Genomic DNA, 288,358 nt, shown 5'->3' on the forward strand with positions numbered 1-288,358 from the left:
ACAAATATTGTATGATCTCACTTTTATGTGAAATCTAATGAAAATGAACTCAGAAAAAAAATAAATGTAGATATTGAGAAAGAAAAGTGTAGTTTTCAGTCTGCCATTTTGAACCTGAACTCTCTTCCTCTTTGTTCTAAAACTGTTTCACCAGAACAAAAAAAAAGGCAAGCCTATTGAGAAAGAAAAGATAAATGTAGTCTTTCAGTCTGCCATTTCAAACCTCAAACCTCGTCCCCTTTGTTCTAAAACTATTTCACGAGTTAAGATTTTCTTCTTTTTTTATGAACAGTATTCCATGGTGTAAATGTATCACAACTTTTTTATCCACTCATCTACGGATAGGCATCTGGGCTGTTTCCAGATCTTGGCTATTGTAAATAACGCTGCAATGAACATAAGGGTGCATATATTCTTTTGAATTCATGCTTCAGGGTGATAGCCAGAGAGAAGGGAGGTGAGGGGAGGTGGAAGTGAGCAAAGGGGGGATAAATGGGGACGGAAAGAGACTTTACTTTGGGCAATGGGCACATGAAGCAGTGTGCAGATGATGTTTTGTGAGTTGTACACTTGAAACCTGAATGGTTTTGTTAACCAATGTTACCCCAATAAATTAAAAAAAAACACCACACCAACTTATTTCACCAGAATAAAAATATAAGGCAGGCCTCGCTGTCTTCATTGTCAAGTGCCCTTGTGAACCCTTGTCCTGCTCTGGGCGTAGGAGTTGACACAAGGCATCATATATAAGTCTATAAATCAATGGGACATGATGGGGTTCCCTTGCCCCATCCCCCTGTCACACAAGAGGTGGTAGTTCTTGGCTCAGGCTCTTCCCTGAAATCCAGGGGCCCCAAAATCAGCTCTGCTAAAATAGTGGCCACAGAGGCTCATACCCTGAGCTTTTGATCCCATCTGAAGTAACAGACGTTCAAAGACCTGCTTGCCCCCAAGAACTCCCTGTGTGACTGATTCCAGAGTTAGAGAACTCAGGTTAGATTAAGGTATTGTCTCTTCTTGGGGGTTCCCAAGGAGTGCAATTTGAGGGAAGATGGAGATAAATATCACCTATTAATGTACAACTGACCAGGGGGGCCCAGGAGAGCAGCCTGGGCCCCCTGGTCAGTTGTACATTAATAAGTGATATAGCATCTGGCTACAGTGAACAAATAGGCACATTTGACGTACTTAAGGACAAAAGCTAAGACGAAAAAAAAAAAAAAAAGAGGTTCTATGGAGAGTACCCTCGCAGGGTGATCTGAGCACAAATTCTTAACTGGGAAGGTCAGGGTGGAGAGTCACTTCCCAAGCATATAACTTTTTAGCAAAAGGTTTATCTTTGACGTAAGCAAGCCTTGTCCGTTGTTTCTGTGCACCTAGAGTAACACCTTTAAAACAGGCTGTCGCCACCCTTAAGAGAGCGCATACCCAGCTAACCACCCTGTGCTCCAATCCCCGCCTTGCTTTCTCCCACCTCCGTCTAATTTTTGTTCCCTCTGATATGGAATAAAATTAAAACCCTCCCTTTTGCTTTGTTTATGAGAAGCACCTGGCTGCTGGCTTCTCTGTTTGAAGAGTGGGATGAGTTAAGGCGGCATTCTTCCTCCCCCTCCTTCCTCCCCCTGCTGCCTTTTAGTTGGTGTCGGGGTGATTTAAGCTATGAATCCCTTTTGCCTCCTGCCCGCTATCATCCTGTCACTCCCTGGGCACCGTGCCCCCCCCCCACCGTGTGCTCAGGCCTGTTCAACTAGGAGTATCCGAGTAGAGATAAGACTAGCCTGTGGTGATTGAGTTTAGAAGGCCTCTTTGTTCTATTTTAAACTCTGAACCTTTATAAACTGTAAACTTTCCTGTAGAAGGGGCTCAGACTTTGGAGTTGGACTCCTCTGGGCCCGTAGGCGTAAAATAAACCTCCCGAACCCCCAGCCTCCCAGTGCCACTTGGTCTTTCCGTAAGGTGAACACCTCCTTAATTGCAAATGCATATAAAGAAGCTGCAAAATTGTTATCCTGCAGATCATCTGCGATCCTGCTCCCTAGCACACATCATCGGTTTGGGCTCAAATAAGCTTTTATAAAAATTACTTATGGGTTTGGACATTCTTACGTTGACACCTTCATCTCCAAGTGTGTAAGGTGGCTTGGAGGCAAGGCAAGAAGGCAGAACCCGAGAGCCCACATTGCCTGCCAGTAATAGCTTTAATTTTGCATCTACCACTAATCTCATGTCCCAACAAAAAGAATTTGGTGCCTGGTCCCCACCTCAGTTTTCTGTGGCTCAAGTCACACCCCACCTTTGGGATTTCATGTTTTGAGGGGCGGGTCAGATACAACGGGCCTAAGGCCCTGTTTGCTTCCTCAGAAAGTGCAGCCCAGCCACGGGACAGAGGCCACTGCTCTTAACTAAGGAAGGCACTGGGATAGGAGCGTGTTAGCTTGCCTTCAACTTGTAGAGTTTACAGGGGGAAAACACAAACAGAAAATACGCAAAATTCTTGACTGATTGATGTCCATTCAATAAGTGCAGACTTTTTTTTTACAGCAGCTGTCTCTAAACTTCTCATTTGCGTCTTGGTCATTAACTTTCTCCATTGGGTGTATTCCTGTTCCTTCTGCATTTAAGAGGGAACAGAAGTAAATGGTCTTTGAACATTTTCGTATTTCTCAGGCATTTAAAATTCTGTGGAATCTAAAATGCTCTTCAGTAACCAAAATCCTATTATGAATAACTCAGCTGGATTGTCTCCCTGTGAAACCTCAGGAAGCCCTTCAGCTTTTCCACCCTCCACAGAGCAATGTAAACATCTTTCAAGGAAACCCTCAATGAAAGCTTTTTATTGACTTTCATCAACGCGTATGGTTTCGCAGGCAGTTAACTGGCTGTGGTTCTTTTGAAACCAATCACCTTTTTTTTTTTTTAATTTATCTTTTTTTAAATTTATCTTTATTGTTGAAAGTATTAGAGATGTCCCCGTTTTTCCCCCATTGATCTCCTCCACCCTGCATCCACCCCAATCAAAAAACCAATCACCTTTATACAGAGCTTACTTCAAACGATGCACCGTATAAAATGAATTTAAAAGAAAACTACAGAAGTCTCTGCATACACATTAAAAATATAAGACAACACAAAATGCTCCTATTTGAATAGGCTCACCTCTTGTGTTTCCCCTCAGGAAATTAATTAAAATGGATTAACCAGGAAAACTGAAAAGGGCGTCTGTTCTCTTTTGTCTTTCTTCCTCCCCCTTTTCAACCTCAAGCCTTTCTGAATGTGTTTACTTCAGATCAAGGTATGAAAAATTTTTTGGATTGAATTTTAAAACTGAAGTCAGAATAATTTTCTTTGGTATGCAGAAAGAACAGAAATGAACTGTTTTCAGAAATGTTTTTTAAAAGTTCATAATAGAGTTGAATAGTCACTAATGATTATTTGCCTGATTTACCCAAATATTTATTTCTAAGAGAAGAAAATGGAGATTTAAAAAAATCTACTCAAAGACTATTGCATATTTTAATTAAAGAGGCAAAACTTTTCTAAACATTCCCACTGAGTTTTTTTTAACAGAAAGGTTAACTCAAAATCTGAGTAATACAACCCAGGATAGGGGTGGAGGGGGAAAATATATATCTTAATATCAATTTTATATATTCTTATGGAGAATATATATATCCATTGATTCTAAAACTAGGCCCCTAATCCAAGAGGATTTAAAAAAATTTAATTTGATCCCAGAAGGGTTGACTGATGGTGAAAATCTGTTGAACAACCCTCTAGCCTCTTCATTAATTTGGAATTTAGGTTCCCTGGGGTGTTATAAACGAGTGTTTACCTTTGTATTATGGGGGCTAAAAATATTAATACTTTTCCTCCTAAATTCTTCTAGGCTGGGCTAATAACCAAATTAACAAAGACAGATTAACAGAAGAAAATCAGAGTTTAATATTGCCCATGAGGAATTCAAGTAAGCATGATAATTCCATGAAAGTTCCAAGGACAGTGAGGCAACATTGGGTATATAAGACAGTTTTGGACAGAGGAGAAAGGTAGAACAGGGTGAGATTTCAGAAGTTAGAGTGGGTGATTTACAGGTAGTTGAGAAAGGGTGGAACACACATGGCAGGAAAAGCCTTGGCAGGTGGCTCAAAAACAATGGGACACAGCATATCTAGCTAACGAGCGTATCTAGCTACCTGCTGTAGCCCTCTTATTTACCATTCTTAATTTAAATTAGGCTAAAGTGGCATTCTAAGATCTTCCTGAAGCAGGTTTCTCTCTGGTTGAATCTCTTGGGCAGGAAAAGGCAGAGAATCAAAGGTTCTTTTTGACTCTTGTTTCTTAATAAACAGCTTAAAATCAATATCCCAAAAAAGCAGTTTCAGGGCGGCAAACCTTTGGCCCCTTCAGTATTATCGATACTCAAAGGATTTGACGAGCAAATTAATAATGTGAAATGAATTAAAGGGAGGATCTTTAAAATACTGAAGCAAAACTCTTAAAGCACCATTTGAGTGCTGAAGAATCATTAGCTTTTTGGATTTAAAAAATAACTGGTGGTGCGATCACCCTCCTGGGAACATGCCAATAAGTTCCTTTCCCTTTCCCCTCCCCTTCCCCCACAGGCACGCATCTTCTACACTCTAAGGGACCCCATGAGGCTTGCAACCAGGGAGCAATGGACAGCAGCATCTCGTCCCAGGCTAACCCTGACCCTGTCCCCGAGGCCCCCTTTTTTTCTCTACCTTCTTAATGAGCAGCCCAGCCTAGGCCAATTTCCCCACGTAGTCCCTCTCCTGTCGCTTCTTCTATCCTAGGCCCTTCCTTGTTTCACTGTCCCCAGCTTTAATAAACATCCTCTAAAAAGGAAGGGAGAGGGAGAGGGAGGGGGAGGGGGGAGGGGGAGGGGGGGAGGGAGAAAGAAAGATAGATAACTGGTGATCATGATCATTACAAAAGATTTCTCTGGTTTCCTAAAGCATCTTCTCTAAAAATCTTACCAGGTAACACATTATTAACTTATTGGCAGCCATTATATGAATTTGGACAAATAAAAGTATATTAAAAAAACTTTTCTCTCAATAGGAATTAGTGGAGTTCAGTTTTCTTTCTCCCTTTGGATAAAGCGATAGAAAGAAAAGCATTTTAAGGAAGAGTCATTCCTCCAGTCCAAAGCAAGAGGGGGTGGGGTGGGGGGAAGTGGCCTGCGTGCCGCAGCTCCCGCAGCCTGGAGGGACAGAAAGCAGACAGAGAGGGTTCTGGAGAGTGAAGCACCAACCTTTGTTTTCAGAAGTTTTAAGAGAAAGAAAGGGGGAAAGGCTGATAGCTGAGTCAAAGAGAGGTTGTCATTTGTTGTTTAATTTAGGAGAAATTTGACTGTGTTTGTAGCTTGAAAATGATTCAATAGAAAGTGAGGAGGAGCCAAGTTCGCCATTCAAAATATATCTTTTTAGGATATTATTCTAAGCTTGTTATTTTTAAGAAACAAGAGACTCAAGAAGAGCCTTTTAGTTCCACCTTACCTGTCTAAAGGAATTAAGATAGAAAAATCTCCTCTAGGAAGGGAGCTATCACCTTAGCACAATATGAACTACGTGTGGCCCAGCAAGAATTTGTTTACCAAATAGTCGCTCCTTCTCACACATCTGTGAATTGCCTACTTTCCCTTTGAAGTCCCCGCCCCCCGCCCCCCCTCCACTTTCTTTTTAGCTCAAGATGGCACATAAGCTTCAACTGCCCTGTTTGTCTTTGGGTCCCATGTTCTCATGGAACCGCTTATGTACATAATAAATTCTCCTGTTACTCTGTCTCATGCCAATTTGCTGATTAGACCAGCCAGAAAAGCTAAGAGGGAAAATTTCCCCCTTCCCTTTAAAAGGAAGGATTGAAAATGCTTGGGAGACAGAAAATTGAGGCAACAGGAGGTAATGGAATTAGACATAGGTTGAGGGCACAATGGAAGGATTAGTGTTATAAAGGAAGACGAATATTTTTTAAGTTGGGCATCTCAAGGAAGGCCAAAGTCAATATGAAGTATAGGACTCCCATCTTAGCGCTCCCATTTTCTACCCTTACAATGGCTACTTTGAAGATAACCAAGAGCAACAAAATTTGGTAGAAAACAATGACCTCTTCCCCTCTTCCCCTCCCCTGGCTCTTTGTAACAGATTTCCACCCACAAAATTCCAGGGAATAGCTAACCGGAGGTTAACTGATGCTTAACTTAGCTTCTGTCTGCCGCTTCGCTAGTCCCCACCTGCTCCCCTCCCCAACCAGGAGATGGTTTTTGCCTTTATATTCTCCCTGCGAAGGCTGTTCGGGGCTGTGAGTTTTATTTTGGGCAGGAGCCCCCTCACAGTGCCCGGCTAATAAAATCTCCAAACGGTCAATTTGGTCTCTGTGTGAATTAGTCTCGGGAAGGTCGGGTACAACATATATAGAGTTAAAAGCAGGGGCCCTGGCCCCGGAAGCTTCTGAGGCGTAAAGAGAGAAGGAGGGCTCCAGAAAGCCAGATACCCAGCAGAGGAGAGTGGCAGGGCGCCTGCCGGGTGGCAGTGGCGCAGAGGGATGCAGACTGGAGCAGTTTGCGGAGCTCTGGGAGGGAGAGGGCTCTTGGGAAAATGGAACTGATAGATTATCTGACAAGGCTGAGTATCTGGGAAGAAGAATTATCACAGGCAGATGGACAAATGGAGAAAAAGCAAGATTAGCTAACCATGCAAATAGAATATAACATCAAACACTTAATACATGTTAGGTGCTGTTCTAAATGCTTTCACATGTATATCATTTGCTAATCCTCCTCATTTTATAGAGGAGGAAACTGAAGTGTAGAGAGAGAAAGTCACATCCTCAAAATCACAGAGCTAATGAGTAGCAAAGCAAAGATCTGCTCCCAGGGTCTGGCTCCAGGGTCTCTACCCCTAACCACTAGAATATACCGCCTCTCCAGGAAAAGGGGATAGTATTGAAAAATAAAAAGCTGTTACGAAAGAAATGCTCTCATGGCCATAATTACATAAATGTTGACTGTTAATTTTATGAAAAATGTGATATAATTAGATTGGCAAGATGGCAGATGGGAGTGCTCAGTGGGTTAAGCTTTTAGTCCACATGGAGCATAACCTAAAAGATAACACACAATAGGCCCCAGCTGCTGGGTAGCTCAGTTGGTTAGAGTGTCGCGCCAATATGCCAAGGTTGTGGGTTCAATCCCCAGTCGGGCACATACCAGAATCAACCAATGAATGCCTAAATAAGTGGAACAACAAATTGATATTTCTCTCCCTCTTTCCCTTTCTCCCTCCCTCCCTCTCTCAAGTCAATATAAAATAAAAGATAATACACAATAAATATAGTCAACAGATCAGGAAATAACAGTGTAGGAATATTATTTGAAAATGTGAGTGGAAAACTGCAGAAATAATTGATAATAGTTGCCTTTGAGGAGGGGACTGTAAGGTACGTTATGGAGAAGGGAAATGCTATTTTTCATTTTATATTTTGTAAGGTTTTTGATATTTAAAAAACATTGTGTATGTATTAATTTAATAGAAATAAAGGAGAATTCAGTTACCAGCAGGAGTGGGGTGGGGGCACTCACTATAGGGCTCTGATTATTTTTTGCCTGGGACCCCAAATTTATAGCTATTTGTTTCTAAATGAATACTTTACTTGTAATTGAAATTAATTAAACTTCCACTCCTAGACTGAGGTCTCTAGAGACTTTATAAGTGAATATTAGAGAAATTTATTCTTATATATTTAAAACCCAGCAGAACACATCACTAGGCTTTTTTCAAAGTTGAGGTCTGAGGGAGGTAGAATAATTAATTTTATATGCTTGTAAGCCAATCTTGAACTGGAAATTAAATTTGTAATGAAGTTTTCTAAATTCATTAAAGTTAAAAAAAAGAAAAGTGCATATCTATAGTTATGCTTTTTTCTTTAATAACATATATATACCGCTGTTGTTTTTAGTTCAGGTGTGGTGTTGTAAACTCAACATTGAACTCTGCTTCCTAAAAAGGGAAAACTAAAAAAAAATCTTCAAATTCAGGAGGGAAAATAGCAAATTATAAGATGGTTACTTATAATTTGTTATATACACATATATAATTATATTGTATGAAAGGAGCTAATTCAGTTAACTTAAGAACATTTTTGTGGGGGAAATATTTCACATGGTCTGCCAAGAGCTACAGTCTTATTAAAACAGGTCTCTTATTGCTTGTTCCTGAAAAATCTACATCAAAAGAGATGGACTGTGAAACTACCTGCATCTTAGGAACACTGCGTACAACGGGCTTACTTGAAAACATCTGCAGAGTACTTAAAATTAAGGTGCCATTGTTTTATGTTAAGTCTGTTGACATTACCTGTATAGCTTGTTATCACAGATGCAAAGGATGCTACCAATCTTAAATAGTAACTGCACAGCCCTCAGAGCCACGAAGGCAGTTGAACCTCCAGATAAGGCCACATTCCTTTGAGATCTTCCAGCAGGGAGAGGGGAATCAATCTGCACAGATTATTTAACATCTTTTAAACCTGCTTATTAGTACCAGTCAGGGCTACTAATTTAGTCGTGCTTAAGAAGGCAAGGCCTTGTACTGCATGGTTTGTAGGGGTGAGTTTATCTAATCATTGGAGAATGTATTATCAGCTCCTTTTCGCAGAAGATAAAACTGAGGCTCAGAGGTTGCCCAGCCAGTTCCTGGTAGAGGTAAATTTGCAAGCTCCTGGCTTGTAAAGTTCAGGCTTCCATTACTGCATTTTTAAAAAATTTTTCTTTTGTTAATTCTGACCTGAAGATACTTTTTCCATTGATTTTTTTAGAGTGGAAGGGGAGTGGAGAGAGAGAGCATGGGAGATTGATGTGAGAGAGACACATAGATTGGTTGCCTCTGGCACATGCATCAGTGGGGCTGGGGATCGAACCTGCAACCCAGGCACGTAACCTTGACTGGGAATGGAACCAGCGACCCTTCATTGCGCAGGCCGACACCCTAACCACTGAACCACACCAGCAGGTTGCATTACTGCTTCTCTTATACCTTGGGGGACACTGCAAATCAGCAGTTTTTTTTAAAAAAAAATATCTTTATTGACTTCAGAGAGAGGAAAGGAGAGGGAGAGAGAGAGATAGAAACATCAATGATGAGTCACTGATCGAGCCCGCACCCCGGGCATGTGCCGTGACCGGGAATCGAACCCCGATTGCCTGGATCCCAGGTCGACGCTCAATTGCTGAGCCACGCCCGGCCGGGCTCAGCAGGTTTTTAAGACTTGTGTTCTCTCTTTCTGCAAGGCTGACATTGATAAGGTCACAGAATTCTATGTTGGCATCGATTTGGCCAAAAGAGCACAGGATTCAGGGTCAGGAGGCCTGAATACTACCACGAGCTCTGCCTCTTGCCCAGTGTTCCCTGTAAGGGTTCTCCGACTTCCTGAACACATTTCCATCAAAGGCTAAGAGGCGTCAGAGCCCCAGCCTGCTCAAACATATGTCGGTTTCATCTCCCGGAGGTTGCCTGGCTCTTCCCACGGGGCAGGAACTCTAGGCGCTCAGTTAGTCTCCCCAGGTGAGAAGTGGGGCCAAAGTGACTGCTGCAGCCAACAGCAGAGCTCATTGAAGTCCTGGTGAGATGTTTGGCTTTTCTTGAGTCACAGGCTGGCCACCATGCAGAATTGTTACACTGGCCTGATATTGTTTATGCTGTTTACAATTTTTAAAATTTTTATTAATTTTTTTTAAACTTGATTATTAAATAATTTTTTAGAGCCAACTCTCTTCTTTATTCTCTATGGCTCTGAGTAGGGCCTGCTCTAATATTTCTCTTCCTCTAATAGCCTTTCCTTAGTCTCCACCTCCTAAACTGCCCAACCAGTCACTCCCTTGCCAAAGGCCCCATCTGGAAGCCACTCAAGGTCAAGCCTTGAGTCATGTGCCAGGAGATCAAACAGGTGGATTCTGATTCCAGTCCCAGTTTTGCTCCTTCAGCTTTGCTGTGAAACTTTGGGCAAGTTATTTAACATGTCTGGGCTTCAGCTCCCTCATTTCTAAAGTGAGTAGGTACAGTAATGCTGATTTTAAAAGTGTTAGCTAGATAGGATAAGGGTCTCAAGGTCTGGGCAGTTCTTAATGAATGCTATTCTTGTTGAATGTATAGCACAGTATTTTGCAGAAGCAGCTTTAACAGGATGAACTAGATAGGAACCCAACAGGATAAGTCAGTTGCAAAGAAGAAATCAACATGTAATTAACCAAATAGTGTAAATAAGCAATGGCTAAGCCTCCCTTTGGGGAGACAGCAGACAGAGCTTTGGATGTGAATTCCTTATCTCCCTTGCTTGCTGCCAAGTAAATAAAACTACCTAACCACAACCATGCCTAGTTCTTTAATAGAACGCCCTAAGCTGAGAATTCAAGGGGTAACAAAAGGGCTCGGGGCAAAGTTCCTACTTGGGGAAGTGGCTGTGAGGAGAGCGGATTTGGGTAGGGAGAAAAACCGGGGGCACCCCTCTCTGCTTTCTGAATCCAACAAGCAACCACTGGGGACCCTCTTTTTAGTGAGGTCAGGTGAGAGAAAGCAGGGATGCAGACTGAGTCCCTGGGCGAGGATGCGCTCTCCGGAGGACCGGGGAGGAGTGGCTGTAAAATAGATTCATCGACGGATGAGGGCAAGGGTCTCTCACCGGATCCCCCAAAGTGCCGGGGAAGTCGGGGCAGAGCAGCCTAGTGCCCAGGGGCCCAAGGAAGCCTGGGCAGAGACAACTTTCCCAAAAGTTGGTATGTTTTCTTGGCAGGCGAGGAAGGAAGAGGGACCTCAGGGGCAGGGACCCCGCGGATGGCAGAGCGCAGACCCGCCCCGACGGTCCGCACGGCGCGGTCGAGTTCGGGACATCCGGGGATCTCTGCGCTGAAGGCTCCGCGCTTGGTCGGAGCCGCAGCCAGCGTTCCCGCGGAGCCCGGGAGCCAGGGGCGCACGGCCCGGCCGGGCCCTCCGTGGGCGGGCTTCGGAGCCCTCGCCGCACCGGGAAGTGGTCGCCGCCGCCCGCCGCCCGCCGCCTGACGCCAGCGGAAGTGCTCCGCGGGGCAGAGCCTGCTCCGCCGCCCGACGCCGGGGAAGGGGCGGGGCGGGGCCAGCGGGGGCGGGGCCCCGGGCCGGGGGCGGGGCCGGCGGGGAGGGGGCGGCCCGGCGGGTTTGGCTGGGGTTGTTTTCACCCGGGCGGTGGGACCTAGCGCGCGGCTGGGGCGCTACCTGTGGCGGTCTGAGCCGGTGCGGAGAGGGGCGCTCGAGGCCGGCGGGAGCCGGGAGAGTCGGAGGGAGCTGGGCGCCAGCGAGGGCGCCCCTGGTCCTCGGCCGCCGCGATGTCGGCGCAGTGCTGTGCGGGCCAGGTGAGCGGGGCTGGTGCCACCTGGGGCCGACGCCGGGCGGCGGGGCGGGCGGGTCAGGCACCGGGCGGGCCTTCCCGAGCGTGCGCCCCAGCTCCGCGGTGGAACACGGCGCGGGTGGCGGCTCGCTCGGGGCAGAGCCGCGCCGCCTGGGTTACTGCCTCGGGCCTGAGCGCTGCGCTCGGCGGTCGGGGAAATCCAGTGCCGCCCGGCGGGCGGGCGGGGACGGGGGGAAGCCCGAGAGGCTACCCCGAGGTCTTCCCGTCCGGCCTTCGGGATTTCGCTGGGGCGGGGTGGGCGGGACGTGGGTGGAGGACCCCGATGGCTCCTGGAGCGTGCGGTCTCCTCCCAGGACGCGAGTGTGCGGCGCTGAGTTCCGGAGCCCGCCCGGCTCTGTCCACCGGAGGAATCCAGGGGAAGACGTGGGTTTGGGCAACGTCTCCTTTCCCATGCCCTGAACAAAACTCGGGTCTTGTGGCCCAAGCAGGTGGCTTTTGGCATCTCCCAAGGCTAGAGCATTGGCTCCATACCTTCGGGATCCTCTCGAAGCCTGGTTTCCAAACTGCAGTGCCCCGGTTAGGCGCAGGGAAGGCTAAGCCCCGCTTCCTGCGCTGCCCGACCCAGCCCTGGCGGGGCGCGAACGCGGCTGCCCCAGAGCGCCAGCCGCCTCCCGGGGTAAACCGAACTTGCCCGAGCCTGTTCTGTAACTCGTCTGTTCAACTCATGGTGTCTTAAAATACATATACCCGTTTGGGATAGGCGTCTTCTACCGATGCGTAGTGCATCACGGCAGAATTAAGTAGGTTTTAACCTTTCAGTGTTAACTTCTCACTCATTCCTGCAGAGTTAGAAAAAGCGAAATAGATAAAGCCTTCCAGACGTGGACCTCCCTCCTCCCTGTCCGTACTGATTATCGGCGCGGTGTGTTTCCACAAATGGATCTAACTCCAGGGGCATTCAGGGTCAGAGATGTTCTTACTTCCTAGTACATTCAGCCTTTGACAGCCGAGGCCGGCTCCTGAGTGACGGAGAGGTTCAGTTGTTACAGGTTTCTGACACCTTCCGATTGTACTGTACTGGCACATAACCTGCAGATAACCCGGCCTCCTTGGAGTGGCCGCGTGGGGTTACTGCTTGGTTTTGGAGGCCTCATACTGTACTTGGCATGCATTCAAGCTGGCCATTTCAGAGATGAGAAAATTGAGGTTTTTAACATGAGGTGTAATGACTTGCCCTGAGTCAGACAAGGAGAGAGAATGCTTCCCACCTTCACAGGGCTTCTGAGACCAATGTGGAACTGAAAAGGCTATTTTCTGAATGTCCTGAATCTCAAGAAAGCTTTGCAAGTCTTTTATTTTTGTTTTGAGATACTTTCCAATTTGATCCAGCACTTTTCATTAGTAGTAATTATGTTACAGATATTTTGGGGCATCTCCTCCAGTTCTTTGAAAGCCTGGTGAGGCTTTCTGTCACTCCAGAAGTAGCTAATTTAGGGCTCTGAACATTATCACCAGTACTCTAGTGGGTCTTGTAAAAGAATTGTTGGTATAGCTAGTATTTTGGCAGGATGTAATGACTTGTTTCTAAAATCCCCGTCAGGACTTTGGAAAGAACCCAATCCTGGCCGTTCATTGCAGAAAAGTTACCTTCTGCTTTCTCGAGACTGCTTGAGACATCACTGGTGGGTCTCACGGCAGCGAAGGGCTGATGACACTATGACTTCATTCATATGGAGGGGCTGATAAACTTACTTTAAAAAACTCAGAGACCGGCAGAAACTAAGTTGTTTGAGTACCTATGAACTGTTTTTACTCTCAGCACTTCTGACGTCAAATGTATGGGGCTGGTTAAAGCATTGTCCTGTTGAGTACAGCAAAAGGTGGCAGTTTGACTCCCAGTCAGGGAACATACCCAGGTTGCAGGTTCCATGCCCAGTCTGGGTGCGTGTGGGAGGCAAATGATCGATGTTTTCTCTCTCTAAAAATCAGTAAAAATCAATCAATAAAGGTATGGGGTCCCCTCCCACCCTAGCCAACCAATTACCCAACTCTCTGGACACCAACTGGATGTCCAACAATTCAGTTCAGTTCTGACACTAACCACCTGGAGTTAGGAGTTAGTATCCCACAGGTTAAGGGCTTAGTCCCACAGGACTGGACCCTTCTACCCCCCTACCTCTATTTCAGCCACCATTCACAAGTCCTGGGCCTCCCATATGGGGGATGAAGACCAAAAATATATGTATCTTTTTATATCACAATATGACAGTACCAACTATGTGCCAGGAGCTAGAGATAGGGCAGTGAGCCAGATAAACATCGCTGCCCTTAGCAGTCATTCCAGTTGGTGGGGAGTGGGGGATGTGGGACTGAGAGATTGGGTTTTTGGCCTGAGCAACTGGATAAATGATGGTGCCATTTATTGAGTTGAGGTAGGAGGCTGGTAGGGAAGACGACATTTGGCAAGGAGAACTCATAGTTTTCTTTTGGCTTTGCTATATTTAAAAAAAAATTTTTATTGATTTTTTAGAGATGAAAAGAGAAAGAGAAACACTGATCAGTTGCCTCCCGTACATACCCGAAACCTGGGTACGTGCCCTGACTGGGAATCAAAATCCCCACCTTTCAGTGTACCAGACGGTGTGCCAACCAACTGAGTCACACCGGCCAGGGCTCTGCTACATTTGAGATGCCTATTAAAAATTAAATATCCAAAACAAAAAAAATTAAATGTCCAAGTTACCAGTTAGATTTTTAATTGGGAGAAATTTGAATTTGGAGATAAACATTTTGGGGACTTTGAGTACCATCAGGAACAATGTGTAACCCAGAAAAGAGCCTGAGCTTTGGACTCAGGTCTGGGTTTTATTTGGGAAGTCTGGACAATGAGGGCTAGTGTGACGACTACACGTTACTTACTCTCTGTTAACCTGTTTTCCTCAGCTGTAGAATGGGTGTGATAATACTTCCTAGGGTTATGAGGATTACACATGGTAATCTCTAGTACAGGGTTTGGCACAGAGTAAGGAACTCCTCAAATCTTAGTTTGTTAGTGGCCATTATCCACCTGTACCTGGATAGTCTTAGGGTCATCTTATCTTATTTTATTATTTATATATTTATTTATTTTTCATCTTGTTTTTGCATTGACTCTGATATATACTTAGGATTTGATTAGGCTTTTGGCTAATGGATGCTAATAGAAGCAGAAATTAGAGAGGTCACTCAACACCTTCTGGGTACCCAGCACCCTGATGGGCCTCTGGGAACTGGATGTTGAACCAAGACCTTCCTTGCTCTCTTGGAAATTATGGGGTAATTGGGGGATGCAAGTGTGGGGGAAGCTAGCTACAGAAAATGACAGTGCATACTGTCAGAGGGAGGTGAGAGGTGTAATTAAGAAACTCTAGACAATCCTTCCTAGGCAATTCAAGAATTGAATTGGTGGGATTTACTCCAGGCAACTGTAAACAGTAATGAGAATAAGAACAATAGCTTTTAAGTTTATTTCTTTCCTGCAGTATACTGTCTGTTTTTATCTGCGTTGCATCATTCATTCTTCACAATAACCCTAAGGGGTGTAAAGTTCTAATTGGCCTCCTTTTGCAGTTGAGGCTGCTGAGACAAATAAATGAACTTGACTGATTTTTAGTGGAAGAGCAAAGCCTTTACCCTGGTCTGCCTGACTCCAGTTGGAGCACTTGACTACTATCCTGATTGTTATTACAATGTGAATAAATGGTGCCAAGTAACACCAGCTCATTATTGTTGCTTGTAGTGGACCTAAGTCAGTTTTGAATACACTGATTAGGCTGTTTTGTTCGATATTGGTGGTTGCCAGTAGTTATGTGTGGATGCAGTTTAGCTTCTTTCTCATGACCTGCTCCAGGTTTTAAAGAAAGCAGGTCTCAGACCAAATTCTGCCACATGGACATAATTGGCGGGCAGCAGCCCGATCTGAGACCTCATTAAGCCCTAGCTCTTTGCTCTCCTTGGTGCACAGGAAACTTGCGTGTTCACCTGAGGCAGATGGGACAACATTCTATTAGGGAGAGCTTGACTGAGACTGCCAAACCAGCAGGACCACATGGATGGATCGAGCCCGTGGTGCGGTTCTCAGGGTGAAGACTCACTCTGCCCTTGTAGCCAGTTTGTGTAAGGGCAGGAATGCCCAGGCCAAGGTATTTCCAGCTGGATCGTATTACTTGATCACTGAGATTTTCCCCAATGAAAGCCCATTTCTGATGTCTGTTATGTTGATTAACAAAGCCACAAGTGCCACTTGGGACTACCCATTGTCCAAGATAAATAAAGCCAGGCATTAGTTAAAGCATTGAAAACAGATTTTACTCAGTAACCACTGATAGTAGGGGGGAAAGCCTAGTTCCATTTTGATCTGCATAGAAGTGACCGAGAGTTTTAAAGAGGGCCCAGGTAGCGTTAGGGAAGTTCGAAGTTACAAAGGGTTGGCCAGTGTACCCATGATTAGGCCAGCTGTGTCTGCTAGCAGACAAATTAGGATTCTCTCCTTCCACAGAGACTGGGAGACAAGTCCTGCCCCCTTGATGATTACGTTTCAAAGGCATGATTTTTAGGACCCTGAGAAAGACACTTTTGCGTTGTAGGAAATACATTTTATACATGTCAAAGGGACAGGGAGGGATTCAAAATTGTAAGCCCCTTTTAACAAATTCTCTGAGAAAGGGAGGCCTATCTCACTGTTGACTAGAACAAATAGTGAATTTCTTTTGACAGCTCTGAGCTTCTCCAGATGAGAACTCAAAAGGCAAAAGGTAGCTGGGTCACACCAGGGATGTAGCCTTGGGCTGCTAGAGGCCACGTTAAAGTTTGGTCAGGTCTCTTCATGCAGAGGTTTGGAGTTGCCATGTGCCAAGAGTTCTTGCAGTTCTCACTGGTAAACAAAACCTGGGGTCATCCCAGTTAGAGGTACCTGAAGCCCATGCAGGAGACTTTGAGTGTGGCCTGTGAGTTAATGTTAAATGTTAGCTAGAATGGGTTTTCCTCATCAGGGCAACTGACCACCTCTCGATGTAGCTTAAAATAGACACGCAGGCACACACACACACAGAGTCCATGAAGACTTCTTTAAAGATTAAAAGTTACACACCACATAAGAGTAAGGATTTCCCTGAAACGTCTGTCTTTCCTTCTTTATAAAGCCCAAATCTCTACTTTTGAGGTCACCCTCAAGAAGCATTTACTCAGTAATGATCTTCCCTTTGTTTTGAAAGTTCTCTCAGAATTTGCACATAAACCTGTGTGCACCACCTAGTACTTGGTCCTCTGAAGCCCTGGAATTGTTTCGTGCTTACTGCATGTGTGTTGTCTCTTCTTTCCTAGACAGAGTACATACTATATGGCCTCACTGAAGCCCCTGTCAAGTGTTTATGGTTACCAAACTTTTCCCCTATAGCTTTTTGTTTATAGTGGTTGGAAATATTAGGTCCTCATTTTAGCACGTGTTGCTTCCACTCTTGGAAAGAATTCAGGGTGGACACAACAAAAAGTTCTCTTTCCATGACTGATTCTTTTTTGAACAATTTAGGATATTTGTGAAACACATAGGAAAAAAAATCACACATATCACCTAGAGGGAACCATATTTTTATGTTTTATAATGCAGTCATATTTAATATATATGATCTTACTTTGCAAAATTGGGATTACATTGTAGGTGCTTATATTCAATCTTCCTCTTTTTGCTGAATTTGTATGGGGTAATCAAGGAAGTTTCTAACATGCACCAGCTAGTCCTTCACAGCCATTAATGTTTTCTGGGCTTACATCAGGTAGTCCCTCTACCTTCAAACATGACCAATTTCTCCAGAGGTGTTAAAATTGAACGTGTGAAAGTCAGTTTATAGGTTCATGTGTTAATAGGTTTGTGTATTTCGTTTCCCAAAAGGCTAAAAGTAATTAAGAAAATTCTTAATTATACCCCCCTTTTTCAAAAATTAAGACTTTATTTTTATAACAGTTTAGGTTTACCGAAAATTAGAAATAGAGTTCCCATATACCTCGTGTCCCTACCTCCTAGCACCCAGTTTTCACTGTTATCCTCTTGCTGTAGTGTGGTGTATTTGTTACAGTTAGTAAAGCAATACTGATATGTTCTTAACTAAAGCCCATAGTTTACATTAGGGTTACTCTTTTTTTTAATTTTAATTTTTTTTGGTCAATTACAGTTGCCATTCAGTATTATTTTATATTAGTTTCAGGTGTACAGCACAGTGGTTAGACGTTTATATAATTCTAACCCTTTTAGATGCCATCGTCAACAATATATTTCAACCATTTTCAACATTTTCTTTAACTTTGATCTTTTTCTTTATGGCTACTTTGCAGAAAGTATTTGTCTAGGTGGTGTTTGAGTCACTGTCTTCCTTCAGTGTGAAGGTGCCCATCTCTCTGTTACATTAAGGTTGAGTCCTGTGCTTCTTATCTAGTATTGGCATTTTTATTGTTCTATTCATTTTTATAAAACAGGCAAAATGCAGTAAAATGCGCACAGAGTTGCTCTCCCAAGATGGTGATTCGACTGGTGTTGAACTGTTGAGCTGATGCAGAAAGAGTGGTTTGCAAAGGTCTTCGTGTAGTTAGCCAAATTCAGGTTGTTGGGAAGATGTGTCTGTCACTTACCTTGAACAGTAGAGAGAGTGAAAGCTGCCCTGTTAGGTGGAGAGTGTTCAGGAAGGTTGCTTTTTTTCAGATATGTTTTCTTGGGCTGCTTTATAGCTCACCTGGGGAGCTGACAAACAGCTTTGGGCTACAGCAAGTCTGGGTAGGATGACTTTGCTGGGAGGGCTGAGGGACAACCTGTAGGGAGTGGAAGGCAGCCGCTGACTCATGTCTAGCCGACCAGCTAAAAGGCCACACCCTCTTCCCCACTGCTGGCTTCCAAACACTTTCTGTATAAATATCACCTGTAGATTTCCCACAAATGGCAAATATCTGCCAGTGAGTCAACTCTGGGACATGGAAGCTTACTTTTCAGTTTCGCAGGTATTTTCATGTAAATCCCAGTTAGAAGCCTCAGATTGCATAGAGCCCTAATGATGGCATCATCTACCTGTATTTCAGAACAGTACATGGCCAGTTTGTCAGCGGGGGTCAGGGTAGCCGCTGGGCAGAGACAGTACTCGGTGTCCTCAGTTCTTGTCTTCTTGTAGGAATGAATTCAAACAAGAGACAACAAAGCTAGCAGCAACATGCAACAAACTGATGTATTTCAGAGGGTAGGGGGCGGGAAGAGATTAACCAATGAACTTACATGGGTATACTCATAGACCATTAACAGACAATAGTGCAGGGAAGGCCTGGGAAGGGGGTGGGAGCAGGGGGGAGGGGGTAAGTGGAGGGGGGGAGGGGGACATCTGTAATACTTTCAACAATAAAAGTAAATTTTAAAAAAAGGAGGTGAGAATTTATTTGCAGAAAAGGAATACACTCAGATATAGTCTGAGCTGGCAACTCAGCTGGCCGAAACCAAACCAAGTGCCCCTCTCAGTTGGGGGTTTGGGGAATTTATAGGTGGGAGTGTCCCTAAGTAAGTCTCCCCCTCCCTTATTTCTCAAAAAATATGTATCTCCAAACTATAAGGCTCCTTCACCCAGGTGTTCGTGACTGGTTAGACCACAGCCTAGAGGGCCTCTAAATCTTCTCTCCTCACATAGGGATCTGTTGCTGTCATTGTCTAATTTTGGTTTGTCATGTCTCACATATCCCCTCCAAGCCCTAACTACCTTACCCAGCTCATATCTTTCTAGCTGCCTACTATAACAAATTCATTCATGATAATTTGGCATTAAAAAGTAATTACTCATATAAGCAGAACTAGCCGTTGGATGCAATCCCATTTTATCCTTTGACTAAGCTGTTTTCAGTATTTTAAGTTGTAAAGGTCCTGTGTTGTAAATAAAGATCCTGTGTTCTCTTTGTGTCCTGAGCAGCATTGTTAGTAAATTTTCATTACATATTGCTGTTGTCAGTTGAAAGTTTAGGGTTGAGATTGGATGTTGAGAGCATTATCAAGTTACTAGTCTAAACCACTGATTTTCCCTCATGATTGGGTTTTCCAGGTAGTCCAAAGTAAACCTTTGTGAGCCCGGTTAAAACGTATTTTAAAACATTTCCAGTGGGGATAGCCTCCTATCTTCTAACTTGTATATTAATGATACTTTAAAAGATTTTGGAACATAATCTGAGAGTGTATGTGTAGGAAATTCAAATACTGAATTGGTTTGATTACATAAAACATCTGTTTGAATTTTAAAGGAAATAGGATTTTACTTTTGGCTTTTCTTACATAGTTTGCCTTGCAAGATTAAAGTTGAGCTAATGTTTAAGGAAAGCAGCTGTTATGGAAAAACTTAGAGTGGGTTTTTATCACAGAATAAATTTTGAAGCAATTGTGGGTTTGAAGTAGGGTTATAGTGATTAGACAGCATCCCCCACCCCCATAAAAAGTGTCTAGTCAAAACAAAAGGAGGAAACGCACACACAAATCTTATTTGTGCAAAGATAACTAGGAGAGATGGAAAATCAGACTTCTGTTTACACGAGATCTTTATGAGATTTATTTTCCGGTTTTTCTGTTCTCATTGCATCTCAGTAATTTTTCTGAGGGCTGAGTCTCTTAATGCTCTAATCCTTAGCGTGTGTAGTTCACCAGAATGGGGGAAAAATTCAGTCTTTTGTTCTTAACTCCGTGCTCATTGAACTCCTCCAGTGGCGGTCTCAGAAACAATGGCAGTGTTTTGTAACCATAGTAATGAAACTTCTCTGCAATAGCATTCTCTAACAATATGAATTTTCTTTGGTTTGGTAACATTATTCATAAGGATCCTAAGATATTGTTAACTTATTTCATTGCTGTTTGAAAAAAGAAACATCTAACAACCCCTAAAGCGACGAGCCTATTGATAAATATTCACTGGGTGCCTAGCATAATATAATCCAAAGGCAGTAACTAGGCCGACTTTTATGCTTGGGAGCAACTAGTGAATTGATGCTGGATTTCCTTGGTGTAAGATTTCTTCACGGGCAGAACTTCTTGACAGACCCCATTGCTATTTATGTACCTCAGCTTTGGACCTTTTATGCCTGGGAAAGGGAAGGAAGGGGAGTGTCCCTTGGGGGAGATATTCCCCTGGGAGTAAATGAGCCTGGGGAGGGTGGGGCAGGGGACCACGTGGAGAGCTGAGTCCCTGGGGAATGGGCTCCAGGGGTTACTTGCAGCCTTGCAGCACCCCCCCCCCACACACACACTTGTGTCTGGGTGTATTCTGAACCCTTTCTCTGGAAGAAGGTCCTTAACTATTTCTTAGCTTCTCAAAGGAATCTTATGACCGCCGAAAAAAACCCCGATGTAAAATAAAACAAAACAAATCCCAATGTAGAATGAAAAGGGGAAGACCAGCAATGGAGACATATTTATATAAAAGGCAAACAGTGTCCATTGCAAAGAAAGAAAAACCCTGGGTGAGGGTACAGCCTGCCTGGAGAGAAAGAGCCTGGCGGGGGGGTGGGGGGGTGGGGAGGAGCTGTTGGCTTTGTCGGAGGAAACTGAGAAGTCAGTAAGAGGGAGACCAAGAATCCTGGGGGGTGGGATGGTGGGGCAGTTTGTCAGCCTTGGTTTCCAGGGAACAGAAGCTACAACGCTGAGGATTGGGTGGTACTGGGGAGCTGAGGAACTGAGGCCAGGGATGGTAGGTTACTATCTTTTAAGACAGGCAATAGAGGGGGAGACCTGTAACTAGCTGGCGATTTGGGGTTTCTGGAGAATGTGGTTTGGGATTTGAAAGTAAAGGGGGAGCAGTTTACAGCCTGAGCAAATTTGGAACTGGCTTTGTTGGGTTTTGGAGAAGATGCTCAGACACTTTTGTCTCCAAACTTCAGGATGCTGAAGTTCATTTACTCTTTAAGTTCTGTACCTGCTAAAATTCAGTCTGGAGATAGCTTCCATCCCATTTTATTTTATTTTATTTTATTTTATTTTATTTTATTTTATTTTATTTTATTTTATTATTTTATTTTATTTTATATTTTATTTTATTTTATTTTATATTTTATTTTATTTTATTTTATTTATTTTTTTCCCTCCTCCTTCAACCCCACTCCCAACCTTTCTTTTTTCTGTTTAAGTTTGTTGAATCTAATCCACTGGGATTTTATTTTTATCTGGAAAATCCTGGAGAGGCAAAACTAGTTTTGGAGAGATCCAGGTTTTGCTATTTGTATGGTGATTGTTGAGGCACATCGTGGAATCAGAGAAAGGTTTGGAAGAGACTTTCAAAGACATTTCTTTTAACTCCTCACCTGAAGCTTAGACATCTTTTTAATGCCCCTCCTAAGTGTACATCTGGTGTGTTTGAACCTCTCCAGCGCTAGGGAGCGCATTACTGTTCCCAGTGTTAAGTTTTCGGAGTCTTGGTTTCTTTGCTCATCAAAAGGGGGAAATTTGTGTCTTGTCTCCCTTGTATGGTTGTTGAAAGGGTCAATCCGATATTAAGACTCCTTGTTATCTTTAAAATGGGGTTAACCGAAGGAAAGCTGTAATAAAGACCGTAAAGCATTTATTTGAGCAAAAAGAGTTGTTGCTACCTGGGAGGCACAGATTCAGGTAGCAACCTAAATTGTGCTGTTAGAGAACAAAGAAAGACAAGATTTATAAAGGCAAAAGTGGCAAGTGCAGTTCTGCCATGCAAATGAAGGACTGCTGGCTAGGTTAGAAGGGATGGGTTAGTTGCACTATGCAAGTGAGAGAGGTGAAAACTGCGGGATGTAAAGTCCATGTGTGTCCATGCAGCAGGTGTTTCAGGATGTTTATGGCTCCGCCTTGAGCTGAGTTTAGCAACAGGTCAGCAACTTAACAGCAGCTCTGAGAACGGAGGCACAAGGTGTTTGTAGACCCCACTTCCTTAATAGCTTCCCCGCTCTATTTTAATTGACTCTCTTAGCAGTGTTTATTCCATTTTATTTTCTCCATTGTCAGCGGTGATGCAGGTGTGTCAGGGTTCAGGTGCAGGAAACTGAGACCACTCTAGGTATTTTAAGCAGAAGGGAGTTTAATGCAGGGAATTGGCGGTTTAAGAAATAAAAGAACTAGAGGAGCAAGAATCAGGCTACTCCTGGATTTGTTCTCTAACAGCAGAATTACTGCAGCATCAATCCAGAAGTCCAGAAGCCAAAGCTGGAGAGGCCATCATGACTGTCTCTAAGCTGGTGGCTTAACTTGGGGGACCCCTTCCCCCCCTCCAGTCTAGCCATTGCAGATGCCTTTCCTGGACTGGGACCTTGCCTGGCAGCAGACACCACACCAGGAGGGTGGCCCCCATCTTTGTTTCCTCCTTCCAAATATTGTGAGTGTTGCTAATTGTTAGGACCCTAACAGCTAAGAGTCTGGGAAATGTGGTTTCACTTTCCAGATTCTTCAGTATTGGAAGACTTACTAACAATGTATGTAATACATGTCCCCTCAGTCATACCTGATACTAGTAATTTGTGTTCTTTTTTAAATTGACTCTAGCTAGGACTTTATCAATTTTATTAATTCTGTGAAAGAAACAGTTTTTAAAATTGCCAGTTGTTTGTTTTCCACTCTTTATTTACCTCTTTTTACTTACTTTGAGTTTAATCAGTCCTTTTACTGATTTTTAAGGCAGAAGCTGAGACCATATTTTAAAATCTTTTTTCTCTAAAATAAGTATTTAAAGCTATATCTTACATCCCACATATTTTGATATGTTGTATTTTTTATTGTTTAGTTCAAAATATTTTCTAATTTTCCTTGTGATTTCTTTGGTCTATGGTTTATTTGGAAGAATGTGGTTATTTTCCAGATATTTGAGGATTTTCCAGGAGTATTTTTGCTGTCAAGTTTTAATTTACTTTTTTGGTGATCAGAGAACAGATGTATATATTAATTCCTTTTAAACCTATTGTTTTATGGCCCAGAATATGATACTTTTTGGTGCATGTTCTATGTTCCCTTGAAAAGAACATATATTCTTTTTTTTTTAAAAATATACATTTTGTTGATTTCAGAGAGGAAGGGAGAGGGAGGGAGAGAGAGAGAGAGAGAAACATCAGTGATGAGAGAGAATCATCGATCGGCTGCCTCCTGCACACCCCCTGCCGAGGATCGAGCCTGCAACCCAGGTATGTGCCCTGACCGGGAATCAAACCTGGATCTCCTGGATCATAGGGCGATGCTCAACCGCTGAGCCACGCCGGCCGGGCAAGAACATATATTCTACAATGATTGGGTATACTGTTCAGCTGGTGTTCCTCAAATCTTCATCTTTATTGATTTTTCAGGGAGGGGGTAGTGGTATCTAATTATATCAATTACTGGGAGAAGGGTGTTAAATTTTCCAGATATGATTTGTTTTTGTCTTTTTTCCCATTAGTTCTGTCAATTTTTGTTTAAAATACTTTGAAGCTCTGTTAGGTGTACACACACTTGGGATTTTCATGTCTTCTTAATGGATTGATCCTGTTCTAGAATGATCCTTTTTGTCTCTGGTAATGCTCTTTGTCTTCAAGTCTTTGTCTGATAGCCTTACCACCTTTTACATTTTCAACCCATCTGTGCCTTACATTTAAAAGCGCCCCTCTTACAGTCTGGCCTATGTGGCTCAGGTGGTTGAATTTTGTTCCTGTGCACCAGAAGGTTGTCGCTTTGATTCTGGGTGAGGGCACACACCTGGGTTGTGGGTTTGATCTCTGGTTGGGGCACCTACAGAAGGCAACTGATCAGTTTCTCACATCGAAGTTTCTTTCTCTCACTCTCCCCACCCCTAAGTATGTCCTTGGGTGAGAAGTAATTAAAAAAAAAAGTGTCTCTTATAAATAGTAAGTTGGGACTTGTTTTTTGATTCAGTCTGACAATCTGCATTTTAATTGGATGTTTAGAAAATTTTCATTTAATGTAATTATTCATGTTTGCAGGTAAGGTTGTATATTGTTGGTCATTTCCACTTCCACTTCTGTTCTTTGTTCTTATTTTTTTGGGGGGCGGTGTGGGGGGAACTAATTGACTATTTTTCAGTGTTCTATCTTCTCTATTGCCTCTTTATTTCTTAAAATGTTGTCAGGATTACAGTATTTAGCATCTCAAAGAAGCAGTAAGCATCAGAATTTCACCACTAGTGATGGAAGTCCTTATAGGCAGGTTAATTCACTAGATATTGATGGCAAATGAGAATTAAGTAACATTACATGAAAACCAACTTTAAAAGTGTGTTTAGCTTTATAAAAATAATTTATAGTTAGTTAAATTTGAAAATACAGAAAAGTATAAAGAAAGAATAAATATCATTTGTAATCCCAGAGAGAAAAAAACTTATTAGCACTGTTTTATTGTATTTCATTTGTGTTAAAAATAAATTAGACCATACTCTATGTATGATTTTTATATCTGAGTTTATTTTCACATAACAGCATGAACATTTTTACATATAAGAATTCTTAAAAGCAAACATTTTAATGGCTATATTACATTTAATTGATCGTAACATGTTTTTCACTATTTTTCTTTTATTAAAAGTTTAGTGTATTTTCCTTTTTTAAAAAAAACTATTATAAATAACTCTTATGCAATTTTTCTCTATGCCCATGTCTCTTACTTTAGGCTAGAGCCTTGAAAATAGTCCTGCTAGTCCTGGCCAGTGTGGCTCAGTTGGTTGGGCATTGTCCCTTGCACCAAAAGGTTGCCAATGCCATTCCAGGTTGGGGCACATGCCCGGGTTTTGGGCTGGATCCCCAGTAGAGGCCATGCAGGAGGCAGCTGATCAGTGTTTCCCTTTCAGTTTCTCTCTCCCTTCCTCTCTGAGACTGAAGAAATGTCAGAGGGAGGGGGGAGGAAGGGGAGGGGGAGAGAGTAACCAAAGAATTTATATGCATATATGCACAACCCAGTGGTGGGGAGAGGGAAGGAACGGGGGCGGGGGGGGGGCAGGTCATTGGGGAGAAAAAGGGACATCTGTAATACTTTAAACAAAAATAAAAATTATACATATTAAAAAAAAAAAATCCATTTAAAAAAAATAGTCCTGCTATAACATAGTGTGAATATGTGCCCTAAAAATTGTACTATGCAAAATCACACAATAAAAACCAGGCTTTGTGGGAAAAACGGGGTTGGGGCACAGCTTTCAACAACTTTGTCAATAACATTTTCTAGAAAAAGGAACCTAGTAAAAATGGTATTACAGTTTTACATGAAAAAATTGGCACTTGACCTTGTAAAAGACCTGAAGTTTGCTTGTGCAAGTGGGTGCTGGAAGAGCTGCAGCTTGTGAATTGTAAAGTAGTGGAAGGAGGGTTATCTGAAATTGGATGGAAAGTTGTTAACACCAGATGTGCTGCAGAGTGACTCAGAGAAGGCACTGGTTGAACTGAGGTCTGTGCATTTCGCATATTGCTGTGCGGCTCAGTTCAGCTGGGCGCAGTTTTCCGTCTTCAGTCAGTGTTTCTCATAGACAGAATTGCATATCCTGTTATGTTCATGTTCTGCTCGAATTGTTCCCTAACGTAGTAGGGGGAGGAAGAAGTTTTCCTTCACCCTCTTAGGGCCTCTGGCTGGGTTAGAAAATTAAACTGACAACGACAGATCAGATCAACAGTAGAAACGCATGCACATTTATTTCATGTATACGTTTAATGTGACTTGGGCAGCCTCATAAGGAAATGAAGATCCAAAAGAAATGGTGAAAACTACTTACTTTTATATCAGGTTGAACAAAGCAGTTGTGGAAAAGTGGCTAAATGATGTGGGCAGATGAAAAAGGAAGATAAGAATTATTTTAACAAGGTCTGTTTGCATAGAATTCCCTCGATATCAGCTTTTTGTCCTTGATGATGTCTCTTTCTGGTGCAGGGGGCGCTCCTTTCCTGGGGGAGTTGTAGTTGTGTCTCCTGCTTTTGGGAAGAAAAAGGGAGGTTGGATTGCCCTTCTTGCACCTGCTATTTCTCAGATGCCTTTAAGTCAAAATAATCAACATGCCAGAGAGGCATATTTTGGGGTGAGATGCTCTGAACTCCTTCAGTATCAATCCTGTTGGAACAAATTTATGTTTTCAGAGCACGGACTGTATAACAGAACTGACTTTAGGATGAATAGCTCAGAAGCCCTGGCCGTTGCAGACCTTGTGAAAGGCTGCCCAGGGCACTCTCCTGTTAGCGTGAGGAAGGAGCTGCCCCCACCCCCCCTTTGGTCCAACTCCTGGAACGTTGGTGTTAGAAGTGCCTGGAAGGGTTTTCTACTCCTGCTGCCCAATTGTGCACAGATTTCTTGTACCATAATAAGTGAACAACTCCAGAGACAGGAACTTGCTATCTTCCAAAGCAGCTCTGAGCTCTACTTCATTTTAGGGAGCTCTGGTTTAAGTCTTCTTTTTGTGGGCCTCCTGAGGCTGAAATGACTTTTCTGCCCATGTCTTGGAGAGGGATGCAGTAGTTTTGTATGGTCGTTAGAAGAGGCAGGCAGCCTCACAGGCGGCTGGAGGCTGTGGCTCCTGGGCCACCGAGGCCCCTAGTTGAGATGCTGCTGCTGCTCCTGATTATGGGGATCTCTTGTGTCTACCCAAACCATAAACTGAAAGTTGAGACATGCTGACAGAGGAGAATTGTACCTCTGGGTATGAGAAAGTTCAATTGGAAGCCCAAATCTTGGAACTTTCAGCACTCAAATAGTTTTTAAGGATAATGGTCAGGCTGTTTGAAATTAAACCATCTTGGGAAGTCTTTGGTTGGGAGCAAGCCAGGAAAGTCTCACTGCTAACTGTGAGGTCTCTGAAGGGAGCGATGCCTCACTGCTGGTCGTGGGTTACCACTTCCAGGTGAGAACCTGGAGAGTCATACAGTGTTCTTCTGGGGCTAGGAGGATCCTCAAGGGAGCAGCATGCCCACCTTCTGTTATAGAGGAGACAGGCCCCAGAGACAGGGCCTCTTCCAAGGCCACCCAGCTAATCAGCATGTAGCAGGGGTTACCACCCGCTGCCGTATCGCGGTGCCCAGTACACAGCTGACTCTTGGTAAATGCCAAGAGAGTGAATGGGTAGATATTAGAGCTTTTTCTGACAACATCTATCTTTGCAGAATAGTTCAACAAAGAGCTCATGGCTATAGATTTTAACCCTCATCTTATGGTTGAAATCTCATTGTTGTTTTTAACCTGTATTTTGCTGTAATAAAATCAATTTAAACCTTTTGTCTCCTCTCTTCTCTTAAGCTCCCGAGCAATTGTTTAAAAATGTTTTTTCCACAAAGTTCTGCTCTGCCTGCAGATCAGAGGATTTAACAGAAAGCCGTTTTAAAGAATGCGCTTTCTTACCAAGCGAAGTAGTTTGTGCCAGTTGCAGGTTGCTGAGTAAGGGGTATTAGGCCACTTAGAAAAGCTGGTTAACCAGAGCCGCGCTATGCAAATCGTTACGCCCAGGGCTTCTGGCTGCAGGCTTTGAGAAGCACGAAGCAGGGAATTATTTCCTTATGATTGGGGCAGAGGAGGGATGAGGGCTGTCATGAGATTGCATTTTCTTGGAAGCGAGAGGTTCAGCAGAACCGAGTCTCTGACTTTCCTGCTGTGGTGTGGCAGGAAGCAAGCAGGGCTCAGAGTGCTGGGGAAGAGGGCTGATGCCTTCGTTCCACGTGCCCCTCATTATGGGGAGTCTGAGGGTATTTCCAGATTATTAGGGCGATGCCCCCTCCTCTCTTCCCCTCGGCATCGCCCTTCCAGATATTTGTAAGACTCTGAGAGTAATAAAAATCAGGTACTGTAAACAAAGCCCAGAGCTTCTGATCAAAAAGTACCTATTCTATAAATCTGTTGTTAGAAGGGAAGAGAAAAAGCTACACAGTTGTTAAGCTGTGGCTTTTGGGAGGAATGGGTCCCAGCCAGTGCGGTTGGTATTTTGGGTGGGGCAGTTCCTTCTCTTGAGGGAATCCTGGGAGAGCTGATATTTAGCATGCTTGATAACCTTCCGATGATGTCCGTAGCATTCATCCGTCTTTGTGAAAACACTGCCCCTACTTTTATGACCAACAGTCCACAAGGCCTCGGGAGGATGGATGGTGCTGCCCAGATAAGAACCACTGTGGGCTCGATAATGTTTTCATAGAGGTTAGAGCTTCTGCAGAATGGTCTGAATCCTACTTCTAGTGGCGCATAGTCAGAGAGATGAAAAAGGGCACAAGTAAGCAAGGTAGATGACTCCACCACAGCACCACCTTGACATATATTACATACTTTCAGAACTTAGCATAAAGATGTAGGCTGTGCTTTTGCATGCTCACAAGTATCATATTAAGATTTCGTGCTGCCCAGCTGGTGTGGCTCAGCGGTTGAGCTTCAACCTATGATTCAGGAGATCAAAGTTAGATTCCTGGTCAGGGCACATGCCCAAGTTGCAGGCTCGATCCCCAGTGGGGGACGTGCAGGAGGCAGCTGATCAGTGACTCTCATCATTGGTGTTTCTATCTCTCTCCCTCTCCCTTCCTCTCTCTGAAATCAATAGACATATTAAAAAAAAAAATAAAAACTTTAGTGCTTAAAGCTAAAATTACATGTTTGAAAGGAATGGAAAAAACATGAGAGAATTCATTTAGACATAGTTCTGGTGTGCATTTTTAGGCTTTTTTTGTTGATAGTATTGAAGTAAGAAATATCCAAACTTGTAGAGAATTATTATGAGAGTTTCCTTATTTATTTAATCCTTACCCGAGGACATGTTTTTATTAATTTTAGAGAGAGAGAGGAAGGGGGGGAGAGAGAGAGAAAGCAACATCTGATGTGAGAGAGGAACATCGATTGGCTGCCAACCATATGCTTCCTGACCAGGAATCGAACCTGTGACCCTTTGGTATGTGGGATGATGCTCCAACCAACTGAGCCACACTAGCCTGGGCAATTATGAGAGTTTACTTGAGCCAAACTGATGACATATACTGGGGAGCAAGATCTCAAATGCTTAGAGAACAATAGTTTTGCAGATTCTTTTATGCATTTGAAATTAAGTAGGTCACAAGGAAGGTTAGATGGGGTGGGAGAAATCAGGGTGGGATTGGATTACAGGATAGTTATGTGCTCTCTGAGGGTTAATACTGTTTGAGGAGTATTACTTCTGGTATCTCAAAGGTGAGTTAATCTAGATGCACAAAAACAATGGACAGGGCTGGCTTAAAACCTTTTACTAAAGAAGTTATAGGCTTGGGATGTGAGTACCCACTATGAGCTGCCCAGTTAGGGATTTATGATTAGATCACCGTGTGAGTTTACTCCCTTAGAATCCCCTTTTTTCATTCACAGTATTCCTGAGGCAGTATAGTTGAGTAGTTAAAAGCTGATTATGGTGATAGGCAGCCTGAGTAGTCTGCCACTTACAGTGGTGTGCCTGTGATCTGTCCTTTCTTTAGTTTTCTCATCTGTAAGATGGGGTAATTGCTAGTATCTTCATAGGATTTTGCACTTGGTACAGTAGCTGGCCCAGAATATGCGTTCATTAATATTAGTTGTAATGGGGAGGGCTGGCACTCTCCCTTGAGATAGCAGTACCCAAATTGTAAGCTGTGAATAAGCTGCTTTTGAGGTTTTATTACCAGATGGGGACTGGGCCCAGAGCCGGTTTGCCTCAGGTTGATGGGTAGTGTGTGGGTTCTTGACTTTGTGCAGAAAGGATTTTGAGGCCAAGTGATTTTTTTAAAAAAGATTTTTTTATTGATTTTTAGAGAGATTGGAAGGGAGAGAGAGAAACATTGATTGGCTACCTCCTGCATGCCCCCCTACCAGGGATTGAGCCTGCAACCCAGGCATACGCCCAGACCAGGGATCAAACCTGCAACCTTTTGGTGCACAGGACAACGCACAACCAACTAAGCTATACAAGCCAGGACCAAGTGATTTTGAGAGTATGCTTATTAAAGCTGGGGACAGTAAAGTAAGAAAGGGCTTAAGGTAGAAGAAGCACCAAAAGAGAGGCTAGGTGGGGCTGCTTTGGTTCTTTAGAAACGGTATAGGAAAGCAGTGAGCCACGCTGGGTTGCACGGACTCACTGAAAAGTAAAAGTCACAGTTTTAGAAGTGAGCTAAGTCGAAGTTGCTGTTACCTCACTGGAAAGTCAGAGAAAAAGGCGGCCTTGGAGACAGGTTCAGGGGGTAAGCCCAGTGAGCTGCCACTACCCTCTCCTCCCCTGGTTGCAAGTCTCCTGGGGACCCTTAAGAGTTTAGGAGAAAGAGAGCAGAGATACAAGGCGTAGGCATACCAAGGGTCTTTTGTCTTGAGGCTTTTTATCTTTAGCTGGCAGGAATTCTAGGGAAGGTCTCAAGGGAGGGTCTTAACAGAACAATCATTAACTTTCCAGGTATATCTTTTGATGTGCTGATTCATCAAAATGTGCATATAAAGGGGTCAGGTTAGTTTTATTTTCTAAAAACCTCATGGAAGAGGGACCTGGACGAAGGCTCATCTGCCCCAGGATGGTCTGGAATGTGTTAAACCATTTGCTCCTAAGTGTCCATAGTTAGGAAAGATAAAACCTTGTGATTCATTAGCTGGCTGTAAAGTGCTCACATTGTTTGGCCTTGTTTAATTATTTTGCCTCAGTTTCCCTTATTCCACTTGCCAAGGAATTTCCCTAGCTTCTAAATATCCTGCCTCAGTTTGATCCATGCCCTTTACATTAGAATAATGTGTAGTTCTAATATTTAACAGTATTAAAATGGGTTAAATGTGAGTCTATAAACAGTATTATTGAGAAAGTATGCATGAACTTTAGAAGAATCTTTTGGAATTGATTTTAGAGAGGAAGAGAGAGGGAAAAACATCAATGTGAGAGTGAAATATTGATCTGTTGCCTCCCACACGCGCCCGACCAGGATCAGACCCGCCACCTTTTGGTGTACAAGACGATGTTTCAGCCAGCTGAGCCACACCGGCCAGAGCTGAACTTTTTAAATAATCTTGCAATGGCCAAGGTTTTTCTAATTGTGATGAAAGAGACATAGACCAAATTGCTGAATTTGACTATGTAAAAATTAGAAACTTGTCCATAGAAAAATATAAACAAAGTCAAAACACAAATGATTCACAGTGATTCATAGGACCAATCTGAAAAGTGTTCTTATAAATCAACACAAAAGACACACAGTAGAAAAATGGATAAAGGTCAGGGATAGATAGTTTAGGGGGGAAAAATGTAAATGGCCAATAAAAATGTGAGAAGATAGTTATTTAGTCTTACTCATAATTTAAAAATACAATTCAGAATGAGATATTTTTCATTAATCAGATGAAGTTAAAAAGTATGATACCCAAAGTTGACAAGGTGATAGAAAAATCTAGCTGTGGATTCATGTTTTTCATCTTTGGAGGAATATTTAATTTAGTGTAATCTCTTTGAATAATAATTAAATATGTCTGTGTTCTTGAATCTAGTGATTTTGTTATTATTTTTTGTATTAGAAGTGAATGCAGAATATCTTAATTGATCATTGATAGTGGAGACGAATTTAAAATAAGCTACTAGCTGCCCTGGCTGGTGTGGCTCAGTTGGTTGGGTGTCGTCCCGAGCACCAAAAGGGCACCGCTTCAACTCCCGGTCAGGGCCCTGGTTGCGGGCTCCATCTCCGGTAGGGGGCACGCAGGGGGCAGCTGATCAGTGTTTCTCTTTCTCCCTCTCTCACGCTCTAAAAAACCCCACAAAACAGAATAAAGTAAAAATAAAGATAAAATAACTTACTAGCCTTCCATACATCGGAATATAATGTTGTCATGAAAAAGAAGGAAGAAAATTTGTGTGTGCAGGGGAGAGTTTCCAGTACACAGTGTTTAGAAGGATTGGAAAATAGTATGTGTATGATGAGCCCATGTATAGCTTTGAAAAGGAATAGCCACATGTTTTTATGTGTGTAGATTCTTGAATATGCATAGATATCTGAGAGTTTAAGGTACTAGAAACGCAGCAGTGGTGACTGTAGTGGAGTAAGAACAGGAGGTTGAGGGGTGAGGGATAGTGTTGGGAGCATTTGCTTTTCATTTGAAACCTTGCTGCGCTGTATGGATTTATCATGAGCATGTGTTGACTACTTTTAAAATTTTCAAGCTTGTTTTAATAAGCTTTAGGTTTTAGCAAACCTAAATGTATGAAACATAACATGCTGTATAATTGCATTTTCTGACACTATTTTCATCTTGATAGTACCTGACCCTCAAGGAGATGGTGGTGCTGGCGCGTGTGTTATATATTTAGGAAGAGGGTTTGGAAATAACAGATTTAACCCATTTTTGCACGAAGACTGGAAACTGAGGTTATCAGTTAGTTTGCACAGCTGGTATGGATATGTGGTATAGTTACTTATTTTTAGCGTTATCCAAAATTTGCATATGCAGCTGTAGGTGTTTTTCTTAATTCAAGTGTAGTGAGGTGAGTAGAACTAAAAAAAGGATGCCACCCATAAAAGTGGGTGCCAAGATGATCAGTCTTAGTCAGAGAGCTGCGGCTGGCTGTGGATTATTAGGAGGTACTGAAAGGGCTGCTTCGGTACAAGACAAGAAAATTGTCAGAGAAATGGTAGCTCTAGTACTAAGATCCAGCCATTTCAATGTGCAGTCTAAGAAAACAGAACATTGAAAGATCCATGAAATGCTTTCTGTAAACTTTACAAAGCATTTTATAGCTGAACAATAATTTAAGAAAGACTTGAAACAATTTTAGCTCCTAAGGGCTGGAAATTTGCCCTTGGGGACACTTTATTCCTGTTTAAATTAACAGGTGTTAAAAAAAACCCTCATAGTTTTATTTTTATTATTAACATGGAGTTGGAGAAATGCCCACGCTTTTACTTCTCTGTTGAGCATAAGTGTCCAACCTTTTAAAGTTATTTGAGGTTTTATTTATTTATTTATTTTAAATCTTATTTGTCTGAAAGGGAGTATATTAGGTTTTTTAATTATAGAAATTCTTTATAAAATTTATAAAATTAGTTATTGATATAGTTTACATACCATACATATAGCTCACACATTTAAAGTATACGATTCAGTGGCTTATAGTAAATTCACAGAGTTGTGCAACTATCACTAATATAATTTTTGGACATTTTTGTCACCTCTGGCCATTAGCAGTCTTCTCCCCCCCCGCAAACTTCCTCAGAGCCCTGGCAACTAACTACTAATCTACTTGCTGCCTGTATGAATTGGCCTATTTTGGAGATTTCATAGGAATGGACCCGTACAATATGCAGTCTTTTATGATGGCTTCTTTCACGTTTTTTCCATGTTTTCAAAGTTCATCCATGTTGGAGCGTGTGTCAATACTTCATTCCTTTTTTATGAATATACTACATTTTACTAATCCATTTATCAGTTGATAGTTGTTCGGGTTGTTTCCACCTTTTGGCTGTTTTAAACAATGCTGTTATCAACATTTGCTACAAGTTTTTATGTGAACATATTTCCATTTCTCTTGGGAGTGAAATTGCTGGGTTGTACAGTGACTATATTTAACTTTTGAGGAACTGCCAAATCATTTTCCAAAGAGGCTGTTGCATCTTGCGTTCCCACCAGCAGTGGATGAGGGTTCAGTTTGTCCACAACCTCCCCAACACTTACAATTGTCCTTTTTTAAAAAAAAATTATAGTCATCCTATTGGGTGTGAAGTTTTATCTCATTTTGGTTTTGATTTGCATTTTCCTAATGAGTGATGATGTTAAACATCTTTTCAGGTGCTTACTGTCCTTTCACTTATCTTTGGGGAAATGTCTATTCAGATCCTTTGCCCATTTCTAAACTGGGCTGTTGTTGTTGTTTTTTAAATATGTCTTTATTGATTTCAGAGAGAGGAAGGGAGAGGGAGAGAGAGAGAGAAACGTCAGTGATGAGAGTCATTGACCGGCTGCCTCCTGCACGCCCCCTACTGGGGATTGAGCCCGCAACCCGGGCATGTGCCCTGACCAGGAATTGAACCTTGATCGCCTGGATCCTAGGTTGATGCTCAACTGCTGAGCCATGCAGGTGGGGCCTGGGTTGTTTTTTATTATTGAATTTTAAGAAGTCTTTATATATTCTAGATACCAGCTCCTTATAACCTAGGTGTAAATATTTTATCTCATTCTGAGTTACCTTTTCACTTTCTTGATGGTGTCATTTATAGCATGAAAGTTTTAAATTTTGATGTAGTCCAGTTTATTTTTTCTTTTGTTGCTTGTGTTTTGGTCTGTTTTTCTTTAATTTACAGGTTACATTGAATATTATTTTCTGTTAGTTTCAGGTGTGAATGTGCTTTTGGTCTTATATCTTACAATGCTTTGCCTAACCTGTGGTCATGAAGATATAATCCTGTGTTTACTTCTAAGAGTTTCATAGTTTTAATTTAACATTTAGCTCTGATCCATTTTTGAGTTAATTTTTGTGTATGGTATAAGGAAGGGGTTCAACTTCATTCTTTTGCATTTGGATATCCAGTTCCAGCACCCTATTTTGAAAATACTGTTTTTCTCCTTTGAATTATCTTGGCCCACTTCTCAAAAATTAATTGACCATAAATGTTAGGCTTTATTTCTGGGCTCTCAATTGTATTAATTTTTTAAATTGACTATACATTGGAGGACTTATTCATCTGGGACTTAGACACAGTGGGACTTTCGGTCAGTGGGCTAGAGGCTGCAGTGTGGCGATTGGTCACTCTTACTCATTCTTAGATGGTTGACTCATCTCTATGTGATCATGAGATTAAATATTTACAGAGGTTTAATTGTAAGTTACACAGAGTGGTAGTAGATGTTGTCAGAGGCATGAGAGATGATTCTGTTTATACAAATCACAAAGTATAAACACTGGCAGTAGAACCTGGAGCCATCCATTTATCAGTTAAACTGCTCCTGAGTAATGGGGTTGGCAGGACGGAAGTACACTTCCTTGTTGTATGGAGAAGTAGTTGGTTCTTTATTTAGTATTTTCATTTATTAAGCAATAACTTAATTGGAAAATGAATTTTGACTTGGTTTTCCAAAAGAATTACTGTTTTTATAAAGTGCTATTCCTTTTTCTTTTTCTTTTCCACACTCAGTTTGGTGTGGCCATTAAGAATGCTCACTTTGAAATCACAGCTGCATTTGGGTCCTGTCCTCATCCCTAATAAGCTGTGACCTTGGGCAACTTTATTTCCTCGTCCCAAGTCTTTCATTGCTACAGTGGGGAGAATGATGAGAGTCACTGCCTCACGGGTGGGAGGCCTTGCCCAGTGGAATCGAGTCCGTCACAGCACTTGGAAGTGAGTGCTGCGTCACTGGGAGCTGTTGCCTTTGTTGTTATTTGTTTAGGTAGTGATACAACTCTACTTCCCAAACCCCCCTTTGGAAAACGTTGGTGAACAGGAATACAAAAGGGAATAGCTTTTTGGTCACGTGTGAAGTTTGGCTGATGGGCCTAGGATGCTAAAGCTTAGGTTCCTAGAGCAGCTCGCGCTGCCAAGAGGAAGGGAGCCCTTGGGTTCCTTGTCCTCTGGGAAGTACCCTGAGCAGTGGGAAGAGAGCTGGCACAGGGAAGTCTCCCTAAGCATCGGCTCTGGGTTGAGTTTGAGGAAATGAGATGATAGCTGCTTTTGAGGAACGAGGTGCAGATACCAGCCCTGTAAACCTCTGAGCTTCCTTTTTGGACATTTAAGAGTAACATTGGTATCTGACATCATTTTTAAGTGCTGGGTGCCTGTGTCCTCACTGTGCTCTCACTGCAAGCCTCGCCAGTGGCGCTCAGCGAGGGCCGGTGAGGAAGATGAAGGTCCTGAGGGCTCTTCTGGCTGCACCCGGCTTCCCTGCACGTGCCTACTTTGGGGTCTCTTGATTTTATGTTTCTATATGGGGGCAGAGGGGGAAGGCTTCAGAACAGTGTATTCCAGGTCTCCTGGAGATGTGGTAATGTAAAAACAGTTTTTGGAATCCTGCTGAGCTTTGTAATCAGAGAATCAGTTTTCCTCATCTGTAAAATGGGGCTCGTGATGCTTACACTATAGGGCCCTTTTGAAGATTAAATGAAAGCATGTCTTGGAAGCACCTTATTGTAGTGCTTAGATACAGAGGAAGTGTTTGAGAAATGGCAGATAACTATTGTTTGTAATGACTATGGGTAGAAGGATCTTCCCGGCTGCCTAAGACGCTCCCATCTTTAATTTTTAGTGTTTTGAGGGCAGCACAGCATATAATTTTCTGCCTTCTTAAATTGTGGGACTTGCTGCACAGTATGACACTTTGAAGTAGGGCTGGGGCTCTGGGGCTTTCTTCTGTCTCTGGGGCTTTGTTTGCTCTTCTTAGGTGCACATGCATGCACATGGCGTGCACACACGGCATATGCAAGTGCATATGACACTTGCACACAGCATAACCCTGTGCTTTCAAAGCAGTATCGAGGTAGCCAAGCTGCTCTCTTTGTCTTTTCTAGTGTTACCAGTCTCTTTGCACTCTCAAGGTTTTGCTCTCATTACTCTTACGCTTGCAGGGTGCTATGTTAGAACTAGAATGAGTTGCAAAAGTAAAGAAACTTATCCAGGGTTCACATTCATCTCTGTAATGGGAGGAATAATGCTACTCTCCTGCCTATCTCGCAGGCGGTTATCAGGTTAGAATGACAGGTAGTTTGGGAAGGTCTGATCAAAGTGTTTCACTTGGATGGAAGTGTGAGAATGGAAGAGTATAGTCTCAGGAGGGAAGTGTAAGCCTCAGCAGAGGGTCAGCTCATGTGTATGAAGTTAGGGTACAGGCCCCTGGAACACCGAACTCACACAGTATTACTAATCCTATACCGGGCATACCTGCCGTTATAATCTTTAAAATGCAAAGAGAGAAATCAAGAAGCAGATGCCTCTTTTTAGATGGTAGAAATATTTTTATATTTGCCTTTGGTCTGTGCCAGACATTTGGCTCTTATAAAAAAAAAACACTAAAAAAAACACCAAGAAAAAAACAATACACCACTTCTTCCAGGAGCATTCCCAGATGACCTCAGCTAGAAGTCACGTTTCCCTCTATGGGGCTGCACCATGCACTATTCATGTAGCTCTGTGCCTGTCCATCGCATGCCACAGTTATTTCAATAAGAGTCCTATCTCTCCTGGTAGACAAAGAGCTCCTGAATTGGTTAACAGATATTTATGGAGCGCCTGCTTTGTTGTAGACACCAGGCTAGGCACCGGGGACACAGCCTAGAACAAGATGGATAGTCTTTTTTTTCCTTGATGGATTTAAAATAAATCATTCCCAAGATACCTAATTCCAACTGTGATGAATTTGATAGAGTTAAGAAAGTTCCTGTGAATTAGGAGAAATTTACCATGATTTAATTTTAGTGATGGACCCCCTTGGTCCAGCATGTGGCACAGGAATAATAAAGTAGCAGGGTGTAAGAACTCCTGGGTAGGAGCAGATGAGGCCACAGTTTTGGGTGTTGTTCTCAGTTTTGTTCTTACAGAGTAAAATATCTGTCCAGGGACCACCATATCACAAATTCACAAGTCTTGTAGACACTGAGCTTGCTGGTGTTGATGAGAGGTAATGGCTAGAGATAGTGGATCAGTAAAACTTTGCCCTGCCACTGAGAAATCACCTGAAAACAGTGGCCCATCCATGGTTGCTTGGTGGGGTGATTCCTCTTACAGGAAGTGCATTAGGATGTTCCCCAGAGGGGCTTACCCCAGAGAGTGAGGTTGGGAGCACTTTATTAAAGCTATCCTTGAAACTCAATTTATGATATTTCTTCTAATACTCTTCAATTTTGCCAAGGTTGTCTTGCTATTTAATGTACCCCAATGAAATGAATTTTGTAAATAAAATAGCAAGTCATAACACATGTGGAGGGTAGCAAATTAAATGGGCTTTTTACTTTCTTCTGGTTCAGAAGATTTCTACTCTTTTTCCAACTACTAAATTTTCTCTTCAGTTAGAAAACTTATGAAATTCATGCTAGTGTTGAAAACTTGCAAAAAGCATGACATGGTAAAGAAAACAAAGATCGTATAACTTCACAACTCTGTTTGATATTTTAGTGTATTTATCTTTCCTCACGGAAGTTTCTGTTAGCATTTTTCCATATTAAATTATTTAAAGACATCTTTTTCATTGTGTCATCCCCTTTTCTTGTGGCATTGTAGTGTTTGATCCTACTGGGAACTTGCTTTTATTAGTTGCTGTCACTGAAGAGTCCTGAAGGCAGAGCTAGGGAAACCTTCTGTCAAGTGTGTGGAATGAACACAGGACTGTTTAAAGGTGCAGCCTGAATACACACCTGCGCCCGCCATTGGACTTGTTTCACATACTGGATACTCAGAACAAAAGACCCTGCCCTTGCAGAAGGAAAACACTTACCATACTCCCCTGAGTTTGGGTAGAAATTTGAGCCAGCCATAGATCACCTGGGGAGCTTATTAAAATGCAGATTCCAGTTCTGAATCAGTAGGTCTGGGTGGGGACCCGACAGGCTGCCAGTGGTGCCCAAGCCTCTGGCCCCTGAACCACCCTTGGAAAGGTACTTTAGAATTGTCCAGTGCTCTCTGCTTTTGCTGCAGAGAGATTTCTGCTTTTATTCTGCTCTGGGCTGGTTTGTTTGGGAGCCTGGCTCCACTTCCTTTTTCCATCACCTCCTCCAGGCTGCTCAAGACGCCAGCTTTTCTCCTTGGCCTGGGCTCACACCCACATTCCTGCCAAACCTGCTCTACTCACTCCAGCAAGCTCTGAAGTCTCCCCAGGTCTCCTCCTCCCACCACCAGCAAGTCAGGGCCCAGAAAGATTTTTTTAGTTATTTCCTACTTTATTGACTCCCCCTGGCCCTCCAGCTTCTTGTCTGGGAGTTCAGACCTAGTGCTCTCTGATGTCTCTTTCTGCACGGAGGGTTACGGCTGCCTGCCAGCTCTGCCCTGGCTCCCAACCTGCTTCCTGCCCCTTGGGGCTCTGGGGCAAGGAAGGAGGCAAGACAGAGTCTTCAAAGGAGCCCTCGGCTCAGTCCAGCATCCACTCCACCAAGCCGACTGAGAAATGCTAGGTTTGACTGAGCAAATAACTGTAATTAAGGTCCATTTCCTGAACTGCCTACCCCTTGGGCCTGTTTACCAATAGCGGTTCATTTAGTTTGTGCATCAGCCTGGCTTTGTGGTCCATTGTGTTTGCTTTGGATGCTGGGGTGCTGGTCTTCACAGTTTAGGGTTATAGGAGAGCTCTCTCTTTATAGTTTTAAAAAGCAGAGGGAATACCGCTCCCAACCTGAGTAACTTATTTCCTTAAAAAGAGCCTCAGGAGAAACCTGTCTTTTGACTCCCCTCTGCCCACCCATCCCGCTTGCATAGGCAATGCCCTGATGAGTAAAAAGGGTGAAAGTTGGGGTGGTGGCCCCTATGTAAGAATTTTTCATTTCTCTTGGTATTTTGGTAAAAAAATATGATTCTAAGGCTCCTTCATTTGGCCTTGGTTCCTTTTGCAAAAGTATTTTAAGAACATTAGCAAGAAGTTTCTCAAGTTAGGGGGAGAGTTGCAGGGGGAAGTTGCATGTGTGTGTGTTTGAGACAGAGAGAGAGAGAGAGAGAGAGAGAGAGAGAGAGAGAGAGAGAGAAAGAGAGAAAGATAGTGGTGTCCTGGAGGCAGCTGGTTCCTGAATCAAAACATCCTCCCCAGTGCTGCCCAGGGTTTGTGCCAGCTGGCCTTGTCACGAGGACCTGGTTAGGAGAGGGTAGAGGGGGTGCTGGGAAATCCATTTGAAAAGGCAGTCACATGTGGACCTTTGCTGGGGAAAGGCACACACCTCCCCATTCCTTCCTCTTCAAGCGAGAGGTGGGAGCAGATAAATTTCAAGGATGAAAGGAGAGGAGGGCTGGGAAGAAGGCCCTGCTGTTTTGAGGGCCTGATGACTGGTGAAATTAACTGTGAGAAAGTGTTTCCTCAGCTGTAGGAAAACAGTGCAGTTGTTACTTCGGCTCTGAGCAAGAGCTGTTAAACCAGACCTTTCATCCGGCCACCCGGCTTTCATCAGGAAGGATGGAGTGCATTGGAGGGAGTGGTGATGCTGTTGGAGTGTCGGCAGTCCTGGGTTTCCTTCCCCAAGGGAACAGGAGTCTAAGTGATTGTGGGGCTTGCCCTCCCTCTCTCCTTCCTTCCTGCTCCTGCCCAAGTGCCGTGCCATCCCTGACATCCACACAGGGCCATGGGTTTACCAGACCCGGCCCATTGCCTGACATTTGTTTCCAATTTATCTATTGATTTATGTGAAAACAAGTTTGAAGCGTCACCTTTTATTGGGCATTTTGTGCATGCTAAAGAACAGGATTATGTGAAATCCTGACTGCTAGAAACTCTAAGGTAGGTGGTGTGTGCAACTTCTCATTGCATAGAGCCACTGGAGCTGGACTACCCTTCGGAGAGGCATCTTGTCACCAGGCCGAGGGTGAGAAGTGTCTTTGGAGGAGTGGCTCCTTTCTGTGGTGTGGGGAGGGAGAGTGGCCAGCAATTGACCTTGTGTGTGGGTTGGGAGGAGGGACTTTGCCGCTGTCTGCTTTTCAAAAGGGGGGAGGTACATCGGGAAGTTGGGCATTGAGCACCTCTCCACTGTAGCGGTTCAGGGCATTCAGTTTTATGGGCACCCCAGGGTTAACTCTTCGTTTTAACTGTGTTGAGATGGAAACTTTTCAAAATGCACTAGACACTTAGACATTTACTGCCTTCTTACTGGGGTCACCAGAGCATCATTTCAACCTATTGATGGTGACTTCATTTAGTTGTTTTGATTGTCTGTTAGTTTATTGCACTATAGATAAAAGAAGTGTGAGCCTCAAAGGCTGCGTTATTAGCTCATCCGTCCTCCAGATTGCTGAGTAGTTTCAACTGGTATGTTTATTGCTACCCACTGATGCCTGTCCTTGAGCCAAATCACCTAACCATGCTGAGCCTCAGATTGCACATCAGGAAATGAGAAGGCCAGACTGGACCGGAAACTTTCACCGTAGGTGCTGTGACTTGTTTCACTTTGGGTAGAATTTTGGGGTGCTGAATTTTATGATATACATTCACTAGAATACGTTTCATGAGGACAGGGACTGTACTACCATTTCCTGGAACAGTGCCTGGTCGCTAGTAAACGTTTGACAAATATTTGTTGTATGAATATACAGGGTGGGGCACTAGTAGGTTTACAGTTGTTCGTATGGAAAATAATACAATAATAAATAATAATAAAGGAGTAAACTCTGCTTCCAGCACTCACAACTGTAAACCTACTTGTGTCCCACCCTGCATACTCTTAGTGTTGTATAGTGAGTCATCCACATGTTTTATATGTTGGAGTTGCACACAGAATTTCATTTGACTGCCTTGTGCACTGCTAGCCCCTTGAAATGACTGGCGCAGCCGAGCTCTGAAGCCCTCCCTGCTCACACTGTCTGAGCTGGTGACACAGCTCACCTCTCTTCTCTGAGGGGTGCAGACCAGGCCTCCCCTCCCCCACGTGCTACTCTGGCATGTGGATTTTTTTGAGCTGAAGGCAATCGAGACCCTGTGGCCCCAAGATAAACTTTTACTTCTCCCTTAAAGATTTAAATTGAGAGGCTTGCCCATAATATCAGTGACCACCAGAAATAACCTTCTGGGACCTATCTATGGGGCAGGGCAAACGTCTAATAACTGAACATCTGCTCCTCTCACCATCCTGCGAATCACCTTCCTCCCCTCTGAGGCCCCGAGGTGCCTTCAGTGACCCTTAGCTCAGAATGCCATGTATGCCTCGTTTTAGCTTTCTGCCTGCGAACCTCTCATGTGTGTGGGTATGTGATAAAATCTGCTTATTTTCTCTTGGTGCTCTAATCTCTCTCATGTCCCTTTAATTGTTAGAACAGCCCACAGAGCCTAGGAGGGTGGAGGGAGCCTCTCCCCTGCCCACAGCCCTGTGGAGAGTGCGCCTGGATCTGGTTGGCGGTTAGCTCTGTGGCCTCCGTCCCCGGCCGTAAAGCACCCTGTGGCTTGGCAGGGTTGGGGGACTGGCTGGCATAAAGCACCTCTGGGAAAGGGCTTGGCGATTCCTCCATCGCCGCGTAATCTCCATGACACAGCCAGGCAAATTTGGGGGCTTTGTGTTTTGTTAACCACTTATTGATAAGCTCTCAGAAAGTTAAACAAGCCCGATTGTTTTCCTTCTTATTTCAATGAGGAGATTTAAAACTAACTTTTAGAAATGATTTAAGCCTAGTAAGCACTTTTCGTCCAACATCCTACACTTTTCCATTTTGGATTTCAAGGCCCCCCCCCCCCCCCCCCCGCTAGCACTCGCTAGGCCCCGTTCTGCGGCAGGTGAGTGGCTGTCATGGGTAAGTGACTGTTCCTCGGCCTTGTTTGCTCCTTGGAGGGCCTAAAGATGGCTTTGGCTTCCGGGCATGTAGCAAGTGGAAACACACATGGAACAGCTTTTCCCCAGTTGCTAGGATGCTCTCTTGGGTTTAGATCTTAGGAGTTTTATTTCTAGAAGTATTTTCCTTCACCCACATTAGAGCAGAAAATGGGAAAACAGTTGTTATAAATCGGATGTTAATGGTTTGATCTCCCTCCCCCCCCCGTCTTCTTTCCATGTTGACCTGATGGACTGAAGAAAATGGGCATCTCTGGGAAGGAGGGAGATGACTATGACGACGCAGATGATAATAGCCAGCTTTTTGTGTGTGTGTGTGTGGCGGGGGGGGGGGCGGTGTACCCTTTGTCAGGCTCTATGCTGAGAACTTTGCCTGAACTGTCTCATTTAACTGTCATGTCAACCCTGTGAAGTAGGTATTTTTATTCCCATTTTACAAATGAGGTAACAGACCTAGGGAATTGTTCCAGGGGTGCACTATCAGGCAGTGTTTGAGCTCGGGTGTGGACCCAAACAGCTTGACTCCATAGCTCTTGCTCTTAACCCCTAAATCAGTGATTCTCAACAGACGGGGGAGGGCAGTTATCTGAGACATTTCTGATTGTCACCATCTGTGAGGCAGACGGAGTGGTGGTGGTAGAAGCATCTTGTGGGTAGAGACCAAGGGTGCTGCTAAACATCCTACAGCGCACAGGACAGCCCTCAACAAAGAATTATAGGCCCCCAATGTAATGGGGCTGAGATTGACGACCTGCTCTAAGTGATCTCCCAGGAAGGCTTGTTTTCTGTTGAACTGCCAGAAAGTGGAGTTAGTTTACCTTTAACATTAAAACCTACTAAAATCTATCACATGTGGAGGGTGGTGTGATGGCATGATTCAAAGAATCCAACTGCTGTCTGAGAACAGAGAACGTGATCAACATTCTTTGGTGCTGAAAGTAACCCTAACCTCGTGAGAAGGGGACTCCCTACCAGGAGAACGGTTTTGTCCTGGCCCCATTGTCAAACGCTGTGTGCGTTCACACTCCGTCTTTGCCTATTTCAGATTCGGACCCTGTGGGCGCTAAGTGTCCTTTAAGGAAGGACATTGACCCTTAGCTTTGCTTTTCATGGAAATGCTGTTGATTGTGGAAACTAACATGTTCTGGACTGTCGAGACCTGTGTGAGAAACCACCTGTTAGAAACTCCTTTCTGACAAACCCCCAGAATCCTGCTGCCACAGTTATGGGAATGACTGTGAAAACCTTGGAGTTTTAAGGGATTCTTTAAACTCAAAAGAGAAAAAAAATGTAAGAAACGGAGATAAGGAAATATGTATAAGAGCTAATTTCTGGGCTGGGCAAATGTATCACTTGTTCAACACCTTGAACTTATAGGTACCTGTTTAATTTTTCTCATTTTATTTTTATTTGTTTCAAATTCTACCAAGTAAAGGTTTATTTATATAAATGAAACTCTAGAAAATATTATAAAGGTTAAATTTTTTTTTTTTTACTGCAGTAACAACAAAAAAAAAACAACCAGAAAATTTCCCATCTTAACCATTTTTAAAGGTATAGTACAGTAAAAATGTTCTAGTTTAAAAAATTCTTTTATTGGTGAGAGGAAGAGAGAGAGAGAGAGAGATTTGTTTTTCCACTTATTTATGCATTCATTGGTTGACTCTTGCGTGTGCCCTGACTGGGGATTGAACTTAAAACCTTGTAGCAGGATGACGCTCTAACCAACCGAGCCACCCGGCCAGGGCATATATTTTCTAGTTTTATGCCATAGTTACCCGTGAGAGTTCACTGTGGCTGTTTTCTACCAGTCACAGATGAAGTGGATTTCATTTCTCATTGGCTGATTTATTTAACAAATATTTGAGTGCTTACCAAGTAGGAGATAGAGCAAGGATGTGGCTTTGTTTTGTTCCAAAATAGAAATGTTTGGTGGTTTGCTAATTATAAGATATGTGCTTGTTCAGAAAATACAGAAAAGCATAGACACCTGTAATACCACAACTCTGTTGACTCTTGATCACTTCCTGGTATATCCCTTTAGATTGTTTTTTTGTTGTTATTGCTGATCTATGTCTTGTTATGTTTTTACCCCAAATGCTATCATATGCTGTACTCTTGTGTTAATAACTATTTTCGGTTAATACAGTGTAGACATCTTTCCAAGGCAGTGAATTTTTCTGTATAATTTGTATCATTTCAATAGGTGCCTTGTATTCAATAATGTGTATGTACCACAATTACAGCGATCATTACTCTTTCATTGAACATCCAGGTTTTTTTTCTGTTTTCTAAACAATACATAGATGGTCATTCTTACATGTATCTTTGTATTCTTGTTTAGTAAGGGGAGAAACAAGGTCTCTGATTACTGCATTCCCGGGAATTAACACTGCACACAGTAGGTATGTGATATATAATAATATTTGAGTGAATGAATGGCTTGGTTATTTTCATAGGATTAGAAATAGGGCTTTTAATATGGGGGTGGGACTTCATGGTGAGGTAGGGAGCTTGGTGATTGGGGTGGTTCAGCTGCTTGGGGCAAGACTCTACTAGAGGTCACCCAGGTGCACTGAGGCCAGAGGTTGCCTGGGATAGAGGAAGGGGCCAGAAAGGGAGATGCCTTCTCCAGATGTTTGTTGACTGCTTACACAGCACCCAAGGACAGGAAAGAAAAACTGCTTCCTCTCTTGCCTTCTCTTTCCCGCATAGCCAGCTTTCCCACTGTAGGAAACCAAGGTTTTAGGTCAGTGTTATCTGTCCTGTTCACCCTCTTTATGCCACTTACCAGCTTTCTTCTGACCTTAAGTTGCCTAACCTCTCTGAGCCTCTGTCTCAGCTCTGTAAAGTGGGGTTGATTGAATAGCCAATAATACTAATATTTGTTGTGCCTGCCCTGGCAGGCATGGCTCAGTTGGTTAAGTGTTGTCCCATGCACCGAAAGGTTGCCAGTTCAATTCCTGGTCAGGGCACATACCCAGGTTTTGGGTTTGATCACTGGTCATCTGGGTGGTGGGTACGGGAGGCAACCGATTGATATCTCTCTCTCACTCTCTAAAATCCATAAAAACATTAAATAAATTGTTACAGAATGAGGAAGAGAAAAATATAAAACAAAAAGATTAAAAAAAAAAAATTTGTTGTGCCTTGGGGAGACTAAGAGTTTAGTTACTAACTGTTAATTGTTGTTAGCTAATATTATTTTGGATGAAGTAAGAGTTAATAGGTGACCCTATATTCTTTTGTAGGGAGAAATCCACTGTAAGCTCATACAGACCAACTTATTAACACAGTATATAATACGTGTTGAGCTTTATGAAACAATCATTTTATGAATTAGGGACTACCTGCAACTCTGCAGGTGGTGTGGGAATATAATTCTTTATTGAGCAGAGGAACTGCGTGTTCTACCCCTGGCTTTCAAGTGCCATCAGTCCCTTGCATAGCCATCAGTAAAGGACAGCACCTGGCATCATTGGGGTAGGACCCAGGGGCAGCTATTTACCACCGCTGCCTTTCCGTTGTAGTGGGAAAAAATGTGTATAAGTCAATAGGAAGCTGTTTCTAAGCTTGGGGTGAGGCGAATGATCTGCAAAATGTTGATTGTGGAATCTACAACTTGAATATTGCTACAAAGTAGAATCAGTTCTTCATTGCCTCTCTGCTGACCACACTGCTTAATGAAAAATTTTGAACCCTATTTTATGTCTTTAATGCTTTTCTTCTATTTCCTTGATGTTATAACGCCTCCGGCATGCCCAGCAACACCTGGGTCCTGCCCCTAACAGCTTCAACAGCTTTTATTGTTGAGGAACTTCCTTACTGCCGCCCCTCCCCTTGCTGCTCGTTAAGGAACAGTACTATAATGAATGCAGTTTAAAAAAATCGCTTCTGTCTTTCCTGGGCTCTGCTAGTGACCCTGTTTTTCCAGGTCAGGAAAAGGGACTGAATGAAGGGCGGTGCCAGATTTGAAGATTTCTTTCCTTTCGCAGTTTGGACTTGGTTTAGACACCCTAAAGCCAGCTTGGCTCTCCACAACACTCGAGGAATGTCTTTCTGAGTGAATAGTTTCCACATTGCTGAAGGATTTACACACCAAAAAACGAAAGCATCGAAACTAAAAAATGTGACCCAGCCTGGCCGGGCGTGGCTTAGCGGTTGAGCATCGACCTAGGACCCAGGTGATCGGGGTTCGATTCCCGGTCAGGGCACATGCCCGGGTTGCGGGCTCAATCAATGACTCCCTCATCATTGATGTTTCTATCTCTCTCTGTCCCTCTCCTTTCCTCTCTCTGAAATCAATAAAGATACATTTTAAAAAAAAATGTGACCCATATTTGGGGTGATTCTTGTGACAGAAATGTCCTGTGCACTAAGAGGAGCCAAGGGGCATGACTTAAGGTCTGCCCGGGCCTGGTCATGAATAATCTCTCACTGCCGTGTGAGTTGTACCCGGCAGAACAGAGACCAGGAAGCAAGTAGAGTGATGCTCACATTACCTGTGAGGGGCTTGGAGAGCTTTTGACTGCTCAGTTCTTCTCTTTTTGTCTGGTTTTTCTCTCTTCTTGCTTTGGGGTTAACTCGGTGCGCTTGCCTCTTACAGTTTGTTTTCTACATGCAAGCATTTATGGATGCTGCGGGTATCAGGTCATCTCTTGCAGGGGTGACAAGAAGGAAGCATGGATGCCACCACGCCTCTGGCAGACGGTACCTGCGGATCCTTGCATTTTCCCCGCTGAGCCGTTCAGCCTCAGAACCCACCTCAGCGTAGCATTCCAGGCACCACTGCCACAATGAGATGAAACCAGTTTACTGACCGTCTATTGTCTGTCACTTAGGCTCCTTCAGTTTGCAAGTGAGGAAAACCAAGACCCAGAGAGGGAAGGTGACTTACCCAGCGCCACACAGAGTTAGTTAGAATCCAGGTCCTTGGGTTCTTGGATCTTTGCTCTTCCCTCTAGTTAGTCCCTCCTAGTCCCTGTGGCCTTAAGAACCTCGTAGCCAAGCCCCTTGGCACTGTGAAAATAAGGCTTGATAGAGAGAAGGGGCAACTCTTTTGAGTAAGATAACATGGTATGTGTGCGTGTGCGTGCACACACTACTTATGACATCTGTTTGGCTTTCTTCCTGATTCTTTGCTATTTCCCGTTGGTGTTGCCAGCTGGGAATTTTAGGTAATAAAGGGATTGTGCTTTTTAATCTGACAGAAGAAACTGGAAGTTACTGCCAGCCCTAGCTCATGTTCCTGTAATCATTTCCTCGCATGCCTAGGATCAGTCCTTGGAAGAACTGTCTGTGTCCAAGGCCAGTGGGGAGGACAGGAAGGGAGACTGATGTTTACTTATTTATTGTGGCGAGTGTGTGTGTGTGTGTGTGTGTGTGTGTGTGTGTGGTGAGGGGAGTGTCCTTAGATCGAAAAAAAATAACACTTTGGGGTGAGGCTGAACTCCAGGTAGCCGCAGGCACCTGGCCCATCCTTTCCTTTTGACTCTGCCCTGGCAAGGACAAAGCACCTGGTATTTGGAAAAGCCTTTGCTGCTCATACTGTGGCTATTTCAGGGGAAGTTAGCTAGAGAGAGGGTGTGAAGGGCTCTTCCAGATTTTTCTTTCTCACTATGTTTGGGGAGGGGCAGGTTCTTTAGAAAGAAAAAAGAAATCCCCCGAGTCAATGCCACATTTGCAAATGCTTTTATATCAAGATCTTCAAACTTAGTTGCTTTCCTTGTCTTTTCTTTTAAAAATTATAACAGTGCCCAGCTGGGCGTGGCTCAGCAGTTGAGCAGTCGACCTAGGATCCAGGCGATCGGGGTTTGATTCCCAGTCAGGGCACATGCCCGGGTTGTGGGCTCCATCCCCAGTCGGGGGCATGCAGGAGGCAGCCGATCAATGACTCATCATTGATGTTTCCATCTCTCTATCCCTCTCCTTTCCTCTCTCTGAAATCAATAGAGATATATTTAAAGAAAATACATAAGTAAAAATTATAACAGTAATGCATGCACATAGTGAAAACAGAGCGGAACAGTGTGGAGTAGATTTCTTCTTTTCCTCCCCACGTCTAGGCCCCCTCTACAGACAGTCGATGGTAGTGGTCCCTGCGTGCACACACACCGCATGTGAAGATACGCGTATACATAAAGTTTCAGGGCATAAGGACTGTGTTAGTTTGCCGGGGCTGACATAACAAAGCACCATAGGCTGGGTGGCTTAAACAACAGAAATTTAATCTCACAGTTCTGGAGGCTAACCGTCTGGAATAAAGGAATTGAAGAGTTAGTCTCTTCTGAGGCCTCTCTCCTGTTCTCCAGGGAAAAAAAGGTGGCTGTCTTCTCCCTGTGTTCTCACGTGGTCTTTCTGTGTTTCTGTGTCCTAATCATGTCTTCCAAGGACACCAGTCACATTGGCTTAGGGCCCACTCAATGACCTTGTTTAGCCTTAATTAAGTTATTAAGGATCCTATATCCAAATATCCTGAGATCCTAGGAGTCAGGATGTCAACATGTGAATTTGGGGGCTGGGGGGCGTGCGTGTGGAGAGGGTAGAATAACTCAGTCCAGCCCATAATACTGACTTACTCTTTTTAACTATGTTGTATTGTATAGATAGCCCATAATTCTTTATCCAGTCCCTGTGTATCTGGAAAGTAAGACTGTTTCCATGCTTGTAAACAGCCTCAAACCTAAATCTCTGTGCCCCTGTGGAAGTGTACCCGCAGGACGAACTTGCAGAGGAATTGCACGCATTGCTTGCCAAAGAGATCATCTTGGGTGCTTCTTGAGTGTGTCATAATTTCTTGTGGAAAAGGAGAGTTTGCAGTATCTACAAATTAAAGCCCTGCTACTTTGTGATAAGCTGGTGGGAGAATTTCAGAGTGTGACACATGACTTGTGCATGTGGCCCTGTGGGGTGGGACTGCCAGCCCCTTTGTTTGAAGTGTTGCCATTATGACTTCACCATACACTGTTTGTTCAGCATACATTTATTGAGCCATTAATGGGCACTGTTTTCATTTCTCTGTGGTTGTTATTTTAAAAGAGACTTTAATTTTTAGAGCAATTTCAGTTCACAGCAAAATTGAGAGGAAGGTACAGAGATTTCCCATGTACCCCCCCGCCCCACATGTGCACAGTCCTCCCTTGTTATCCACACCCCTCACCAGACTGGTACATTTGTTACAACTGATGAACCTATAGTGACATATTATTATCCAAAGTCCATAACTTACAATAGGGTTCTCTCTTGGTGTTCTACATTTATTTATTACCCTGATTTGTTCAGTAAAAGGGTTTGGCCCTCTATTGCCAAGGGTAGCAAGACACTGGCACCTGTCTTTGAGTTTGTGACTGCCCTGGAAGTTAGGCTGGCCAGGAATTATTCCAGGTTTGAAGGTGAGGATCAGGGGAGTGACATACTCAGAGTAAAAAGCTGTAAGTAGCAGGGGCTGGATGTGAACCCATTTTATTCTACATTTTGCTTTTCCAGAAAGAGGTGGTAAGTCAGCAGGGCTGTGAGATTTTTCTAGAGGTTAATATTACATTTCCTTTATGGATGCTGTTTTGAATTTCTATTTGTTCTACATATCAGTGTTTATTTAGCTAAAGATAATGCATTTGTACCCTTGGTGGTTAGCATAGTTTGCTTTGATAAGTAACTTTTAGGCTACTAGAAAAAGGCTATTGGATTTTAAAATTAGGCGTGTGGGTGTATATGTATGTCTATCTATCTGTCAGTCATACCATAGAATTATACAGTGAAAGTGGAAGTAAGGAAGTTTGAAAAGTCAGAGCCATAGAATGCCATGTGACCTTAATAATAGGATAAGATTAAGCCAGTATGATTTTCTTTTCACATTTTCCATAATCACATCTCTCTGTCATTGTTTATCTGTCTTTAAATGACCAGGTATGCTCACATTATGTATGTGTCTGTACATTTTTCTCATCTGTGGATATATTAAGTTTACATGTTGATTCTGCTGTGGGAAGGTTCTGTCATGGGAAGAATTAACTGCTTTAAACATGTTTATTTTCCCCAATAGGATATTTTGTTTATCGCATTTGGATTTGATATACAGTAAGGCTGGTTATCTAAGACCACAGAACTAAAGAGTTAGCAACCAGTGAAGGAGGCAGTTGGAAAAGAATTTGGAAAGCTGAGGAGGAGAGAGACAGGGCTCAGAGAGAAGGAAATGTGAGCATGTGAGTGGAAAGAAGTTAGTAAAATCGGGGATAGAAGACGTGAGTGAGTGATTGTAGAGGAAGGTGGCCCATAGGAACACCACACACGCAGTAGTGTTAGGGTCCCACTGGTGTGGCCTGTTAGGTCAGCCCAAGTGGCGTTAACTAATCTTACAAAGCAGCAGCCTAACCTGAAGCAAGAAGAGTCTTTTGAGGAAGGTGACTTGGAAAACTGAATGAAGGTGGAGAGAGTACATTAGCAAAATTTAAAGTAATAGTAAGGAATGTCCAAGGGCTCAAACAACGGCAGCTTCATGAGGTAAATGAAATAACTTGGGAAAGACTACCTTTCCCAGATCTGTCATAACATCCTCATGATTACAGCCTGTCTTAAACCTGTTTATCTATGATCTCTTCTCATTGTAAGTGATGTTTATAGTGAGGCATTCTAATGGATGCTTGTTTTGCAGCTATGCAAGGTCTTGAACTTCCTTCCAAATCATTATCAAGAGACTGAGTTATTAGGTTGTAGGTTTTATAGAGACTATAGTGTAATGCATGTAGGTTAAGTTGTTATTTGCAGTTTATAATAATCCCTTTTGTAGAAATCACTCCCTAACACCAGATGTGTCTAATTAGGTCCAAGAGACCACAGCATAAGCATAAATACTGTTACCACCCCCACTTTATAAATTAGGAGTCTTAAAAGGGTTAGTAACTTGTTCATGGTTAGTAGTTAGGTGGAAGACCCAAGCCCCAAACTTAGGCATGGTGGCTTTAAGCTTCAGCTTTCCACAACACTACACTGTCGCCCTATGCTCTACTAAAGATCTCACTTCCTTTTAGAGCAGTGGAAATACACTGTGTGATATTTAATGCTGGATATGTATCATTTGTCCAAACCCATTGACTATACAGTGAACTCTTAGTTGAACTATGGTCTTTGGGTGATTGTGATATACCAATGTAGGTTCATTTGTGGTTAAAAAAAAAAAAAGTACCATTCTTGTAAGTAATATTGATAAATGGGGGAGGCTCTGAATGTGTGGGAGAAGGAGTATATGGGAAATCTCTGTGCTGCCGTCTCAATTTTATTGTAAACCTAAAACTACTCTAAAAAAATAGTATTTAGAAAGAAAAAAAAAATAACACCAGACCCCCAACCTGGAAACTTAATCCCTGTTTTATTTAATATCCCCAAATTATGTCTAGTTGCACTGACCAATAAAGCACAATCAGAGATTTAAAAAAAAAAAAAAAAGAGGGAGCCCGGCCGGCGTGGCTCAGCTGTTGCGCATCGACCTAGGATCCAGGAGATTGAGGTTCGATTCCCGGTCAGGGCACATGCCTGGGTTGCTGGCCCAATCCCCAGTTGAGGGTGTGCAGGAGGCAGCCAATCCATGATCATTGATGTTTCTATCTTTCTCTCCCTCTCCTGTCCTCTCTCTGAAATCAATAAAGATATATATATATATTTTTTAAAAAGCCTGTTTCTCCAAATGAAAGGTGCGTGCTATTAGTGTGTAGGAGCTGTGCGCTCCTCTGTGCCCAGGCCCCACTCATTACTACAAGCTTACCATTAGGGCATGAAGCTGTTTAAATAATGCACAGGTAAGAGGCATCTATTCCCTATGAGCTGCAAGTTGGACGCTCCCATTATTTCCTGCAGAGGAGGATGGTTGCGGACATACATAACCCTTACAGCCCAGCACATCCCCAGGCGTCCAGACAGTTCATTCTTTTGTTCTTGGATTTTGACAAGTCCTTTTCTCGGGCCTGTTTCCCTGTTTTTCATGTTTTCCTCACCTCACTTTGGCCTTTTTCTAGTTCTTGGCTTCTTTTGCTTTTAGCTGGTCCCAGAAATCTTCATTTTGCCTTAGAGTGATGATGATAGTGCTTCAGGCGAATTGTGCCTTTTCTGTGTAATTATTGGGCATCTTCCAAGCCTTAATGCTTGCCATTAAAGACAGCCTTAGACCCATTTTGCTGAAAGCTTTGTTCACATACTAAACTGTTCCAGCGTGTTCTGTGGGCAGGATGGCTCAGAAAAAATGGTAGCCTGACGCGTGGGCCGCGGCGGGCGGGGCTCGCGGGCTTGCGACGCAGCGGTTCTAAGACGCCCTGTGCTCCGTTTCCAGTTGGCCTGCTGCTGTGGCTCCGCCGGCTGCTCCCTGTGCTGTGGCTGCTGCCCCAAGATCCGACAGTCCCGGAGCACCCGCTTCCTGTACGCGCTCTACTTCATTCTCGTCTCCGTCCTCTGCTGCATCATGATGTCCCAGACCGTGGCCAACGAGATGAAGGAGCGCGTAAGTCTGCCCGCTTCAACTCTTCTCGCCTCTCATGGTTGATGAGGGGGTGTGGGAAACGGCCCGTTTAGCAGATGGGCCCACCCGCCCCAGTGGGGTTCGGGGTTCGGGGTTCGGGGTATGCTCGCCCTCTCCGAACCTTCAGGGAAGCCTCTTCAGTGCTTTCCTGCCCATCAGGGGAACCAGGCAACGTCCTGATCTTTAGTAGCAGCGTGGGTGCAATATGATGCCGTTGGTGGAGGGGATTGTGAGTTTTGTCGTACTCGTTGATAGCCATTCTGATTGGATGCATAGTTTTTTCTTGTTGTAAGGATGGCTGGAAGTAGCTGTTATAAACACTTAACTTGGCTTATATGGCAAGTATTATAAAGCCTGTAATCATTCCGCAGATCATGAGGCAGCTATAGGGCGATTTTTACTTTTCTGGATATGTTACTTGTAGGGTGACTTGCAGGGTAGGTGTCTTCGGAGGTGAGGATGGATTTCAGCCATTTCTCGGGCAGTGCATGTATGTAGAGGTAAGCCTGGTATGTGATGCTGATAGAGACGCATATAGGACCTTTTTCTGGAATTTCCCCATAGTAGGCCTCTTAATCAGCCAGATTACGGAGGGTGGGGATGTCTTGGGGTTTTTGAGGGAGTCCAATAAATAACACCATGTTTCCCCTCCCAGGTTCTGAACAAATTAACAAAAAGACTACAGTGTCAGCAGGTACATGCCAAACGTCACCTTTCGCCTCACAGACCTGATGTGAGACAATGTGGATTGTACCTGCAAGGAAGTAGGCTTCCTACTGCTGATCCCCAAAATGAGTCAGACTTACCCAGCTCCCTTCTAAAGGAAAGGGGGAAAGGAAAGGCGAGCTTTTCAAGCCCCATTTGCCCTTATATAAGTGCTCCATGCTCTTGGAACCCCTCCCATAAAGGAGATGGCATCCCCACAAGCAACTCCGAGGAAATGTTCATTCTCTCCAACCTTATGCTGAAACTACAGACTATTTTAAATACACTCAAGTGCATCAGAACAGCCATTTTTTTAAATGCATTTGGTATATTCTTATCCATTAGTTACAGTAGGCTCTTTGAAGCTTTCTGATGGGTAATGCTTTCATAATTGTGATTGTATGGTCTGGAATATACCAGAACTACTGTTCAAACCTGTGAGATGAAGATTCCCCTCTGATAGCTCCACACAGTGGATCTCTGCTCGGTCAGGCACCTCAGTGGGAGCCATGGGGCATTCGAACTTGTGAGAAATGGAGCTGATAATTCAGAAGACAAGGCATAAAGTCTCCTGAGGCATAAAACAAGGTGAAAATTATTAAGTACCATATGAGAGCAGGCACAAAATGCTGTTGAAGTTTGGAAGCAGGGAGACCAAGAACTAAGGCTGCCTCGTTAGTCTGTACCAGGTTTCACTCCATCTTGGTGGTGTTTTCCACCCATTCTCTTCCTCTTACCATGGTTTAATCTTCTATGTTTGTGACAAGAAGTTTAAGAGGAATACTGAGAGGGTAGATTTAAAAAAAAATTTTTTTTAATTGATTATAGAGAGAAAAGAGGGAGAGAAAGAAACGTCTATTGGCTGCCTCTTACACACCCGATCCTGGGGATTGAACCCGGGTATGTGCCTTGACTAGGAATCAAACCAGGGACCTCTCTGTGCATGGGATGACACTCAACCAACTGAGCCACACCGGCCAAGGCTAGATTTTTTTATAATGTTCACTTGAGGATATGTTTATTGATTTTAGAGAGAGAGGAAGGGGGGAGAGAGAGAGGGGGAGAGAGAGAGACATAGATGTGAAAGAGAAACATCAATTGATTGCTTCCCTTACGCACCCTGGCCAGGAATAGAACCTGTAACCTTTTGCTGTACGGGACAATGCTCCAACCACCAACTGAGCCACCCGACCTGGGCTGACAGGGTAGATTTTAATTCTTATTCTGAAGGTCTACTTAACCGCCCACTTACTACCTATGGTAACTTAATGTTCTCTTTAAATTCAACAAGGATTGGCTTGAGGACCCACTTGGTACTGTGGTAGGAACGCTCAATGTGGACCAGATGTCTATGGTACGAGCTCTGCTCTTCACTCTTGTTTTCAGTCTCAGTAGAATGGAGCTTTGGATCCAAGAAACAAAAATCTGAAACCATACAAATAGATGGTATCTCTTAGTGGTAAACCTGTCAGAAACATTGTTACTGGAGGTAGAGATAATTTGGGAGCCGTAGGTACATATTTTAGGATATGACTTTTATAATAATAATTTTAACATTTGATTACCATCCTAGTAACCTGTGAAACAGTCCAAAAAACTCCAGCCAGTATCTATGATTTCCGACTAGAACACTTAAGGAACAGAAAATGTTGACTGGTGTTGCTAGGGAAGGCTTCACAGAAGAAGTGACCTGTGTGATAATAATGTCTATCTGAATTGCTAATACTTATTGGGTGATGCCATGTGCCAGGCTTTATTCTGAGCTTTTGTCTGTATCATTTCACTCATCGCTGCTTTACTCACCAGATGAGTCATTTTAGTACCTTGCCCAAGGTCTCCAGCTCCAAGTGGTGGAGTGAGGATTTGAACCCAGGTGGAATGTATTCCTAGTGACTAGACTATACAGGTGGGCAAGGGAAAAGACCAAGAATGGACACGTGTAAAAGGACAAAGAGTAGACATGAGCAGGGAAAATGACCAAGTCTTGCAGGGATTTCAGTGCTCAGGTGTGCCATTGGACCATGGGCTGATGATAAATGGGCAGCTGCTACAGATTCTTGAGTAGGAGGCTGTCATCAGAGAAACAGAGTTAGGGCGGTGAACCCGGCAGTGGTGTGTATGTGGTGTGATTTGGGGTCAGAACAGAGAGGAAGGGAAGGGAGAGAGAGAAGGGCTTCTTATAAATGGAAGCCTCATAGAGGCTCTTATAAATGTTTCTTTGGCTGCCCCCTGAATGTAGTTATTTAAAAATGGTTTGGCGAGGCTTCCTGCATAGGGAATGAGGTCCCTGTGGGTGAAACTAACCCTTTTCCATCTTTAGGGCCTCGCAGGAGGGCCGGCCAGCTGGTCACAAAGTCAGCTTGTTTCGTGGCCCGTAGAAGAGTCTGACCTCATCCTCAGGCGGCGCACGAGGGTGGGCGTTGAAAGGCCCCCTCTGGGGAGGCACGCTGGGCCTCTGCTGCGGCCTCGCCCCCCAGTGCTGGCCTGCGGGAAGGCCTGGGGCTGTGCCGGGAAGGAGAGAGCATGTGTGCCTGTAGCAGCGGAAGGGAGGGTGCCGTTGCCGCCCACCCAGCTTTCGTGTGCCATGGACGGGGCTCTGTCTGGAGCCACGTGGGCCTTTGTTCTGCAGGTTGGGAGCGAGAGGGCAGCAACCTTTCCACTCATGTTCGGGTTTTGCCTCGGTTTCAGAGTGCGCCGTGTTTAAGTCTGAGCGGAGGGAACTGCACGCAGCTGCTGGGCCAGCCTTCGCCTTGCGTTTCCCTCCAGGACGCTCCTCTTTCCCCTGAGCGCTGTGGCTCAGAGGAAGCTTTACTGTGCTGGTCGAATAGGGCGTGATTTTTGCCTCCTGGACCGTTTTTCCATCTCAAACTGTGTGGGAGCCATTTCATTGCAAGTCATTCATGTCCGTAACCGTGTCACTCGAGCAGGCACAGTCTTGAGATATTTGATGTTTAGGGGATTAAAAATCCATTTTGGAATGTGGCATGCCAAAAAAAACGGGTGAGATTTAGGCCTCCTGACCTGCACTACCTCAGCATGTAACTTCTCCCTTTGGAGGCAGATGACACTTTGAGTTTTGGGCACCCTGGGTAGCTGCACTTTGCTTTGCGGGGAGGAGAAAGGACCTCTTGCTTTCTGTGGAAGAGGGGCCTCTGAAGCCAAGCCTGCTTTGTAAAAGCGAGGACAGGTGATGATGTGGCCCTCAGGCCTTCTTGCCCGCGAGCTCAGTACACAGGGAAGGTGGGAGGCGCCTTATGTGTTCCTAACCTGAAGCATCTTCGGTCCATTATCTCCTCCATGTTGCACTTGATCCCTGGGCTGCTCTGATCCATCGACATTGGTAGTAAGTAGGTAGTTCCTGAGATGGCTCCATCTTTACATTTTAATTTTTTTGGAACCAAAATGCATCTTCCACAATTTGGAAGACTTTTTTTGTGTATCGTATGTTTATTTTAAATTTAAGTTTTGAAGAATTATTCCTCGTATTGGGAAAAGAGGCCACTAAGATGTTTTTTTTGATAGCCGTCTTTTTCTTGGCCCCTCGTTGGTTTTAGGAGGCATTATGTTTTGTTCCAATCCCACCTGATCTCTTTAGGAAACGTGTTTTATTTGACACAGCATTCTCTGCTCTACGGGTCCTGGTCAGGTTTCCTTTGAGTGGTGATGTGGAAACTGCCCTCCTACATTGGCTGTTCTCTCCCTGGATGAAAGAGCTTTTTGGTTCTTTTCAGCACAGGGTGATAATGTTGCAGGGAAGAGTGGGCTTCAAAGGAACACTGGGCAAGACTTAACAGGATCCTGATAAGAGGGGGACTCATGACTGCAGTTTCCTCTGTGTCTTCAAAGTAGCTCCTGACTTGCATTCTCTCCCTGGGCTTGAAAGTAAGCCTGTTCAGAATCCAGGCCCCCCAGCCCCACCTATTAGCCAGTGCCACGCCCACAATTTCAGCTAAACCTGGAACTCATCCCCTAGCATAGGAGCTGTAAATTGGCCTACAGGCTTTTGTTTGGGCAATAAAAAATTAATTAAATTTGGCTGCATTTAGAAAGGCTAACATGCTGCAGTTCACCAAAGGCCCCGCTCCCGAGTGCTTGCTTATAGCCTGTCTCAAACCTTTCCCCTCACTCCCCTTACCCTAACACCACCCTCCCCAGTTAATACCCCAAAGGCATTTGGATTTGCAACTCCCCAAATAGAAATAGCTTAAATCCTTTCAGTTCACAAGTTTTTGAAAAGGCTATAAATGTCAAAATAGAGGGCTCTCTTACCTCACCCATCCTGGTGGGCAGTATGGAAGCTGCTCAGTGTGCTGGAGTCGTCTGTGCAGGCCCTTCTCTATCATAACTAGTCTACCCCTTTGCATGCCAGAATCTGGCATTTTTATCCAAGTAACTTTAGAAATTGTCCTAATCACTATGGTCTACTAGGCTCTATGGACCAGTCAATATCAGGACTAATGTAGGGTGGAGGTGGGAACTTGGATCTAAACCAGGCTCTTCCTTCCCCAAGTTAAATCCATCACCTACCCCTCCCCTTGTTACCAGAAAAGGGACCTGGCCCTGAGCAGGTTTGCCTAGGGCCAGCAGGTAGTGTGTGGGTTTTTGACTTCCCGTGTAGGAAGAATTTCACAACAGGAGTCCAAGTAAATTTTAGAGGATGTGTATTAAAGCTGGGGACAGTGTAGCAAGGAAGGGCCTAGGATAACAGGAGAGGGACTAGGTGGGGAAATGAGCCTAGTCTGGGCTGCTTTGGCTCACTAAGAAGTCAGAGAAAAGGGGGCCCTGGGGACAAGTTCAGGGGGTTTGCCTGGGACAAACTGCTGCTGCCCGTTGCTACCCTTGTTGCAAGCCTCATGGGATCCCTTAGAGTTTAGGAGATGCACGCCTGTGGGAGTAGAAGTGGGGAGAGGGGAAAAGGATGGGTGTGCTCCCAGGAGAGAGCACGAGCTGGGACCTTTGTTTTGAACGGTTTTAAAGGCTGGGTATTTAGGGGAGATTTTAGGAGAGGATCTCAATAGAATATTCATCAGCTTTATTCTGATGTCCCAAAATGAGATTTATTCTCTTAACTTCCTCTATCTTTGGTTGGCAAATGGCACTAACTGGATTTCTGCTGTTTTTTCTCCCTGAGTAGGATCATTTAAGCTATTTACCCTCTGGTTGGGAGAAGTGCAAACCATTTTTTTTTTTATTGATTTTTAGAGAGAGAGGAAGGGAATGAGAAAGAGAAACATCAATGTGAGAGCACAACATTGATCGGCTGCCTCCCGCACTCCCCCTACTGGGGATCCAGCCCACAACCTGGGCCTGTGCCCTTACCTAGAATCAAACCTACAACCTTTTGGTGCACAAGACGCCCAGCCAACTAAGCCACGCTTGCCAGGGCCAAACTACTTATTCTTTAGTGTCCTTGATTTGGGGAAGAAAGGATTTACTACATGGCTACAAACTGCTGTTTAACTATCTGTCTCAGTTTTTCTATTCCACTTGCCCTGGCTTACTAGCCCCTCTGGTCCCCATTAAAATCTTAAGCACATATTCAAATCACAGTCTCTACATTTATCATGAAGTCCAAAATTTACCAGGGAAGTGGAAAAGGGGCTGCTGTCAAGGCTGCTAACTGGATTTAGACCCTTTGCACAAAAGTAGCAGATGGGCTTAAGAGATTTTTCTCTATTTATTCAGAAAATCCAGTCTGTCAACACATTCCCTAGAGGTGATATATAAACTTTTCATCCGTAATTTCACTGTTTCATTGTCTTCATCAGCTGGAGGAAGGAGGAGACACAACCATAGGAAATTGGTGTATATTGACAGTATTAATATAAGACTATGTGGAAGTAAATTAAAGTGAAACTCTTATAAGATAGTAAGAGGCTAGGAAAGTTTCAGAGCGGGAGGAATAGGGAAACTGAAGCAGGAAAATGAAACAAAGCCAAAAAGCTTTGCAGGCTGCTTGTAGCAGGACCTTATCTCTTTACAAAAGAATGCAGGAGAGGAGGGGGAAGGGATAGGAGAGAGGAGGAACCTTAATTCAGACTAATCAGAGAGACTACTTAGTGCGAATCATCCTGAAGCCCTTAAAACAGCCGGGGGGAGGGGAAGAGAAGAGTGCCCATTGTTTAAACAGTATAGTCAGTGGTCTTGGGTTTGTCAAGATAATGTTTCCAGGTACTTCTCATAAATTGTGGGAAAACCATAACCAAGAGTTAACCTGTACCAGGATATCTGGCAGGAATTGTTTAAACTTATAGACAAGTGGGTATATAAGGCAGAAACCTCCCATCCCACTTGCTCTTCAGATTAGCTGGGAGCCCGTCTGTGCTTCATTAGCCAGATGTATAGATTTGCTAGCCTTGTTTCGTTGATAAATGTGTATGCTTTAATTTTTTAGATACATTTGCTTTAATGTTTTAATAAATTCATCACAGTGCAATTGAAGTCATTCGTATAAAATCATTTATATGAGAAGACATGAACTGAGGTTGGGAACAGTCCTCTCCCAGTTGACTCGGGGCTGTGCTGTCTGATAACACCTCTCTGGTGTCTGTGAGAGGTGCCTGTCACAAAATAGTCAGAAGATTATTTGTAGCCAGTTTAGTCCCAAGGCCACGTCCACATCTTGTTTTCCATCACCCAGAATGAAGCGGTCATCTCCTCTGTGCCTGACCCTTAAAAACGCCCCGTTGCCCGGGGCAGCTCTTTCATTTCTGGCTTTGGTTATTCCATATGGACATCTGCATTAGAGTGAGTATTATTTGTGGGAAAGCCCTCCCTGTGCTAGTCATGGAGATTAAAAAAAATACATGAAACAGAGTTCCTAAAGGATCCAATTAAGGGATAAAAAATGGATAAAAGGACACAGCTCACATTTATGCTAAGTGTCTGCCCCGTGAAAAGATAACAAATATGCAGCGTTAGCAGAGAAAACAGTGATCTCTTTTAGCGTATAATTTGAATAGAAGGTGAGAGTTTTTTAAAGTGGAAGAATCTTAAGTCATAATCTGAACCGACCCCCTCATTTGACAGGTGGCGGGAAGTGGCTTGTCTAAGGCTCTGACGCGAGGTAAAGGTGACACTAGAGCCCAAGACTGCTGGCTGCCTGGCAGGTGCTTTTTCTGCCTGTATGACTAGGTTTGGTTGTTGTACACATGTTCATAGAACAAGAAAAGCCTTAGCAAGCTTATCCTTCCTTCTGATTCCTAATCTTTCTTCTGGAGTGAGTGGGGAGGGAGAAGCATTTCTTCTGGAAACAGCACCACTTGGTGCCCTTGGCAGCTTTCTTAGCTTATCCTCCCCCCCCCCCCCTTCCTGTTGTGAAGGCCAAAAGCTGGGCTCAGGGGACAACTGCTAGTCTGGTAGAAAACAGGGCCAACCACAAATCTGTCGTTTATTTATTCGGTGGCTTTGCATATAAAATAGAACCTGCCTTCAAGTTGTGTTTGTTGTAACTACCTTTTTAAAGTAAACAAACATCAGCAGTGAAAAATATTCCACTTTGATCCAAAACACCATGTAGGTTGTCCCAGCACAGAATGGCAGGTATTTAAGCTGAAGCTGCAAAGGTTCTTGTTTTGATCTTGGTGTTTACTGGTTGGGCGTTCAGAGAACTGTGTACCTGAGACCTGGAGCGTCAGGTGTTGCTGTAAAGCACTGAGCTCTAGAGTAGAACTCTCCGTTCTTAGCTGGTGTTTTATAGTTTTTGTCTTAGATCAAGTGTCGAATTAGCAAGTATATATGTTGCTGACCCAGTTCTTTGATTCTGGAGCATCACTTTAAAATTCGGATGAGATGGAGTGCCTTTCAAAAGTTCTCTTTCTGAACAGCAGCTGGGTTTGTTGTCCTGTTCTCCTTACATGTGTTATGTGCATCAATGAGGACGTTTCTGAGGTTAAAGGTGGGTTGGGCCATCCAACTTCAAGGCCTTTTTAGAACACAGAGGGGAGGTTCCACCTCTTTGATCCTGGGTTTCCAAACAGTTTTATCTTTGGTCTAAATTCCATGTAGACATAACACCATGTGGGAGAAAACCGAGTCCCTGCAACAGTCCCCGCCATGGCTTCTCTCGCTGCTGGAGCCTCACCCTCCACCGGGGAATGCTGGGAAATGCTGGTGGGAAATAGTTCTGCACTAAGGCAGGGATTTGGACTAATGGATATCCCGCTGAGAGTCTATTTTTGAGTCTGAACCAGACAAAGAAGTTTGGTCCTGGTCCAGCAATAATGAGCTTGCCAGGAGCCAGAAACAAGAAACAATAGTTACTGTCCTTGGTCTGCAGGATCAGTTAACTACCCAAAGCTTTTGGGGGGTGGGGGGTATCAGACATTAACGGGGGTCTCTGTTTCAGGATGGGTCTGGCTATGGGAGTGGGGAGAAAGATAAGATGTGAGAACTGAAGTTTTCCTAACCCTTTTTTTCCTGTCATTATCAGAAGCATCTGTTAAGCAACTGTCCGCAGATGTGGCCTTGGAGCTCTCTGCAGATAAATAGTACAGGCAGGAGCTCATGGTTAGAAATGAACAGTTCTGTCCTTACAGGGTCAGAGGTAACAGACAAGTGGCACAACACATGATGAACTCAGAGACAGTAGCCCCAGAACGCTTGGGAGCAGGAAAAATAAATATTGCGACTAGTTGAGTCTTGATACTTTACACAGAGTTTAAAAGTAGGTGATAGTGTTAGTTGGGTAAACTGTAATCCGAGTTCATGTCTTAAAAAACTCTTTTAAGTCTGTAATTCATTCTCCCCTCCCCTCCCCTCCCCTCCCCTCCCCTCCCCTCCCCTCCCCTCCCCTCCCCTCCCCTCCCCTCCCCTCCCCTCCCCTCCCCTCCCCTCCCCCCCCCCTCCCCTCCCCTCCCCTCCCCTCCCCTCCCCTCCCCTCCCCTCCCCTCCCCTCCCCTCCCCTCCCCTCCCCTCCCCTCCCCTCCCCTCCCCTCCTTCTTTCCTTCCTTGGCAGGTGCCAAGCACCCTGTGAGGTGCTGTGATGAGACTGATAGCAAATTATAAAAATTACTTGTGTTTAACTTCTAGTGTTGAATCGGCTCTGCTGTGGAGGGAAGCAGTGTCTGCCACCCCCAAGACATGCCTTTTAGGATATTGATTTTAAGCTGGTTGATTATTGGGAAACAAAAGACTCAGAAAACACCTTTTCCCTCCGCCTTCGCTGCCTAGAAGGAATTTAGATGGAGGATCTGTTCCTGGAGGGCCATTCACATGGAGATGTCGGCAAACATTTGCTCACCAAACATTTGCTTTTCCCTCTCCACGGGTATGCCTTTCCTACCCAGTTGTCTCCTTAGAGCAGAAAAGGCTATAAATCTCTGCTACCCAGCACCTCTTTAGGTCTCTATTCTCATAGCCCTCAGAGATACGTTCATATAATAGACTTCGCACACTTTCTCCTGTTAATCTGCCTCTGTGGATTTGATTATTAGCTGAGCTAGAAGAACTTAAAACATGAGAGGAAAAATGCCTTTTGCCCCCAGATCTGGCTGTCATGATTTCTATTTTAAGATTAGGAAAGAACACAGCCATGTCCAGGAACCGGAGATCTGCCTGTAAAACGGGTTTCAGGCAATATACTGCTTGACATAAGGAAAGGATGCCTGTTGCCCAAGATGGGTAGGCCTGTTTTTCTGCTCTAAAGATAACATAACTGACCTACAATCCCAAGATGGGTTGCAGAACTCTGGTTTGTTTGGAAACAGGAAGACCTCTTGACCCCAGTAACAAAGACCCCAAACAGGATGACAGGATGACACCAGGGGAGAGAGAATCAGACGAGGAAAACCATGGAAACTTATAGTATCATAACTGACCAGTCAACACAGCCGATGACCCTGAACCCCTTACTCTTAACTTTTACCTGTAAAAGACCCATTTGCAAGTTATTGGGGCGTTTGAGTTTTTGAGCCTCATTCTCCTTTCACTGGTACCTTTGAAACATAAGGTCTCTTTCCTTTTACTGCAACCTAGTATCAGTTTATGTGGCTTTCCAGGCACTGGGCAAATGGATCCTACTTTTGGGTCCAAAAACAGGGCTGTGGGTATGAGTAGCATATAGCCTTTGTTCTTGGAGATGGAGACGTGGAGCTCAGGCGGGGAAAATGAGAGCAGGATGGTAAGTGCAGGGTGGGGCAAAAGTAGGTTTACAGTTGTTCATATGGGAACTAATACAATAATTAATAAATAATAATGTAAGAATAAACTCTGTGTTTCACATACTCACCGCTGTAAAACGACTTTTGCCCCACCCTGTATATACAGAAAGAGCTCCCAAAGTTAGACTGGGTGTATACACAGTTGTGTTTGAAAACTAAAAATATGAGAACTGCATTAGCGACTGTAGGAGATGGTGGTGTCAGCTCAGCTATCACTTCTGTTGGCCTGTGGGTCGTATTAGAACTCAAGAATGCTTTCTCCCTGCCTTGTCTGAGGTCTGGGGGCCCAGGTGATGTAGGAGGTTTGTAAAAGAGAATGGAGTGTGTTGCAGTCCCTCTAAATCAGGGCTGGGTTTAATCATAAGGGGATTGGTTATTTTGGGGTGTGGTTTTTAAATTTCAGTGAGGCTGTTTCTACAGTCTTAAAATAAGTCTAAAATTATCATCTGACATGCCGGCTTTCATCAGTGTGGGTTTTATTTTTGATATCACAGGCTGTTTGCATAACAAATGTGAGGACTTTTTTTCTGTTAGAGCTGTTGAGGGCTTCTGACCCCCACAAAAAGTGTTGGCCCTCACAGGCATGTCCTCACCCCCACTCCTTCCACCGCCTCTCCAAAAAACCCTTTTTGCAGGCAGATAAATTAAAATACTTAATTTGCTGCTCTCAGAATGACATATGGGAGATGCACGATTGGATTAATTTAAAGCACACGTTCCCTTTGGGGCCAGCAGTGAGCCCTCTGGGGAAGGGAAAGAGTCTAAGGGAGGCCAGAAGGCAGGACCTAGTGCTGGGAGCTGCTGTGCTCTCTGCCAGTCGTTTGGCTTTTGATCTGTAGAGTAAGTTATCACCAGTTGTCATTTGCCTTTGAGATGTTAATTTATACTTAGGCAGTTCTGCACAACTTCTCAGCTATTCTTCCTGGTGGTCCAGGGGTGGGCAAACTTGTCCTGTGAAGAGCCAGCTAGAAAACATTTTCAGCTTTGAGGGCCGTTTGGTTTCCAGCAACTACTCAGCTCTGCCATTGTAGCTCATAAGCAACCAAAACAGTGTGCCAACAAATGAGTATGGCTGTGTTCCAATAAAACTTTATTTACATAGCAGGAGCTGGATTGGACCCCTAGGCTGTCATTTGCTGACTCCTGTGTTAGACCTTCAGTGGCTCTGTGCTTGTCATAGGCGGTTAAATTCTCCCCTGCTCTCCACAGGGGAAGCCTCAGTGGCCTAAACTTTGTGCTGAGGATACCAGAATACTTGCTTAAGTTGCAGATAACTGGGCTGCGTGAACCCACATACTGGGTGGATTAGGCAAGAAAAATGCAGCAGTTTAGCAAGACATGTTTAACAGTATATGTGTCGTATTCCGTGTGGCCTTTTGAGAGCATTCTCAGGTAAAGATAATTCGTATTCTGTTTAAGTAGCCAAGCCCAGCCTTTTGGTGATCGGGAGGAAGTAGGAAGAGAGAAAATAAGTGTGCGTGTACGCTAGTTTCCTTGCTGTTGGGAACCCCCAGTTCCAGGTCCAGTGAATGGTAAAATAGGAAAGATGCTGGGCCAGAAACCTAAATGTCTGACGTGTCCTGGTCCTCAGTACTAGGACTGGGAACAGTATCTAGGAGCCCTCAGAATCATGAGGTTATAGGTATGGTAGAATCCATTCTTTTGGGGGATATTAGATTCTCATGTCCCACCTAAGGTGAAAATTATGAATAGTCAAAATTAACCATGAAAATGGTTGAAATATCCATGAAGTAGAGCAACATGGTTTTGTGGATATAGCATTTCACTAGAAAGTTAGCTCCTTGTTAGCATGGATTTTCTTAACTTGTTTTATTGATTGTTTATATCTCCACAACCTGGAATAATACCTGTACACAACAGATGTGAGTGAGTGAGTGATCAAACTCTGTTATAATATATGTTTAACTGTATCATGTATATAGTATGGAATAAAGAATGCACATGCAAACTAATTTCACTGGGTTTAAAACATTATTTACAGAAGACGGTCATGGCACATAGTCAAATTTACATATAACGTGTCACCGCTGTATGCCAGGTTTAGACAATCAAGAAGAAAGCTGATTTGGGGCTCGCTGTCTTGTGTGATTAAGTGGCCCAGATAAATAGAAAGCTTTGCCCGTTCAGACATTCAGGCCTCGTGTTACAGATTGCTCGGCATCCCTGTCCGAGGCATCCTTCAGCCAGCCTTGTTCCTTTCAAGGGAGCACAAAGTTCTCCATCAAACCCTATGTTTTGTGGGAAGGGAAGGGGAATAACCATATTTTTCAGCTAAAGCAAAGCCCATGCCTCCATAGGCCACATCAAAACAGCAGACAGGACCTACCCGTTCCATGGCCCCCGGTCCCCAGTGCTGTTGCCTCATTGAAAAGTTCCATAAGTTCTCACTGAAATGGACTCTTCGGGATCTCCTTCAAGATCAGAGAGTGGTGTGGTCCTTGTTTGTACATCCTGCCTCCCTGCCACCTAGTTCTCTAAACAGAGCCTGACATTAGCTGATCCCTGTTCCCCTTCTGTGGACGAGCCCTTCACACCGTCATCATGAGTCAGTCCTCTGTGAGTTGTCTTGTTCAGAATGAAGGCTTATTTCATGTTTGATTAGACTTGTTTTCTGACTGTCTACTCCTGTCTATGGCTGTTTGATCCTAATGAATGCTCGTGGAGGAGGAGCTGTGAGCCTGCTTTTGAGATTGTGAGGAGCGACTCTTTGGGGGCATTCAGTTCCTGATTTCAGAGGTGACAGGGTCAAATAAAACCAGTCTGAGGAATTTTTGTTCCTCCTTTGGTTTTAATTATGACACAGTGTAGACTCTTCTCTTAAAAATGTTTAGAAACCCAAACAAAAGAGAAGCAAGGACTGGTTGTTACTGTTTTTAAATAGCCTTCACATCTCACAAAGGGCCTCAAAGATAATGACTCCTTGAGAAAGGAGCCTGGTTGCCTAGAAGCTGTCTGCGGGGGGGGATGGAAGCTGATTTCAGCTTTCCCCATTTCACAGCTCTGTCCATTGCTGGGTAACACACAGGCATCACAGTCATGGGCCCACAGGGAAAAATGAGTTGCCTTAGAAAGTCTGAGGACAAGCAGAATATCAGAAAGGGAGAGGCAGACTGAGAGAGGCTCTCTGAAATTCATTTTCAAGAAAGGGACGTTAAACAGAATGTGCGGATCTAGTTCTTCTAGTTTTCGTGACATTACTCTTGCTGAGCTGCCCAAAGCTTTCTTTGCATCTTAGCTTCATTCAATGCCCTAGAAATTTTATATAATGGAATGTACGAATCATTAGTGTTGTTAATATGCCATGTTCTCATCTCTCCCAAATAATGTTTTGATATTACAGGAACATGACTCTCATCTTCTCCATTTCCATAAGAATCACTCCCAAAGTCTATACTTCATTTCTAAATTCACAGCATCTGGGCCTGTGGCCAACTAGATCAGTAGGCCTTTCCATAGCTCTGTATATTTATTTGCCTGAGATGGGCATAATTTATTTGTTTTCGGGGCATAACTCTCATTTCTCCTGTGTACACAAATTATGTGGATTTTCCCCTAGCCCCCGTCCTTTTGAATTGATTACTTGTGTTGATGTTTTGGACATCTCTGCCATGATTTGGGAGTTCAGTTATATTCTTTTGGGTCTTGGGCAGACAAGTGAATACTGTATCTTTCAATTTGAATCCTTTGGGAACATGAACAGAGTATCTGTGCAGTTCTGAGATGCTCCTTTCCCGCCATGTTTATATCAGGATGCATCAGCCAGTCAGTGGTTCATGTCATGTGCCTGACTCCCTTCCCCAGGTTCTTTTTACAAAAAGATAGTACCTCAGAATTAAGGAAGTTTACTTAATGGATATTATGGATTAGGAACTATGGTAAGTACTTTACAAGAATTAACTGATTTAATTCTCAGGGCAACTTCATGAGGTGGGTGCCAGTATTTAATTTTTATTTATTTTTATTTTTTCCATTACAGTTGATATTCAGCATTATTTTATATTAGTTTCAGGTGTACGGGGTGGCAGTATTATTTCATTGTACGAAAAGGGACATTGAGGCTCAGGAGGCCGTGTAATTTGCCCAAGTTAGTGGCGGAGTTAGGATTGGAAGTGAGCTGTTTTATTTTTACTGATAGTTTGTGGCCTTGAGGGTTGGGAGGAAGCCCCTGGCCCTCACATCTGTAAAGAACCAAAGTGGATACAGTGTCCTTGGACGCCCAGAGCCAAGTTTCAGAGGCAACACCCTTGGCAGGCCCATCCCCTTCACCCCACAGTGTGGAATCTGTGTGTGATGTATGTTTTCTTTTTCCAAAACTGGGATGGAGTTTGGAACAGCAAATATTGAATCAGAGCAAATTCCCCTTGCTAAATCCTGCCAGCTTCTTCAATTCAAAGTTCTTTGCCTAAAAATACTCACTACTTACTGAAAGCTAAATGACTAAGTCACCCACAGAGCATAAAGCAGGCCTTAGTATTTGGAGCAGGGGGTTGTTTGCCTACTTTTATTTTGGATAAAATATGCCATGCCACATACTCACCCTTCGGTGAGCCTAAGGGCCTCTGGGAGTCAATAAGGGAGGACATTTGTGGGGGATGATTGGATAGGAGCTCAGGCCTACTGGCGTTAGCATTCTTCTTAAAATGGACTTAGAAGGAGAGAAGTAGGTTTGGGGCAGGAGGTGAAGAAGAGCCTGAAGGTGAAAGATGAGCTGGTGTAGATTAAAGTGTTACAGGTGGTTGGGGGTGTGTGTGAGAAATTAGCTTTGCTGATAGAGTGGAAGAGAGAGGGGAGGGAAGAAAATATTTGAAAGACTTTTATAGAGCAATAAATCCCATACAAATTAAACAGCCTGTTGAGTGAGGTGGGGTGAATATAGCTCCTACAGATTTGAAGCAATATTAGCTCCTTGTTACTGGCATCACTCATGGGTGTAGCGTTTGTTTCCTGTTAGAGGTTTTGAAACGTTCACTTTGTTTGGGGTGCCCCATTACTTCAGTATCTGAAGATTTTAACCCTGTGAAAATTTAGACTCCCTCAGAAGGTACTTCCTGACTCCTCTCATTACCTGCACGGTCACTTCTGGTTTCCTTGTGTTCAAGCTAATTGGTCTGAAGCAGTTTTGGATCCAGGAGGTCCCCAACTCTGTTAAAAACAAACTCCGGGCCTGTTCTTCCAGTTCCGCTCTTTGCCCTGGCTAACCCTACTCCCCTCCACCCTAAACAGCAGCGTGTTAAAGCAGAAGAGAACCCTCCCCCATCCTTGACTTCTACCTACAGAATTTTTTTTTATTATCCCTGCCACTGTTTACCTTCTTCATCCATTGCCTGGGCTGTTAAAGTGGCCTTCTAACTTACCCTTCTGCCTCAGACCTGTCCCCTTTGCAATGTCTCCACTTTGTAGCCAAAGGTATTCCAGCTTAAAAAAAACAAAAAATAAATAAAAAGAAAGAAGAAAAAAGGGCATTCCAGCTTATATTAAGTAGTTGTTTCCCCTTGCCCACAGGACAAGGCCAGACTTCTTAGCATGACCTATACCTGATCCTCCCCAACAAGACCCTGCCTTTTTTTTTTAAGTCCTCACCTGAGGATGTCTTTTTTGTTGATTTTTAGAGAGAGTAGAAGGGAGAGAGGATGGGGGAGAGAGAAACATTGATGTGAAAGAGACACATTACACTCTCCCCTGCCGGGGATCAAACCTGCAACCCAGGTGCGTGCCCTTGACCGCAACCCTTTGGTGCATTGGCCAGCACTCTAACCACTGAGCAACACATGCCAGCGCAAGACTCTGCCTTCTTCTGAGCTTCATCCCTTGCAAAGGAATACTTTTTTAGTATAAGTATGTCCCATGCAATATTTAGTCTAAGTATGCACCAAATACTGTATGGGACACACTAATTCTAAAAAATGAGTCATTGTTTATCTGAAATTTAAATTTAACTAGACATTCTGGCAACCCTAAATGTGTATTACTTTGTTTGGTAGCCTGGTCAAAAATACAGTAGTGTCTCTTTATGCATTTAAGTCTTGCCATATCTAAAAAAAAATGTGCTGACTACAAAATGTTTGACATTTCTTTATGAAATCTTTCATGTCTGTTTATGAAAATGGAACTATACTAATAGGGTTTCGGTAACTGCATTTTTGCCTGAGGCAGTAGTTTTGAAAATCATGTTCTGTTTAGGAAAAACATGTTTGAGATTCAGGGGTAGTAATTGTTGCAGGCCTTTTCTGAGGAGAAGGAACCCATATTCAGGAAGCTGAACTCCAATTAAGTTTGGTTTTTCTTTTGTTTATGGAAATCTTAATTGCCTCAGTTATTAGTGTTTCTTTAAGATCTTTTCTGGAGAAGAAACTAAATTATCGTGCTTCAATTTTATCTCCATCTTTGTGTCATTTTTCCCCCTGTGTTATCTTTTGTCTTGTGAATGACGGCTATAATGTGATTTTAAACATTTTTTCTGTTCTGAATAGTGTTCAGCTTTGATGTTGATAAGCAAGTTTTTAAATCACTGACTATAGAAAGGTACTGCTTGTTCTCTTATGTAAGATTTTAATTATTCTGATAATATGAATAGATTTTACATTGAGACCTTCTAGTGGGGCTAGAATAAACAATTGTCAACATTTATGAGGTTAAGACTCATAAATAAAGAGCTCCAATGGATCAAGAAAAAACAGCCAATTCATGAAGAAAAATACAAAGGGCTATAAATTTAAAGAAAGAAGTGAACCTTACTGGTAAGGAGGAAGATAGACATTGAGACAAGATAGTGTTTTCATCTTTAAATTAGGTGTTCAGCTTGGGAACATGAGCAGGCTCAGATATTTCTGGTGGGATGTAAATTGGTGCAGCCTCTGAAAGTGTGATTTGGCTTTATCTCTTGAAATTTTAAAATGTAGATACTTCTTGACTCACTGATTCCATTTCTGGGTCTGAGTCTATTCTGCATAAATAATGCCACATGTGCCACAAGGCATGCACAGCAGTGTTAGTGAATCAGTGTTTGTAATAGCAAAAAATAAATGCACAAAACAAGAAACCTTCCCAACAAGATCAGTGTGGGAATGCTTATCACTTTAATCTAGCCTTACTATAAAATATTGTATGGTGGTTAAAAAGGGTGAGATTTTATGTATTAATAGGGAAAGATTGCCACAGCTTATTGTTTTGTTTGTTTGTTTGTTTGTTTTTAATATATCTTTATTGATTTCAGAGAGAGGAAAGGAGAGGGAGAGAGAGAAACATCAATGATGAGAGAGTCATTGATCAAGCTCACAACCTGGGCATGTGCCCTGACCGGGAATTGAACCCTGATCGCCTGGATCCTAGGTCGACGCTCAACTGCTGAGCCATGCCCGGCTGGGCGCCACAGCTTATTGTTAATTGGGAAAAAGATATTACAGGACAATATATATACCATTTTACTTAATAAAGCTGTGTGTGTGTGTGTGGAGGTAATGTATATGGTACTATACAAGTGTATGTATGTGTGTGCTATGTATAAGTATGGGGTGTGTATACATTAGTTTATATGTAAACTAATAAAAATATTCACCAAATTATTAACTCTCCTGAGGAGAGGTCAGTAACATTTTGGGGTAGGAGTGAAGGAAGTCTCTCACTTTTTATTCTATACATTTATGCATTTCAAGAAAAACATATCCATGTATTGCAAGTGTAATTTTAAAAAATTCTGAGCTGGATTTCAGAATTCACTTGGGGTAAGTAAAGGCCAAGTGGTACATTCTGAGCACTGTATCTTTAAAAAAGGTTCAGAGGAAATTAAGAAAAAGCCTTTGGAAGAGGGCCTTTCTTCTCAATGTTTGTTTATGCACATTTCCACACTGGATTTGGACTTGCGGCTGAACGAGCACTTCACGGCAGCCCCCTTTACCCAGACAACTTTTTTTCTCTTTTTCCTCAGATTCCTTTTTTCGAAGACATTTGTAAAGGCATTAAAGCTGGGGACACCTGTGAGAAGCTGGTGGGATACTCTGCAGTGTACAGAGTCTGTTTTGGAATGGCCTGTTTCTTCTTTGTCTTCTGCCTCCTGACCTTCAACATCAGCAACAGCAAAAGCTGCAGAGCCTACATTCACAACGGGCAAGTCTTCGGTCTTCCTTTCCCTTGGCCTCAGTCAGAGCAGCAGTCTCGGACCCCTTCTAGTCATCAGACCCTTGAACTGCTCTCCCTGCCGTTGAAATTGCTGACACCCATTTTAGGGAAGGCGGGACTTAGTACTTGTCACCGCACAGTGGCCGAAGAACTGGAATCCTATTGGTAACACTGGTACCATAATGGGAAATGCAGTGAAGCTAAGAGTTAATTTCTCGTACCAAGACCTTTCCCCAGGTCATTTCCACCCTGCCACAGAATGGTGTTCTGCACAATCGGAGGCCACGCCGAGTCTGTCTAATTATGGGAAAAGGCAGTCTCCAGTCACTTAATTACTTCCCCTCGATTTGGAGAGAACAGTACCAATGGCAGAACCGTGGATTGACATGCTTACCTTCTAAGAGGCCTTTTGTCCTTCCTTGAATATCATTTAAATACATTTCCTCTTTTTCTTTCTTTCTAGCTTTTGGTTCTTCAAGCTTCTGCTGTTGGGGGCCATGTGCTCGGGAGCTTTCTTCATTCCAGACCAGGAGACCTTTCTGAATGGTACAAATGGGTTCCTGTTCATTTTGTGTTTACCCATTTTATAAAATTGTTCAGAAGCGTAGTCCAGGGTGCCTTTGATAGTTTGAATTACTGACTTTCTTGTGGCTTAAAAAAAACTCCCGACCTGCCCACACTTTCTGCACTCTCTGCTCCCTCCCCCCTCTGCCCCCCCCATCCCTTCCCACTCCCTCCCTTCCCTGCAGGCTGTGGGAGGAGGACCTTCAGTTACTCTGCAGGCCCAAGAATTGAAATGATAATTTTAAGGTTATTGGCCTGAAGGGAAAATGAAGCACTTCAGATTTGTTTGAAAATCAGTTTAGACCGTCAGCTCCACGCTACCAGCCATGCTTGAAGAGGCCCTGGAGACCTCGTTCTCTCTGAGTTCAGCACAGACAGGCCAGGGCAGACCACAGGGCTTCTCAGCAGCTTTAAACCTGCCGCAGCTACCATGGGATAAGAGAGGCGTCCCCCAGCCTATTTCTAAACTTACCTTATGTGAAACCGCGTGGCATTGGGTTACGTTCCTTATTGACAGAAGATACCAAGATTTAATTTAATATGAAGCCTTTCCTCATAGCTGGCACTGGGGCCCCTTCTTCACATGAGCTCGGGAGGAAGAAAGGTCTGAATTTCAGTGGTTCAAAACACTTGAACCCAAATGAGTTCACTTTCCTAATTAAGGTAGTGATGTTCGGGGTGACCCGCGACAGACGACCACCAGAGTTTGTGTTTGAATTTTTGGAGCCTTTGTTAGCTGGCCAGTGGCTACAGTTGCGGTGTCTCACCCATGTAAGAGCCGAACTGCAGCCCCGACCCTCAGTTCTTCCCTCATTTTATACTCAGGAACTACAAAGGCAACTACGGTAAAGGGGTTTCCAAGAATTTGTTAGGTTGTCAGCTTTTGTTACAGGAAACAAGAGGGGGAACCTTTAACAACATAAAAGGGACGATTTAAACAGTATCTTACAGTGAGTAATGGGGCTGTGCTTGGCCAGAGTGTGACTAGGAACTCAGGGGGGGGCGGTAATTATTGGGCTTGCTTGTTGGGCCTTGTCCTATACAATAGGGATCTTTTTCTACCTTTACTCTTAGTTCCTTAGGTATATTCTTCTGGCCATGGTGGCCAGAACAGTGAAAGTATTCACACTGTCACTGTGTCAGTCCATAAGGAACAGCCGTAGGCCCTCAAATAGTCACGTATGAAGGTAAAAAGTTGTTCAAGATCACACTAAAATTATGTACCCCTTAAGGAAGTTAGATCCAAGTCCTCCCTTTACCTAAAATGCTATTAACTGGTTTTCTCTTTCCCACAGACGTACTTTTATGTGTTAGAATAATATCTTCAGACCAGGAAAGGACCTAGCAGTCCTCTAGTCCAGCTCAGTCATTTTTATAGACAAGCTGTAACCCAGGGATGTGACATGGCTCATCCAGTGTTAGGCTTCTTTGCGACAGAGCCAGAAGTAAAATCTGAGTCCTTGGCCCCCAAGTCTGAACCTCATTTCCTCACTAGACACTGGTGGCTCCCTATCTAATGAAATTAGAACCCTTGATTTTTCTGGCAAGGTGTGTTTTCACTTTTAGGTTGTGGGCCGTGTTGACTTTATGGCAGTTGTAGCATGGAGCTTAAGGATGCTCCAGAGGTGGACTGTCTGTGTTCACATCCCAGCTACTCCCTTTACTGGCTAAGGGACCTTGTCAGCTTAGGTAGACTCAGTTTTTCTCATCTATAAAGTGGTCTAATAATAGTACGATTGTGTAGGGATTGAATGTGCTGCAGGTACAGTGAGCATGCAGTGACAATGGACTGTAGTCATTACTCTCTTTTGAATGAACACTCGGAACGATCGTGTCATCTCCTTTTGGGTGGTCTTGTTTTGCAGCCTGGCGCTACGTGGGAGCCATCGGAGCCTTCTTCTTTATAGGCATCCAGCTCATCCTGCTCGTGGAGTTTGCACATAAATGGAACAAGAACTGGTATGTGCCTTATAGAAAGCTGCCGAGTGAATCACGCATTGACTCAGAGACTGCCCACAGTTCAGCGCTGACAAAGGCTCTCAGTTGTCCTGGCAGGGGTCAGCAGCCCGCCTCCACAAGAACAGTTCTTGGGGGCATTCTCCTCCCTCTTGCCTTTGCCCCTCTTTATTTCCTTCTCCCCCATACTGTTTTTCCACCCTTTCTACCTTCCCTTCTTCCACTTCATTTCTTTTCCCCTTTTGGCTCTCTTTTTCCCTTCGCTCTCTCATTTGGGCTCTAAGTCAACCGATGGTGTCACTTGGCCACCTCAACCCCATTGGTAGCACCTTTTGGCCCCAGCTCTGTGGTTGTGTTGGTGGCTGAAAACTTGGGCAGGCTTTATCGTAGGCTTCCAACCTTAGGAGAGTAAAAAAAATACTTCGGAGCTGGAGGTTCCCTTTTTGCAGAGCAGATGCAATGGAATAGTTCTCTCCTTCAAAAAATGTTTGTTTGCTCTCTACTGTTCAAGAGTAGAAGGCCCCCTTCATGAGGAAGCTCTGTTGTGCTACCTTAGAAAGCCTTCCTGCATTTGAAAAACATAGACGCTGTCTAAGTGCCTTGGAAGTGGAGTTCGTTTCCCAGGATAACTGGAAAATGCCAAACTATTAATAGCTAGTCTTTATTCTGGTGAGCTACATCGAGAAAATGACAGCCAGACGAGTCCAGCCTCTTGAGTCCTAAGGCCAACTTAACTCTCTTTGTGACTCTAGACAAAGCATTGTGTTCTCTCTCTTATAAAATACGAATGACTATTCTGCCTTTTGTGCACAATAAGGCTTTTGTTATTGTGTAGATTTTATAGGCATCAGGTTGTTTTATACTTTTTTTTTTGGTGGAGGAAGGGGCAGTATTAGAAAGTTTTATATGAATGTGAATTTCATTTTTTATTTTGGACAAAAAATATACCGTCCAAATTCTCTCAAAATACTTTTCGTTCTGATTATATTTCTTAGCTTGGTCATAGTCATTGCTGTTTTATTTTGGTATTGTTTTTTAAAGATCAAATCACGAGATGAATGATTGAAAAGGTAGTGTTAATTATTTTTTAATTATTATTTTTTAAAGCATGGATATATTTTTAAAAAATTTTATTTATTGATTTTAGAGAGGGGAAAAGAGAGAGAGAGAGAGGCATCAATTTGTTGCTCAACTTATTTATGCATTCATTGGTTGATTCTTGTATGTGCCCTGACCGGGGATTGAACCCTCAACTTTGGCATGTTGGGACAATGTTCTAACCAACTTAGCTACCTGGCTGGGGCCATCATTTTATTATTTGGTAACTAATAAAATGCTTATGGCCAATTTCCAAAATGTTTTCAGCACATCAAATAGCCACACAGGTAGCACTACAGGTATGTTTTGGTATTTTTTCAAGTCTTAATCTCGATGGTAAGACAGACAGATTTCTAGGTCTGTGAAGTGCTCAGATGTAAGTTCTTGCACGCAGTCCTGCTTTTTGTGATCCCTGAAACCTAGTTGTTTATGTCTGAGGTCTCTGCTCTATCTCATTTTGAGGCAGCAAAGTTTCCCTAAAGATACGTCAAATGGGTGACTACAGTTTTATGTAACCCTGTTTTCTCAGTTGTTCACAATAAATGGGAAATGCATTTTAATTGATTACGTAACACTCTTTCCATGATAAGTCTTACTGTTTCACTCTGAATTTTTTATTAGACAAGATAAATATGTCATCCTAAATTTCTCCTAAAATGTTCACAAATATACTTCAGATAAGGAACTTCCTGGTAAATATTATCATCTTTGACCCTGAGCACCTGACTGCCCATTAAATAGCTTGTTCTCTTGAGAATCCGTGTGCTGCTTCGCTCTGATGTAATGTTTTGATTGATTCTGAAGCCATTTTCTGGGACTGATTATTGATGCCAGCTTTTAACGGGCACTTTGGAAGAGTTCAGTTGCTTTAAAAACTTTCCAGAAACCACTCAATAATAGTGGCTTAAGAGCTTTGCAACAATGATGTTGCTGTTGTCCCGTCTTTGAGGCCAATATCCCAACAAAACCCCTTTGTCAACATATTTATAGTTGGTTGGTTGGTTTGCTTAAAATTTAGATTAAGCTAGGAAGCTCACCAGTATTTTTATTTTTCTGTAAATTCTTCTAATTTAGAGTTTATGCTGTGTTTTTAAGCAGTCTCTTACTTACAAGGTTAGTCTAGAAAATATAATACATCACTCTTCAAGGAACAACCAAAGTACTTTTCCTTTCTTTCTTTTTGTAAAGATCTTGAGAAGGAGAAGACCCCAAAGGCAGTGGGAGAGAAAGGTCATGGGCCTGGAAACCCGGAGAGTGCAGATTTTAATGCCCCTCACTCTCTAGTTTGCTGTTTCACTTTAGGCAGATTTCTTGGCCTCTCTGACCTCAGTTTTCATACCTGCAAAATGATGTGTTTAGATGTTTTAGTGTGTGTGTTTTTTCTTTTGTTAAAAGATAAACTGAGGAATATTTAAAAAAATTTTAGAGTTTATTTGAGCAAAAAATTGATTTGAATTGGCTAACATCCAATCTAGCAGACTGAAAGGAGCTCCAAGGAGCTGTATAAAATGAACCTTTTATAGGCAGAAGGGCTCAGGAATAAGAAAGTTATACTAGGGGAAAAGTGGGCTGATTATTATAGGGTTACTCTCCTTTAGGGAATGGCAGGGATCTATCAGGCAGATTCCCTAATACTGCTAGTCAGGCAATTCCTGATTGGCTGATTTAAGATTCTTATTTCTGGGAGAGCCAAACTGTAATTAGGTTGTCTTGGTTTGGTGTCTTAGCATAAGACAGGCTCCATTTGGGGCCTGTTGTCTTGTTTTTAATACTTTCTAGCTTTAATTTTGTGACTAGAAGGGCCAATTCTGTATCAAAACTGAAATAAAGAATAGATAGTATATCCAGGTATTTATAACGAAGGTCCATTTTTTAGATTTTTCCATTTATGTTGTTTTGGGGTTTGGTTTACTGACCCAACCCTCACCCCCAGCCTGAGCCCAGCTCACTCACCCAGCTGTGCCTGCGTGCTGCTGTGTCCAAGCGCTCTGCTCTGTCGCCTGGTCCTTTTGTAGTCTCCATTCAGGTGCTTCTCAGTTAGCATTTATTCACAACGGAGCATGACTGTGTGACAGGCGTCAAGACTGTAAAGATAAGTCATGGCACGTATTAGAGGTGTGTGTGGAAACAAGATGTCATCAGGGGGACCAACTGAATCTGGAGCAGCAGGAATGGCAGTCACCCTGCCAACATTGCTGCATAAAATTATTTTTTAGCAGTGGACAGGCCATGCACTAAGTGCCTATGATTTGCAGGCCCTCTGCAGTAGAACAGCAATGAACACAACTGTGTCCATGTCCTGCTCTGTGGTGCTTACATTCTTCGGGACAAGATGGGGCGGGGGAGATAATCCAGCAAATAAGTAATAGGTTCAACTGTGCAAAGTGCTCTGGAGAAAAAGAAAGCCGGGTGTGGGAGCTGGGGAGGGCAGGGCCGGGGAAGGCTGCATGGTAAGGTGTGAGGGAAATGAAGGACGCGGGGGAGAGCCTGCGGCGGGACTGATGGGCCCTTGCTGTGCTTGTTTAAGGAGTAAAGTAGTGCCCACTGCCCTGGCTCCAGTGGTGAGGGAAGAGTGCAAGAGATGAAATCAGAGATGGCACTGGGCCCGATCATGTAGGACTTCTGGGGCCATCGTATGAAATAGAAGGGCACAGCCCTGGCCAGTGTGGCTCAGTTGGTTGGAATTTCGTCCCATCCATCAAGAGAATTGAAGGTACCACATTCCTAGGTTGCAGGTTCAATCCCTGGTCGGGCACGTGTGGGAGGCAACTGATCAATGTTTCTCTCTTACACCAATGTTTCTTTCTTTCTCTCCCTACCCCTCTCTCTCTCTCAAATCAATAAAAACATATCTTCTGCTGAGGACTGGGGAAAAAAAAAAAGAAAGAAAGAACTAGAAGGACACTCGAGGGACATAATCTCAATTTAAACGTAATCTTTAGTCGAGAAAAGATTAGAGTTGGAGGTGCAAGTAAGGAGGCCAGTGGGAGATAATCCAGGTAGCTTGGAGCCAGATGTCAGCAGCAGTCAGCTTCTGTTAGATTCTGAAGTTGAAACTGGTAGAGTTTGCTGCTGGTGGTGACATGGCCGTGGATGAGGGGAGAGCAGCCGGGAGAGAAACCACAGTGAAGAGCCACGGCAGCTCTTTCTTTTATTCCTCCCACCCCTGCCCCTCCGAGGGGAAGAATGGAATTGTCATTTTCTGAGGTTGGCAAGATCAAAGAAGAGCAGGTTTAGGGGTGGAGGTTTGAAAACTGCGAAGTCACTCTGGACCTGTTAGGTTGGATGTCTGATTGGACCTCCAATTGGACCTCCAATTGTGGACACAGCACAGTTGGTTATTACGAGTCTGAAGTTGAGAGGAGGGGTTGGGGTTGAAGATTTAACTGGAAATAGAAGCATAAGTTAACTGTAAGAAAGTCCTTCATATGTTAATAACACAATCCAGAAGGCTAGTGAAGAAACCCTCGGACCCCCACCCGCACACTGGCAGCAGTGTTTACCTTCTTCTCCATAACTCATTCTCTGTCTCTATCATTGGTTACTATTTGGCTCTTAAGGTTTTTTGTTCTGTTCTGTTTTCGTTTGTTTTTTCCTTTCTCGGAGTCTCATTTTTCTCTTCATTTCCTTTGCGTGCCTTTTATGTTAGCATCATTTTGTGGCCATGGGAGTGCCTGGCTCCCTTTCAGGAATATAACGGTCATTGTCATTTTGGCCCTCCCCTCCCTATTTCCTTTGTTTCTGGCTGTAGTGTGTCTCATCATTAAAACATTTTAGCTGGGTGGCTTGAACAGTTTCCAGTTTTGCAGGAACAATAAGCAAGTGGCTTTCTCTGAAAGTTTGTGAGATTGTGGTCACAAGAGGCAGCGGAATCAGAAGGCAGACGGCAGTGATTCAAGCCATCCCGTGGGTTTGGCCTCTTCATTCAGCGTTGACAAGCGCTCCTCTCTTTGTCCTGAACAATTCCTATAGCTCGTTAAACCAGCACTTATGTCCCCCATCCCTTTATTAATAGTTATAAACTAGAAAGCACGTTAGCCTCTTTTAGATTCTTCACTGTAAATCCCCTTAAATGTTTATCTTTTCCTGGCTGACTTTACTCTCCACTTTTGTTTAATGTCATATTTTCCCTCAACCACACCTGGCATTGCTCTGGGGAAGCAGAACTATTACAGTCTCCCTTTCAGTGCCGGGATGAGAGAGCTGAGGTCAGCCTGCCTTTCTCGGAGTGGGGTTAATTTGCTCCCCTCCCTCCAGACAAGAGGGGCTTGGGCAGGAGTGCTGGCAGCCCAGGACCAAGAACTGTGGCGCCTCCAGTCTCTGGGTTTATCGTGACAATAGGAAGTGAGCTCCAGCAAAGGGCCACTTTTTAATACTGCCAAAACCTGTCCCAGGGTGGTTCACATTCAGAAAGTCTGTGGATATTCATTATAGTTGATGGATACACTTGAGTCAGAAAACAGAATTCTTTCAAGATTTAGAAAAAATCCTAAGCTTGAACCAGTAAGTTTTTGCATGTTTACCTGTACCTTCTCGCCTTGATGGAGCACAGTCGTTGGTAGAATGGTAGGTCTTCTGGACAACTGGGTTTACGATAGCCCCGGGGCTTGCCAGCATTAGTTCATGCGCGAGGGATGGTAAATGTCAGAACCAGTCACGGCCTTTACTGACCTGTGTCCTCTCCCTTCCCTCTTGTCCTCCTCCTGGGAAAACAGGACTGCGGGCACAGCTCACAACAAGCTGTGGTATGCCTCTCTGGCCCTGGTGACCCTCATCATGTACTCCGTTGCCGCTGGGGGCTTGATTCTGATGGCAGTGTTTTATACACAGAAAGACGGCTGCATGGAAAACAAAATTCTCCTGGGAGTAAACGGAGGCCTGTGTCTGCTTATTTCATTGGTAGCCATCTCGCCCTGTGTCCAGAATCGTAAGCATGGTTTTTTCCATCCTTCCTTACTTATAGTGTCTTTGAGCAAACCCAGTTTTAAAAAAAATTACGGTCGTTTCTTAATTTACCGCGCGTGGATCAGCAATAGGAAAGGTGGGACGCCAGTCTCCTCTTCATGCCCCACACTTGGGCTGAACATCACCGTCAAGCGTGCCTCCTGTCAAGAAAGATCTGAACATAATGAAGTCAATAAAGTGAGGTCGATTTGACCATTGTTAAATAATGTACCGCAAGGAGCCTTCCCATGGCAATGCCCTTAGTGTATATTGAGCGCCTCCCTGTATTCTCTGTGTAAAACTTGAATGAGAAGGCTCCGGAAGGAGCTGTTGCTGGGCTCATCTTTCACTCAAGGCCTGTGGACCAGAAATCAGCGGCAGTGCGGTTAGGGAGCCAGGGAGTAGGAAATCCGATCTCCGCTCAGCTAGCAGCTGGCCTCACCCGCTACCTTCCTCAGACACAAGTCCTTCCTCTGCGAGGCCTACAGAGACCTGTGAGCCTGACCTTGCTCATGGTTGTTTCAAAGCCAAAAGGAAGAGACATGGGATTTGAAAGTGTATTATACATTTTAAGCATGAATTGACTTTTGTAAATGATTTCTGGTATCTTAAGCCAGTAGTTAGAACTGTCCCTGGTTTCATGCTTCTTGTAGGTATCTTACTCTACAGGTGCTAAAAAAATCACATGACATTCAGGTTTCTAGACAGGAAAAAGAAAATATGGTCAATATATATATAGCCCTTGAACCCTTTCTCAAGTGCAGATTCAAAAAGGAACTGGTGTTGAATAATTTAAAAGCTTTTCTGTACTAAAAATTTCAAGTCCATTATTGACATTGAGTGTGTTGTTCTTCCAGTCTCTTGACTGGGTCAGTTAAGAATTTCCTAAAACATTATTGGTATTCAGAGTTAAATATCCTTTGGGGTAAGTCCTACCTTTTGAAATAGTTACACTGTTTTGAAATATTTAGTTTAATACCTTTTGATGTTAAGATGAATCTTACTCCTGGGCCAACAGAGTGACATTAATAAAGGGTCTCATTTCTATACCTTTATTGATCATGGTAATTTAATAAACAGAATTCTGGAAACAAATGTAACCAGAGAGAAGACTGGGTAAAACTAAGTCCTTTCATGCCAGCAGGTGGTTGAAAATTGCACCAAAAAAATAAAATCACTTTTGTTATATCCTGGTTACTTACAATGATCTAAACACTGAGTTTAATTTAAATGCTGTAACATTAGAGCCCTTCTCCCAATGCATGCTGAGCCCCATAGCCTTCCTCTTTGTCCTGGGCCCGCTCTGGTATTCCGAGAGGATTTTTTTGTCTCTTGACGGATACGAGCTTTTCCCCCACTGTCATGGACTGTAAGTGTCTGCTGTCCTTGTAGAATCAGGAGGCCGTGGCCTATGAAATCTATCCTTTGGCTGGCTAAGCCATGTGATCTCACAAATAATGGTGGTAAGTGTTCTTCTGAGATCTTGTGATTTAAGAACTAATGTTATGAACCTCAGAGGGATCAGGCAGTATGTTTAAGTATAGCTGTAGCTATTATCAAAATAAGGTGTTAGTAGAGAACTTGGCAGAACTTGGCATCTCTAGAAGAGCAGTTAGGCTCAGCGTCTAACTCCCTCCCCCCCAAATCTTTTTAGTGTTATCTGACAAACACATTATGTCACTCTTCTTTCCTTTAAAGGCGGGGGTCCAAGTTTGAGAAATATCATTTGGGGGGGTGGGGAAACTTTTTATTTTTTTAAGCACATGCTTTATTATTGTTGAAATTTAAAACACTGTCTTAAAAATCTCTCTCGTCATTTTCCAGGGCAGCCACACTCCGGGTTACTGCAGTCGGGTCTCATCAGCTGCTATGTCACATATCTCACGTTCTCAGCTCTGTCCAGCAAGCCTGTGGAAGTAGGTAAGCTGGCCTTGTTAGGGAGCGTGTGTTTGTGGTCTGAATATTTTTATTTGTGGAGGAAGCAATGTGTCTCTCTGAGCTATCATTTAACTATCAGGAATGCAGTAACTCAAGCCGAGCCTGTGTCTCTTCAGGAGTGGTGGTGAAAGTTGAGTTGCAGGTGGAGGTGCTAGGAGTTGAACCCCGGGTCTCATACATGCCGGGCATGTGCTCTTCCACTGAGCTACACCTCCTCGCTTCAAATAAATCAAAATAGAGACATGATTTAGACTTTTTCATTAAATAAAGTCTTTAAGGTGGGATATGGAAATGAAAATTCCTTTTTTCTTTCTGCTGTGTAGGAAAGACATGAATGAACAAAGGTGGGCTGTTGAGTTTGCTCTTAGGCCTAAACTGCATTTTCCCATTCTGTTTTCAAGAAACATTTTTATTTTGCTTTGTTTATTTTGTTTTTTTTAGTTGGATGTTAATTTACTTTTCTTCAGGTAGTAATTTCTCTGACTGAAACAGAGAGAGTGGAAAGAACATGGGACTGGGAAGCAAGAGACAGGAAGAGATTCCAGCCCAGCTGCACCCTTTGCTGGCTACGTGACCTTGAATCGCTAATCTTAAATGACATTTATTTATAGAGACAACAGAACAGGCATGAGCTTACTTACCTTTCTCTGCCTAGATGCTTTGCCTTTAAAATAAGAATTTTAATTATTAGTTTAACAAGTTAATCAAGTAAGATTACTACTTTATAAGGTGGTTTTTAAGAATTCACAGTTCCTTGCACATAGCAGGTGCTGTATAAGGGTGAGCTACTATTATTGCAATGATTATTTGAGAACTATAAAAGCACTCTATTTTATTATAAGGTGTTATTATATGAGCCCACTGAACCTTGCCAGTAAAAGACCAGATTTTCTTATTTGATTTCCAAACTTGTTATAATTTATCTTGATCACTTTTGTGATATATAAAAGAACAGAAAATTGAAGTTTGTTTTTTTTTTTAATTTAGGAAGCAAAGGTAAAGATAATTGGAAAGCTTTAACATACGCACATACTATGTATGGGTCTTGTTTTTATACTATTTATAGTGCAAAGTGATATAATTGTAAGCTTTATATAAAGTACATCTTGGATATAATTTTTCTTTTTAAAAAAGCTGTGTCTTAACCCTAGCCTCTTTAAGACTTTATAACTATATATTAATCTCTGGTTTTAACTTAATGGGGGTTTGGTTAACAGTAGTTTTTAATGGCAGGTATCATTTAAAAACAAAAACAAAAGCTTGTATTTTTAATTTTAGGTGGTACTACTTAAATAGCAAAATTCATTTTTGGCCAGTTTTTTAAAAAACATTTTTCTTTGGCCTAAGAATAAAGATTCCTTTAACCACAGCTCACACAGTTATGTTTACTGTTTCAAGTGCAAGTACTAGTAATAATTTTAATCCAACTTCAAACACTTAGAATGCTCATGTTTGTAAAACGGTGTCTGTCCCTCATGTCCCTTATTTTTGGGCAGAGTTGGCAATCAGACCTAGCTTGGGTGTTCAAAATTGAAGACTCTGTGAGACAAAAAATAAACTACCACTGATGGTAATACTACAGAAGTCTTTGTTATCTAAAACCTCTCAAAATATTTTAAAAGTCCAGACTACTCAGGTGGTTCCCAGGTTACAGCCTGAAAGATGTCACAGCCACCTTGTTACCAGCAGTACAGCGACTTCTGCTCTCGGTGGAGGCTGTGGGCGGGTGGCGGTTATTCCGCTGGCCCGCGGTGGGCGGTTGATAGGATGGACACTGCGCGCGGTTATCTGCACCCACCTCTGTGCCGCGGCTGCCGAATCAACTGAAAGACGGATCTAAGTTTACTTTTTACTATTTGACCAGTACTGAGAAAGAGTGAGATCTGCAGGGCCCTGAAGGGAAGAACCCTTTGGCATTGAGCTTGAGCCTGAGGGTCCGGTTGTCCGAGGGCGCTGAGGTGGGAGAGGGGCGCTTTGAAATGGCAACGGCCTAGCCTGGGTCAGGCGGGACTCCAGAGAAATTCCCAGGGCTAAGTCTCACTCCTCTCAGCTACCTGAGCTTTCCCACAACGAGCGAGCCTGAGTTACAACAGGCTTTTCTAATTTAACTGTGCTTCCTTTGTTTTTCTTTACAAGTCCTGGATGAACGTGGGAAGAACGTGACGATCTGTGTGCCTAACTTGGGCCAGGACCTGTACAGAGACGAAAACTTGGTTACTGGACTGGGCACCACGCTCTTGTTTGCGTGCATCTTATATTCATGGTAAGTTTTAGGATTACCTGACCATCTTCGCAGACTCGAAATGCACAGGAGAAGAATTTAAATAAGTTCCAGCAGCCTCCGAGCAGCAAAACAGATACCTTCTGAGGAAGGGGGAGAATAGAAATAGCAGGTGCTTGGACTTCAGTGTCTTGTATTTACATGGAGTAAATAAAATAAGTATGTGGGATGTTGCAACCCTTCAAAAGACGGTTGGATGTTACTTGCTAAAGCATTATTGAACACCAAGGGAATATAGACTGAGGAAGAGATGATATGTGCCAGGAGGTTCGGGGAGCTTTCTAATCCAAGGGAAATGCCATTCGTTATTCTGTGGATGCAAAGTACACAGCACTACATACATGGTCATTTGGTCCCTTGCCCAGGAAAGACAGGAAGCATCCCTTTCTTTTAAGCTAAAACCCACGATGCTGTTACGGAGGCCAGACAGCTCTCCAAAAGTAGGTGTGATGCGTAAGCACAGTGCAAATTTCAGATGCTCATGGTAGGGCTTAGTCCAACTTCAGATGGCTAAAAGGTTGCCACAGGGAGAAAAGCAAAGGATAGGAATGGTTCCTTTCTTATTCTGGGTAGATACTTCACTGATAATTAAGTTTCCCTTTGACAGTAACCTTTTCATGTTTAGGTTTTGTTTTGTTTTGTTTTTTAAATTTTATTTTTGTTTAAAATATTACAGATGTCCCTTTTTCTCCCCAATGACCCGTCCCTTCCCCCTCCCTCATGTTTAGGTTTTACTTCTGTGTTTTATGTTCTATCTGTTGTGTTTCAGTGTATAAAAATTTCAGCTTGTCCTAGGTACATTATAACCTCCCTTTGGCCGAAACAAAACAATGCTGATGGTGATCCCTTGTATAAATAAACATCTTTCTGTACCTGCGTAAACGGAGGCAGGAAAAGACCACAGAAAGAGGCTGGCCACGCCAGTCTAGTAATGAACAGAATTTTATTAAGGGAAACTTATGTACGAGGCATGTCTTGGGTGGCCGTAAGACGGAATGGATCCCTGTGCCTCCTGGCAGGTGCCAGAGGATTCTATAGGGTGACGCGGGGACGGTGCGTGGTGCTACCAGGTACGGAAATCACTTTATGTGCTTGACCAGGTCAGGACAACAACCTGTTCCAGGAGCCAGCTCAGAGCGGGAGTCAGGGAGGGCTGCTGATTTATGTCGGAATGAACATTAATTACAAGCAGACATTCCCTAGGGGGGTTTGCGGAAAGCAGCCTCTGTTCTGGCCGGGTCCAGCCTGCGGAGCACACGGCGGCTGTGGCACGGAGCGGCCTCTCCTCCGCACGTGGTGACCATCGTCTGGCCTTGGATTTTTATTGATTTCATGATTGTTCACTGAGCACTACTATATAAAAAAAAATAGGTAGGACTCGGGCCCGAGTCAGTGTTTTCAGGAAAGTCCATAAAGGCACACCCACGTTTTGAATCCTGAGTCTCAGCTCTTCCTGTTTTGAACAAGCTTTTCCTTCCTGAGTCTGTTGCTGTTGGGCTTCAGGGGAACATGGCAGCCACATAGCTAATTTCGTTGGTCACTCAGTTTTTTTCTGAACTGGCATATAAAAAATATTGGTAAGTCAAGTGAGGATCAAGTAGGTTACTAAACTGTGAATGTGTAGAGTATTCCATTTTTCAAATAAAATATAGTTGTGTGTACATATATAGAAAACATCCTGGAAGGAAATAAACCAAACTTATAATTGTGGTGTCTTATTTTTTTAATTATTATTATCAGAAACAAGCTGTAAAGATATTTGAAAGAGTAAAGTCGTATGTTTTTGTGGGTTGCTAGATGCCTAAAAAACATATTTGCCCCTCAGATCAAACAGGGCTTGGATATGCTTTAAACCTACCGATGGAAAGATGGCAAAAATTCTGCTAGTGTGCTGATGGCACTATTTTGCAGCCTGGAATTTTTACCCGATCAGATTTTCACGGCCACCCTGAGCGAGTGATGATAAATAAAACGTCCCTTCTTCCGAACCTCAGAGGCACCGTAGTGGAGGTTGATATGGCCTAGTCTGATCGTCCACAAAAGATAACAATTTTCAAAGCTGACAGCTGCTACTTAAAGTCTGTCTAAATGCCAATAGCAAATGTTATCAAACGCTAGTAATTAAACTGCAGAATCACAGTGCTGGCTGGAAGAGAAGGTGGAAAACAGCAGCCACACACCAGGTGGACAAGCAGAGTAACCCCGTGGCACCAGCACTGGGTGTTTGTGTAACACACTCTGTGTGAAGCTCCACAGTGGGGTTGAGGGGGTGGGGGGGTGGGGGGTGTTGGGTGATCGATGTTTATTTCAATTATCCGCTGCAGCTCTCGGAGGAGTCAGCTCACTGGGAAATGAGTTCAGGCCTAGTAGAACCTTGAATAAAGGGAATTCTGCTCGGGGTAGGAGGTGGCCAGTCAGGAGGTGTTCAAATCATGACTTCTAGAGTTTGTGTTTTCCTCCCAGACGCGGAGGAATGAAAGCTCAGAATATTAAATGTGAAGCTTGCTAGTGCAAAGCTTCACACAGAAAGAGGTTGGGTGGGTGGAAGCTCATTTGAACACGATTGCAGGAATTTCTAGAATTCTACCGAGCTGAAAGACTGGGTTGTGTGTGTGTATATTAAAGGGAGAAGAAATCACATATTTTCACTGAAACTCCAAGATTGTTGGGGTTGACTTTTCTGTAAGGTCATAGAAGGCTTACTGTGCTATCTTCTCACCTATTTGTGTATAGGAGTCCCCCCTACACATGCCCCCCCATGACACTTTAGGGGGCTCTCACGATGACCTCCATCCTCAGTTCCTAGTTAGCTCTCTGCTGCAAGTCCTGCTTCTAACACACTCACTGAGTATGTTTTACTCTTTTATTATCTCAGCCTGGAAGAAGGGCTCAGCCAAAACTCACTCCCTGGCTTTCTGACTGAGGTCACCCTTTCTCCAGAACCCCCTTTTGCTGCTTCCAGGCATTATTGTGGTGAGGAAATGTCACAACTTGGACCCCATGCAGGAGCTCCCCAATGGCTCATTCTATAGGCCACCTCCCCCACAACTTCCTAAGCCTGGATCCTTTCTGTAACAGGCGCTCGCTTCCCCCAACTATTCTTTAATTTCTTCCTTGGCCTCTGGATTTTGAAATGATTATTCTGTTGGTTTCAAGTTCAAGCTGTCAGGCTGGACAGGATCCTGAAGTCAGTCAAGTTCAATCCCCTCATTGTACATAAAAGGAAACTGCGGCATGGAGCCTATTCCTATAGCTTTCCGTCCCCAGTTTCAGGACACCTTTCCTTGAGTGTCTTCTGTTGGGGTATTTGGAGAGACAGGTGACATTTTTCTCCCTGTGTTGTCTTGGAGTAAAGTCCATTCTTCACTGAGGTAGAAAGATAAGCTAGATGACTCCCATAATTATATTATCAGGAGGCACTTGTGCTATAAAACATTCCCCGGCTACTTCAAATTCCTAGACAGCTTACATAAGAAATAATTATGTATTTTTTCTCTTAAGCATAACTAAAACTGAATCCAAAATTGGAAAAGCTCAGAATCTTTATTAAATGTGAAGCTTGCTAGTGCAAAATGGGACATTCACAGTAATGTGGCACACTATGTGAAAATGGGTACAAGGTTGGTAAGTTGGCATTAGAGAGAGATTGGCTTAAAAAGAGAAAAGTTGGTAAGTCAAGGAAGGGTATACATTCTTGTGGTGTGTTCTGGGCTTGACAATTCTGATTTCAGAAAAAGGGAGGGAGTGTATCTTTCTTTTGGGAATCCTGCCACTTTCTAACCTACCAGCTAGAAATTTTCATGTCTCTGCATCAGGGGCGTGCTGAGGCCTGCCCCAAGTTCACATAGGACTCTGTGGGCTCCTTTGGGAGCTGTGAGTCACCACTTATATAGTACAGTGGGAATGTAATTGAATGTCCTATCACACAAAGACTAGAATAGTCATAAGACTTCTCAAAGGCCAGCCCTGTAAGTTTTATCAGGGAAGCAGAATCTATGGTCACCAATAGGAAAGTCTGGGCATGGCTTTAGAGATTTTCTGTAACCTGGGGGCATTTGGCCAGTTCCAAAAGCACCCGTGTTTGGACTCTCTGCCAATAGGGAAGAGGCTCTGGGCACGGCAGTGGTTCCCGACAGGAGCACCGGGAGGCGTCTTATCTTTTTGGTTTTCACAGTGACCGTAAGCCAGTGCTGGCTTTTTGTGATGGGGGACCAGGTACGGCAACCACGCTGCAGTGTACTGGACATTCTGTGTATGCCGCAGGAAGTCCTGGTTAACACACTCATACCTCAGCCAGGGAGACCAGAGGCGGTGGATAACCCGGGAATTATTTTACAACAACTTGTCTTGCGCTAACCAACCAGATGAGCCAGTGTTAGCCGGAATGCAGGCAGTAAGAATTCCCTCTGCTTTTTAAGAGCTTGTAAAAACAGTTTTTTCTTAATAATTCCAAGAAGAGTGTTTTGCGGGGAAAGGCCACAACTGAATAAAGACCTTATTTTACACTAACATCTACTTGTAGAAGTCACAAGTCACTAATGAACTGGATATAGGTGCTTTGAGAAGTAAGGATAAAAGCTTCCCTGTTTAGTGCTGATGGTGGAAGTGAAGCTGCAGAAGTGCCAGAGTCAAAAGCTTTGTTTTTCTGAAACCATCTATTGCAAAGAATTTGCAAAATGAAATATTTATTTTACCCCCTTTAAAGTATGAATATCATCTTTTCGAAGGGAATTCCGGATAATGATCTCTTTCTAAAATTGAGTCATATCCCCCCTCCCCATGGAAACTGTATACTGTCTTAAGTCATAATTCCTATGCACAAAACATGGCACGTGCTTTAATGCAGGAGCAAGGTGTGTGTTTCTTCGGTGCACAGCCATTGAAGTGTTTGTCACTCCTCTGCCCAGGCTCAGAGTCAGGAAGTGGGAGTGGAGTGGGCCTCAATTAGCATCCATCTCTGTTCAAAGCAGGAATGAAAGTGATGCTGTTGGACTTGAGTGGATCACGAAAGAAGCAATGTGCTTGGGTCCCAGAGGACCTTTTCATGACTGAGGCTTTTTATTGTTTATTTGCGTCTCATTGATCTCTCCTCTCCTTGGGAAAGAAGACGAGCGTGAGCGGGGAAGGCAGTGTTGCCTCCTGATTTATTTGGTCGAAAAGAGCCTGTGAACTCCTGCCTCTCCACTAGCCAACACCCTCCACCCCATCCCTTTCCCCCACCCCCTGCACCTGCCTCCAGGCCGGCACAGAAGCTGCTTGAGGGCAGGGATTGTTTTTCCCTGAGTCCCCAGCCCTTGGAATAGGGCCTGACACAAGGCAGGCCTTCAGTAAATATTTGCTAAGCGAATTTATGCAGTTAGATGGAACCCTAAGTATATTTCTGTTTGCTTAAAATATTCCCCCCTTTTCCCTAGGAAAAATAAGTGCCTTTTTTACCCCTGTAAGTCAAATTTTCATAACATTTTACCTCTCAAGGTATGGGGAAAGTTTTGGGAAGATTTTTTTTTTAATCACACTGACAGCTAGCTACTCTATATTGACTGTTTAAACAGAAAACCTTGTTCTGCTGTAGGCTGATTCCTATAGTAAGTAACTGTGACCTTTGCTTTTCATACCCTGGATTTTTATTGCCATCTCAGCGTTCTGTCATTATTGTTTTTGATCCCATCTAAGTGAGACTAGTCAAAGGGAGAGGAATGATAAAAGTGAAATCAGAAAATTATTTTGGCAGTTAAGGGAGGAACAGCAAATACCCAGAGTGAAAACCAAGATAATAGGACCAAAAGACATCTTATTTCTTTATAAACTTCTCTTTGCACAAAATGATCTAACGCAATCACGTAAACAACATCAGCTATAGAATCCGTCAGCCAGTTTTGGGATAAAGTGAGTATTAAAAGAGATTACGTTTATCTAAGCAGCGACAACTGTGGGTCTAGTGAGTCTCTTACCGGAGCATCGGCAGGCGGCCCTGCCCTTCCTTTGGGCTGATGTAGCATGTTAATGTCCTCTGCTGACCTTTTCGTTGTTTCCTAGTTTGACATCCACAACAAGATCAAGTTCGGATGCTCTGCAGGGGCGCTATGCAGCTCCTGAACTGGAAGTAAGTTCATTTCCTCTTCTTGATCTGCTTTATCTTAGAAGACCCATTTCCCAGGAAGCCTTTTTATGTTTATTTACATCTTTATTGATCTGCATTCCATGATCCCAAGAATACAATTTTTGTATAAAAAAAATATCCTGTATATACTATGGAATTAAAATCTTTGATTTTTCTCCAACAAAATTGGCCTCCTGTGTGGCATCCTGCCGCCCACCTCCCACCAGGCAAGCTGTCCGTTGTTCTTTTCTTCTGTCTTAATGGAATTTCTGTGGTTTTTTTAAACTTCTGATCCGTTCCTCTGTGTTACACCTGTCTGTGCCCTCCATGCATGGCACAACCGCGAGGCCATGTAATAGCTGTTCTGAGGGAGGAGAGCACGGTGGGGAAGGGAAGGAACCAGCACCCGCTGTGCCCACGTGGCTGAGCATCGTCTATACATTAGCTTATTTAAATGCATCAGTTCCATCAGGTTGTCATTTCATTGGGTAAAGAATTGTGAACAATAGGTGTCCAAAGAATCGTGGTTGGCAGATGCCAGTTGTTCGGCTGAGTGTCTTATTTTATTGTGCAAAAATCTTTTTCTGGGGCCCTCGATGGAACGCCCACCAAGGTCTAAAAGGATGGAGGCAGCCAGAAGGCTCAGCCCTGACCCCAAGAATGGGAAGAATGGGAAGTTCAGGGATGGCCAAGACTTGTGGCTCTTGTTATTTCCAGGCACTGTTCTAGGCGCTACTTCTGTCATTTCATTTACTCCTCATAAAAACCCAGTGAGGGCTTTCTCTCCATTTTGCCAAGTCATTTAAACTTTTGATTTGCCAGCATGCCTGTGTTCCTCACCACTGCTACCCAAGAGCTCAGCTGCTGTCTCCTGGCCTGGCTGGGCTGGTGACCCGCCTGGCATCCTACCCTGGCCGCATCCTGACAGCTTTCCCTGAATTTAAGAGCCCTGGTATATCTGATGGGCACTTTCTTCTGCAGCTCTGTCTTTGGGGATGATCTTCCCTGCACCTGACCTGGAGAGAGGGAACCGTTATGAAGGGTTGTCAGTCTGCCAGCATCATTCACCAGCTCTTTCTGTCACTTAAAAAAAGGGGAAACTGCTGAGTCTGAATAAGAGAATGGTCTCTAGAAGGCAGGCATTTGTTCTCAACACTGACTGGGTGACCACCTGCTGGGGTGGTACCGTCTGGTTTCAATATCCCTATTGTGCACAGAGTTAAAGTGCAAAGAACAGCAAGTCTCTAAGTAAGATTTAAGAGAGGATGTTTTTTCTTCCAAGGAAAAAGCCCCAGTGTTTCCTTCGGAAGTGGAGAGCATGCAGGACGGAAGTCGGTTTGCTCTCTTTGAATCACGTTTCACAGGATGCACTTTTGAAAGAGGGTTAGTTTCTCTTGGTAACTTAAGCTTCAAAAGAACTAGGACCCCAGCGCACCATGTCTTGGGCCCCCTGAATGAATTAGTGTGTCTTCGACTGTGTCACTTGATCCAAGATTTTGTCAAGGCCAATCCCTCTGTTACAAGTTCCCTTGATGTAGGGTGGGAAGCAAGGACGTAGCCTTGAGGTGGATAAATGGGATGAAAGCCTAGGCTCCCATGTCCTTGTCCTAGGTTCTCTGTTCTTTGTAGTGAAAATATCAGCCAGAGTGCTGAGGACCCAGCACTTCCCAGACCATCTTGGTAGATGTAGTGTTTCTTATTTGTTTACTAGAGTCCTGTAATCCTGTAGTTATTTTTCACAACCTGGTATTTTAAAAATTAAGATTATTGTTTTGAGTAGGTTAAAAACATGGTATGAAATTTGAATGGTACCAGGTGCTCTTCAAAGGAAAGCACCCCACCCATTCCTGTCCCCAGCACCCCTGTGCCATAGACGCAGCCAGATGAGCAGCCTGGTTTTTAAGGAAACGTGGAAGGCCTCCTGCTTCCCGATCCCTTAGCATTACCATTGCTGGTTCTGTCGGCTCCACCACCTCCTACATATCACATGCTATCTGTTGCCTCTTGTGAATCATGGACCTTGGGGTTCCCATCCTGCATTCGTGTCCCAGCTCCTATCACTAACGTAGTTGCTTGACTTCGGGCCAGTTGTTTAATCGGCCTGACCTCAGTTTCCTCAACTATAAATAGGTTAATAATCCCAGTCTCCGAGGTTGGAGAGGGTGATGAGTAGCGAGTGGAGCAAAGCACCAGGAGTGAGCTTTTCATAAGCAGCTGCAAAGGCAGTTTGATGTTAAGCATATTTATTAGGGATCAACACAAGCAGAAGGGAAGAAGGGGAAGGGGCAGAAGTGGGCAGAGGGTGATGTTGAAGGGCGCCACAACCGGGCAACTCTGTGCTGACCGAGTGCTCCGGGGCAGGTATAACCCAGCAGGGCTGTCCTCCAGGAGACAGTGGCTGCTCCCTTACGCCCCTGCTGTGAGCAGTCTTTCCTGTGGGTTGCCCAGGAAGGGCTTGCCCTCTGGCAGGATGGTGCTGCTGCTGGGCAAAACCTGGGGGCTGCAGTCTGGAGACTGTGTGCTCGCAGCAGTCGGAGTGACAGCTCACCTCCATGTCCATTGTGTTTCCTATCACCAGCACCCAGAGCATCTGGGAAGAACAGACGCTTAGTTAAAACCCTCTGGAGGGATAAAGTGTGCAGTTCAGGGCCTGGGATGTAATTCAGTGGGGGAGGGCTTGGCACGCAGTGGCCTTTAGCGCTTGACAGATGTGGAGAGCAGAAAGCAAGCCACCTGACTGTTGGTTTTGCTCTCCCAGGTAGCTCGGTGTTGCTTTTGCTTCAGTCCCTATGGAGAAGGTAAGTAGAGAACTTTCCGTCTCTGCCTCTGTGTGGTCCTGCAGACCTGGCTCTAGTCTGTAGGCATTTGGGATTCAGGTACAAATAACTGAATAGTAAGCGGGACTTTATTCCAAAGCCAGTTTACTGTGTACATACTTTTCACATTCTCCCAAAGGGTTGCTGGGTTATGTTTGTTTGTGTTGGTATTATGGCAGGCAAGAAATCAATCTGATATTTTAGTTCATATTTAAGTTATACAGTGAGATTTAGAGACGCAAAATACATTTTTTAAAGGAATGAAAATTTGGAAAATACCAAGAGGTCCTGACACCTTGATTTGGACCATTTATTTCCCTCAATTTAACTTTTCTTCTTGGAATAGAGATTCCCAGGGGCTTGGGAACTCCTGGTCTACTCTCTCCCTTTCTTCTGAGCTTATAATAAGTTTTGTGTTTTTAATGGCTTTCTTTTTTTCTGCACTATTAGAAAAGTGGGATGTGTCCAGGCCAGGTAGCTCAGTTGGTTAGAGCATCCTCCCAGTATGCAAAGGTTGTGGGTTCAATCCCCGGTCAGGGCACATACAAGAATCAACCAATGAGTGCATCAATAAGTGGAACAACAAATCCATGTTTCTCTCTCTCAAGTAAATAAAAATAAATAAATAAACTCGACTTGATACCTTAATAAGATTTTTAATTAATCAATTAATTAAGTGGGATGTTAGGTGACTCACCCTGTTCAGGAAGGTTCTGGGGTGGGGTGGGGGACTTTGTGCCTCTGGCGTAGATGAAAGTGCCTAGGTGACGTCTTTTCTCGGGCCCCCCGGGTTGAGGCGAGTGTGTCCTTGCGTGAGTGGCAGGGTGCTGGGCCCACTCGCTGAGCCGATGTGGCTTTGTGGTTCGCAGACCCTGAGGAGCAGCAGAACATGAAAGAGGGCCCGGGTGTCATTTACGATGAGAAGCGGAGCACCGTCTACAGCTATTCCTACTTCCACGGAGTGTTCTTTCTGGCTTCCCTCTACGTGATGATGACCGTCACCAACTGGTTCAAGTGAGTGGCCCGATTCGTGGGTGTTCTAGAAGGGGCAGTCCTTACAGGAGCAGCCTAAGTCCTGTTCTTTAGGGTGCTCAGACACGGATCAGGTCTCCCCGAGTCAGCTAAGCCATTTCCCAAGTCACGCTGTGCTCCCTTGACAGCAGGTCCTGTTCCTAAGAGTCTCTCGCACGCTTTTAACCCCGGGAGGGCCTGCCAGGTGCACTGCAGGCGCCTTCACAAAAGGCAGGTTAACTGCTTGTGGGCAGTCTTGAAGAACATAGGAACAGTAATGGAGGAAGCACCTGGAATTCTTAAGTAACCATCTGCGTTTTAAGAATTTTACTAAATTTATTGGGGTGACACTGGGTAATAAGATTATATAGATTTCAAGTATATAGTTCTATGATAATCATCTGTATACGCTGTGTTTTCATTACCCCATCTGCTTTTACAAAAGAAAATACCCCTTTTCTACTTTGTATTTTGTCTTTTTTTCTTTATACTTTCATTACAAAAGTTTAAAACATCTTAAAAAAACAAGCAATATGAAAGTATAAAAAGTAATAGTGACCCCCCATAACCACTGCTAACAATGTGGTGTGTATGCTTCCATTCCTGTCTGGGCGTTTACAGGCCTTTGTGATTATGAATCCACATTTTCCCCCCCCTGAGGGTCTTTTGTGTGTGTTTTTTAACTTGATAGTATATGATACACCTGACTTTCCCAGAAACGACATAGAGACTCTTCTTGAATCATACAGATTTCTTTTCAGATTACTCTCTGACTGATCCAAAGTTCCTGTTGGACCACAATTTGTTGTAAATTAAGATGTACGTAGGATGACATTTAGGCTCATGGTGCGTTCTCTTATTCATTCACTCAGTACACATTTGAGTGGCCCCTACGCCCACACTGTTCTAGTGGCAGGGCTTACATTTGTGGGGAGACCACGGTCCTGATCAAATGCAGCGTGTCGAGTAGTGGTGAGTGCTGGGGAGGGGAGCGCCGTGGGGTTGGGGGCGGTGGGGGGCGGTTTCCAGCGCAGTGCCGGGGACGTCTTCCCACCAGCCTCCTGAGGGCCAGGATAGGGAGCCAGCATCGAATGCTTCCCAGCGATACGTTGAGAATTCCTGGCTTGGGAAACTTAAGAAATGGAGGGAGCCACAATCAGTCAGGCAGATGATAACGAATGCTGTGGAGGAAGTGGAGGAATTGGAAGCCTCTCACACTCCTGGTAGAATTATAACATGGTGCAGCTGCTTTGGAAAACACTTTGGCAGTTCCTCAGAATGTTAAACATAGAGTTACGATACGATCTGGCAATTCTGCTGCTAAGTATATACCCAAGTGAAGAAAAGGCACGTTTATGTCCGCACAAAAACTAGTCCACAGTGTTGCAGCAGCAGCATTGATACTAGCCACAAAGTGGAAACAACCCAAATGTCCAGCTGATGATGGAGAAACAACATGTGCTGTGTCCAGACGATGGGACACTCCTCAGCAGTAAAAAGCAGTGCAGTACTGATACATGCTGCAACAGGGATGAGCTCTGAAACCACTGTGCTGAGTGAAAAACCAGTCCCAAGAGACCACATGATTCCGTATGAAAATGAAAATGTCCCGAATAGACAAATCCGTAAAGACCAAAAGGTAGATGAGTGAATGCCGGGGGCGGGAGGAGGGGAGGAAATGGGAGGGCAGCCAAAGGGTGCAGGGTTTCTTTTTGGGGTCATGAGAATGTTCTAAAATTGATTGTGGTGGCTGTTGCACAAGTCTGTGTACATAATAAAAGTCATTGAGCTGTACACTTTAAATGGGTGTGAATTATATGTGAATTCAGTTGTTAGGAAAACAAGAAAGGCTGCGGGGGGGGGCAGAAGCAGGTGACACTTGGTGGAAGAGACCTTGTCTTCCTGCTCTGACCACAGCGGGCTCTCTGTTTCCCCAGCTATGAAAGCGCCTACATTGAAACCTTCTTCAGCGGGAGCTGGTCCATCTTCTGGGTGAAGATGGCCTCCTGCTGGATGTGCGTGCTGCTGTACCTGTGGACACTGATTGCACCCCTCTGCTGTCCTTCTCGCCAGTTCTATGTGTGAGGACCTGAGCAGTCCCCTCGGTTCAGCAGGCCTGCAGCTGGAAGTGACGTCCTTTGAACAAGTGTCCCAGGGGTTTGAGCAATGACTGGCGCTTTTCGAAAAGCTGGCATCCCTTGACTGGCTTGAGTGTGTTTGAAGAGGCTTTCAGGGGGAAAAAAAAAATCACCTGATAAGCTTTTTAATTCTGAAATTCGAAAAGAAACTACCAGGTTATCCCAAAAGAATTGAAATTTTCAACCAAGCTGATCCTGAGTGGTACTATATTTTGTATGTGTCTTACCCTAAACTGGGGTAGTGGTTAGGCTAGTGTTTTTCTTCTGCATGTTTTTACCAAAACAGAATTTGGAGTATGCCATCTCACAGGGATAGAAACTTACATTGTGTGGCCTGCCTGTCGTGCTTATCCTTGGAACAGAAAACATGCTAAAATCTTGAGCCCTGATCCCCTGACAGAATGCAGACCCCTGCCTACACCTCGACCTGCAGGACCCTGTGCACAGCCCCCTGGTATTTATAGGGCACAAGAGGAAGCACCTGCTTTTAACTCCACCTGTGCTGCCTCCTCCCCGCCCCCAGACGTTTCCCTTTGAAGGTGTGCTGCTGGGAATCACACCTGCCATGTCCTCGGTCACCTTCCCAGAGGTCCGCTGTCGTCCTTTCTGGGTTCACCATCTTCATTATAATGTGAAAAAGCACAATTTGCTATCACCACCTGTGTGATTCCCCCCCCCCCACCGTATCATCACTACCTGATCCGAGTCATTGCAATAATTATGACTTATTTGTGGAGTTAGTCACATGATGATAGAACAATATTCTTGTTGTTTCCTTTGTCTAAACGATGGAGGGCTCTGGTTCTTACTTGTTCATGCTATTAATAGTAATAATACTTTATTAATAGTAATAATACTTTATCTGAAAAGTTGCTTCCTGGCTGAAGCCTGCTGTACCCCTCTCAGTTGTTAAGGCCACGCCCCAGTTTCTCTTCTACCTGAGGCCTTTGAAATGGTAAAAGCAGAGGGCTTTTAATTTCCAGATCTGTAATGGGACCACACCATTAATGCAGTATGGGGTTTTTTTTTGGAGTAGATTTGCTGAGGTGGGGATCACAGGCAGCACCTCAGACAGGGCTAACCAAGTAAGGCTGTTAGACAAGTTGTAGAAGGAAAGGTGGGTGGTGAGGCTATGTAATTAAGCCATAAATAACATCTACAGAAATTTCTAAAGTACGTACTTGTAAGGTTATACTCATGGGCTGCCCAAGAAAATGTCCATTTTCAGCGCTGATGTTGTCAGTCAGGAAAGAGTTTACTTGGTAGAAAGTCCATTAGAGACCCCAGTGGAGACACCGTGGGGACGCTCCTGTTAGTATTTCATGCAGGATGGAAAGAGCCTTCAACCATGGAAAAGATGGCCCTGTGCCCTCCTGGAGGAGTTGGGCAGAATCGGGCCCCACGTAAGCTGGGCTCCAGTGTGCCAAAATGCTGGCTTTGGAAATTAGCCAAATTCTTCATTTCTACTTTTTCCCCTCCTCCTAAGAAAACAAAGGAGAAAAACAAATACAATGGATGAATTCTTCTGGGAACTTGCCTTATTGACAGTGTCTGAGATTCAGTTTTAAAAGGCAGTTGTGTGTGAGAAAGAGCCTTTTTTTAGGCCAGGAGCTCTTTGTGCTCAGCAGTTGAAAGATGATCTGGAGTCAAAATGAATATCTGCCACGTGCAGCCCCTAGAAAGCCCGTGGGAGTGGAGCTCTGTGGGTGGGGACAGGCTGAGGGAGGGGCTGGGTGTGTAGCGGGAGCTTCCTGCTCACTGCGGTGGCCGGCGCAGTGACAAAGGGCTCTGAGTGAGCCTGGCCTTAGGAAAGTCCACGAAAAGAGGCAGACCAAGAGCTGGGGTTGTGTCAGTAACAAGTTTTGTTAGTTTTTTTTCCTGCTAGCTGGGTCTGGTAGCCAGCTGTGCGACTTTGGAACTGGTCCTTCAGCAGGTCGAGGTCAAGCTGACAAAGTGGTGTATTCCTTGGCTGGCCTTTGTCGGCCTCCTTTCCCTGCAGAAGGCAGCTCAGGGAAACACACACAAAAGGACAAGGCCAGTGGCAGGCCCTGGGAGCTTCCTTCCTTAGCCTGCCCAGCCAGCCCTCAGTTTCCAGATGCTTAAGACTTGGTTTGTGGCCTGAAGTTCCTTTCTAAGATTTGGTCTGACACAAGAGGAGTAGTTACAGTCACCTGGTTTTTATTCTCAACTGAGAATTTAAGCAGGTTTATCTGAATGAGCAAGAGAGATGCGGATGTACTCTGAGGATGGCAGGCCTATAAATTAAGTTGGCTTTCATGGTTATTAAGGGTCATAAACAATACTCAGGCCATGAGTCAACAGTCAAATGTAGGTTTAAAGAACTTACGGTTTTTGTGCTATTGTGGCTTAAGAAACTGGAAAAATATTGCCAATTTCTTTGAGTTGCTATAATGATGGCGTTTATTTGATAAATTCTTTTTTAAATAATAGACTTTCACTTCCTACAACTTTTTGTACGTGACTTAAAAAGTACATCCCTGGAAGCTGCTGGTCAGACTCTTTAGCAATGAAAGCCCTGACAGTTTTAAAAACTCTGTGTCTGTTTCCTCTGTGCTACTCATCTGATGTGGAAAATTTCTCCCCCATCATTCCCATGAGTAAAAGACTAAGTGGGGACGGGGTCCTTTCGGGAGCCTTGCTGTTTACCTAGCCGCGTCGCCTGCCGAAGCCCGGAGACTTTTCTGTCCGGGCTTTCCTGCGCCCTGCCTTATCCTGGCTGGGCCTCCCCGTTGCTGGCTTTGGCTTCATCCGCAGTTTCTTGAAGGAATTGGTCGCCCGGTGTATTGGGAGCTCGTCGGTGGTGTGATTAACCGCGTCCACGCGGGCCTGGGAGGGTGGTGTTCTGGGACTTGGGGCCCTGGCGCCCTCAGGAGTAGCCAGTCGGGGCTCCCACTCGTAATTGTTTAGTCCTGGCTCCTCAGACGTTCCTTCATTACGGATGACCTCTGTGTAGTGCTAGTTCCACCCACCCCAGTTGTCACCCTCTGCCTTTTTAATATGCCTTTTTAAAATTACGTGCTTAATTTTGGCCAGAAGTTTACTACCATTGGTGCTCCATGTTACCTTCAAAAAGGGAATTCCAGAGCCTGCATTTAAGCTGCCTGGGCTTTTTTCTCCCTTGACTGCCTTTCTAAATAGCATCTCAGTTTGGTGTGCATTCATGTGCTACACCCCTCTTGGAAACGAAAGAGGGTTTATCCTGTAACTAAGAAGGGTGTGACTTTGGAGAAAGACCCCAAATGCCTAGAGAGAACACTAGGCCTTCTTTATTTAACCAGGGAAAGTGCAGTGGCCACTTGGTTCTCGGAATTCTCTGTAGGACATTCTTAATTTGCCAATAGCACTAACTCCCTTTGGCTTTGTTCTTAAGGCCATCATGTTTTCTGCCACCTTTGATAAAATTGTAAAGACTCAGACGTTTTAATATAGTTTTGCATTTCAGGCAGAGATGGACTCTCTAACGTTAGACCTACTTCACAGGACTGGAGAGCTATTTATTTACACACATCTTTTGAACTAATGCTGGACATTCTCAAGACCATTCTCGTTTTTCTTCCTCAGTAAATCATTTGCAGAGGTGTTCATTTTACCAAAGAGGTGTGTTTCTTTTGTTTTGTCTTAAGTATAATTCTTTCAGGAAAAACTAAATAGGGGAAGGGGGAATTAAGAATACATATGTCCAAATTCACTTCTATGGGAGTTTAATCATATTTATGTGAGTAAAATTATGGAAGAATTCTTGAAGGTAATCCTTTGGCATGAAGGATCCTGGGAAGTCTCTCAGGTAAGGAAAGCTGTAGCAGATGGGTAATATATGTCTTGAGAGCTATTTATAATAAATTTAAGAGGATTGTTTTGATTTCCTTAAATAAAAGTTTAAGGGGTTTTGTTTTTTTTTTTTTTACTTTACAGAAAAAAACTCTACAAAAATTTTATAGTCATAACTTTGTTAATTTTTAAAAATTTTTCTGAAACAATTAGTTGTAGCCTAATTATGTGGTTATGTTTGCAATATTAGAATTTTGAAAGTGTAATACGTGTGGTAAATCTACTGTTTGAAACATAAGGGTCACAGATATGGTTAGAGTTTTGGTAACTTTTTAAATAGTTTTTCCCCCCCTTTAGTCACAAAGACAACTATGGATTTATATTTGTTTTTTTAATGCTAATTTTTCTATGAAGCGTCTGAAGTTGATGTCTTTTCCTATGTAGAAAACTCAAAACTTGTTAACTCTGTACTTTAATAAAACTTAAAACTGAAAACCATGTTGTTTTTTCTCCCTTCTGTTGGACACATTTATAATTAAAGTCCTACAGGTAGTGTTTTCCAAGATGTTGCCTTCAAATGTTAATCAACTTTCTCTTAAACTTCATAGAGTCTGTTGTGATTCTTGAAAACAAAACACAAACATGAAAACCCAAGGTTTTTAAGCTTCTCTCTGGCTGAAAGCCCCTGTGGCCTGCTTCCTTTTTCATATTCTAGTTACACACTATCTTAAATATGAGAATTAGAGTAAGTCTTCATTTTATTATTTTATTTTTTCAATCCTCACCCGAGGGTATTTTTTCCATTGCTTTTCAGAGAGAGTGGAGAGAGGGGTGGGGAGAGAGAGAAACATTGATGTGAGAGAGACACATTGATTGATTGCCTCCCTCATGAGCCCCGACTGGGGCCGGGGATCGAACCTGCAACCAAGGTACATGCCTCTGGCCGGAACTGAACCCAATACCCTTCAGTCCAAGGGCCAACGCTCTAACTACTGAGCCAAACTGACCAGGGCTAAAGTAAGTCTTTAAAGAAGGTAATGTGTGTCTTCCAGTGTGGTTCTTTTTTAAGTATTTGGGTATTCTAGGTCTTCTTCATTTCCCTTTAAAGTTTAGAATTAGAATTAACTTGTCCATTCCCTTGATTGGGAGGGATGGCATTGAGGCATTAGATCAGTTTGGTAAGGAATTGACATAATACATTAAGTCTGATTTATGATTATACTTCTCTTTTATATAGACCTTTTAAATTTTCTTTAGTAGTATTGTATAATACTTCTGTTTTTACTACAATATCTTTATAGGATTTAATCTTGATACTTCTAACCCTCATTTTTATGAGATTAGTTTCCTGAACTGTTTTGTGTATCACATAACAAAATTTACCATCCTAACTGTTTTTAAGTGTGCAATCGGTAGTGTTAAGTATGTCTACACTGTTGTGCAACCGATCTCAAGAACTGTTTTCATCTTCAAAACTGAGATTGTATCCATTAAACAGCAACCTCTCATTTTCCTCTCCCACCAGCTCCTGAAACTACTGTTCTACTTTTTGTCTCTATGAAGTTGTCATTTACTCATTCCCCCCCCCCCATGTTTCTTCCCAGACAGAAGCTGATACTGTTGGCTTTTGATGTTTCCTCCATCCCAGATGTGCTTGGGGTTCACCACTTTTTGTGGTAAATGTTGTCCATGGGGTTTTGGTTGTGCTATCTAGTTGCCCTGTTTTTCTGTGGAAATTCAGGGAGATCCATTCACTCTTGAATTGAACTGCAATAAAGCTTTCACACACACCTTTCTCAGAAGCTGCTTTTCAGGGTCGTCATTGGTAACCTCCATGTTGCTGGGTCCATTGTCCTCACCTTATTTGACCTATTGGAAGCACTTGACCTGTTAATTACAAACCTTATTCAGGATATAACTGACTTTTATATACACTCATCCCCACATTGTGAAAGTGATTATTATAGTTACTCTGCTTGTTTCACATTACACTTAAGCTCATGGGAGGCAGATAACTTGTCTTTTTTAGTTCTCAAGTCTGCACCCACAGAACTACACCCAGGAAACCACCCCTGGGAACATCGTCCATCCGTGACTAGGACCTGACGTAGTTCTTAGCTGCACCTTTTGGGTCATCCTAACTTATTCCATATTTAAAGGCCTGATTTGCAGCTGAACAGTTTGCTCAGCCTGCTTCCCACCCACAGAGGGTTGGGAGCCTAGTGACTTCAGTTTGAACTGTTATTTTAGTGCAAGCTGGTTGTGTTTCTGTTTGTTCAGTTCTCTTAAAAGCATTGTGTTGTCTGTGAATCTTCACTAAGTTAGATAAAAACCACCCCCACCAATCTCACAGATACAGGACCCTTCGATTCGGACTCCACGTCAGAATGTGATAACACCCATATTCTTGCTCTTTTGTCTAGCTGAGAAGATTAGGAGGCACACTTTTAAGATTTTTAGAAACCTTTTTTCTAGCCAGGAGTACTTGAGAATCATTTCCTTAAAATTTCCTGAGATCTTAACAAGGGACTTTATCTTGACCCTGAGGTCACTTAAAAAATACACACACACACACACACACACACCATACACTTTTTTACTTAATCCAATATACCCAAATTATTATTATTTTAACCCCTGAGGTCACATTTTACTTGTGGCATCTTAGAAATGATAAGTAGCTAATAGAAGTATTGTTGAAAAATACTTCATTGAATGTTACAGATGTATTGTTAAATAAAATTAATTTAGAAAACTATACCATCAATGTGATCCAAATCCTGTGTGTATGAAGTGTTAAAGAAAAAGTTATTCTGACAGTTGTTATAAAGGTAAGACTATTGCAATAGGGGTTTTGCAGTAAGGCAAGAACTCTCACTCAGGTTGAACTCTAAATACAAGGACAAGTGGGAATTTATAGCCAATGAACAGGGCTGGGGGGGGGGGTATGTGTCCAGTGGATAGAAAATTAAAAGGAGACATCAGGGTAAGGGGATTCTTGCTAAATGTAGACCAAAGATTTTTATATCAAAGATGGGGGACGAAGAACTTGATCAGATTTCAAGGGTTGGGGGACTTTTGCTAAGACAGGGCCATACAGGCGTGGTAAGGACAGGATGGGCACAGAAGGCCAAGGTCAAGGCCTAGTCAAGAAGAGGGCTCAGAGGAGCCTGAGTAAAGTTTGGTCAAGGAGAGGGTCTTGGTCAGAACACATGCACACTTACTCAGAGAAAATGTACCCATGTGTTCACCTACTGTTTTGTCTCCACAGCAGTGCCCGCTCCACATTTGGGGGATTGTTGTCATGGTTACAGCAAGAGCAGCTATGTTTCCCCCCCCAAATTGAAGCAGCTACAGTTCATTAAATCCAGGAGTGGACTTCCCATCTAAGCTGGACAATTGGCCTCTCTGGAGCTTTGGACTTGGAGCTGACAGTGCAGCTTTAGACTGGCTGTTGTCTTGAACCAAGGAGTTGGGAAACTTAAAAGATGTTGTTAGTGACTGTTTTAGGCATTATGGACACAGGAAAAGCCAGTTTACAGGAAGATATAGAATTAAAGTGGTTGTGCAGAACAGTTGTGAAAGAGTGGGGGGCAGAGAGAGAAAGAATGGATTTCTCAAGGTCTTCCAGTCCCCAGGTCTATTCCATTTCCGAGGCCCAGCTTAAATAATGATGATCGGTAAGGTTTACTGAGCACTTGCTGTGTGTCTGGCATAATTCTCACAATGATCCTATAGATGTTATTGTTCTGATTCTCATTTTACACTTGAGGGGGAAAAGCAAACTTGGTAAATCCTTACTTAAATGCAATTGTTTTTACAGAGGTTGCCAAATCTCACCTCTCTCCCTACCCTCTTTTGCTATCTCCTTTCTTTAACACACCCCACCCCCTGCCCCCCACCTTCTCCTTTAGGCCAATTTCCCCTTTTCCTATGGAGCTTTCTCTTGGCTGCTCTATTTGCATAATGATCATATGGGTAAGGAATTGCATTTGAGTAACAGACTGGACCTCAGTACCAAACACCTGGGATTTGGCTCAACATCGCAAGGATGTCAGACCAAAGGTTACTGTGAATTATTGGCTTTTCTTTTGTGACCTCCAGGGACTACTTTGCAGACCTATCTTATTTACATTCCAGGCTAAAGACCAAGGAAGGGCTGAGGGCTCCCTGGAGAGAGGCTCATTGCACATTCTAAGGCAGGAAATATGAGGATCTGGAGTATCTTGTTATTGCCAGAAAATAAGAATTCTTTCATAGACCCTTTGGTAACAAACTAAGTTATGTCTAGTAATGAATTTCATCTAGAAATAAGGTTTTTAATTGCTACAGTATTTTGTGTGTGTTTTTCTGCCTTTTAAGGTGAGTGAAGAGACTGATATATAAGAAATAATATTAATAAAAATTCAGAAGATACAGGTAATTAAATTTGAAATCAATGTTTAAATGTTTAAGTTATAATTTATTAAATTTATAAGGTTAAACTTTCAGTTTAATGTTTTTTAACTGTTTAGAAAGGTTTTGTCTAGAAATGTGAGTTCTTTGTTGGATGTTTGAAGGGCTTGAGAAAATCAAATGTAGTAAAATTAGATCGTACTTTAAAATTTCCAAAATTTAATTTAAAAAAATTGATAAACTTTTGGGTATACTTTATCAAATTTATAAGCCAAGTTGGCATTAATCAAAATGAAATAAAATTGGAGAATAAACTATTAACTCAAAATTCAATTTGTAAATAAAATAACACAAGTTTAAAGTCTTCGAAACTATGTTTTAAAATATGTAATTTAAATATATAAAATATAAATTGAAACTCATTTATTTCAGTGCATAAAAGCTCTCTTCAGACATAAGGAAAACTTAGACACTTGGGTGTATCAGTCAGTGTAAGCTAAGTTATAGTTATACTATGGTAAGAAGCAGCTGCAAAAGCCTCAGCGGTTTACAGTGACTAACAGTTCTTACTCATGTCACATGTCTGTTGTAGTCTAGTTATTACATGTCACATGTCTATTTTAGTCTAGTTCTTACTCATGTCACGTATCTACTGTAGTCTGTCTGCAGCTCTGCCAAGTTCTCTTCACTTTAGGAGCCAGACTGATGCTGATAAAGTGTTGTAAAATAGGCCACTTTGGCAGAAGGATTATTTTGAACTGAAGGCAGTTGAGAAGAATCAGATACAAGAGCAGCTCTGTGCCCTCCCCCTATTTGCCTAAAAGCAGGACATAAGTTTTCAAAGGTGTCCCTCCTCCTCTCTCTACAGAAAGGACAAAGATGAGTCCCTGGAGACAACTTTAAACACTTATCAATGGAGAAGGCTCTACCTTAAATCTGCATAACAAACCTTATTCTTGCCCTGGGCTGTGTGGGTCAGTTGTCCTCCTGTACTCCAAAAAGTTGGTAGGTTTGATTCACCATCAGGACACATGCCAGGTTGCCGGTTCAATCTCCAGTAGGGCACATGTGGGAGGCAACCAATTGATGTTTCTCTCTCCCTCTCTCTCCCTCACCCTAAAATCAATTTTAAAAAATTTAAAAACCTTATTCTTGTTTACTACACTTTCCCTGGTTACCTCCCCATAACTGGTTATCTCTCCACAACTTTTGCCCTTAGCTGAAGATGACGTTTAAGCCTGAGTCCTAAACCACTTCTAAGAGTTACTCGTTTTCCCTGCGTATCTCCCATGTGTACATGAGATACACATGTTAATAAACTTCTGTTTGTTTTTCTTTTGTTAATATGTCAATACATTTTTGTTTGTTCTATTTTTTTCTTCTTAACCTCTTTTGTTACAGGTTTGCTTAGAACTTAGAAGGATGAAGGAAATTGTTTTTCTCTCCTACACTGTTATGGAAGAGAGGACGAGAACATAGCAGAGCCACATGGTGACTCCTAAAGCTTCTGCTTCAAGGTGGCACACATCACTTCTGTTATTGCATCTATTAAAACAACTCTCATGGACAGTCTTTTTTTTTTTTTAATTTATTTATTGATTTGAGAGATCGAGATCAATTTGTTGTTCCACTTATTCATGCATTCATTGGTTGCTTCTTATATGTGTCCTGACGGAAGATTGAACCTGCAACCTCGGCATATCGGGACAATGCTCTTAACCAACTGAACTACCTGGCCAGGGCCTCATGGACAATCTTGAGGTCAACAGGGTGGAGATATATAATCCTCCCACAAGGTGTTTGCCATAATTACATACGCAAGGCTGATGCAATGAGGCAGGGAAGTGTTATCCTCCCTCAGGGCAGGGCAGCAATTATTTTGAACTATAATACACTCTACCATAATGGGAACTGATATTTTAAAAAATTCTTGCAGTTTACTTTTTCCCGTGTAACATATGTTGTCAATGTGTCCTAATGAACAGAAGTGATTGTTTATTTTAATTTTATTCTTTGAAAATTTCTATAATGAATCTACATTTCTTTTGTAGCTAGATAAAATTTATAAATTTCATTTGGACAAAATAGGCAATGGATAACTAGATTGTGGTTTTTAATATAGGACAGGTGGAACGTATAAAACTGTTTTAGAAAGATATATCTCATAGCATTGAAGGAAAATAATATACATTGGAGAGCTTGTATTTTAGTTATATCTCTATTCACCCTGTCTGCTGTAAAAAAGTATGGCTATGAAATGGAATGTGTTTGTTAAAGAAATCAGTCAATCAGTAAATGATGAATGTTGGTTAGTTGGCTGGGGAGAGCCTAGCCTGTATTACAAGATGCATTCTTTTGTGGTTATCTGGCTGATGTCATGAAATTACGACTTTTGCCAGTAGGGAAGATTATATTTCTCCTTGGCAGGAAACCATATTTAGTACATCTTGGATCTCATTGCATACTGTCACAGCAAAACCTCAGTGCTTAATTGACTCTTCATTTGCTTCTGGTTTTATAGTCAGTGCTGATCTTACTGATGAACTAGCTTTTTATAATCCAAATTGGATCTCTGCCTCGTTGGTTTTTTCCTGTCCCAGTTCTACTTGGTGGTCGAGATTAACTCAGATTTTCAGTTCTCCTTCCACCCCCACCATTTTGTTTTTTCAGTGTATTCAACTAAATTTCCATAACAATGACCCTAAAGTGTTCTTTTCTTTCTCTTTGAAAAATACAGGTGGTGGAAAGAAATAAAGACGACAATAAAGGATCTCCAGAGCTGCTGTGTGTGGGGGAGGCAGCCACCGGCATTTGCACTTGGCCCACTCAAAGGCAGGCAGAGGCGTGGAAAAGCTTTACAGTAGGAAAAAGGGAAGACTTCAGTTATGCTCTGACTGGATGCTGGGGGCACAGGGAAGTTATAGGTGGGCTAACTAGCAGTGGGCCATCCCATGTTATTGGTTAGAATGCGCATTTAACTTTCTCTAGTTAGTCCTAAGTTGGAAGTGCAGGTACAAACATGGGAAGCTATCAGTTATTAATTAAGTCCTGACCTTTTTGGGTTGATAAGCCAAAGGTTATTTTTTGGCTTCCTGGACTAGTTACTGCCGGTTGTGGGTCAGAGTTCTGTTTTTACATATAGGCTGGCCATTGTCCATTTGCATATTCCAGCTCATAACGATCCCTACCTGACCATGTGTGCAACGCACTCTTGACTTGGCCTGTGTCCCTCTTGAGTTGGGTCACATCCCCTCCGATGCATACCTTTTGCTTATTTCACAGTGGTGCCTGCGCCAGGGCCTCTTTCTTTTTCTCCACTCAAGTAAAACTTGCTTCATTCTCACTCTGATTCGTCCTTGATATCTCTCCTGGGCTAGTCAAGGACCTAGAGGTCACCTGACATGCGTGGGAAAGGGCCAGACCGTGCAGGGGCAGCCCAGCCCCCAGCCTGAAAGCGGTCTGGTAACAAGGTCAGCCTGCCCGTGAGCCTCAGCTTAAGCAGTTCCATCTGTCACGTTCCCTTTTAGTTAATTGTCACCCTCATGCTGAGTCATCATAGTTAAGGGCTCTACCATTTCAGGTGGCCAGAGCCAAAGTGGGGGAACGAGTCAAGGTCTCCATGAACCTGAGTATCCTAGTACAGCGGTTTGCAACCTGTCACGGTAAGTAGTTTATGTGTGCCATGAGATGACAAAGGTTGAAAATCGCTGCTCTAGTAGATGGCGTCCCCGCCAGGCCAGAGGAGACCTGGCTCTACGACGTCTGTTAACCAGTGAGTGAACAGCTGGGATGGGATGCCAGCTGAGCTCTGGCTACTTCAGGGCCACTGGAGGAGTGTGTGACATCCTCTTGGAGGTAAGCAAGCAGTTTCTGAGTTCTGCTGCTGAGTTGCAGCCCGCAGTGGTGGAGAAAGCAGGTGAAGACTCCCTTGCCCTCGCTGTCTCGCCCACAGGGCACAGAGATACGCCACGCAAGTCCCAGAGACAGAAATGGGGAAAACGGATTGGAGTTTCCTGTGACATTTGTAGTGCTCTGGGCTGACTGGGCCTGTTCTCCCTCTGCTCAGTTAGAGGAGGGGACACAGGCTGGATGTTCATTTCTACCCCTTTCGCTGAAATTATCAGTGTTACGGATAGGAGGCCTGGGTAAAATATCCTCAGCACAAGAGGGAATGGAGAATGTCTGGCCCTGACTCTGACAGGAAAGCCTGGTTTAAAGTTTTAAAGTGATTGAATTTAACTTGCTTTTGTCCAAGGGGCAGAGAGATAAGCAGCGTGCCAGAAGGGCCAGAGGTGAGGGCCCTGATTTTGCAAAGTGTCTCTGCAGTGAAGAGGAGCCTTTCTGCTCTGATATTTTTTGCAATATCCTTACCAAACCTTCAGAGATTCAACTGGGATTGAAATTATATTTATCAAATTTCAGCACATTGATACCTTCAAAGAAGTAAGCGTAAAACAGCAAAAATGTATAATATTTTATACACTACACAGTAAACTTAGGAAATTTTCATTTATTCAACAAATTTTTGTTGAGCATCTACTGTTGGTCAAATTCTAGGAATATAAAAAGGGACAAGTCCTGCCCTCAACTTGTTCAAAGTCTATTTGGGAAAATGATTATGCAGCTATTAAAAATCCTGCTTTCAAAATTTGGGGAGCCCAGTGTGGAACTGTATACCAATTACACTTCAGCATATAAGAGATCGGAAGGACATTCTTCAAAATGTTAAAACAGAATATTTCTGAATTGTAGAATTGCAGGATCATTTCCTTCTTTATACTTTTTAACATTTTCTAAATTTTTTAAAGGGAGTTGCACGGTTTTGATAATTAGGGTGAAAAAAGACGTCATTAAGAAGGGATTGCACCTGATTAGCTGCAGCCCTGCTCTCTGTTGTCTGCAGATTCTCTGCCTTTGGCAAGAGATGAATTTCGTGAGCCTGGAAGCCCTGCCAGGAAAAGTGCAATTAACCAGAATGAGTCCGCCCTGGGGCCTGGACAGCAGGGGCTGGAGGGAGGGAAGGTGCACAGAAGCCCATCTGGAGAGGGGCTGCGTTGTTTCTCGGGGACACTCCGAAACTAAGCTGTGCACACCTATGAATTCCCAGGGCCCTAACCTAAAGGTTAATTGCTGGTGCTGGACTGTAAGCCTGCCAAACCCTGCCTGGACTCTAAGGCTGTGTGCCCGCTTTGGAGTGTGAGGAAATGTGGATGGCCAGACAGAGCTCGGAAGGACCTGCATCCCCCTCTGAGCTGCCAGGGAGAGCATCACACGTCCCTCCAGACAACCATCAAGCTGCTTGGGAGTCCAGGTTTCTGCCAGAATGCATTTGAGACGGATGAAGTTCCCTCCTGCTGTATGTCTAGCGCCTTTCCACTCTACCCAGTAATATTTGAGTCACCAGGGGGAAATGCAGGAGCTCAGGACCTTGGCCCTGAGTGGCTGAATCAGCATCTGCGTGCTAAGGATCCACAGGCCACTCGAGAGCTCACTGAGTGCACAGCACTGTTAACTCGCCTCTCAGGTGGCTGAACCAGCAGGGAGCCTCGTGGGCAGCTCGCCTTCAATCGGGTGGGCTAGGAGCAGAAGCAGCTCCTGAGGCCGGGCCAGGGCAGCTGGACAGAGCGCTGATGAGTGTCTTATTTCTGCTTTTTAGGGCAAAGGAGGCCCTACAGCCTCTTTCGGGGCAACCTCTAGGAATGTGGGAAGCTTAGCGGGAAATCTCTCCCTGTCCCTCACAGGGTCCCTGGAGCTTGGTAGGAAGCAGAAGGTATTATTTCCATTTTCCAGATGGTTTTGTGGGGGTTGGCAGGAGGGGAGCTGGGATGTTGCCAGACTAATGAGAAAGCTCAGGCCTTCTTTGTCTAATGGTGCCAGCTGGCTCTCAGGCCAGATTTGAAGGCTGCGTCCAGGCACACCGTCATTCCAGCTCCCCGGAGAGTTCCCGTCGGGCTGCTGGGTGTTCTGGCCGAGGCCCTTCACCGGGGCTGCTCGCAGGCACCCCCACGCCTCGGCCGTTTTCTGAGGCGTGGTGGTGGTCTCAAGTATATTATATGCAGAAATGCTAAAATAGCCTGGAATGTTGTAGTCTTTGTAAAATATTTACGTTAAAAATGAATGTTTAAAATGCATACACTGTGAATATAAACTTAACATTGTATTAGTTTGGAAGGGCCTACGATAGAAGAAAAGACAGGAGTGAGCCAAGGTGGGGCTGCTATTGGCCGACTGAAAAGTCAGAGAAAAAGGCCTTGGAGACAGGTTCAGGGGTTTTGCTGCCCACTGTTTCCCTAATTGCAAGTCCCATGGGGGCCTCCAGAATTTAAAAAAAACAGGTACATGCTCCTGAGAAGGGCACGGGCAGGCTCCAAAGAGGGCCCCCTAACTTCCCAATTGTTTGTTGGGCATTAGGTTTTTTCTTTTTTTCTCTTAGAGGTTAAGTTTGCTATACCATCTTTCCACATATGGCTTTTATTTCCATCTATCCATTGACTTGGAATCTGGGAATGGAATTATCAGGTCAAGAGCTTGTGGGTACTTTCATCACTCTTTCCTGTGTGTTGCCAAATTTCTTTCCAAAGGTAGTGAGTACAGGTCCAATGTCAGCAGCAACAAATGAGTACAACCCGCCCAGCACGTGATTTTTGAGTCTGTATGGCTGCGAGCTTCAGAAGTACACACTAGCACTCATCATTGTTTTAATTTCATTATTGTTTACATTTCTTTTTCTTGGGTTATGGGTGAGGTTGAACCTTCTTTCATGTGGAACTGTAAAAAGGTAGCCTGGAGAAACATGAGGCTACAGAAAGGGACTTCCAAACAGATGCCAAAGCAACATATTCTGTGGTGCTGTGTTGGCAGTGGCTCTGAGCCTGTGTGCCATGGGCTCGAGTCGGTTGACTCCCTGAAATTGTATGCAGAATTTGGTGTCTGTATGCACATTAGCAAGGAGAGGGCCCTTGGCTCTCTTCACAATCTCACAAGAATCTGGACCTAAAAAGGCTGTTATGTGGCAGGAGACTTTTGCCCTAAATAAGAAAAGGGCGATACAGGGAGACTCTGGAGGGAGACTCCCTCTCTTAGAAATCTCATTCTGCCACTTGTCAGCTCTGCAAGCTCACTTCTCGGTGCTGAGGGTGATGACAATGGCAGCTGGAGCATGGGGTTGGTGCAGGGGTCTGCTGAGTTCATACAGGTAAAACACTTTTAACAGTGTCTGGTGCATAGTAAATGTTTAATGACTGTTATTAAAAACTATTAACAGCCCTGGCTGGTGTTGCTCAGTAGTAGAGTGTCGGCCATAGCACTGAAAGGTCGAGGGTTTGATTCCCTGTTAAGGGCAAGTACCTGGGTTGCAGGTTCGATCCCTGGTCCCTGGCCTGGCCCATGTGGGAAGCAACCAGTCAGTGTGTCTCTCTCATAGTGATGTTTCTCTCTCTCCCCCTCCCTCCCCCTCTCGCCCCTCCCTCCCTCCCTTCCACTGTTTCTAAAAAAAAATCAATGGAAAAAATATTCTCGGGTGAGGGTTAACAAAACAACAACAAAGAACTATTAATAATTAGAACCTTCCGACAATAGGTTAGGCTACCTCAGGGAGTAGTGAGTTCCCTGTCACTTATTGTTCATGAAATGGATGCCAAGGGTCAGGGAGACTCCTGAGAGGGTCCCTGAATCAGGAGGGAGTTTCTATGAATTAAGTTTTCCCTTTGGGCAGGTGGCAAGGATGAGGCCAGCAGGCCTCCAGCAGGAGTGACAGCTGGCTTGCTACAGTGGAACTGTGCTTATAAACAAGCAGGCTGCTTCAAAAGCGTGTTCCTGGCACACTCTCCTGAAGACGCAGAAGAACAGTTTGAGAAAACCAAGTGCAGTTTCTGCATCATGATTTGCGGAGAGAGTAGGGGTGGGATGGCGTGCTGTGGAGCGGAGGCCGCCTGCTCCCACTGCTCCTCTGATTAACAGATATTTAATGAGCACCTACCAAAGTCTGTGGGCTTTTCTACCACTGTTCCCTCATTGTTCTCATTTTCTTTTTGCTGATTGGCCTTCTGGGCTATTCATGGGGGGGCAATGAAGCCCAGCTAAGTGGCTGGCGGGTATGGATGTCCTTGGGATGTTGGCTGAGAGAGAAGTTGGAGATGTCTATGTCTATGTGTGCGTGCTCACCAGCACAGGGTGTCCAAGCCTCAGATTCTCAGCCTCTGGGGTAAGAAAATCTGTGTGGGCTGGTGCCGAGGGAGGTTTACCTCTGCTGCGTTGACCCAGAACAGGCCCTGAGGTAAGGATTTGAGTATAACTTCTTTACTTGGAAGGACCCCTCGGTAGGGGAGTGGAGAGCGAGGCAGGGGTGGGGAGTCCCTTACCGCTGAGGCCGTGGTGCTGGGGGTGCTGCACAGTGCATGACTCGGGCATCCCCACGAAGTGAGGGGCTGGCTGGGGACACTGCCGGGGCTCTGAATTCCCTTGCACTTCTCACCTGCTGCTTGGGCAGAAGAAGTGACCTCGGTACCAGAGAACATTCTGAAACAAACAACTGCAGGTGCCGGCAGCTTGATGTCAGCGAGTGACAAGGGTATGAGAAACGGACAGGCCACCAAAGCGTCTGCCACAGCGTTTTTCAGTAGGAATGAAACTTTCCTTGCTGTGAGCAAGGCCATGTGCAGTGGGAAGCAAGATGGAGCCTGGTGAACTTTTTCAAGCCGCAGAAACCAGGTCCTCTGTATAAAGTTGCTGTGCCTGCCCCAGCTGGTGTGGCTCAGTGGGTTAGGGTGTCATCCTGCGCACCAGAAGGTCGCTGGTTCGATTCCCAGTCAGGGCGTGTACCTAGATCCTGGTTGGGGCCCTTATGGGAGGCGCTGATCTTTGTATATGTATCTATTTCTCTCTCTTCCTCCCTTTCGTAAACAATAACAACAACAAAAACTTACTGGGTCTGCGTCCTTCATCAAGGCACGGTCTTTTTAAGAGATAGCAGTCTCAGGCCTGCCTATTAACTCTTTTCCGCACAACTGATGAATATTTTCTATATCTATAGGATCATTTCAGAGCCAGTGACAAGGGCTTTGAGTCTTGCCTCGTAAGTTATGAAGCATATGTATTTGGCAAGTCCCTTTACCATTCTGGGCCTCAGATTCCTCAGTTACAAACAGGGAACCCGCTTTCTCTTCTCCCCCGCCCCCTCCTTTCCTGCCCTTACAGGGTGTTGTTAGGATTGGAGGTCATGTGTACAAAGTGTCTGGACCACTCTCTAAGTCAAGCCAATACTGTTGTTAGTCTTTCTTCTTTTTCTTTTTTCCTAGTTAGAAACATTTTATTTAAATGTGCCAAATAAAACCCCACATTTTCAAGCTATAAGATGTTAATACACTCAACAAAAATTTATATTATCTTACTGCTATGAATTTACAGAGTAATAATACAGGTCCATTTTGATTAGATGGTTGAAATAATCTTCCTAGGTTACATTTTACAAACATTCCAAATCCCTTATAATAATGTAAACAAAATAGCTTTTCCCTAAAAGGTGAACTTGAGAACTTAAGTCTTCTCTCTCAGGACTTGCGCTTCTTCCTGGCCTTTCTGATGGAGTGCGACTTCTTTTTGGAGATGGGGATCTGGACTTTGATCGCTGCTTCTTGGTTGTGAAAGAGACCTGGGTCTGGATCTTGACCTTGACTGTGACTGGAAATATGTTGATCCTTTTATAGAACCAGACCTAGATCCTCTGAGTGAAGCTGATCGTGATCCATGAAAAGAGAAGAGACACAGATCTTGATCATCGAGGAGATGCTGATCTTGACCTCGCTCCCCTGCTCCTGTTTCATGAGCGAGAGTATCACCTACCTCTGGATCTCCAATGTGATCTAGACCAGGACCTGCTCTTCTTTGCCATCTATAGTGATGACAATCATAAGCATAATGTCCCTTTTCGCACATTCATAGCATGTATCACTGGGATCAGAGGGACGTTGGGCAGGTGGTCTATCAAAATGAGATCTCCAAGGCATGCCTGTTGATAGTTCAACCCTTACTCAGGAACCACAAGTCATCTTGCACTGCATCTTTTGCATCTCTAGGATCTTAAAATTCCACAAAGGCAGGATTTCTTGCAATCCACACAGTTCTTAAGGGACCATAATAACTGAAAGACCTTTCTAAATCTCCTTTGCCAGCACCAGTTTCCAGGTTACCAACATACACCTTGGTTTCTCCTCTGTGCCGCCTGTAACTCGATATGATGACTGGCCCGTGAGCTCAAATGCCCAGTGCCCAAGGAGCGAGTAATACAAAAGCTACAAAGCCCTACTATGCCCTCAGTCCCAGCAGCACTACCTGTTAGTCTTTTTCCCTCCCTGTTTTTGTTGGCAATGTGATTTTTTTAGGGGGGTAGATCTGGTGTCTGATGCAGAGGGCCCTGTGGTGGAGCCTAATTAAGATGTGATACACGTGTACTGGGGTCTTCCCTTGGTCCTGGGGCAAAAGTTCCCACCTGCATCCACTCTGCTTTCTGCTGGGAAGGGCTGGCATGAAGGCTCTGTCTGCATCAGTGGCCCTCTTGCACTGGCTCTGGCTAAGTTCGAGTAATGGGGGGGTGGGGAGAAGATTGAGGTTGGGCTACTTATTTCCTTGGCTCCTTCTCTGTGGGGTTTTGCACAGTGGCTGTGCCCCTCTACCCAAGGCCACAGCTTTGCAGGCTGGCCCTCACTGCACCCCTACCCTCTCCAGGAAGAGTGACACTCTTTCCACTTGCTAGTCAAGGGTGGTATGGAGGGGTGGCAACAGCTCCCCTCTTCTGCTTGGTGGGTGAGGGGAAGAGGAACATAGGAAAAGATACTGTGCTCTCTGTTTCCCAAAACCTGCCCCCACCTTCATAACTAGCCCCTTTGCTAATTCTTCTCAGTTTCCCAATTTGAGCACATCAGCTCTTTGTTGTGGATTTAGGACACCTGGATCAAAGTCCAGGCCCTGCCATTCACTAGCTGTGGGACTAGGGATAGGTTACCTAGCAGCTGTTCAGCCACAGGGGTGGAGTCCACCCTTTCCATGTGCTCCTTGTAGAAAGCCTTGAACATCTCGAGTCGAGGGTCTGAGACTCAGTCACCTAGAGGGGCCAGGCAGGAGTGTAGTAAGCGAAGGTTGGAAGGGGACATGGGCATGTAAATGACGCAGCTCTCTCCAAGGTTCCTGTGCAGAAATCAGATAGTGTGGCCAGAGCTGTTGATTTTTTAAGAGAAGCTGGAAATATAGATTTTTATGTGAACTTTTCCAAGTTTTAAATGTCTGTTCAAGTTAGCAAAACAGCCTGGCCGGTGTGGCTCAGTGGTTGAGCATTGACCTGTGATCCAGGAGATCGAGGTTCAATTCCCGGTCAGGGCACATGCCCGGGTTGAGGGCTCAATCCCCAGCAGGGGGCGTGCAAGAGGCAGCAGGTCAATGAATTTCACCATTGATGTTTCTATCTCTCTCTCCCCCTCTCTCTGAAATCAAGACATATTTGACAATTAAAGACATATGTAAAAAAAAACACACAGAAAGCTCTCAAGTTAGCAAAACAAACAAACAAACAAACAAACAGAAAACCCAACAATAATGAAAACACTGTGCAGGCCAAACAGTTTCTGACTCAACTTCTGTCAAGCACCCCTGCTGGCCTGGGGAGCTGCCCTCTGCTTCCCGGAAAATGTTCTTCGCGGGGCATTAGGACGAGGCTCTTTTTGACCCAGCTAAGAAGTGGCAGGATTGGCCGGGTGGCTCAGTTGGTTCGGGCATTGTCCCGTACGCCAAAGGTTATGGGTTCGATCAGGGTCAGGACACATACCTAGGTTTTGGGTTCGATCCCCAGTCGGATCGAGTACAAGAGGCAATCGATCACTGTTTCTCTCCCTCTCTCTTCTTCCCTCCCGCCTTCCCTCACCCGACTTCCTCTCTCTCTAAAAAAATAAAAATCAATAAACACATCCTCCGGTGAGGATAAAAAACCCCAAAACTCTCAGGATTAAGTAAGTGGGGGTTCTTCTAAGAGACAGATACTTTATCAATAGAGTCAGAGGGAAGGGTGTCACTTCTAAAATAAATGATACTTTTGCAGTTATGGTCAGTATTAGAATGAAACTGGGCTTTTGCTCACACAAAGCCTGGCCTAGGCCACCTGGCCATGTGTGCCCTTTCATGTCCTTCACAGGCCCGGCACAGTGCCTGGCACAGAGCACACTGGTCCCTCGGTTTCCAAGGTCACTGTGGACTAACATTTCAGGTTAGGAAGGCCGGACACCGGAAGGAAGTGCTTGGTTTGAACCCGCCTCGGAAGTGGAGTGGCCCGGCTTCCGCTGAGGCAGGACCCGGAGGCCCGGCTGGCGGCTGGGACCCCTTGGTTTCCCAACGTTTCAGAGCTCGAGCGGCCTTCCAGAGCGGATCACGTTCGGAAAGCCAGGTACCACTATAATTGTTTAGTGCGTGTTTGATGAGTGAGTGAATGAGTGAGTGAGTGAGCGAGTGAGCGGGTGGGGAGCAGGTGGGCGAAGAGCTCTTAGCTTGGCTCACGGAGAAGGTTATCGTATACATTTTGGTTGAGAGACAAGGAAAGAGCCTGCTCTAGGCAGTTCCTGAAGGAAAACAAAATGAGGTTTCAGTGTTCATTCAGAGAATAAGTCATAGTAGTTCAAATGTAGGTTGTTTCGTGGGTGGTGGCTGTTGTTTGGTGAGTTGCATGTTTTGGTAAATAAGAGTTAAGCACTGAACCATTAGCAGTTAATATAGAGCGAGGAGTAGAGGAAGTGTTCAATAAACTGTAGTTGGTATTTTACTTTTAACAAACTTTGTAGAAATCATCTCAGCTGAAAAAGAGCAGCTTGTTCAGAATAGGGCTGTTTTTCTTTTCTCATTAAACTTTGTTTTAATGGGTCTCAAAATTCAGTGACAGATTTTTGGTCAAATTGCTTCCCTTATAATGTACTGGCCAGCCGGTGTGGCTCAGCGGTTGAGCATCGACCTAAGATCCAGGAGATCGTGGCTTGATTCCTGATCAGGGCACATACCTGGGTTGCAGGCTTGGCCCCCAGCAGGGGGCCTGGGGGAGGCAGCCGATCAATGCCAACTCTCATCATTGATGTTTCTATCTCTCTCTCGCCCTCTCCCTTCCTTTCCCTGAAATCAATAAAGATACATTTTTTAAAAATAAAATAAATCAATAAAGACATTTTTAAAAAATGTACTGGTTTTAAAACTGAATAACTTAAAAACTTACACACATACACACACACACACACAAATAGTCCCCAAAACATTCTCCTTTTCTTCTGAAGGTTTTACAATGCATTATAATCATTAACCAGTCTTTTATTATTAGACAGCCAACTGAGACAAACAGTTCTGAGACTGTTCTTTCATGACTGATTAAGACTGGGGTGGAAGGTATTTGGAAAGGCCATTCATTTAACCCTCCGGGCAGACCGGGTGACTTTGAGAAGGGGCTGTTTTTTTAGGGATTGCTGCCCCCTACTGGTTTCTTTGGAGAATTTGAAGCCTTCTGCTATTTGTCTAGTGCAGTTGGTTTTTCTAATTCAACAAATACTTGATTGAGGGGCTAAGGGTGGGGCATGGAGATGAATATTGCACGGTCCTCATCCTCTAGAAGCTCGTAGAAATCAAAGGGCTTAAGGGACTTCCGAGATGTTTGTTCTCAACCCGATTCTCAGAATTCTCATGGGAGGGGAGTTGGGAGCAGATGGACTTGTGTGAGGATAGCTCATTAAAAGTAAACTAGTGAAGAAACTTTTCAATGAAAATTTTCTTTCCATGCATTTGTCTTAGACGTTGGCTATCTGCTACAGTTTACTCTAGCGGGTGCTATAAAAGAAGCAATTAATGATCAACTATTTAGAAAAATCCCAAAATGTGGCAACAGATGTCCACACTTGGACAACTCTTTTTTTGAGGATGCATATGCTCCCGACAGTGATTTCCTATTGTGTTTTATAATGTACAAATTTGATATTACTTAGCGAGTTACACTTAGTGAAGGGGAGACTTGTATGCTAGAGCACAGGTTGGATAAAAGAGTGAAACGAATCCTGTTTTCAGGGCGCTATGAACTGAAGCTGTGACTTTCCAGGGCAGTGTTGGGACTCAGGCCCTACCACCCATCTAGAGCACTCAGCTGTGGAATTTCTTTTTTTTTTTGAAAAAACTTTTAAACATTTTTTTTAATCCACTGCTACCCCAACAACCACCAGCTTCTCTCTATGGGTCTGATTCTGTGTTATTTTGCTTATTCATTTGTTTTGTTTTTTTAAAATATTCTACACGTAAGTGAAATACTGTGTATGTCTTTCTCTGTCTGACTTATTTCACTTAGCAAAATATCCTCTAAGTCCATCCACTTTGTTGCAAAAAAGGTTCCATTCTTCTTTACAGCTGAGTAATATTCATTATGTATAGGCACCACTTCCTTATCCACTCATCTGTCAATGGGCACTTAGGTGGCTTCCGTGTCTTGGCTATTGAAAATAATGCTGCCGTGAACATAGGGGTGCATATATCTTTTTGAATTAGTGTTTTTTTTTTTTTTTTATAAATACTCAGAAGTGGAATTGTTGGATCATTTGGTAGCTCTATTTTTTTTTGTTTGTTTGTTTAGGAATCTCGGCACTGTTTTCCATAGTGGCTGCACCAGTTTCCAATCCCACTAACAGTGCACTAGGGTCCCCCTTTCTCCACATCCTCCTGCTGTCTGTTGATTTGATGGCAGCCATTCTGATAGACGTGAGGTGGTATCTCATTGTGGTTTTATTTGCATTTCTCTGATGATTAGTGATGCTGAGCATCTTTTCATATGTCTGTCGGTCACTTGTATGTCTTCTTTGGAGAAGGATCATCTATTCAGGTCTTCTGCTCATTTAAAAAATTGGATTGTTCATTGTTTTCATTGATAAGCTATATAAATTCCTTATATATTTTGGATATTAACCCCTTATTGGATATATTGTTTGCAAATATCTTCTTTTATTCAGTAGTTGTGTTTTGTTTTTTTTGACGGTTTTCTTCACTGTGCAAAAACTTTTTAGTTTGATGTAGTCCGATGCTTGTTTTTTATTTTTATTTATTATTATTATCCTTTAATCCTCACCTGAGGATATTTTTTTCATTGCTTTTCAGAGAGAGTGGAGAGAAAGAGAGAATATTGATGTGAGAGAGAGACATCAATTGGTTGCCTCCTGCATGCACCTGGACCGGGGCCGGGGATTGAGTTTGCAACCGAGGTACATGCCCTTGGCTGAAATCGAACCTGGGACCCTTTAGTCTGCAGGCCGACACTCTAACCACTGAGCTAAATGGCCAGGGCTGTTTGTACTTTTGGTATTCTATCCAGAAAAATCATTGCTAAGACTAATGTTGAGGAGCTTCTTGCCTATGTTTTCTTCTAAGAGTACCTCCCCACTTCTTAAACAAATAGTTTTCTGATAGTTTCAAGCTTCCTGTATCAGCTTCCCAGATATTGACGAGGGACAACTAGGAATAAAACAAGATAGTGTACCCAGTTGTGTGTTGGTAAATGTTTGACAATCAACTCTCTGGAGCCCTGATTTGTAATGTTTGCCAATTTCTGTAGTGTAAGTCGATTTCAAGCTATCGACTTTTTACTAACTAGCTCACAAAATTCCTAAAAATGTAATGATTGGTACGTTCTCATGAGCAGGTAAGTGCTGGCTTTAGTACACCACTGGATCTACCTGTTCTGTTTCCTCCCTGATTGTATATAACAAGTTTGTCTTCCCAACAATGTAATACGCTTCCTAAGGGATAGAATTATGTTCTAGCTCTCCTGTGGACCCATGGTATGCCCATGGTTATAGTCATAAAACTATTGATTAGCCCTAGCTGGTATAGCTCAATGGTCAGAATGTTGGCTCGTGGACTGAAGTGTCCAGGGTTCCATTCTGACCAAGGGCACATACCTCAGTTGCAGACTTAATCCCCAGCCCAGGTCCGGGCGGGTGCAGGAAGCAACTAAGCAATGTGTCTCTTACACATAGATGTTTCTCTCTGTCTCTCCCCCTTCCATTCTCTCTGAAAAGCAATGGGAAAAATATCCTTGGGTGAAGATTAAAAAAAAAAGTATTGATTAAGTAAAGAAACTGTTTCCTGTGGAGAGAATGCTTTCTTGGAGCAACGACACAGCTAACAGCAGAGAGACTGGCGGGTGGAGAGGTTGCCTCTTTCCACCAGACTCAGGGAGGCAGTGCAGGAGAGATATAGGAGCCATAGCATGGTTTTGGTAAGGAAACCAGGCTCACTGAAAGTCCAATCAAGATACTGTAAGAATTCAGCTCAGATTCCCATCCAGATCTAATCAACTGACACACTTTTCTCTTAGAGATTAGTACATTTCATGTGCAGGATCTGGTATGTACTTCAGTGATTAGAATGAAATTCTTCAAGGAGAGGATCTTTGGCCTTCCTCACAGACTGCCTAGCAAAGTGCCAAGGACTCTGAAGAACGGGCAATAAAATAGCTATAAAGATAGAACTTAACTGTACCATAGAGTAGGTGGAGGACCGGGTGGGCCAGAGAGCTCCTGGAAGCCCTAAGGGCTCAGAAAATGACCCTTCAGTGAGATACAAAAAGTGAGGAAAAGGGAGACGATTCAGAGATGGCAATCTCCAACCAAATAAGTTTACATTTCCTTCCCAGGTCTTTGGGGATTGGGAGAGATTTGTTAGATGTGGAACCACAGGTTGAAAAAGGCGAATGACAGCAACATGGCCCAGAAATCCACGGAAGGCAGCTCCTGTGGCAGAACCCCCAGGAGGCTGGACTATGTCAGCAGGGGGAGGGACTGTCTGTCAGACAGGCCTGCGTTCTGGCCGCTCACAGAAGACTGAGATGGAGGAGATCAAATGTCTTGAACTGAGGCAACATGCCCCTCGAGGCACTACATGTGAAGGGGTGTCCTGAAACCCTCCACATCTCATGGTCATGCATAGGCCACTGGATTTTCTGATTTGTTGAAATTATAAAATGGTGGTGAGAGTGTTTATCCTTTGTTTATAACAACATATTTCCAGGAATTCTGGAATAGGAGAATATATTACTACCCAGAAAAATTCTTTGAAACAAAATTACTTTTTAAAAAACATGTCTTTATTGATTTCCGAGAGAGGCAGGGAGAGAGTTAGAAACATCAATGATAAGAAAGTCATTGATGGGCTGTCTCCTGCACGTCCCCTACTGGGGATCGAGCCTGCAACCCGGGCATGTGCCCTGACCAGGAATCTAACTTTGATCTCCTGGATTATAGGTCAATGCTCAACCACGGGGCCACACTGGTGAGGCTGAAACAAAATTCTTAAGGAATTTATAAAAATTGGCCTGGATCTTTGCCTTACAAATAGAAAGGAAGAAAGGCTAGTGCACAAATTAGGCAAGTTTCTGCCCTGTACATAGTGATGCTGCTGATATCACCATAGTTAGAGCATATGTTGTGAGCAGCTTTTTAAGTTGTAGGAGGGCTTATGTGATCTATCTACACTATTATTTTTGTTACTTGAGGCATTTATCCATCCATCCAGCAAACATTTACTGGATATCTACTATATGCCAAGTACAGTCGGCCCTCTGTATCCACAAATTCTGCATCTATGAATTCAACCAACTACAGACTGAAAATATTTGGGGGGGAAAACTTACATTGTTGCTGACGTGTACTGTGTAGTTAGGCCTATGATGGTTGGGTCTGTACTGAACATGTAGACTTTTTTTCTTGTCATTGTTCCCTAAACAATATAGTATAACAACTATTTACGTTGCATTAGGTTTTATAGGTAAACTAGAAATGATTTATTATGCAAATACTTTGCAACTTTAAATAAGGGACTTGCGCATCTGCAGATTTTGGTATCTACAGGGAGTCCTAGAACCAATCCCCGGTGGATACCAAAGGATGGCTGTACTGTTAGGCACTTGAGGGTAATGATTGTGGAAGACCTGGTCCTTTATTTTCAGTAAGCTTACATTCCACTAGGGGGAGCCAAATATACATATAAATAAGCATAATTCTTGAAGGTTCTGGGATGGAAGTCTCTGTGGAGGTGTGTGGGGTGGAGGACGGTTTCAGAATTAGGCAAATATGACCAGGGATTGGTCAGGAAGAATCTTCATAGGGAAGGTGCCTGGCCTCTGAACACATGTTTCTGGGGGTCCTTACTCAGAATAGGGAGGCTGCTGAGGTAAGCTTGGAACTATTACGTTTTTGTGTGAAGCTAACCAGAGTGACCGAAGATGAGGCCTTTGGCCTGGGCCTTCTGTTTCACACACATGCTCAGTCTCACTGACTGACCTGGTCCAAGGGAAAACGATCCCCCCACATGTTCAACGTGGATGCCTCAGGACAACATACTTGTGGCCCAGGCTTTGATGGTGTGTGAGTCATGTCTGAGTAACACAGTTTTTAGGAATTATCTCTTCTTTATTGCTACATTCATATAAAAAGTTTGATATATTTGGGCTGGTAAAAGAAAGCCACAGTGTATATAAAAAAAGTTGTAGGAAGTTAAAAAATACATGGATTTAGCGTTTAGAAAAGCAGTTACAAATTGCTTCTTGGGTTTATTTATCCAGGCGATCGAAATTCTGGGTTTGGAACTCTTGGAAGTCCTCTGGGATGGTGTCTGTGAAGAAGAACAGGCACGGGGGTTAGTGAGGCTCCTTACACCTGGAATCCTGGTCTGTCTCGCCTGTAGGGGTCACTGTCAGCCTGCCCGACAGGCCCTGCAGGCATTTTCTCCTTTTGGCTGCTTTGCAGATCATTGCCTTGAAGCCCAGAAGTGCTCATTCACAGGCCGAAAGAAAATTAGCAGGCAGAGTAAATTTTGAGTCTGTGATTATGTTTGAGCCATATGAAAATAAAAGCTGCCTTAAAATGAAACCTGACTGAATTTCTCACTGAACCCCAAGAAGTTAAATTCTATGGGTCTCAATTTCTTCATCTGTCACATAGGAAAAGTGAGATCTACCTTTTACTTTGGTTACACTGGGACTGTCAGGTTGTAGTGAATATGTGGCATGAGCTTTGGGCTTCTGGGAGGAAAGTGTGCTATAAAAATAAGGTGGCATTATTTAATTCCAGTAATAATATTGTGTAGTAATAAGAATGTGCATTACCATTGCAGCGATACTTGAGGTTGGACCAAATGATGTTTTCTTGGGAAAAGCAGAAGACGCCAAGCCGGCCTCCACGCATGGTGGTGTCTATGGTGACCCCAGAGTCAGCCACCAGCTCAGAGCCTTCATAAAATCGCACCCTGCAGACACACAGTAGAGTGGGGATCCATGAAACTCAAACCAAGGTGAGGGTGGAGTGCCCATCCTGAGACCCAGGGCTCCCACTTCTTATACACGTGTGTCTCTGCTCTGTTTCCTACTCTATATTTCACAGGCCTGCATTGTGCTCTAGCTATTCCCCTTCCCTACTAGACTGGAAGCTCCAGGAGGTCAAGGACCATGTGTTCATGTCCTCCCATCTTCTGTCTCCAAAAGCCTAATAAGATATTGGGTACAGAGTCAAACTCGATGGACATTTGCTCATCAGTTACAGAGAAATCACAGTACAATCCAGGCCGGAGAAGCTTTGTGACTTCATTGTTCTGAGAGTTACCTGGGCTAGACCTCATGCCTGAAAAAAGCTGCTTTTCCTTGGGTCTGACTGGTTTCATTTGGTGGAATCTCAGAGCAATGACTTTCATCAGGAGTGACAGCACTCCCTACAGCAGGGTTTTAGAAATTTGTGGGGTCATTTTTGGCTATCACTGTGGCACTAATGAAGCCAGGATGCTGGGTGGCTTACAAGGCCCTGGACAGAAAAATCACAACTCGTCCTTCATTCCAGAAGACACTTGGGTAGGTGAAGAGCCTGTTGAATCATTACCAGGGGGATAATGGGAGGTATGGATGGAGACTCAGCCATGCATCTCACCTCATTTCCCCTTTCAGGCTTCTCTGAAGACCATGGCAGAAGAGCTCTAGTTTCCCTAGGCCAAGGTCTCCCCCAGAAGGTCCTTCTACCCTTAGTTTGATCCCAATGTCCAGGTGCTCAGCCTGAGTCTTCCCCCATCCCCTTTTGTGAGCTATAACCCAAGCTCTTGGAAGCCCTGGCCTGCCCGGTGGACTATCTTGGGTAGGGCCTGCTCAGGGGAGCGCAGGCTCTGAGCTGCAGAACGAGGGTGTGCTTTGCTTGTAGTGCAAGGTGAGATGGGCTGTCCGCCTACCTGATGTAGCCCACCTGGGGCCGGTGCTGCAGGAACCAGCGGTAGGACACCTTGTCCTTCCAGCCCACATTCCTGGAATCCTTCCACAGCAGCCTGACCTGGTCGCTGGTGTCCCCAGTGTGCCACAGGGAATTTCGGAGATGCTCTCCCGGACCTGTCTTAGACTTGACAGCCTGGACAATGACATAAGCAAGGATTTGGAACAGAATGCATAGACCACCCTTCCTGGATCTGTGGGGTTGTGATGGGGAGGTGAGTTCATGGCTATAGTCTGGCTGCCTTGGATTTGGACAAAAGCATAAACGCTTAAGATGCCATTTTTACTGAGGTGATCCTAGCCCTTTAATAACCAGCACTGGCCAATATTCCACTAACCCCTCCCATATTTTTTCTGCTATAAATCCACTGCTCCCCGCGTCTGCCCGATGAGGGTTCTGGATCTGCCTTTTCTGCAGTAGGAGTGAGAGGAAGCCTCCAGTCCTCCTGTATAAAGCCGGCCCATTGAGGAAACAGTTTCCAACATAGTATGCCTGAGATGTACCCCAAATCTCCTCCACCTCTTGGGTCCTACTCGGGCTGACAGTCTCACCACTAGATCACCCAGAAGTTAGGATATAGCTCGTACATAGGAATGAAGGCAGGGACCCGGGTGGGCTCTAGTGATCCCGGACTTGAACACTAGCACGAATGTGACCACTTCTTAGATGAACTAAATGCCACATGGGAGAATATGGGAGAAAACAGAATTTAAAAGGAGGGCGAGGGCCCAGAAGAAAGGGAGACTGGTGATTTCAAACCACCCGTACCTTGAGCTGAATGCCTGGCTCTGCAACAGCTCGGAACGGGGTGGCCTGCCAGTATGTCTGCTCTGTCTGCTTCCACATGACCACGTAGAAGCTGGAGCTGTCCTGGTAACCAAAAATGAAGCCGGCGTAGTCATCATCCGTCTGGGTATTGACGTGGAAGGTCCCTTCGAAGTCAACTCCATTAAAAGCTGTGTATCCTGTAGAGATCCGAATAAAATTAGAAAAGCAAACAAAGCCACATGGGTAGCTGGAAAGAGTGAAATCTGCACAAGTGGTACCCAAGGCCCTGGACGTACCTACTGCCAGCCCAGGGTCGCTGTTCATGGTTTGCACAATCTCCATGCCCTGCAGAGAGAGTTGAAGAGTGAAGAACAATCTTGGAAGGGACAGAGTGAGCTCGAGGAAGCTCCGAACCTCAGGCATCATGGGTGAGCGGTCAGCGACATCTGACCTCCACGTAAAGACTGCATTACCTGAGGGACTGCTCTACCTTATGTGCTCAAAGCGGAACAGAAAGAATTTTGCTGAAACTCACTTACACTGACTCAATAAAGCCTTAATTGGAGAACATACACTTCTAATGAATATGTTGCTGGGTGACGCTGGCTAGTCTTCTAAGCCTCTCTGTGCCTTCCTTCTTTAGTTACACAGTAAGGACATGTGGGAGGCAGTCTACTGGAGAAATTAGGAGCATGGCTGTAAGGTCAGACTGCCTGAGTCCCCATTCCAGCAATCTCAGCCACTTACCTGCAGTGCTACCATGAACAATTGTCAAAGCTTTACCAGACTTGATCTCATCATCTGTACAATGGGGCTAATGAAGTGCTGTGTCATAGGGCTACTGTGAGGAATAACTGACGTGGAATAGTGCCTGGCTCGCAGTGAGCACTCTCTAAACATTACCTGCTCCTCTCAGAGGGCCTGTGTCTGTGTCAAGGCAAAACTGAGATGTTGCCAACCGTGTGACATACCTGGTTCAGGACCACCCAGTTGGGATCGATCTGGGCATCTCCTTCAGGGTCCAGAACTACAGTCTGGTAGGCCCTGAAGTCGGTCAGAGTGATCTCAGCGTTCTCTGGGCAGACATCGATCCGATCGATGATCTTGTCCTGGTCAAAGTCTGTCTCACAGGCATCTCCCACGCCGTCACCTGAATGGGGTGGAAGAGAAGGAGGGGGGCTTGTAACACCTACACCCACCAACACTCCTTGAAGAGAAAGGGGGCTGGACAAGGAACAGCAGCAGGCTTAGGGCTATGGTTTTCAACCCAGGTGGGAAAGGAGCCCTGACATCAGCCACATCTGAGCCTGCCCCATGCCCACCCTGGAGTCCTCTTGGTGGGTTGGTGAACCCCACTGTATGTGATCAAAAGAATTTCCTGGGGACAGAGTAGAGGGGAACTGTGCAAAATGGACCTCACAAGAAACCCTGGGTGTCCTCTGACAACAGTGGGGTTCACCGTCCAGTGGATCTTCAGCCTGACCTTATATAGCAAATGTCTATAGAACTTTCTACACTGCAACGTGTAAGAAACATGGAAATAACTGTCACCAAATTTTATCTCTAAGACCATAATTTCTGGTGGTTCTGAGGCCGAATCTGGTCCATAGTGTGTTTTATTCAGCTGAATAAATATTGGAATCTGAGTAGCTGTGGATGGGCGGACCCTCACCAGCTCACTGGTCCTCACCTGCTGTCTCATTTCTGGCTTGGTGCACACTTTTCCTTATTGGCTTGGTCCCTGCAGACATCTGAGTTTGTGACCCCACCTAAGCCATTTGCTGCTGGGCCTTCTCTCTCCTGCTTTTCTGTGGCTCCCAGTGAGGGGAGCAAGCACGGTGGTGGGCAGCCCTCCAGGCTCCGGGGAGGGAGCATGTGGCTGCTCCCTGCCCATGTGCTCTCAGCCCAGGGCTGCGCGGAAGCTGCAGAGCGGCTCTTCTCTGACAGCTGGAGAACGGTATCTACCAGACTTCTACTGTCCACACAAGCTGGTGGCTGGGAAGAGGTGTGCCACCTTGTGCTGGCCAAAGGGAGCCTCGGAGTCCCATGCAGCCTGGGCTGAGCCCACTTACTGTTGCTGTCCTCCTGGGCCGGGTTGGGGACCAGCCGGCAGTTGTCTGGTCCAGGGGGCACCAGGTCTGGGATGCCGTCATTGTCGTCATCGTCGTCACACTCGTCACCAATTCCGTCCTTGTCGGTGTCCAGCTGGGCGCTGTTAATGACGGTGGGGCAGTTGTCTGTGCTGTCCTGGTGCCCGTCCCCATCACTGTGGGGGAGAGGAGGGGGAGTTCGCATCGCAGGGCCCAGAGGGCAGTGGGAGTCCAGCTCTCAGGAGGGACAGTTTGGGTTTGGGGTTTTAACCAGGGCTGGTCTTTGATCAAACACATGTGTCCCCAGATAAGGCTGCCCTGTGGGCCTCAGAGACCATGTTCCCACTTCCTCAACTGATAAAATACCAGATCACTTCCTGGGCAAGACGACAAGGGCCAAGTTTGTGATTATGTGCCCAGACCCTCCTGTCAGTCCCTGGAGGTCACTGGCTGATCCCTGACTGAGAGAATGTGCCAAGGGAGCAGAGTGACGGGCAGGGGAGCCAGACTGCTCAGCCGCTGACCAGCATGTGGCCCCAGGCAGGATACTGGACCCTCTATGGCTCAGTGTCCTCACCCGTAAAGTGGGAATAACAGCAGCGCCTCCTTCATAAGGTTGTTGTGAAGATTAAATGATTAGAATTTTGCATATCTAATTTTGGTATAGGGAAAAGCACTTCTAAGTACCTGGTCTCAGGAAGCCCTACAATGTGTTCTTTTCTGTTTCTCTTCACAATCTCTGGCCTGTAGACCCAAGAAGGATCAGACATGAATGGCAAAGAGAATAGGGAGTTCCTTCCTGAGAGGTGAGCATGTAGGCTGGGCTCAGTCCTGGTCTGAAGCACTTCTCAGAACCCTCTTTCTCTGCCCACCTGATTTCTTCTTTCCAGGCCTAATGCCCTGTCCCCAGAGCTCTCCCTGATTGATGGAGACCTCCTGTGGCTATTCTGGATCAGAGCACACCCTCCTTGCACCTTGCTCCACCCAGGGCCTATCTGGAGCTGGGAACTGTCCCTATATCATTTGGGATGGTACAGGGGAGGGAAGCCAGACAGAGGCCAAGTCTATACCCTTCAGGCCATACTTCCCAGCTGGGTCCCCCAAAAAGTGAGGCCAACCTGGACAAGCAGATGACACAACTCAAATAGAAGAATTCCTGTGCATGTCACAGGGCTGCTTTAAATCTTAAGATTGAGCTAGTTCCATTAGCAGCCATTCTATATAGCCCTGAACACTTTTATGCAAAACAAGCAGTTCCTACCCTCCTGCCCAAGGTTGAAGAGTGTGGGAATTAAGATATAGCAGAATGAGTCATTTATTTTATGCAAATATCTAGAGGCTGGTGGGATAGGATGTTTCAGAAATTACTTAGATGGCTCTCAGAATGCAGGACAACCTGCAACAGGGAATATTCTTGATAGACATCACTTAGGGAAGTTATCAGGGTACCAGTCCCACCTTCCACCCAAAGGCGGAGGCATCCTATGTCAGGCTGTCGCTGACTTGCCTCTCCTCACACTGTCACCTGAGGCCCAGCACTGTGTCAGGAGCTTTACCTACATCATCTCTCATTTCATTGTAACCTGGAGACACACTTGATCACCTCTCCTTTGCAGATGAAGAAATTGAGAGACTATGAGAGACTGAGAAGTATGTTTAAGTTCAGGCAGCCAGCATGTACTTTGCAGCAAGGACACTGAGTGCAACGACCAAGATGGGACTTTATAGGACTGACCGTGAGCAAGGTTTGCCTCTAGACTGCGGTCTGCAGGGCAACCTCTGAGAAGAGATGGAGAAAGGAAGCTACATTTCCTCCTGCATTGCCTTTTGGAATCCTCTCCCTCCCTCATCCCTGTCCCGCCTCTGTCGTGATTCCCCGAGTGAAGGGTTTAGAGCCTGGTTCTGCAGGAGCCTCTAGGGCAGAGCTGCACTTGTCTGTTGTTTGGTGATGTTACTGCAGCAGCTGCTCCAGCCCCTAACCTAGGACTCTAACCATGTGGGGCTAGGAGGGTTGACAAAATTCATTTGCATAGAACAATTCCACTCAAATAAGGGATGCAAGATGAAAAATGCCAAGGACGATGAAAGAACAGTGATCCTGCAGCACACCGACAGCTTTCTATTTTGGGGTGCTGGCGAAGCTTTCCAGAGCTGAGAGGATATAATAGTAGAAAAGCTAATATTTATTGAGTGCTATCTATGTAAAAGAAACTGTAATATGCACTTTTCACAAATTAATCATCACAATAGTCCTAGGAGCTACACTCTATTGTCATCTCCATTTTACAGATGAGAAAATTGAGGCGCAGAGAGATTACGTAACTTGCCTAGGGTTTGCTGGCTTGTAAGTGAAGGAGCTGGGATTTATACCTAGCTGTGTCCCTCTGGAGCCCATCTCTGAAGCAGGATACTGTACTGACTCTCCTGTAATGGACTCTCACCTGCTAGAGTGCCTGTGGCCCCTCCTGATACTGTCCTGGCCCGCCCCATACGGAACTCTCGGGGAGGTGTGGTGACCCTGACCAGAGGCAGCTCTGTCTACCCAGGGAGATTCCAAAGCAGCAGAAGGCTCCGAAGGATGGAGCTCTCTCCAGATGTTTCATGGGGCCCTATGCAGCTGGGAGAGGCTCCATACCTGTCCTGATTGGTGTCACAGGAGTCCCCGACCAGATCGTTATCCACATCAGACTGCAAAGAGAACAGAGTGTGTTATTGGTCCCTGGGCCTGTGTGCACAGAACGTTCCAGGGAAGGCAGACCTGGCCCATCATCACTGGACCTCAGGATTATTTCTCCCGATGGGGACGATGCAAAACTGCAAAAGGACAACACCATATTGGTGTAGGCACAATGCTGAATTTTCAGAGAAGCCTTCCAAAATACCGAGCTCCACGGATGGGCTGCCCACACACCAGATGAGCTGATGGGAAAAGGGCGCCGGGGCAGCAGGGAGGCAGATGGAGACGCAGGACCCTGGCATGGGTCGGAAGGGAGCCAGCCACACGCACGGGGACCGGGAAGACTGGTGTTGCTTTGCTTCTGCATTTTGGAACCAGGCCAGAGTGACAGTGAGTCACAGGGGGCAACAATGACTTCACTCTCTCAGGGCTTTAAAAATACGTGACGCATCACCCCCAATTATCCAGACAGGAAGGAGGAGTGAGAATGGAAACAACACGTTGCTGACTGTACTTAATCTGAAATGTCCATACATAGTCAATGCAGGGGTTTGGGGACTAAAGGGACACAAGGCTTCCCATGGTTAACTTCCATGTTACATTTTCACTTTAGCAAAAAAACCACAACGTGTTCGGGCATCACTAAACCCATATTCCTAACCTCATAGGCACCCTATAGCCTGTGAGATTAGTCCAGAGGGGCTCGGATCTCCTGCAGTGTTCTTCCTATCACCTCCAGGCCTAAGTGTGTACCCCACCACCTCTGCTCTGGGAGGTGTATGGCAACACACAGAACTGAGCCGCTGGGCTCTGCCGTTTGTTCCAGGCACTGGTCTTACAGGTGTCTTCGCATAGGGCAGTTCAGCCTAGCTTTGAATTCCCCTGTATCCCACAAACCTGGTTAGGGTTGCTGACATCAGGACAACTGTCACAGGCATCCCCCACTCCATCACCATCCTTGTCCCACTGGTCACGATTGGGAACTCTTTGGCAGTTGTCCAGAATGTTTTTTATTCCTACAAGAAAGAAATGCTTCCCTAAGCTAGGTACACATCACCGACAGGTCTGGGGAACACACTTCTGGGTGTTGTAGAGATCAGGTCTATATACACAGGCATGTGGTGAGGGACTTCTGCCTGGGCCACCCTCAGAGAGCCACTACCTTTTCCAGCAGTTATCTGGAGGTAAGGTCAAAGGATGGATGCTGGGAGACTTTTAAAAATGAACAGTGATCTGAGGCATTTACCTAATGAGTTATAACTTGTCCAAGATATCAGTGGCTATCTCTGCAGCCAGATGAGGTCATGAAGACTAGGTGGGCTGCTCCTGGGGAGGGAGGACATCATGGGTATGTGAGCTAGGCCTGGAACCCAAGGACTCGGGCAGTGGCATGCTGGAGACAGCCCATCGTGCCCCTCTCTTCCCAGCTTCCCATTCAATCATGTCCTCTCATACTGGGAGCTTGAACTCAGTGATGGTGGGAGTAGTATTTACATTATGGAATTTGACAAATGCTACAACTTGGGGCTTTTTTTGTTTGTTTTGCTGAGTTGGTTTATCAGCACATCACTGGATCTGGGCCATCAGTTAGGCTTGTAGAAGGTGGGGTCGTGTTTTATTGAGGTGTGGATATTTTGGAGTGGGGTGTGTGTGTGTGTGTGCACGCACGCCTGTACACATGCATGTGTAATGTATTTCTAAAAGGATTTTCCTTCCAGGCCCTGTGATGTGATGGTTCTCAGAAACTATAGGCTCCAGCCTATACTTTGATCACAGTCATATGTATGTTATGGAAGTTATGGAGGAACAATTATCCTTCCCCAAATCCTGTGGGGCTCCCGAGCTCAGGATTATGCTCCAGGGGGTGCCATTAACACAGATCACAATCCGAGGCCCCCTCAGTGGACCCTGGAGCTGGGCAATGCAGCCACCCTGCCCCCACAGCTCTCCCCAGAACAGACAGGGATGTTCACGTGTCCTGGAAAATGCCTGATTCTCTGCAGGAGGAGCCCGACCCAGGGGCTGTAGCCTGTGACCTTGCTCAAGGCCTGCTCACCCAGTTCTCCACTTCCAGGACCCTCATGTGTGAAAAGGACAGTGGGGAGTAGGAAAGGTATAATCTGGAGACAGATGCCCTACAAAGACTGGAAGTATTTCCTACAAGGTTTCTGGTATTGATGCAGAGTTCCAGAAACACCCAGGGTTATAAAATAGGGGGGTGTGCCGCGGAGTCTCCTCCCATAGACACAGTGGATCTTGGGTCCCCAGACGCAGGCTGCATGGAACCACCCAGAGCAGGAAGGCCCTCCTAGTCAGCTCCTAGTCAGTAATTCTGTTCCTGCTCCTCAAGACAACAGGGCAGAAGGACAAATGAGTCCCAAATATGAGATAAAATGAGACAAACCCACCATCTCCATCCATGTCGTCATCGCAGGCGTCTCCTTTTCCATCCCCATCAGTGTCTCTCTGGTCATTATTTAGGATATCTCGGCAGTTATCACAGGCATCCCCAAAGAGATCTTGGTCACTGTTTCTTTGGTCCACATTGTGAGTCAGGACACAGTTATCCTAAGGATCAGAAGACCGAACACTTGCTCTGACTGATACTGCTTCCCTACTGTGTGCTTGGCCCTGCGGTGGATGCTGGCCGACCTCCACCCCCAGGGTCATGAGTTGCCAGAACTCAGGAGGCCCAAGTTTGTTAGTTTTATATTTTAAACATTTGATAATCTTAGAATAAAAAGTCACAGCGCTATGGGAACCTGGGCATAGAAACTAACATTTGGGATGATTATTATAAATAGTTGGCTTCATGGTATTTCTTCCATCATCCCTGCTTGTGGCAATTCACAGGCCCTCCCAGCAGAGCAGGTACCTGCTCATTCAGGATCCCGTCCCCGTCCGCATCCTCATCACAGGCGTCGCCAATGCCATCTCCGTCTGCATCTTCTTGGCCAGAATTCGGCACATACTTGCAGTTGTCCTAAGAGGGAAACACAGTTCAGAGAGACACCTATATCTGTCTCTTGTGTTTTTTTTAGCTTTATTGAGGTGTAATTGACAAAATTGTAAGATATTTACAGTGTACAATGTGATGATTTGATATACATACATATTATGAAAGGATTCCCCCCATCGAGTTAATGAACAGATCCATCACCTCATATATTTCCCCTCCTTTTTTGCTGAGAACATTTAAATTCTACTCTCTTAGCAAATTTCAATCCTACAATAGTGTTATCAACTTAGTCACCGCGTTACACCTTAGATCCTCTGACCTTATTCCTCTTATAACTGAAAGTTTGTAGCCTTTTACCAGCTTCTCCCCATTCCCCCCCGCCCCTACATCTGTCCAAGTCAAACCTCAAGATCCCTGTGGCTGTCTGGCTTTATTATCGATGGCTGTTTTGCTCCAGTTGAGATGCAGCCCCTCTAAAAATGCAAATTTCAATGGAACCCACAGAAACCTCTCCCCCATATAAGATGTGACTTTGGAAAGCCACTGTGTGTGTGTGTGTTTCTTCTTGCCTCCTTACCTTCTTGCAGTTCTTTGCAGAGCACGGCAGTTCCTCATCTGGGTAACTGTCGATGTCCACATCCTTTCCGCAGAAGTAGCCGTCACCAGCCCACCCGACTCCGCACTGTGAAGGGAAAGCCCATCAGAGGCCTGGGGAGCGGAGCCTGGAGGGAGGCTGGTGGCTGACAGGAGCCTCTGTTCCTGTGTGCACATCCCCAGAGGGAGGGCCCAGAGCCAGACAGACCTTCTCGGGAAGGATTTTAAAACTATTAAATTGTTTTTTGAATAGTCTAATGGTTCAAAATTCAATAGGTACAAAGGGGCTGCAGTGTAAACTTCCCACCCCTGTTCCCTCAGCTCAGGCGAGTAGGGCAGTCAGTTCCCCAGCACACACTGAGACAGCTGCGCCCAGACAAGCACATGTGCACCCTTCTTTCTCGCTCTGTCCTTTCACACACTGCTAGCACACATATAGACGCTGCTCTGCATCTTGATTTTTAAAAAAATTAACATTATATCTTGGAGCGCTTTCCATAGCACTCCATGTATATTTATGTCTTTTTTTTATGGCAACAGATGTCTCATACATAAGGTGGTATGCATGTGCATCAATTAATTCAACCAGTCCTCTCCTGGTGGGTGTCAGGTTTTTAACACCCTTTTAGATAGCAAACAATGCTGCAACAAGTAACTCTAATGCACAGGTACTGGTTTCTCAGTGTGAAACTCCTGGTTCCAAGGGTGTCCGTATTTGTAATTCTGAGTTGTTATCGAAAGTTCTCCGTATGGCTGTCCAATTTCTTTTCTCGGGGGAAATGTGGCACTTCCCTTATCATTCTTGAATCACAGTCATCTCGCTGAATCTAACAGTCTTCTAGATCAATTTCCACCAATGGAGGGACCTTCTAAGGTGCCCGACCTCCATTTACAGCCTTTTACCGGGAGCACGTTCCCACAGGCACGGTGCTGGTCTGTGTGTTCTCTGCTCCTCTGGAGAAGTCTCCCCAAGTCTCCCAGCCACCACCAGGTGCTGAGAGCAAGCCCCAATGTCAGCAGAACAGGCATTAAAACACCAGTTATTCTATACCACACTCTACAGCCATTGTCTCCAATTGTCACGATGTTGCTACACGGTCACCATTACCCCATTTTACACAAGCATCAGCTAGGCTCCGAGTGGTCAGGTCCCGTGCTAAGGGTCTCAGAGCTGGGACTTGAACTCAAGCCTGGGCCAGCCCAGTGTCCTCTGCCGTGCATATTTGGTTAACGGGCACTTCAAGTTCTTCCTCTGATGGTCCATATCCTAGCTGACCTCACTGAAGGATGTTTGACAAACCAAAGAGAGAGGAAATCATTCCAGAAGTGGTGTCCTGGGTCTGAGATCGTACCTGGGAACTCAGCCCAGGAGCAGAATGGGCTCCCAAGGGAGGAACAGGCAGAACAGTGGGAGAACACGGGAGAAGGGACCTAGAAAATGACAGGGAGCTAGAAGGGCAGGGAGAGGAAAAGGAGTCTGAGGCACAGAGTCAGGGCCAAAGGAAAAAAAACTTTACACAAGTAAATGCTACATTTCCTGGCCTCGCTAATCAAAATAAGGTGATTTAAGACCAGCGGCTTCCTAAGCGGCAGCCTGCCTGTTCTCAGTCATCTGCACGCTCCTTCTGCGACCAGAGATTTCAAAGGCAGGATTCCAAAAACAGCCCTCCCGTCACTACCCCCGTTTCTGCTCAGTTGCCTCAGCGGGACCTTCAGAAGGCCTCAGAGGCTCAGCTATGGGGTATGGTCCTTGACTCATTTTAATGAAGAAAAAATTTCCTCTAGGAACAAATACATTTTTAATGAGCCATTTTCTGGCAGATTAAATTATTTTAGTAGTCACACCAAGTGTATTAATCTTTTACCATCTGTCATTGAGCCTTATTACAAATTCAAAAACATATTAAGAGCCCCATCACCCACCATCCCAGGGAAGTCATTACTTTGTTCACAGAAAATGAGCATTTAAATATAGATATACTTCCCTCTCAATGGCGATAAACATGCCTGATCAACGGGAATTAGGGAAACTGTTTTCCCCTCTGACCCAGCTTGTTCCTTCATCAGGACCTTGTGTTGCCAGAGAGAGCTGATGTCATTATATTTATTTTTTTAACTTCGTTTAGACTCTTCTCATTTTTCCTATTTGAAAAGTGATATGCTCGTGGTAGAAAGTTTTGTGAGCTTAAAAAGTGTAAGTCTGAGCTACAGAGAACAGGGAAGGAGTCTCCCAGAATCCACCCCGTCACTCAGACGTGCTCACCACAAACCTGTGGCTCTCGGACTCTGAGGGCCGCCTGCAGGCCTGGCTCCCTGGGAAGGAAGGAGGCGAACAGCTGAAAACGGCTGATTTCTCAGTGCCTAGAATCCCCAAGGGCCCTGGGCTTGAGGTCTGGGAGTGGATGCTAGGAACAAGCCTTCTTCCTCCCCAAGGGCCCAGGACACAGCAGCCTGGAGGGGGCTCATGTGAGGCTGAGGCTGCCCTGCTGTTCCCAGCCTCCTCCCCAGATCAGCTCCAGGGTTGAGAAATGACAGGAAGAAGAGTGACCATCCACTGGGCTATTCCTGAACCTGGGCGGAGGTAGACACAGAGGACGGCTCTGTCTGTACCCTCCCAGTCACCTGCGGGAGATGGGTTTCTCTCTGAGGGTTTACAGCAGCGAACCACCTCTCCACTGCGACCCACCTCCTGGGGCCAGTTTGGAAACTGGATGTCTTAAGGGGGAGGACAGTTAGAAAGGAGAGCAATAAGCTAACGAGTTATACAAAGAAGTCACTAAGGCAGTGGATGGAAGGGAGGGAAGGAGGCTCCTTTGCCTTCTGCTGCTCACTTCTCGGGCCTTCCACAGAGGATGCCTGGGAGCTGCGGCTCCACCGCTGAGCTGCTCAAGGGGACAGTGTCAACCCAGGGCCAGCAGGGAGAGAAGCGGCGGCTGCTGGTTAGATGGGCTCCTGACTGCTACCCAGTTGACCCTCTGTTACATTTGGTGTTTATCTTGATCAAAATGTTTTCATGTTTGAGTACTTCTACCCTGTAGCAAGTAGAACCCGGGCAAAAACGGTAAAGCAAGTAACAACTCACCACGCACGTCACATCCCCCTGCCTCTCCTCGATGCACTGCGCGTTCGCACTGCACGGGTTCAGTTCTGGGTTTCGGCAGCTGTGCTCAGTTTTGCAGCCCCTTGTCTGATCGCCAGTGTACCCGGGTTTACAAGGCCCACAGCGGTAAGACCCCTGCGAGGAAGAAAGATAAGATGATAAGCCAGGAGCCAGCACTGTGAGCAAAGGTACTGTGTGTTTACTTTCGCGTGTACGCAGTGATGCCAGGATGGAGGGAGACCCGTGGCGTCTCTGTCCTTATGTGTATCTTATAAGATGGTGTGAATATTGGGGAAGGCACCACCAGACTGGAAGCTGCTGCAGGCCATGCAGGCATCAAGGAAGAGAACTGAAGCTGGGGGGCTAGACGGTGGACCATCATTCTGACTGCCCAGCCCCAGTGAGGGGGGAGGGGAAAGGGCTGACCGTTCCCGTCAAGTCCTGGGAGGCAAAGTTAGAGACTTTACTCCGGGATAAGGGAGATGGTTTGATTAAAACACAAGCTAGAACTTTTCTTTCACTGTCTTCCCCCCACTCCCACTTTTTTTTACAACTGATGACAAAGGAACAGGGTCCAGAGATCTGTTGGTGGCCTTGCGCTGACAATTCTTCATGAGGCAGGTAGGCTGCTATGGAAGAAACCTGCAGTGGGCTGTTGGCTCCATTGCAATGGCACTTCCAGAGTCAGGCGCCACTTTTTTTAAAAACAGCTTTATTGAGATAAAATTTACATATTATGAAAGAGACTCACATAAAGTATACGATTCAATGGTTTTAGTCACTAACAACCCTGAATTGCCAAGTTCAAAGCATGCTCGTCAATGCTTTCTTGACCCATCAGCCTCACTGGGCTGCTCCATTTGGTCAGTTCTCTCCTTTTCTTTGCTTCTGCTCTGTTTTTCTGTGCCTACTTCTTTATCTTTTGAGGCTCTCTGGAGTGCTCCTTTCTAGACAGTCCCACTGTCTACTTTTCTTCTCCCTGGGTGGCTTTAATTATTACCTTTATGTCAGTGTCTCCCTAACCCATTTGTGCAGATGACTGGTGTCCCGGTGAAAAGCTAAGAAGCTGTACATCCCTGTGTATTCCTCGGCAGCAAAGCGTGCAGTTGAGAACACAGACTCTGCACCACACTGGAAGTCTCGTGACACGCGTGGCCTCAGCCTAATCACCTAACCTCTCTGTGCTTCAGTTTCTTCAGCTGTCAAATGGGGGTGATAACAGTGCCTATTGACAGGGTTGTTATGAGGATTAAAATAAGTGATTGGTATTTCTAAAATGCTTTTACATATAAGGAAACTAGGAACCTGGAGATTAAATGACTTTCCCAGGGACAAAAAGTTAGAAGCAGTTATGCATGGAATTGGCAGTTCTTTCATTGACAATCTACTTGCAACACCAATCATCTTAGAAACAGTTGACAGGAACTTTCAGAGATAAAACCCATATCTGAAGTTTTAAATTTTATTTTATTATTTTTTTATTTTTAGAGGATGTTCACTAAAGCTGGGGATGGGGAAACAAGGAAGGGCCTAGGATAAAAGAAGGAGAGAACCAAGGTGGGGCTCAATAAGAAATCAGAGAAAAGGGAGCCTTATAATATTCTTATATCACTTATAAAATTACACTTACATATTAAAAACTGTTTTTCAGCACCAACTTTTACCCTCATTTGCCAATTGAGTAAATTATGCCCCTATGTTCCATGTGTTTTGGGGGTTATGATTCATAAACATACACTTGGTTTAATAACTGGTCTGCTTTGATCACATCGGCCACGAAAAATACTCACCAAAGTGTTAGTGCAGATAGAGTTGAGAACACACGCTCCATTTCGACACTCATCAATATCAGTGCAGACCTAGTGCAGAAGGATTTAAAGAGATGCTCGCTTAAGTAGAAAAGCAAATGCATTTTGCTGTGTTTTGACACTGTTGTGTGAAGACAAGAAATTTCAGGCAGAATGGAAACCGGGGTATCATTTTAGCCACCTCTCTGTGTTTGTATCAGTCTGTACTTAACCTAATTTCAGTGATAGTTGCCTACTTGGTATTTAAAGTGGTTCATAAAAGACAAGTTGTATGAGTAATCTGTTCCACAACCCTTTTAGTCACGAAGGTTCTTCTTTCTCCACCTTGGGGCTCAACGTACTTCTACCTGAGAATCCAATTTTTCTGCAATTCTGGAAAATTCTCAGCTTCCCTCTGCTCCTATTCCTTCTACTCTTTTTTTTGAAACTACAATTAAATAAATATTGGATTTTTTCATTAATCTCTTCTGTTGACTCTTAACCTCTCATTCATATTTTCCACATCTTTATTTCTCTGTGTTGCATCCTGGGTGATTTCCTGAGTTCCACCTTCCAATCTCTATAAACTCCCTTTTAGCTGTCTTGCTCATCTATTAAGTTTCTAATTTCAACGATTATTTTTTTCAGTGAATAATTTTACTTGGCTAGTTCTTACACATGCCCCTTCCCCCCCAGTCCCTCATTGCTCTATTCTTTAATTATGGTATCTATTCTTTCCTTTTTCTCTTTATCCTTTTGAACTTGTATTTATCACATTTCCTCAAGGTAGCATCTTCATGGAAATTGCCATTTTTGTTCATGAGCATATCCTTAGTGGCCCTGCCTCTGCCGGTGGTTGTTCCACTGGCCCTGAGTTTGGAGTCTTCACAAGGTGCTGTAGCTTTGAGGATATTACTGCTCCAGAGCTGGTTTTCATGTCAATTTTTGGCTTGTATATCTGCATTACATGTGTAACACAGATTTTTAGTTCATAACTGTATGTAATATAAGCTTGGAGTTTTGATTTGTTGTGGGCAATTTTCATTTGTGTTAACCTTGCCCCAAAATGGACATCAAGCTTCCTTGTTGATTTTTGGGGCTACTCAAGTTTTCTCATCTCCTTGTAATGGGGAACATAGCTCTTTGAGTCTCCTGGCTTTGTAGAGGGGTATTAGATCTTTCTAAGGGTGCAAGACAACATCTGCCATGCCCACATAGGTGCTAATAGCCCAGCTCCCCACTCCTGGGACCTATACCCAGCTCCCACTTCCCATGAGCTGCTGCAGTATCAGCTTCTACCCACAGCTCTGGTTTTGCGTTACCTTTCTGTCTCCAAAACCTGCATATTTATTTTTATTTCTTTTGATATTGGTGATGCATTAAAATTGTTGTTAAATTTTATCAAGATGGCTCCCTTCCACTTCAGTTCCATGTACCATATTGCTGGAAATCTACTGGGAAGTGCTCCTGGGTAGCTTACATAAAGCACCTTCTATTCATTTTGCCTATTTTCCTTGGGTTAGTCCTGGAGATTTTGTCTTTGGAGGAGAGAAGAAAAACTCTGGGTCATTACTCTAATGGCTTGTTGTCATTCCTATCTGTCTAGCTTGCCTTTTTTTTCTAGTCTAAAAATGATGCCCCCTAGAATCCCGTGATAGGCAGTTAGGAGATAATGAACCTGCCCTTCTTTAAAGCTAATAATTTCCCTAAGGTAGTAAAATATATTTATAGACCAACCATTTTTAAGGGCTGAAAACATCAAAAAGAATTTCACAGTCAGCCAGTTAAATAATGACCAGGATAGAGAGCATCTGGAAATAAATGGAGACTGTCAGGAAGTGCTCAAGTGCTTTACGGCAATTTATAGCTTATATAAGAAGAAGTGGGGGTTTCCTCGGGCGATTATTTCTACTCTTGAAATCCTCTCATCTCTAAAACACCTTCTGATCAGCAACAATGACTACAAAAATGACCTAATTTTTGAAGCTTTTGTTTGTTTCCCTGATTTTCAAGTTATTCTGCCAGACAAAACAATGTCTACCAACAAAATAAAGCCTGAGATCATGCCACATATTCAGTGCTACCCCGTGCACTGTTTTCCCAGTGATGCTCTATAATCCCAGTTTAAGAGCTTCCACCCTACTAAACATTACGAACATATACACTCAGAAATGCGATGGGAAACATCCTAACTTGCTCTTTGGCACCGTGATATTCCACATGGCATTGGCTGCTCAAGGAGATAAAGGGTTATAAGAAAGAGGTGGGAATCAACCAGAGTTTCTCTGTTGGTAATTAAGGTAAAAATAAACTTCAGCCCACCTGTTTATTTGACTTGGCAAAACTGATCCCGACACCCTGCACCATGGACCCTGTGAAGCCCACCGGGCAGGCATCACATCTGAAGCCAGGAGCTAAGTTCACGCATCGCACACCCGGGTAGCAGGGATGGTATTTGCACTGGAGAGAAAAAAAATTTCAAAGTCATTAGTCCCATGGAGAAAACACTCTCACACTTTCATTTATCTGCCTGCACATGCTTGTTTATTCATTTAACTATCCGTCTTTGGTGGTCAGAATGGTAAAAGGAAATAAAGGCTTCCAGTTGCACAGTTACCTTGGGAATCCCTGACCCACACAATGTGGAGTTGCTTTGCTGGATTACGGAGTAATGGCACAGCCAAGTGGAAAGGGTCCCTAATGTTAATCATCCACCTCCCAGTGTAAATTCCCTGATACTCTAACTTGGGATTTAGAAATCTATGAAAGGACAGTACTCTCGGACCACTTGCCAGCTGGCTGTTAGGTGAGTCCAAAGGTGTTACTGAACCAACTACTCAAAAGAAAAGACCTCGAAGAGACAAAGCTGGGGCGGTTGTTTCTTTAGTTAGATGTGATCCATCAGAGTCTGTGCCTATCTCTGCGCCCTAGCGAGCCCATGGCAATTCCAAGGCCCTTGGAGTCCAGGAGATTGTTTTTTTTTGTGTGTTTTTTTTTTAACCACTTCAACTAATGCAAAAAACACGATCACTTCTGGCCCTTGCAAAAGGAGAAAAATTCCAGCTCACAGATAAAAACCAGATGCAGTTTTGTGAAGCGTGTACAGATGCTTCTGCAATTGAGGGATTACTAGAGATCATCTTAATTGCTTACCACCTAGGGAGGTAATCAGTGGAGTGCTACCATGAACTTGCAGGAGTAGTGTGTGTGTGTGTGTGTGTGTGTGTCTGTGTCTGTGTCTGTGTCTAAGGTCCTTGCATGCACCTCACCCCCTCCATTTCTCCTCTGACCTTCCTCTGGCCGGGTGGGAGGGGAAAGGCACATTCTGATGGCAGCCTTGCTACCTACTATAAACACTACTTTGGGGACAGGACTAGTGACTGGCTAGTCATGGTCTTGAAACAGTCTATATCGGAGGCTTTCACAGCCATCCAACCAGCCTGTATTTGCTGTACATGTCTTTCTGGCTCCATCCTGCGCACTTTTGGTTACTCACAGGTTATGGGGCCTCCTTGTTTCGAGATTCCCCCCTGCTCCTCTATTTTAGGAAGCTTGAAGAAATCAGTTGCAACCTCTGGAGCATACCCTTACACAGATCTCCCCCCTCCCACATTTGCAAAAGTGTGGAAAAAGCAAAATTATAACACAGACTGCTTAAGAGAAACAATGAATGTTAGAGTATAAAGCCAAAATCTCAGTACTGTAGCAACATGGACGAGTAGAAGAGTTGGAAACACAGAGCGATATATTACAAACACAGCCACGGCCATGTGTCATGCCTCCTTCCTCCTGCTGCTCACGGTGTCTCGGTCTGTAAGGACTCATCAGGAAGTAGTTTCTAAGTAGCCTGGAGGACAACCCAAGTCACCCTTAGTCATCAGCCTGGCTTTTCCCATAAGCTGCATGGTGTGCAAGATGTTTAGGGAGCTCTATGCTGTCCAGCTGAGCTTTTACCTCATCAATATCAGAACAGATGACCCCGTTTCCTGTGTAGCCCTCGGGGCAGGGCCCACACTGAAAGCCATCTCTGGTGTTGGTACAGCGGACTCCGCGGAAACAGGGGTTAGAGTCACACTGGCGCACTGGGGGTGCTGGGGGGGCCGGGGGGGCCGGGGGCACCAGCGTGTTTGGGGTTGGAGACTGCAAGCTGAGAGGCCCTGGAAGAAAAACAATAGGCTTATTCATCACCAGAAGAACATAACTGACACAAAATAAAATTTGGTTTTTCAATGAAGTTCCCTTCCCTCCACCTCCATGCCAAACCTCCAGAAACTGCGGCCAGTGTTGCCTCACCCAGGGCCCTTCATCAGTCTGCATCTGCTCGTCCAACTCAGAACGAGCCAGTTACTAGAAAAGCACTCACCGCAAGCCTGGCATTCGGCTACGGTGTTTCGCAAAAATGATGTTTCCTTGACCTTTAGAAATGGGAAGAGGGGAAAAAAAAAAGATTGAAAGGGAGTACCTGATACATAATCCAGGAATGAAAGAATCCATGTGCAGCAAGCCATGGATTTAAAGTAGTTCTAAAGTAACCCTTAAGGGCTCCTATTCTGCTTGGAGCCATGATGTGTTTTTCACATGCCTGTCCCCCATTTCCAGAGCCTTTGTGTCAGTCCCAGGGCGGAGGGCTGCGCGGGCCTCCCTGCCTCCCTGCCTCCCGCCGTGCTGCGGGCCTGCCGCTCCAGGAGCTCACAGAGCTTCTCTGATAGCACTGGTGCTTTTCTACGGTGTGTCCCGATTGTTACCTGCTGTCTCAGAAGATCCTTCACCTCTCCCAGGAGCTGGTTTAGTTGTGTCATTTGCCCCAAGAACTGCCGATTAAAGTCGCCTATAGCAACAAAAGGTAAGGAGCATTCAGCCACTGACAGCTGTTTCTACAGTGACTCAAAAGCAAACGATTTCCCAGAGAACGATCATGAAAAAACCTAGGGTATAGGAATTTAACTTGGTGTAATTCATCTCAAAAATAATGATCACAGTGCCCCCGGCTAGTTCAAAATTCATGTGAGTTATAAAAATGAAAAAGGGCAAGGACAATATTCCCTGCCCTGGATTTTGACGCAAGAGCCTGATCTCCGCAGCTGCCTCCCGTGGGCCCGCTCTGCGGACAGCCCACCTTTTGGGGCTGGGGCCCAGCCCCTTCGGAGGCCCGGGGCTTTGTCTGTGTTGGTGACGGTAGGAAACTGCCCGAGAGCCCGCACCTGTGCTGGCGGCCACCGGCTCGCTCTGCTGCAGGAAGCAGTCTTGCAGGCCGGCCACCTGGAACAGCGAGCCTCTCGCCACCAGCTTCAGCTCTTCCAAGGAGTCCTGGAAAAAAATCACATTCATAGCACACAGCGCGGGTGCCGTTCCAAAGCCAGTGTCTGCATATTCGCACAACCTTCATACCGGAGTAGCCCTGTGCACTTGGGCCCTGGCGTCTTATGTAATTTTGTGGGTTTGCATTTTTCCTAAAGCCTGCCAGCCCTCTCCTTTTTCCTGAGGCGACCATGGCTCTTTAGCCAGCAGCTGAGGAAAATGCCGGCATTCACCTTGGCCTGAGAGTTCACGAAGGTGGCCCTGAGGAGAAGAAAGGTCTTTTCCTTCATGGTAAAGTTATGTTGTGGCAGGAGCCTCTTAAGAATTATCTGGAATTCATTTATGGAGTTTAGACTATAATAAATATTTTACTTATTCATTCTGATTTTAAAGAGTATTGTTTTTAGGATGTCCTGGCTCCAGGTTTTAGAAAAGTCTCTGATTTGAATAAACAGTATATTCTGTGATTATTAGGTAGCTGGCATCAGATTTTCACTTTACTGGTTGATGTCAATCATTCATTGTTAGTCACAAAGTCAATTTCCTCACCCCTTCATTTTGTAACTTTTACTCATATTCATTATTATTTCTATATATGGCAGAAAAAGGTTATGTTATCTGCCAACAAAAAGTCATCATTTTTATTTTAGAAATGAGTATGCTAAGGCTTTTCAGGGGAATTCTACTGTCTATTAGTTAAAATGCATTCAGCATGTGCTCTATAACAGATGGTGTGTTGGACGTTGGGCTATAGGTCTATGGAGGCAGGACCATGACTATTCTGCCCACCACAGTATCCCTAACGCCTAGAATGTGCCTATTTGTTGACTAATTGAATGAGTGAATGAGTAGATGACTGAAGACAGAGCACTGTCGTCCCTACTGATTGTCTAAGGAGCTAGGACCTCTGAGAAATTTCCAATAAGTATAGTTTCTGATGACCTTGTCATGGCTAACTCCTGGCTTTTAGAAGTTGACTCATTTGGTGGTGGACACTAGTTTCTGAAATGGTCAGTGACACAAGTTCTTTCACTCAAATTCTGGCTACTTAGGGGGTTCAGAGATAAAGTTTAGCATTCATTTTTTCTTCTTTTTTTAAAAAATATATCTTTATTGATTTCATAGAGAGGAAAGAAGAGGTATAGAGAGATAGAAACATCAATGATGAGAGAGGCATTGATCGGCTGCCTCCTGCATGCCCCCGACTGGGGATCGAGTCTGCAACCCGGGCAAGTGCCCTGACCGGGAATTGAACCCCGATCTCCTGGATACTAGGCCGACGCTCAACGCTGAGCCACGCCCAGCTGGGCATTTTTTCCTCTTATATAAATATACACTAAATACATATACATATATCTATATCAATCTCAGAAAAACAAAAATTAAAAAAAAACCTTGGATTTTAGTTTTCTTGGAATTTCTGCTTAAAAAGGCTTCCTGTTTTTCAAGCACAAAATTCTAGTATCAGATTCATAGTTTTAAAAAAATATTATCTAAATGTCTCAGTATTCCTAGCTGTAATGGAAATTATTGCTTACACCCTGCCTCTTTGTTCAAAGGGCTCAGCGCAGCTTGTAACTAAAGCACATGTAATAAAATAGAAATGGAAAATGAGAATCGAGAGCTAGAAGACAATATTATGGGCCACAACAGATGAACATAGTTACTGATTTTGGCACTGGCTTTCATATCAGATAAAATTCAGGAACTATGACCAGTTAGAGTTATAATTAATGGAAAGGACAAAGAATAGTAGTTCTTTATAGAAAACGAAGCATTTCCTAGCATAAAATTCTAAAAGAAATACATGTAGCAACTTCTATAGAAGGTACAGTGATATAATAAAAAAGGTACCATCAACATGGCATAAGACAGAAGACAGAGGAGATGGGATTTTTAAGAGCACATGAAACTAAGCTGGCAATGAGGTCCAGTTTATTAGCGATGTTCTGATAAGACCTTGTGAAAAATGTTCCTATAGCTTGGAACTTTCCAATCATTCTTTTATATTTTCATTAATAATAATAATAATTATAGAAAATTAAAAATAGATCATCCTATTATCCCAAAAGTCTTTAAATTTTTGCCATTTATTTCCAACTTTACAATTGTATCCCAAAAATTTCCATTTATCATCAAAAGCAATTCTCAATTATTTTTTAAACCTCACCAAAGTCATGCATTGATTTTAGTGAGAAAGGAAAGAATGGAGGGAGAGGAGGAGAGAGGGAGAGAGAGACGGAAGAAGGGTAGAGGGAGAAACAATGTGAGAGAGAAACATCTTCACAACATAGGTATGTGCCCTGACCGGGACTCAAACCTGCAAACTTTCAGTGCATCAAACGATGCACCAACCAACCGAGCCACACCAGCCAGGGCAGAAGTTCTCAATTTTGACTTCACATTAGAATCAGTATTTTGAAAAACACTGATGCCTAGCATCCCCCCTCACCACCATCCCTGCCCAGATTCTGATTCAGTTTATCCTGAGGATGGGCCCTCTATCCGTGGTTTTTGAAGTTTGGCCGGTGATTCTACTCTGCAGCCAGAATTAGACCTACTCATAACCTTAGCACATACCTCTGCATTCCCTGAGCCTGAACAGCTCATCTTTCTACTTTGGAGAATGGTTTGTGGGTTCCTACCTGTGCCCTCCTCTGGAAAGTCCTCAATTCAATGGACTCAGGATTCTGGATGAGGCCAGAAAAGGCTCTGGGGAGATTGGGAATGGAATCCACTTGGGTGCAGTCCACGTAGAGCTCTACGGAGCCAGCCCCTCGCTGCAAATTGCTCAGTCTCAGGAGGACCCTGTGCCGCTTGCCGTCAGCCAGCTGCAGGTTGTTGAAAACCACCAAATGGATCTTCCCATCATTCTTCAGGTAGCGCAGGATGGCTGGAACCAAGCACAGATCAATAAATAATGAGATAAGGGGGATGGGGTGGTTCTGTGATGAAGGGGCTCCAGGTCACGAGGCTGGGTCACTGAAACCATAAATATGCATCATCTTGTGTGCCAGGCATTATTCTCTGCACATGTTGTGCTCATGGAGAGACAGACAATAAACTAGCAGATATGAAAATAAACAATATAGTATCAGACAGTGATAAATACAATGAGCAAGCAGAGCCTGTGAAAAATCCACTAAATCCAATCAACTGCTGAGGGCATGAATTCATTAATTCATCAAACATTTACTGAGCACTACCATGGGTGCTGCTCTTAGTTGCTTTAAATACTTAATTTCACCCGACTGGTGTGGTTCGGTGGTTGAGAGTCAACCCATGCACCAAGAGGTCACTGTTTGATTCCTGGTCAGGGCATATGCCGGGGTTTTGGACTTGATCCCCAGTAGGGGGCATCTCTCTCTCACATCAATGTTTCTCTCTCTCTCCCTCTCCCTTCCTCTCTCTCTAAAACCAATTTTAAAAAAAATAAAAAAAATGAAACAGTTTCTACTTACTGCAACCCTGTGAAATTGGAATATCTACACAAAAGGAAAGTGAAGCTCAGATAAGTGAAGGAACATGCTCAAGGACACAATAAGTGACAGGACTAGAATCTGAAACTGAGGGTGGTTTATTTCATGACTAAAAGAATACTAGGCATGGACAGTCCTTTGTAAAGCATGTATTAAATTGAGTGTAATCTGTCATATTGTCCTTCAGCAACCCATCCTCAATTTAACAATGCTCAGTTAGAAAATCAAAGGTATCCATGGTTACAAACAAAACAAAACAACAACAAAAAACTAGGAAGGGGATCCACTAACTTATCTTCTGTGTGTGTTTTTTCCCCCTCGATGCACGTAGCTATCCATTTACATATCTTGTTAGGCTCACTAAATCAAAATTCATGCAAATTTAAAAGTTCTTGTTTTCTGCCTTGCTTTTACTTGATTATTGTCCTGAATATATCTAAATATATTCAATAAAATCTGTTCTTGGATGCTGAGCCTTTGGGAGTAAAGCCCGTTGGGTGAGGTTTGCTATAAAGGCCCAAGTAATTTGCTTCCAAGGGCTTAGTGAATCCACCAAGAACACCTCTAGGTCCATCCACTGCTAAACTCAAGTTCATCACTGGAAACAATCCTAGGAACAAGTCAAAGGCTGAGTGTAAATGTCGCTGGATAATTAATATAGCAAACACATGACTGCAGCTCCAAAGGTCTGAGTCAAAGTCTTTGACTGCCCCAGGGTGCAACAGCCTTAAATTGGTATAAATTTTCTGCAGGTAATCTAGTGATGTGTATAAAAACCTTAAAGCTGTACAGATCCTATGGCCCAGCAATGCTACTTCTAAGAATTGACCCTAAGGGGGAAAAACACCCCCAAAATATACGGATATGAACATTCACTTCAGAAATATTATAACAAACAGTTGATACAACATGTGCATCCAAAAAGAGATGGAGGGCTGGCTACTTAAATAATGCTATAATCGTAAAATTTCAGAGCATTCCAAAATTTATAATCATAAAATTTCGGAATGCTACAAAATGACTGCATATTAAAAACACAAAAGGAGGACAATGTCAGCACTGTGGCAGTGTGAGAAAGCCTCTTGCTGTCCCCCTTAAAGTTAAAAGTTTGACAACTATAACTCAACAGAGGATTCCCTGCCCAACACACAAACTCGCCCGAGACCCACGCACTGCAGCGCCGTGCGGTGGGCATGTCAGAGCGAGCGAGGGGTGGGGAGGGGGAGGCGGGAGCGGGCCCCCGTGCGCACGCTGGCAGGAGAGGCTCGGCTGCAACCCCCACTCAGCAAACAGGCTGGTGCACGCGGAGGCTGAGCTCAGGGCCGGAGAAGTGGTGCAAGGACGGCAGCTGTGGTGGAGCAGCCGCCATCGCGTCCACCCCCAGCCCGCCACAGCCGCCGGCTCCAGCAGATGCAGCGGCGCAGCTTCCAGCCAGAGCGGCCTGTAAGGAAGCGTGTGAGACCCAGAACAGACAGCGATCCTGGGCGGGCAGCCAGGTGTGGTACGCCCTGACTTCAAACTATTACTAGGCTACGATAATCAAAACAGCATGGTATTGGCAGAAAAGGCAGACACACACACCAACGGAACAGAATTAAGAGCCCAGAAATAAACTCTTAACGTTTATATAATGTTATTAACCAATGTTACCCCAATAAATTTAATTTAAAAACATGTATACGGAAAAATAATTTTTGATAAAGGAGCCAAAAACATACAATGAAGAAAGAAAAGCCCCTTCAATAAATGGTGTTGGGAAAATCGGAAAGCCACATGCAAAAGAATGAAACTAAATTATCCGACACCATAAACAAAAAATTAACTCAAAATGGGTTAAAGACTTAAATATAAGACCTGAAACAATAAAATACATAGAAGAAAATGTAGGTATTAAACTTACGAACCTTGGTCTCAGGGAGGTTTTTGTGAACTTGACTCCAACGGCAAGAGAAGTAAATAAATAAATAAATGGAACTACATCAAACTAAAAAGCTTCTGCACAGCAAAAGAAACCATCAGCAAAACAAAAAGGCAACCAACTGAATGGGAGAAGACATTTGCAAATGATACCTTCAGTAAGGGGCTACTATCCAAAATATATAAAGAACTCATACAACTCAACAACAACAAAAATCCCCCAAACAATCCAATTAAAAAATGGGTAGAAGACCTGGACACTTTTCCTAAGAAGACATACAAATGACCAACAGATATGTGAAATGATGCTCAACTTCACTAGCTACAAGGGAAATGGAAGTAAAAACCACAATGAGATACTACCTCACACCTGTCAGAATGGCAATTATCAATAAAATAAACAATAAGTGCTTGAGAGGCATGGAAAAAAAGGAACTCTTGTACACGGCTGGTGGAATGTAAATTGGCGCAGCCACTATGGGAAACAGTATGGAGGTTCCTAAAGAAACTGAGAATAGAGCTACCATAAGACCCAGCAATCCCTCTTCTGGGTATCTATCAGAAAAATTGGAAAACGTTTATTTGTAAAGATATGTGTACCATATGTTATTGTGGCACTATTCACGGTGGCCAAGGCATGGAAACAAGCTAAATGTCCTTCGACAGAGGACTGGGTAAAGAAGATGTGGTGCATGTACACAATGAAATACTACTCAGCCAGGAAAATGAAAGAAACGTTGCTATTTGTGACGACATGAACGGATCTTGATAGTATCACACTAAGTGAAAGAAGTGAGATGGAAAAGGGCAAGAACCATACGATTTCTTTCAGATGTGGGATATAAAGCAGAAAGTCACAAATGAACAAACAAAACAAACTCACAGATGACAACAGTATGGGGGTTCCCAGGGGGAAAAGGGGCTGGAGGGAGGGATAAAGAAGGCAAAGGGGGTGAAGCACATGGCGACAGGAGACTAACCTTTGGGTGGTTTACATATCGTGCAATCTACAGATGATGCCTTACGGAATTGTACACTTGAAATGTATATAATGTTATTAACCAATGTTACCCCAATACATTTAATTAAAAAAACACAAAGACATTCCCAGTATTTTGTTTAGTGCGAAAACATTATGAGTCAGTACTGTTTCACTCAGAAAAATAATATATGTATGTATATATGGATAGACACGTACATAAAAAATTACATGTCAATGTTAATATGGTTAGCGCCTGAATGTGTTTTTTCCTCTTGCTCATCTTCCTTGTCTAATATTTCTAGAAGAAACATGTATTACTTATGTAACACAAAAAAGTAAAAAAAATGAATTGCACATGTATACCAAGAATGTGCTGCTGTCAATTTGTATGATTTGCACAGTATTCAGACCATCTTTCCTTCGGTGCCTTTTCTGTAGAGCGTAAATGCCAAACTGGTGCTGCTCCATTGAGTAGTCAGCCAGGAATACCTGTTTATGTGGCAATACTGCCAAAGAAAATAATCCCTATTGTGAAACGTTAAGGCTTTTTTTCACATCAGATTTTCTAGGTTGATGTTTCCACCTCTTTTAAACTTTGACTAGATTTGCTTTTCCATTTGACGATGGCTGGAGAGGGTCAGTTGACATCAGGTTCTGTGTTGTACAGAGATGCCAAGAGGAGTCACATAGAACATCTCTTCTGCATATGTGGTCATTACCACTTGCTTACCGAGAGACAAGACTTTATAGGACTTGACAGAACAGACTAGCTAGACTATGGAACAATACTATGTTTCCACAAGTAAAGCATTGATAGGACTTAAATAAATATGGTACATTAAAATATGGTATATTAAGAGAGAAAAGAGTGGGAAGGAAGAAAATAGACATGACTTAAAATTCTTGAGGTGTTTTAAATATGAGATAGAACAGAATTTTTACCCCTTTATTTAATATTGTTGAAAATTTATAATACTAACTGCATGGCAGGAAATTGGAGGCATATACAATACCCAAAACAGGGAGAAATTAAACCCAAACATGCACTAATTTAATTTTTAAACTTCTATTTTTTTTTTTAATGTTTTTGAACAGTTTTGCAAATACCTGGACTTTTTAACAGGCCAATAAAAATACCACTTAGACCACCAAACTTCAATTAGGTCGTAGACGTGTATGTTCTCATGATGGCCACAACCTCTGCTCTCATATTAACAGTTTAAGAGGATACACATAGTGGCTTAAAACAGGTACTCTTGGTTTTTCTCTCCAAACTGAGATTTCTGTGAAATTCAAAGACACATATTTTCATGGTATCTTGCCTGCTTTTATAACAGGCTTTCCAGGGCATGTGGGTGTGATTATTTTCACAACTGAATAGCTAAGTTTAATTTTATAACTAGTACCTAGTGGAGCACTTTATACATAGCAGGTGTACATTAAACATTATAAATATGAACTTTCAATGAATAATGAAATAACTGCATTAAAGCTTTTCACATATAAAATATAAAAGATTTATAGAGTGGCAAGTCAAGATTTATTGCAGGTAGCAAAATCTACTATTGTGTCCATGCTGCCATTTAGGGGTACCTCTGCCTTGCTTTGGTGTTGCAATGCAACACGCAAGTGACAAATTCCTTATGCTACTACATCTTGTGACAACAGCAAGAAGGAAAAGAAGGAAAAGAATTATGGAAACTTCCGTCTTCACAACCTCTGTTAGCAGAAATATTATCAAGTGCTTTGACACTTGCCATTCTTCATACTTGATCCAATAATTCTCATTTCTCTTATGGCTCCCATTTTTCACTTTTCTTTTTATTGCAAATTCTTTACTTCAGTGCTTCTCTACTTATTTTATCTTCAGAGCAGTAACTACCCCAAAGGGCAGACAGGCACCTGCTCAGAAAACTCAGTGTTTTCACATCAGTCATACTGAGGCCAGGAACAGCCTCCAGCTCTGGCCCCGGAGCCTGCAGCCTGCTGGGCGACCTTCCCCGCGCAGCGCCATCAGAGTGGAGAGAACAGACGTGGTGCCTTCCTCTTTCCAGGTCCCCCTTTCCCAGTGCTCACCTCTCCCTCCCTTAGCCCAGCACCCACACATAGCCAAGGGGAACAAAACAGGGAGCAAAATATGATAGAGTAAGACAATCATTTCCCCCTCTGAGCAGTGGAAAAGCCAGTGCCCTGAGGGTGGAAGGAGTGGTCTTCTCCTGGGTCCACCACACGTCTGCCCATCACCACCCCCAGGAACACCACTCTCAGGAAAACGGTCACTGGCTACAACTCTGTTTCTTCAGCTGGGGCACATTCCATTCTCCTGCTCCCTTTTCATTCATCAAGAGCTGAAGCAAGCTGGTCTGGCGGTTTCCGCCTGGCTCTCCCGCAGGGCTAGTACAAAGAACTCTGCACATCTCATTAGAACCGAAGGCTCTAATCTAGATCTTCAAAGGGCGTTTCTGCCTCTACTCAGTTCCATCTCTGGGTCTCTCTGTCAGATTCCTGACTCACCTTCCTACTGAAGGTCTCTTTCTGTAGTTTTTCTGGACTGACAGCTGGAACTTCTTATAGGACTGTTCTGATCAAGTTATTGCCTTCTCAAAGCACCACACAAGCAAGTAAGTAAAATCCTTCAATAGCTCCCCAGTGGTTCCTAAATAATGTCTCAACTCCTTATCCCAGCACTGACCCCAGCCTTCTCAGCACCCTCATGACCCTCCATGCTGCTGATGCCCAGCCAAGATGAACAGTCTGTTCTGGGTTTTCACCCCTCTCTAGCTTTCTCCAGCCTCCCTCATTCTTTTCTTTCTGTGCGGAATGTTCTCTTCTCATAGCGCTTCTGCCTGCTCTATCATTGCTATACATCTGAAGCCAAGATCCAGTTCAAAGGCCCCCTATTCCTTGAAGTTTTCCTTCTTCCCCATGGTTGAAAGGTACCTGCCTCATTCACGTTCCCATAACACTTTCTCAGTACTTTCCTAGATATACATTTCCAAGACTCAGATTCCAATTATGGCTCAGATACTTAATAGCTATGTGACCCTAGACCTGTTCATTTTACTAAGTGTCCATTTCTTAAGCTTCTAAATGGAGGTAATAAAGAAGCCCTTCTGACTTCATTTTGTTTTCAGTGGTGGTCAAATAAGAAAATGCAAAACTAACTACAGAAATACAAAAGAGTATAAGACAATATTACAAATAATTATATGCCAACAAATTGGACAATTTGGACAAAATGGATAAATTCTTAGAAACACACAATCTTCCAAAACTGAATCAAGAAGAAACAGAAAATCTGAATAGACCAATTACAACGGATGAAATGAAAGCAGTAATAATAAAAAAATAAATAAATAAACTGCCAACAAACAAAAGTCCTGGACCAGATGGTTTCACAGGAGAATTTACTAAACATTCGAAGAAGAACTAATACCTATCCTTCTCAAACTATTTCAAAAAATTCAAGAGGAGGGAAGACTTCTAAGCTTATTTTATGAGGCCAGCATTATCCTAATTCTAAAATCAGATGAAGACACCTTAGAGAAAGAAAATTATAGGCCAATAGTTCTGATGAATACAGATGCTAAAATCCTCAACAAAATATTAGCAAACCAAATCCAACAATACATTAAAAAGATTGTACACCATGATCAAGTGGGATTCATTCCTGGGATGCAAGGCTGGCACAATATCTGAAAATCAATTAATGTGATACATCACATAAGCAAAATGAAGGATAAAAAAATATATGATCAGATGAATGGATACAGAAAGAGCTTCTGACAAAATCCAGTACCCATTTATGATAAAAACTCTTAGCAAAGTAGGAATAGAGGGAACAAATCTCAACATAAGAAAAGCCATATATGACAAACCCACAGCTAACATCTAACATCATACTCAAGGGGCAAAAATTAAAAGCATTTCTCTTAAGATCAGTAACAAGACAGGAATGTCCACTTTCACCATTCTTATTCAACACAGTGCTGGAAGTCCTAGCCACAGCAATCAGACAAGAAGAAATAAAAGGCATTCAAATCATAAAGTAAGTAAAACTGTCATTTGCAGATGACATGATACTGTACCTAGAAGGCCCCAAAAATTCCACCAAAAAACTACTGGAACTGATAAATAAATTCAGTTAGTTGCAGGATACAAAATAAATATCCACAAATTAGTTGCATTTTTATACACCAATAATGAGCTATCAGGGAAACTAAGAAAACAATCCCATCTACAATTGCATAAAAAACATACACCTAGGAATAAATTTAACTAAGAAGGTCAAAGACCTGTACAGGAAGAACTATAAGACACTGAAGAAAGAAACTGAAGAAAATACAAATAAATGGAAGCATATACCATGCTCATGGATAGGAAGAATTAACATTGTTAAAATGTCCATACTACCCAAAGCAATCTATAGATTCAACGCAATTCCTAACAAAATACTAATGGCATATGTCACAGAACTAGAACAAATACTAACAAAATTTATATGGAACCACAAAAGACCCCAAATATTCACAGCAGTCCTGAGAAAGAACAATGAAGTTGGAAGAATCATGCTACCTGATATCAAACTATACTTACAAGGCCAAAACAGCATAATACTGGCATAAAAACAGACATATAGATCAATGGAGCAGAACAGAGAGCCCAGAAATAAACCCATGCCTTTATGGTCAATTAATATTTGATAAAGGAAGCACAAACATAAAATGGGGTAGAGACAGTTTATTCAATAAATGGTGTTGGGAAAGTTGGACAGATGTATACATAAAAAAATGAAACTAGACCACCTTATAGTGTATACAAGAATAAACTCAAAATGCATACCATAAAAGTCCTAGAAGAAAACATAGGCAGTAAAACTTTGGACATTTCTCTTAGTAATATTTTTTCTGATATATCTCCTTGGGCAAGAGAAACAAAAGAAAAAATAAACAATGGGGCTATATCAAACTAAAAATTTTTTGTACAGCAAACGAAACTATCAACAAAATGAAAAGACAACTCATTGTATGGGAGAACATATTCACCAATGATACATCTAATAAGGGGTTAATATCCAAAGTTAATAGAGAACTTATAAAACTCAACACCAAAAACCCAAACAATCTAATTAAAAAATGGGCAAAGGACCTGAATAGACACTTCTCCAGAGGACATACAGATGGCCAACAGACATATGAAAAGATGTTCAACGTCACTAATCATCAGAGAAATGCAATTTAAAACCACAATGAGATGTTGCCTCACACCTGTCAGAATGGCTATCACCAATAAATCAACAAACAAGTGTTGGCAAGGATGTGGAGAAAAGGGAACCCTCATGCACTGCTGGTGGGAATGCAGACTGGTGCAGCCACTGTGGAAAACAGTATGGAGTTAAAAATGGAACTGTCTTATGACCCAGCAATTCCACTTCTGGGTATATATCTGAAGAAATCCAAAACACTAATTTGAAAGAATATATTAACTTCTATGTTCACTGCAGCATTACTTACAATAGCCCAGCTATGGAAGCAACTCAAGTCCCATCAAAAGAGGAGTGGGTAAAGAAGTGGTACATATATATAATGGAATACTGCTAGGCCATAAAAAAGAAAGATCTTACCATTTGTGACAGCATGGGTGGATCGACAGGGTATTATACTAAGTGAAATAAGTTAGTCAGAGAAAGAAAATGCCATATGATTTCACTTATATGTACAATCTATAGAACAAAATAAATGGACAAACAAAATTGAGACAGATTCATAGAGAGCAGACTGGTGGTTGCCAAAGGGTAAAGGGTTAGGGGACTGGGAGAAAACAGAGTCAATAATATTATAATAACTAGGTAGGGTGCCTGGTGGGTACTGAAAATATCAGAGGGAATATTTTATAAAGTATATGATTTTTAACCACTATGCTATACACCTGAAACTAATACAAAATAATACTGAATGTAAACTGTAATTGAAAAAAAAGTAGAAAATTAAAAAGAAAATCGACTAAAAGGAAAATGTAAAACTATAAACTGCTGTACAAATGTAGGTATTAGTATATCTATTTGTGTTTATTTCATATCCTCTCTACTAGAGCATAAACTTTGGTACCGGGAGTCTATTTCTTACTAATTTTCCCATACACCACAGCATCTGAAAGTACCAAATACAACTATTTATTTAATTAAAGAAAAAAGGTAAAATAGAGTATTCATGTGTCCACTCTGATTTTTTAACCCACAATCTTTTTTAAAATGTGGGGGACAGTTTCTATTGGTTTATTTACATAAATCCTTTCCTTCTAAACATAGCACTTTTGTGTACTTGACAACTTGAGGCCTGATTTTATGGCTATATTGCCATGTCTGGGTACCAGCCTGACACGGGAAGCATGTAGTCTAACCTGATTAAATCCCATCTCAGTGACTGGCAGGAGACGAAAAAGCAAACCCAAGCAATAAAGATTTGAAATATTGCTATCTTGGGGAAGAATTTTCCAAAGGTGTTTTTGAAAAATGGACCTGGTAGTCAAAAATATTACATGTTGAATGCCAAAGCAATGAAGCAGGGTGCCAGCTGTAAAGAACTGGAAATGATAATATTTTGTCTGCTTGGGCAAAGAAGTTCAGAGTGACCTGGCCTGCAGGCAGCAAACTCGGGGAGGTAGTCTGGGCTCTCTGCTTTGCTTGGCAAATGACTTTGCTCTTTCACACTTTTAAATACATGGTGAAAGCCATTGGTGTCAACCTTTCCTCTTCTTTTTAAATAATTATAAATTTAAAAAGAGCCTTCTTGCCATTAATGTCTCTTGTGATGGATATCCTTGCTTGCCTTCGCTTATTTATCTTTATGCCCTATACATGAGGTCTTTGTAACTTTAGTGCTTTGGAAATATATATAAAAAGTAAATCATCAAATTGCTTTTCCTGAAAGTACGCTGGTGACTCCCAGGTGTGATAAATGTAATCTGTGTGTTTTGAAATTTCCTTCAAGTGGTTTGAAGAAATGCAAAGTTTACAGAGTACACACATACACACACAGCAAAGAAATCATCCATTGAAATGAAGCACAACAATTATGTTAAACATTTGCAAAGAACTTTATATTTTGAGAAATTATGAGACTCATCACTGTACACAGGTGACAAAGCAGTGAGTAAGCACAGAATCCCAAGGTCATGTTACAGGACAGAGTTGCAAAGCAATTTCTCAAGAGCCCATGGAACATCTCTAGCCTTAGAAGAGCCACAGAATGTTAGCACTGTAAGTCACCCAGCTTAATATCTCACTTCACAGATTCCCCAATACAAGTGCAGCCTCTACCACCACATTTCCAGTAACAAGGAACTCATTACCTTGTGAAGAAAACCATTTCACTTTTGGATTTCCCTCCAAGATTTCCCTAATACAGAGACAGTATTTGTTTCCTCTGACTTCCACCAAAGAGTCCTAATTTTACTTTTCAGAGCTATAGACAGATTTATTCTTATCCTCAATCCAAATTATATTCTTCAAATATTTTAAGTCAATTTGTACCTCTCTCAAGTCTTCTGTCTGGCTCTTTTATTTCTCCAGTTCCTTCCACTTTTTGACTTATAATGTGGTAAAAAATGGGGTCAAAGAGGTACTGTTTGGGCGATTCTCAAGGTAATCTCTGACTTGTCAGTGTCCCTGTGAAATGTGTCCAGGACTAGACACAATATTCTAGATGTGGCCTGGACAATTCAGAGTCCAGTGGGCCTATTAGCTCCTTTATCTGGCCTCATATGTGCATTAACAAAGCTATACTTTAAGAAACTTTTAAAAACCATTGCACCACTGTATCTGTTTGTCCATTCAATCAGCAAACATTTTGGAGCAACTGTGTCAGGCACAATGCTCACCACTGATTGGTTCTTATTGTTGACTAGAACTCTTGGGGTAGATCCTCCATATCCTGTACTTCGGCAATTTACTTTTCACTCCTAGATAGTAGATTTACATTTTTTCTTGTTAAATTTCATCTGACTGATGGTGGGATATTTTATCAGTCTGGTAGGCCTTATAAATCTTTACCATGGCATCCAATATATTCAACTATCTTTTCTAGCTTTATGCCAATTATAAACATCATAAAATACTGTCATCTAATTCACTAATAAGTCAAATAGTTAAGTGCTCAAGATAAATGCTTGTCAAAAACCACTAGATACTTTTCTATAAGGCAACTTACCAACTCCTAACAATACTATATATCTAGCTCATTCTTTTAAATATTACTCAGAAAGTTATTCTGAGTAGCTTAATGTTCTTTTCTGAAGTCAAGATACATTATGCTCACAGCATCTTTTTGATCTATCAGCTTAGAAACTTTACTCACCAAAAAAGGTTGGCATGACTTATTTTTAGTAAACCCATTAGTCTTCAAATAAACCTAGCTTTCTTTTCTGGGTAATCATAAAATACATGAACAATAATATAACCCTCTGGAGGTTTGTCCTAAAGTTCACTAAAATTCTTTCATTTTCTGCATATAGCCACTTTAAAATTGAGCTAATTCAAGGGCACTTCATAAGAATATTGTGAAAGTTAAAAGGGAAAATGAGTGTTGAGCCTTTTGCACAGTCCTGGTACATTGTAAGGGCAGCATAAATACATATATATATGTGTGTGTGTGTGTATACATATATATATATATATTTATTTTAGAGATAGAGGAAAGTAGAGGGATAGAGAGATGGAAACATCCATGAGAGAGAAACATCATGGATGGGCTGCCTCCTGCATGCCCCCTACTGGGGATTGACCCTGCAACCTGGGCATGCAACTAGTGACCTCTTGGTTCAACCACTGAGCCACACCAGCCAGGCCAGCATAAATATATATATATATTTATATATCTTTATTGATTTCAGAGAGAGGAAAGAGGAGGGGAAGAGAGAGAGAGAAACGTCAATGATGAGAGGGTCATTGATTCTCTGCGTCCTGCACGCCCCCGACTGGGGACCAAGCCCGCAAACCCAGGCATGTGCCCTGACCAGGAATTGAACTCCGATTGTCTGGATCCTAGGTCAACGCTCAAGCACTGAGCCACGCCTGGCTGGGCAGCAAAAATATTTTTATAAATGTTTGAGGCACCTCATTTTTTTACCTATCATTATTGGGTTCCAAATTCTAATTTTTAAACGCTTTCATCTCTCCCAAGCTATATCTTTCTCTTTGGCCTGCAGCCTTCAGAACCATTCTCCTGAACGATCTGACATCTTCTACCCTTAGGCTTAGGAGCTTGACTGACACTCTATAGTCATTACTGCAAAGTCTTGGGGTTTCCTTTATTTCCATAGAACCAAGTTGTTCTTCTGTGGAGATCAAATTAAAACTAAAGAAGTTCTTAATTGGTAGTTACAAAATAGTCGTAGGGATGTAAAGTACAGCACAGAGAGATTAAAGATGATGGCAGACTGAGTGGAAGCTACACTGACACTCTCCCGGGACCAAACTGGAATTACAACTAAAATATAGAAAACCATCCTGAATAATCAACTGCAACTGAAGACGAGCTGGAGAGCACCCTCATGACTAAGGAGGAAAAGGGGAGACGACATAGAGACTGGTGGGAAGTGCGGAGGCACGAGAGGGCTGGCTGGGCTCCCACAGGCAGCAGCTGAAGGTCAGGGGGGAGATCTCAGCTGTGGGGGTTCCCACTGAGGATTCTGGGGCATAAACCCCAGGCTGGGCTTCCCACACAAGAGCACCAGAACTGAGAAAGGTGCCCACATAACATCTGGCTGTAAAGAGGGGCCAGGTTTCTGTAGGCCAGGGAGAGACGGCTGGAAATGCAGGCACCCTCTTAAAGAGCCAATACAGCTCACCTTGGGCTCCAGCAGAGGGAGGGCAGAGTAGATTGGAGCTATGTGAGGAGAATCTTGAGTTGTGGGCTCTGGAGATAGAGCTAGAGAGCACCCCACTGGATTCCTGTGCTGAGTCATTCTCCCATACTGCAGAGGACATCTTTCTAAGGCAGACAATTTGCTGCTTTTGCACGAGGGGGAAGCAATTGCCCCACCCTGCTGGAAAACCTCACCGCCTATCCAGAGGAGTTTGTACAGCCTGAGGCTCATTAAGAGGCTGATAACAACCAGCTGCCCCACCCTGTGGCATTTCTACAGCCTGAGGCTCATTAAGGGAATCAGACTAATCAGCCAGCAGGCAGAAGCAGATTTCAGAGTGCTTTGAGTCTTTGCCTGATCTGCTTCTGAACCCAGGCTTTGGAAAAGCAGACTTTGGTGTATATCTTGGTCCTATCCAACTGCACCCAGCCCCAGCAGAGGAGTCTCAAGCCAAGGGTTGTTGATAGCTCCAAACAGGGTACTCAGGGCCAGTCACAAACAGCGTCTAACATTGGCCTGCACCAGAGAGCCTCCAAAAAGACTGAGAGTACTAGCAGATCTACCTAATACATAGAAACAAACCCAAACAGACAGCCAAAATGGGGAGACAAAAAATCAAGCCCCAAATGAAAGAACAAGAGAAGTCGCCAAGAAAAGAGCTAAATGAAACTAAGATAAACAATTTATCAGATATAGAGTTCAGAATACTGATTGTAAGGATGCTCAACAGCATGAAAAGAGATATGGAAACTATGAAGGACATTAAGAATGACATAGTAGAAATATAGAATACATTGGAAGGAATAAACAGCAGATTTGAGGAAGCTGAGAATCAGATCAGCGAATTAGAAGACAAGGGAGGAAAAAATCATTCAATCAGAGATTCAAAAAGAAAAAACAATTAAAAAACAGAAGGACAGTTTAAGGGAGCTATGTTACAATGTTCGAATTAAAAAACAGAAGGACAGTTTAAGGGAGCTATGTTACAATGTTCGAATTATAAGAATGCCAGAAAAGGTCCAAAGTAAGCAAGGGTTAGAGAACCTGTTTGAAGAAATAATGGCAGAAAACTTCCCTAACCTGGTGAAGGAAAAAGTCACATAAGTTCAGGAGGCACAGAGAGTCCCAAGCAAGAAGAATCCAACCAGGCCCACGCCCAGACACATCATAATTAAAATGCCAAGAATTCAAGACAAAGAGAGAATATTAAAGGCAGCTAGAGAAAAGCAATCTGTTACCTACAAAGGAGCTCCCATAAAGCTGTCAGCTGACTTCTCATCAGAAACTCTACAGGCCAGGAGGGAATGGCATGAAGTATTCAAGGTAATGCAAGACAAGGATCTGAAACCAAGACCACTCTATCCAGCATGGTTATCAATCAAGATAGATGGTGAAATAAAGAGCTTCCCAGACAAAAAAAGGCTAAAGGAGTTTATCACCACCAAACCAGCATTGCAGGAAATGTTAAAGGAACTGCTCTAATTAGAAGTAGAAATAGAGAGAAAGAGAAACATAGGCATAAAGAAGTAAAATGGCAATAGATAAGTAGCTATCAATAATAACCTTAAATGTAAATGGATTAAATGCTCCAATAAAAAAGACATAGGGTGGCTGAATGCATAAGAAAACATGATCCAAATACATGCTGTCTATGAGAGACCCACCTCAAAACAAAAGACTCACACAGGATGAGAGTGAAGGGATGGAAAAAAATTTTCTATGCAAATGGAAATGGGAAAAAAAAGCTGGGGTAGCAATTCTAATATTGGACAAATAGACTTCAAAATGAAGACCATAACAAGAGACAAGAAAGGTCATTACATAATACTAAAGCGATTGATCCAAAAAGAGGATATAACCCTGATAAACATATATACGCTCAATATAGGACCGTCTAAATTTTAAAAAAACTTCTAGAGGATTTTAAGGGAGAGATCGATAGCAAGACAGTCATACTAGGGGACTTTAACACCCCACTGATTTTACTGGATAGGTCTTCCAGACAAAAAAATCAACAAGGAAACAATGACCCTAAATGACACACTAGATCACATGGATTTAATTGACATTTATAGAACATTCCACCCCAAAGCTGCAGAATATACATTTTTCTCAAGTGCACATGAGTAGATGAGTGGATAAAAAGCTGTGCCACATTTATACCATGGAATACTATGCAGCTGTAAAGAAGAAGGATCTCTTATACTTTGAGACAGTATGGGCGGAACTGGAGAGTATTATGCTAAGCGAAATAAGCCAGTTAGGGAAAGACAAGTACCACATGATCTCACTCATATGCGGAATGTAATAAACAAAATAAACTGATGAACAAAATAGATCCAGAGGCATAGAAGCATGGAACAGACTGAGGGATCTCAGAAGGAAGGTGGGGGTGGGGGAGTGGGTGGAGAGAGATTAACCAAAGAACTTATATGTCTATAAGCATAACCCATGGACACAGACATTGTTATGGGGAAGGCCTGGGAGTGGGGTAGATGTGGGGTGGAGGGGATCAATGGGGGAAAAAGGGGGACATCTGTAATAATTTCAACAATAAAGATAAATTTTAAAAAATTAAAGTACAGCATAGGGAATATAATCAATAATATTGTAATAACTATGTATGGTGCCAGGTGAGTACTGGCAATATCGAGGGAAACACTTTGTAAAGTATATGATTGTCTAACCACTGTGCTGTACACCTGAAATGAATACAAAATAATATTGAATGTAAACTGTAATTGAAAAAAAAGTAAAACCATCACCAACAAAAGAAGCAGTTCTTCTCAGTTGCTTTTTCTAAAAGGGGAAGCTTTCATCAAGGGAAGCCAAGAAGAGTTCACCCCATCGTCATCTTTGGAAGACAGGTGCTTAAATAGGAGAGATATATCTATCTCTCCTCTTTCTCCCTCCTTTCTTCTTTCCTTCCTTATAGAAGAACCTGACATTTTTATTCAGCTTCACATTATAACAATGTTATCATACTTTATATAATTCACTTCTTGCAATCAAACTGTGAGGCAGCTATTATCTCAGGCCCACTTCAGAGATAGCGATGAAAGCTAAGAGCAATTCAGAGATGTATTCATGGTGACAAAGTCATAAAATTTTTAACTGTGGCTCAAACACAGGATAGAAACTGGAAATTTGCCTCCATGCCAGATACTAGAAAAGCGTCAGCCATATCTTCTATACAGTCATTCTGTAGAATGCTTATTTCTACCAAGATTATACCATGCATATTTCTAATAATCTGATAATTTCTATCAGAAGTACTACTGATATTTCTTTGATAGTCACATCCAAATGGTCTTCAACATTCATTCATTCAAAAAATGAATCTGAGTCAGACCTACAACATGCCAGACACTCTGTACTCCCAGAATTGGCACAATAGTGTATGTCTTCTTGAACAAACAAGGCTACTTTTCTCAGCCTCCATTTATTCTATTCAGTCTGGTCAGAAGCCACTTCCACGTATGACACAGTGTAGCAGTAGACACAAAGGCGAGTTGAGGGATGCTCAGTCCCTGCCAAAGACTTTGTCTTGCTGCAATCAGAAGGGGCTGCTGCTCTGTCCTAGAACTTTCAGATCCACCAGTGATGGCAAATCTCTGTACTTGTTCCTATTGCTACAGTGAAACTTCTCTATGTGAAAATCCTCAACTCTCCAAACTCTAATACTAGTATAAATTCCTCTTTGTTTTCTAAGAATTTTCATTCCTGGATTCTTTTCAGACTCTTTTTTTTTTTTAAATCCTCACCTGAGGGTATTTTTTCCATTGCTTTTCAGAGAGAGAGACAGACAGACATCAATGTGAGAGAGAAACATTGATTAGTTGCCTCCCACATGTGCCCTGACAGGAGCCAGGAATTGAGCCTGCAACTGAGGTAGTGCAACTTGGCCGACCCAGGACCCTTCAGTCCGAGGGCTGACGCTCTAACCACTGAGCCAAACCGGCTAGGTCTGGACTCTTTTTAAAAATATATTTTCTAAGAGTTATTGATCACCTCTACTAGGTTGGAGGGTGCAGAGGTGTTTATCAGCCCTCTCATCTCCTCCTCTAAAATGCTAGTCAGCTGGCATTTACAGCTGAATCACATGACTAGTGATTCTTCAAGGGAAACACACTAACAACCCCCTTACCTGCCCATATATAGAATGTTACCCCTGCTTACTAAACAGAAAGAACCAGTGCAGATAAGCTGCTTCCTTGTTTCCAGGCAGTGTAGACTTTCCGCAGCTGTTTCACATGTACCGGCCAATTCAGGAACGGAGTGAATTCAGTGAGGGCGAGAGCTCAAAGCAGAGGTTTTCACTCTGCAGAGGTCCTTTTAGCCTCATTCCTTCTTGCTTTTAACTCGATAGTCCCATGAAAGCTAAGAATTAGGCATGTTTTCCAGCTCCTAACACCTACAGACTTAAGTGTTCCATCACAACTAGAATCTAGGAGTCTGGAGCACTGTAAGCATCTATGTACTTTGTAAAGCAAACTGAAATAAATATAAAATCTAGCCAGAGGGACTGATCCTTTTATTATTATTATTATTAAAAGCAAAACACGTAATGTTACATTCCTCAATAAGCAGGAACAGGGTTGTCCCCAGGGCAAGGGTGGAAGGGAAAGAGATGAAAATATAGTGACCTTTTTCTTTGAGAGTCATTTTTTAGTACTTGTAGTACGTCATTTTGACAGTAAAACACTTGACTGTAGAGGGACCAAACAGCTGACCGACCTGTGTAAATTGGCACAAAACAGCTGGAAAAGAGAGCTGTTCATTTAGTTCTACTGGCTCAGGTATAGTCTCTCCACTAAGCCCGGGAAGATGCTTGCAGAGCCAGGGGTTAGGTCTGCTAAGCCACATGCTTCCAAGGGAACACACAAACGGTCTGGGCAGCTGTTATGCACTGAATGTTTGTATCCCGCCCCCTCCAAATCCATGTGTTGAAGCCCTACCCCAATGTGATGGTATTAGGAAGTGGGCCTTTGGGAGGTAATTAGATTTAATTACATCATGAGGGTGGGGTCCCCATGATGGCATTAGTGCCCTTATAAGGAAGACAGAAAAGCTCTCTCCCCAGTGGCACCCAATGAGGAAGGGTCACAAGAGGACACAATGAGAAGGTGGCTGTCTACAAGCCAGAACCCAGGTTCTCACCTGGAACTGAATCTGTGGGCACCTCGATCTTGAACTTACCAGGCTCCATCACTGTGAGAAATAAATGCGTGTTGTTCAGGCCACCCAGTCTATGGTGCTTGTTATAAGCAGCCAGAGCTGACTAAGATAGTGGCCTAACTGTCCTGGGTGCTGTCCCTTCCAGAGCTGGATCCAGACTAACGAGAGACAATGTCAGAGGGCATTCTGGCCACAAGCCACCCGTCATTCCCTCTCTCAACATCAGCTCCCTCTCCCTATGCAGGAAAGTGTGTGATTAGAAGGATTCGGTATTGAAAACTGAAATGACTGGCGGGTGAGAGAAACGACTGCGCCAGGGAACCGTTCTCAAGAAAAGTTGCTCTCACCCGGAGCCGAATCTTTTCTAGTCTCAAATCCTGGAACAGGAAAAGAGGATTTTTAAGAAAGTGATTTTTGCTTACCTTTGTTTAAGCGTCCCATCACAGTAAATTCAAAATATTTGCTGTTGTCAGTTGAAGAGTAAAGGCCGAAGATGGTGGCCGAGCTCTTGGTCTGCAGCTTGAAGGTGGCGATCACGTAGAGCTCGCCGAGGGAAGGGTCGGTCAGGACTGGCCGCAAGGCGGCCGGGTTCGGCCTCTGGCTGGAGGACGGGAGAAGGTCGAAAACTGGGGAGAACGGGGAGAAAGGGACAATCAGGAAAGGGTTAACTTTGGGGCAAGCATGGTTTTTGAGGGGGGACAAACTGACAGACCGCAATGAAGTAAAGTAGACTAATGTAGTCATTTCCCATGGTGGCCAGCTCCCCAGTTCCCCTCTGTCACTCTGACAGTGGCCAGGCATTTGAACAGAAGAAACACAGGACAAGGTTTACCACTAGGCTCTAGCCCCCAAGAGAAGACTAAGCTTGCAAACCCCAAATTGCATTTGGCTGAAGAAGTGGCTCCGAAAATGCCCACCGGGCGAAGCACTGGAGGCTTCAAGTACAAGGGACAGGGGAGAGCATCCAAGTCATTGCTTTTCTTAGGTCCCCAAGTAGTGAATTTCTTGGGTCCTTGGGGTTCCTCATGCACCTCTGGGCCCAGAGCCAGCTATCTTTTCCTGGTCAGTGATAAGTGACACAGGGAATGCAGCAGAAAGCATGGATGCGGTGGGAGACAGTGTGAGAAAACAGTTGGCTCCCTTTGGGAGATCTGAGCGCTCCCTTCGTGCACTTACAGTTCTCCAGCATTTCTCTGTTAAAAGGCCCAGCGCGAAAACGAAACCAAGCAAAGCAATGTGGCTCCTCTTTCTGGACTGTAACCTGACTGATGCAGTGTACAAAAGCTAGAATAAGTTGCTTTTGATCAAGTCAGCAGCACTTTCTCTCCAACTTTTTAATATTTAAGACAGGTATGAAAGAGCACATCTAGAGTTATTTTAAAGGCAATGGCCAAATGTGAGTCTAATGCACTATAAGTTACTTAGTATTTCTGTTGGTTTATGCAAATATTATTTGAACAATTCCATAGCTGTCTCCTGGATACAATACTCTGGTTACTAAAAGTTTAGTAGTATTCATAATTATAAATAGTTCTTGAAAGAATCAATAAAATAAGTATCCTTATAGAAAAATGGGCAAAAAACATGAAAAAGCAATTTACAGAAAAGGAGTTACAGTGGCAAATAATTATGTATATAAATGTTCATATGCTTAACTAATGATGAAGGCATTGCTAACTTAAATAATATTATTTTCACTAAATTGCAGAAACAATAAACACAGTAATACCTAACTGTTGGTGAGGGTTCAGGGAAATGAAACTCATGTAACAGTGGGTAAGATCTAATTAGTATAAATATTTTGAAGGAAGTTTACTGAAGACAGTTTAAATAACAGTATCAAAGGCCCTAAGAATACATGCTTTTGTTGTTGTTGTTAATCCTCACCTGAGGACATTTTTTTCCCATTGGTTTTTTTTTTTTTTTTTTTAGAGAGAATGGAAAGGAGGGAGGTGTGAGGAGGGGGGAGAGAGAGAGAAACATCAGTGTGTGAGAGACACCGATTGGTTGCCTCCTGCACATGCCCCTACCTGGGCCAGGGATGGAACCTGCAACCCAGGTATGTGCTCTTGACCGGGAATCGAACCTGCGACCCTTCAGTGCACAGGCCGACACACTAACCACTGAGCAACACCGGCCAGGGTGACATACATGCTTTTTGATTTAGCAATTCTACTCACAGGAATTTATCCTAAGGAAATAATGGATAATATGGTAAATTACCTAAGTACAAAGATATTCACCACCAGTGGTATCTAGAATTTCTGCTATGGAAGGACTTATGTCAAAATTCAACAGAAGACATGGGAAACCGAAAGCTCTGCTGGCACCACACTTTGTTATGAAAACTAAGTGTCCTTAGCAGAGAAAGAAGGGCTGGACAGAGATGAAGCCATCCTATGGCACTGCAATTGTTCAACAAGTCATTATTTATAATATCAAGACAACTTATATTAGAGTCCTGGATAAATACATTTTGGTCCTTCCAAAAAGTGGAATACTATCTATTAAAAAAGGTAGTGCAGCTGACTACTTACAGACATGGAAAGAAGGGGTTAAATGGTAAATGTTCATGATATATTAAGTGGAAAAAAGAGATTATAAAATTATACATATAACAGGATCCCATTTGAAATATACAGGGTATCCCAAAAAAATGTATAAACACTTTAACAGCTGATAGCTCAATTTTGAAAATGAAATGTATTTTAATAAACACTGCCTTTATAATTATTCACAGTGTGTATATACATTCTTTGGGGACACCCTATATATTTGCATAGAAAAAGATTTGAAAGACAGCACAGCAAAATACTAGCACGAATAGAAGCTGTCTATGGGTTGCAAATTTAAACACAGTTACACATGTTTAAATTTCTTTTTCTGTTGCTAACTCAGTTTTCTATTTTTTAAAACAAAGAACAGGTATTGCTTTTGTAGTAAGAAAAAGAAATAAAAGTTATAAAACAAACAGGCAGAAACCTACTTAAGAATGTCTACTCTTTTTAAAAGACAACCTGTCTTCAGACTGAATTTGTATTGTTTCACATGTACAGAGGACCTTACAAAATAATGAATTTACTACTAGACGCTCTACTTTCCAACACATCTATTATGTTCCTTCTAACACTCCACTTCCCCAAACATGAAGACTGCTGCCCAGTGTACTTCAAAAGAGAAATAGAATGTTTAAATTTCGGAAGAATTGGAAACTTGACATTTCTACCAGTGAGGGCAATAAAGCTGTATGTTTAAAAGTTCTACTCAGGACAAAGCATCCTCAGAAAAGGGATGTGTGTTTAAAGTGTGGGAACTGCATTCATAACCAAACTCAAGAGTTCCTGATTCCTGTTTTTACTATGATCACTTCCATAATTTAGCTCAAGCTAAATTTACCCTACTTCATCTGTTTGGTTCGTCTAATCCACTGGCTTCTCTCTCAAGAGGCAGAGTTGGCATCAGTTAGCAATGAATTTGGAGAGTGTTTTGAAAAGGAAATGAGGCACTACAATTTTCTTTTAATGTTATTACATTTTAGTAATAGCACCAGGATCTAAGCACAACCTCCTAGTGTTAGAGGTGAAATTACTGCTATCAATGAGCCCAACTACCCTGGTATGAAAGTTGAATACATACTGACAAGACTTAACAAGGTTAGCTCAGAGGAGAAAGGAGATAAACAAATTATTGAGCTGATAATTACAAAAGTAATTAACTCAATAAAAGAATCTGTCAAATAATGACTTAATCAGATAATCTACGGCAACAACATTAACCAGATAATCTAAGTGGTATAGCCTGACTTCAAGTCTCCATAAAACAGGTAGCTCTAAGAAGAAGCAAAATCCATACCTGTAGCACAACAGGCAGTTGTGTGTTCAAATGTCAAAAATTCATATGTCACAAAATACTACAGCCTTAAATTCAAACCTGCTTAATAATGTCTGCAATAAGAAAACTTTTGAATTATGTTAAAAAGCATCCTTTCTGACACCAACGACAACAAGAGCAAGTGGGACTACATCAAATTAAAACAATTCTGCACAGCAGCTCCTGCAGGGTGGCTCCGTCGGTTGGAGTGTAGTCCCGTACAACAAAAAGTCTGTGGATTCGATTACCAGTCAGGGCACATACCTAGGTTTCCAAGTCGATCCCAAGTCGGGGTGAGATCCAGGTCAGGGTAATGTATAGGACACAAATGATTGATGTCTATCTGTCTCTCTCTCTCTCTCTCTGTCTCCCCACTCCCTCTTTCTCTCTCTCTAAAATCAATAAACATATCCTTAGGTGAGGATTTAAAACAAACAAAAAACTTTCTCATAAAAAAAAAAAAAAAAAAGATTCTGCACAGCAAAGGAAATTATCAACAAAATGAAAAGGCAACTTATTGAATGGAAGAAAATATTTGCATTTCATATATCTGACAAGGAGTTAATATCCAAAATATATAAAGAACTCATGCCAAAAAAACCCAGTCTGATTTAAAAATGGGCAGAAAATCAAAGAAGACATACAGATAGTCAATGGGTACATGTGAAGATGCTCAACATTAGTAATCAAATGCAAATCAAAACCACAGTGAGCTATCACTTTACAACTTGGTATCTATCATTTAATTAGCCTTTCTAATTAGTTTAATATAAATTGGTGCAGCCACTGTGGAACACAGTATGAAGGTTCCTCAAAAATTTAAAAACAGAACTACCCTATGATCCAGCAATTCCACTTCTGGGTGTTTATCAAAAAACAAACAAAAAACATTAACTTGAAAAGATATATGTACCCCATGCTCATTGCAGCATTATTTACAATAGCTGAGATATGGAAACAACCTAAGTATCCACAAATGGGTGACTGGATACAGAAAATAGGGTATACATACACAATGGAATATTACTCAGCCATGAAAAGGACGACATCTTCCCATCTGCGACAACACAGATGGACCTAGAGGGTAGTACGCTAAGTGAAATAAGCCAGACAGAGAAAGACAAATACTGTATGATCTCACTTATATGTGGAATCTAAAAAAATTTAAAAACCAAGCTCATAGATACCAAGAACAGATTTGTGGTTGTCAGGGATTGGGGTTGGGGTTGGGGTGCATGAAGTGAGTGAAGAGGACCAGGAGGTAAAAACTTCCAGTTATAAAATGCATCATGGGGATGTAACGTACAGCGCGGTGACTGCAGTTAATGATACTGTATCACATATTTGAAAGTTCCTGAGAGTAGATCTCAAAAGTTCGCATCACAAGAAAAAAATGTTTGTAATTAGGTATGATGATGGATATTAAATAGACTTATTGTGCTGATCATTTTGCAATATATACAATTACTGAATCATGTACACCTGAAACTAATATACATGTCAATTGTACTTCAATTTTAAAAAAGCTTTCTTTCCTACCTCCCTAGAAGCAAGGTCACAATGAATAAATATTATAGACGACAGCATTTAAAATATGTCAGTGCAAACTAAAAGCAGTACAGCACCCCCTGAAACCACAATTCCGGTCACCTGGTCTGGAATAAAAATGAGTTATTTGGTGAGATGCAAGATTTCAATGGGCGATTGCTGCAGTGGGAGGGAAGGGCGTTGGGAGGCCTCAGGGGCATCCTTCCTCCTGGCTCAGCGAGGAGCCACTTGACTTTCAGTCGCATCTTTTCGGGCTCTAGTTCCTTAGTAATAAACCACCCTGGGCACCAGTTTCAAACACATGAAGGTCGTCACCTAAGATCTCGTCTCCCTTCAATACTTTCCTCCTTTCAGCCTGTACAAAAACTTCTGTCTAAGCTGAAGTGCTTTCTGCCTGAGGGTTATTTTCAGCCCATCTCACAAAGGGGTTTGAGGTCCACCCAGACGTCTTTTCAATGATAGTGCTTGTCTCACTTTTACCTTTTCCTAGAGAAAGACGGATTTCTCAGCCCTTCCTGTTCCCTTTATCTCCGGAATCAAGAGCTGAGGCCAACCCCCTAGGAGGTTTGGGGGTCCAAGCAAAGCTAGAGCAGGCACAGGCGATTGGCCCGGCAGAGTCGCGGGGCGCCTTCCTCAGGGACGAAGGTCTCAGGCCGTCTGCGTGAACATCGCTCGGCCCCAGGAAGGATTTAGGGGGCAAGGGGAGAGGGGGGCACCAGACCGAGACGCAGGGGACAGAACCCGAGGTTCACCCCACTCCAGGCGGAGCATGTTAGAGGTCAGCTTTGGGGTAAACCCCCATCTCTGCGCAGACTGAAAATAAGTTTTGCACCCCCAAACTATTGTTTGAGGAATCCGTTTCATCGCTGGACAGCGGAGTCTGAGAGGCTCTAGGCTCTACCCTCGGTTTCCCACCACCGAGGGGCAGGGACGGGACGGCGAGCGCCCGGGAGCCCCGCCGCCGAGCGGGTCCCTCCGCGCGCCCACGCGGAGCGCCCGGAGCGCGGGGCCTGGGGCCGGGGGCCGTCGCCGCGGCTCGCGCCCACTCACCCTGGGGGGCCTGGGCGCCGGCCCCCAGCCACGGCTGCAGGGCCAGGTGCAGCAGGAGGAAGGCGGCTCCTCGCGGCGCCGGCATGTCGGCTCTTCGCGCTCCCCGCGGGCGCACGGGAGCTTCGGCGGCGACGGCCCTGCCTGGGTGTCCCCGGGCGGCGCGCTGGGTCCGGGAGGGGACCCTGGGCGGGCGGCGCAGGGGGCGGGCGCGCGGTGCGGGCGGCGCGGGGCTGGTGCGGGCCGGCGTCCGGGTGCCGTCGGGGCGTCCTGGCGCTGCGCGGAGCTGGTGCGCGGGCGGCTGGGCTGGGCGGCGGCGGCCGGGGCTTTATGGCCCGGCGGGGCCAGGGGAGGGGGAGGGCCGAGGCTGGGGCGGCCCCCTTGGCTGGGATTCCCTTTTGCCGGGAAGAGGGGGCGGCCGGAGCGAGGAGCACGGGCGGCGGAGAGGGAGGCGAGAGCGTGGAGACGCGCAGGAGCCCGGACCTGGGCGCGCGCGGCCCTCGGGCGACCGCGGGGCCGAGGAGGGGGCGAGGGGCTGGGCGGGGGGCTGGCGACGGGCGCCCGGGACGGGGCGTGGGGAGGAAGGAGAGGAAAGGCGAGGACGGGGGAGAAAGCGACCCTGGGCCCCCACCCCCTGCCTCCTGCTTTGCCCTCCGTCTGGACCCGCTTGGACCGCTCGTCTGGGCTCCCTCCGAGCGCACCCTGCGGGCTCTCCAGGAACGCGCCCTCCGCGCTCTCGGAAAGCGGCCGCCGAGCGGCCGGGCTCCTTTCCTTCAAGCTTCTTTCAACGCCTCCAGTGCTGCACATCTGTCCCATCAAGTTTTGAGACCTGAACAGTGAACGCTGGCAAGTTTTTGCTGGAAATAAAACACATCTCAAAGAATCCATTCGGGCGGAACCATTTACAGGACGGTGGTGCTTTATGGAGAATTTATTTTCAACTCAGTTTCTGTCTGCTCACTTCTGTGCCGCCCTCCCAAGGCCCCGTGTGATAGTTTAAGGGTTTGGGAGTAGGACCTGAAAGAGGGAAGGAAGGTAAGGAGTTGTCTCCCTCCCAGGCAAAGCCCCCTACAAGTAATGTGCGTTAACTAGTAGAAAAAATATTTCAGGACAATGGCAAACTTTTCCTTCTGAAACAATCTTGACTAATGGAGAAGACCCAGCAAAGTATTTCTATCCCTATCTTTATGTCTCAAATAATTTCTTTCAAAGTTTAAGAAGCTATCTGCCACACACTGGAAGATTAACTCATCAGTTTATTTCCAAACTGTGCTAGAGTAACCCCTCACCAATTATGATCCTACTTACAACTAATGACCTGGAGATTTCCGAGCTATCTTCAGAGCTCTTTTCCATTTGAGGTCTAATGTAACTCTAATCCAGGTTTCATTTAATGCCACATTACACTAACGTCACCGTATGGAATGAGCCGCTGCATGTCTCCATAGGAGAGCCCTGAGGAGACAGGGCAAGCATGCTTCTAGCAATGTGACCATAATCTAACGAGATGGGTTAGACTAGAGAACCTTCAGGTCCCTAGGAGTGGCCTGGGTCAGAGGGCGCTCCAGGCTCCCAACTTCTGTTTCAGCAACAGCTTCGCTTGTATGTGTTTTACAGTGAGGACTTGAGAGCAAGCAGGACTAAACTGTAAGTTATTTGAAGGCAGATAACATTGTTTAGTCATTTTGGGGGTTTTTAAGTCATTTTTGCCAGGCATCCCCATTTCCTAGCAAATTCCCGGGAAAATAGCTTGCACGGCTAGCACACAATAAATGTTGGTTGAAATTGGGCGGCTACTAAGTGTAACTGAGCAACAAATGAATCAAATGACTCTCTGCTGGCCTAACAGAACCTACAAGCTAGCTTTGCTTCTAAGGAGCCTGCATTTTTATGAAGCCGTTCACTGGGACATCATTCAGCTTTTTCTTTGTGTCCTCAGAATTAAGAGGAAATTGATTATAATAAAATTCGTTAAATTGGGTACAAAATCTATGGTAAAGGAGGTGAAAGAGTCAATCAGTTTCTTTTCTGTCACCACATTAGAGCATCTGTTGTTGCACTTATCACAATTATAATTTATTTTAATATTGTAATAGTTTGTTTATTTTTCCCCCAATACCAGACTCTGTGCTCCTTTAACTATTTCATTTATTTTTATAGCCCCAATTCCAAGTACAGTGCCTAGCACTCACTAGTGAGCAGCTCACCAAAGTGACTTTTCTTCTCTTAACATGGTAAAGCCTGGTAAGAGGCTGTGATATGTTAGTAGTAATCCATTCGCATGGCAGGCTGCAAAAATCGCCCCAATTCTCTGCCCTTCTACGTACACATCCTTTGTCTTCTCCCTTTGACTTTAGGCTTGGCCATGTAACTTACTTGGACAATAGGACTTTAGCAAAAGTGCCACAAGCAGCAGTTTAATCAGTACCTGTGTGGTTGGGCTTGCTCCCTCATGTACCTCTGCTTTGGCATGGTGGCATGCATGGCTATGGAGGGTGAGACACGTGGAGCAGAGCTGAGTCACCGCAGTCACCCTCAGCAAAGCCAGCTGAGATCAGCTGACAGCTGACCCAACAGGTGAGTGAGTTCAGGCAAGACCAGCAGAGCCGTCTAGGTGACTCCGGACATGCAAGCAATAAACTTTTATTTTAAATGCCATTAAGATTTTGGGATTGTTATGTAATCTTATTGTAGCAATAGATAACTGATATACTAGGTTCCCTTCCATTTTTGTTGTAATACAGAGTGTGACTTCATTTTTGATGTCTGTTGACAGCTTTTAAGCTCTACAACTCCCCTCCCTTTGGCCCTACATCTGAGCAAGCTGCTAAGAAAGCCTGGGTGCTTCTTCCATCGGTGCTGATGGGAAGCTCACACTGTGCAAGCCCTGGACCATGCACCGGCACGCTCCCCACAGCCCCGCGCCCTGAACACCATAAACCCCCAAAGCTGTTCTCCTTTCCCTGCTCTCGCAAGCATTTTCACATCACTCTACTCTCTCCTCATCATGTGAGTGATCAGCCTTTTCACACCCTTTGCTGCATGTGTGGCATCATCATCGATACCGACATCCAAGCCCATTTTGGGGTGTGCGGACACCCATCCTGCTCCCGCTATTCTTCAGAAGTGCGAGAAGTCCCTCATATTACTGCTATTTGGCATAACTAAGTAGAAGTTTTATATATATTTGTTAATTGATATTTGTGTAAAGTTATCATTAATCCTGTATGTTTTTTTCACTTGAATTCTTGAAGGGAGTAGAAATGGAAGACAATTTTTAACATTTAAAGATTGTTTAAAGGAACTATGGTTTACACTCTCATGTGTGATCACATTTTCGCCACTGTGCTGGAAAATGTTGACTTTGGGCTACTATCTAGTTCCGTGTTAATAACAAAGGAAGGTGCTTGATCAGGTGAGGGGAAATAGCTTCTCAAAAAACTAGTTAGCACAAGTAAGGGCCCAGTACATGGAGCAGGGGCTTCTGATTAGAGTGTAATTAAAAGTAAAACACCCCCTCCCCCGAATTTGTAAGATATTTTGCTTTAGCAATTGGGCACTAGAGATTAGTGAAGCAAGTAAGGTGCGTAAAATCACTCATTTTCATTCTCACTAAGGGTATAAGGACACTATTTAAAAAACTCTCATTAAACTGATTTAATATACTTTATTAAAAACTGTGTAAAAATTCCTCAGAAAAACAACCAGAAATGCAACTGTGAGGACATTTGTTACAAATAACTATGCCAAACTTGAAGTCCAGAGAGTTTTGACAACTGGCATTCCTTAAAGTAACTCCTCTCCTTCAATGAAAGATACATTGTTTAATCCATCCACGTGCTGGTGCCTACACTGTCCAGTAATCATCGCAATGATTACTGAGCCAGAAGAATCCCAAACTTAGTGCCAGATGTCTAAATGTATTTGCTACGAAGATATGATACAGAGTGATGAAATAATAGGATATAAAGCAAACTTGCAAAATAGGCTAAAATTCTATTCATTTGGAGTTTCGAATTTGGGCTAATTTGAATTGGACTGAAGTTAATCTATTGGGGGGGGCGAAGGTTTGTAAACCAATGAATAATATTACTTGAATCCCTCAGGGGCATGTTTAACCTAACTAAAAGAACTAATGCATGAAAGACTTTAGTAGTTCACTGTCAACAGGAAAATTGGTACTGCTAATTACAAATGAGCCCTAACGTGTTCATAAAGCAGCTGAACTAGATATCTGCAGTTTTTTCAACTCTAAATTTAAAAATTATGTGGGTTTGCTATCCAGTCATTGACAAAAGTGTTGTTAGAAAGAATATTTTCCTATCAGGCATGAAATCTTAATTAGACTCTTTGTCATTAATGTAATTAGCTATCCAACAAATAATTGCTATGTGTTCATTCACTGATTCGTTCAACAACTATTTCTTGACAGCCTCCTAGACCGTGCCCTGCACTGTGTTAGGCCGTGGGCACGCGAAGACGACTGAGTCAGTTCCTGTCCTCCAGCTCATAGCCTCCTCAGACAGGCACATGATGTAACAATATGATAACGGCTGTCATAGGCATGTGTGCTGAGAAAGAAGGAAATGCTGAGAAGAAAGCAGCTTGTAGGTAGAGAGTTAGAAAAGGCTTCCTGGAAGAGCAGGCTTTTCATCTGGTCACGAAGGAGGAGTGGCATTCTCCGTGTGACAAAGGGGAGAACATTGTAAGCAGAGGGAATGCATGCTGTGTGCGAGGCCGTGGAGGGAGACATCAAGGTACCATCCTGATGCCTGGGCTTCTGACCCGGGCAGCGTGGCATGTTTAGTGCCATTCCCTGAGCTGTGAGGGGTAGGCGATGATTTGGCCGGGCCACGTCGAGTGTAGGGCATCGTCAGCACGCTCAAATGGAGCTGTCCGTTAGCGTTTAGTTACCTGGGAGAGAGGCCTGTAAGGGTGCGCGTCAGTGATTTACGGGGAGCGACTAAAGCCATGGGGTAGGGGAGGCTAACTAAGAAGAGCGTAAGGTGAGGACCACTGAGGACCCCAACCCTTCAGAGGCCCGGAGAGAAGGAGGGGTCAGCGATGGAGGTGGAGAGATGGAGGGGAACCGGGAAAGCATGGTGCCGGGAGCCTGGCCAACAGCATCAACACTGCGGGAGGCAGTGCTGCTTTATTCCTGGGTGGGGTCTGACTTCAGAGACCTGAAGCCAGCTCCCAGGATGCTGTGAATCTGAAACATTTCTGACAAGGGCCGATGAGAACAAGCAGAAAGCAGCAGGTCTGTAGCCATCCTGGCTCCATCACTGCGTGTCCTTGGGAAGCCACTTAATGGCCCTATTCGTTTGATCGGGGTGTCATTTTTAAGATGGAGATGCTGATGGTACCTGTTGTAAGGTGAGTAGAGATGCCAATGGCATTCCCTAGGTGAGAAAATAAATATAAATATTTAAACTAGTTCCTGGCACATAATTGTTTAATTCTACCGCCCTCCCTTCTTCTTCCTCCCCTCCAGATAGGGTTCAGGTTCTTCTATTTGTAATTGACTTTTAAAAATCTATTATTAACCCAGAGCCTAAATGAGAGGAAGTGGGGAAGCAGTAGGTTGCCGTGACAATCTTTGAACGAGTAGAGCATGTTCTCTGAGAAAGGGGTCACCCAACCCTCTTGTAAAAAGAAGGGGAGGACAGCAGGGCTTAGAGGAAACTTAAGTACCCTGACTACAAGCAGAATTAGTGCTTTTGTCTGCCTTGGTAACCTAGGGCAAAAATTGAGCTCCCAAATCACAGGGGAAGCTGTTACCACATATAAACACACAAAAACCTCACTCCTGGGTAACTCTGTGCACACCGGTCCAGCTAGATATGTTGTCCAACGTACAGATCAGAAAAGCAGAGAATATGGGGGGGCTAGTTCAGGCCAAGTAAGGTCCCAGAATAAAAATAACCTGTCATTGACACTGGGGAATAATTATTCTACTGTAGTCAGGGGCTGTGAGATATCATGGAATGTTATGATTCTGAGATTTGCTTGTTGCAGAACAGATAATGTTTGCTTACTTTTCCTTTATTTCTCTATTTTTCTTTAATAACTATTCCTGTTTATCAGTTGAGGCTGGAGCTTATGCAACTAAGGAAACTGATGGTAATCTACTCAGCTACGGAGGGGAAAGGTTTACTCTGGCTCTTAAGTGGAGGCTCGTGTTAAGGGAAGAGTCAAAACCTCCATAGATGAGCTTGGTCTGGAGCATCCCAAGCCCACAACAACAAATAGAAAATGTGAGAGATATTTAGTAGTCTTTAGTAGTCTGCTCCTTATGTAAGCAAATAAAAAGAGTGAGGTATTACACTTGTCAACAGGGCTATTTCTACTGTTGTTATGAAAGAAAGGCATTTATGACTTACTGAGAGGGTGTCTTTCATGATCTGTCTTCTCACGGGGGAAAATTGGCTTGATAAAGATCTTTTTTTTTTTTTTTTTTTGCATTTTTTAACTGGGTGGTTGAAAGGTAAATATACTGGATTTAAAAGCAGCCAAGACAGAAGACAAATCACCTCAAAGGGATAAAAATTTGAGTGACAGCACTGTTTTCAACAGCATTAATAGAAGCCAGAAGATATAGATTAGTATCATTAATGTGCTGAGAAAAAAATTATCAATTATAAACTCTACTATTAATATAAATATTTTTTAAGAGTAAGGGTTAACCTGCCCCGGTTGGGGAGTGTGCAGGAGGCAACTAAGTGATGTGTCTCTCTCACATCGATGTTTCTCTCTCTCTCTCCCCCTTCCATTCTCTCTGAAAAGCAGTGGAAAAATATCCTCAGGGGAGGATTTAAAAAAAAAAAAGAATAGAGTTTAAATAAAGACATTTTAAGGTAAAATTGAGTCTAACTCCTCACAAAAGGAAATTCTAAAGACTATTCTTCAGACTCAGAAAAAATGAAATGAAATTAGAACCTGAAATGTAAGCAGAAGTAGTGAGCAAAGACATTTCTAAACAAATTGAAACACTGGTCATATAAAACAATAATAATGATGTTTGACTTGCAGAATCAGAAATCAAAGCAGAACTAAAGGACTATAACTGTAAGTTTGGGAGGGAAACAATTTGATATAGTCTTACAATGCCATATTTTTCAGGAGCAGATAGAAAAGATTCATTAAGCTTAGGTTTTATGAAATGTTAAAATATTTATGCTAAACTCTGGAAGGATAGACAGAGGATGCATTGCTCAGAAACTACATGTAGAGAGAAGAAATGGAACAAGGGGGAAAAAACTGTCAAAAACCACAGAATTCTGTTGGTTTGCAATTCCATTGGCAAAATATTTTGTAGAACTGTGTCATCCATATCACTGAGTTTCTTTAATATCAAGTAAGAAATTTCTTTTAGAGTCGAGCACCAGAAAAAGCCTTGTGTATTTTCATAGGTTTTCTGTATGGGTAACAGCTAATATTGCATCTGTTACACTTTCATTTTTGCTTTTGCCACCAGGAATCCCAGCATAAACATTGGCCTACTCTCTAATAATTATTTTATAGCTTTTAACTCCTCCCTCCCACTTCAATCATCTAACATTTATTTTTATTTTTCTTGATCCTGATTTTTATCTTGTGTTCTTGTCACCTGTCTTAAATGCTCTGTGGAACAAATTAGGTAGGAGTAAATAAATAGATAGTTGAATGGGTCAATAAATAGCAATAAGGTGATTAAAGCAGACAGAAGATTGAAATCTGGATGTGTCAACTGTTTCATTTGCCTCAAATCTTCTTCACTGGCGGCGGCACAGAGAGTGTGGAATAGTTTAATCTACCCTGTTTGAACCAGTTCATCCAGGGTTGGAATTACAAGCAGTCTGTCCATGTTTGAGGGTTTTTAGCAGCTGCTTGTGCAAACCTCTAACAAGACAACCAAAATCTACTATAAAAAAGAGAAATGAAAACTTATTACCTCATGTCGTAATCCTTTACTGACCAATTTTTCGAGCTACCAGTAATAATAGATGTATGTTTGTTCATCATTTATGAACACAGTTTTATCTCTGAATTGAAATTGAAATGGGGAAAGAACTTGCTCTCCTGTGATATATTAAAGCTGATTATGACAGTTGAATTTGTCATCTCACTTGATTCAATTTATGCTAAAAATAACAACCTTTCTCAGAGCAATCCCACTCAAAAAATCAGTGGAGACATTCTAAAGAACACAGAAAATAAAAATGCAATGGAATAAAACAAAATGACATTTTAAGACTACAGTGTAGGTGTTACATGGGAGGAGAGCAATGATGGGGTGACCCTGAGAATCAGGCTACGGAAAGAAAGAGCCTTTTGCCAGCTGAGCACACGTAATGGGTAACCCAATATGCAGCCGCATCTTATACAATACAGACACTTGACTTTAACCTGTCCTGATGAAAGGTTTTAACATGTTTAAGGAAAGACGGTGTGAGTCAGAAAGGGAATTGGTCATACATTGGTTTTGGGCATGGATAGCATCGGTAGAGTTAGTGAGTCAAAAGTTGTCTGTGGACATGTGAGTACTGCCCAGGGAAGGGTTGTCCTGGCCCCAAACACAACTCTTCTGGTCTAAGAGGAAGACAGGCCATGTGGTAGAAATAGATGCATCAGGTAATTATAACCTGACCCCATCAAACATTAGCCTTTTGCTTGCCAAGCAAGTTTCTGTTAAATTGGCTTCCTTGTAGTTTGTCTAAGAAAGGACTTGCCAGGCTGATGCTGATGTCCACCTCGTAAAAGACATCTTGCCTTTTAATGACAATAGTGTCAGTCTGCTGATGATTTCTCAGCCTCCCTCACACACTGACAAGGAGAGTTTCTACAGCTCTGAGATCGAATCCCCTGCCTATTCTCTGGTGCTTTCACCATGGCAAGGAGCTGTGTGCCAGTCTTCTCTGTGACACTTGGCCTCGCCAGGGACCTTCTCCAACAATGTCGACAACCAGCAATCATTTTACTAATGATGAGGATGCTGCTGCTTCAATGAGACATATGATCAGAAGTTCCTTATCAGAGGGGAATGTGCCAGAAGGCAAAGGATTGTCTTCAGAACATGGATGCATCTCTCCTGTGACACTCACGGGGGTGCTGCCTATCTCACTCCACCCCCACAGGTGAGGCAGGCTTCAGCCCCTTAGAATGTGCCTTCCTATCTCCCCAGGTACTTGCAGACCCTTACAGAAGAGGTCTCACTTGCGGCCAGGCCATGCAAGCCCCAGCAGGGCGTCACTCACCTCGGCTGCACTTGCTACCTGGGTCACCTAGGAGAACTCCGTATCTGAGATGGTCAACTCCTACTTAGCTTCTGCTGCCATCAACTCAGTACTAAAGAAGCAAAAACTTTCCCCGTCTCCTACTGGCCTTTGCTTCAATGTCAAAAAGAAAACTATGATAGGGTAACACCTTTTCCTTGCTTCATCTTTTCTCAGCTAAATTTGGATCATGTTCCAAGGTTGAGTACTGAATGTTGATTATTTTAAAGGATGTACAATTTCCCTTAAAAGATGACTTACCAAAATGCTAATATGTTCAAGTTCTTGGGAGTTCCACATTTCAGCCGGGAAGGAGTATTAGGGAGACCTTGGCTTTATCTGAATCTGGCGGTGACGGAATAAAATCATCAACGAAGGGGCCTCAGTTATTGAGCACATGCTCTTCCCTCCTTTCTATGCATGGGTAAGCTGAGGTTCACAGATGCTCAGTTACTTCCTGCAGAGAGAGCCAGTGGCAGGCCAGGAGGAAAACTCAGTGCTCCCAACTCCTGGGGCAGTGCTCTTTCTGCTTCCTCACTGACATACTGGGCTGCTAAGTGAAGCTCTTCATGGGACTCTTATGAGGATCCCAGATAACAGAAGAGCACCCCATAGCTCCCTGTCTATTTTCCTCACTTTGCTTCAATTCACAGCCCCCTCCACTTCCTTCATACCCCAATTTTTGTACGTTGGGCTCTAATCTGCACATGTTCATAAAATAAATATGGGCAGCCACTCCATTTTCTTCTGATCATCCCCTCACCACTGGCCAGCACCACACCCTTGGGCTCTAGCACCACTCCTGGTCTCAATCAGCCTGAGCTGGTTGCTGCTTCCAAGAGTCCTGCTAGATCCACAGAGCACTTGTCTGTTTTTTCTGGAGATACCACCACATCTGCTAGGGATCATGTCAAGCCGCTGGGGACTGCAGTCATGTCTGCTGGAGATCATTATTCTATCTGCTGGCAACCAGATTCATGTCTAGGAGGTACCGTTGTCGCATCAGCTGGGGACCATCGCCAATCTGCCGAGTACCTTCTCATGCTTTGGATCCGTGAGATTCCAAAAGCTGCGCAGCATTTTGAAGTGAAGTTTGAGTGTCTGACTCTTTCCTGGTTATGTGAAGTATGTATATTTTGGGAAGTTGTGGCGGTGCCAAAGCATCGCTGCCTTGTAACACCCCAAAGCTTTGAATTTTTAATGAAACGGCTCTGTTCATAATTTACTTATAATCCCATGATATGTGGGATTTGATGATGAATTATTGGAAAGCTGGGCCAGAAGACAGAGCTAAGAGCTGGGCACCAATCTGTTTTCAGAATCTCCACTTGTGCGGTTTTATTACAGGGCCAAGTTCACTTTCTTCATACCTTAGGGAAAATTTCCTCCAAAGAGGCTTATTTATGGGGTAGCTACTGAAGCAGCTGTCATTTATTAGGCGCTTACTACATTCTAGGCCCTGTGCCAAAAGCAAATTTTACCTCACTTAATTCTCACAAAAGTCTACACTTTTATTATGTTTCTATTTTACAAATGAGGAGATGGAGCTTGGGGAGGATACATGACTTTCCCAAGGCTACACTGCTAATAAGTGGCAGAGCTAAGATTTGAACCCAGACCTGTGGAATTCTAGAGCCATCACTCCCACCTATCCCATGTGCCTGGCTATGGCTAAGTCCCAGGGGTGGGCATAGGTAGGGCTCCAAGTAGGCCCCTTCATGGAAATACTGCTTTGTTCTTAAAATATCAGTATGCAGCCCTGACCAGTTTGCTCAGTGGTTAGAGCGCTAGCCTACAGACCAAAAGGTTGCAGGTTTGATTCCTGGTCAAGGGCATGTACCTCAGTTGCAGCTTTGACCCCTGGCCCCAGTCAGGGCTTGAATGGGAGGCAACCAATCGATGTGTCTCTCTCACGTTCCTCTCTCTCTCTCCCTCCTTTCTCCCTTCCACTCTCTCTAAAAAATCAATGGAAAAAAATATCCTCTGGTGAGGATTAAAAAAATTTTTTTTAAATATAAGTATGCAGGACCCTGGATAGACTCCTCTGGAGTTAAGAAATTAAACACTTTGGGGGCAGGGGCAAGGGCAGAAACTTGTTCCATTTTGAGGATTCCTGTGGCGCTTTCTATATGCAGCCAAGGAGCCAGCTCGGGTGTATGCCGGTGGGAACGAGGCAGAGGGGAGAGGACAGAGGGTCTTTGGCAGAGTCCAGCGCTCTGCAGGGGAGCCCAGGATGAGGGCCCCGTGGAAAAACTGACTGGAGATTTTTTAAGATGCCTTTTAATCTGACGGTATTAATACCACTACTTCAATAGAATGAAGTTTCCTGAGCTGTGAACCTGGGTCTTAGTTTCACCACACTTGTAGGTGGGGATGTAGACTTTGTCATTAGGCCAATTTAAGCTATTAGTTGTGGAGACACTCAAATTGCTTCAATGATGGATGCTCAAGGTCAGGACGATAGGGCAAGAGAAGCCCAGGAAACCACAGTCTTGGGGAGTCGGGGGGGCTGTCAGCAGGAAGCCCTGAAGTTCCATAGGTTTCTTAGCTTCAACCTGTGGTTGGAATTTGCCCTCAGGGAACAGACCAAAGCACACCTAGGAGCCGACTGGCCATTCTAGAAGTTAGAAATTGGTCCCTCATCTTCCTCTGTTTTTGTCCCTATAGTTTCACTATGATTTTCCTGTTACTGCATTCTGGCTCCTCTCTTATTCCAACTTCATGAGAAGATTAGTTGGTTGTTTAGTTCCATGCTACCTAATACACTGCTGCTATCCGTAAGAGTTTTATTACCAGGCTTTCTTCAGAGGCTGCTGACCTCCTTGTGTTTAGCCTATAGATGGCACATTTCATAATAGATTCCAATCCCTGGTCCAGTCAGTGGCAGGAACATGACTGGCTGCTTTGGCTGTTTTGCTTAGAAAGAGGGGTAGCAGGCGCTTAAGCTTTTCTTAGTTTCCTTTCTTTGCATATACCATTATTATGTCGAAAATCCAAGTACCACTAATAGAAAGTAATAAATTTGTATTAGTGCTATCTGATTTGTGTCTGATTTTGGTCAATACAATATTATTTTCTTTGCAGAAGCAGAATCATATTTCAGTACATTTTATACTCTACATTAAGTGACTTGTTCTGATATGTAGTAGGTGTTAGAAAAGCATTTAATTCCAGAGTAAGAAACAGAACTGAAATTTGGGGACTTTCATGAAGATACCACTTTATTTGGTTCTACATGTGGCTTGGGGTTTGGGGGAGCAGATTGGAAGTTGTCCCTAGGAACCTCTTCCTACAGAGCTCTGGGAAACCTGTGACGGCTCATTCCAAAATCTAGCTAAGTTTGGTGTAGTCATCACTACTCGAGATATCACCGAATATGAGCAACCTCCCATTTTTAGCTCTCTTCCTGCCTCCTCTGTGCTTTGTGGGTAGTTTCCTCAGTAAAATAGTTTTTGATCTAAAATAGTCAATAAACTGAACTGAAGCAATGATTTTCCTTCACTCTTGTGATTGTTCCTCAATATCCATTCTCCCCTTCCTTCCCCTTCATAGCTAGGTATGTGGCTTCCAGCTGGAGACTGTATTTCCCAGCCTACTTTGCAGCTGTGGTGGCCACCCTAGACATTCTAGATAATGAGATGTAAGTTGAAGGGGTTTCTACAACCTCCAGGTTATATCCTGTCATGGCTGTTGGCTTATGCTGCCATCTAGCCATCGGGAAGGTTATTGGCTGACAGCCATCTTTGGGAATTGCCTCAGCTGAAAATAGCTGACTCACCCAAGGCCATGCCCCTTTCATGGAGCAGCTTGAAACCAACAACTGTGCAAGGGACACAAAGGCCCAACTTCCCATCCCAACTTTAAGGGTCATCTTTGCATCAGTGCTCCCCATAAGATCAGTTCAGACCTTGAGACTATCCAGTAGCTTAACTTCTTTCTCTGCCCAGTTAGGCTTCTTTCCCTTCCCCCTCATAGGTGTTGATCTCAGGATTACTCCCTAAGGGACCTCCTGCACACTAATCCCCATTACACAGTCTGTTTCCTGGGAAACCCACCCTCTAACACATCTTTAAAAGAAAGCTATTTGCTACCTCTCTGCCCACCTTTCTATAGGTTGGAACACAGGGAGGGTGGTGGTGAGCCATCTTTGACCATATGGATAAGGACAATGACTTACAGGGTGAAGGAGCAACAAGATAGAAAGTACCTGGGTCAGTGGATGACTTCATGGATCAAGCTCCCCATGAACCCTGAACCACTGGCCACCTGCACACTTCAAATCTGCTATGTGAGAGATTAATCAACTTTGATTTTATTTGGGCCATTCTATTTTGGTGTCTATGTTAGAGAAGCTTAGTCTTACCCTAGGCGTTAGGGAAAATGATCTACTCCTGTCAGATAATTTAGAACCTTATAGACTGCAGTAAGGATTCTGGACTTTATCTTAAGGGCAATTGGTCTTTGCTGCATCTTTAGGCATCATTTATATAGTTTGTCTAAAAAAACAACTGAGGCGCAGAACTGAGTTTCTTCGTCCTTACAGCAGAATTGCCTTGACATAACTTAAAAAAGAAAAAAGTAACATTAGTAGGGATACATCCCTTACATTTAGTTAGAGTGACTCAAAACTTTTTTTGCATTATCCTCAAAATATTTTGCATTATCCTCAAAATATTTTGCATTATCCTCAAAAAATAAGATTTCACATGAATAAAGGCAGAATAAGAAGTTCGTGCATTTTCTTTGGAATTTTCTTTGAACCACTGTTCTTTGGAGTCTCTCTTCACTGGACATAGATTCGAGTTTTCACTCCAACCTGGCAACCATGTAGAATTTGAGTGGAAAATAGGATTAGAGCTGAAAATTCCTTGCAGGAAGGAATGATTAGTGACTCTCTCTATATAACCAAAGAACAGTAATTAGAGCCACAAAGACTTGAAAGGTTAATGCTTTAAAAACTTCCCTGTAATATGCATAACCACATTACCTTCTTGGTCTAGACAGCAAACTAAATTCATATGTTTCTTGGGGAAAATAGAAGCAACAGCACCTTAGCAAAATTTCCAAACTTTTTTTTGAAAAGCATATAGTAAACAATTTTCCCACTCTGTTTCTGTACACATCTCTTGGCAATTTGGTTTTTTTTGGACACACACACACATGATTATTCAGCTAGGTGGTCTAGGTTGGAATTTCACTTATTGCTATCCAAATAAAACACTCCTTTTCCAGAAACCAGCAGACTCTGTACTAGCTGTTCTTTCAGAACCTGGATGAGACTATGTTGGGAACCTGAGCCTTCTCGTGAGTGCTTCCTACAGCGTTTTCCTCTCAAAGCCCCTAGAGAATCAGGAGCTTCTCTAACAGAGCCTCAGATTGCAAAACAATCCTACATCCACCAGCTCTTCAACCCCCCAACCACTTCCCATCAGTTCTCCATTGGTCTCTCCCCCAAGATGCTTTACAATGAAACTACGTAAAGTATAGCTTTCCTCTTCTGTCTTCCAGACCAGGACAGGCTAGTTTTCTACTGAAATACATGTACCACACTTACTTATGTTAATTTCCTCCCTCAGAACAGTGGTCCTCAGCCAGGGAGGATCTGCCCCTCCACCCAGGTGTTATTTGGCAATGTCTGGAGACATTTCTGGTTGTTAAAACTGGGGGGGGGGGGTGCTACAGGCACCTACTGAGTGGAGGCCACAGATGCTGCTGAACATCCTGCAATACATAAGACAGCCCCACAACAAAGACTTACATTGCCCCAAATGTCAGTAGTGCCGATGTTGAGAAACCCTGCTTCACTGAGATATAAAATTTTATTGAATTATTTTCCAAATTAATTGGCTATCATATACATTGGATTCTATTCCGGAGCAGTATTTCAAAACAAAATTTTCCCCTTAGATTACAGTTGCCATATTTAACAAGTAAAAATACAGGAAGCTGAGTTAGATTTGAGGTTTTTACTTATATGAAAAAATGATCCGTTATTCATATGAAATTCAAATGGAACTGGGCATCTTGTATTTTATTTGGCAACCCTGCCTTACATGGAAACATTTGCCTTAGTTTTTCAATGGTGGAACTGCTTTTATATCTTCATTTAAAGCACTGATTTAATCAAAAGATGCTCACTGGTTTTAAAAATCTTTTATGTTAATGTGGTACATAAACAAACAAATTATCTTTCAGAAAGACTATATTACTATGAACACAGTCTGAGAGTATCTTTAGTTTCTTCTTTGAAACTTATATCAATCTGATTTTTGTTAACATTGATGTGATATGATACTAAACATTTTTATGCTCTTATGATCTGCTAGGAATCCATTTATTCTGGACCTGGGCCCAGTTTGTCCTAAGATCTTGCCCCAAATATACAAATCAGGGCCTTTCAATTTCTTTTCTTGCAGGAGCATTTATTGCCTTCTTCATTGTCAAAATAAAACTAAGTAGTTATTATTTGGGACGAATGTGAGTAATCAGTACTGATAATCTCAGATAAAGTCCAATATACCATCAGCATCACCAGAAGAAAAGTGACAATAAGACCCAAACAACATTTGTCTTTCATAAAAATATATGCTATGTCTATATGAGCGAGGGTTGGAAGACTTGAATTCTGGTTGAGGTTCTGCCACTGGCTCACTTTGGGCTTCTCACCTATTCTCTGAGCTTCAGTTTCATTCACAGACAAGTTGGGCCCCTGAAGCAGATGGACCTCAAGAATTGTGTCAATTGACAGGATTCTAGCATTGAGGCAGAACCTGACTGAGGACCAGGATCTGGGTAGCAGCTGTGTCCTACAGATCAGGTGCACATGGCAGGTAGTGGAGGGATGTCTGGTTCTTAGGGGGCACTAACCTTGAACACTAGCTACCTGGCTTCGTGGTACAGATGAATTCCAGGAGATGCAGGGATGCCACAGCATTAAGCTCTGCTTTTGTTGACTCAGGACAGCACGGAGGCTGTCCTTTCAAGGTTGCAGATGCACCAGTGGTAAATCACACTAAATATCAGAAAAAAATATACTACTGTTAAATTAATTTAGTCCTTTTAAACTATGTTATTGTATATGTCTGTGAAGTTCATAAGAAAAAATATGCTTCATTACCGCCTGTTAGTATCTAGTCCCATTATGGTCAAGTCTGGGCCTGTGCATATCTATGTATGGGCTGTGGAGCTATGGACGAGGGTCGCACCTCCGGGGCTTCAGACTGCCGTTCATCGGGCATCATCCATTCTCCCTCTTAGCTGCTCCTTCTGGGACTTTGATTACCTTGACCTCATATTCTGGAATGTAAGCTCCAGGAGCGAAGGAATTTTTGCCCATTTTGTTTATCTATGACCCCAGAAGAGTGCCTGGCACGTAGTTGGTGCCCAGTAAACATTTACTGAATGAATGACTGGCATGCCTCCTTCATTCTAAGCCACGTTTGCAACTAGAGTTAGGATCTTCCTTAGCCATTCCTACTTCAGACATTTTCACTGTGGGTTGTGCCAGCAGGGTGGTGTTGAGCTCCCGGGGGGCGGGGAACAGTTCCCAATCTGACTGTGAGGGTAAGAGAATCTGAGGAAAGAGGTCGAGCTCCAACAAGAACTAGAGTTGACCAAGCTAGGGAAATGAAACCTCTTGATATTTTATAGCTAAAAAAAAAAAAAAAGTTTCCAATTCCTTTTCTGGAAACTATTATTTTTCAGGAAAACTAAAATGCATACAAAGCCCTTTGCTTTAAATGCCACAAACAAAATATAAACTTATACACAGGTTATAAATATCTCTGACATGTATCATCTCTGGATTCTTACAGCTGCCCACCAGCCAGGCAGAAGGGGGACCAGTGCCCCTCTTTACATAAAACAGGACTTTGAAACTCAGGGAATTGAAGTGAACTGCTCAGGCCAGCACATGGCAGAACCTGGCCAGATCTCAACTCACTGGAAGTCACATCTAGTGCCATTCCTTCTGAGCAAGGCTCTCTCTTTACAAGGTTTAGGATGCTTTGTGGTTTAGGAATATGAAAATATATTAGAAATGACTTAATTTAATCACAAAATGTCATGCCTGGTAAATTAAAATTTAAAGAATAGTTAATTCAGATAACTGCCAATTTACTAATTAAATTAACCTTTATCTATACTTATTTTTATTACATATGGAACCACAAGCTGCTAAACTTTAAGAAATCCATAATCTATTACTTTCTGCCAATATAGAAAAAGCTGGAGAATATTTCATTAAAAATGAAGACATCTTATAACATTTTCTGGATTTTCTTTTAGTAGCATTAAGGCACTAAAATAAATAGTCACATAAGGAGCTGAGAAAAAGAATACAGAAAATGCATCTTGTCCCAAAATATATTGAGTGCAACTTTTCCACATGAACGTTGTCTCATTACTGTCATTTCTGAATTCTCATTATTTTTCTAATTTTTAATTGATTTTTATTTTTTATTTACTGCAGATGTAAAATGCTCCAAGTTGCAGCTTTGGCTCAGTGAGTAAACACTTCTCTAATCTTTCATCTAACTTGTTTATTTCTAGATTTTTCTGAGTTTCGAAGTCCAATCCACAGGCATAGAGAAAGGGAGACTCTAGCAGGTGAGAAGCAAGAAGAATCCAACCTGGGGTCGTGCAAAGGTCTGGCCTGCGTGAGGTGTCTGGCAGGACCCTAGGTCTGTGTCTCAAGAATGAACGTGATGTGTTGTTCCATGTCACTAACGCTTAAAAGCATTAGCCTCGAGGTATAGAGTCCTGATTTCCCCAGGCCAATTGCATGCAGTGCTGATCCCTAAAACTTTTCCATTTTCTCCATTTGGGGAGAAAAACAAAACCTTGAGGCATCCCTGGGAAAACCTAAGCCCGAGTTTCAGCTCAGCCCTTGTGGTTGGGGTTCCTTGTGAAAGCTACCTGCCCTGGGTAGAAAGCAAAGAAGCTAAGCTGGAAGATTTTCAAAGTCCTTTTAGTTGCAAATCTTAGTTTCCTTTATTTTTGCCTCTCTGGCTGTTATTCCTTCATGCCACGGCAGAAGAGCCCACGCACGAATGACCCGTCCCCCGGCTTCCTATCACATATTACCCTGTGCTCAGCTGCACTTTTAACTGTTAAAGAAACAGACTTGAAGAGGAACGTTTAAAACCCATGATGTATGAAGAACTCCAAAAGCTCTCACCACTCTGTTTCTGATGATAAATACCAGATGCTATAGAGGAAGATTAACCATGCAGACAACTTGCATGTAAATTATATGTAATGGCAAGAAAGGGGTCCTCAGGGACATGGGATTTCATTTTGAAGTTGGCTAAGACATCGGCTTCTGCCCCCAAAGGAAGTAGTTCAGGGCTGCTTTAGGCTCATTCAGACATATCCGTTCACTGCATCTGCTGTCCATTTTTTCCTTCTTGGGAGGACTGCTTTTGTGTCTGGATTGTAGAGCTCAGGATGCCACGGGCAGCTGCTTGACCTCCCCTTCTGTGAGAGGTGGTTAGAGAGCTTATGCGGCCAGGGCAACAGCTGATAGGGCAAATCACTAGCAAACAGCATGGTGTGACCTGTCCCCCAACCCTGCACAAAGTTCTTCGGGTTCAACGCCTTCCCTTCTCTTTTTCTCTCTCCCTTCTTATTTCTCCTCTTGGTCTCGTCTCCTACCACTCTGATCTCTGTCTTGCTCCCTCTCTCCCTTCCTTAAATACTGCCTGCATCTCCAATTCACTTCTTGAAAGTTATGAAATGGTTCAGGCACATGTAAAGGTATAAGGAATAATACAATAAACACTCATTCAGCTAACTTTGTTACGACAAATTATTGAAGCCCCTTCTCTCTCTCTCTCCTGAAAATCCCACTCTTCATGCCCCATCCCGGGAATTAACCACAGTACTTAACTTGCAACTCGTTCAGTCTATAATACAAAGTGTTAAAAAACCAAACTTGTTCTTACTGGAAAGATTACATTCCCTGCTTTTATAAGAATCAGAGCATTTAATTAAATTTCTAAAGAGAAATATGAAACAAAGTTTTGCACCGAATTTCCATTGAAATAATAGTTCCTCCACCATCTCCTGGGCAGGGGCATGGACCAGTTATGGTCTTCCCACCACCATCAGAAGTCCTTTTCGGAATCTCTATACATTTAATGCTCTCTTGTTTAGTTCTCAGGCTTTCCTTTTTTCTCCTTCTGGAGTTTCCTCAACTGTCCGATGTTTCTCTCCTGTCTCATTACAGGACTCACCCCAGTGACATTTACTGCTTAGACAATTTATTCTTGAATATAAATGTTCTCTCTCTGCTCTCTGCTCTGCACCAAGTGATCATAGTTCACTTTCTCTGCTCCCTTTCTACTTAAATGATTTGGTGAAAGAGAATGACTATTCACATTAGGTTGGAGCATGAGGGCATCATGAGGGGTGCTTCCCTGCCCTCTTGGGGCCGCGTGGCTGGTAAACACAGCCGAGGGCACAGTCCTTGGGCCCCTGCTCCTTTTTGGGAAATGCTAATGGTTTAGGGGCAGCAGAGTCATCCTTAGCAACCGGGCCTCCCCTGACATCCATTGAGGGGATGTCAATCCCCGATGCCAGAGGCCTCTGCTCCCATCAGGCCCAGCAAATGTGCCTTGATGGATGTGTCCTTGATGTGAAGGTCTGGTCCCAGGTCCACATCTATGTCAGGCAGCTCCTGAAGGCAGTGGCTGGATGTCTAAAGAGCAGAGTGCCTGTTGTGCAGCACCCACCAAGTGTAAGCCCAGTATTAGATGCTGGAGAGTTTGCTATTTTAATATGAATGACAGTTAACAAAACCAAATAGAGTGCATGGTATGGTATAAAATATGAGAGTAAAAGATGTCTAATCGGTGACTCAAACTTCAAAGAATGTTGAAAGTAGGATTATAACACTAGCTTTTCCCTAATAATGTTATTTAAGTATTTTCCAAATTGGTATTTTTTTCCTTGTTACAATATGATTTATCTACATCTTTGGTAAATAGTTAACTTTGAGAATGTCTATGAAGGGAGTATGATTTAATGTAAAAAGAACAGACTTTGGAGACAAATGGCATTTGATAAAAAAATCCTCATGTAATCACTTTTCAGGATAAGATATTTACCCTTGGTGCCCCAAGTCTAAATTCCTTAGCGTGGCTGCATAGGCCTCTGACTGTGTCGCCTTATTTCTCATCATTATCTACTGCTCACTTTGCCCTCCTGAGATGCTGAATGACACATAGTTCTCAAACCACAATGTGCTATTTCTCTGCTCCACGTCTTTTTATTGAAGCTATTATGTTTGCTGAGAACTGCTGCCTGGTCAGCTGCCTGCAGGGAGCTCACCTGACACTGCTTTATCTCCAAGCCCCCTGCAGGGGGTGAATTATCCTTCCTCCATAATCTTGTAATACCCTGAACTTGCCCCATCAGCACCAACCACACAGAATGGACGTTACATGTTTGTCTCCTCTGATGTAAACCACTCAGTGACAAGAACTACATCTTATTATCTTGGTATCACTGGTGCCAGCATTTAGTAAACTCAATAAACGGATTGAAAGAAGTATACTTATAAAATCAGTATAATACTATCCCTGGGGTTATTGTGAGGAAGAATCCAATAATTCTATTGCTAATTTTGTTACCCAACCTTATCCTAAGGTATTTTTAAAACACAGAAACAAGTACAAAGTACATGCAAAGAAAAAATATATTGACAGTCACCTCTAGATGTCGTTTTTGTACTCATAACATTTTCCATAAAAAATTATGTTCAACAGAATTGCAACTACATTTGCCAATTTTAAGACACCATTTGGCTTATGAAATCCAAATAGGAGAAAGATACTTATGGACAGATGAGTAGTTTAATTGAGAATCAACTGGTCTGTCTTAATTTTTATAAACTGTTGGCCATATCTGCAAGTACAAATTTTCTTGAAGAAAAATAAATGTAAAAAGACACTGTTTTTAAAACAGGTCCACATACATAATGAATATATCTACACATAAAGAGATCAGAGAAAAGAGGATTTTTAGAATGGAGATCCTCTGGGGATATATGTATTTTTGCCTGAAGAAGCTTCTATAACAATTCTTGCCTTGTAAGCTTCCCTCCGCCCACCCTTGCACATACACACATGTTCTTGGAGCACCACTCTGGCTATTCATTCTGAGCCAGTGGAAAATATGCCCAAGAGAACCGTCTCTGGACTTGCCTTGTTCACGCTCCTTTACGCTGTTGGTTTTCGGTACTTACTCTTGGATGCGGGGTCAAGGTCACTTAATTATCTACTCCAGCAAAGGGGGGGAATTGTGTTTATTCACGTAATATTCTTATTGTCCCACCCTTATGATGGAGATCAGAGGTGTGGAATGAAAGGCTGTGGGGACAGTAACAGAAGGCGTGAAGTCTTGGGAAGCAAAAGGATGCATATGCCTTGTGGAGATAGGGATCGGCAAAAGAAGGAATGTTCCAGAAGTGTGGGAGAAGATGCAATGGAAAGAGAACAGACGTCAGTGGAAACCACTATAAGGAGGGGTGGACACTGTGATGAGAAGCAAAAGATGAGTCTGACACTGAAAACGAAATAGGCGATAAAAGTTCTGATTTTGAAATAGTCAAACATGTTTTGTGTCCCTCCCTCCCCCTTAAGGGAGCTCCATCAACTATGAGCATCTGTTATGTGCTTGCTGGGTGCTGTGGGGATATAGGACTTAGTTAGCCCTGCATTTAAAGTAGAAAACCAGGTGCACATTTATGTGTGAGCCCCCTATGTGTGAGCAGATACAGTCATATAAAATTAACAGGAATTCACAAGTATTTACATACAGAGACGTTTCATCACGTGGCCAACATGTATCCCTTTCTCCCGTACGCCTGCTCAGTAGGACTGTGGCTGGGTTTTAATGTTGTGGCTTCAGCACCCTGAGGAATACAGGAAGCAGGGAGATTTCAAGGGCTGTGAACAATACAGGCGTAAAACTGTCCTGTGACACCACTTCAGACTCACTGGACTCTTACATCTTTCTAAGTCACTTCCATCACTCAAAATGTACACCAACGCCTTTTAGTTGCTAAGATGACATTTGAAACACTGATGTGAGTAATGACTGACATTTCAATAGAAGATACAATAAATGGGGTTTCAGACCAAATATGTGTCATTTTACACAATTGATAGAATTTGTGTATATATAGACTATTTTTTTTTAAATGCTAGGGGAGTTTGGTATTTAGGACTACTTATATATAAAGCAAAGAATCCCTCAATAATGAATCCCTGCTTATCCAGATGGCAGGATTTCACAAAGCAGTGCTTATTGCTCTTCATCAGTGGTCGCCTATTAATCTGTAAACGTTAATATAGCTCTCTCAAAACTGAACAGTATCATGGAATGACTTAAGTTCTGGAAATAACTAGGATTATTTTACATATTCATTTTTCAAACATTTCAGGAAATATATATTCATAACTTTTATTCATAACTTTTTAATTACCACCATTAAAAAATGAGGCTTGTGAATTTAATGTGTTTTTTCCCCTAGTAAATGGGGCTAATTCAATGAAGGAAACATAAAGAAATTTATATACACATAAATTATTGTATAATATACTTTACAAACATAATTATATTTGGTATCATAATATTATAATATAGTGATACATATAATTGATATTATATATTAAATATAATTAATTATGTTTTATTATATAAATTAAATGTAATTATATTACATATAACATGATGTGTATATATACATTATAAATATATACATATAAATTCCTTTGTATTTCCTCCATTGACTTGAATATATAGAATATATTTGAATATACAGGGGTGGGCAAAAGTAGGTTTACAGTTGTAATACAAATAAATAATACAATAATTAATAAATAATGATATAGGCATAAACTGTTTGGCATACTCACAACTGTAAACCTATTTTTGGCCACCCCTGTATATATATTCAAACATAACATTTTTATACATTTCTTTTTCTCAAAGAAAACTCTGCAATGTGTCCCTAGCCAAAATAGAGGATGCTGGATTAGTTGTAGATCATACGGACAATTCCAATGATTGCCAAGGTAGACTCAAGCCCAGTGGTACACAGGACTTCATCTAGTGCTGAGATTGTGTCCTGGAGAGCTCCTCAATCATCGTTACAAACTGTGGAGAGCCATACGGTCAGCTGAACAAGGCTCAGCAGCACTTCTGGGGAAACATTTAAATCTCGTGGCCCTGCTGAGAAAAGATGTCCTAAATACAAAGATCCATGAAGGCAAATGGTCCACATTTTTAGCTGCCATCTGGTTGAAGTTTCTGAATGTCTCAAGTACTCATGTGCCCAGCACAATAAGGCTTGTAGCTTCTGGCGGTTGTCAGCAACCCTTGGTATTCCTTGGCTTGCTGGTGCATCACTCCAATTTTGGCCTCCCTCTTTACATGGCTATCTCCCCTCTCCGTGTGCCTGTGCCTCTCCATCTCTGTGTCTCTATGTCCCTTCTCCGTATAAGGACAACAGTCATTGGGTTTGATTACACTCTAATTCAGTATGATCTCATCGTAACTTGATTACATCTGCAAAATTCCTATTTCCAAATAAGGTCACATTGCAGGTACTAGGGGTTAAGACTTCAACATACCTTTATTTTTTTTGGGGGGGGGCACGACGAGGGAACAATTCAACCCACAACATATGGTAAGACAATGTTTAGCTTCAGGAGAAACTGCCAAACTGTCTTCCAAGTTGTGTATTCCCACCAGAAATGAATGAGAGTTTCTGCTGCTCCACAGCCTTGCAAATCAGTTGGGATTATCAGGTATTCTGTTTTTTGTTTTTTAATTTTAGCCATTCTAACAGGTGTATAGTGTATCTCATTGTTGCTTTAATTTGTAATTCCTATGATGTTGAGCATCTTTTCATATGCTTATTTCCATCTGTAGGTCCTCTTTGATTAGGCATATATTCACATCTTTTTCCCCCAGTTTCAAATTGGGTTCTTTATTTTCTTGTTGAGTCTTAAGAGTTCTTTGTATATTTTTGGATATAAGTCCTTTAACACATATATGTTTTGCAAATATTTTTTCCAGTCTGTGGCTTTTCTTTTCATTCTCTTAATAGAATTTGTTGTATTTTCATTATTTAATTGTATGTATTTTTTTCTTTCAGACTTTGTCTTTGACCCGTTGATTATTTAGGAGTATGTTGTTTAATTTCCAAGTGTTTGAAGAGTTTAAGTCTTTCTGTTACTGATTTCTAGTGTGGTCAAAGAACATATTTTGTATGATTTTACTGAAAATTTTTTGAGGTTTGCTTTATGACTCAGTATATGGTCTACCTTGGTGAATGTTCCATGAGCTCTTAGAATGTGTGTTCTGATGTTTTTGGATATAACATTCTATAAATGTCAATTAGGTCCTGTTGTTTAATTTATCTAGAGCTTTGCTTATTTTCTGTATAGTGCTTCTATCAATTGCTGAGAGTGGGGCATAACTGTAACTATAATTTTTGTGTTTGTTCTTTCACTTCTATCAGTTTTTGCTTATGTACTTTGAAGCACTGCTGCTTGGTTCCCGCTTTAGGCCGGCTATGTCTTGGTGGATGGGCCCACTCATTGTTACGTAATATCCCCCTTGTCCCTAGCAGTATTCTTTGCTCTGAAGTCTACTTTATCTGATATTAATGGATCAACTTGTTGTTGTTGTTTTTTTGCCTGATCAATGTTTGCATGGTATAGCTTTCCCCACCCTTTTATCTTTAACCTATGTCTTTATGTTGGAAGCTTCTTGTAGATAGCATATATTTGTCTTCTTTTTCATGCACTCTGCCAATCTGTCTTTTAACTGATGTATTCAAACCATTTACATTTAGAGGAATTGTTGATTTTGTAGGGTTTAAGTCTGTCTTTTTATTGTTTGTTTTCTGCTTGATCCCTGTTAATCATTTAATTATTACTTTCTCTCTCTCTCCTGCATGTGGGTTATTTGAACATTTCTTAGAAATCTATTTTGATTTATTTAGTGTTTTTGAGTACATCAATTTGTATAGTTTTCTTAGTGGTTCCTCTAGGTACTACAATGTACGCATATAACATCGCAATCCACTGGCATACGATGTTTTATCACTTTGAATGAAGTATAGAAACCTTATTTCCATTTAGGACCCTTTACCATCATCACTTTTAAAATATAATATTCCTGTTTTTATATTAAATTGATCGCTACGTCAGAAGATATAATTTTTGTTTCATTTAATTCTTTTTAATACAAAACATAGGCAACAGGTTCACTATGCTGGAGGAGCAAAATGAATCACTTTTAATATACATCACTGCCTGATAACATTGATACCAAATGAATAAAAGAGCGGTTCCCCACTTAAACTTCTGGGCAGCAAAGTACCGTAGAAGGATTCCATGCAACTGTGCCACCTCAGCTGGACTTAAAGAGGGCTGAATGCCATTGCTGAAGCTGTAGATTCCACCTTCTCTCAGTTCCTAGGGCAATTCCTAGGACCCCTTTCTCCCTCTTTTCTACATCATTCTCAGGACTAAGCTTTAAGGGATACTAAACCCAGGTCACCCCACAGAACTTCTAACAGGCAGAATTGGTAAAATGTAAATCTATCCTGCTACATTCTCTAGCTAACTTCATTTCCATTTTTTAAAAAAAAGGTTGGATAAATATTTAAAGAATGTTTGAAAGGGCACCTAATTATTAGCCTGCCCATGGCTCTCACTTGATTTATCTCCTTCATACTAATTTAAATTTAACCTTTGCCACTGTCAGCAATTCTTCCACTCATTTTTTACTAACTCCCTGGTACATTCTCTAAATTATTCTCTCTGTTTTCAAAGCCCAAATCTTTCTCTCAGGCTTTTCTGATTTTTTCCTAATGCAACAGGGAAATTGGAAGGTAACTGGTTTGTGCTAACTCAGCATCCCATGCTCCCCTTGAAACTTCCTCGTGTCAGAGAGAAAGCATGTCTCTCATTTTCAATGCCAGCTCCACTGCTCAAGCTGCTGACCTTAACCTTCAGCTCCTAGGGTAACTCCTAGGACCCCACCCATCTTCTCTAGGTCATCTTAAGACTTTCGCTGACTAGCAGCCAACTTTGCTTTCATATGTACGTAGATTTTACCTTGGGTCTTCTGCTCCTGTCCAATTTCTTTCCTTCCTTTATCTGTGTCATATTCTTCATGGTCTTATGCCTGACCCTGTTGCTAATACCAATTTCTTCAGTAATCCCTTGCAGATTTTTCCCTCTTTTTTCTGGAGGGAAAGCAGCTATGGGATCCCTTGCAGTTGGATTTCTAACAATCCAGTCAATGAAAAATGCTCAGTGCCAGGCGACTTTCTTCTAATATTATTCAGCAGCATTTCCTCACTTCATCTTCCACAAAACTTTGCTTAACTTAATACAATTTTGGGTTCACAAAACCTTTCCTCCTACGGTGTCTATGCAACAAGAGCATTCCACCTTCCAGCCACAACAGTGAATCCATTAATGCTGCATTTAGGCTTTTACTCTTCTTTTTTATCTCCTCAAAACTCCATATCCCCAGGCCTTCCGATATCACCAATTCTGGTTCTCAAGTTAGTCAATCAACAGTCTTTCTGATCAGTCTCCAACTTTTTATTGAATCCAGCATCCATTTACTTGTCTTCAGAGTCTTTGCCAGTCATTCCATCTTTCTGCCTTGGCTCATGTAGCATAGTCCATGTGGAATGTTTTGCTCTGTGCCAATCTAAACCCAGTGTACCCATCCTTTAAGGTCAGCTAAAGTCCTAATTCTTCCATTAGGCCTTTGCCAAGCATTGCAGTACATTAAAACCTTTGTCTAAAACCACACTAGACTTGTGATCTGCTTGACAAAATGGTACCTAATCATCTATAGTTACCTCAAATATGCAGGCCTTGTTTTATCAACTATCCCTCTGAAAAGCATGAACATAAGTTTTTATTCCTTGACAGACTACAGTGTGCTGGACATACAGAAGTTGCTTAATGAACTTGTTTAATGGCTTAATACTAAACAAATACTATTGAAACAAGTAATGGCAATATCATGGCATTGATAACCCCAGTCTGAGTGAAACTAGGTTTTTTAATGAATTACTTAGAAGGCTACAGGCAGTATGACATAGTGGCTAAGAATATAAGCCCAGACTAGCTGGGATCAAATCCTGGCCCCATCACCTATTGGCTAGGTGATCTTAGGGAAGGTTAATTAACATCTTTGTGCCTCAATTCCTTTCCTGAAATTACAGAAACAAAACAGTACCTACCACATGAAGTTATAAAAATTCAATGAGTTATACTGGATACTTCAAACAATTTCTGGCATATAGAAATTGCTCCATGAATGTCAACTATTATTAAATGTTCATTACCCATAGAATGATAGTATCTCAGAGCTAAAAGAACCTTTTCTGTATAAGTGAAGGGGTCGAGGAATAAAGGTAAAATGCTTGGCACAAAGTCATATAGCTAATCGGAGACTCAGTCAGGAAACCAGCTGTCCTGATTTCCATTCAGTGTTTGTTTTTTTCCTCCCAAGGACTCTATATCTGGACATGGAATTGAATTATAGAAGTTTAGAGTTGAAAAGAATATTCAGGCTCCCTAGTTCAACTTCCCCATAAGGAATCATACTACATGAGCACTTGCCACAAGCCTGTCATCTTTGCTGATAGCACCATTTCACAGATGCTTAATAACCCAGATAAAAAGATGCTAATAGGACCTGCACCATGGCTCCCAAGTTAAGAAGTACACGAGGGATAGGAATAGATGCCAAGGTCAGGTCCCCTGAGTTTAGATGACTATCACTACATGAAGTCATTTTTATTGTCCATCTTTTGAAAAATAATTTTTCTTTTTCAGGGAAAACATTGTCTGGAATACTCATTAAAAAGCTGTGATTCAGGTCATCCCACACATACATGAATGTTTTGCAGATAATTTTGATGAACTCTGAACAATAATACACTTCAGCAACCAGAAAAAGACACAGGGGCCAACAGCCCATACCAGGCATAATTTCCGAAGGTTCCAGCTTTCTGTGTGGTTCTCTGGAACAATATTCAGCCTGGTTGTGAAATCAGCTGCACTAGGGTTTTAAAATTCAATCTAGTAAATACAGACTCTCAAGAGGAATTGCAGCAATAAAAGACTGCTATTAAATAGGCACAAATAAACCTGTGAGAAGGATTCTCTTATCAGATGCAATAGCATGCTATTCTCTATCTTAATTCAATGCTAAGAGATTTAATTTCTCTTTAAAGCAAATGAAGTTGCCGTATGTAACAGCAGCAATAAGGAAGAGGGCTGAACTGATGAATGATGTGTCCACAAGGAATGTGCATCTACTTCCACCCCCAACCACCCCCAACCAAGACTCGGGGAATCCACATTCTCCGTGTATGATATTTTAAATGCCTGATTGTACTATATGGACTCTGAGCTTTATGGTTTGAAATTTTGACCCTCAAAACAGGGAGATCCCATTACTTGAATCTGAAAGTTGAACTACCGTGTTTACTGAACACTGAACAGTTAGCCTCCAATAATCCCACAGAGGGGGCATCATTCCTGCTTTGTGCTTCCATAGAATTTTATTTTTATCTCTAACTTTACTCATGATAATCTGACTTCTTACACCTAGTTGTATGTCTCCTTTATACACTATAAACTCCTGAGGATAGAATTCATGTATCATTTATCTCTGTATTCTCCCAGAGCTTTACAGTGTCTTGGACACAGTAGCTGCTCAATAAATGTTTTGATATTTAGTTTTAATAATACATATGTTAAGCATTTCCCAATTAAATAGTATTATTAATGGATTCCCTCCTTTGACATACTTTTTCCTTCCCATTTTTGAGAACTCTTGCCTTTGAAACCTGACAAAAGGTTTTAGCTGACACTGTAATTTAGATAGATATGTAAACAGTATGGGAGTGCCTAACAATTACTTGCTGAATTGTAACTCTATGAACATTTGCAGAAGTTTCTTTTGAGCTCTCAGTTATTTAAGGGGACCCACCTATCTCAGTTGGACAGAGGAAAGAAAAAAACTGAATGACTAGGAGGGCATCCCAGGATGACTACTGTGCCTTCTGGAAAAAAAGATGCAGCACCAAAGTCCTAACTCTAGGACCCTGTAAACATGTTAGGATCATGGCATTCCCAAGGCCTATCTTTTCTTTTTAACAGTTTTTCTGACAAATTGTCAGTTTGATGTTCAAAACATTTAGTTCATCTTTATTAGGCTCACAGATACAACCGGCTCCGTGATTTGCAGGGCCCAGTTGGAAAAAAAAAAGGAGAGTCGGTTTTAAAAAATTAAGAATTTCAAGATAACAGCAGAACATTAAGGCAAGCTGGGCCCTTTCAAACACAGGGCCCTATGGGACTGCACAGGTGTCACTTCTTTGATGCCAGCCTTGTCCTGTCTTCAAAGAGCTTCCTGCGGAGAAAGGCGAAAGGTGTGCATCTAGGGACAGAAGCTGCAAGTCAAGTATGTACGTTAGGCTGCAGGAACCTAGAAGTTCCTAAATTTGTAAATCATCCCAGAGAAAGTGTCAGTTAAGCTCATTTCTGAGGAAGCAATGGCAGGGAAGAAACATTTCATCCCGAAGGCAGGCGGAATTCACCTGACAAGTGGCAGGAAGAGCGTTACTTTCAAGGAGGGCGCAGCGAGTTCACAGGAGGATGACACAATCGAGACTGGGAGTGGAACGAGGCGAGGCCAAAGACATGGGGGAGAGGCTGAACAACTCCTAAGTGCCTACAGTTATTAAGGGTATGCCAAATTTATTTCCCTCATGCCGTAATTTTAAACACAACAATCTTGTAAATAAACTGTCTTACCTATCTTACACACCGGTTAGTTTAGGATCAGGGTAGTGAGGTTCAAATACTTATTAGGCATCCAATAAATATTTGAGGAATGACTTAGTGGGTCTGATTTAAGGCCCAGGCCTCCTATCTCCTAGGCCAAGGCGATTCTAAACGCGCTTTTCACCCACCTGTGGTCCTCGCTGCATCTCTCCAGAGCCCAAAGGTACCCTCCCCTCCCCTCGCCCCTCGCCCCTCGCCCCGCCCCTTATTTTCACCTGCCGGAAATTGGGCTGCAGAAGTCCTTCCGGGTAGCAGAGGTTGGCCCCGGCAAGATGGCGGCCCCCTTGGAGCTCAGTTGCTGGGGAGGGGGCTGGGGGCTCCCATCGGTACACAGCGAATCCTTGGTGGTGCTGGTGAGGCCGCCTCTCGGGTCGGGGGCGGGAAGGAAGGGGCGGGGCCAGCGGCGGGAGGCCGGCCGGGCGCGGGGCCGGCGGCTCGCGGCGGTTCCCCGCGGGCCCGAGGCCGGCGTGTCGCTGCTCCTGCGGTTGATGCGCTACAACCTGGCCTCTGACCCATCGCTTTTCCTCGCGCCTCCGAGTTATTCTCATCCTTGCAAAGCTATCTAAGCCGTGCAGCGAAAGCCCGGAGCGGGGGAGGTGCGCAAGCGCGCCCTGCACCCCCGGAATCCTTGGGGGAACGAGGTTCCCGAAAGCCGGGCAGCGGCGCGCGTGCTCCCCCGGCTAGAGATCCGGGGAGGGACGCGCCCCCTGGCTGGCGGCTCAGCCTTCGGGGAACCCGGCTGTGAAGTAAAGCAGCTCCGCAGACATGCATTACGTACTCAGCCTAAAACGTTTTGTTGCAAACTCTGTTTCAGGCTTACGCCAAGTTTTCTGGTGCACCGTTGAAAGTCACTGTCATAGATCACACCTGGAGGGGCTCACGAGGTACAGTGTAAACTTTCAGCTCCCCCTCTGCCCCCTTTAAGGCCCCCCCTCCCGCCTTGAAGCTCCGAGGCGTAGAGCCGTGGAATACCCTGGGGCTTCAGGCGCTTTCCACCGTGGCCCTGGCTGTGCGCTGCTTATGCTTGATCCTTCCGAGCAGTCCTGCAACGTGCAGCCAAATCGGTGGAAATTACGAGAAAGGAAATGTTTCTCTCGAATGCTCTTTGTGAAACTGCAAAAAACTAAGATGAGCTTACTCACTTCCCCCCTCCAAATGTGCAACTGGTATGCTTTTTAGAGTATTGGAATCTCTTAAGAGGAAAGAAAAATGTTTCCTTGTGTGTAAACTGTTTTTTGGGGTTTTTTTGGTTATAGGAGATGTACCAGTTTTGACCACCGAAGACAACATTGTTTCTCAACCAGCAAAAATACTAAACTTTTTAAGAAAACAGGTGGGTGGTTCCTTTTGAAGAAGTAGATTGTTGATCCCTGCATGTCGCTTTTAAAAACACACACCACATTGTAAGGATTGCGGATTTTTCAGAAATTTCTTTTTGCCAAGTCAGTAGACATTGGAGATACCTGGGGTTTAATATAAAAAGATTTGAAAATGACTGCTCTAACTCATGAGTTGTACTGTGATTTGAAAGTCATAAAGTGACCTATATTCCATTTATATTTTCATGCACTTTGCTTGGATTTTGTTGAAGTTTAGGTATAACCAAGATTCAATTTAGCCATCTTAACACTTATTGATATGATTGTCAGTTTAGTTAGATACTTGCTACACATTTTGTGCTAGGTATGAAATCTGAGATCCCACCAACTAGCAATTATTTATTTTATTCTTTAAAAACACTTAACTGATAGTTGCAGTTAAATGTTTCATGAAATACTGTATTCAAGATATCTGAACATGTAATTATTTTTATAATGTATTCAAAATATATAAACATGTAAAGATTTATATAAATGCAAAAGTTATCATTGGTTTTGCCAATACTTAAAAAAGTTTTTTTTAGAGGGAGGAAGGGAGAGAGAGAAAGAGAGAAAGAAACAGTGATTGACTGCCTCCCCCATGCACCTCTATCAGGGATCAAACCCGCAACCCGGGCATGTGCCCTGACTGGGAATTGAACCTACTGCTTTTTGGTGTATGGGATGATGCTCCAACCAACTGAGCCACACTGGCCAGGGCCACTTTTTAATTTAATTTTTAAAAGAAATCTCATGGCAACAAAATGTAGAACTTTTCTAAATTGGAAGGTTTTCTTTCTTTTTTCATGGGGGAAAAAGTTAGAACACTTTACTTACTGTTAATAAAAATAATAATAGCTTCTATTTAATAAGCTTGTATTAAACTGTTCATTAATTACTGAAGAAGTAGTAGTGAATAAAAAGTCATAACAATTATTGACTTTACTATATGCATGATGCTGTGCTAAGAACTTGACTTGCATTAAGCAGCATTTGTCACTAAATATGTATTTTTCCCCCTTTTAATATCATATTTGCCATTTTTGAGGAAGAATACATAGGAATCCTAATTTATTTAGCTTTACTGATTTGGGATGCTTTTGACTTCTGAGGTTTTTTTGGTTGTTGTTTTATATTTTTCAATAGAAATATAATGCTGATTATGAACTCTCAGCAAAACAAGGGGCAGATACACTGGCTTACATTGCTCTCCTTGAAGAGAAGCTTCTTCCTGCAGTGGTGAGCAGTGGTGAATATTACCATATTTTAATGATCTACTAAAATGTACTTAGTCTGTTTAGAAGGAAAACAATGAAAAAGGCTTAAGAGAGGAAATTTCATTTGTGTATTAATCTTGATTCTTTCATGTTCCTGTAAAACTGAATTCTGTTCTACATTCAACTAGTATGTAGAACAATAAAATGAAAGATGATGCCATTTTGGAAATAAAAAGTCTTTGTGAAAGATGGAGCTTGTTATTCCATATTTAGAATTGGGTGAACTGGAATCCATTCTTTCAGCAAATATTTACTAAGCACCTACTATGTGCTAGGCCTTGTTCTAGGTACTGGGATATAGAAATCCACAAAACTCACGTTTAAAATCTTGTTTAATCTTTGAGTCTTTCTAACTGGAAAATTTGTACAAAGTCATTTTATACAAAGACATTTATAAAAACTTGCACATCAATTGAGTGATCTTTTTTTAAATAAAAGAACATCCTTGTAGTGTTTTTTTCTCCTCTTTTGCAGCTTCACACATTCTGGGTTGAAAGTGACAATTACTTTACTGTGACAAAGCCATGGTTTGCTTCACGAATTCCCTTTCCCTTGAGTTTGATCCTTCCTGGAAGAATGTCTAAGGGAGCATTGACGAGGATCCTCCTGACCAGAGGAGAGCCGCCTCTCTACCACCTCCGAGAAGTGGAAGCACAGGTATGGTTGTGATTACTGTCAGAGCCAGGGCCCTCCTGAGGAGGGACATTAAAGGTAGTAGAGATGAACTAATCTATAGATACCTGCCTAAAAAGGAGTTTTAGAGCATCTTTCCTATCTCTGAGATGTAATGTCATCCTTATTAGATATACAGAGATGCCAAGGAGTGTCTAAATCTTCTGTCAAACAGATTGGGAACGTCTCAGTTTTTCTTTGGAGATACGTGAGTGCATTCCCTTAAAAATCATTTTGATGTTGTGCATATATTCAGTGAGCAATTATTTAAAGCAAGTCTCCTTGTCTTCCCGCTCCCCTAATGAGTTTTTCACTTTAAAAATATTTAGTGGATTTTTACTATGGGAAACTGTTGTTGATAATCTAACATTGACTTAATATACTGCATATGTGAACTGAAAACATCTAAGGCTATTTCCACCCTGTCTCCAGTCCCTGTATAACACTTGTGAGTAAAAATGAATCTTAATTTACAACTGAATTTTCTTCTAAATAAAATAAATGGTTAGAGTATAAAAAAACTACCAAGTAAAATTCTACTTGCATCATTATTATAAGCTAAAATGGGCAGTAAACCTTTTAAAGGACTAAATTTTATACTTCAGAATTGACTAATATATTTGAGAATTTTTATTTATTTTTCAATCCAAGTTAATGTTTTCTTGTGTACTTTTAAAAAATCCTGACTTTATTTTTAGGCCTTCTACCTTGGATGCCTATGTGTTTGGTTTTCTCGCACCTCTTTATAAAGTTCGCTTCCCTAAAGTTCAGTTGCAAGAACATTTGAAACAGCTCTCCAACCTGTGTCGCTTTTGTGATGACATCCTAAGCAGTTATTTTAGGCTTAGTCTTGGAGGTAAGCTGGCTCCTCTTCAGCTAATCTTTGTTTGTATAGAGTATCTGCAAATTCTCCTAAGGACGTATAAGCAAGATTCATTACTTATTAAAGAAGTTTGAGGATTGTCTTTAAGTGCTGGTTTATAGTGCTTCAAAAAGTTCCGTTTTTCCAACTTTATCTTTATTTCCATATGTTCTTATTTAAATAGAGAAATGAATGTTTGCCTTTCGTCTGTTCTTTTGGATTTTATACATTTCTTGCTCCTTGGTCTTCTTTAAATATTGCCCCTTTGAAGTGGGTCATTTTCTTCCAAAAGATTAAACCACAGGTATTTATTGAGGTATTTATTAAGATAGCATTTTTCCTAACGCAAATGGGCAAATAACTTTAAATGTTGCTTCTAGCATTTTCCTGCATGAACAGAAATCAGTAGCAGGTTGATTTTGGTGAGGTACACCCCCATGATTCCACTACTTGAAACTGATTGTATCAGACTAGAGGTATAGTAGCAGAGGGCACCTGTCATTTAGGATATGATTCATTGGGAGTGTGAGGCTTTATGCTTAAGTGATTGGGATACTAAATTCATATTGGGAGAAATTGTCGTTTTAAGAAACAGGAGTTGTAAAGGTAGCTGGCTGAGCGACAGTTTGTTTTGTGGGTGGTTAGGTGTTTTGTATGTAGGGAGGAGTCAGTAGTTTGGGGTCATGCAATTAAGTAACATCAGCTTTGTTATGTTGAAGCAGAGGTTGGCAGACCTGTGTACAGGACAAATTCAGAAGCATGGGTCCTATGCCAGATTTACCAAATTAGAGTTTCTTAGGGCTACATCTCAGGAATCTGTATTTTTTAAGGCCCTCCAAATCCTGTAGACATCGGGTGGATGCCTGTTTGGGAGTCACTGCCTTAGAAAGCTATCCACAGAGTTGTAACTAAAGACCTATTTGGAATGGGTGGGGAAAGGCACCACTTATATTTGAGAAGGAAAGGAGGACTGCTGTGCTTTTTTACTAATTACTTTGGCTGGCTGCATCCCATTTGGCCTACAGTGTCTACTCTGTGGACAAATTTAGTCCTTTTGTTTACAGTTTGGTTTTAGAGCATTACTTTCCCACTTAAGTTTGCCTTTGAACCCAGAATGGTTTTTCTCTTTGCCATTTTTTTTTGGAGGGTGGGCCACTGGAGAGGGTGGATAGACTAAAAATTCTTTTAATGTAAACAGCTTTAAAGGCTTTCAAAATCTGTCTTTCTAATTTCTGTCTCTGGCTTCTTAGGCATCTTTCCTGCTGGACAAGAAACGGTAGACGCAAATCTGCAGAAACTCACACAGCTTGTAAATAAGGAATCCAACTTGATTGAAAAGGTCAAGTTTACTTCTATCAACTTTTAAATAGTAATTTAGTATTTTCCTTTCTGCAGTTAATATTGTAATTTAGGTTATGAATTAACTTTACCTTTAAAAGGAGTTAATTTTTTCAGAAAGCTGTTTAAATGCACACTTACTAAAGTTGTGTAGTATAATATATTATTTTGAAGCCAGAAGTGGCCTGATAGCTTTGGGGAAAGATCTGATGATGGTATTGGGTTTACTTTTACCACACAATTAGTATTTTTCAAGTTAGGAGACCCAAAAGCCTGGCTTTAAAAAAAAAAAAGACACAAAAACACTTCTTGCTTGTCTGCTCCTGTCTCTGAAAGTTAACATTTCTTGAGATTGGAAGCATCTGTGCTTATCCTTTCTAGTTAATTGTGTTATGATGTCTTGATTTTTCTTCCACACGAACTGTTTTATATTTCTGTTTCCTATCCTTCTTGGTTCTAAATGTTGTCCACATTTTTTATCAGTGTGGATATTTTGCTATTTTGGGGTGTTCATTTGGTGAGAGAGATATTGAGGAATTGGGTAGGCAACAATGGAAAGTTCAAGAGTGATGCTAATTGGGAAATTACAAGAGAGTTATGCATTTTTTACCCAAGTATCTGGTAAACTTACTTTTTTCTATATACAGATAAATAATACTTGATTCTTTCACAAACTTACAGGGCAGTGTAGCCTAATAGCACTAGCTAGCACTGTATTGTATGAGCTTTATATGTGTTATCTCATTTAATCCTCATAGCAGCTCTATGCTTACAGTTCCTCTGTCATCCCCATTTTACAGATGAGGATACTGAAGCTTCGAGAGTAGCTTATGTCACCTGCCTGAGATCATTCAGGTGACAAGAGTTAGGTTATTTGAACCTTAGAAATTGGATTCCAGCATGGGCTTTGCAGCTAGTCAGCTACCTAACTCATGAATGAGACTATATTTCCATTGCTAGTATTACTAGTAGCCAGGTTTATTGCCACTCTCTGGAAAGACAGTTCTGTTTCTCTTCAGAACTTGAGAATAAGTTGTTAGAACTCGAGAAGTAAGTAAAACTGTAAGAGTTCATTATTAAAGTTTGAGTAAGCTGAATAAAATCCTAGTTTGTTTAAATTCTTTGTCCAACCCAGTAAATCTCATGAGATGAAATATATTAAGTGTTAAGTGTGGATAATGGAAAGATTACTGAAACTATTTTAGACACTTCTCTGCTACATGAAGGCTATCCAGGATAGTTTCCATTTTTTGGATGTGGCCAATTCATGACAGACATGTAAACAGAACCACGAAATACTTAAATATGCAGAAAGTGAAACCTGAGGCCCTGTCACCACTTTGTACACTTTATCTCGCGCCATCATCGATATATGAAAGTTTTCTGACCCTGTATCAGCACTCCCTCCGGCCCCTTCATACCTGTTCTAAAGCTTGGTTCACTTCTGCTGTAAGACATTAGAACAGCAAATCCTAATGGCTACTAGCGCTCACTGTTTGGACAGAAAATCTAGAGTTTGGGTTTTTTTTTTAATTTAAAAAAGAGTTATGTTTCAGGAGCTTAGTTTTTGCAAGGAAAAAAAGACATCTTAACAATTGATTTAAAGAGTACCCCGGAGGTACTTGCTTTCACGGCAGATTAAAAGTTAATCTTTCTATTTTGAGGCTGTTTTCTTTTGCTGTGCAGAACGGGGGGTAATGGGTCATTGGGGAGAAAAAGGGACATTTGTAATACTTTAAACAAAAATAAAAATTATAAAAATTTAAAAAAAAAAAGTTAATCTTTCATTGTCTTCCCTTTCCTACGAGGCCTGCGTGCCTCTGCCAAAGCATTGCCACTCTGCTCTGTAAGAGCGTCTTGACAAGATAGGGGAAAGTTTTCTTCTGCACATATTCAGAACTCTAAAAAACGTGCATATCAAGTGGGTAACAAGATGCTATATTCTGTTGGTTTTGGGTCTTGATGGCATCTGCTTTCTAGTCTTTTTTGAAGTTAAACTGATACTGAGCTCAGCACCAGGACCGGAGTCTTGTGTTCTGTTTGCAGGGTGCTCTGGTTAAAGGTAGTTTTCTAAGATCTGACTCAGTTCTAAATAATCCCTCTCCTAGTATTTCCAGGGATGCTAATGTACTCCTTAGGGTAAGTCTGAAACCCTGGGGCATATTTTCAATGTGCTCCATATTGTTTCTCTAGAGCAGACTTAGAACTGATTCAGTGTTTGGAATGCCTCTGGAATAGGTCTAAAGGATTATCCTTGTTTCTGTTTCTTTTCCTAGCTTCCCTTGGTCTAAATACCCTCAATCTGAAAGAGCTGGTCTTTTTGAGGAGTACAGGTCATTTTCATTGAGGCAATGAGGTAGAGTTGAAAGAATAATATGGCTGGAATAAGACCTGGTTCAAACTTCAGCTTTGATACTAGCTTTGCAACTGAATGCAAATTCCTTAACTATTTCGAGCTTCATTTTGCTAATCTGTAAAATTGGGAATAATTGTATCTGCTTTTTTTCCCTTCACAATAGTGTTAGGAAGATCAGATGAGGTATTGTATGTGAACAAACTTGGTAAACTGTGGAGCTTAGTATAGCAGAAGTATTGCTTTTACTATTAGAAGACCTCTTAAACCAAGTGATGCTATGGTTTGAGTTCAACAGAACATTCATTTTGTGGAGTTACTATAAGTTTGTGAAGGCACAAGGATGAGCCGTGTTGCTTTTATACATATACTGAGTCAGCTGGTATTTGAGGTATGATATTTAGAACTCTTAAGAGATTATTTGCAAGGAAAGGGTTTCTCTGGCAGCCCTAGAGACATATGGTTCTGTACTCTTCTAGGCTGTAGTTTGGATGGGAGGCCGCAGTCCGCTTAAGTGGTGCCACAGCCATTAGTCAGATGTACCTTTTGTGCTCTCCACAGATGGATGACAATCTTCGCCAGAGCCCTCAACTTCCTCCTCGGAAACTGCCAACACTTAGATTGACTCCAGCAGCGGAAGAGAGCGATTCCTTACAGCGGCTGTCACCCTGACAGGCAGCATGCTTTGTATCCAAAGTCACGTGATCGTTGCCGTTATCTCTGATACCAAGTGTGTGAAGACAAAAAGAAATGCCGCTAATAGGTACAAGAAAGACTCTAAAGCAAAAGAAACTTTCTACGACATCTATTTGTTAAATTAGGAAGCTTGTATTTTAGCTTGGCAATGCACTTTAAATACCATCAAAGTAAGTACTCAGTGAACTTGAGGGAGAAAGAAAACACACTGTACTGTATGTAAAAAACCTGCCTTAATCATGGCAGATTTTTGCCTTTGGTTCACGTGTTGCTGACCAAAAGCTACAATTCTGTTCTGAATGTGCACCTTAATTTATTCAAGCTAATTTATTAATTTAGTTTTCTTAGACCAGTATGAATATCTAATATGTATGTGGCCCTTTAGCTGAGGCCTTTTTCTTCTGTTTAGAAATTTGATGCCTATTTTAGACATTAGGAAAAATATATTATCCTAATACTCTATTTACTTCCATAGAAAAGCCTGTATTTAACTGTAAAAGCAATGAGGAATGTGCTTTTAAATTATGCTCTTATAATACTAATCTTTTGAGGGGTTAGTACCATATATAAATATTAAAGGTGGTTATATATAATATTTATCTGACTATATGCACTTCAGTATTACATTAGTGTTTGCTGATATGTTCCATGTAGGTTAGTAAGGGCTCTTTTAGTTTATTGGGTGAATGTGGCAACTTCAGACCTATGTATTTGTAGTAACTCTGGTCATCTCTGTCTGGGATTGATTTGGGGAAAACTGAGTGTGTTGCTCATCCTTATTATGCGAGGCTGTAAAGTCTTAAGGAAACTTGCCCCATTCTTAGACACTACTCAAAAGGAACCCCCACAAGAGTAATAGAAGTACCTACTGTGTGCCAGTCCAAGGCCATCGTGCTGGGCTCAGACCAGTGTTCTTTCATAAGAAGCATATCATGCAGTCAAAAGTTTTATGACAACTAATTATTTTTTTATGTAGTTTAACTACAGTTGAAGGATCCAATGGAATAACTGGGAGTAGCAGTACATTTTAAAGAATATTTTCTATGTATTGGTTGCTGAACTGTTAAAGGATTTGCTACGCAAGTAATTTTACTTATAACAGAATCTTATTTTAGTGGCTGAGGTGCTTCTGTAGTCCTAAAACCACTTCTGGGATTTTTAAAATATTGGACCATGTGTTTGTTAGTGTCTTAAAAGATTACTATGGTGCTCAGCAAATCTTATCACATCCTGCAGAAACCCACATGCTAAGAAAACAGCTTTGCAGTCAAGACTCGTCTAATTTGAGCTGAGTGGAGCTCAGCTGTGTTTGACCTGCATCCTCTCATTTTGTTCTGTATTTCGGTATCTATTTATGCAGGAATCTTTAAGTCCTTGTGAATGTTTCTTCTCGAAAGTGAGAAACGGTGGTCTTCAAAATCTTGTTCATCTGTTTGGATGCAATTGGGAAAGTAACTAATGAATTTCATGTAAGTTCTGCAACAGGTGGGAGAGTGTGTGTGCACACATTGTTAGTATTCTGCTGGTTTCCAGTGACCTGAAATCCGTATGAATATTCTTTGTTGGAATCATGACCAGAGGACTTTGTTGTCTTCTAGGATTGATGTATGTTGGAGGAGGTTGGTTAGCACATTAACCACACATCTGTTTATGCTTCAGTTAGGGTTACTCATTTTCAGTTAGGATTTGTATTAACATTTCCAAAAAACATTTGAAGTGGCTTAACAATTGTCAAACACATGTAAAACAGGACAATTAAAATTAGTTTTGGAAAAATAAAAAATTTATGGGAGAAAGAGCTGTTCCAACCCTAACAGATTATAAAATTGAATGGTAAATTTAATTCCAAGTTTCTCCATAGGCAAAATAAAAAGATAATCCTAGGTTATGTAAGTTTTTCTGCCAATAAAACTACTAATGTCCATGAATAAGAAAAATGAGGGAGATCATGTTCTTACAGCATACAAACTTGAGCCGATAGGCATAGTGTAGTGTTTCATGTGCTAAAGGTTTAATCAAGAGACACCATTTCAAAGTAACAAGTATTTGTCCCTTTTTAGTAGAGAAGATGACTGTAAACATGATTTATTTCCTTTTGGTCAATCCTGCTCTGAACTGCCTTTAGCCTTACACTGTATAGGCCACGATGCTTCCAGACTACATTTCCTAAGATGCAAAATGTGATTTCGATAGGTGAAAAGTTCTATATTGGTTTACTTAGTTGAGCTTTTTTGGCATAAGCCAGCGAGATGCTAGAAAGCTGTCACGGAGCACAAGCCACCGCGGAGATCCCACCACGTAGGAAGTGCTTGGAAAGGAACAGCTTTCCAGACTGGACAGCGAGCTCGTGCTCGGCCTGTCAGGATATGCTTTGTGTAAAGGTTGAGTTTTTTGAGATAAATGGTCCACAGTCTTAAACAAAATGCTGTGACCTGTTTTCTTTTGGAGGTAATGGTGGAGGAGAATATAAAAGGGACTGTGTTTATGTTTATATTTGTTTGTGGTATAGGATTAGAAAATTGGTCAGGTAATTCCCACATGACAAAGATGCCACATCAACTGTCATGAGCCATCCGTAAGACTGACCCTCCTCATAACACTGTAGAAACTGTAAAGGACGTTGCGGGTAGTCATTCCTTCACAGTGCTTTCCCCGCTACAAAGGTTGGCATTGACAAGCAAAACAAATTTCAACTTAGGTACGTTTGTATTATTTTTTGAGTACTAGAAGATTGGAGATTTTACATTAAATCCAAAGCATATTGCTTTCCATTTGTAATTTCTGTGCATTTAATATTGCTAGATATATAGACATGAAGGAATGGGGAAGCTTATTTCAATCAGAGCTGTCATAATTTTCAGAAGTTTGTAAAAGTGGAAGAAAACAAGACATCAAAAGAGGCAAAAATTGGTAAGAGTGATAGTATCTCAGAAAACCAATTTTTTTAAAGGCAGCTTCTTGTGATAAAAGTGTGAAGTCAGTAGTATGTTTTCTTAGAACCTCTTCCAAGAATATGTATTTACTGGGTCTATTATATTTTTTGGTCCTTTAAAACCAAAATATAAATGTTTAAATGCAAAGACAAAAAGCTGAGTGATGGATACACAGGATTTCTCTGTACTGTTTTTGCAACCTGTGAATCTATAATTATTTCAGAATAAAAGGGTTTTAAAAAGTAAATTCAATAGAGTAAATTTATCGTTATCTACGTAAACTATGATTTAAAATTTAATGTTCTAAAAATAGCATCCAGTTTTCAATTCCAGATGAATAAATACATCATATAAGTTAAATATACTGTAATTTATTTTATGTTTGAGTTTAAAGAAACAAGCACCTCAGGTTTGGAACAGTCAATTATCTAAAGATCCGTTTTGCCTCACCAGAAAAGGAAAAAACCCAAACCAAGAACTCCTTTTCTGTAGGATATAAAAAGTTCTGTGATCTTACGTTTGTAAGTATATCATTTTCTCCCTATGGCACCTGGGTTTACTCTTGGGGGTAGAGTATTTTACAAAAGGTTCTGTGTCTCCAGGTGGTAGTTGTCCTTCGCTTTGCACGTGTCGCCTCTCTAACGGCAGTGTGAGGGGACGAACACAGCCACACTCTGATGGTGCAGCATGTCTGTGTTTTTTGTTTTAAGCTCACAGGGATTTAGTAATTGACTTTGTCATGGTTTGGTTATTTATATAATTAAAATCCTGAGCAGAGCCACAGAGTATAATTTGGGTGGTGATGATGGTCTTTTGTGTATGTTGTTGGTGTTAGGAATTGTACCTTTTGCCTTTTTCTCGTTCAGCTCTGTGGAATTCACATTTCAATGCTTCTTAAACATCATTAAGAAATGTGTTGTTAGTTACATGAATCAAAGGCCAGTAATCCAATTATCCTCAAAGGTTTAATTGAAGTTTCATTAGGTCTTCAAAATGCTGATTTTCACAGAGGTGTTAAGACGGAGTTTGTTGTTGTTGTTTTAGTTTTTTTTAAGGGTTTACAAAATAATTTAGCCCAAAACTCTGTTGGGATGTAATGTTTGCTAGGAGCCCAGGTTACCTGCCCTAGACTTAAAACTATTGTGATTGAGGTAGAGAGGTATTCTCCGAATAGAAAATATACAGCAATTATTTGTTGCAGGTGAAGAGACCAATGATGAGAATTAACATTTTCGAACAATGACACAAAAAAGGGTAACTTTGACTTGCACGTTTTTAAATAGAGAGGGGAATGGTCTTTTGTTGTTTGTTTTTTGATAGAATTCAGAGCAAAACAGTGGTCTCTTTATTTGAAAAATACAGGAAAGTAAGTCTTTTTTGTATCCTCATTATTAATTTGAAATTATACCATAAGATTTTTTAAAAACATCTTTTAGTTCCATGGAGAAGTAGTTCCTAAAGGTATTTTGGCAGATTATATTGGTATTACATGAATAGAGCAGAGTAAATGTTGGAAGTGTTGGGTTAGACAAAGTTAAGTTACTTCAGGCTTTTCAGAACCTTTCATACGCTATTGTGTGGCTTCAGTCTCCAAGAAGGACCTGTATTTTATTGACGGTTTCCCTCATTTATTCTTATGTAGATTTTTTAAAAGTAGGTGTTTTGTGTGATTTGTGTTCTGAGAAATACACCTAGGGGAATGCTACCCTAGAGTGTTTTGTGTTTGTGCTCATTGCACAACTTTCCCATTGGTGCCCCTCCAGCTGGTGATACATGGAAAGAGACAGGTCAGGACTCCCTTGGACCATGAGTTGAGAGAGGGGTGGCTGCGGGTGTGCTGGTTGGTTAGGTAGGCACATGTGAGCCCCTGGTCAGTTGAGCCCCTTTCCCTAGGATCCCAGCCAGCTTGTGAACTGGTGATTTCAGAGAACTAACCAATTTGTAGGCATCTAGGAGACAGAGGGAACCAACTTGGAATTCCAGGACAGTCTTCCAAACCGCTTTTGGCTGTGCTTTAAAAGTGCCAAACGGTATTTATAGCACTAAAGTCACATACAAGCTGGTCATTATATATAAAAATATATATATTCCCCCCAAAATGTATATACACACTTTGAATACTTATAAAGGCAGTGTTTATTAAAATACATTTTATTTTCAAAATTGAACTATTATCTAAAGCATGTATACATTTTTGGGGGGACACCCTGTGTATGTGATACACACACACACACACACACACACACAAGTATGTATACACACACATATAGTGTGCTAGAAAGTTTACAGTTGCTTTAGGGACAAAGCAAAGGAAGGTTAATGTTTTCAAGTTCTGATCAGCATTCCTGAAGACGTGGTCTAAACAAGGATTGTATGTTTTTGTGTGTATTTTCCAGCATGAGGGTTTACAGTTTTCATTAACAATTCTCAGCAGTTTCTATATGTCCCAAATTTTAAACCTCACTAGCCTCCAAATTTCAGAGGACTAAGTGTGTCTGATTTCCTTTCCAAGCATAAACTAGATGACTAATCAGGCACAAGGAAGCTTTGTCTCCCGCAGCGCATACAGTTGCAGATTCGGAACACCATGCTTTGGACGTGCATTTGATGGAAAGCTTGCCTGTGGGTTTTGAGTTGTGTAATGGGGAACATCTTGCCACGTGAAAAGCAGTTGGACCTTTGTTCTGATTCTTCAGTTTCCTCATGCAAAGTCAGAGAAATGCCTTTTAATCACTGAGTTTATATATCCCAGATCCTTGGAAATCAAGAAAAATGCCGTGCCAGGGTTTGCATCAGTCCTTAGCTAGTCATGTACTACAGAGAAGGAGGCGCTGGCCATTGGTCTTTGGACTGTTGGCGCCTTTTCCTGCAATGCTGGCATCTCTGTTTCTTGGCGAAGGAAGGGTGTACTCAAGCTTTTATGTTAATTGCATAAAGATGAGCTTTATTTCTCTTTTGACTTTATGTCTTATTTTGTAAAATAGGAAATGCCTTTCTATTTTTCTGTCCATCTTGAAGTGGAAATTCGTGGTGTTTGGAATGTAACTTGAGCTTTCTGGAAGATGGACAGCAAAGAAGATAAATAAGGAATGTATGTGTATACATATATTGGCTTTGTTCCACCAAGCCTATCTTGGAACGGTAAACATTTTAAACATCAGTTCCAGTTACAAATACTATAGTTCTGTTATAAACAGTCTTAAAATAAGCAATTTTGGTCATAATTTCAATATTCTAGCTTTGCCTAATGTGAATATATTTTACTCAGAAACTATGTATAAATACCCAGAAGTGGGGATGATGATAATGTTGTAAAGCATTTATTCTGATAAATGAGAAACTGGATATCATGTCAAAATGGCTGTTTTCACAATAAAATCTCAAATTGCCTGGATGTTTATTTAATCCTGATTTGATGTTATTTATTCCTTGAGGTGAATTTTTTGGTGAATAACTGGTCAAAAACAGTTATTCAGTGTTCATGTTGGGCTCTTGTCCTAAGTGAACCTCCGCAGGAGAAAGATTGAGAACCAGCGAGATCACTGAGCGCTGCCCATAAATTTGAGACAACTGGATATGGGAACAGGAAGGAAGTGGTGGTGGGGAAGGTAAGGATCTGTCTTACTCAAGATCATCTTGTGATAAAGTTCCTAGTTGTAGAGCAAGGAGAAACCGACCCTTCTGGTTTTAACTGACGAGACTTCAGGAGAAGGAATGAGAAACTGGTCCGTTTCTGCAGGTACGTTAGTCAGCCTGGAACACGCTCGGCTTGTGTGATTAGAAATGGAGATGGCTGTGCATCATCAGAGACATTCCTAATTTCCAACACGGCCAGCTCAAGGCTCCGAAAGTCCTCTCCCAAGTGGGAGAGAGGCGACCATACTTACCCTACTTTTGGGGTAAGCGAGTGAAAAGAAAAGGAAAATGTTAACATCTACGAATACAATTAAGGATTGATTCCTCAGATCTCACTTTGAGAAAGATGGCCCTTTCAAGAATTCCCATTTTGAAAAAGTTAAGAAATCTTTCTGTGTAAAAGAAAGCACGACACTTTCCAAATATCACAGTTAAGACCAAACAGATTTCAGTTTTATTTTAAATGTAAGAAGCAAGCTGACTTATTTGAAGACTGTCAGATTGTGCCTGTTCTGATATGGGTTGTCCCAGTTTTTCCATGAGGGGGGAAATTGCCTTTTTCATCTATGTATTGAGCATGTTTTACATTTTATATTACATATAACAACTAATTCACAGGGTGACTACTGCTAAAATAGTGTAGAAAAAGGTGAGAAGGGGTATAATAGGTGCAGAAATTAAGAGGAAAAAGAACCAAAGAGAAAGGAAGTCTGGATGTGATATAATGGTGGCTTTGGGGAAGAAGAATGGGACATAGAAAGTGGATTTCAGAGTAGAAAGCCAGGCTTACCACAAGATACCAGAATGGTGATTCTGAGCAAGTTACTTGTTTCTGGGTCTGCATTACTGTTTATTGCAGTGCAACAGAACAGCTGAATCTGAATGAATGAACATTTTCATGTGTGTGGTTTTTCTTTTAATTATTAAATTTAGAAGATACTAATAGAAAGAGCCCCATTCCACCTCTTATGAATAACCCCTGTTAACATATTGGTGTCTGTGCTTCCAGTCTTACTTTCTATACACTCACAGCATCAGAAGGAGCGAGAAAAGCCGGAGCCAAGGTCCCGGGAGTCAGCAGAGAGGGGAGGGCTGGGCTCCTCAGAAGCACAGCATTGAAATGGAAGCATTGCCGTTTTAGTCCCAGAACTTTAAGGAACAGTCTCTTATAAGCTGAAGTGGCTAAAGGACATTAAATACCTGTGTTCAAGGCTATAACTAGCCCTGAAAAGCTGAGGGATTTTTTTTGTAAGGTAAAGATTAAGGATATTAGGAAATGTGACTAGTTAAAGGTATTACATTTTTTGTAAAGTGAGTAAGTTTTAAAATGATGAATCCTGATTTTCACATACTAGATTTGCAGAGAATAGGAATAAGTGTGTAATATAGTCATATTAAAAATGCTAATAAGTTAACGTAACTTAGAGCTCTGGTACCTCAAGCGGAAGGAAGAGAACGATGTCAGGTCTTGTTTTATGCAACACGCCCTGGACCGTGGGGGGAGGAGGCAGTGGCTCGTAATGAGACTTGCAGATGGCTTTAAATTGAGAGGTATTGTAAACAGCAGGGATGACTGAGAAATGATACAAGAGGAGCTGGAAAGGTTAGGAACATGGACAGGAAATCGAATGATTCATCCTGGGGTAATGCAAGCCAATCTGACATCTGGGGCCAAGTAAGGAGAAATACAGATACACCACGGAAGAGACAAACACGGACACAGTCATCTCAAAGCGGGGGGGGGGGGGGGGGGGGGCAGAGGAGAACCAGTGGGAGGGAAGCAAGAACTAATGGGTGGCCCAATGCCCACCACGTGCCCACGCCTGCGATCTGGCGCTTTCCGTGTTGATTTCTTTTGACCAAGGTTAAATTCAGTGCTGTGTAAGAAGCAGAGTTTCTGAGGATGCATTATGCGCGAGAGCCCAGTGCTTAATAAAACAAGAGCTCAGCCTCCCTCTAGTTGATCCAAATGGCTGTTAGAGCGTTAGCAGTATAGAGAGCCCCATGGCAGCGGCCCGGAATCCCAGGAAAGCTCTCGTGGGAAAGGTCACTCGCCACATCGCTACACGGGCAGTTCTTACTCAGAGCGTTTCCGAGGGTTCTTGGAGCAGCTTCCTCCAGGCCATCCAGCAGCACGATGGTGGCCCCTGAAACTCCTGGTGAGTTAACACAGGAGTCCAGCTTAAGCCAAAATAAGATGTGTGTCTCCCAACAGCTGCCCACGGGGCGGCCCAGTCCTGTCCATGCCTGTCTCCCTCTCCCTTCCAGCGCCCTCACGTTAACCTCTAGAAACACAGGGCTCCCATCCCAGCCCTTTGCTTGGGTTTCCTACTATCCCTCATCTTCCTCTCTTGCTGTAAAAGTCTCGTGATCATTTGTATCTCCTCTAGATTTCAATAAACTAAGATTTGTTCAAGGCTATAGGTTTGGCCTACTTTGGGAATTTCCAACATTTTTTAAATGGAACCACTACCTCTCATTTTTTTCAGTTATAAGGACTTGAGGAACTGGGTCCCAGTGAGGACCCCATGGAGGTGAGGAGGAAGAGGACCTCATTATTCTAGAGAGGACAAACCTAAGCAGGGGATGTTGATCATACCATTCCCCTTCCTGAGGAGACCAGAACACGGGTGCAGAGAATATGCTGAAAGAGTGAGCTGGAAAGGAGAGGCGTCAGAGTCCTATCGCTTGTAGTTCCAGTTCTAGCTTGTAAGATATGTTAATGGCTCAACTGGAAGCTTGAAGCTAAATGTATCACCTGTTCCAATAATATTTGCCTTGTAACAAGAGTCCTTATAGCTAAAAAATTTATTCATTTATTCAGCAAGTATTTACTGAGTGCCTCCTATGTTCCAGGCTCTGCTCTTGGTACTGAGGATACATCAGTGAACAAAACAGAGATCTCTGCCCTTGTGGTAATTAAATTATAGTAGGAGAGACAATTGATAATGGACCTAATGAATAAGTAGATCAGATAATATAGTAGAAAGTGATAAGTGTTATGGGAAAGAAAAAAGTAAAGCAGGATTAGGGGGCTAGGAGTGCTGGGGTTGCTGGCAGGGGGCAGTATTGAGTATGGCAGGGTAGGCTTCATTGTAGAGATGACGTGAACAAAGACTTGAAGGAAGTTGGCCTTGCAGGTATCTGACAAAGAGCCTTCTAGGCATAGGGTACGGGTGGAGCAGTGGTCCTAAGGTAGGGCTTGCCTGGCATGTCTGAGAAACAGCAAGGAGACCAGGGTCTCTGGAGCAGAGTGAGTGAAGAGGGAAGTAAAGATGCGGTCCGTGAGCTAAGGGCTGGGAGCAGACCAGGTAAGAACTTATAGGCATTCGTAAGCCTTTGGCTTTTACTCGGAGCCATTTCAGGGTTTTGAGTGAAGAGGTGATATCTCTATTCCTTTTTAAAAGGATTACTTGAGCTGCGGTGCTGAGGATAGGGTATAAGCAGGAAGATGAGTTGTGACTGTTATGGGGCCCTAGCTGAGAGAGTGTGGCGGGTCAGGTGGATTAGCAGTGGTAAGGACTGGGTTCCGACGTATTCTGCAGGCACCATCAGCGAGACTTCTTGACTGATTAGATGTGGTTGTGAGAGAAAGAAGTCAAGGGTGACTTTTGACATGAACACTGGATGGATCAAGTTGCCATCAAGTGAGACACAGAAGCTACAGAGTAGCTTTTGAGGGGGAATTAGGAGTTCCGTTTTGACAGGTTGAGTTTGTGATGTCTCAACCATCCAACTGGAGATGTTGGGTAAGCACTTGACTAGGTATGAGTCTGGAGTTCAGGAGATACAAATTTGGAGATACACACTGAAGAGTCATGAGGATACATGGATTGGAAGAATTAATATCATTAAAATGTCCATACTACCCAAGCAATTTATAAATTCAATGCAATTCCCATTAAAATACCAACAGCATATTTCACAGACCTAAAACAAACATTTTGAAAATTTATATGGAACCAAAAAAGACCCCAAATAGCTGCAGCCATCTTGAGAAAAAAGAACAGAGTGGGAGGGATCACATTACCAGACTTCAAACTGTATTACAAAGCCACTGTAATCAAAACAGCCTCGTATTGGTACAACAACAGGCATATAGATCAATGGAACAGAATCAAGACCCCAGAAATAGACCCACGCCATTATGGTCAGTTAATATTTGACAAAGGAGGCAAGAACATCCAATGGAGTAAAGAGTCTCTTCAATAAGTGGTGCTGGGAAAATTGGACAGCTACATGCAAAAAAATGAAACTAGACCACCAAGTTTCACCATACACAAAAATAAATTCAAAATGGATAAAAGACTTAAATGTAAGTCACAAAACCATAAAAATCCTGGAAGAAAACATAGGCAGTAAAGTCACAGACATCCCATGTAGTGGAATTTTCACTGATACATCTCCTAGGGTAAGAGAAACAAAATAAAAAACAAATATATGGGATTACATCAAACTAAAAAGCTTCTGCAGAGCAAAAGAAAACAGCCTCAAAATACAAAGGAACCCCACGGTCTGGGAAAACATATTTGCCAAGGATGTATCTGATAAGGGGCTAATTTCCAAAGTGTACAAAGAACTCATAGCACTCAGCAAGAGGAAGACAAACAAACCAATTAAAAAATGGGCAAAGGACCTGAATAGACACTTCTCCAAAGAGGACATACGGATGGCCAAGAGACACATGAGAAAATGCTCAACATCGCTAATCATCAGAGAGATGCAAATTAAAACCACAATGAGGTGTCACTTCACACCTGTCAGAACGGCTCCATCAACAAATCAACAAACGACATGTGCTGGCGAGGGTGTGGAGAAAGGCGAACCCTAGTACACTGCTGGTGGGAATGCAGACTGGGGCAGCCACTATGGGAAACAGTATGGAGGTTCCCCCCAAAATTAGAAATGGAGCTGCCTTTTGACCCAGTGATCTCACTTCTAGGAATGTATCCTAAGAATCCTGAAACACTAACCAGAAAGAATATATGCACCCCTATGTTCATAGCAGCACAGTTTACAATAGCTAAGATCTGGAAACAGCCCAAGTGCCCCTCAGTAGATGAGTGGATAAAAAAGCTGTGGGACATTCACACCATGGAATACTACGCAGCTGTAAAGAAGAATAATCTCATACCTGGAGAGTGTTATGCTAAGTGAAATAAGCCAGGCAGAAAAAGACAAACATCACATGATCTCGCTTATACGTGGAATCTAAAGAACTTAATAAACTGATGAACAGAATAGATTCAATGACATGGAAGCATAGATGAGACTGACGAATGTCAGAGGGATGGAGGAGGGCAGGTGGGTGGAGGGGGAGAGATTAACCAAAGAATTTATATGTGTATATACACAACCCGAGGACACGGACAATGGTGGGGAGGGGGACTGGGGAGGGGGTGGGATGGGGTGGAAAGGGTCATTGGGGAGAAAAAAGGACATCTGTAATATTTTAAACAAAAATAAAATTTAAAAAAGAGTCATGAGGATAAAGATGCTATTTAAAACCATGAGACTGAGATCATCAAGGGTTTAAGTCACAGAGAAGAGAAGAAAACTAAGAAATGACATTCTGAACACAGAGATCAGAGAGGGAAGCAGCAATGACATAGGAGGAAAATCAAAAGGATGTGCCAAGAAAGAGGGAGTGACTGACTGCAGTGATGGGTCACGTCAGACAGGACTGAGACTTGACCCTTGGATTTACCAAAATGGAGGTGGTCTGCGGCCTGGATGAGCAGGTTCAGTGGAGTGCTGGATAGGAATAGAGCCCCACGAGACCAGGAGGAGAGGGCTGGGAAGGGTGAGAAGAATGATGAATAGGTTAATTGCAAGCAGCATGACGGAGCTGGGCAAGACATCGAGAAGTAAAAATGCCTTCACCTGGGGCCTTGAGCTCCCAGCCATCTGCTTATTTATGTATATTTATTATAGCTGCAAATCAAGTCAGCATGCAGCCAGCAGTGTTGGGCTAGGTTGTTAGAAAATCTTCCCCGTGAACAGATCTGAATGGGTTTAACAGAATCTGTCAAGGGATTTTTTCATTTATTACAAAAATATTGCGATTTGAAACATGGGCTTTCCTCATAATGATGAGCGAAATTATTTTCTTTTGTAAATAAGGTCTAGCATAGTAACACTTTTATATTTAGTTAAACCAAGTCAATCACTGGAGCATTTTCCTCTTTGTCTGGAGGATTTCAGCCTCTGTGGTTTAGGTAATAGAATTTGTTTCCTCTACCCAGGCCTGGGGCCCAGAGAACTGAGTCCAAATGAAGTCAATCTGCATGCTTATTTTCCATTTGAGCTACTTAATGACTGTGCGCATTCATTGGGGGACAGGATGCGAACATATTTGAAAATTAAAGGGTTATCACCACAGCAAGCACTGAGGATGCTGTGTAAAGCCTAAGTACGTGTTTGGGAAAATGTTTAAAGGCACAGACTAGTCTGAGAATGAACCAGAAGCCCGGTGTCATCCTTTCTCTCGCCCTCTCTATCTACTCACCTAGTCCCTTCTATTTCTCACTGTGGTTGTCACTCCAATCTGAAGGGCTTCTCTTCCCCAATGGCCTTTTCTATCCGGGTCCCTGCTGCAGGTACGCCATTGGCCTCCCAGCTTCTGGTTTTGCTCCTTTCCACACCATTTTCCATTCCATTCAAGAGTGATCTTTCTAAAATAATCATGATACACTCTTGTTTAATACCTTTTAATGGCTCCTCGTTGTTACCAGGTCTAAGCTCCTTAACACAGCTTACAAGACATCTCATCATCTGGCTCAAGTGTAACCATGTCCTGCTCTGTCGTCCCTGCTGCCTTGAAGATCCAGCCACCAAAAGCACCAAATGTCCTGCACTTTCTTGTAAATCTTTGAATGAAGAGGCTCCAGTGAGTAATAGAAGAAGCTACAGAATCAATTTAACAGGACTAAACCGAGAATCAGATTCTTGGGCCTCACTCAATGGCAACGGAAGAGAGGGGGCCTTTGTTTCTCTGTTCCCATGTCTCTCCACCGGTCTGCGGTGCGTGCCTGACAGCTCGGCATAAATCACGCGTTCCCTTCTTTGCTCAGCTGTGAGAAGGGTCATGGCTCAGTCCTTGAGTTATACTTTACTCATTTCCTTTACACACTGTTTGTCTTTTTTATTCCTGGTCTTTAAATATTGCCTGTCTTTTAAAGTCTTCAGCCGAGGGATCTCTTCTAAGGCCACGCTCCTATCTGAAGATGTCCCAAAGTCTGCAGCAATCCCAAACTTGGATCTAAAGCTGAACTCTGATCTTCACTCTGCCCAAATCTCTTCCTCTGCTGGTCTTCCCCATCTCGATAAATGCCACCTTTGTTGCTCCAACGCTAAAGCCCAAGACCTGAAAATTACCTCTTTCTTAATTTGTAAGAAAACCTACTCATATGCCAGGCAATCTCTGAACTCTTTTCCATATAATAACCAGTCTAATCTTTTTAACAAATCGGTAGGGAGCTTCTATTTTATTATCCACTTTGTAGATCAGTAAACCAAGGCAGAGAGAGGTTAAGTAATTTGCCCAAGGAAGCGCAGCTTACTGATGGTGGAACTAGGATTTAAACGCAGATGATTCGGCATCAGAGTCCATGTGCTTAACGTCTACACCCACTGTTATTCTTGGCATCTCCCCCTGATTCACCCCAACATCCAACCTATCAGAAGTGCAAACAGTTCCATCTCTAAAAACGTCCTGAGCCCATCTACCTCTTTCCATCACAGTTGCCGCTACTCTAGCCTTCTGCTGAGGCTGCCATAATAATTCCTTGAGGTCTCCAATTCTACTCTTGTCCTCCCTACCTTCCTCCACACATCAGTCATCTTCCTCAGCACTTCAGTCATCTTCCCAAAGAAGCCAGGTCTTGGCTTCAATGTAATTTTTTTCTGAGAAGCCTTCCATGACCCCCATATCTGAATCACATCCCCCCAATTATTTTCTCCTATCACCCTATTTTTTCTTTCATAGGAAATTTAATAATTAATAATTATACATTGGTGTCTTTATTTTTTAAAATAAGCACCAAGAGAACAAGGATTTTGTTTTACTTTCTATGATCTACTCAGTACCTAGCTTAGCTCATAGTTGGCACTTAATAATATTTATGACTGGACAGATGGATGAGTGAGTGACTAACACTAAGAAGTGATTATATATAGTTTATTTTATGTGTTATAATGGCAGTACAGTTTCACTTCTTTATAATGAACAAACGAGAGGAGGCTGTAGGGATTAGGGGAAAATATACAATGTACGATTTAAAAATAAAATGGAGTTTTATTATTTCAGGGAAGGACACTGTATAATTCTAGTAAGCATGCTTCCATTGCACCTACCCCATCCCCCTTTCTAAGAGAGCCCACCCCTCCCCTCACAACCTCCACTCAGCACATTTGACCAGGGCTAGAAACTGCCCCACGCAGGGCTGGTGATATCCTACCTGCTCATAATTTAGAATCAGAAAACTGAGAAACAGACTTTTAAGATAACTGCATTCATTTATCCTTCAGATATTTATTGGGCATCTAGAATGAACCTATCAGTGGGGAATAATGAATAAGACACTCTCTCTTGAGGTATTTGTAGTTCACTGGGGAAAACTGATGAGTAAACCTGCTATTGCAATTCAGCGTGTCAAATGCTGCGACGTGGGAGGTACCAAGGAGCCCTGGGGAGCACAGGGGAGAGGTGCCTTAGAGAGTCTTGGGAAGGCAGAGAAAGCTTCCCAGCATAGGGAATGCCTTTTTTTTTTTTTTTAAATCCTCACTCAAAGATTTGTTTTTATTGATTTTAGAGAGAGGAAGGGAGAGAGAGAGGGAGAGGGAGATAAACACTGATCGGTTGCCTCCTATACCTGACTCTTCAATCAACTGAGCCATCTGGCCAGGGCAGGAGGTGATGTCTTAACCAAAAGCTCAGTAGGTCCAGGAGAGAATAGGGGTGAGGGGCAAGGGTATTCTAAGCAGAGGGGGCAGAGATGCAAGCATAGTGCATTCAGTCTGGTGTGCAAAATCGAGGAGATTATGATGAGAGATGAATGTGGGCTCCGTCATAAAGGCCCTTGTCAGCCTATACAAAGTTCGTACTTTATTGTGAGGGCAGTGAGAGTCCTGATTAAATTTTAGCAAAGGAATTGCACCTAAGATTTGTACTGAAAGATCTCTATGGTCTCAGGGGTGGAGTGAGGAGAATGTGTTGGAAGCAGGTGTACCGGTTGAAAGATTGTTATAGAAATCCAGGCAAGAAATGATGATGGCAGGAGTAAGTGGGTGACAGTGGGGAGAGACAAAGCAGATGGTGAAAGTGATATTAGGATAGTGATGGGAAAGGGATTAAGGACAGTGTCCAGCTTAAGGTTCAAGTAGCCGTAGATTGTCACCCACCGAGCAGCAGCTACATGAGGGAGCTCAAGGAAGGAGACAGGGTTGGAAGCATAAATGTGAGCATCATCATTAAGTAAAGCCTTTGGGGTTGATGTTACCCAGTGAGTGTGTGGAGAGTGAGAAGAGAAGAGGTCCTTGGATGGAACCCTGAGTGATCCCACCAGTTAGGTGGGTGGGTGGGGAAGAAGCGCCGACGAGGGAATTTGAAAGGCTGTGTCCTGAGAGCCAGTTGGGAACCCAAAGGGGAGTGATGTCAGGGAAACCGACCACGAGACCCTTTCCAGAGGATCTAACGAAAAAACCAAAACACAGACAACTTCAAAGTAACTATTGCTGGGGGATATCTAAAAAACATGAAAATTTCTCTTAATTAAATAAACATTATTCTTAACAATATGATTTACCGTACCCACCCGTCCCTTCGTAAGAACGCTAAGATAAGCTTCCCTGTGGCCTCCTAGCCTAACCCCTTGCAAAGTTTTCCAAGAGTCCAGTCTGGACTCGTGAGGTTTCTGAATTTGGTTTCAAATGTTAGTACGTGTTGGTTTGTGAAGTGCACTTGAATGTCAGAGTTGAGAATGTGGAAAAAAAGTAGACATAAGGAAGATTTATTTTAAAAATGTTTTTCAACTTTAAGAAAAGCATCTAACAAGCCACCACGTTTAGCATTTCATGTGTGTTTATGACCTGTCGGAAGCTGCCAGGACTCCACTGTGAGCAAGAAGAAAAAGATGTTGCCTTTGTCATGGCTCAGGACGTCCAACTCCTGAAGGCCACTCTGCAACCAAAAAAGAACTTTCTTTCATCAGCAGACATATGTCAAAGGAGAGAAGCATTAGTAATAGGATCCAGGCCATGTAATGTTCATTAAACAAATAGATGATGATGCCAGTCGGTAATTGCTTTTTTCCATTTTATTTTCAGCAGTTTGAGTGCTCCTGAGAGGCTTGCATGGGCCTAGATCTGGAATTTTCATCAGAGTTTAAGCGCACTTTCAGTATTGGGAACATCTCCCTCCCTCATACTTACACTGAACAATAGACTCTCCTGGGTCCGATCTGTGTTCCTTCTTCTGAGTGTTTAGTCAATTTAATATACACAGTGGGCATATTCTGGAAAAAAATGCTAGGCTGCTCAGCAGAGTCATTTTAAAGATTAGGTGTTGTTTAAAAACAAAGCCATACCATTCATCACAGCTACAAGGCAGGATACAGGGCTCTGCAATGTTTAATCAGGCCTTTCTTTAAGGACTATTGTTTCTCGGCCTTACAAGCAACCAGCTTCTCTGAAGATGATTTTGTGACAACCCTCTGAAGTTCAAGGTCCTGGAAAAACTCAACAGTGTTTACCGCATGCTTTCCATTTAAAGCTATTCCACGAATCACTACTGAAGTGGAAAAGAAAGCACAAGACGAAGGCATTTATGGTCAAGGCTTATTCTTGGGTCCAGGACAGAAGGTCAGAGTCTCGCCTAATGTTGGGGCTGGAGTGTGAGCACAGACTTTTCTGTCCTAGGTTAACGTGAGAGATGCAAAGACAGGTGACAGAGACCGTGACTCCCAGGCCACAAACTGAGGTTTAAGAACAACTTTCTTCATTTTCTAGAACAACTTCATTCCTAATGCCAAGTCCTTATTTCTCCTGGCTGGCAGAAAAAAAAAAAAAAGAAAAGAAACAAAAAACCGTAACTTCAGTCTTTCCTGGGGTCCCCTCTTTTCGGGTTGTGTGTGCCATTGCCCCTGGGGGTGCCCAGTGCCAAGGTCTCTGGGGGGTGCGGGGACTGGTCTTCCTTCTCTGTCTACACAATTTATCCCTGAGACAGTCCTGCCCTTACCCGACTTGCATGGCCCCCTCGGTGCAGCCACTCTGTGCTGCTGGCCACGTGGGCCTCCCTCCTCCCTCCTCCCTCCTCCCTCCTCCCTCCTCCCTCCTCCCCTCGCTCTGCCCCCAAGCATCTCTGCAGAGGTGCTTCTAGCCACGCTGAAGTCACCCTCCCAGGAAGCAGGGCTTACAATTCCTTCTCTCTGTCACCTCCACCTTCGCCTCCTCCTAGCTAAACAGAAGATCTTTCTAATTTGGGGAAATTGCTTCTTTCCTCCCCTATTTTTTCAGAACAATCTGTCTTTTTTTTTTTTTTAATCTTCCTCTGCTAAGGGCTTAGGCTTTTGTTTCCAAAGCTTGGAAGGAAAGTCTTTGCCTGTGCCCTGCTGAAGACCTCCCATGAGGCAGGAGCACAGAGTCAGCTATTATCTGCTTGGACCGGGGAGGGGAGGGGGGGAAGGAAGCAGAAAAAGCAGTAAACAGGGATTAAATCATGATAGATAAGTTGACATTTTATTCAGCCCAGACATGAGCCTCCCCTGACTTTCTCTCCTGAGACTTGGACACCCTGTGTGTTAGGAAATGCCACCCCACTCCCTCTAGCCACATTTCCTGACTTCCATGGGTCCAGGAGCCTATAGGTTCACATGCAGACATGTACGAACACAATTTACAGGGAAGGACCAGGGCCCTGGGAGAAAAACTTTCCTTTAACTGAGGAAGGAGCCCTGGCCCAGTCGACTGAGCACAGCACCTATGAGGTGAACCATTCTGATTGTACCCTGGGGGCCTATATGCCCTGGATGGAGGACTGCATGGAGAACCAGAAAGAACTGGAACCCTAGAGTTGGCCAGGTAAGGATGCTACTGGTCTGCATCTTCCCACCCCTCCCATATCCAGGCGAAATGAAACAGAGAGCAGGACTCAGAAGGTAGAGAAGCCTGGGGGTAAGCAGGCACACCAAGGGGCCCAGCATCTATTAGAGGTCACAGACAGGGGGTTAGCGCCCCCGGGAGCTTTGGCAGGTCAGCAGAAGTTACCGACCGCATCACATGGCTGATCAAGAGACAGCAGAGAGGAACCGGAGTGCAAGCAGTAGCGTGTTACGTGTGTTGTGACTTCCGGAGCTGTCACTTAGGTCTCCCCAGAGACACAGGAAAGGCCAAGGGAAGGTGTTCTGTCTGTGCAGGTGGGAGCAGGCTGGGGAGGTGGCGATTGTTTTAGCAGAATTAAGGCCAAGCTGTTAAAGAACCTTAGCAAGGATCTGTAAGCTTGAAGGAGTCAGGGCGGTTACACATACCCACATTCATGTCTCTGTGTCAAAATTTTTTATCCGTGAACCATAGTGGAATAAAATGAGCCTTTTCTCCAGGTGGACCTGGGTTTAAATTCCAGATCTGTTATATTTCTTAGCTATCGAGATCTTTGGCAAATTATACAATCTCTTTTCTCTCATCTATAAATAGACATAACACTTTTGTTAAGTATCTAGCATATTACATACCACATAATAAGGACCAAATAAATAAAAGTTGCTACTGTTATTGTTATTAAGATTATTACAAAGACCAAGGCAGGAACCTAGAGGGGTTCAGACTCTCCTTTGGTATTTGCATTTAAGAGCCTGCATTCGGCCAGCTAAGAGAGGAGAGTATAATCAAATGTCCAGTGGGTGACTTCTCTGAGACTCTGGACAAGTGGTCACTCTGTGTTCACTCATCAAAATCATGCACTTGGGTCATCTCTGGGGTATTGAGACTGTCTGCAAAAATGATGGCATTAGCTGAACCTAAGTTGTGAACAGCTGTTCTAGGCTAGAAATATCTTTTCAAATGGTGACTCCCTTTGCCAAGTCAAAGGCAAAGCTCACAGTGGACTTGAAACCATGGAAACATCTGATAGGAGAGGTCGCTTTTTCAGGGTGACACCCAGCAATCTTTCACTTTCAAAACAGGGAGGTGGCCAACTTCTGGAGCATATTCTTTGGCCTGTTTTGGAACAAAGACACCACAAAAGATTCAGAAGAAATAGAAGCCTCAGTAATTTATTAAAGCGAAACAGATTCATCAAATCAAAGTCCCAGTAGGAGCCGTAAGTTATAGACCTTTCAAAGCTTCTGGCTCCCACATCCTCTGTTGCCTGTTGTCAAGAGCATTTGTGGATGTTATAGCCAAGTTGATGTCCCCAAAACCCAGGCCAACTAAAGAAAGCAATGCATGTGGTGGAAAAGTCATAAAAATAAAGACATTCTAATAAAGTAGTTGGACTATTCTCACTGCATTTTGACCAGAAAAGGGAGCTATGGAAAGTTTCTTTCATCATCTGTGATCTAGCTGCCATAAAGTCATAAATCATAGAATGTTGGCAATGGAAGGACCTCAGACGTGTATCGCAGTCACTCACCCTTGCTCACAGCTAACGTATGGCAGCTTCATGCAAAGCTAATGTGCGGCAGCTTCAGGACTAGCACTCATGGCTCCTAACTCCCAGCCAGAGACCTTTCCGCCATCCGGGCAGATGTCCCAGAGGTGCAAGAGCACCTTTTCAGAAAGTACTCTCAGCTTACCACTGAAAAGGTATCACTTAAACATCAATCAATAGTTGCATCTGGGAATCAGGGACCAGAATAACACTACAGGTTGAATCCAAAGGGACCAGGAGACGGATGAAAATAAAGTCTGCCTCCCACTTCTGATCAGACTGAGCTCCAAATTCACTTCCAAGCTATTTGTTTGGAAATCATACATACTTCCAGACAGAACCAGTGGTATAAGTGGTTAAATTCCCAGGTCAGCCTAGAGACGCTTATTTAATATATAACTACCTGAAGCACCTGACTGTTCCCAATATATCAACTGTAACAAGCCACTGTTTTCTTCATCTGTTTTACTCACAGGAAAACAGATTCAGTTTCCAGCTCAGAAGATAGCAGCACATCTCCTTTTTAGTCCCATGGTAGTGGTTTCCCTTCTAGTTGTCTGGGGTGGGTCTTGGGGTCAGGGGACAAGGCAGGAAATCTCCCCTAAGCCCTAACTCTATACATGGCTGGCTCTCAAGCCCAGCCCTTGGAGGGCACTGGTCACAGGCAAAGGTCTCACTGGTCTAAGGTGAAATACAACATTTAAGTCCAGTGCAGAAGGTTTATCACAAAGCGAAGTGTATTCAGAAACTTTCAGCTATCTCTTCAGCGTCTTCTGATTGACATGCAGTCTCTTAGGCCCTTCAAAGTTCGGCTTCAGCCTACATTTCCCACCTTCCCTCTGTGTGGCACAACCCGTCACCAGTGGGCATTCCCCAGCACACCACGGACATTCACGAGCGCTCGTCGTTGGTTGTAGTGCTCTGTCTACCCGAACTGTCCTCCTTCCTGCTTCCCACTGGTTTTGGGTGGATCTCACCTCCTTGGTTCAGCTCATCCTGTCTACCGCTGCCTTCCTCCCTCAAAATCTGTACTGCTAGTTAGACACCATGTGTCTGGCTACCCAGTAGTTGCACAAAAGTAAGCATCTTATTTTTATTCATCTTGATATCTCCGGGATCTGATGTCCCCAGTGTGCAGTTGATTAGGAAAAAACCAATAAATTGGTTTTATTTCAAAGGCCAATTCCTATTGATTGGTAATGGTTGTCTGGAATGCAATTTTGAGAAAGCCCTCTTTCATCCAGCTTCAGTGGGGAAGTGCCTGATTGACTAGTGATGCCTGCCATGTGCCAGGGTGTGGGAAGTGAAGGACGCTTGCTCTGTATCTGTCTTCCTGGCAGTAAATGAATAGCAAGTGTTTGCTATGAATAAGTGAGTAAATGTATTTCTTTAAAATTATGAAATATAGGATTTTGAGTAATTCAGAAACTTTCCCTAGTTCAGCAAGCTGCTGTTGTGTTTAATTTTCCTTAAGTGAAGTGACTCTTTAACCTTGAACTCAGACTGATATTCTAGCACATCTGGCTTTGTGTCTTGAGCTAGGAGGCAGCCCTGCATGGTGTCACCTTGTCTGAGGTGGTTTGCAGGAGGGCTTCTGATATTGGCTCCGGGGTAGGTTGGAGAACTGATGGGGGATGAAGGGAGGGAGAGGATGGCGAGAACAGTGATGTCTTGACCCTATGGTGTTAGCCATATCTGAGTCTTCACCGAGAAATTGGATCCAGACAGAAGCTGAAAGAGTTGATTTTATTAAAGGCTCAGTGAGACATGGGGTACAAATAGCAAAGTGAGACTCGGATTCAGGGTCTAATATCCATTCCTGAGAGGAACCAGCACCCCTCAGTACTGAGGGGGGTCCTGCTGGACGTGTATGTGTGCGTGCGGCCCTGCAGAGTGGGGGCGACCCCTGGCAGCCACGGCAGTTATATCAGTGGTGGGAGAGGACTTGCTTGGGGAGTGCCAGCGCAGTACTCTGTGTGGGACACGCATTTTGAGCAGGGATGGCCAAGAGCCTGTGTGGTCCAAGTTAGTGTATTACTTGGACATCCTTTATACCTACCTTCTGCTGAGATCTTAGGCACAACTTGGGTAACAAAGGCTTTAAGAGAACTGTCCCTGAGAAATATAGGCATTGAGAAATGTTTGTCAGGACTAACACGTAGTTAGTTCCCTTTTCTCAGCGAACTGAGTTGATAGCATACAGAAGACGTTCCGTATTGGGGACATTCTGACCAGAGTAGCTAGTTATGGAGTCCGACTTGACACAGAGAACTGGAGCCCTGGACAAGCGCCGGCCGGGGTCCCCAGGCCTCTGCCGTGATGGTGTAGATTATGTTTCTGAGGCAGTTTGCTCCCTCACATGGTCTGCGGAACATGGACAGGGAGAGGATGAGAGGGCCATCTGACCGTGGTGCTTTCTGGAGTGGAGTATGGTTTGGGGTTTCTAGGGGAATGGGGTGGCCTATGTTCCAACCTTATGCACCTGAGCTGGGCATGGCCTACAGCATCTGCTGTGTCACCCAGCTGACATTTGACATAATGAAGGCTTGAAAGCATCCTGGATGGGTCAGAGCAGGACTAGCATTGTCTTAACTGGTGAGACAAGCCTGCATTTTAAAGCCCTGTTCCTCGAGTCCTTCCCTGCCTTGGCACCAACACAGTCAGGGTCCTCCCAGCTTCCCAGGGGCAGGGCCAGGGCTTCCTCCCTTAGCGTGTTGCAGGCAGAAGTTCAGTTCCTCTCAGGTCTGCTTGTTAACCCTGATCGCGAAGTATGTGTTCCCAGTGTTTTCCCAGCTGCAGACTTAACCCAGGGAAGATGGAGTGTTTTGCAAACTCTGCAGCTATTAGTTTCCCCACTGATCACACTTCGGGGCAGTGGAATGTTTTTCTAATGGTAAACTCTCTTTAAGCTTCAGTCATTTAAAATGTATGGTATCAGCAATGTTCAGGGGAAACAGATTACAGCTGACCAAGCAGGAAGGCCTCTGGAAATCTCATTGCCTCTGCTCTGTTATCCCATTGTCCAATTCTCCTTGCACAAAGAAAGACTAACCTTCAGGAAGGATGGTCTGGACATTTTCTGTCTCTTATCAGTGATTTTACCAGGCGCAGTTCTTTTTTCTTTAATTCTCATCAGAGGATATTTTTTCCACTGCTTTTCAGAGAGAGTGGAAGAGAGAGAGAGAGAGAGAGAGAAACATCAATGTGAGAGAGACAAATGGATTGGTTGCCTCCTGCACGTGCCCCAGTTGGGATCGTGCCTGCAACCGAGGTACTTGCCCTTGGCTAGAATAGAAACTGGGACCCTTCAGTCCACAGACCAACACTCTAACCACTGAGCCAAACTAGCCAGGGCACCAGATGCTGTTCTGGCTTCCTGTCAGGAGATACATTTTTTTTACATGCATCTGAGGGTGACAAGGAGGGTCCTGGACAGTTTCAGTGTAAATGAAGAACAGACAAGGGAGCCCCGTTCTGGGTGGTGAGAGCTGCCCCGGGGGCTCTAATCACTGGTCTCATTTGTGTGTCTGCCTCCTGCCACCGTAGAAGTACCTGAAGGCTTTCTGAGACTGTGCCAAGGAGGGAATTTGGTCACCAACTGGTGCACTGGGAGACTGAACTGTTTGCACACTGACTGGCCACTTGCACATGGTGGTGTATATAGCGCCTGTACAAAACTTACCTGCTTTTCTACTGGTTTGTGTTTTTCAGAGAGTCAGCTCTCTGGCGGCCTATTTCTGTAAAGGATGTTCAATTAGAACACGCCTATTAGCTTATGAGTGAATGTCTGTGGCTGCTTTCTGTGCTGCTAGGGTAGGGTCAGGGATTGCTACAGAGGGTGAATGGTCTAAAATATTTACTATCTGGCCCTTGCAGAAAAAGTTTGCTGGCCCCTGCCTCAGTGGCTTGACTCCTTCTTGTAAGAAAACAATACAGATTGTAACCACAGGCGATACCATTTCACACACCCACCGGTTTGTCATAAAGCATAAAGTGAGAAAACTGGAGATGCTCACACATATTAACAGAGACACGGACAAGCATGTTCACTGCAGCATTATCAGACTTTTAAATGGGATAATTTTTCACCATAAAAAAAAAAAAGATACAGCTTTTGCTATATGCGTATAGTGGAATATGCTTTTTGAGTTTTAACATGGTTATAAACCTTCAGAACATAAACTGAGCAAAAAACAAAAACCCCCAGCAATGTGCACAATGATAAAATTTGAAAATACGCAAACTTGATCTGCTATTGTGGATACAGGATACATAAGGGGTTAGACCAGTCCACAGGTCTAGCTGGAGAGCTAGGGGGAGATAACCCCACATTAGTTTGCTGCCGAGCCTGCATGAAGAAATCAAGGCTGTGTGGAGGTGAGAGGGGGGTCTCTTCCCCAGGCCCTCAAGGACAGGTGTCCGAAGCTCTGTGGTCTCAACAGCCCCCACAGAGTGAAGAAACCCCTGGGTGAGAGGCCCTCCACTGCGGGCCCAGTGCCTTTAGTATACCCTTTTAGTCTGGCGGGGGGGTCAACATATTGTCGTACAGGAGTTCCCTGCTACACTACAGTTACAAACACTTACACTTCATTGATTTGCTGAAGCCTAAGGCCTCTTCAAGGTTGGAGTTGAATGGCTTGACCACATACAGGATAAATGCATGTAAAATATAAAGTACAAAGTCCAGGAAGGTAGGTACCTGTGCGGAAGGGGTACAGAAGAGAAGGGGGTCAAGAAGATATCCTAGTGGATGCAGTGTGTCTGTAATGTTTTCTTTCTTTCTTTTTATTTTTAATCCTTACCCAAGGATGTGTTTTTATAGATTTTTAGAGAGAGAGAGAGAAAGGAGAGAGAGAGAGCAACATCAATGTGAGAGAGAAATATTGATTGGTTGCCTCCCATATGCACCCCAACTGGGGATCGAACCCATCACCTTGGTATGTGCCCTGACCAGGAATGGAACTCAGGGCCTTTTAGTGTACAGGATGGTGCTCCAGCCAACTCAGCCGCCCGGCCGGGCTTAGTGCTTTATTTCTTTATAGTGTAGAAAATAAGTGTGACAAAATGTTAAAATTTGATTAAGCTGGAAGACGGTTATGTGTAAATCTACAGAACAGAAAGAAGTGGGGGGATAGAGAAGAACCAGAGCCTCTCGGTAGAAAATGAGAAAAATGGTCAGAACTGGCACCCAGTCTAGGCTGATGTGCCTACTGTTCTAAATTCAACAAATATGTGTTGAACGGGAGAATCCAGCACATTCCCACTGAACATTAAATCTTAGGCACTGTGGGTGGGATCAGAGATGATTAGACATGGTTCCTGCCTTGCAACCACTTACAATTCAGTGAGAGAGAGTGTATGCCAAGGCCTGATGGTCCTGCAGAGCAGAAAGGAAACAGTAGCGCAAGACGAGCGTTAGCAATTGCTGTGGGAGCAAGCAGGGGCCATCAGCCTGGGGAGGGAGGAAGGGAACAGACAGTTCTTTGAGCAAGAAGTCTGAACTCAACTCCTTAGACACAAAAGAATTTCTAAAGGAGAGATGACGAAGGGAATCAGCGGAGGGAGTCCTTAGGAGGCTGAACCAAGCACAGCCTTGGTGAAAAGTGCATAATGTGCTGAGGGGAGTAGGAATGGCGGGGGGGGGGGGGGGGGGGGGGAGGGAGGGAGGGAGGGAGAGAAGCATCATCAAGTAGAAATTAAGGCCAGATGTAAGAGTTGGGAAGGCTCTGGCTGCCTTTCTAGGTTTGACTGCCTTCCACTGGCGTGGGAAACTACAGAAGGTTAGAAAGGTCAGTGTGACATGACCTGCCCTCATAATCATATCCCAAAATGGGAGGGAAGGGGGAGGTAAGAACAGGAGGCAGAAGGCTGTTGATATATGTCCAGGTGAGAATATACCCAAGCCTGTGCTCAGAGGGCAGCTTGGGGAAAAAAGACACAGGGTCACAAGGGAGTACCCTGAGGAGGTGAGGAGAGCGGAGATGTCACAATCACCCTGAAGGTATCGCTCCCCGGAGGTGCCAGCCACTATGCAGCTGGTCTTCCACAACAGCACGACCTCGGGCAGAGGTTGAGGGCCGAGAGTTGGGCCCATGTCTCCGGGTGCCGCAACCCTCTCAGAGTGTGGTACAGAGCTATTCTCCCAGTAGGTGCTCAGTAACTTGGGCCCAAAGAGCAGCAGGAAGACGATGGACTAGATCAGAGACGTGGAAGATCCTTTTTAGCTTTCGGCACCTGAGATGAGGAGAAGACAAGTTTCGGAACCTGGGGGGCTGGCATCAGCCCACACAGAGGGGCAGAGCTCCTGCGTGCACCCAGCCACAGGCAGTCTGGTGAGCAGAGCCTAGAGAGAGTCCGAGGGGCCTGAGCTCTTGTCTGTCTTTCCCTTCTGCTGGGTGACTTCAGGCAAGACCCACTCTGGCCCTCAGTTTCCTCATGAAGCGAAGGGGTGAAATCAGATAGATTCTTTGTCAAGATGCTTTGGTTATAGGCAAAACAAGTTGACTTTAGCAAACTTAAGCGAAAGAAAAAGAAAGAAAGAAAGAAAGAAAGAAAGAAAGAAAGAAAGAAAGAAAGAAAGAAAGAAAGAAAGAAAGAAAGAAAGAGAAAGAAAGAAAGAAAGAAAGAAAGAAAGAAAGAAAGAAAGAAAGAAAGAAAGAAAGAAAGAAATCTGTGATAAGGATATCTACCTAGTAGCTCAGAGAATTGAAGAGAAGACCAAGAAGCAGGCTTGAAGAGGACAGGAGCCAGGACAGCTTCAGGGCCCAGGGGGCAGGGTTCAGTCAGTGGTCTTGTCGGGTGCTGGTGGTGGGGAGCCTCTTGAATGCATGAGCTTCAGTAGCCTCCCCCATCCTCGTTTCACTCATTAACAGTCACAGTCTAACTGGCCTCACGCGGATCACACGCCCACCCCTTGGGGAAGGTAGGTAAGGGTATACTGACTGACACTTCTTCCAAGCCACATGCAGCAGGGGAAAGGTAGTTCCCTAAAGAAAATTGAGGTATTGTAACCCAAGAAGGTGAAATGGATGTTGACTGGCCAAAAGTGCTTTTCAAGTTCAAGATTTCTATGGAGCTCTAAAAATTCAATAATCTGTAGTATGCGGTGAGGCATGGGTTATGGATGGACACTCAGACATATGGGGCCATAGACCCTTCCCTCTCCGCAAGGGTGGTGTGTAGGAACAGGTAGAGGGGAAACAGGAGGAAAGGTCACAGCTTGAGGGGTTCTGAGGGCTCTTCCATGCCTTTCCCAAGGGCACTTTTCTTTAATCAAAGCCTGCAGCCTCCCTGGCAGCATTGTGAAGTTGCTTGCTGGATCCCTCTTCTGAGATCAGAGGGTTTAGAGGTAATTCCAAAAAGTTTCCATGAAGTCCATGCTTCTGACAGTCTAGGCTAGGCTTGGTGGGGAAAGGAGGCCAAGGAGCTCATGTTTGCAGAGGACACTGGGGGAGGATACCCCAGAAAATGTTTTCAAATTCTGGAAAAAAATTTAAAAATAACTAAAATTGGAGCCTATGACATATTGAGAAATGGAATCTGAGTTCTTGTGAGGACAACTATGAAACCAGAATTATTCATCATGAAGGGAAGAGCCTTTATAGGTTTCCAAAGGAGCTTCAGGCCCAGGACTGAAATGCAGGTTCTGGTGCCAGGCAAGGCTGGGGACATGGAAAGGGTCACTTTAATCACATGTCATTTGATCCAAGTCTACAGTTCCAAGGTTGAGTCAGGGCAGCATCATAACCTAGTCCCACCAAATTGTCTCTGAAGGGATATAGACAGCCCATGCCTACTCAAACCTACAACAGACTCCAGTGAAGGCATGAACAGGGAAATATTGGAGAGGGGAGAGCCTTCAGGGACTGGTGACTCCCAAGTGTAGCTAGGAAGGGAGCAGGGCAAAGGATTGGACTGAAGATTTCCAGTGCATCCACCCTTGACCACCCCTACTCACCAGGAACAAGATGTGAAGCTGTCATGTGATGTTACCATTAGGAAAAGGCTCATTTGCAAGTTCTTTTCATTGGGTAAGAGGTAGATCTTCTCTACCCTTAACTGCTAATCCTTATGCACCCCTTTGTCCAATATGTGATCCAACTTGGTCTACAGACTCTTCAGTTTGACCTAACACCCAAGGATGGTCCTTGGGTACCTAGGATCACTGGGGATGAAGGGAGAGGGTAAAATAGGTGGGACTTCAAACTTGATTCAGAGGAGAGAAGTGGAAGAAAGCCAGGAGGTTAGGTAAATGTTACGGAAACTGAAGACACCCCAAAAGTGTAATAGGTTGGCTGGCTGAGAGCAGGAGTCCCACACTGCTAATAGTGCCCCTAGATTAACCCTAAGTAAGTATATTCATGTGAAAATCATTTTGCAAAGTGGTAGGCTCACTGTATGTGAATCCTTCTTTTAGTAGATACTGCCAAATTGCTTTCCAAAGTGGTTGTATTAATTTATTTCCAATGGGATTATAAATCCCATATCTGCTCTCCCACACCTTTATCAAATATAAATAGTATGAATCTTTAATTATTGCCAATCTGATGTATAAGGTGCATTATTGTTCAAAATTTCCCCTGATTATCAGTGAGATTGAGCAAATTTTCTTAAGCTTCTTTGTACTTTCTCCCATGTAAATTGCCTATTCATATCTTTCATTTTTCTCTTTTGGGGGGAGGGAGAGTTTGTATGGGCTCTTTATATGTTCTAGATAATAATCCCTTGTCATTTATGTGCATTGCAAAATCTTCCCTCAGTCTTTGTCTTGATTTTTTTAACTTTGTGAGTGGTGTCTTTTGTACAGAAGTTATTTTTTTTTAAAAAATAGAGCCAATTTATCCATCATTTCCTCTCTGTATTAGTTACTGTTGGCTCAAGAATGTTTATGGACTGCATTATATACTTTGTCTTTATTTTTCAACTTCCTTATGCCTGCTCCACCATACCAACCTCAGGGAGCACGTGCAGCGCAGGCCCGGGGAGACTGTCTGGCCCCTCACTGTCGTAGCACACGTCGCCGAAATGTACCCAAACCAACTCCAGTGACCGGCACCAATCGCCCTGCTACGGAATTATGGAAAACCAACTCTGTCCAAAAGAAGTGTGCCTCTGGCTGTGGTTTGTGATTATTTATGGTTGTAGACATTTGTCTTTGTAAGGTCTTAGTTATCTTCAGCTGTCCATTCCAGAAAAATAAATCTTATTATTAGATGACCAAGCTCACAAGGAGTCCAAGAAACAGAGAAGAAATAGAAGCAAAAGAAAGCCCTTCACTTCCACGCATGCATGCATTCATTCCTTTTCTCTGCCAGCTGGTCAGTCAACACATATTTATTAAATGCCTTTTATGTGTCAAGTACTTGGCTATAAGTTTGGGACACAGCAAAACAAATATCTCCGCCGCTGTGAAGCTGACATTCTAGCTATACATTCCCATCATTGGTCTCAGTGCATTGGTATCAAATCCCCCTTGGGGAGGCCCCTGGGACCCCTATCCGAGGTCACTCCTATCTTCCTTCTGTTATGGTCTATTGGCCATTTTCTCTTTGCCCAGGATCCCAGCTCTCAGGGATCATTCCTATTGTTTGTGTTTTTTCCCCCCTCAATGGGGCAGAATACTGAGAACAGCTTTATTTCTTTGGCTATGTTCAAGCAAAACAACCAAAGGCAAACAAACATTTTCATTCTTACTGGTCTCTGCTGCCACCCCTCTTTCCTTCAGCCTATCCCTAACATAGCAGCAAGAGAGGCTTTGAAAACCTAAGTCAGATCCTGTCACTCAGCTCAAAGCCGTATCCAGTATGACCAGATTTCCTCTCCGATTCACAGCCTGCTCCTCTTGCCCTGTTCACACTGTTCTAGCCACAATGGCCGGCTTGCTGCTCCTTGAACATCCCAGTCATGGTCCCACCTCCAAAGCTTTGTGCTTGCTCTGCCCTCTGCCTGGAATTCTTATCTCCCAGATATCTGCAGGTGTGCTCCCTCACTTCCCTTGACTTTGTTCGGGAGCCATTCTCTCAGTGAGACAGTCCTAACCACGACGCTGGGTTGAATGTGTCCTCCCAAAAGATATGTTGACATCCTAACCTCCACTACCTGTGAATTGAACGTACCTGGAAACAGGGTCTTCCCAGGTGCAATCAAGTTAAGGAGAGGTCGTACTGGATTAGGGTGGGCCCCAAATCCAATGACTGCTGTCTTGGTAAGAAGAGGGAAATTTTGCCCTGGCCGGTTTGCCTCCGTGGTTAGAGTGTTGGCCTGCAGATTGAAGGGTCCCAGGTTCAATTCCGGCCAAGGGCACAGACCTCGGTTGCAGGCTCGACCCCTGGCCCTGGTCGGTAGGCAAGTGAGCAGGAGGCAACCAATCCAAGTGTCTCCCTCACATCGATGTTTCTCTCTCTCTTTCTCTTTCCCCCTCCACTTTCTGAAAAAACAATGGAAAAAATATCCCGGGTGAGAGTTAAAGAAAAAGAAGAGGGAAATTTGGACACAACACACAAGGAAGAAGGGCACGTGGTGGGGCAGAGATTGAACAAGCCAAGGAAGGCCAAGGACTGGTGCCAACCACTCTAAGCTGGAAGAGGCAAGGAAGGACTCTCCCCTCAAGTGTTCAGAGGGAGCATGGCCCTTCTCATACCTTGACTGAGTGCTTCCAGCATCAGAACTGAGACGATACATTTCTGTTGGTTTAAGGCATCCATGTGACATACTTTGTTGCAGTAGCCCTAAGAAACGAATACACTGTGAAAAGAGGGAAACCCCCAGTCTTGGTGTTCCCCACTCCCTTCCCTAATTTATTTTATTCATAACATTCATCAATGCTAATATACTGTCTCATTTATCTGGCTTTTGCCTGTATGTCCTCTGCAGAATGGGGCCTCCGTGAGTCGGGATTCTGAATCCTGGGTGCCTGGAGTAGTGGGTTAGTATGTATGGTAGACAGACAATAAGTATTGGTTGAACAAATGGACAGACGGGGATGCGTCTTCTCTTCTAGCCTACCTCTGGTGGGTAGAATGTCAGCAGGGTCATAGTCACTCCCCTCTGCCTTCCTTTGTCGTTTTGGCTTGGTAAGGACTGGGCACCAGAAGGGAAGTGAGCAAGCGCTCTGTGTCCAGGGTGGGATGGCAGAGAGAGGGGAATGCCATCCCACCATGAATGTAGAATTGTGTCTTTGAAAAGCCTGTGTGATTCAGAGTATGAATCTGGGATGAATGTGTGGATATCAGAATGAAAAAATCACACGTGTGGAAACCTTCATAGTCATTTGAACGGTCTTCAAACATGTCTTGATACTATTCTGGGCTTTTACATCTGAAGGCAAAGTTGAAGCCACTTATATTTCCAGCATGAATTCACTGAGCCCTGGGGTTCTGATGCAGTTACCAATGCAGTGGGCCAGACATCTACCCGGAGAAGGACTACATTTATTTTTGCCTTTGCCTCTACTAGGATTCCCTATCACTTCTCTCTTTTCTAAAGGCTTTTGGAATGTTCTGAGAAAAGAGATAAAAAAGGTTTAAAAAAAGAAAAAAAAACTTTGTTTTTTGACCTCAGTGTTCTGTAGCACTATCTAGATAGGTGCTGCTCCTAATTAACAATCAGTACTTTGGGGTACAGCCATGCAAGGGAACACTAGGCTGTGCTTATAGATACTAGTCTATATATACTAATCCAGGAAAAGTTAGCAGAAGAGCACATTCCAAAGAATATGCGTTGTATGACTTCTTCTTGTAGGACAGAGAAACAGCCCTGAGTCAGTATGTGCGTGCACCTGTGTGAGTGTCACCTACATAAAAATCATAAATGCCACATTGCAGCAATGTTGCTGTGGGGTTTTCAGGGTGAGAGGAAGAATGGATCATGGGGGATGTTTTACTTATTGTTTAATACATTTCTATATTATTTGAATACTTTATAATTAGAATATGCTATGCTAGAATTATTACAAATTTAAAATACTTTCTGCAGCTTTGGGATGGTCACTTTTTTAGCAATGCCTAGAATCTAGAAACAGCAATTGGCCCCTCGGGACACTCCTGCCTGACCTCAGACCTGTCCATTCTTACGCTTTCCCTAGTTTTACAGGAAATGACTAAAAGGACATTATTATATTATTATAAGAGACATTAAATTAATATTTTGTATTATCCTGTAGTCTAAGACCCTGAGCCAAGAAGCGACAGAACCGGAGATCAAACCCAAGTCTCCTGTTGTATAGGCCACCCACTGTCCATTAGGCCCCATGTCCCCTGCGCTCTTCCCTTCCCCACTGCAGTAACACCTTCATTCACAAATGCTGTCACTGAGCCTCAAGGCACTCACGGCGTCTGCTGAGGGTGGTGCAGCTGTGGGAGCAGAGAACTCTACTGCTACAGTAACACAGCTGTAGGAGACGGATGACAGATGTGCTGCTTGAATCAGGCACATTTGGCTGTAAACACGTCACAAATTCTGATGTGTGGGTATGAGAAGCACACCTTCCTTTCATGAAAATAGCAGCACGAGGCTGTGTCACCTCTCCGTACTTGAGGAATTCCTGAGAGGTGTTTGTTGTTATTTATTACTAATTATGCACAAAGACACCCACTGCCTTATGCAAGTCCAGGGTCTGCCTGTTGGGGGATCGCAGGTGTGTGGTAGGGAAGCGAAAGGAAGAAAAAGTTGTTTTAAGACATCTGCCTTCCCTTCTCTTCTTTCTCAAATTCAGATTCAGTTTTAACAGACACCTAAAACGCATAGAGTGGTAGACTGGCTGCTTTAATAGCCCCAATCCTTCATCCCTCCCTGTACCCACATCCTTTGCCAGGTAACTTTGCAGCACCCCTCCCTTTGATTCTGGGCCAGGTATGTGGCTGGCTTTAGCTGACGGAATGTTGGCTAATGCCAGGTCAGCTGAGGCTTGAAAAAGTGTTTTTGCCTTTCCACTCACCCCTTCCTTAGCTGCAGTCACTAAGAGAACAGGCCTAAACTAGCCTAGGATGACCTAGGGGAGCAGAGGTGAATGGCCTCAGTCAGAGCCACCCCGGATCAGCCAACAGCCAGCCGAGCCCCAGATGGACCATGTGAGTAAGCTCAGCTGAGACCAGAACTGCCCACCTGAGTGCAGCCTAAATCACCTACCTGCAGACTGAGCTACATGAATGCCTATTGTATGCCCACTGAGGTTTGTGGTTGTTTTTTATGCAGTGTTATTGTGGCAACGGATAACTGATTCATAGGACAGCATTTATATTTGCATAGGCGACTGTGATACGCTTCTTGGGCAAATTATCTGGTTACCTTTTAGAACTGTTCAGGTGGCCTGCCAAAGAGCTCAGATAATAAAGCAATCCCCTTACACACCTTACCTCACCATCACTGCTCAAGAAGGAGAAAATGCGAACCCCCCACTTTTCTCTGACAGTGTGCAGCGGAAGTGCTCAGCTTTGTGGGTGAGGTCTCTCTACCTTCCAAGAGCTCAATCTTTTTGTAAACTCCAATTTCAAAGAATGCCAAATGGTTGTCTGCTCATAGAAAGATAAAGATCACATGATCTTCAAATGAGTGAGTTTATGGTTACATGGTAAAAGTTTAATATACATTTTGGGTTGATAAAGGGTCTCTGAAGGGCATGATCATTGACTGGAAAAGTCCTGTTCAGCCTCAGGGCGGCCATGGGATTCTCCCAGCCATCCCATGTGACCCGCTGGAAGTCGGGCCAATCCCACCAGGTCTGGCTATGTGCAGAGTGGACAGGAAGCTGCCTTGAGGGGGGACAGCTATCAAGAGCAAGCAAGAGTGAGGGGGTACAGAGTAAGGTAAGGGGGCAAGAGCAGCTCTTCCAATAAGCACACTTTGCCAGGTCCCAGGGTCAGGGATTCCTAACCCAGACTACAGCTCACGTCAGTCCTAAAGAGGGATGCCTGGAGTGTTCCCTTGCCCAGAGGGATCTCCTTGACTGTATAATGCTGCCTCCAGCTTGGGAGGAGACCGTGGAAGAGTTAGAGAGGCCCCATAAGAAGAGATTCACACAGAATGAGAGAAACAAAGAGGATAAGGGCCTCCATCCCACACATGTCTAGTCCTGGCCTTGAACTCCATAGACCAAGCTAGAAGGCAGTGGGGGGTATGCCCTCCAAGCAAGTTGAGAGGGCCTCTGGGTGCTGGCACCCCCTGAGACATGGAGCTCCAAGCCAGTGGTTTCTCAGAACTGTCGTTTCCCAAATTAGTAAGCTTTTAAAAAGAAGGGGCAAGGGGAAGACCCACATAGGGTAGTCAACTTTTACATTTGCCAAATGACTTGCCCTGGCTGGTAGTTCAGTTGATTAGAGCTTTGTCCTGATGTGCTAGGGTTGTGGGATTTGATTCCTGGTCTGGGCATATACGAGAACCAACCAATGAATACATAGATGAGTGGAACAACAAACTGATCTCTCTCTCTCTCAAATCAATAACTAAATAAAAATTAAATTTGCCAATTGACAGATTAACCAGAAGCCAAACCAAAAATCTATCATCTTCTGTCATACCTTTTCATAATCAGACTTTTTGACTCCCAAATAAGTGATAAAAGCATAGTCTCAGTATAATGAATACTTCCCCCCAAATGGGTTAGTGATTTCACACCATCATATATATGATTATGATTATATATGTAATTATACACATGATTATATATATATAATTATCTTTATTTTTTTCATTTCCCATTAGACTTGTGAATGTTTCATCATGATGAGTCATTACTCCTGCCTTTCCTCTCTGCTGGGTGCACATTCCTGCAGGACTCGTGCTGAAAGATATTTTACTTAATAGGCCCCTGGAAGAGCCAGGAGACAGAGTACCCACCACCCCAAAGGAAATCTGAGCTCTGTGGGGCGGTGGGTGAGGAGATGAGAGGAATGGGTTAGGGGAAATGCTGAAAACTCCACTCACTGTGATGAATGGGCAGGGTGCCCTGAGCGGCACCCCCAGGTGCTTCCCTAAAGCCATCTCAAACAGCCCACACAGTCCCCTTTCTCTCCCACCCGCTCCCTGGTGCTCTCTTCTCCATCTCCTGCTTCTTCCTGCCCCAACTGGCACAATGATTCACAGAGCGGTACTTATACTAAATATGTTATTTATAAAAAATCCTCCACCATCTTGGTCTTTGCTTTTAAAATTCAGATATTAAAAAGAACGTTAAAACTTGTTTGGAGAAGATAAGCCAGTTATTTTCTGTGGTTGCAAAGCCTGTAGCTTCCAGTCATCATCTTTATGCTTCTGTTATGTCAGTGGAGTGTAGCCCTAATCCTGGAATGGTTACTGCATACATACACAAAATAATTTAGCTTCTCAAGGGATTACTTTATTAGCGGAAGGGGGAAGCTGAAAATGCTAATGGGGAGATAATTGGAATAGATTGGGAGTCCCTCGGGTATTTGCAGGTGCTGAAACGTGCCAGTGAGGCTCGGTTGCTTAGAGCATTGTCCCACACACCAGGTTCGATTTCCCAAGGGGGCACATACCCAGGTTGCAGGTTGGATCCCTGGTTGGGGCACATGTGGGAGGCAGCTGATCGGTGTTTCTCTCTCACATTGAGATCTCTCTTTCTTTCCCCCCAAAAATCAATTAAAAAGACTTTTAAAAAATGTAATCATTCAAATGTAAAAAACCCACTACATATGGGTCTCTGAGTGGCCTCAAGGCACAGAGTTGCCTACCCACCCTTGACCACCCCTTACTGTCAACAGGTATATGGGAGGGAAATAAACTTCTGTCATATTTGGCAGTCTCTTTGTTACAGCAGGTTAATTTTTACCCTAACAGTTACACTGGGACTCAATATGGTTGCCCAAATACACTATTAAATTATTTTTGGAAATCCACAAAGGAAAAGTCAATAAATGGCTGTGGAAATAACAAAGACCCACCGAACGACAAAAGCAAAGGCTATTTGTTCAGAGCCGCTATAGCAAGAAAGTCGGCCACTGTCACTTTGGCCAAGACTCAAATGACTGCAGAGGGATGGGAAAGCTCTGTAGTGAAGAAGAAGGAGGGCTCCAGGTGCCCTGGTTGGAGGCTGGTGGAAGGTGGAAGCTGGAGGAGGGCTAACAAGTGGGGCTCCTATATTCGGTTTTCTCAGGTGGGTCCTCAGTTGGAAGCAGGGACAAAAATTAGAAGAGCTGGAAGTTTTGAATCAAGCCCTGGCCGTTTGGGGCTGATTGTTAGAGATGTTATTACTTAGTCACCTAGCAATCTGGCTTCCTACAAGCCTGGCTTGTGGCAGGCTGGCTTCCTGGGCTGGTTACTGTCGATGGGGCGGGGGGCGGGGGGGGGGGGTCCTAGGCAGGCAGCTGCAAGCTGTGGGCCAGAGTTCCATTTTTGTCGATGAGAACAGCACCATCACAGAGGGAGATGGTGGTGTGGGGTAGTGTTTTAAACCATCGCACTGCGTAGACAGTGGAAGTAAATAGAAGATTTCATATGTGTCTGGTGGAGAAAGAGCACACTGTTGGGCAGGACCAAGAAATAGCCAAATCACAGCAGCTGAAAGAGAGACCCAGGGCTGAGGAACAGGACAGTGTGACCCAGGCTGTCCAGTGACAGGATTTCTGTGGCACTCACAGCAAAAGGCATTAGGACATGAGATGCTCCTGATGTGTCTGAAAAAACGTAGCCATGGGCTCAGTGCTCTCACTTCCCCTGGGCTTGGGCTAGGGAACAAGGAAGGCTCCTGGCCACCTCTTCACCTATCCTAGACCCCCAGAAGTGCAGGGAGCCCCAAAGCACACTTTGTGGACCTGACATACCAGTGGTCACAGAAAAATCTGCTTTTCTTAACATGAAGCCAGTCGTGAGCAGGACCAAAGGCACGAGGAGGCCCCTGATTGCCTGCAGATGTCTGAACGGCGCCCAGCTGGCAGGCCTGCGCTCGCTTTCGGATCTGGTTTCCATTCCAGTGGCGTTGGGACGAAGGGGCTCTTCTTCATGGGCTCAAGGGCAGCATGCCGCAAGCTCACTGAGGGCTATTTTCCTATTGGGGAACACCTCTCCTGCTCCTGAGCTGCAGACATTCAGCTCATGGGCTTTGGTTTCCAAGAACACTGAGTGGTGACCTTCACTGGAGACAAGTGCTGCTCCCTGCTTTGCTCTGTCTCCCTGGTTACTCACCCCAGCGCTGCGGGCTCTTTCTACCCCAGGCTCTCCCGGGGCTCCGAGAACTGCAAGCAACCCCAACAGAGTCAGGGCAAGGACTGCCGCTGGCTGTCCGCGGCAGGCTCCTGAGCCTCCCGAACTTACTATTTCCTAAAGGGAACTCCAGGTTCTCTCCTCAAGTCCTCCCCTCTTTCCTCAGTCTTCCCCATTTCCATCCCCAGCATCACTAGTCCCTCAGTGGGTCAGGCCCACCCCGAGAGCCATTCCTGATTCTCCCCGATTCCCTCACCCCCACTTCAGTGAGTCCTGCATGGCTCCCTTCACAGTACGTCTGGAAGAGATCTACTTCTCTCCACCTCCACTGTCACCCTTTCTTGCAACAACCTCTTACTAGTTCCTCCCACCCACACACTTGTTTCCCTACAATCCACCCTCTTAGAAGGTGCCAAGGACGATACTCAGCCTGTGTGCTGCTCTGCGTGAAATACCTTAGGCTCTCTACTAACTGCCTGCGCCTCTCTCCCTCCCTCGCTTGGCTCCCTGCACGCTGGTTTTCTCACCTTTCCTCTCACCTTACATCAGCCTCTTTCCCCTTTCCAAGTTCTTGGTGTGAAATATTCCTACCTTTCCCGCAACTAGCTTCTACTTATCTTTTTAGGTCTCATCTTACACGCCCTCTCCTCAGAGAACTCTCTGATCACGCTGTCTAAATGAGGTCCCTCTGCCCTTCTCCCTCCCAGTTTTGTTTTTTAACAGCAGGTTTCATAGTTGTTTAGTTATTTTGTTTATTGTTCATTGTCTACCTAGTGGTCTTGACCACCAGATCATGTTCATTACTCTGTTTCTAATGCCTGGCACAAAGTGGTGCTTGATAAATAATTTTTGAGTTAATAGATAGATGAGTGGATTGGTAAATGTATAGTCTTTTTAGGGATTCACAGGATAAGACCAAGTTCCTTATAAAGGTCACTCAAGTATCTAATTCCCAGTGAAAGTCAAACTAAGCATGGCCTTAGTCCATAAACTCAGGCAGGTATCACGTCAATTCAGTTTAATTTGATTCCACTCGATTAAATTCAACACATATTTATGGAGTGCTTACAACGTGCTAGTCCCTGGAGATACAATCACAAACAAGACAGACATAGAACTTACAGTTAAGAGGAGTGGGAGAAAATTATACAATTATAATATAGAACAGTGAAATTTATAATTATGATGTGAAAAATGGAGGGTACTATTAGAGCACATGAAAGAAACATCTGAATGTAGTCTGGGGTGTTCAGGGAAAGCACAAATAGCCCTCCTGAGCATTAGGATGAAACCTTTTCTAATCTTTTTAGTAACTGCGTTGTTCTGAGTGCTGACTATTGACCAGGCATAGTTCCGGGCACTTCACATATAATGTCTCTTCTCCCTACAGCAGTCCTGCCAGGTAGGTATAATTATCACCATATTACAAATGTGGGGATTCTAAAAGCAAGTGCTATGCCAGGGGCCCTGTTTTAGGACAGATTCCCCAGGAAATTGACTGAGATGGAGATTTGCACCCAGGTTTGCTCTTAGAAACACCACCTGTGAGGGTGTAAAGGCGAGATGGTTGGGTGGAGGGACAAGCTGAACAGCGAAGCAAGTGTACCAGTGGCCTCAGGTGATGCCATACACGCTCTGCTGCTGGCAAGGTCCCTCAGAGTGGTTCTGAATTGAGGCAGAGGGGTGGGCTTTGAACCCCCAAACTGACCAGTTACTGAACTCAGGCTGTCCCTGGGATAACCTTGGGTGCAGTTGCCCCCTTCATCTGGGGGGGGGGGGGGTAGGTCATTAACTGTCAGCAACAGGTAGAATGAGTGACTAGTTCCTAAGCCAGATGCCCCTGCAGCCACCCAGCTCCCTCAGGGCAGCTTGCACTGTTAACATCGACAAGTTCACTCCTGGAACCTCTTTTGTTCCCTGTGTACCATCACTCTTTGGTGATATCATCGATTCTCACAATTGTAAGTACCATTTATATGATCCCAGATATATATTCTCAGTTTAGGTCTCTCTCATGTGCTTCCAACTCATATGCAACTCTTTACCCATCACCCTCACCTAACATTTCCCAAGATGAACTGGTCCTGCCCCTCCCTGCAGCCAGATCCTCCCGGTCATCCATCTCAGGAATCGGCACCTCCACTCATCCAGATGCTCAGGCCAGGAACCTTGGGCTCACTCTTGACTGTTCTTTTTCTCTGAGCCCTCATTCAGTGCACCAGGAGATTCTTCCAAGTGTATCCCACAGCAGCCCCCCATTTCACTGAAGGCAAATGCTTGCAAAGGCCTGACCACCCCTCATCGCCTCTGTTAGCTTGTCCTCTACAACTTTCATCCCACTGCACTCCATCCACTCCTTGAAGCCTCCATGCGTGCTCCAACCTCAGGGCCTTTGGACAGAACCCTGACCTCAAATATCTTTAGAGTTAGCTTCTTTACCCACTTTAAGTCTTTGCTCAGATGTCACGTGCTTTGTAAGGCTACCCTGAACATACTATTTAAATTGTATTCTCCATTTTCTGTCCCTAATGAATTTTATCTCTAGCACCCACCATCTTCTAATAAACTAAATAATTTAATTGCTATGGAATTATACTATATAATTCAAGTTGACCCTTGCACAATATGGGGGTCAGGATCGCTGACCTCCATGCAATCAAAGTCCACATATAACTTTTGACTCCAGTTGTCCCTCAGTATCCACAAGGGATTGGTTCCAGGACCCACGCTGATTAGAAAATGTGCAGATGCTCAAGTCCCATATATAAAATGGTGTAGAACAATACATATAGTCAGCCCTCTGCATTCCTGGATTCCCATCCACAGATCGAAAATACTATTTTCAATCCATGGTTTGTAGAATTCATGAATGTGAAACCTGGGAATATGAGGGGATTTATTGAAAAAAAATCTGTGCGTAAGTGGACCTGTGCAGTTCAAACCTGTGTTGTTCAAGGGCCAATTGTATATATTTATTGCCAGACCCCACCCCCACCCTCACTAAAATGTAAACTTCATGAAGGCAGGGACTTTCCTGTTTTGTCCACCATTATCTCCTTGGGGCCTAGAACAGTGCCTGGCACACAGTAGGCACTCAGGAAGTGTTTGCTGACTGAACGAATGAAACAGTAGGAGGGCATTCAGGTGGGTCTGTCTAGTTCCAAAAGCATGTTCTTGTCACAACACCACACTGTACTTTTTCCCCTGAATAACTGAATTTCTTCAAGACAGACATAATGCCACTGAGAGGTCAAAAGCAAATCTTGGCCCTGCATGAGGTCACACATTGTAGCTGGTGGGGTCTGCGTGTCAGAAGTAATTCCAGCCGGGTTTCATTAGCTGGGTCAAAAGAATTGCTCAGTGTACTTTGTAGGTAAAAATCTGGCCCCCGGCCACCCTGTGACCAGCAAGTGATGGTGTTAGGGCTTCTGGAACCTCCAGTGACACAGGTGGCAGATTCTGACTTGCTCAGTGGTTTGCAAGGCTTTCTGCGGTTGTTTAGGTTCACTGCTACGGTGAGGAAACCCGAGCTGCGCACTTATGCACCCATCCTCCAGCCTTTCCATTAATGCAGGCCCAGGCCTGCTGTCTGCTCCCGCTTCTGACCAACTCACCCAGCAATACTGCTGTTCAGAATTTGTTGTTAAAGGAAATTGGGGCCAAGGAGGTTCACCACATTTAATTTAATCACAGCATCATGTGAGTCCTTCCCCCCACCCGAAATGGGGTGTTTTAAGTATCAGAGCCAGCATGGGGTGGGGGGAAAAGGTTCCAATCTTGAAATTAGAAACCCAAGACCAGGCTAGTCTTGACTAAGTGGTTATGTGACCTTAAGCGAAATTACTCATTCAGCCCAAATTTCATTTCCTGCTACACAATGAGGACATTAGACTAGTGCTGGTAAGCTGGTGTGCTTTTGGTTGAATTCAGCCTGTATATGGCTTGTTTTGGACCTCAGTGGTTCTTTAAAACGATATCTAGATGGGGCTTGACATCTTCATTTTACTACAGTCCGCATGCCTGCCTCTGGCCTCACACCTGGCCGGAGTCACTCACCTGTGTTACCCCCTTGCCTTGGAGGCAGCTGAGTTTCCCTCTAGTGATAGAAATCCAGTGATTCTAAGAAATATAATTCTTCCTATAAATAATGGTACCCAGGGGCAAGGAGAGCAATAGCTTTTGAATTCTAGGATGAAGAAACAGTTTATATGATCAATATAAATTCAGTCTGTTTAATTTGAGATATATTAGTTTTTTTGCGATTCATTCCTTAATGATCAGACATTCCTCTTACAAGGCCTCCGAACTTAGTAGAACATTTTTCCACAACATAAAGAAGATAGAAGGAGCTTCCTGTAATAAGGAGAACCTGAGCTGATGTGGATATGCCACCCCCTGCCGCCCAACACATGCATAGAAACACTAACGTATAAACGTTAAGAAAATGAGTTTGAAGGACAAAAGTGTAATTCCCTCCTTGGGTGCCAGAAACAGAGAAATAAAAAACAGTGCCATGCACATGAGTTGGTGTGGAGGTAGCCCAAGGCAGTTTTGGACCCCGACATAGATCTAGAGGTAGGAGACATGGCCTGGGGTGTGTGCAAAGCAGGGGTGCTAGGTGGAGCCCTGCTGTTCAAATGATTAAGGAAATGCAAGAAGAAATAGAAACCATTAAAAAAAAAAAAGAGGAACCGTACTTTTGAAAAAGAACAGAGCTTTGCTTGCCTTAGACAACCTCCTCTACTACATGAAATCTCAAGCTCTCACCCTTCTCTGAGCCAGTACATGAGGGGATGAGCCTATTTTAATAGCCAATAAAGTGAATGTTGATCATTCAGATCTTGAGATTTCAGATTCTAAGGTGTTTATCTCAACATTTAACTTTTATTGGCTACCCACTTCACTGGGTCCTCCATGACCACCTGGTCTTGGGGAGTAATTCAGTCAGGCTGGCCCCTCTGTGTGGTCCCTAACACCGGCCAGATGCCCCAACTATTGCTGCCAGGATGAGGCCATGAGAATCTGCTCCATCGTGAGAAAGACTGACCACACTTTCCACTTCTAGCCCAGGGTGCCCGAGGCAAGCTCCAAATGGAAACAGTATTGTCTTATTTAATGGGAGAATTTAAAAAGTAAGATCCCTAGCATCAAAAGCTATTTTATTGGTGGCAGGGGAAAGGATTTCAGGAAGGTATTCTTAATATAACTGTTCTCAGTGAGTATACTTTGAATTAAGTTTTAACAGTGGCTGTGATGGTCTATCTCCGCTCTGTTATACCAAGATATTCTAAGACATTTGGGATAAGAAGACGTTTGGCAGGAACCAAAGCATTTATAATGGGAAAAACAGAACATTTTCTTTTCATGGAGGAGAAAATTTCATACATATTCTCTGAATCAGATTTTCTGAACATGTGCCCTGTAATGGTATTCCAGTTCTTTTTCAAGCGGGTAGGATTAAGGATGAGAGTGAATGCACCTCATGGTTCTATACTTAGCAAAGATGATAGTGCTCTTGGAATCAACAACTTTTGCACTTCGAACCCGGACAAGACCATTGTCCCTCACAAATACAGCACATTTACTAACACGATCATGGAGTTTGCCTCTCCAAGAGTTTCTCCTTTGTGAATGGAGACACAGTGTTCCCAGCAGTCCCTGGCTTCCTCCTTTTTCCTGGAGGAAAGGAAGGGAAAAGGGCGGGGTCCTACGGCCTGGAAAGCCGGGAGTCTTCTGGGAATGCATTGCACAGGTATCCAGGAATCCAGGATAAAGCTGTTTTATTCATTTCAACGGCCTCTGTGACCAGTGCCAACCGTCCCGTCTACAGGATCTGTGTGGGGAAGGTGAGGGGGCTAGAAGGGAAGGATCAGAGGGTTGAAGTCTGTTCCTTTGCTGACTCAGGTTTTCCTTTGCAAGCAGGGGAAACAGCTATGTTATTTTTGAGAGCCCTTAATGGTGGGATCATTTAAGTTTTCTGATGCGTACAAGTTACACATATTATTATGTATTAGTTTCTGAAGTTGATGTTATTTCTCTGACCCAGTTAAGACAAATGGACTTCAATCTTTCATTCTAGTCTTGAACACATGGAAAACACATCATCACTATTTTTTTATGAAGCAGATGAGCAGCTAACCTCTGTTCCCCAAACCCACAGCTTTGCCCCACTTCATTCCCTCACTCGGCTCTTTGCCCTGTCACTGTTTGGAACGGTAGTTAGGTTTTGTGAAATGTATTCCTCTCACCAACTCACAAAGCATCAAAATAGAAGTTTCCTTTGTTCCCTGGGCCATTTTCAAAGGGAAAACTTTTAAAATAGTCCCTCTTCAGAAGTCACCAAGAAGAGAAAAAACAGGAAATTAAATAAATTACCAAGAAAGTCTGCATATGATTCTAATTTCATTCTTTCAACTGATGAAGATAATATGTCCTGAATATAATGCATCACTACTAAACAATAAAATAACAGGGCAGTGGTCACATTTTTTTGCCTGTAATTGATTATCAAGATTTATATTGTAAATATTTTTTTCTCTGAACACCTGGGGGGAAAATGACATTTTATGCTCTTATAAAAAAAACACTAGAGGTGATGAAAGATGATTTGACTTTGGGTGGTGAGAACACAATGCAACATACAGATCATATATTATAAAAATGTACACTTGAAACCTATATTATTCTATTACCAATGTCACCCCAACAAATTTAATTTTTAAAAAAATCAGAAAATTTTTTTGTTTCTATAACTTTAATAATCTTTTTAAAAGTTTTTGTGACCTTGTTGAACATATTATGTCTTTTATTTTTAGAATAAAATGTACAAAGCAGCAAGAACAAATAGAAATTTGTTTTAACCAAATTATATTGATCCAAGTGCTGCTATTTGAGTTAAGGCTCTTTTTACAGCCTGAGGGGAGCCCAATACCAGTCTGCAGCCAACAGGCATATTCCTGCCTCTTGGTCTTGAGCCCCATGAACACAAAGCTAAGGGGTGGGCAGACAGCTGGGTTTTGCTGTTTCTAAAGACACACATTAAGGAGGCTCCCGAACCTGCTGTCCTCCATTCCTAGAGCTCTTCTTGTAAGGAGTCGAATCAGTGTTGCCCTAGTATGGCCAGCCAGAATTACACATGACTAGCTTTACCAAGGGGTTCTGAAAGAAGATTACTTGGTCTTGCCAACTCTGGTCACTAGGTTCTTGACTACAATTGTTTCTTTTAACTTGAAGATGTTCTTTTAACTCAGAAATTAATAACTAAAACAATGGAGACTAATTGTGCCTACCAGATGGAAGCAGAGATGAGCAGAACTTTTCTAAATCATTAAACTAGCTCATGTGGTGGAATGCTATGTAGCAATGAAGAGTCCTATTTCAGAAGAGTTATTTGTTGACCTATCTTATTAGTACAATATACAATAGTAAGTACAGTATGATCCACTTTGTATTAAAAGTAAATTACTTACATTCTATAGCTCAGACCTCTTTCAGTTTCTGACTTTTCTCTTCTCTCCCAGACCAGGAAAGCTTCATTGAATCTGGGGAGGAAGGTTGGGAAAAACAAGGTGTCATTACTGAGCACCATTCTTCCAGATCTTTCATTTATGGTGTAAAAGTACAGACTTAAAAAACATAATCCCTTACTTGACTTGGGATGGTGAACACACAATACAGTGTACAGATAGATGATGCATTGTGGAATTGTGCACCTGAAACCTGTATAATTTTGTGAACCAGTGTCACCCAATAAATTCAATAAAAAAGAAAAAAAATTTCCCATACATATAGATGGCAAACTCATGCAAAAGTTTCATTAACGCATCAATAAAGGAACTAACAGCAAGACAGGAGCTGGTCTGAAGAAAATTTGAGAAACAGGGGTTATATAGTTAGTAGGGAAAGGAAAACTGAAATAAGCTTGCTAAATAGATGTTAAACAAGTTAATGTTCTATAGACATGTGTTGGAGTTATCTTCCCTAACAGGCCTCCCCAGTATATCATCACACCTTACCATTTTCTACAAGTTAATCTCTAACTTACCAGGGTTATAAAATGTCTGGGCCACAACCAAAGGGACTTACTTCCTAAAGCGACTCACATGACCCTTCACAGACTTTTTAGAAATGTCATGTAGTCATTTTTATTTTTTTTTGGCCTTATTTCCAAGTTTTAGATAGTTTTTCTTAATGACAAATTTTACATCCTGGGTCCTTTAGGGTTCAGACTTTAGAAATGTCAAAGCTGAGATGTGATCATTGTTCTCAGCTTTTCTGCCAAAAATTTTCTTCCTAAACCTAGGAAAGAATAATCTTAAGCCAGTGCTGGAGTAGCTAAGAATTAAAGCCAAAGTCTCAGGAACAAGCAGTACCAGCTTCTTCTGGAACTGGGGCTGTTACTGAATTGACAGGCACAGTGAATGCCTAAAACAGAGTTATTAATTATATTTTCTGAACGCTGAATGTAGGAACTTCCCTCCACCCCAAAATGATGGCCCATAATCCTCTACCCTCTTGGAAGAAGACAGGAAGAAGACTCCTTGGCTTATTTGGCCAGTCCAAAGGAAAGAGCTAAAGGTGGGCCTTCCCCAACAAATGGTCTATTGAGATCACCCTCTAGTAAAGCTTAGGATTATCAAGCCCAAACTGCATATTCAGAGATTTCAAATAGCCTTTTAGTTCCCAACTTTTAATCATGAGCAAAGAACACGAGGCATCTGAGGAAAGTCTCTAATTTGGAAGATAGAGATACAAACAAACAAACAAGCAAGTTGGAGAAAATAGGCAGAAGAATACTTGTTTAAAAAGAGACCAATTATGAGTAATATAGCAGAGAGCTAAGAGGGCACACTGTATCCATGAAATAACAATAGGACATTATATGCACCCCCCACCACACACACACAAACACACAAAGGATCATTCAGAGAACAAAAGTGCTCCTAGAATTAAAAATGTGATAATAAAATGAAGAAGGGATGGAAGATAAAGTCTAACTCCTGCCATTAGAAAATAAAAAATCATATGAAGAAAATAGGTGAAAATTAAGAGGATTAGTCAAAAAGATCCAAAAGCCAAATAACAAAAATTCCAGAAAGAGAAAACAGAAAATGGAGGGAGGAGACTGCCAATGAAATGATTCAAGAAATGTCCCGGACTGAAGTTCATGGTTTTCCGGAGTGGAGGGGCTTGCCACGTGCTAACACTAGAAGCAGAGGTGATAAGCGACACCTTTAGAATTCTGAACCTAAAAGCTTCAGTGTATCCACATGATCATTCAAATGTGGGTATAAAATAAAGGCATTTTTAAACTATTCAAAGTCTCAAAAAATTTACCTTCCATACGTCTCCCCGCCCCCCCACCCCCAGAAATCTACTGGAGGAGGTGCTACACCCAAAGAAGGCATTAAACTCAGCACGAGGAGACTTAGGGTGAAGGAAATTGGAGATCCAGCACAAGAGAGAAAGAAACAAGGGACTCTCCGGGATGACGGCAAAGAGCGATCTGAGGAGAACAATTGTGTGCCAGGGGCAGAGGGCCACCAGCCCAGGATGCAACAGTGTGGCATGTTGCTCGGACTGTCACCTGGTCTGTCCATGATATCTTCCAAACAGGATGAAAGCAAGAAAGAGGAAGATGTGAGATGCAGGAAGCAGGAAATACAACCATGAGAATGGCAAGGGGAATTCCCAGGTAACAACAGAGAGAATTCAAGATGACAGCTGAGCAGCGGCCTAAAAAGAAATATTTGACTTTTAAAACTCTATATATTTATTTTCTATTTTCATGAAATAAAAAGGATTTTTTTTAATTGGAAGGGTGCAAAACAAAATATTAACAGAGCATATATTTGAATGGTAGGATACTTGATCACTAACTTCTTTGCTTATGTGTAATTTGGGGGATTTTTTAAAATACAAAGTATTTATGCAATAAAAGAGACATAAAAAGTATTAAGATATCCAAGTCTATTTATTTTTAAGTGTATAATTCAGCAGCCTTTAGTATATTCACAGAGTTGTACAACTATCATTACTATCTCATTCCAGAATACTTATCTCTAGGAAGAAACTCTTACCCATTAGTAGCCACTCCTCATTCCTCCCCTCAGTGCTTAGAAACCACTAATCTACTTTCTGCCTCTGTAGATTTGCCTATTTTGGATATTTCATATGAATGAAATCATACAACATATGGCTTTTTGTGTCTGATTTCTTTCATGTAGCATATCTTCAAGATTTCATCCATATTTAGGAGTATCAGTACTTCATATTTTAATGAATATTCCATTGTATAGATATCCCGTATTTTGTTTATCTATTCATCAGTTGATGGATATTTGTTTTTTTCTACCTTTTGGCTATTATAAATAATGCAACAATAAACATTTGTGTACAAGTTTTTGTATGGACATATGTTTTTCAATTCTTTTGGATAAATACCTAGCAGTAGATTTGCTGGGCCATGTTGAACTTCTTAAGGAACTGCCAAATTGTTTTCCAAAGCAGCTGCACTACTCCACATTCTTACTAGCATTGTTTGAGGGTTCCACTTTCTCCATAGTCTTGTCAACACTTGTGATTGTCTGTCTTTTATATTATAGCCATTCTAGTGGGTGGGAAGTGGTAATTCATTGGTCTTCGGTTTGCAATTCACTAACAACTAATGATGTTGAGCATCTTTTCATGAGTTTATTGGCCACTAGTATATATTCTTAGAGAAATGTCTACTCAAATCATTTACCCATTTTAAATTGGATTATTTGTACTTTTAGGATTGAGCTTTAAGAGTACAGTGTGATTTTGAGGTTAACCTCAATTATCTCTTGTTATGGAAATGTGGTAAAATCCTTAGTCATGTGGTTAAGGAAATGTGAACTATTCTCACTTAGGCTTTTGACATTCTGCATCATTCACAGATCCTTTTTATTGTTTTCCTGTTTTGTTGAGTATGTGTGTGTGTATGTGTGTTTGTGTGTGTGATGTTAAGTGGAATTAAAATGGTAGATTTTTAAATATCAGGATCTTTAATGATAATTACAGAGAACTGTCTCTTGTCTGCCTGCAATTTTTAAGTTTTCGTTTTTTAAAATTCCAAAATGAAATTAGCTATTTTTCTGATTAGGAAATAAGCCTGTATTCACTGTAAAAAAAAAATCAAAAAAAAATCAAGGACTTCCAGTTTCCAGTTCTGCATGTACGGAGCTTGGAACTCACCACTCTGTCCTAACAACAAAAAAAGCTCAACAGATTGAAAAATCAGCAGCTCTTCCAGGATCTGTAAGAGAGGGGAGCACAAAGGGCAAGCTGCTGCCCCCAAGACTGGGAGAGACAGACAAACACAGGGAGTCTCAGCTTACTGCAGCAGAGTCTCAGGAATGGAAGCCACTGTGAGACTTGGTTCCGCGGTAGGAAAACTGGGACTGTAGTTGACAAATTGCTGGGAGCGCAGTGTGGACAAAATCCAGGGGCATCCAGTCATGGAGAGCCTCCACAGTTTTGTGAGATTTACCTATAGGTGCTTGGCCAGGTAGTCAGTAAATATTGAAGAAAAATCCCCTTGTGCTTCTGGCAGGAGAGGAAAATAAACCACTCTGAAATATGCCAGAGCAGTTTCTTTTTAACAAAGCCTGACCTCAGAAGAAGTTAATTAACTAGAGCCTAACCTGCTAAGACGCTATCAGAGCATAACTGACCTGGGCAAAGGGAAATACCCAACTCCAGCCTGTTCTAGCCTTTCTCCCACATAAGTGGAGAGAAAACCAAACCAAACTGAACCAAACAAAACATGAGAAACACTCCAAAAGTGAAGGATAAATGAAAACTTAATCAGACAAACAAAAATTGAGGGAATGTGTTGCAGTAGACTTGCCTTGCAAGAAATTTTAAAAGAAGTTCTTTAGAGAGAAGGAAAATAACATAAGTCAGAAACTTAGATCTACATAAAGAAGAGCATCAAAAAAGCACTAAGTAGAGGTAAAATAAAAACTTTTATTTTCTTATTCCTAGTTAATTTAACCGATAACAAGATATTAGCAATAATGTGCTTAATTATATACATACACAAATATATACTTAGGTATGTTTGTATGTAAGTGAAGTAAGTGACAGCAGTGATGCAAGGGGAGGGAAGATTTAGGATTATTTTGTTATTATAAGGTGCTTACACTACCCATGAAGCAGTATAGTGTTATTTAAAAGTGGACCTGGATTAGTTGTAAATATGTATTACAAACTCTAGGGCAACACCAAGAGTGAACCTTAAGGTAAATTTATGATTTGTCAATGTAGGTTTATCAGTTGTAGCAAATGTTCTACATTGGTGGTGATTCTGACTATGGAGGATGCTATGCATGTGTGAGGGCAGGGATAAAGGGGAAATCCTACACCTTCCGCTCAGTTTCACTGTGAACCTAACCTGCTATAAAAAAAGTCTTTAAAAAATTCATTAAAAAAATCCTAACAACACAAAAGTGAGAATCACCTGTAATCCCACCTCAAAAATAGGACAATTGTTAACACTTGCCAAATATCTGCTCAGACTTTCTTTCTATGTGTATGTGTACACACACACACACACACACACACAATTAAAATGGGAGTATGCTATGTAGGATTTTTTGCCACTTACTTTTTTATTCAACAGTACGTTTTAGCCACAAATAATATGGATCTATATGTTAAACTTTAATAGTTATATATTATTCCATATGTGGGGAATGTGCCATAATCTGTTTTAACCAGATTGCATCCATGTATATCTATGTGTGTGTATATGTATGTGTATGTTATAGTTGCCTGATTATTACCATATTATAAATTTCTAGAAATAGAATTAATCGGTGAGAGGGAATGCCCATGTACCATATTGATACATAGTGCCAAATTTCCCACCAGAAATGTTGTACCAATTTACACTGTTAGAGTGTTCACTTCTCCAACACTAAGTATTGTCCATCTTTTTAATCTTTGCCAATCTTTTGAGCAAAAAAAACCCTTATTATTTTTAATTGGCACTTTTATTTCCAGAAATGTTGGACATATTTCCATGTGTATATTGGCCCTTTGTGTTACCTATTTTTAAATTTGCTTGTCTCTGTGCTCTGCCATTTTTTCCATAGGGATGCTAATCTTTTCTTCTTGATTTGTTAGAGCCCTTTTATATTAGGAATATGGATTGTTTGTCCTGCATAATACACAATGATCTCATTTAAACATAGTTTTCATGAAATTGGTCTATAACCTTAATTTTTCTTTTCCCACTAGTCTGCATAGTTCTGGGACATTTAATACAGGCTCTGTACAATACCTGTAGTTTGTTACCCTGGGCATTTTTTTCTCCTGTGTATAGTATTGTGTTCTATATCTTTAAGTTCGCTTACATCCAGAGGTGCTCAATGATGAGAAGGAATTTATGGACTTAGACTTTTCGGTGAAAAGAGAACAACTTTTATAACTATTGGAAAATAATTCTATTTTCTACCTGTGCTCAAAGCCTTACCCTCTAATCTTTCTGGCATAGCCAGCCTCTTTGCTGAGTCATCTTGTTAGTGTGAGTTCAGTTAGGTCTGAGGGGCCTACCATGAACAATAAAGACCCCCGTCACCCTCAGGAAGCTCCAAAGATTTAGAGGTTACCTCCCAGGAACTTGGGAAAAGGCCAGCCATCTTTTCTTATTATACAACAATGGTGATGATAACAATGACATAATTTCTAGTGTACTCCACTCCTCCCACTTCAGAAACAAAACGTCCTAACCCAGTTAAACACTTATCTTTTAAGAGAATGCTTCAGAAGAAAGTCTCATGGGAAAATCTGGGGTATAAGTGTGGATCTGCACTTCAAATTCTGCGTGGGTACAGGATAGATTCATGGCCTCAGCTTTGGGTAAGAGGCCTTCCGTTGGTTGATTCTTCCTAGCACACACTCTGAAATCTCATCAAACTGTTCATTTTTTTCCTGTGAATACTTTTCTTGTTAACCAGTGCCTGGGCATTTTCCAATGGAAAATGGAGTTGTTGGCTTGCCTTGGCTCCTGTTTATAGTCCAGTGAATTGACAGATGAATCAAGTAATTAGCATATTCCATACTGATGGAATACAGGTGGAGGCGTGAAAGCAGATGTCAAGTAGTCCATCTGGGTCCATGGGACCAGTGAAGGGAAAGAAAACTGAAATGGAGAAAGAAGCAGAGACTGAAACAGTGGAAGTCACAATACTTAAATAGGAGTCTCTTAATGAGAATGTGTCACCTCAGAGCCAACGAGATGTCAGCAGATGGAATGCACCTGTCCCTGGAGAGCCCAATGGAAACAGGGAAACCAAATCAGACTCCACAGATATACCTCAGCAAATGAAGTCTCAGCTCCCAAAACAATAGGTGCTGCTCAGACTGCGAGCACCTAACGTTCCCCACGCCTCTGCATCTTTTGAGGGAGGAGCACTCCTCAGGGAATTTTAGAGTGTGCTTCTTTGGTTATTCTAGAGGGATCGGTTTTCACCATGAACACTCACTCATCTTGAAATGAAGTCTGATTGCTTTGGCTGCAAAGAACAGCTGGAGTTAGATGGTCCAACTCTCTGGAGTCCGCTTAGTGATGAATTCACTAGCGTTTTGGAGGATGGGGAGAGAAGATCTGGTAGAGCCTTCTTCCTAGCTGTTGTTAAAGGCAGGACCCCAGAGCTATGGGAACAAAGCAGAGTCAGGAGATGGGTAGGCTGTATTTCATGCTGACCGTGTTAACCTAACTCAACCCCCAGTACACAGTGCAAATATTTATTGAGCTTCTGCTATCTGAGGAGGGTAGCTGGTGAAGGAGATGCCTCTCAGATCTCCCCCTTCCTCCCAAGTGTGTTTCTGTTAATTATCTACTTGTATCTGAGAAGAGCACTTTGGAGGCCTCCATGGCGAGGGCAGTGGCCTTGCTCTCCACCCCCTCTTACAGAATTGCTGCTCCTGGGCTGTATACAGAGACGAGGGGAAGGGTTATTCCAGAAATACTCCATTTCAGTCTCTAAAGCTGACGTTCCAGGGACAGGTTGATGCTTTCTGAGTTGCTGCTCGTCAAGACAGGAGCCAATGGTGACTTAAGGGGAGAAGAAGCTGGATAATAACAAGCAATGGCCAAAAGCAGAGTGGTGGATGGGGCAGCTTCCAGCCCAGGTTTGTAGCTCCTTTGACAACTGGGCCGAGGGCCTTTGTTAATATCTCTGTAGCTACAACAAAGTCTTTCCTTTCCCCACCATGTAGCCCACTGTAGAAGTGTGGCTCCTCTTGTAAGCCCCAGGATCTCGTTAGTCCTCTGAGAGGTTTCAAAATTACTGCTGAGGGAGGCACACTGTTCCTTGACTTTTCCAGTTGCTGCTTGGTCACAAGGATCAATGCTGTGAAGAATGTTTTTTAAAAAAGAGGTGGTAGGTGGGCCTTCAGGCTCTTGATATTCCAGGAGTGGGGGTTGGGAGGGTTCCCTAGAAGCACGTTGGAAAGCAATTAATGTAAAAGATGAGGTGGACATTTTTGGGTATTTTTAAGAGTGCCCTGGGTGAAGGATCTCAGGCCTCCAGCCAGATCAGCCTCAGGAAAGATGTGAAGGAAGCAGCTGACCTCTATGGCTCCCTGCCTCTTTTCCTTCCCTCCCCCGCTCGTTCCTCCTCCCTTTTACCAAAAGTTATTTCACTCGGGGAATTGTGTGACTGATGGAGGTTGCTCTATTATCCTCCCGGGAGTTAGGGGATGACCGTTTGAAAAAGAACTTCTAGACTTTGCATTTTCAGTTTCATTAGGTGATGAGGACATGTTTTGGAGATGGTTATGGGAAATGAGCATATTTACCATTTTTTTCCTTCAATAAATAATTATTGAGTACCTAATATACTCTGGACCCTGGTGGGAACAAGATGGAAGGCTCTTTGTGCCCTTTTGGTCTTTCAACATCAATGCTATGGCTGCTTTCCTCCTAAATTATCCAGGAGCAATATCCACCACAGTGAATGCTGATTTTCTCTCAAAGTCACCATGCTCTATTCTCAATGAGGAAATCCTTAAGGTACTAAGAAACATTTGACCCTTTTTGGGTCAAATTATACTGCAAGGGTCCCAAACTTAGTTGAAAACGGCTCTACCTGAGCCACGTGTAGTTGGCTCCAAATTTCAATTTCTAGATCTCTTCCTTGAGTTCCACGCGCCTGCCTCCATTTGCCTGTTAATCAGCTCTATTTGAATGTTTAACAGGAACCTCGAATTCCACGTGTTCCAGAGACAGACACACTATGTCCCTGGGAAACGTGTTCCTCCTCCTCCTCTGTCCCTGTATCACTGACACCTTCTCCACTTACCTAGTTGTCCAGGCCAGCAGCCTGGCATTGTTCTTGAAGATTCTTCCTTGACCATATCCTTCAAACCAATCACCAAATCCTGACTATCCTACCATTTACAGAACAAAGCTTTGTTATGTGTTTAGAACTGGCCAAAGGCGTGTTCCATTTCAAGCATTTAGCAGGGAGAAAAACTAGACTAAGCACTCAGGTGCTTTCTGTCTAATATAATATATTGAGTGTGGATTATTGAAAACAATTATGGAATTTACTGCCAACTTAAGCAAGTAAATTCACTTTCCCATAACACATGCATGACTTAAGTAAACAATTTCTTAAAAGAATGCATTTTCTATCCTCTGAGGTTATCACAAGCCTTCAAAGGTTGCATTTTTGAGAGAATAAAGAAAAGCTTTGTAACAGCTGCATATCTTGGCAAGCCCATTTCTCTTTCTCACTGAAAATCTTTTTTTTTTTTTTTAATATGTTTTTATTGATTTCAGAAAGAGGAAGGGAGAGGGAGAGAGAGAGATAGAAACATCAATGATGAGAGTCATTGATCAGCTGCCTCCTGCACGCCCCCCCCCCCCCCCCCCCCCCCGAGCCCTCAACTTGGGCATGTGTCCTGACCGGGAATCAAACCATGACCTCCTGGTTCATAGGTCAGTTGCTCAACACTGAGCCATGCTGGTTGGGCCTCACTGAAAATCTTAATCATAGAGAGGAACTGGCATCATGATTCAAGATGTAGAACACGTAATCTTATTTGAGACTTTAGCCCCATGTGGATTATTTTTTCATTATACTCCTGTTGTCACAAGAATGTACTAAATTCTGTTTTATTTATCTTTCTCACCATCTCCACTGTCATGGCCTGAATCTAGGCCCCATCATCATTTGCCTTGAGGACTGACCAACAATCCCCAATGGGAACCCCCTTTTCTAGCCTTGCTACCTTCCTAACCATTCCCCAACCTGAGGGGTATTTCCCAAGTGCGCTGATGTGCTCTTGTAATTCTTCTCTTTAAAATTATTTATGGCCTTTCTTTTGTTCATAGATTAAGTAGACACTCTTTCGAGTGGCACAATAGGCCCTGTATAGAAAAGAGGTGAAGACGTGATATTGTGATTTATAATAAACATATATTTGGTCTTTGTACCCTAACACCCTTGGAATTTCCTAAGTGATAAGAGTGATAAAGATGTCTTAACATTCATACACACCTCTTGTAATCACACCTGAGTTTATGCTAATAAGGTGACTTTTGGAAAGCTTAGAAAGACGGAGGCTGGTTGCCAGGAAACCCAACCAGGAATAGAGGGTTGGAGCTTCAGTCCCATCTCGTGCCTCCACCCTTCCGCCCTCCACCTTCAGGGAGGGGAGAAGGACTGGAGGCTGAACCATCTGCCCATGGCCTATGATTTTTATCATCACGCCTATGTAATGAAGTCGTATAAAAACCAGAAGGACGGGATTCGGAGAGCCTCTGGGTTAGTGAATACATGTAGGTGCTGGGGGAGTGGCACTGCTGGAGAGGGGCTCCTCGCCCCTTCCCATATACCTTGCCCTATGCATCTCTTCCTTCTGGCTGCTCCTGAGTTATATATAGCCTTTTATAATGAGCTGGTAGATGTGAGTGAGCTGTTTTCTTGAGTTCTGTGAGCCAGTCTAGCAAATTAATTGAACCCAAGGGGACGTCATGGGAACCTTTGATCTATCACAAGCCTGTCAGGAGCCCAGGTGAAAACCTGCACTTGTCATTGGCATTTGAAGTGAAGGAGAGGGAAATCTAGTAGGACTGAGCTCTCAACCTGTGGGATCTGATGCTACCTCTGAGTAGATAGTGTCAAAATTAAATTAAATGGACTGGTTAGTGGTGTGGAAAAAACACACAAACTGGATCCCTCCTTGAAATAGTCTTATCATATCAGTCAGGATTCAAGAAGAAAAAGAAACCACTCTAGATACGTTAAGCAGAAAGAAATTTAACATAGAAATTAGGTGTTTATTAAAGTCCTGGAAGGGCTTGAGATGTAGCCAGATCTCCAAGAATGCCATCACAACTGGCCTGTAAGGGGAGATGGTACCTTTGCCAGAACTAGGGAATCAGAACACACTACTATGGCAGTGATCTGGGCATTATGAAGCTGCAACAATCACCACAATAACTGAGGAACCATGACACTAGCAACTAGACAGTAAAATGTTGCTGCAGAACTCTACTACATCTTCAACAGAAAACAACCATGAGCATCAGGACTACAGCCTCAGCCTCAGCTCCACTGTTTAAATTTTGAGAGGTACATGTAATTGGTGGCACCTAATTTGGATCCAAACCTCTGGTTGCAAGAGAATCTCAGAAAAGTATTCGCTAGGTATCCAGGGAGACAAACAGAACAGAAAGTAGGAATGGTTGTCCACTGACCACACCCAACATACCTCTCTTGCCTTTTGTTATTGCTCAATATTCTGGTTTTCCCCCTAACCCCATGAGGCCTCATCGTCTCTGTATTTTACATGTTGTTGCTCCTCAGGAATCAGACCTATCCTTTTCTCACTCTGTATCTCTTTCTGGGCAATTTCAGATACTCAGTATGTAAGGATTCCAAACTCATTGTCTCCAGCCAGGTCTCTTTCACACATGGTACCCATATTTCCAACTGTGCACTGGATTTCTGCCTAGATGTGTCATAGGCACCCCAAGCTGAACATATCCAAAACCAAACTGATTATTTCTCCTCCTCAGCCCTGCTCTGTCTCCTGATTTCCTCATCTCAGTACACAGTGACATAATCTGTCTCATTTCCCAAGCTAGAAACCTAGGAGTCATCCTGTACTTCATCTTCTCTTTAATTATATTCTAATTAATCTCCAAGACTTTAGAATTATTATTTATTATATTAAATATCTCTCATATCCACCCATTTACACTATCATCTCCAACTTAAATTCCAACTGATTCTGTGGTCTCCAGTCTTGTCTTCCTTAGACCTGTATTCAGCAAGCTTTGTCAAAAACATACATCAGATCTCTTAAAACTCTTGTGGCTCTTCATACCTTTAGGAAGGAGTCCAGAGCCATTAATATGACTTCCAAGTTCCCAAGGCTAATATTCAGCTGTGTCTACCTGTATAGCTATTTATACTGGCTGTTTAGATATTGAAATTCTCCCATACTCTGGAACTATCTCCTTTGCCTTCTCACTGGGATTTTGCTGGGGGAAGTCCAAAGAGTTCTGCTAATGTATAGCCAGGAACTTTATTCCAGAGGGCAGGGAAGGTCTATTAATCAAATAGTTAATGTTGAATCTGTTCTGATTAGTTGATACTTATGCCAGTCAGTTTTCCCCAAAATAGAGACTACTGGGCACTGCACTGGCTTCCACCATGAGAGGGTTGGCTGGCTCATGCCTGGGTCTTGGAGCTCCCCTCCTCAAAACCCTAGGTGAGTGTTGCTTGGAGATGACTCTGGTATTCCATAGCACACCACTTCAATATGCATCCCCAGCTCTAGGCCTTGTCCTGGTGAAGTCCCCTACTAGAGTCTTCCCAGGCTCTGGGGTAGGGGGTGATATTGGCCCTGATAGACATGCCAACAGCCCAGGATCCTCTGAGGCTGAGGCCAACTATCACAGCCTACTGCTCCCTCAGAGTCACCCTCACCTGGCCACATGTGGCAACTTCAGCCTCTGTTGGACTTGGGTTCCCAGGGTATGGGGTTAACAGTGGGAGAACAGATGGGTAGATAGCAAAAGGTCCCTTCCAGTCCTGGTCAGGTGCCAGGCTTCCTTGGTAGTGTTGGACACTCCTCAGAAAGATGGGCACCCACAGGGATGTCTTGGAGACCAGTGTAAAATTCATCCCTATGGAACTCCTCCTTTGTTTATGGGAAGGGCTTGGTTAAATACCACCCTATACTCACCTGTGTTAGGCATTTAAAATATTAATTTTATTACTAAAAGTGAGAGCTGTTGAGTATAGAGTGCTGGCTCTGTTACACTCTAAATGTCTATTAATTCAGTTGAGGACTAGATATCTTACTCTTCATTTTATGGATGAATAAACTGAAGTACAGAGAGGTTACCTGCAACCTAAGTGGCTGAGCCAGGATTCTGCACTTGCAGCTCAGTGCTTAACTGCCCACTGGAGCCTCTCACCTCGCCTGCAGGATTAGGTCAGACTCAAGTATGTTATTCCAGTATATAATTTTCATGATTCAGTCAATATAGAGATATTGAATAGATAAAAATCTAAGACAGTATTACACAGGCTAAGAAGTTTTGTTAATATAATTGCTGTTAGTTCAGCAGATGCTAGGAGAAAATTCAGCATCTTGAAAAATACCATTGAAATGAAGTGAATTCTCCTCTTGCTCAGTCTACATGTGACTTTATGTTCCACATTTAGTGTGAAAATCTGGAAAAGTTTTATCACGACTCAGGGACATCATTTATCCAATGGCAGTTACCTCAAAAAAGAAATTGCATACATGAACAATTCATTCTAATACTTAAATCTCTTAGTAAGCAAGAGATTGAATAATGCCTAACATTTAGCACATTTAGAGAATAAGTGGAATACGTTTTAAATTTGGGGGTTTATGTAATTATTTTCTAATTTATATTCATGTTATTAAATACTGTTATCTCACTCCTGCAAGGCCTGCACAGTCTACCCCCTTCCTCGCTTAAGCCTTCCTTCACAACTCCTCCTTCACTCAGTGTTCCAGCAGTTCTGAAAGCTTCAGCTCCTCAGGGTCCTCCCCTCTTCTTTCTCTCTACAACCTCAACTCTGAGCAACAGCTTAAGACTCACTTCCCTTGGGAGACCTTCTCCGCCCTCTGGAATAAAGTTCCTGACTATACATTAGCAGAACCCTTTGGACTTCCCCCAGCAAAACCCCATCTGCCATTACTGCGATCATACACTCTAGTCTGCCCGGCTCACCAGGCTATAGGGGCCCCGTGAAGGCTGGGCGACCTCTGTCTTGCTCCCTGCTGCATCTCCAGGTCTAGCAGATGGTTCTGAACATAACAGCTGCTCAATAGCTACTTGTTAAAAAAATAAATGAACATCTGTACAGTATATGGTCCCTAAAAGCATTTACCTTTAAGTTAATAGCGTATGTAGATGTTTATTTTTATAGATGTTTATTTTTAAATTGACTATTAAAATTTTGCAGGAAGTTAAACTCAAATGATTTTCTAAGGGGATTAAAATTGGAGTTGGAACTCAACGTTCTTGGCTGCCAAAGTCTTTCTTTATAAGTTGTTTAATTGAGCAGAACTTCTCATTATTATTAGATTTTCCTTTGTTATCCAAGGTTCCTGCTCTTCTCCCTCTTGCCTACAACTGACCACCTTCAGAATCTTCATATTTGAGCCTAGGCCGGTCGCTCGTGTTGGTTTGACATGGATAGCCTTTTGTTCACTAGACCTTTGCTTGCTTTGCTTTTTTCTTTTCTTTTAATATGCAAGTGTTGTATTTGGTTGATCTGTGGTTAAACACTTCTTGAAAGTTCAGACCTCAGCTTCTTGGTGATCTCATAAATTTTCCACAGACTGTGTGTCATTCACAACCTAAGGATCTGGAAGGAAACCCAACTTTAAAATGCACTTCCCAGTAATTTCAGCCTGAAAGGTGATATGTCTGTTTTTCTAACATTTCAGTCACTGGAATGTGCACTGGCAACATTTCCAGACCAGATTTCTGGGGAACTGGCTCACTTGTCTAAGAGACACAGTTAAATTAAAGACACTAAAATCTCAACAAGCCTCTTGGTTCCTCTACTTCAACTACCCAGATGACTGCTTTGGAGACTAACATATATATTAGGTGAGATAAACAGGCATACATCCTAAGAGAAGAGAATTGTTCAACTGCTATTAGAAGCAAAGCTTCTGAGGATGTCATTAAGAATATCATAAATGCTGTAAGCAGTCAGACCAGTGGTTGATACAGCTCACCATTCATTCATTCATTCATTCACTCATTCATTCATTCATTCAACACACATTTCCGGCATAGAAGCTATGGGCCACAGACTGTGCTAAGCCCATGCGAATCAGACACAATCTTTATCCAGTCGGGCAGACAAACAATTACAGTACATAGGTGGAGATGTTTCACCAGTGGAAGGAGTGACCACCCTTGCCCTGGAGGAATGGGGTGGGGGGTAGGGGGGAGATGTCTTCCTAGATAGGCTCTGTTTGAACTGGGTCTTGAAGAGTAAGTGGTGGTTCACCAGTCTTAGAAGAGAGTGGCAAGAGACCCTCAAGGCAACATTGTGACAAAGGCATGACATTGAGAAAGAGCACTCTGTGTTCCAGAAACATTGAAGAACTTGATATGCTTAGAACAAAGGTGCCTCTGCAGGGGCACCAGGAGCATGTCTGTGGGAACCTGGTGACTTGGTCTTCAGAGGATGACCTTAACAGCCATTACATCTAATATTCATGAATTTATCTGGCCTCTTTTTGGACCCATTTTTTATTTTCATCTTGAACACCTTATGGGGGTAATGAGTTCCATTGGTAGGCTACAGGCTGTGTAAAGATGTACTTTCTTTTATCTGTCCTAAAATACTTCCACAAATGATCACCAGCAGGGTCATTTTTATAATATTCCTCTTTTTATAATCACAGCATTTTAGTACTCCTACTTAATCCCCAGGAGTCACAAAGATAAAGAATGAATTTGAAAGGCACCATTGAAATCCTGACTGGGCTAACTACGCCCACCTAGAAGCCAAAATCCAGCTTCCTTTACCTTCTACCTCTCACCCACGGGCTGCATGTTGCTTTTTTGTAACTCTTTCCCTACTTGATGACCTCCCTTGATGTTAATGTTATTCTTTTATTTGTTTTTAAAATAAACCCAGGAAGTCCATGTATTAATATGCAATGAGAACTAAGTCTTCTAAGTGACTCATGGCGGGCAGAGCAAAACATTCTCCCTGTGCAGCCAGGAAGAACGTGAGCCGGGTCTGTTGGCTAGAAGGATCCAGATGTTGAATGGCACCAGGTGCCGATAGCCTGCGGTGTCCGTCTTCACAATAAGGACACACTTGGCACCTGGACCAGTATAGCCAAGTCTGAGGCTTGCCTGGGCTTCTCCCCAGTCAGGCCTGGGATGGGCCCTGCCAAGGTGAGATTCTGGAAAGTCACCTGCTTCTGATACCGTAAGGATAAAAATGTTACGGGGAGGGGAAAATGGTGGAATAGAAGATGGCTTTGTGAACAATTTCCCTTATGCCCCAGAACTCTTTTGTACTCTGTCCCGATACAGGATGCTATTAGCCAGGGCTGTTCTGGAATTTTTAAAGGAAGAGCAGAATTCTAGTCTTGACCAATCCCTGGAGTAAACTGTTAGCTCCTCATATTTGACTTTTCCTCTTCCTGCTGAGAGAACAAAACTTGCATGGCTCTGCCCTGGCACTTTCCCCTTGGTCTCTCCTTGCTACTTGGCTCACCTAACCTCTGCCTTCTCACTGTCCCTGGGCAATGTCATCCACGCCCATAGTAGGCAGTAGAATGGGGGGCTGGATAGACAACACAGATGCAAGTCTGACCTCAAGTGAAAGAGAGAGGAGGAAGGGCAGGTGGGAGCATCTTAGACCACCCAGCAATCTAAGGAAGCTTGACAAGGCTGCAGGGGTGTCCTAGAGTCAAGATGCCATCAGAAGAGTTCTGGCCTCTAAGGAACAAGCTGCCATGAACAATTACTGGCCAGGAGCATCCATGGAAAGCATGGCCTCTGCACATGGTCATGGGTTTCAGAGTGCAGCAGCTGAGCCTTGGGCAATTAAGTGCCCTGAACTTGGAGGCCCATGAGGCCCATGCTCGCAGCTGCCACTCCTGGAGCCTCTCAACTCATCCCCCTGGTCAGCTCATGCTCATCCTTCAAGCCTTAATTTAAACATCATTTCCTCAGGAAAGCCATCCCAAACCTTGGAATTGACTAGGTTTCCCTGATTTCTGCTCCCATAACACATACTCTAAGTTCTGGTTTAATTATCTGATTCCCTGGAGGCACTCTGAACTTCAGAAGGGCTAAAACTGTGTCTACATCGTTTCCCATGGAATCCACAGTACCTGGAAGTACCTGGTCCCTGAAAGACCCTCAATAAATATTTTCAAACATAATGAATGACCAGTCCCTGGTCAAGTGAGATAGCTTAAATTGTGTGAAAATCTCGGTTTCAGGAAATATGCTTCGTCTGAAATTGTTCTAGATATAAGCTTCACCTTTACGGGGTATTTTCAGTGTTTGGGCTGATTTTTCAGAACACCTTAAGAAGCTCCTTGAGGAAAACATTTCAAGCTAGAGCCGTGTTCCTGAGTCACAGCGGCTCATTTCCTGACTGTGCCTTGAAACAGAGTCTGGAGCAGAGAGATGGAGACAACGGGATGCAGCGCTAACTTAGGTGCTGGTCCTGCTTTGATCACTGACAGGGTCTTACGTTTCCTTCTGAAAACACATGTTCATACTTTATTTCTGCCTTGGGCTAAGAGCCCTAAAGACATATTAGGGAATGTGTTGGCTCGTTCTGATGCCTGCCTAAACCAGGACTGTATTGCTATTGCTATTGTTTACAGACGACAAGTTCCAGGGTGAAGGGAACATGGGGGCAAGTGAGTGAAAGGGAGATGTGGAGGGGACGTCATAACTCCCCAAGATGTTTTCGTTGGAGGTTGTGCCTTGGAAAATAGCACAAGGGTCCAGAGAAGGCAGAGCTGCCTAAAAGGAGCTGAGAACCGCCTGATGAGCAGGGAGAGATGTATAAACCACCGAGGCCCCTTCACATGATTTTGCATTGGGTGTAAATGTAAGACCCTGGGGTTGCTTCATTGAAATGATCACTTAGTTCCAGCTAATACTTTCATTGGGGAAAATGCAGGCAGCTCTGCCATTTGAAGCAGTGCTTCCTGACAGAGAAGCCTGTCGATCCATTTAAGATGCTCAGAACCGTGTCTCTCTAGATGTCCAGAATGCCCCAGCCAAGTTGGCCCCCACCCTAGGAAACATTACATGCCTCTGAGAACCATGTGTGTTGGCAGAGGCATCTCTCCTGCTCTGTGCACAGACCAATTCAACCTCAGCCCACCAGGGACAACCCACTGGGTCCCCTCTCTGCTCCCAGAGCCCCCACTGGAAGCATCTAGGGACAAGAGCACCATCCTGGGTCCCTGAAGTTGCATGGCATGCTTGGAATGAATACTGGACAGGCATTGGAGAGCCCAAAGAGATCCAGCTTCAAGCTTTGACTTCGCCAAGGCAGCACCATGACCTCAGGCTGTTTCCTTAACTGACTTTTTCATCTGTAAAATGGGGTTATAAACAGCCTTCCTCACAGGTCTGATTTGAGGATTTCAGATAATGTACATCATGTACCTGGCACACAGTAAATGTTCAATAAGTGAGAACTATTATTATTACTTAGCTCAGTGGGGAGTGGAAAACAGACCTGGGATTCACCACTTATTAGCTGTCTGATCTTGGGCAGGTTACGGAGCCTCTCTGAGCCTCGCTGTTTTCCTTATTTGTAAATTTGGAAAATACTATTTACCCTTCAGTGGTGTTGTAAGGATTAGAGTTAAATTAAGAAATGGGCCTAATTCAGTGCCTGGCACATAGGAGTACTCAATAAAAGTTTTCTGTTAGGATTATTTGTAGATCAAAGTAGGAATGAAAATTCTTGATATTGGTTTGTACAGAGCAAGTATGTGTGATCATAACAAGCCAATTGGAATTGTTCTGTGGGAAATAAATTGTCTTTGAAAACAGGCCGCCTTATTTCCCCAGGTTCGACCAGTTCTGAACCTGCAGGCAGCTGAGGCTGGGGACTGGCCCAGGGCCTGGAGGGGTTGGCCCCTCCCCTCGCTCCCTCTCCTCCAGGGGGCTCCTTCATCTGCCCATTTTCCAGGAGACATTTTCTCCTCCAGAGTCAGGTCCCCTGAGGAGAGCTAGAGCAATAGGTCACCATTTTTAAACTACCACAGAATTTTCAGACCATGAGACTCCTGTCTCTCCCCAGTCTGTGCTGGCTCGTCCCCAAGAAGAAAGGGAGCCAGGAGGCAGAGGAGGTTATAAAACCATTTTATGTCCGTCCTGTTTTTAATTGATTTCGCAGCAGGGGAAGAAAGTCCGAATCCTTCCTACATAACCGTCCGATCAGGAGTCCTCTGCTCAGGAAGCCCGTCCGGGAAGAGCTGGTGTGGTCTGTGCTCCTCAGTTCCTTCCCCAGCCAGCGAGCTCCGGCAGTGCTGGGCCCGCCGGCCCCGCTCCCCTCAGTGCCCCCGAGGGCTGCTTCCCTGTGTTTCCTGTGCACCCCCTTTACACACTGGCTTGGAGAGGAGTATTCCTGCCTCTGCCCTGGGCTGCCCTGGCCTCCAAACCATCCCAACTCTTTCCCACTTAGGTGGAGCTCATGTGTCAGCTAGGGCCTCCCAGCCCCTCAGGTCTAGATGCCCTTGGCTCTAACCCACAGCCCATGCCCCGTGGGAGCCCAGAGTCCTCCTGGGATTTTTGTGGATTCCTGTGTGGGGACAGGCGTGGCTAGCATTATACAATTACATTTGGTCTCTGAAATTTTCTGCATCTTGTAGCAGGAACATAGCCCCCCAAATGGTGTGTGTAGTGTCCTTTCTCTCAGTTTGGTGGTTGTAAAGAATTACCACATAACACTGCAGAGAAAACAAAGAACACGTACACCTTTGAAATTTCAGTTCTTAGAAGATGGTTCAGTTGTCCAGCCGTGTCTGTGTGTGTGTGTGTGTGTGTGTGTGTGTTTGCTAAATATTTTTTAATATAAACACTATCTTTAAGGAGGGAACTGGTTAGCAGAAGAAAAAGGTGACAGGGAGACTTTGTATATCTTTTTAACTTGTTGAATTTTGCACCGTTTACATGTATAACTATTAAGTGCCCATACCTGTGCAAACACACATATACACTGTACCCCATTTGTATGTAACATATGTACCATATCTGTTCTGTTGTCTCCCTACTCCATCTAAAATGCCCCAGTCCCTTCTCTCTGCAGAGCCAATCCTTCAAGGACTGATTTCACGTCTTCTTTACCCAACTACTCAAGCTTCAGTGGTCCCTTCTACCCTCTCTGAACCCCGACAACTTCCAGTCTTGCTAAGGTTGGGACTTACTCACTAGCTGCCTCATAGGGCAACTCTGTTTCCTGACAGCAGCTCTCATCTCTAGTCAGTTCCTTAAGGGGAGAGACTGACCACAGTGTGGTGTCTGTGGATCCCTCACAGCACGTAGCTGAATGAATGAAGGAGAGACAAAGGCAAAAACAGGCAATTCTGTAGGACAAGGGCATGGCTAACCAAAATGCCCTTTGGAACCTGTGTCAAATACCTGGTAGAAGCTCCTGCTGCTCCCTGAACCAGCTGGGATGATGGAATGAGAAGCTGCTTGTCATTGGGCCATTAGTTGTCTCTCTTCTGCAGCAACGAGAACAGTTGGGTCTTTCCCAGGAAATGCATTCGGATGAACTCCCTGATACAGGAATATGTAACTCTATGAACAACTGTGGACTAGGTGTCTGAAACTAAGACTTTAAAAACTCCTTTTTTTAAAAAATATATCTTCATTGATTTCAGAGAGAGGAAAGGAGAGGGAGAGAGAGACAGAAACATCAAGGATGAGAGAGTCATTGATCGCACGCCTCCTGCAAGCCCCCGACTGGGGATCAAGCCCACAACCCGGGCATGTGCCCTGACCGGGAATCGAACCCGGATCACCTGGATTCTAGGTCAACGCTCAACCACTGAGCCAAGCCCGGCCAGGCAAAACTACTTTTTAAAATTTAAATGGCTGATAGAATTAAGCTTGCTAATCAGCTGATGGGAAAATTTCCCTGGAGTATCCACAGTGCCAGCTTTGAAGGCTGAGGAAGGAGCCATGAGCCAAGGAATGCGGGTTGCCTTAGAAGTGGAGAAGAGAGCTTTACCACCTCCAGGAAGGAACACAGCTCTGCCAGTGCCTTGAATTTAGCCTTGTGAGAACCATGTCGGACTTCTGACCTAGAGTACTGTAAGGTTGTAAATTTGAGTTGATTTAAGCCACTAAACTTGTGGTGGTTTGTTATGGCAGCAAATAAGAAACCAATCCATGGGGGATACCAATAATTCATTCTAAATCCTTACTTCAGGAAAATTCTTCTCTAGTTTCTCACCACTTAGCATCTCACTGCAGCTGCCACACTCAGATTTATGATGCCTTCACCATTTGTTCCAAGAACAACTTACTTTTCTTTGTTGTAAATACAGAGTTTATCCTGGTGATTTCCTTGAAAACAAGAGAATCTGCTACAAAATTAAAGTGCCCATCTTGAAACCCAAATGGCAATTCTATTATTACTAAAATAATACCTACTCTGAGTTCTTATTCTCTAAGCACCCTGATTCATAAATCACAGATATCTCTCCAAGTCATCCTCCCTCCATTCCCACTGCTACCTGTGAGGTTCAGGCCAGCTCTGTCTGTTGCCTAAAAAACCGAGACACTCTTGCTCTACCCCCATTCCATTTCCCAAAGTTGGGGCATCTTTCTAGAGTCTGATCATACTTCTGTTTATAGATATTTAGTGGCTCCCCATTGCTCTCAGGATAAAGCACAAAACCCTTACATGGCCTCTGAGGCCCTGCATGAGCAGTGGAATGGGCTGTGCAAAGCAGATCCCCATAGTTTTGTGGAATCAAGGTTGCAGGACATGGCTGTGGCTGTTATGGGTTGAACTGTGTGCGCCAAAATTCTTATGTCGAAATCCTAACCTCCAGTACCCCAGAATACAACTTCGTTTGGAAATGGCTTTGCTGCAGATGTAGTTAGTTAAGATGAGCTTGTACTAGGGTAGGTTGGGCCCCAAATCCAACATGACTGGCATTCTTTTTCATTTTAATAAATTTTGTGGACCTCTGAAAATGCAAGCTTCTCTACTGAAGAAGCATTCTTATAATAAGGAGAAATTTGGCACAGAAACACACACACAAAGAGCATGCCACACGAAGACTGGGGCTATGCTGCCACAAGCCAGGGAGCTACCGGGAGCTGGGAGATTAGGTTGGAACAGATCCTTCCTGAGCACCTTCAGAGAAGTGTGCCTGTGCTGACACGTGGATTTTGGGCTTCTAACCTCTAGAACTGTGAGGCAATGAACCTCTATTGTTCTAAGCCACTCAGTTAGTGGTATTTTATTACAGCAGCTAATAAACTAGGACAATAATACAGTGGCCCCACTAGTTTCCCACCTGCTTCAGGTTTCCCCAGCATGTGCCACCGGTCCACATAGCTCTGTGTGCAGACGCGTGCACACCAAAGTGCAGGTACTCTCTCGGAGAGCAGAGAAGCTTTCACTTTCAGAGGTTCACAAAATTTATTTAACTGAAAAACGAGGGCCCCCTGCCCTGTACACCCTCTAACACTGCTTCTCAACTTCATGGAAACCAGTTGCTATAAAGAATTCATGAAAGGAGAACGATCAGTCAGTTTGCCCTGAGTGGGCTGGTTTTGCTCTCTTCCTGCTTAGAGGTAATGAGGCCTCAGTAACAACCCAGTGTTCTCAAAGCATTGAAAGCTGCAATGAGAACAAAGCATGGATTGAATCTCTTTCCTTTGCTCCCGGTTCTTACTTCCACACAGTTCGCCCTAATGCTTGTGTTCCCTTAATTAAAACCAAAATGGACTTGACTCTCCAGTCCCAGTGAATGACAGGGGAAGCTGGCTTGGCAGGTCCGTGTTAACTGCCCTGAGCAAAATTTATGTGTGAGAGAAAACTCTGCCAGGGAAACGGTAAACACAACCAGTGCTGCCCCTTCCTCGCCAGGATGACTCCTTCCCATGAGGGATCCAGGGGGCTCATTCTCAGGCATCTCCCGGCATCTCCACGGAGGAAGAAGGCACATCGGGCAAAAAGGCCCGACTCTGGGTGGGTGAGAGCGGATCCAGGGGCCAGGAAATAGGTCAGGGGCTCATCTCAATCTTGCTCAGCACAAGCCCTGAAGGTGGCCTCTAGGAGCTGATGAGGTGCCAGCCTGGCTGGTGGAGAAAGAGGCGAGGGAGAGAGGCGGAGTGAAAACAGCAGAGAGAAGGACTGAAAGCCGTAGGGACAGACCCAGCAGAAAGCGGCACCAGGGCCGACAGAGGCGAAGGGGCCCGGGCTGCCTGGCCCAACGCCCTGCGGTCAGGCCCCGTGGCTCCTCAGTCCAGCCCGTCAATTCGGCGAGTCGGAGGCGGGCCGGCCACAGGCAAGGCTGACTGTCCCCGTAGAAGGCCCAGGCAGTGCCGTGTAAGAGTTTCAGTAGAAGCCAACCCCCTCCCAAACGCCTTCCCCACAAGCCTGCTGTTGGCCTCAACTTTCTTTGCCGTTTGTCCCTATGGATTCAATCTTTGTCATGGGGCAAAAACTTAAAGCTAAGGTGTCTTGAATGTTTACATGTTCCAAGCACAGTTCTAAGTGCTGTTCATGTATTAATGGAATTAATTCGCACAATAGCTTTGTGAGGCAGGTGACTGTATCATAATCATCTCCACACTTCAGATGACAAAACTGAGGCACAAATGGTGGAGTAACTCACCCGGTGTCATCAAGCTGGTAAGGGAAGAGCCAAGATTTGAACCCAGTCTGACTGGATCCAAAGCCACATTGTTCCCCCCGCACTAAATTAACTCCCAAAATGGAAACCATCAGGAAATTTACAGCCATGAGAAACGTCACCTTTCTGCTGTCCTCCAACTGGGTTCACTAACAGTTACTGTTCACACTCTCATGCCTACCCCTCCCCCCCCACACACCCCCTGAGGCATGGCTGGAAAGCAACAAGGCAGATTCCACAGATCAGAAAATTTAGTCTCATTCATTTGTAATGCAGTGTATAAGGGCAGGTCATCTGGCTGGTAGAGCTGTTACATCAAATGCCATTACTTAATTTTTGGAAGCCAAATTACAGCACTGGATGATAGAAAAATGAGTGCTTGTCATTTGAGTTTACTAACACTTTTCTCTCAGGAAAAATGGTAAGATTACATAATAGTATTATTACCAAAAACAACAATAACAACTGTCACAGCCCTGGCTCAGTGGTTAGAGTGCTAGCCCGCTCACCAAAGGGTCTTGGGTTCAATTCTCCATCAAGGGCATGTATCTGGGTTGCAGGTTCCATGCCCAGCCCTGGTCTGGGTGCATTCGGGAGGCAACCAATTGGTGTGTCTCTCTCACATCAATGTTTCTCTTTCTCCCTCTCCCTCCCTCCCTTTCACTCTCTCTAAAAGTCAATGGAAAAAATGTCCTCAGGAGAGGATTAACAATAACAACAACTGTCTCAAAAATAGTCCTCTCTTGGCCAACTATTCTATGTTAGGAAAACTCAAACCAACCAGGGAAAATTCCTAGGTCCCAGGAAAGAAGTAGAAACTCAAACCCAAAAAGTTGAGCAGGTGCTAAAGCAAATGGTCCAGAAGGATATCAGAAACAGGTACTGGCACAAAAGATGAGTTTTAAGACCCATAGAAGAGAGGATCTGTCCACAGGTGGCCAGGTTATAAGAAACAGAAACTAACCTCTTTGAACAAAGCTAAAAGCCAGAAAGGGCTTTTCTTGCCCTGAAATAAGAACTAGGAAACTCTGCCCACTGGTCTTAGGAGCAGCAGGAAGCTGACCATCTGCCCAGTATCGTGGGTGATGAAAGGCCTCCAGAAACCAAATTTCCAAAATTGTGTCATGTGTGGGTGTGAGTCAAAATTTCTCCAACCCATAACTGAAGGAAGTTATAGTAAAAAAAGCCAAAACCGTAAAAAGTATCCAAGAATGGACCCCACAAGGGCAAATGTAGACCAAGTGGTACAGATGCCCGCCCAATGCTGGCTCATCCGGCTCCCAGGAGCCACCTGCTGAAGACGAGCTCATGCTAAACGTGTCTAATGTCATGAAGAAAGGAACTGTCTTGAAACAGAGTCAGCAGATGAAATAGTTGGGAACGTTTATATCCCATAAACTATATAGAACGGGACGATAGGAAAAGTTTTTTAAATGAGTATGTTTAAAACATTCAAAAAGAGGAAAAATAAAAGACGTAAAGCAATATCAGGACATAATGAAAAAGGAAAATGCAAATTTAAAAAACGCCAGCATTTTCTGATATTATACACACCTGAAAAATAAAAGCAAATGAATGGGAAACAATAAAGGTGCACAGTAAGGTGGTAGGGACAAGCTTAATACAGAGAAATGACTGCGTATGCCCCTAACAAGGGAACTTCAAAATATGGAGCAAAAACTGAAAGAACTAAAGGAAAAATAGATAAATGCACAGTTATAGCTAGAGATTTCAACACTCTTCTCTCAGTAACAAGTGGTAGCAGAAAAAGTAGACAGAAAATCAGCAAGCATGCAGAAGACCTGAGCAACACTATCAACAAACTTGACTTGAACTACTGATATGGGACACTTTACACAATAGCAGCAGAGTGCACATTCTGTTCAAGTGCACACGGAACGTTCACCAAGATAAACCATAATCTGTGCCTTTCACAAACCTTACCAAATGTAACATAACTGGAATCAAACTCTATTCTCTGAGCATAATGAAATTAATCTAGAATAACAGAAAGACATTTGGAAATAGCTATTGTTTTAATTTAGTTGAGGGTCTGTATGTTTATTACTTTTCTCTTTTTTTATATTTAAAAATTTCACAGTAGAAATATTAAAAAATCTTTCATCATTAACTAGCACAAAATGAAAGCTTGGTGAGAATTTAAATAAAGATAGCTCCTCCTTATTACTAGATTGTTAACAGAGATAAGAAAACTCAAAGGAGGGCATGGGGTGGAGGGGAAGGAAGTGAAGATTCAGAGTCCCAGAAGGGAAAATCTGTAACAATCAAGAACATAATGGAATTGTCCAAGGTAAATAAAATCTTCAATGTAAATTGTTAAATTGTGAAAGGCAAGCCGTGGTCTTATTTGTTCTGTGACATTCAGTAAAGGTATAAAATAAAGAAAAATTTTGAGAACCTTGCTGTCTCTTCAATTGCCTCCCTTCTCTCCCACTACCAGCCTTTTCCAGTTTCAGAGTTCCTGGCAGCAGCTGGGCAGAGAATCACTGGGGTCCCTGTTTAATGAACAATGTCTGCTCAGGCCACGGATTGCATCATCTGTTTTTGCTCCCAGCTCTGCCCTCTCCTCTCTTCTGACCGTAAAGTGTCTTGATCAAGCTCCTCCTAAGCTTAGCAGCAGCCACAATGAGCACAGGTTGAGTCCCGGCTGGGGGGGCCTGGGCAGGCCACCTGATGCTTAGCCTTGGCTTTCTTGTCTGGGAGATAAAGGTGATTAAACCCCCTCACAGGAGTTGTGGGGATTGAATGAGACAATAGATGGGAATGTGCTTCGTCGGCAGGAGAAGCACCACACAGATGTTTTATTGCTAAAAACACCAGTCTCAGGATCTTGAGGTGGTGCTCACCTGGGGGAGTGATCAGTTGCCTTCATCATCCTTGAAAAGGTGCTACCTGAGTCAGTGAACCACCCCATCATATCAGAGGGAGGGCAGAGATGGCCAGCTGGCCACCGAAATCCTTGCTCCCCACCCCATGTGTGGAGGTGGTGCTGGAAAGTGGCTGGCCAAACAGAGACACATCTCCCTCCCGCCTTGGCATTGAGGTGTGGCCAACGGTCTAGTTCTTGCTACTGGCACATGAGCCACAGCTTTTTTTTTTTTTTTTTTTTTAAATATATCTTTATCGACTTCAGAGAGAGGAAGGGAGAGGGAGAGAGAGATAGAAACATCAATGATGAAAGAGTCATCGATCGGCTGCCTCCTGCACGCCCCCTGCTGGGGATCGAGCCCGAAACCTGGGCATGTGCCCTGACCGGGAGTCAAACCGCAATCCCCTGGATCCTAGGTCAACGCTCAACTACTGAGCCACGGCCAGCCGGCCCAGCCACAGTTTTAAGAAGCAGGAGTGCTTTCTCCTTGCTCTTTGCTTCTGTCTGCCTGGATGTATATGAAAATGGCCAGCAACAGTAATAGAGAGCCACAGGCCAGAAGGAGTCTGAGTCCCTGAATCAGCACAGAGGGAAAGAGCAGCACCCAGTGACAAGAAACAGCCACTTAGAGCCACAACATGAGTATGAAATAAACACTTTGGTCTATGTGATAAAGCAGAGGGCACAGCCTTAACAAGGAGGCTGCATAATGATCCTCGGGTAAATTCCTTGCTCTTTATACCTCCGTTACCTCGCCAGTAAAGTGTTGATAATAGTTATTGCTTTATTGGGTTGTTGTGAACGTTAACTGATGCATACAGGGTGCCAATAATGATAAATGTTCGAGAAAATGTTGGCCATTATTATTAACAGCATGGAATTACCAAATCTTTTTTTCTCGAAAGTTTATTCCTTTAGTCCAGGAAAAATTTCTAGCTCTGCAGCTTACCTCCAGGTGACTGTGGCCATTAAATGCACATCAAAATATTTTCCAAGGAAGCTTTCAGGGCCTTCACGTTTTTCCTAAACAGTTTGTGTCTTTGTTTGATCATAGTTAACTAGCAAATATCCAGGTCTAAACTTGCAGGCTCAGCTTTTACCTGAAGAGTCAGAGTGTGTATTTAAGGACCGTCAGTGACCTGACCTAGGTTGTCAGAAGGCCGCTCGCTCACCTGTCCCCTCTCCAGGGTACAGTCGGGGAGGGAAGGATGCTGCGGCCGCGCGGCTGCAGGCCCCACTGTAGCCAGCAGAGGGCGGTGCTTCACACAACTGCTGCAACTTTTGGAGACGCCACCCAGCGCCTCTCCAGGACCCATCGCTTTCTGTTTTTCGTTTTTCTCCCCATTTTCAGTCCTCGCCTTTAGAAGAAGGACCATGATGCTTCAGGAAAGCCTGACTATGTGTGGCTGTGCTCAGCTCTTACAGATTTGAGTCTCCTGCGCGGGCGCGGGCACTCCTGCGGGGTGGAAGAGGGGGCGCCCCCGCGCGTTCGCGACCCGCTGGCACAGCCGCCCGCTCCGTGTCCTCCTTTCCCGAGTCACTTGACGCCCACCGGCTTCTGGACACGATTGCGCCCCATCCCGTCCCGCACCCCCGCAGACCCCGGGCTGGGCCTGTGTGTCCCAGGGATTCTCAGCTGGGGCTGGGGCGGGGGCAGGAACCTCCTGAGCGCGGGCTCCTGGGGCCGCCCGCATCGCGGTGTGGCTGGGAGAGCCAGGGCGCCCCTGGGTGGTGCAGCCCGACGAGCCCTCCCACGGCCTGGGCGCAGCCGGCCTGGCGCCCGGAGGGCCTGGGCGGGGCTCAGCTCTTGACTGGTTCTGTTACTGCCCCGTTTCCCCAGCACGGGGACACCTGAGGCCCACTCAGTCCCCACAGGTGACCTCACTGCGGTCTACACTGAGACAGTTAAAGCTCTCCAACCGTCCCTCACCCTCCTCAATCACGCGTGGGGCGCTGGCCCATACTCTCCGCCTTCCCTCCCCACCCGCGCTCGGCCGACTCCGCCCCACCCGCGCCTGTGCGGGGCCTCCCCTCCCGCCGCGCGCCCCCCCACCCGCAGGTCTGGCAGGGCCGCCTCCAGGGCCCCTGCCTTCAGAGCGCGCCCCCCAGCAATCACCGGCTTTATGAGGCCCCCCTGCTCGCCAGGAGCCTCCACTCCCTCCCCACCTCGCGCCCCTGCTTCTGTGCTGAACCCTGTCACGTCCCCTGGCTACCAGCCCGCCCTCTGCGCCGGCCCGACTGCGTCCAGGCGGACTCCAGAGACCTCCTCCTGGCACTTCTTGCCCTGACCCCAGACCTCTCGCTGCCTACTGCCCCACACCGCTGGGCAAAGCGCACCCCGTGGGGAAATCCCGCGGGCCCTTCCCCACCTGCCCTGCCCCTAGCCCTGCGCTTCTAGGCCAGCAATGTGCCCTCGTGGGCCTCCCACGGAGTGCTCGCCCTTGCCTGCCTCTCTTCCCCCCGTTTGTTTCATAAAGCATATTTCCATTCGTCCCGCAAAACCCGGCTCCGGCGCCACCTCCCACGGAAAGCCTCCCCGAGTACCCTCGAGTACATTTAATCACGTCTCCCTGCAGGGCAGCTCTGATCTAGCATCCGGCGGTCGCTGGCGTACCTGCCCCTGCAACCCTGGAATCACCGAGCATTCCTTCTCGTTCAGTTCCCTCTGCCTTGCCAGCGCCCAGCTCCCGAGGACACAGGCTGAATTACTGGTCTCAGGGCCTAGCACTGTGCCTCACCGGGTAACTGCAGGAATTGGGACTGAGTTCACCTCTCGGCTGCTGTTCAGGTAGACTTCTTTAAAATACCAAATCCCTGCCTTTGTGGTGTTTCTACTCCCACTCACCCCCTCCACCCACCAAAACGTATTTTCCTCCCATGTTTCTGATCTTTGAAAGAAACAAATGACTCAGCCACAGGCCTAAAGTACATGGTGCCCATTCACGCAGGTCCCTTCTTCACCAGCCTCTGGGTCATGTGACAGCGCTGGCTACCTCCCGACTTCACAGTCTTCCCTGGGTTTCTGTAGTTGATAGTTATTGGTTTTCCTGTATCCATTTCACCTTCTGTGAAGAGCACCCCAATTTTCCTCTGGGAAACCACCTTTCTCTCATTATCAGTTCATGTGGATTAAATGCTTCCGGGCCTAACTTCAGAGATGGGTGTTCACTTATTTAAACATCTGTTGGCCCCAGAGGTTAGCTTAGAAACTGGCAAATAATGGCAGCTACACTGAACAGGGTGAGTCAGATGAATTCAGAGCCCTTTGTTGGGATTGTCTGGGGGAGAATTGCTCTTCCCAATGGAGTAGATAGAATGGAGCTCAGGAGGAAGCCTCCAGAGCCAACCCAGGGCAGCAGAAGATGAAAGGATAAGAAGGAATCCCAGAGTCTCTGGGGTCTTGAATGCATCTGGACCTGGCCTGCCCTGAACTTAGCTGCTACACAAGTCAAAATACTCCTGAAAACAATATAACCAGGGTTTTCTATCACTTGAAAAAAAACACACTAATTATAACTATTGTGATCTGAAGCATCTCAGTGTCCCTCCCACGTTCTTTCTCCTTCACTAGCTCCTTGTTTTCCTTCTATCTCTACATGAAATCCTGACTCTAATAATAGAAAACTCCACCTGCAGAAAGTTCAGAGCTCACAACGTCCCCGCCTTTACACACTCTTCCTTATTGAACATAACCAATTCTGTTGCTCCAGTTCTCATTTCTATAGAATGACCCAAATTCTCACCTCCAGTTCCAACTTCTGCATAAAACCCTACGCTCACTTTTCTAACCACCCACCAGCCATTCTTCGTTAGAGTCACACCAATACCTCTGAGTCATCTCCCATTTCTCTTTTTCCTAAATTAAGTGCTCTTTCTGAATATCTTAACTCCGGTCAAGATATTAACATTTTCCAGTGTCTCCTAGTCTGAAAGCTTGGTGTTTTCCTTAATTATTCCTTTTCTCTTAGTTTGGGGATTAGCCCTGACTCAATCTGGGCTAATGAGAGTGGTCCAAGACTAACAGGAGAGATTCTCTCCTCTTGGGTTGCTGAGCTAATAGGATCTTTGAGCTGCAGCCTATCTGAGAATGAAGCCCAGTCTGAGGGAAGCAGATATGAGAGACAGCAGAAGATTCCTGATGGTGCTATTTGAGCTCCTGTACCCAGCCTTGCCAGAAGCCAGACCTATACCCTGGACATCTCAGTTATATGAGCTATTAAATTACCTCTTTTGCCTTAGCCCAGTTGTCAATTTTCTGTTTCTTATAGCCAAGGGAGCCCGACTGACACCGACTGGCAGAGACTTTGTCTGTTGCTTGTCTTAAGGGTGCCAGAGCCATCCAGCAGTGCGGTGACAGCAGACATTTAAGAAAGGCCACACAATCACTGGTTGGTTGGCTAAGGATCCCATGAGGAGCTCTGGATGAGATGGCCTCAGACGGCCTTCCAGACTCGGAACCAGGCCTGGGTTCGTTCATGACCCTTTTCCTCCCTCCGGGAGTGTCGCCCTTCCTCCCAAGCTCCTTCCCTGTGGGCATCCCACATCCCCTCTGTTAGAGCTGCTGCTGCCATTTTCTGCCTTCCCTATTAAATCATGACTCTTGGAGGGAATGTGAAGACTGTGAGCTTTTAGCTTTTCTTTTTAGATCACTTAGTGTTTATGAGAAGGAAGGGAGGGAGGGAAGGAGAGAAAGGAACAGAGGAAAGAAAGGCAAGACATCTATTTTTCATGGCAATTTCAAACGCTTATTTGTGAAGCTCCATCTAGTCTCCTAATTAAATTATTGATTCATAATCCTTCCATGTTGTGTTGGCTACTTTTAAAAATCCAAAGTGCTCCCCTATGCTTCTTTTAGGTTGATTTTAAAGATTCAATCCATAGACAACAAAGACAGCCTGCAGTGGAAGGTTCAACCTGAACTCAAGTTCCAGCCTCTCTTGACGTAGTCTTCTTGCGTACCTCTCTATTTTTCCGTAATTTTCTTAGTTTCCTTCTTTATCAGAATGAAGAGCTCAGACCTTCAGATACTTGAATCATAATGATGTATCAGAGGATAATTGCAGAGGAGGCTTCCAGAAGTGTTTAGATAAGTGACACTATTGTCTTGTCTAACTTCTCTAAGGAAAACTAGGTAATGAGATAATCATCTCCAGCAAATTGCCGAACAAATAATATGTCTAAGAACAAGACTGCTTTGTTTTTCTTACTAGGGACTTGACAAAAAAAAAAAAAAAAAGGAAGAAGAAGAAAGGAAAACCACCTTAGACACTTTCTATCTTTAATTGTCTGGAAGGTTTTTCCATCTAGACATCCCTTAAGCGGCTAGAATGACGCTGAGCGTAATTGTGGCAGGCCCAGCTGGCTCAGATGTTCCGAAAAGGGCCTCTGCATTGCAACATGTTTAAAACAGTCAGCCCTGCCTCAGGCGGGTAAGATTTCTAAAGGAATTACACTGCTTGTCCATGCACCCAGGAATTCATATGTAAATACCTTTTGAAAACCCGCTGTGTAGTACATGCCCTCCATGAAACTCTGAGGGGAAAGATGCCAAAACATGGGCACTGTCCTTGCTCTCTAGGAGTTTATTATCCAGTCAGAGAGACAGGAAACACACACACACTTATAAATTTCCTTTTAGCGGAAATCAGGGGTTCTCAACCCTGGCCACACAGTACCATCACTTGAGGAGCT

The 288,358-nt window shown here is 43.4% G+C and overlaps 3 protein-coding genes and 1 pseudogene across 6 annotated transcripts; 2 read left to right on the forward strand and 2 right to left on the reverse strand.

Moving 5' to 3' along the window:
- Window positions 1-11,153: 11,153 nt before the first annotated feature.
- Window positions 11,154-101,410, forward strand: SERINC5 (serine incorporator 5). The gene is made up of 12 exons (XM_081133659.1): window positions 11,154-11,398; window positions 53,098-53,265; window positions 72,094-72,272; window positions 72,748-72,830; window positions 74,714-74,807; window positions 80,618-80,829; window positions 82,671-82,766; window positions 84,921-85,047; window positions 91,102-91,168; window positions 93,924-93,963; window positions 94,851-94,995; window positions 96,930-101,410. The coding sequence occupies exons 1-12, from the start codon at window positions 11,372-11,374 to the stop codon at window positions 97,075-97,077; spliced, it is 1,386 nt and encodes a 461-aa protein (XP_080989785.1). The 5' UTR covers window positions 11,154-11,371; the 3' UTR covers window positions 97,078-101,410.
- A 13,367-nt stretch (window positions 101,411-114,777) lies between these two features.
- Window positions 114,778-116,383, reverse strand: LOC308554921 (serine/arginine-rich splicing factor 7 pseudogene; annotated as a pseudogene). Its single transcript has 2 exons — window positions 116,314-116,383; window positions 114,778-115,564 (listed from the first exon to the last, which is right to left on the reverse strand). The product of its transcript is annotated as a serine/arginine-rich splicing factor 7 pseudogene (transcript).
- A 7,375-nt stretch (window positions 116,384-123,758) lies between these two features.
- THBS4 (thrombospondin 4) lies at window positions 123,759-203,121 on the reverse strand. 2 transcript variants are annotated; one of them, XM_081131395.1, is made up of 23 exons: window positions 203,055-203,121; window positions 194,844-194,939; window positions 166,727-166,930; window positions 147,530-147,777; window positions 144,788-144,893; window positions 144,332-144,414; window positions 143,950-144,001; window positions 143,541-143,743; window positions 141,909-142,046; window positions 139,590-139,658; window positions 137,782-137,934; window positions 134,683-134,787; window positions 134,022-134,129; window positions 133,555-133,714; window positions 132,044-132,162; window positions 131,105-131,157; window positions 128,452-128,645; window positions 127,351-127,529; window positions 126,676-126,724; window positions 126,380-126,576; window positions 125,574-125,746; window positions 124,471-124,610; window positions 123,759-123,977 (listed from the first exon to the last, which is right to left on the reverse strand). In XM_081131395.1, the coding sequence occupies exons 2-23, from the start codon at window positions 194,854-194,856 to the stop codon at window positions 123,916-123,918; spliced, it is 2,808 nt and encodes a 935-aa protein (XP_080987521.1). In that variant the 5' UTR covers window positions 194,857-194,939; window positions 203,055-203,121; the 3' UTR covers window positions 123,759-123,915. The 2 variants fall into 2 exon arrangements, with proteins under 2 accessions (XP_080987521.1, XP_080987522.1); XM_081131396.1 differs by lacking the exons at window positions 194,844-194,939; window positions 203,055-203,121 and adding an exon at window positions 172,773-173,062.
- Window positions 203,122-203,156: 35 nt separating this feature from the next.
- Window positions 203,157-214,652, forward strand: MTX3 (metaxin 3). Of its 2 annotated transcripts, XM_081131397.1 has the most exons (9): window positions 203,160-203,279; window positions 203,741-203,810; window positions 204,183-204,259; window positions 205,431-205,523; window positions 206,036-206,218; window positions 206,365-206,441; window positions 206,932-207,089; window positions 208,346-208,434; window positions 211,348-214,652. In XM_081131397.1, the coding sequence occupies exons 1-9, from the start codon at window positions 203,199-203,201 to the stop codon at window positions 211,456-211,458; spliced, it is 939 nt and encodes a 312-aa protein (XP_080987523.1). In that variant the 5' UTR covers window positions 203,160-203,198; the 3' UTR covers window positions 211,459-214,652. The 2 variants fall into 2 exon arrangements, with proteins under 2 accessions (XP_080987524.1, XP_080987523.1); XM_081131398.1 differs by lacking the exon at window positions 208,346-208,434 and having other exon boundaries at window positions 203,157-203,279; window positions 211,348-211,432.
- Window positions 214,653-288,358: the final 73,706 nt, after the last annotated feature.

The sequence above is a fragment of the Miniopterus schreibersii genome (assembly GCF_964146895.1).
Source record: "Miniopterus schreibersii genome assembly, chromosome: 3".
Lineage (NCBI taxonomy): Eukaryota > Metazoa > Chordata > Mammalia > Chiroptera > Miniopteridae > Miniopterus > Miniopterus schreibersii.

Bases quoted from the DNA above. Each gene is read 5' to 3' on its own strand.
- MTX3 (XM_081131397.1), top strand. From the start codon at position 203,199: ATGGCGGCCCCCTTGGAGCTCAGTTGCTGGGGAGGGGGCTGGGGGCTC. The intron at 207,090-208,345 runs GTAAGCTGGCTC...CTGGCTTCTTAG, and splicing joins TTTTAGGCTTAGTCTTGGAG to GCATCTTTCCTGCTGGACAA. The intron at 208,435-211,347 runs GTCAAGTTTACT...TGCTCTCCACAG, and splicing joins AATCCAACTTGATTGAAAAG to ATGGATGACAATCTTCGCCA.
- THBS4 (XM_081131396.1), bottom strand. From the start codon at position 172,857: ATGCCGGCGCCGCGAGGAGCCGCCTTCCTCCTGCTGCACCTGGCCCTG. The intron at 133,715-134,021 runs GTACCTGCTCTG...TCTGATCCTTAG, and splicing joins ACGGGATCCTGAATGAGCAG to GATAACTGTGTCCTGACTCA. The intron at 125,747-126,379 runs GTACGGGTGGTT...GTCATTGTCCAG, and splicing joins AGCCAGGCATTCAGCTCAAG to GCTGTCAAGTCTAAGACAGG.
- SERINC5 (XM_081133659.1), top strand. From the start codon at position 11,372: ATGTCGGCGCAGTGCTGTGCGGGCCAG. The intron at 82,767-84,920 runs GTAAGCTGGCCT...TTTCTTTACAAG, and splicing joins CAGCAAGCCTGTGGAAGTAG to TCCTGGATGAACGTGGGAAG. The intron at 91,169-93,923 runs GTAAGTTCATTT...TTGCTCTCCCAG, and splicing joins ATGCAGCTCCTGAACTGGAA to GTAGCTCGGTGTTGCTTTTG.